We start from the raw sequence: 231204 nt of genomic DNA, 5'->3' as shown, positions 1-231204 counted from the left end.
GTTGCCTCAAGCGGTGCCCTCATTTCTCAGGCGTTTCTTGCGACGAGCAAAGAAAACAGCAAGAGAAAGGAAAATATATTGCAACATATCTCAATGAGTCTCCCAAAGAGTATAACACCCATTGGTGTCATGACTCAGGCTATTCCTACGCAGCGCAACACAAGCCTAATTAGTTTGGGTGGAGGCACCACGCTCACTTGGTTTTAGTGCTTCCGATACCAGATCAAGCACATTTTGAGCTTGCTTGGGTACCACAGCAGTGGTGTGGGCATGTTTACCCTTAGTGGGGCATAACTGATTTCTGGGAAACTAAATTTAGTCTGCAAAAAAACAGGAAAGGTCCAATATGTCTGCCCAGTTATTTTCCCCATCTTCCGTAGAACTGTAATAGGCTTTTGCACGATTCGCATTTCACTGGGCTTGACCCTGTGTTTAGGACTACGTCTGCCTTGGCTTCCTCCCCCTCTCCAGGCTTCCCACTGCTGTTGCTGCCCGGGAAGGCCCAGCCATAACAAACTCCCAGCGCCGCAAAAAACAGCTCACAACAAACTGAACTTTCCAAGACTCGTGCTTTTCTTTGAAATGAAACCCGGGGGCTGGCGTACTCCCTTGATTCCCGGACCTGGTGCTTTACTGACAGTGAAAACCACACGCTCTGATAGCACCAGATTTGACGATACAGAGAACCACGCCAGGTACCCCAACCCATGGTCCCGGGCCCACCTGAGGGCCGCGGCGACACCGCGCCAGTCTGGCGGAAGTCTCGCGAGAGCGGGAGGCCCCTCCCCCAGCCGCGCTCCGCCTGCTGCCGCCGTCGCGGCCGGATCTGAGCGCGCCTGGCGGGCGGGGGCGCTTGGCCCTGCGCACTGCGCGATGTTTGTCCGCCATCGCGGCCGAGGAGGAGGAGGAGGAGGAGGCTGAGGGGGCCGCTGCTGCCGCTGGAGGAAGGGGCCTGCGCCGCCGCCACCGCCGCCTGCCCCGCGCCGCCAGGGCCCGCAGTCCGGAGCGAAGGTCGCCGGGGCCCGGCCCGGGCCCACCCGCCCGCGTCCACAGGCGGCTCCGCTCCCGAAGATGTCGAACCTGAGCAAGGGGACGGGCAGCCGGAAGGACACCAAGATGCGGATCCGCGCTTTCCCCGTGAGTGCCCGGTTCGGCTCGGCCCGGCCCGGCCCAGCCCGGGCGGAGGAGCGGCGGCCTCCGCGGGGTCCGGCTGTTACGAGCCCAGCGCGACCTGTCACGGCGCTCGAGCGGCCGCCGGAGGCCGGCACCGGCCCCCCCCCTCGCGCCGCGGCCCGGTCCTTCCCGAGGGTGTGGGGGTGCCGCCGCCAGGCTTCCCGGGGGGAGGTGAGGGGCCGCGACTGCCTGGGCCTGGCGGTGGGTGCCGGTTCCGGCCTCCCCAGCCTGGGCCCTCCCTATCGCTGCTCTGACAGTTGTCCCCACTAAAGCGAGTGGGGCTGCAGCCTGCCCGCAGGCCTCTCTGTGCGGATGTGCCCGTGCCTGTGTGCCAGTGGGTCTGCGTCTGTGCATGTGCCTGTGTGTACGTGTACCTGTGCGCACCTACACATTAAAGAGGAGACTTCATTGACTTGAATTTTAAGCTCTAGGGCAGCGGTTGTGACCCTGGCTTAGATGATGAGTAGCTAAGGGCCCCCCCAGGTGTTGCCTGCACACAGAAGTTGGAGCTCCTGGGTTGACCTCTCTGCAGCAGCAAGTCTCATGCTGTGGAACATTTACTCACCCCTAAGGCTTGGTGATTAAATAAAAGAGTTGTTTACATTGGCAGGCTGATGAAGTTCTGTTCAGGAGTCTGATCCAGTTCTACAGCTTCTCTGTTTTAGACTCCCTTTCTAATTATTGATAATTATATCAAACCATAAATGTCAGAGGGGACAATAACATACACTGCATCTCAGAAAGTTGGGTATCCCTGCTGAAGAATGGCTGGTGGTCACCAAAGAAATAATTTATTTAATAAGTAATGCTTTTCAGGTTTCTTGTTGTGTAGGGAGAAAAAAACCAATTCCAAGCGGCCATGGCAGTTGCAAACAATTCATAGGGATACTTCATAAAACAATTAGAAGTGCAAAAATGTGACACTTAGATTGCAGCAGACCATGCCAAAGACAATGTACTACACAAGCTTCCTAACAGTCTGCTCTGTTCAGCTATTAAAATCTCAAAATGCTTGTAACTAATTGTAAACTAATAGGGACGGACATGATACTAAGCTCAGACTTTTTTTTACATTTGTTTATGGTTCTTGTTACTGAGCATGTGAAGCCGCGCTTGTGGGTGAAGAATGTTCACACACAGATCAGTTCTTGCAAAAACTCGAACATTGTCATCCTTTACCCCTTCAGAATGGTTCTTGTTAGCATTGTTATAATTTCTCTTCTCTACACTTATTTGAAGAATGACTCCATTAAGATTCTTCACAAAAATTAACTTCCACCGAAGAAAAACTCTATTAAGTATACATAGATATTGGGACCTGCACATTTCCAAAGTAGAAGCTGACATCTGTTGACAGAACTTTTTTCAAGGCTCACTATTTAGGACTGATTTTGATTTCCAAAACCAAACTGGTTCAGATAAAGGGGCTTGAAAGTGAAAAGAGAATATGCACCCAAATAGTTGCTACTGAGGGTTTTCTATCCTTACCTGTGTAATGTTAAAGTTACTACTTTGTGCAAAGACTTGTGTGTGTGTAACTTTACTTATGTGAGTAATCCAGTTGACTATTCATGTAAGTAAAACTATTCGTGTTTGCAAGATTGGTATCCGTATTTAGAATTCACTTCATTTACCTTAAGCTACTGATCTTCACTGTTTTTACCACCTCTTATTCTGAGGCATACTCTGTTTGTGATGCCCAGTGTTGGTGCTCTCTGCTTGCCATTATGCGTCTTTAAAAGTATTATATCTCCCATTTCCTTTTTATTCCTTTCCTGCTTTTTTGATTTAAGTTTCTCAAACAGAAAGACTGTTTGTTTACTATTACATAATCTTATAAAGGTAACTACCAGTATTGTGGTTACTGTCTAGTGCAGCAGTTCCCAAACTGTGGATTGAAATGCCAAATGGGGGTGGCAACATCATCAGTGGATGGGGTGGCAATAAATGTGCCCCCTGAGATTTCTGAGCCCAGTGGGGTGTGGGGCTGCAGCCAGGCCGGACCAGCTCTGGGCAGGAGCTTCCTCTGTGGCCCAGTAGATGTGACCCACTGTGGGAGTGCTGCACTACCATATCTGCTAAGGTGAGGCACAGCAGCTGCAGTGGCACAGAGTTTTGCCTCGCTGCTGGCAGATGAGCAGGGGGTACCTCAGCTTGGCAGCTGTGGCAGAGCAGCACTCCCTCCCATACCTTGTCCTGCCTACTGGACCCTGTGGGGAGAGGACAGGGAGCCCCAAGCCTGCCTAAAACAGGCAGCTCACATTTCCCCATTTCCCCCCCGCCCCACACAGGGCAGTGCTGCCGGGGGGGGGGGTGCAGCTGGGCTCCTACTCCTCTCTGGCCGCACCTCCTGCCACCTCCTGTGGGTGGCTGATGGGTGGGGGGCAAGGAGCTGTGAGTCCTGGCTCTGGGGTACCTTGCAGGGTGGGAAGTGAGGGGCACCTGGGGTTGTGGAGGCCTGGAGGTTAGGAGTGAGGGGCCATGCTGAGGAAATGGGGTCACAGTAAGGAAAAGTTTGAGAAGCACTGGTCTAATGCTAGTCCTGGCCCTATAACTTAGTATTTTTTTCCTATAGTATACATGGGTGAATGACAAAGAAAGGTACAGGCAGTCCTCAACTTACAGTGTTTCAAGTTACAACATTTTGCACTTACAACGTTTATAAATTGACACCCTATTTCAGCTTTCTGACGTCAGTTTTGACTTTACAATGCTTGATCCAACGTCAGGCCATGCCAACGGACAAGCTTGCTGTGTTGCCCATCTCCCTGGAGAACATCTCTCCAACCTTCCTTGGACATTTTCTTTAAGAAAGCAGACAAAATTTGAGCCAAAACTCCTGAGAAGACTCTGGCGAAGAGCCCTTGAAAAAGTCTATCAAAGTTACCTCAAAAAAGTCCTTCCAAGTCAATATGATTGCTGTTTACAATATAAACACATTAATGTAGCTATATTACTCATCTATAATTTATTGAGTACACAATTCTGTGTTATTTTTGGTGAAAATAGGGTATTGGGCCTTGGTTCAGCAACCAATCCCCCATTTATAACATTGTTTCCTATGGAAAAATTGTTTCGGAGTTACAACATTTCGACTTAAGACCCGGTTTTCGGGAGCCAATTCTGTCGGAAGTCCGAGGACTGCCTGAATAAAATAATAATTTTTGCTGTTAAGGAAACTGTATTAACATTATTGCCCAATCACTCATGCTCTGCTTGGATATCTTTCATTTTCTTATACACATAATGTTCTTCTCTGTTCTTTATTTTTACTTTCTTGTCTTTTGGTGGCAAACATCACCCCATAGAAATATCCTTTGATACTTACTAACCAGCTGCTGATATTCAGAGTATGAGGGTAGCTTTTTCTTCCTTCAAGGGCAGTAGCCTTGAGTACCTAGGAATTTAGATGCTGAAGTGGATTGCTCAGTAGTCAGAAGTAGTCAGTGAATATAATTCCTTGATCAGTAATCTGCCCTTTCCATTCATAATAGAAAAGACATAAGTTTACACATCCAACTTAACACTAGTGTGTTAAAGGAGGGTTTTATCCTGTGTTTATTTATTCAACTTGTCTTCAAAGCAGTGGAAGCCAGTTCCAAAGCAATGGAAAAAAATTAAGACTTAGAACCAAAAATGGCCAAGATGAAGGTGTTTGTGTTTCTCAGCATTATGTTCTGAACTTGCTCAAATCTAGAAATAGAGATGGAAGTTATTTAATAACTTTAAGATCTTGAAATTTTGTATGTTTGCAGGGGGTGATAATGGTTAATTTAGGGTCATGCCTTGAAGTATCTTGTGTACAGGCTCTCAGGAGTATAGAAGACTCCTTTTATATTAATATTTTTGAAAATGTCATAATATGGGCTTTCTTGACCATGGAACTTCCATGATATATATCCATGTATACATCTCTCTTTATCACTGATACTGATTTTTACAACAACAACAACGAAAACAGACTAAACTTGGCATAGGGTTTTGAATGGATTACATTTTTTAAACAATCTCTTACTTTGTTTGTCCATTATATTTTCAGTGCTTGGGCACCAAGTCAGATAGTGTTGACTCAGCATGTGAAATGTAGCAAATAATTGTTGTCACTTGATAATACCCATCTTCGACTTGTCCATTCTATATATTGGCTACATTTTGTAAATACTGCTTAAAGTTTAGGAAGTGAAAGAGTGTCCCCTTGCATGACGAATAACATGTACAGAAAATTTCAATGTTGATGTTTTTCGAAAACATGGGAAAAGAAGCTGGTTATTTTCTCCCCCCCCACTCGTCACCAGGTTAATGAACTCCAAAACAGTGGTCTCAGCTTTTTGATCCTGTGGTTTCCCTCCGCAGGATGCTGACACCCAAGTTATTTCTGCACCTGTTATCAGTGGAACGCTAGCAGTGTAGCCATGTTTGTATGGTGCTGGGCCTGGCTTAACTAGTTTTGCCTGTCAGCAGCACTAAGCCCAAGTGGACAAATATAGCATTCATAAGACTCCAAGTGCCTTTAAAGAGCTGTAAAATGTGAGGTTTTTTTAGATGACTCAGAGCAATGAAGAACTGCCAGTTGGCCTGAACCATATAAGAACGACCCTTAATGAAATAGAAACAGATTTTAAGTGTCTTCACTGGGATGTTTTTCATGTTACATTTGTACCTTCCAGCAGAGCACAGAAGGGGAATTGCTCAGTCTGCTAGTATCTGATTTTGATTTCTTACTCTTCCATATCTCCAAAGTGGCTTGTTTTATGTTCATGGCCAACTCTGCTGCCCTGTGTGCTGCCTTTGTAAGGCTAGGTGGAGGATGTGTGGCAGCACTCATTTTCTAGACCAGTATCCTGGGAACCTGATGTTTATGTTACTTCCTATTCAGGATGTAACATGTGTAGAACAGTCTAACATCTTGGCAGGATGTTGTCTGGTGCAGGAATGTTTAAGAATAAGGAGGGTCAGCCAAAAGCATTACTTTGTATCCATAACTATTATAAGGTAGATCACCTGTGATGCCTTTACACTTTGCCAGTTGCCTGTGATTTCTTGGTTAAGAGTGATGGCTCAGGATTTTTTGAGTGCTTTCCCTTAATCAAGTCGCAATTAATATTATTGGTTAAAGACTTTTTAAAATGCCCCAAAACAATGTTACAGGAAGCATAATTTTAACATGATTTAGTTGACCAATGCAGGTGGTGTTAAAATGTGTTTAGTTTTTTTCCTTTAAAACTGTTTCAGGTCTGCACAGGCCAGCCAGAAGGTAGTATCAGCTGGCTTTACTACAACTCCATTTGAACTGTTCCATTATGGCTCTTTGCAAGTGAAAATAAAGGTCATGAAAGTTTGCTGAAGTGGAAGAAAGGTGTACAAGATGGAACTACTATAATATATATCTGGTTCTTGCAAAATGATAGGCTACTTGAGAAGTGATTTATATCTACCACATAAGAGCTTTTGTTAGTTGAGCTTTTTTTGCAAGATTCATATCTCTTATTTCAAGAAATCTGTTGCTGTCTACAAGAGTTAGTTGGTTAAATCTTTTGGAATATAGTATGACTTAGAGATTCTGTGTGCTTTCACTTGTTATGCATACATATGTCTGTCCATCGTTTTAATCATCTTAATTTCCTGAAGATCTGTCTTTCATATTTTGGGGTAAGTGTGCAGAACAGTTTTACCAACCTTCTGTGGGGTTGCAACATCAGCAGATGGGGTGACGATAAATGTGCCCACAGATTTCTGTGACCACAGTGGGGTGCAAGGCTGCATGCAGCTAGGCTGGACCAGCTCTGAGCAGGAGCCCCCTTTGTGGCCTGGTGGCTGGGATCCTTTGTGGGAGGGAGTGCCACACCACCATGGCCAAGGTGAGGAATGGCAGTGGCAGTGGATTTACGCTCATGTTGCTGGCAGGTGAACAGGGGGCGCCTCAGATTTGGCAGCTATGGCAGTGCAGTGCTCCCTGCCTCCTGCACTGGGTCTTGTTTACTGGGCTGCAGAGCCCCTAAGGGAAGGGCAGCAAGGCAAGGAGCCCCAAGCCTGCAGCCCACATATGCCCCTCTCCCCCACCCCCTTAGGCTCTGCTCTAGCAGTGCTGGCTGTGGGAGAGGGAAGGAAACTGGGCTCTGCACTCTGCTCCAGCTGCAGCAGTTGCTACCTCCCATCCATGGCAACTGGGGCCTGGGTGCTTCTGGGTGGTGGTGGGGAGGGAGCAAGGGGCTGTGGCCCCTGGCCCTGGGCCACCTGGGGGAAATGTGGGGGCTGTTGGTGGGGAGTGAGGGGCACCTGTGGTTGTGGGGGCCTGTGGGTTGGGGATGAGGTGCCATGCTGAGAAAATGGAATAATAAATGGGGAGGTTTGGGAAGCACTGTTCTGTACCATCTATTCTGGTCCACCATTATCATGTCAACAGGTATGGAGTTAGAATACAGCTGTTGGAAAGGCCTAGAAAGATCCTACACACATGTGTTTAAATATACCTTAACGGAATCATTTAATGAGAGGAGAAAGCATCCAGCCAAGTTATACCTCACTTTCCAGACTTCTTTTGCAGAAGTACAGCATGGCTGTTTCTTTCTTGTTTCTTGACTGGCTTACTCTAGTGTTAGTATTTTTTTTCCATCCATATCTTTGCAGGTCAGAGGGTGAGAGTCTTTAATTGTTTTATTAAAATGAGGCTGGTAGGTATGTGGACACTCCTTTCTTTAAATCAGAGGCCTAGTAATGGTTGGTTTGCTTAGGTATCCAGAAGATACATTTTGTCTATATGAAGCATTAACCTTTTCTATGACTTGTTTTCAACCTCAGGGGATATATGTTGTATGTTGAGATGAACTTAAATTTACATTAGATCTTTATAATATATGTAAAACATACAAGGTAAAAATGCAAGAAGTTATTTTGACTTCTCTTGCCTCACATGGACATCGTAACAGAGGCAATAGAAGGAACTTAGATAAATTATTGAACCGGTCTTAAAGTTTAAATATCCAGAGGGTAGAATCTGTTGTTGTGTTAGCACATGTTCTCTGGAGTACATGGCTTCAGACTGTACAGTAGTCTTTGAGATTGGGAGAAAATGGAAGGAGGTGTCACAAGTTTGTTCAGCTCCAAGCAGATAAATGAATGTACATGTGACTGGTGCTGTTTACTTTACACCAGGGGTGTCAAACTGGCCTGTGACCTGGATCCAGCACATGAAACACAGCTGTCTGGCCCTCAGTGCTGACCCTGGGTCTAAGTTGACCTTGACTGGCCCTGTGTACGGGGTCTGCAAAGTGGGCCATACGATGTACACAGGGTGCCTGCTCTAGCCAGTTTGGGACGCATGGCATGCAGACACCTCATATAACAAGGGTCCCAGGCTGGCTGGAGCAGGTGCACTGTGTGGTACAGTCCTGGACCAGTTGCCAGGCTGCTACATGTGGCACAGATCCCAGAACAGACAGTTAGTTGTGCAGCCTATTGGGTGGGTGCCAGAGTGGGATCCCAGAGTGGACATTGAATCTGGCATGGGGTGGTGGCTGGGCTGAGAGGGCCAGATGTGTTTGACACCCCTGCTTCATATCATGTAGTTTAAATTAATGTTTCATATCTGTGATTTGCTGCATCTTCATTATTTCCAGTTTACAGAGTAGTTTTAGAGAAGCAATCTAGCTGATGGACCATATGGTTTATAATATAAGCAGCAGTTATAAGTAAATATTTATTACTAAAGATTTTTCCTGTGACACATTTAAAATCTTGAAATTGAAGACTAAAAATCTAAAATATTGTTTATCTTGTTCATGTAAGTAGGCATTGTTTTTACAATCCAGGGATTGGCAACCTATGGTCTGCAAGCTTTATGTGGGTTGCAGAACTGTTAGATCCAGCCTGCGGATGTGGGGGTTGGGCACTGGGGTGGTCTTTGCCTCCAGGCACTCTCCCCATGGCACTTGGGGACCAGTGCTGGCTAGCTCCTAGGATGCGCACACATATATACTAACTTTATGACAGTTAAGTCGACTTAACTTTTTAAAGTCGACTTAACTGTCAGAGCATACACATGTAAGTGGAACAGAGTTGACTTAAATGTGTTGCCAGATAATACACTTTCCAAGTGTGTTACCTTGAGTCACATTAAGTAAGTCAGTTTAGTTCACAGGATGGCTGCTATCATGTCAAGGAGCTTTATGTGTATACACTCTAACATGGCTTAACTAAATCGATTTAGTTAAGTTGCCTTATTTTAAGTCAACTCGGCCTGGGCACAGTGATCTCACAAGGTCTCTTCAGCCCTAAACTTATATGAATCTGTGAACTTAGTATGTGTGTACCCCCAGGTTGTGTCAAGATGAGCATGGCCATGCAGAATGTGGTGCTGCAGACCCATCTTCAGCACCGCGTACCACGCATTCGGGCATTTTCTGCATTGCTCCCTTGCAGCGCTGGGGGGAAGCAGGGAGGGGTTGACCCTGGGAGATCCTGGGGTCAAAAAAACCCACGGGGTGGGGGGAAGCAGGGCAGTGCATGTGGCAGCGTGTGCCGCCCAAAACAAGCCTGGCTGCCCGGAGCCATGCTCTGGCCGCTGGCAGGCTCCCAGCTGCAGGAGCACTGCAGCTGCAGCTTCCTAAGACCCTAGATAAGGCTGCTGGGGCTGGCACAGATGCTGGTCCCAGACTCCTCCACCTGACCTGGGGTCATCTGCCATGTGCCAGCATGCGTGACTTAAGTATTCCCCGGGGACAGGTAGCAGTGGCATAAGGTGTGCTGCTGCTGCTTGTCCCTGGGGAAAGGTCTGTGCTCGTGTGGACATGGTCTTGGTATCCACAACCTCTGACCCAGAGTGGGTCATTCCAGTTTACAGCTGGAAACGATTAGTTACCCTGGGATAATCTACCATTTCTTGAAATTCTTTAACATGAACATATTGTAGTATTTCCTGATTGTTAAAACTGAAAGAGCTTTACTGCAGTGTTCATTTTACACTTGAATCTGTCACAGTTTAAATGCCTAAAAATTAGCGATGCTGTCACTTTTTACTGCATTTTTTGGGTGTTCAGGGTATGCTAATACAAGTTTTAGAGGAGATTTCTTAAGGATTTTTTGTAGCACTTAATTCTACATACAACTGTGATCTAACAAGACCTTGCAAACTGAGTAGTCAAGCCTTACTGTAATTCTTGCATACAGTCCTACCAAACTGCCTACATGTGTAGGTCTTGAAAGTATTAAGTCTTTGAAGGGTTGGTTTTTAATAGGTAGAAGAATGTGTCTGCTTGATGCTGTAGAAATCATTAACACTTGGAGTGTATCATATTATTTAAGATAGCAGTAAAACAGGTCCTTTCTAGCTATGACTTTTGAAAGGTTGCTTTGTAGCCTTTCCAGGAGTAGAAAGTGGCAGAATTCGGTCAAAGCACTAAGTAGCTTCTGCCTGTAAGTTCAGTGGATTATGTAATATTTGTTTTGTGTTCTAAACAGTTGTGTAATGTAGGTGTGTATTTACAAGAAACGTATCTTCCGAATGACTCTGTGCCATTAGCAGATGAGCAGGTAGAAATGAAAATAGCTCAGGGAGTGGAATTCCATAGGATGAATGATGATACTGTATAAATGGGCGGGCAATTATTTTGGGCAGAGGGATGTTTAATGAGTTTTGGCAAGCCATTGAAGGCCACATGACAGGCAGCCTAGGGCAGATAAATATTAATTTTCTAAAATTTTAAGGGCCCCGCGGACCAGATAGAATGGCCTGGCGGGCCGCATTTTGCCCACCCCAGTATAAAACCTTTTTTTAGGTGAATGTTGTGTGTACAGTAATTCCCCGAGTAATGCTGGCATTTGAGCTTGTTCTGTTTTTTGTTTTGGTATGGCATTTTATCTGTTCTCCTTCTTTCATATGTTGCAGTGTTGAACATTTGGAAAATGTTCTGAAGGTTGTAGGTTTTGTGATTTTTGTTAAAATATGAATGGTATTGAGAGAGAGATTTTAATTTCATAGATTTCATAGACATTAGGGCTGGAAGGGACCTCAGAAGATCATAGAGTCCAGCCCCCCACCCAAAGGGCAAGAAGTCAGCTGGGGTCATAGAATCCCAGCAAGATAAGCATCCAATTTGCTCTTGAAGGTGTTCAATGTAGGTGCTTGAACCACCTCCGCTGGCAGGCAGGTTCCAGACCTTGGGGGCTCGGACAGTAAAGAAATTCTTCCTTATGTCCAGCCTGAAACGGTCTTGCAGGAGTTTGTGACCGTTCGACCTCGTCATCCCTTGGGGCGCTCTGGTGAACAAACATTCCCCCAGATCCTGGTGGTCACCCCCATAAACTTATAGGTGGGCATCAGATCACCCCGAGCCTGTGCTTTTCCAGGCTAAAGAGCCCCAAGGTCCTTGATGCTCGAAGCTTGTTGGAGTTCAGTTGCAGCCTTGGCTTTCCTGGTTTGCTCCCTGCAGGACCGGACCACTGAAGAATAATTCTCCTTGGGGGTGAATCCTGGCCTCCATCCTTTGTAAGCCTTTTTTTTTTTTAGCCTCAGGAGGTCTGCTGGGTCCCTGGAGAGCCAGGGGGGCTCCTGTGCCCTCTTGCTGTCTTTCCTCCGAGATGGAATAGACCTACCTTGTGCATTGAGGATCGCTTCCTTGAGGAGCAGCCACTCTTCCTGAACTCCCCTCTCCCTGGGGTCATGGTCCCTTAGGGCCTGACTGACAAGCCTCCTGAGCTTGTCAAAGTTGGCTTTCCTGAAGTCAGGGACTTCTGTGTTGCTGACTGACTTGCCAGCTTTATGGCAGATGGTGAAGCTGATCAGCTCGTGGTCGCTGTCACCCAGCTTCCCATCGATCACTACATCATGGATTAGGTCAGCCCCAGTAGCCAGTACCAGGTCGAGCAGCACTTTACCTCTTGTTGGCCCATAGACTTCTTGAGTCAGGTAGAGGTCATCCATGCAAGATAGGAAGCTTTGCGACCGCTCGGATTTTGCTGAATGATCCTCCACAAGATGTCCGGTTAGTTGAAGTCACCCATGACAACCATGGTCCTGGATCGTGCAGCCTCAGCCAGTTCCTGGGCGAACTCCTGGTCAAAATCTTGACTTTAGGTGGGAGGTCTGTAGTAGATTCCCACCATTGTGTCCCCTGCTCCATGTTCCCCATGGATTTTAACCCAGAGGGTCTCCAGTCATCCACCCTGGTCACCAATATCAGCTTGCAGGGACATGTAGCTTTCCTTAACATAGAGAGCTACACCTCTGCCCCTTTTATCTACATAATCCTTCCTGTACAGGGTATAGCCGTCTATACCCAAGGTCCAGTCATGGGTGGAGTCCCACCAGGTCTCCATTATCCCTATGACATCATAATTATTTGCGTTGAGCAGTAGAAGTTACCACTTCCTAACTTAGTTGACCTGTCCATTTTTTTTCTTCAAAGAAAGAATTAGTCTTTTAGGTTCTGTTTTGTTACGTGGTTTTAAAAACTTGTGAGCTGTTGTAGTTTTCACTTTAGGAAGGAGTTTTTTCTTCTAGAGTTTTCCCTCACATTTACAACATAGTAAATGAGTAGCTAATTTTAAAAAAGTTGCTACTTGAAATTAATTTCTACAATATAATTATTTTTACTGTTGGTTTTATTTTCTAGATTGCTTTTTCTGGAAAAGTAGGAAATCAATGTAAAATAGGTATGGCATTTGGTAACCAGGGGTAAAGTGATAATTGAGTTGGTCTCTGGATAATCACCAGTTGTCACAAAATACTGTATCGGTAGTACCATACTCTGTTTAAGCTACAAAAGAAGTCATAAATGCTGAAGTATATGTTAAGGACTCTGCTGTGTGGGATGGGAATGCTTGAATATAGCGTATGTTTGGAGACACAAAAATAGTACAATTTTCATAAATATTAAGTCCATAATGATTCTGTTAGGTCACAGTGTAAAGGATGTTATTGACTTGGATTTTCTCTGGTTATTGGATAATGCTCAGACTGCTAGAAGCTTAGTTCCATGGTTGTTTGGAAAAGGACTAGACCCCCACATCAGTGGTGTGTAGTGGATGCAGGTCATGGGAAGACTTTGCAGTAAAAGCTTTGCTTTACATCCTGATCATGTAGCCTTGACAGGGTGCAATTACTTTTATTTTTTGTGTTTGAGCTCGACCCATATAAACTGAAAAGCAATATATGAAAATGATCAGACACACTTGTGTTACTTCTAACGTGCAGATTTTGGAAATAAAATTTGATTAGGGCAGATCAGATGATTTGCAAATTGAGAGCCTCCATATATAGCAGTAAGTTTAGGTGTATGATTTCAGATTTAATACGTTGGTGTAACCATGAAAGTACGTAGAATAACTGTTTGGATGGTGCATGCTGCTGGGTTGCTTAACCCTCTGAATTGGCATTTACATTGTGGCTGTCTGGTCTGAGTCCTCTCAGGTTTTTTTGCAGCTTCAGTAATTATTAGGTGAGACGCATACATTTTTAAAAAATTGTTTAGGCTTTATTAGCTGGAATTACTGTTGTGTGAAAATACTAACTTAATTCACATTAACAGAAAAAAACACTGGCATAATTAAAAATCGATTAATGAATGTTGATTACAATTTAATGTTATTTTTTTCAGTATCAAAAATGTACAGTAAAAATGAGGTGCTCCATTTGTAGTCTTAGTTTAAGATCTGTAGGACTAAAGAGGGGTTGCCTTCATTTCTCACATCATATCCTGGATCTTTAAGCTAAGCTTTCTTAAAGAGGACTCTAGCTATGTTAGATCAGTAGGGTTCATCCATATGGCTCTGTGGGCCAGATAAGTGTTACAGGGCTGGTCTGAAGGCTGCCCTCATGGTCTTGAATTGAGCTCGTACTGCTGCACTGCTCCTGCTGGCCCTGCGTTTGGGGATCAGGCTCCTTTTGCCTGATGTAGTGCACAGGAGCTCTGTGGGCCAGATGACATTGCTCCAGGGGCCAGAGCTTTGTCTCTAACCCAGTTTTTAAAAACTGGTTAGAAAACTTCCTCCTTCTAAACGCCCGCCCCCCCCCCCCCCCCCCGTGTTAGGTTGAAGTATTTTTGAAAATGAACACTTTTTTCCTTTTGGCCTTTCAATAATGTACAGTAAAATCTTTGTTATCCGGCATCCCTGGAGTAAGGGGATTGCCAGTTATGTACAAATTCTGGTTATCTGAAATAATCTGGCAGGGGTTTTCAGATAACATGGACTGGGGTAGGGTGGGGGTGGTGGGCGCACGTGGAACAGCAGCAGCATAGGGTGGCAGCAGTGGCTGCCACGTTCAGGCCTCCCCCCCCCCCCCCCCCCCCCCCCCCCCCCCCCCCCGCGTAGCCAGCTGGCCGGCCAGCGAGAAATTTTGGTTAATAGAATTTCCGGTTACTTAAATGCCAGATAACAAAGATTTTACTGTATATTGATCTGTTCTGCCTTTAGACAGCACAGTTATGAGCACCATGGGACTCTTCTTGTAAAAGACCCATGGTTCAAATGCAGCCATAACATCAGGTTTATAATCATTTTAATTTCATCAAGTTTTGGCTCGTATGGTAGAAATTTTATATGTTCAGTTTATAATTCATGGTCAGTTACTTTGAAAGCTTGAACAAAAAAAATCTGTTAAATTGTTAAACACTTGCAACTTTTTTTGAATATCTTAGCTTCAGTATCTTAATGGGAGGTTTGTAGAAGCTTGAAACTTGTCAGGGAGTACCTCATTTACAGTTATGCCTTCTGGTGGCTTGATAAAAAGTCATTTTTATTTGGCTGACTACTTTCTTGTGGTGCATGCACTGATTCCCCCCCCCCTTTAATTGTGTTTAAATAGGTCTGTTTAAAAAAACAAAACAAAATGGCAAGGGAGAGGGGAAGTGTATGGGCATGAAAATCCAATGTTCTATTAGCGTGACCTGTCTGCCTTATGTAGGGTAATACATGAAAATGGAAACAAAATGCTCCTGCCTCATTTGCTATGCAGTTTCTGATTTCTGGAGGATATGAGGATGATGCCCTTCAAAAAGTTGCCTCCTTCACTAATTGATCTGTGTACTAACTAGGGCAGGTCCTGCTGAAAGTAAATAATAAGATCTACAATGTAGTGATGCCTAAAATGAAGAGAGAAATTTGTTTGAACTGGGTGTTTGACTGGCTAATACTTTGTTTTGTAACTTTATTTAGTAACTTTTTTTTGGTCTAGAAGGTGGTGACTTGATTTTACACTTATTCATTGAGTTTCCAGTTGGGTAGTAAACAGTATTTTGTGTTTATCTCTAGCAAAAGGAGTAAGGTTTTTTTTAAGCGTTCTATAATTTGGTGCCACATTAAATTATAATGCACAAATGGTGTAATACTTCTGTTCACAGTGTTGACTAATAAATGCTCAGGGTATTAGAATTCTTATTTCTGGTAGGCTGGATAGTGTTTATACACTCTGCTACTGCTGTCTTAATTTTGGGTCTTGTGATGTTTGCAGTCCACATTAACTTCCGGACTGACAGCTAACTCTTGTCCTTTTGTAGTTGTGATGTCCTGTGAAATATGGTTTTGAGACACATATGTTGACTTCAGACTTTGTGTTTTTGGCTCTTACTATTTTTCTTTATACTTAGGTTACAAATTTGCTTAGAATTTAGTGATGTAAAAAAGTGTTACATTAACGAAGTTGACAATATAAAATTGGCATCCTTATTCAGAGAACCAGGGTATTATAGATAGTAACAGTCTGACTAGGATTTCAGTTCTTATTTAAAGTTAAGCTATTTGTTATCTATCTTTTTTTCTTACAAAAGAGAGAAACTATTGCACATTCTGGAATTTATTATATTATCCAGATAAACATTTTAAACAAAATTACTTTCCAGGAATTGTTAAGGCCATGAAAAAGACCAGTCCCAGATCATAACAGTTGTGATTGCCTTTCAGATTCTAGTCTGTTAGGATCTGGCTTTAAACTTACTTCATACAGGGCAATTTAAATAGCTCATAGAGGATAAACTCCTGCCAGGTCTACATGTAAGCCAGTTATAAGAATTTTTTTTGTCTTGAGTGGGGAGACTGAACTTTGTTCATTCCAGCATAGTTTATTAGCACGGGAAGTCTCTTCAGTAATACTCTTGCAACTGACCACAGTGCCTAATTTAATGAAGTCACTTCCTTTCCATATTTATAATGAAGCATACAGATCCATGCCACTGGGAGATGTCTCTGCCACAAGAAGTTCTGGCAGCAGACAGCAACCATTGTTGCCAGAGCTTGTTGATATCTGGTGTTTCTTGTGGCTGTGCCTGGCTCCGCTCAGCAGCTGTACTACCAAGTGTGAAGTGTGGAGAACATACCAGCTGCTGACTGTGGTAGCTGGCTACAAGCCCTGCAGTGTCTAGGCACACCATCAGCCAGCTGCCAGGTAACAGCAGAAGCCTAACTCCCCTTGGCACAGGAGGGGTAGCAGAGGGTTCTCCTGCCACAGAGAGAATTTGCTTGTCCACTCACGTTGGAGTTGTGCCAGCAAAAAATTGTTGCCTAGAGAGAGACTTGGTCTTTGCTCTTCATGGCGTGGAATGTAGAATAAACCTATTGGGCTAGGTATAGGTATTCAAAAACCCGAGGTGGAATGATCCAAGTTATGTAGTTTTCTGTAAGCAGTGTAATTTAGCTGGGTAGTGAACAGAACACACATTCAGTCTTTGGTGTGGAGTGCAAATCTTAGACTAGGTTCTGCCACTTTGAAACCAGTCTGTGCACTAAACTTCTCTTCTGTTACAGGTATAAATCAGTTGCTGATCGCTTATCGGTCAAAGTGTAATGTCTGTAATGCCTTGATTAGTGCTATGGAAGAATAACTACCTCTGAGAAATCATCAGATTTTCAGCTGCCTCTTCAGCTCTAGGCAAGAAGACCAGGTTTTCCCTGCTCTAGTGGAAATCTAAAGAAAAAGAACAGGAGTTGCTCTTGATCAGAAGAAAGGATGTGATTTGTCCCCATAAGTCGCTGTTTCCGTGTTCATACATACTGGGTGCTTCTGCATGTGTGTTTTAATGTGCAGTAGCCTATTTTACTGCTCATTAAAGTGTCATGTAAAAAAAAGTGTGATTATGCTGATGTGCAGTAAAATAGGCTACTGCACGTTAAGCATCGCTTAAAAACCATGTGCGTTCATTACTGTGCATTAAGGCAGCCTAATGCACATTTCCTTAGTACTTTGCACTGGAGGTACTAAATTTAATGCATGTTAGAAAAAAAGCGCTTTAATGCACATGGAGTTGCATCCACTGAATGTAGTCTGGCAAAGAAGGCCACATAGGCCAAGAAAGCCATACATTGTGACTCTTGTAACAGCTCTTTGATCGAGTGTGTGCTGGAGTTCTATGAAGATTTTATCTGTTTTCAAACCTAGGTTAGGGTTTCTTGAAAAGGAGGATTCCTCCTCCCCCCCCCCCACACACACACACACACAGATGCAGCTGCAAAATTTCTGGGTTGGCACAAGTAGCAGCCCTGAGACCAGCATGACTTGCTGTCTTCTACCCTAGATGGGCCAAAAATTCCATGTGCAGAAGTCTTAAGATCTCTCTGTACTTGGAGAAGGGAAGCTTAATAACTGGCAAAAAAACCCCAACAACTCAGACATAGAGACCCCTCTAGTTCTTCTAACAAGTAATACTATTCCCCAGCCCTAATTGAAGAAAAGGAGCTCCTCCTATTCCTTTTGTCTTCTGAAGAGCCCGATTCAGGGGATTCCTCTAAGATGGAGATGTTCAGCTCATTGGCCTCATAGGCCAGGTCTGGACCCAGCGGCAGCAGCACCAACCCTAACCCCAACCCCAGCCCCCTCCATAGCTGCTTGAGCCATTGTGTTGGCTTGGGGAGCTGCGGGAGTTAACTCCAATGTCACTTGCTGCACTACCACTGAAATGAGTCCCCATGGGCTCCATCCTTGGATTTCAGTAATGGAGCAAGCTGTGGTGGTGGCATCTCTAGTGGCTTCCCATGCTGCTGTGTCAACTCAGTATGTTGACACAGCAACATGCCACAGGGGCCAACCATCAAATTTTTGGCCATTCTAGAAACTCTATGGGTGGGCCTACATGGCTCTACAGGCCAAATGTTTGATACTTTTGCATTAAAATGTATAAGGAAAAATTTGTTCCCTTGGAGAACATGGGGCTTCTTTCAGAATTGATTTCCTTGCTTACCCTCTTGGAAAGCAGCATGGCAAATTGATATAGAAAAAAAAAGATCATAGACATATATCCTAAACCAGGAGTTTTCAACCGGGCATTCCTGCCTTCTTGACTGGCCACCGGGGGTACATTTGCCAGTTCAGTACAGAGGCGGAAGAGGATCTTGGAATCATCATTGATGCCAAGATGAACGTGGGCCGGCAGTGTGGGGATGCAGTCAGGAAGGCCAACCGCACCTTGTCATGCGTCCACAGATTCATCTCAAGCAGGTCCAAGGAAATGATACTCCCCTTCTGTGCAGCACTGGTCAGGCCACAGTTGGAGTACTGCGTCCAGTTCTGGGCGCTGCACTTCAAGAGGGATGTGGACAACATGGAGAGGGTCCAGAGGAGGGCCACTTGCATGATTGGGGGCAGCAGGGCAGGCCCTATGAGGAGAGGCTTTGGGACCTGAACCTGTTCAGCCTCCTCAAGAGAAGGCTGAGGGGGGATCTTGTGGCCTGTTACAAACTAGTCAGGGGGGATCAGCAGTCACTGTGGAAGTCCCTGCTCCCCCAAGCACTACCAGGAGTGACCAGGAATAATGGTTACAAGCTGGCAGAGGGCAGATTTAGGCTAGATATCAGGAGGTGCTACTTCACTGTCAGGGCAGCTAGGATCTGGAACCAACTTCCAAGAGAAGTGGTGCTGGCTCCTACCCTGGGGGTGTTTAAGAGGAGGCTAGATGTACATCTTGCTGGAGTCATTTGACCCCAGTACTCTTTCCTGCCATGGCAGGGGGTTGGACTAGATGATCTGCTCAGGTCCCTTCCGACCCTAGAAACTATGAAACTATGACTCAAAAAGGTTGAAAACTCCGGTCCTAAGCCATTCCCAGCACCAAAGGAATTTCCCTTGCTTTGCGTAAAGCCAGTCTTTCAGCTTTATTAGAACTTAAATAGTAAACAAGACCATCAAATTACAGAGGACAGGCTCACTCGGGCAAGTGTATTTTCAGTGAATGTTGTAAGCTATACTTAGGAGGTTGGCAACAGCTCTGGGTGAGTGGTAGATGCATCTCTCTCATTAGGTACTATGGATGAATGTTAGTGGTATAGGGATTTCCTGCCTTACCAAATATTGGGTAAATATTGGGTTATTATCTCTAGTTCCTGTCATGAGTCTCCACATCCTGTTGGGTTGTTGTTTACTGCTGCTGCTGCTATGCATCACAGCATCCTAATGTCTAGGTTATTGTTTCTTTCTGGGGAGATGATAATGAGAGAATGTTGCTGTTGGTACATACAGGCCTTCCGCAGGCAGGCAAGTCTCCTCAGCTCCCTTGTTTGGCATGTAACCCTGATGCCTTCACAATAATGTAACACTATGATGTATAGACAGTATTTCAAATATGGTCCCATGCTCCCTCTCAATCTATTTAAAAGAAAGGGCCGGACAGCAGTATTTGACTTATGTCAGTCCATCTACAAAGATGTAACATGATGAACAGATTTGAAGTTCGCAGTAGCTTCTCGATGAAAAGATTGCATGACCCAGGTAGATTTGAAAGGTATCTATCTCCAGATTGCAGTTCCACAGTTTTACAGGTATTTCCTAGGCTTTGTTCTGGGATTGCAACTTCTCCTACCTTTGGTCCAGAAGCAATGCTGCAAGAGTTTTTATGAAAGTGTGAATTGTATTGATAGCTACTGTGAAGCAGGAAGAGGTTCCTTACTGCCCTTTCCTGGACAAACAGTATATTCAAGCCTTAGTCAGCATCAGCCATATATGGCATCACAGTAGGGATGCTGCTGAACCATGGTTTTGTGATGGTTAACATTTTCTCAGCAGACTTCTTGTCTTAGAATGGTAACAGACACTGCCTTCTACAAACTTCTTTATTGCAGGTAAAATGAAAGAAGCTGAACAATGTTATTAGAGAAGTCAGACCCTCATAGGAGGTGCCCATTCAAATTATTCTGCTTCTTCTGGGAACAGTGAACTTCTTCACTGATGTTCTTTCTGGGCCTGTTCTCCCATGAAACTGCTTCATAGCTGTTTCTTGCTTCCTCAGTTATGTTACTCATATGTAAGCAAAGAGAGCCAAGGGCTGTCCAAGGGATCTAGCCCAAGTCGGGGGAAAAAATAAGCACAGTATAAATCTGCTCCTGCCACTGGTTTCCTTGCTTCAATGCGGTCATACATCAACAAAAGGAAACAAATTCTACAGGGTTTCAAGGAGACGCTCATTTCCATTGTCCTCTCAGTTCTCTTGTGCCCCCCCGACCTCTCCTTCTAGACAAGACGGGCCAGTGCAGGGGCTGGTGCACTGGCACAGTGAAGTGTGGAGGGTGCTTGCTGCAGGGCATGGTGGGGTGTGGCACAGCCTGTAGCCCCCACCCAGTCAGAAGTTGGACAGCGCTGGTGTATAATATGGTTGCTATATTATAGGAGCAGCATGCTTGGTCAGTTCCCTCATTGCTCTCCTGAACCACTTACCTAAAGAATGTTTATATCCTGCAACGTTTGACGGGAGTTTTCCAGAATCTAGTTTTTAAGCATGTTGCTTATCTAATGAAATGCTATCGTTCCTGACATTACTGCCTTTGAATTTAGGATCTGTTAGGTTTGTACTAACTTATATTGGTCAGCAGCAAAATTCTCATCTATGAATAAAGTTCTCTGTTTTTAATTTTTCCTGACTTATGATCAGGGTATGCACTTAGATTTTAAGAAGCAGTTAACTTTTTATCTGGCCCATAATTTAAAGAATACATAACGAGCATTTTTACCAATTCATATGTGGTAATTGCAATAAAGGAGTTGAAGGTAGAATTTTCAGAGAGCACTATAGTTGAACCCAGAAGATGTGACATCCATGTCAAGTACAGCATAAACTTAAATTATTTAAAATCTTCAGGTATCTGATTCCTTGAAGAGTTTCTCTGTTTATAATTTTTTTAACAATATCACCCACTTCCCCACCGTATTTTGCTGGAAAGCTTCTCATTTTATTCTTACTGGACTTTCTTCGTGAAGACTGGAATTATAATGTGTGGAATTTTCATACGTTTTGCTGTGTTATTAAATCCCTTTTAGTATGTCTAGCTACATGAAATCAAAAGGTAGGTTTAAGCCAAAGGAAGCAGTGGTTTGTGTCCACTATAGTGTCCCATACTGCATTCATACTTCTAGCATTGCCAGTCAAGAGAAGAAATGCTTTTCCAGTCTTCTCTTAATTCACGTTTCGCTGCTAATAGACTCCACAGTATGCCTGTTCTTTCCTGTTTCATTGTTCGTACAAAAAACTGAGGTGCTATCACATAGTTATATCATTCTGTTCTGTGCCTTAGAAATGGTTGGGCAAATGCAGAAAAAATGCTTTGGTTCTTTTTGCATGTTACCACTCATGTTCATATTTTGACTGCAGAAAAGGTTGGGGTTTTTTCAGTGAGTATTTGCTGGGTAACTGCCATGATGGTCTTAATAGTTTAAAATCCTGCCCGCTAGTAACTGTTTTCAGTGGCTGAAAACAGCATACTATCACCAAATATTGCTATTTTGAGAACTTGGTCAAATTTTTCATTTAAATTTGGGTGTGTGTAAATAGTCATTAGGAGTCTTGGCTATACATGGTTGAGGTGCTTGTCGTTTTTCTGAAGACTGGAGAATTGGAATGGAGTGTGCAATGGTTCCATATGGCTATGCCAGAGAAGCAGAAAGACTTCTGAATCGAGAACACTTGTTGAAATAGGGGATTCTGATTCTGAATGTATCTCTCTCTTTTTTTGTTGACCTTCATTTCCATCTTTTTTATTGTCTGCAGAACATTAGTGCATGCAAGGTAGCATGCATTTAGAAATGCATAATTCATTTGACAGTGTTGGTAAATTACAGGTCTTTTTGTCAGAATAACTTTCCATATGTTAGGGTTGTTGTACCATATTTTGGAATGGAAGGGGGCTTCTCCATGCTCAGTGGTGGGATCTATTTCCGTACTTCACAATTCTAGATCTTCCCATCTCTGTTCATATAATTTATCTAAATTCTTCAAACTGGAAATTGTCAGTCACCTCCCAGTGCTACTTTTGATAGCTGGGCTCTTTTCCCTACAGTACTTCAGTAAATGTTAGCCCTTTCCAGGTCTGCATGCAGGTGTAACAACCCCTGTTCATTTTACATTCCAGTAGACCATGGTCTGAAAATCTCAGTGTTATGAAGCTGTGAATCTTGTCACAAATCTAAGAGCAGAAAAATGTATTTATGCTTTACCTGATTTTTGAGGGATTTATTTGTGGAGCTTAACTCATCCTCCTACTTGTGGAAAGAATGTGGGATAAGTAAGTGGTGCTCAGGTTGTCATTCATTTGATCACTATGCTGGAGGAGTCTTCCTTTTACTTATAACTGCTTAGTTTTCTTTGCTGATATAATAGGGATCCTAGTCTGTATCACCTGGTGGCTTCTCAGGGAGAATAGCACCTGTCCTGCTGCTAGCAAGTTTGGTTGGCCCCAAGGCTGTAGAGAGTAGATAGTAGAGGTGCACTGATGCATCAGTCCAATATTGAATCACCACCAATATAAAGAAATTGGAAATTGGCCTGATGTGGCTGATAAGTGGCCCGTGCATGTGCACAGCCGCAGCACAGCACATAGGTTATGAGGAGCGCAGCCTGGCAGCTTTGAGAGCTGTGTGTAGCTGGTAAGTCTGTTATGGTGGAAGGGGAGGGAGGAGGGAAGGGGCATGACAGGGTGCAGATCTAGGCCCTCGTGGTGAGGGAGGGGCTGGGCTGGGGCAGACTGGGGTGGGATAAAGCCACGGCTTGTCTGGGGGGGTGGGGGGCTGCTCCTGCCACTGCATGCACCCCAAGAATGTATGGGGGGGCAGGGGAGGGAGTGTGAGCTGCTGCTGCAGGCTGAGGCTGGGCTACACTCAGGGCAGGAGGTGGTGGTGCTGGGAGGAGAGGTTGGAGGGGGCTATAGCAAATTTTGGAGTGGCTGCAGGTCCCCCACCCACACCAGTACTGCCACCCTGAGCCCAGCCCAGCCCAGGCCACCCCACCGCTTGCCAGGAACAGTCCCGCTCTGCGTAGATCTGGGGACACCCCCCCCCCCCTTGATGAGCCGCAACTCCATCCTCCCCCCACCCTGTCTGGGCAGTGTCTGCCCCAGACCTACTCCCTCTTTCACTGTACGGGCCTCGATCTGCCCCCTCCCCTTCCCCCTGTCCCTCCTCCTCCACTACAACAGACTTACCAGCTGGACACTGCTCTTCAAGCTGCTGGGCCGCATATCAGAAATCCAGTTGGTATTGGCCTGAGATGCCTCCTTAAAAATCGGCTATCAGTATTGGCCCCAAAAATCTGTATTAGTGCACCCCTAGTAGATAGCCAGGCCCCTGGCTCTGGTCCTCATTTTTCCAAGCCTCAAACTTAGTATCTATCAGACAAGGTCTCATAAGCCCTCAAGAACAGCAGCAATTTAACTTTTAGTTGTAAATTAAAAGTTATTGTAGTATGAGGATTTTACTGTGCTGCATAGCGATTCAGTTAGTTTCAAGCAAATTATGTTAAAAGGTTTTGAGTAAATCTAGTGATAGTCGGGAAGAGTGCTAACAATCATGTGATCAGACTTGCATCTGTGGATCAGTGAGTGGCTTTGTTAGTGGGGTTCGAAACAAGAGCATGAGTGTGTATTATTGGATCACCTTTTACAGGATCAGGCCCTAGGCTCTTTTCTTTTTTTATTTCCTTTCTCTTTAATACCTGTATGACATCTTTTCATACAAGAATCTCAGTGGTGCATACATGTTCTAATGACATCACAAACTAATTTTGTGTCTCTTGGTTACTGTATTGGTACTTCTGGTACATGTTTGTTTTTATGAAGACAGTTTTGTTTTGTCTAGCTAAATAAAAGGAAAATATTTTCCAAAATATTTTAAGTGAAGGTCTTGTAAGTTAAACGATCTGTAGATATAACTCTCCTTGTAATTCTTATTTAGAGGCTTGAGCAAGAAAATGTAAAGCCTGACACATCTTGTTCAAGAGTTAAATGGAGCTTTAACAGTGAGGGAAAAACAGTCATATAGTCTTCTTATCAGCTTATATAGATGACTTGCTGATGTGCTCCATGGTCATTTAAGTTACTAGAAATCTTTGTTTTTTCTAAGAAACCATTGCTTCAAAACAAGCTAGGTCTTTTTTTGACAACGTGGCAGAGGACAGATTTCTATTGTTGTGGAAACCTTCAGTAAGCAGTTACCTAAAAGGTACTATTTAAAAAAAAAAAAAAAAAAAAGGCCACCCTTTCTCCCCCCATTCAACAACTAAACAGAGTACCAACAGTGTTGTTTCTTGAAATGTAATTTAAATAGCAGCCACAAATAAAGTGACAAAGATATAATGCCCAATATTAAATGGTAAAAGTTAATATATTACTTTTAATATTCTGTAAAGTTGTCCTGTGTAAGCATGAAAATACCTGGAATTTACTTTTTCTGGAGCTTTCTTGCACTCCAGAATATTATACTACTATAATGCATTATAATGTTAAGTATTATAACATATTAATTATTAGTAGCAGAATACTGTGTTTGTATATTTGAATTTTAATGATTTTGCAGTGGATAAAGAATATTTACTTTTGGTAGGGCTTAATTTTGCATGTATACATATGGGGGGGGCACACATGTGTGAGTATCAGATTAGAGTAACAGACCTGTAGATGGATATTTCCGTGTCTATCTATATAGATATATCTAGTATTTACGTATGCAACTTCTCGAATAATGAAGAAACATCTTGAGGATGCAATACTTGACTGTTAATAGTTTAGCAGCTGAAAAGAGAGACTGTAATTTGTGTTATGAACAATGGAGGATGTTTTAGTGAAAAACTGCATCTGTGTGGTATGGGAGATAAACCAGAGTGAAGATACTCCTGCTAATCTGCAGTTTTTGTGGTGAAGTCATAATGGTATGTGTGCTGTTTACCTAGATGACTTTTTATATTATTTCTGTGCAGCTTAACTTTCACTCTTAATTTTTTAACAACATTATTAATGAAATACCTTTTGTACCTTCCTCAAGTCATTTTTTATCCAATTTCTAAAATATAAAATGGCAGGGTCTCTTTGGGGAAAAGCTCATCTCGAGAGACTGAAACTACTGATAGACTTGGACTGTATCTCCTCTTATTGCTGTGTGTTTTATATACATACTGATAGGAGTTTGGGAGCTGTGAAGGAAACAAGAAACAAATAATAGTTTATACTTTCTGGAAGTTGAGGAAAAGCCATCAAAGAAACTGCAGCATCAGATTCTGTCAAAGATAACAGCTGCCAGTCTGTCTCCCTTATAGAGGTTGTACTAGTTTTTTGTTTCTGTTTTTTAATTTTTTTTCTTTCTTTACTGATGAGAGTCAAATCACAATTAAGATGCACATTTTTATACTAATTGACTCTCTTTCATGGCTTAGATTTGTATCCTATGTATAAAAGCTTGTTTGAACCAATTCTGGGTCAGTGGTTGAACGATGCTGGTCAGTGTCCATTTTATTTAATGATTTCAACTTTCCAAAGTAAAGAATCCCCACAGAAAAGGCAGCTATTGAGGGGATTCCCCCATTGTAGGAGAAGGGAGTAACAACGATATATTTGGGACTTGTCTGTATAGGGAAGCTAGTTTTGCAGGGAAATTAGATGGTGAATTTTTATTCTAATTGGGTACCCTGCATTAACTTTGAGTGGATGCTCTATTTTAAAGTGGAAAGAATTAGTGCATAGTAGCTAATGAACAGTAAGTACATCCATATGTATGTGTATTTATTGTAAGCTAACCTATGAGTCAAAAAGTAGTAGCAGACAGATACAGCATTTTCCAGGATTAGAGTCTCTTGTGGAAATCTTTAAAGGTTGGTGCATTCTTTGCAACGATTTTTTTTTAAGAGATCATGGCGAGATCCTATTTTCACCTAGTGCAGGGGTGGGCAAGCTATGGTCTGTGGGGCCAGCCTGCCAGCTGGTTGTGGTGGGTGGCCACAGAGTCATGGGAGCCAGCTACTTGGGCTGCTGTGTTGTGCTGGAAGTTCCCCCCACCCCAATCTGCAGGTAACACCATCTCCTGCCCCCATGCATGGGAAATAGTGCCATACCGGCATCAGGTGTGGACACTGCCAGCAGATTCCTACTGGGGATCAGGGCATCTGCCTGAGTCTGCAGCTGAAGCACTGCAGCAGTGTCACCTGTGGCCCTGGGTAGATGCCCAGATCCCCAATGGGAACCTGCCAGCAGCACTCACAGCAGATGCTAGTGCCTGGCCAGCACTGCTTCCCACATGTGGGATGGGAGCTGGCGTTACCTGTGGATGAGGCTGAGATGTTGCTGTTGCTGTAGCTGCAGAACAGTTCAGGTGGGGAGAGAGAATGTGCACCCACCCAGCACTGCTTCTGGCACATGGGATGGGACCTGGTGTAAGCTGCAGACATTGCTGTAGCCATGAGACAGTTTGGGTGGGGGGAGAGAGAGAGAGAGAGAGAGAGAGAGAGGTGGCCTCATGGTGAGCAGCAGCAGCCAGGTAGAAGCTGCTGCTTGGTGCCAGGAGAAAATGGGACCAGGTGTGGCCACTTCCCCCTGACAATGACTGGGGCTCTTCTCGCCGTGCCACCCAGAGCCTACAGCAGAGACGCCCTGCTACCTTTGCCACATCTGTCTGCTGGCACTGACTCGAGGCAGCAGCTGCAGCCCCTCCTTGCGATAGAAGGGAAGCTTCGAAGCAGCATTGGTGGCCCTGGCTGAGCTTCCTCTGCTGAAGTTGCCACCCGCCTGTGCCCATGCCAGCTCCCCACCTGCAGCTCCATCACACATAGGGAGGTTTGGTGAGCTGTTGTGCTGGGAGCAGGGGGCATGAGTGCTGACCCAGCCTGCAGCAGCTCCCCAAAAATTGTGGCCCACAGGCCCAAATAATTGCCTACCCCTGACCTAATGCATGCCTAGGTGGAACTTACTCATCTGAGTCTTTAAAACCTGTCCCAATCTGCCAATCTTTTTGAAAAACCATTAAGAAAGAAGTTGAGTCCTTTTTGTCCTTGCTGCTTTCTGTGGTTTAGTTTTAAAATTAAGAAGAGGCACGTTACAAAAGTAATGGTTGTTCAGGGATTTAAGAACAGTTGAGTAGGATTGCTCTTGGATACATACATCCCTAAGTGCAAGGCCTCTCTCTATCAGACATTACATTAATTTTTGTTAATGGTCAACCAGTTTATCATACACTAAAAATGACAAGCCAGCCACAAAGATGGGAAACATTGAACGTAGAAAATCTTGGTGGCTGGTTTGCATTGAATTTGAACATGTGGCATGGAGCTCCCCAGACGTGTTTATGCAGGGCTTTTCTCTAGGACTGAGCCAGTTGCTCCCTGATGTATGTTAAATCTTGCCCATCTGGCAACAGTCTGGAAAGTTAAGTTGCCTTAACCAAAGATGTGACATTTAGGTTGCTTACAAATGTAAAAAAACCCTCCCAAAAACGGTGCTTTACTTTAAACTTGATGCACCCCCACAGTAAGTTTGACTTGGCATTGCAGTAGTTTGACCCAGCTCACACAATGTCTACGTAGATTGGGCACATCAGTAGGGCTTTCTTAGTGCTTAATCTAATAGCTGATTGAACCAGCTATTAGATAAAAGCACCAAAAAGCCTTGCGGAAGTGCCCAGTCTATACAGACACTGTGGAGTTAGGTTGAACTAACATGATGCCTCTTCCAGTGAAGCGCTGTTTTGTTTTTTCACATCTGTCAGCAGCTTTCAGTGTGTTGAACCTTTTATGTGCAGGCCAGAAGTAACGTTTGTTCTCCTTTTCATTCTTGTTTAAAATGCATTTAAATGCACACCTTTAACTTTTTTTCGTGAGTGTCCCTAGGTAAACATGGCTTCGGTTTATTTTCAGCTACTTGAATTCTCCTTGCTTCCTATTTAAAAGCTTCCACGTATTTTGTCAGAAAGCCCTTTCCATGGTTTCAAATCCTTTCTTGGCAATATACAGTAAAAAAAATTTAAAATTATTTTGTCCTACTTCCTCTCAAACTTTTAATTTAACAATTTCTTTTCATACTCATCTTTCTCTCTCAGCAACAGTATGATATTTTTAAATGGTTACTGTCTGTACTGTAGTTGCAAAACTCCATGTAAAGGAGGAAATATTAATCAAATCATAATACTCAAAGGAACATAGAAAATGTAGAATTGGTTTTATTGAAATAGCTGCATTTGGTGAACAGACATACAAATATAATCAAAGTAAATGCTTTAAATATTGTCACTGCAAAATCACTGTAGGTTTAGTGTTTCACTTCAAACATATTTAAATTTCTTTTCAGTTTTATAAAAAGAGTTTTATAATAAAATATTGAATATTCTTTGCAAAGGATGAGGCAAAATAAATAGAGGCAATATAACTAAGGCTTTTTATTAAAATTAAGTTAAGGGGAGCTTAAGTACTATTTGAATAGTTATTCATAAAAAAAGTAACAAAAAGACATTTTGTAATCAGATCTTTTCTTTTTTGAATTTATTGTCTGCAGGAATAGTCTTACCATATAAATGTCAAATTGTGAAATCTGGGGTGTCCATAGCCCCTCACCCTCAGTCCAGCTCCTGCTGACAAACTGTGGATCCGTGCTGCACGCACCCCACCGTGGTTGGCCAGTGCCTGCCCCTGTCCTTTCCCTCCTGCAGGGGGTGCTGATCTGCAACCCCCCCACACACATACTCCTTCCCTCCCTCCTTTCCCCTCCCCATGCACCACAGCAGACTTACCAGCTGCATGTGGCTCTTACCAGCTGCTGGGCTGTGCTCCTTGCTGCGCTGCGGCTGCGCATATGCATGGGTATTTATCAACCAAATTATCAGCCACTTGAGGCAGATTTCTGGTACAGCCAATTTTCTTTATATCAGTACTGAACTGATATTGGACTGATGTATCAACGCACCTCTAATAAAGAAATATTTTTTTTTCCTGAGTGCTAAACCTGTTTAAAAGGAAAATAAAACTTTTATCTTTTTTTTTTATAAGGGAACAGCTGGAAATGCTTCATGTGGATTGTACCATACAGTTTTAAATGGGCAGTTTTACTTTCGGTGCTCATAAAAGTGTTTATTGAGGCACACGTTAGAAGACACTTTCATTTTCCTAAGGTGTGCTGTATAGCAAATGCAAATCTTCATTTAAAAAAAACAAAAAACCTGACCTCTTGGAAAACCTGGATAATGCCCCCCCCCCCCCCCCCCCCAAATCTTTGGTATGTCCTTTCTCTACTGTTTCCCTTTTATAGTGCTCAAAAGCCTAATTGCTCTGCCTGTAAAAGGTGGTCATCAAAAGAAAAAAAAAATGGTATAAGCAGTTTTTTTTCTTCTCTATGATAGATATATATATAGAGATATATATATAGATATATATAGATAGATATATATATAGATATATATAGATAGATATATATATAGATATATATAGATAGAGATATATAGATATATATATATATAGAATGTGTATATTTCTGTATCTTTTTTTTTTAATGGCAAGGAACCAGTCTAGTCTCTGTTCTTGAAAGTTCAAATTAGTTAGTTACTTGGGTACTAAGAGAGTGGAAGTATAATCGATTGGAAGAAGACCTTTTTGTTGCAAACCTATTTTTGGTTTTTCGGGGGTTTCTTGTTCTTGAACACTCAACAAAAATGTTGGTGGTGGGAGGAGATGATTTTTGTTTAGATATAGCACCTGGTACCACTTCAGCTAAGAGCTGAGAGAGGTCTCAAACTACTTTGCTCTTTCAAACACTTTAAAAACTTTGATATTCTGAAAAATTTGAATAACTAAAAATTAATAAAAAGATTATTTGTTTAATATTTAGTTCATTATTTTATTCTTTGTTATAAGTGGTTGAAGACCTCTATTTTCTGGGGTGGCAGGAGGAGGTAGAACTGGTCATGTGATGCTTATCTTTGCCTTACTGCTACCATCTGTGACTGAATAATTCTCTTTAAAATTTGAGGCTACTTTGAAAGTATTTTATTAATCAGAGGCCTCCTTCCCATGAGTTCATTTGGAAACAGTGGTTTTCTTCTCTCCATCTTCCTAAAAATATGAAATGCCAGTTAAACTCAGTACTGTTGTTTGGTTTTTACTAACAAGAGTTTAACTTCACATATTTCTTCTTTTTAAGTGATTCAGTTATAGTTACATTTTAGGCAGTGAATTAATTAAACTTGCATGTGTGGTAAATGCCTGTAACAGTTATGGCAGATTTCGCATTGTGATACTTAAACAATTTTCTGCCTTAATCTTGTAATACGTTAGGTTGCTTTGTTCAAGAAAAATGAAATACTTCAAAATTATGTATAGTTAGAGCACTATTTCTGAGAGAACAAAATTGCAGTTAGATTTATCTTAGCCAGCCCCTAGACAATTAACATAGTAAACCCCCCAAAAAGTCACTTTTCCTTTGCACCTAGCCTTCTTTCTTTAAATGACAGGATTTTGCTACCTTTCACCTTTATTAGTAAATGGCTTAAACAAGAATTGTGCCAGTAGAGTGAGACTATTTATTACTCATTGTGATCTGAACAACAAACTGATACCAGCTCTCTGGCTAAATCACCTTGGCTGCTGACAGGGTGGGGTAGAAACAGGCACTTTATTTTCAGCTCAGTGCACCCCCGCGACAAGTGCAATGGATGCCCAGAAGAGGAACTGTCAGCTTGACCCGGCTCACCCAACATCTGTATAGATCATGCGCTTCAGCAGGGCTTTTTGGATTGAATCAGCTATTAGATTAGATTAAAGTACTAAAAAGCCCCACTGAAGAGCATGATCTTTACAGATGTTGAGGAGCCGGGTCAAACTGATGTGGTTCCTCTTCTGGTAAAGCGCCATTTTTTTAGGGTTTTTTTGTTTTTTGTTTTTTTTCCCCTATATACGTCAATGGCCGTTGTGGCTCTTCAGACAATTTGTTTAACTTGTTTCTCCCTTTCTGCACTGGGAATATATTCTATAGCGTTATTTAGGTTCAGATTCTCACAAAAATGTTTAGTGATGCACATCATTTATATATGTGATACATGCTTGCATATACATTTCTTGAGCACAGAGTCATTTGGACCTTGGCATCCTGGGGTAAATTAAGAACAAATTATTCAATTGGTATATGGGCAGCTGAGAAAAAGATCACTGCTCCTTATTTCTCTTACATGAGATTTATATTATGCAAGATAAAGTAGGATTAAATGGTGTGCGTGAAAGTTGCTGTATGTCATGTTGGAATGGAAGATTAACTGGAGAGGAGTGCTTGTATTTAAGGCGATGCGGGGGAAACAAGCCCTGTGAAAGTTTTAGATCTAAAAGGAAAATAGTGGACTTTTATAAATGATGCTGTTGGAAGTATGACTTTGAGTAATGAACACTTAATCCCTGCCAATTGTGACAAAACTGTTATTTTGATACATCTCTTAAGTTTGGAAGTGTGGCCAGCAGAATTGCATCTGGAAGTGCTACAAATTATAATGGGCTTCAGATAATTTTCTAGCTGTAAAAATTCCCAATACTGGACAATAATTCCTTTCTTTTTTTCTTCTTTTTTAATATGACAGATGACCATGGATGAAAAATATGTAAACAGCATTTGGGATCTCCTGAAAAATGCCATCCAAGAGATCCAGCGTAAGAACAACAGTGGTCTCAGTTTTGAGGAACTGTATAGGAATGCATATACTATGGTGTTACATAAACATGGAGAAAAACTTTACACTGGACTAAGAGAAGTAGTCACTGAGCATCTCATAAACAAGGTACTTAATGATATTCTGTATTAAAATCATTCTCTCTTTCTGATATGCAAGCTGATCTCTGTACAGTTGTGGTTTATCTGACAAAAATCCAAATTTGATACATGAGCTGAAGTAAAATCCAGTTACTGTAACATAGCAGTCTCAGACTAATACCAAGCATAAATGGATTTCATATTGAAGAAAATTACTTTTGTTGAAAACTGGTAATGAAAAATGACACACAAATTTTGAATGTGTACGAATGTGTTTTTGCACAAATGTCGAATAGTTGTGTCACATTTTCTGGCTATTTGGTAGCATTTGATAGGGTTATCTCAGGTCATTTCTCTGGTTCTCTTACTAATAAGTAATAACCTCACTTCTCAGTCTGCAAACGCACTAGATCCCTGGATAAGATGGGCTGTTGTTCATGAGCTAATGAAATGGAGCTGTGCTGGGATTACATTATTTAGTCACCAGGCAATGCGCACAAACATCCATCTCTCCTCCCTCTCCCTGTCCCTCTCCCCCTCCCTCTCTCAACTAAATAGGTCTGCATTCTTAACGTTTTCAGCCTTTTCAAAACATACACTTAAGTCAGTCAGAAACATAAATAAGCAATCTCCTTCATTCTGCAGATGAGAGATCCTTCCAACCTTTGCTTTGATGCGCGAGATATGGACCCCTTTGGGTCCTGTCTGGATAAGGAAAGTGACCAAAGTTTGGGTCTGTTTTAATTATTGTGTGTTAGTGAACCTAGTCTAAACTTACTTTTGCCAAGTAAAAGCAGCACTGAAGATTTCCTATTGGAACCATGGCCAGAAATCTAGATAGGATATCCAATACTTTTTTTCTTGTAGCAGAATCCAAGCCTGCCTGTCTTCTAATTTATTGCAGTCCAGAGAGCAGCTGCTTTTCTGTAGCTGCTTATCTCCAGGCCTCTTACAGAATTGTAGCCAGTCATGCTTCAGACAGTTTTAGTTTAAAAAGTCTTTAAATGTGTTTTGTCATATAAATTATAGGGAAGCAGGGCTGGAAGGGACCTCACAAGGTTATTTAGTCCAGCCCCCTGCCCAAGGCAGGATCATGCCAGCCAAGTGTCCGTTTAACATGCTTTTGAAAGTTTCCAAGCATGGACATTTGTACATTTTCTTTAGGTAGACTATTCCAATACCTGACCAACCTTACAGTCAAAGTTCTTCCTAACCTTCAGCCTAAATTTTCCCTTCTGTAGGTTGAGGCCATTGCTCCTAGTCCTTTTCTCTACAGCCACAGAAAAAAAGCCTGTCTCCATCTTCTCTATAATCACCCTTTGGGTGTTTGAAGGCTGTTATCTAATCTCCCCATAGTCATTTTTTTCTCCAGGCTATATAACCCTCATGCTTTCAGTCTTTCCTTATAAGTTTCATCTCCTGGGCCTCTGATCATTTTTGTTGCCCTGCACTGAGCTCTTTCCAAACTGTCCATGTCCTTGTTGAACTGTGGGACCCAAAACTGGATCCAGTACTCCAGGTAAGGCCTAATATCTAAACGTAATGCAGGTTAAGTACAAAGAGACTGAAGGATTTACACTGCAAGCCCATAATGATTATTAGTGATTGGTGCTGCACCATCATTTATTTTATTTTCACAGTATGTACATTCTTTGCCTATACTACTTGTGTAAAGCATGGCTTATGCCTCAGATGTTTAGTTTCCTGTGAATTTTGTCTTATCTGTTGCTTAAGTTTTGCTTACAGTCAACACTGGGTGATTACAGTGTTGCAGTAGACTTTTATCCATTTAAAAGGATTGGGATTTGAATCCTAATACAGATCACCCCCCAACTCCCCAAAAACTAAGCTTTTTATTATGTAAAGCACTTAGAGCCAAAAATGTATGTTTTTTCTTTCCAAAGCTACAGTTTTTTCTTTTAGGACTTACTTAATGTTAAGAATCTATTTTAACTTTCACAGTTGGTAAAATTATTCTAACCAAAAGTCCTTCAGAAATCTATATTCAAAGAGAAAATTCTAGATTATAAAAATCTCAACAAAACATTTCCCACTGAAATTTGCTGATTGTTCGTTGCCTAAATTTTTTTGTCTGATAGAACTGACACCTGATTGTGAAATATGGACTTTCTCTGTGAAACAGAATTGTATTTTTTTCTGTCCACTCCCAATATATGTCCTTGCATTTTACAGGTTATGGTCTCATTGATTCTGTGTACCAGTCATGCTGCTTGCATTAGAGCCCAGTTCAGGGTTGTTTGAGGATCACAGACTACAGAACTTAGGCATCTGTTACCCATTTATGTGAAAACATTTCTTTATAGTTAGTGGTATTCAGATTTGGAATGTGGAAGTGTATTTCTGTTGTGGCATACTTAGGAACTCCTTTTCTGTAATCCTTATTTAACTGATAGCTGTGATTTATGCTCAGCCAGCATTTACATTAGAAAAGAACAGACACTTAAGGAAAAAGTTTTATACACAGCTTTAAAAAATTGGCATACTAGTCGAAAGTGTTTTTGTGATCATCAGGGATCCTGGTTTTCTCTGATTTAAAAATCGCAAATTCTCTGATTTTAAAAACCCAAAATCCATGATAAAAATTAAAGGTCCCCCTACAGCCCTCCCAAGCGCTGCTGGTGCCCCGCACTCTCTGCCCTCCTGATGCCCCTCACAACAGCACCCCAGCCCCACAGACACACAGGGACAGACATGCAGACACCCACCCCAGCAGGCAGGCTTGTGGGGGGGGGAAGGGGCGGGGCAGGGCAGGGGAAAGGGAAGGTGCTGGGGAGTAGACCAAGAAGCGGGGGGAGTGTATGCCCTGTGCCCACTCCCAGGAGCAGGGCCTGCGGATGAAAGCAGGGGTGCCACTCTGCGGGCCACACACACGCCAGCTAGCCGGACAGGGGGTTCGCATATGGAGGCCACCACCGTGACTCTCCCACTGTACCCTGAGATGTGATCCCACAGCTACTTGCACAGCTTTGTGGGCAACCATTGTTTGCAGGCCACATATGTGCCACCTGGATGGGGCGTGGAAATTGGGGGGTGCGTGCAGCAGCTGCCACCATACTGCTGCTTATGCATCGTGATTGGCTGCACAGCTCTGCAGCGGTGCAGGGTGGTGGTGGCGGCAGGTAAGTGCTGCCACCACGGAGCCATGCTCTTTGCCCCTAAATCCTAGAGGTAAGTGGGGCTTGGGAGCTGTGGGGCAGGGCTGGGGAAGATGGTTGGGGGCTGAGGGAGTGGGGGTGCTGCCGGCCCGAGGTGGCACACTGCATCCAGAAGCAGGGCCAGGAGGTGAGGGCAGGGGTATCCTCTGCGGGAGGCTTGGTGGGCAAGTGATATAAGGCTCAGTGTGGTGGAGCCCGCCATGTGCAGGCTACACACATGCCACCTGGCCAGGGGAGGGGGAGAAGGAGGCTGGTATGTGGCCAGCTGCACAACCCTGTGACCGTCTCTGCAGCAGTGGTGAGGGATGGTGGCTAGGGGGGCGTGGGAGCTCACACGCAGCAGCTGCTGCTGCTTACCTGTAGGGCCAAGCCAGTGGTGACAGCTGCTGCCTATAAAAACTCGCCGTGGAGCCGTGCCTGGAGCAGGGTGCAGAGTAGCAATGTGGTGGTGGCTGGGTGGCATGCAGCCATTCCCACCACCATCCCGCACAATGGCCACAGCCGCCACCACACTGCTCCCTTGCTCCCCTAGCCACCATCTCTCACCACTGCTGCAGAGCCAGTCACGGAGCTGTGCAGCTGGCCACATGCCAGCCTCCTTCTCCCCCTCCCCTGGGCTCGCAGTGGGGCAGCATGTGTGCAGCCTGCACATGGTGGGCACCACCACTCTGCGTCCAACATCAAGATAAAAGGGGCGAGGGTATAGCTCTATGTTAAGGAAAGCTACATATCCCTGCAAGCTGATATTGGTGACCAGGGTGGATGACTGGAGACCCTCTGGGTTAAAATTCATGGGGAACATGGCACAGGGACACAACGGTGGGAGTCTACTACAGACTTCCCACCCAAAGTCAAGAGCTTGACCAGGAGTTCGCCCGGGAGCTGGCTGAGGCCGCATGCTCCAGGACCATGGTTGTCATGGGCAACTTCAATTACCAAGACATTTCATGGAAGGACCGCTCAGCAAAATCTGAGCGGTTGCAAAGCTTCCTCTCGTGCGTGGATGACCTCTACCTGACTCAAGAAGTCTATTGGCCATCAAGAGGCAAAGCGCTGCTCGACCTGGTACTGGCTACTGGAGCTGACCTAATCCATGATGTTGTGATTGATGGGAAGCTGGGTGACAGCAGCCACGAGCTGATCCCCTTCACCATCTGCCATAAAGCTGGCAAGTCAGTCAGCAACGCGGAAGTCCTTGACTTCAGAAAAGCTGACTTTGACAAGCTCAGGAGGCTTGTCAGTGAGGCCCTAAGGGACCATGACCCCAGGGAGAGGGGAGTTCAAGAACGGTGGTTGCTCCTCAAGGGAGCGGTCCTCAATGCACAAGCTAAGTCTGTTCCATCTCAAAGGAAAGGCAGCAAGAGGGCACAGGAGCCCCCCTGGCTCTCCAGGGACCTAGCAGACCTCCTGAGGCTAAAAAGAAAAGCCTACAAAGGATGGAGAACGGGATTCACCTCCAGGGAGGATTATTCTGCAGTGGTCTGGTCCTGCAGGAAGCAAACCAGGCAAGCCAAGGCTGCAACTGAACTCCAACTAGCTTCGAGCATCAAGGACGGTAAAAAGTCCTTTTTCAGATATGTGGGGAGCCAGAAGAAAAGCAAGGGCAATGTTGGACCCCTGCTGAGCCAGATGGGGCAACTGACAACCGATGCCCAGGAAAAGGCCAACCTATTAAATGGGTACTTTGCGTTTCATCAGCCCCATGGGATGCCCATGCCCACTATGGAACAGGGAGGTCCGGGTGAGGGAGATCCCTTGCCCTCCATAAATGCTGACCTTGTGAAGGAACGTCTTGAGAAACTGGATAGCTTCAAGTCAGCCTGCCCTGACAGTCTACACCCCAGGGTACTCAAGGAGTTGGTGAGCATCTTAGCCCAGCCCCTGGCACGGAAAACTCATGGCGCTCTGGTGTAGTGCCGGAAGACCGGAAGAAGGCCAATGTGGTGTCTGTCTTCAATAAAGGGAGGAAAGTGGATCTGGCTAACTATAGGCCCATCAGCCTGACTTCTATCCTGAGGAAGATCTTAGAAAAGTTTATTAAAGAGGCCATCCTTAATGGACTGGCCGACGACAACTTCCTAAGGGATAGCCAGCACAAGTTTGTTGTGGGTAGGTCTTGCTTGACCAATCTCATTTCCTTCTACGACCAGGTGACCTATCACCTGGACGAGGGAGAAGAGATTGATGTCATATGTCTTGACTTCAAAAAACCCTTCAATCTGGTATCCCATGATCACCTCTTGGCCAAACTGGCCTTCTGTGGCCTTGGGTCCACCATGATCCGCTGGCTGGGAAACTGGCTCCGTGGTCAGACTCCAGAGGGTTGTAATTGATGGTACTCACTCATCATGGTGTCCTGTGACCAGTGGGGTCCTCCAAGGCTCTGTCCTTGGACCCATATTGTTCAACATCTTCATTAATGATGTGGACTTTGGAGTCAGGAGCGGACTGGCCAAGTTCACTGATGACACCAAACTTTGGGGCAAAGCATCCACGCCAAAGACAGGCAGGTGATCCAGGCCGACCTGGACAGGCTCAGCAAATGGGCGGATGAGAACATAATGGTGTTTGACACCGAAAAATGCAAGGTTCTCCACCTTGGGAAGAAAAACCTGCAGCATCCTTATAAGCTTGGCAGTGGTATGCTGACTAGCACTACGGAAGAAAGAGACTTGGGGGTCATCATTGACCACAAGATGAACGTGAGCCTGCAATGTGATGCTGCGGCTACTAGAGTGACCAAAACACTGGCTTGCATCCATAGATGCTTCTCGAGCAAATCCCAGGACGTCATTCTCCCCTTGTACTCAGCCTTGGTGAGGCCGCAGCTGGTGTACTGCATCCAGTTTTGGGCTCCGCAATTCAAAAAGGATGTGGAGAAGCTTGAGAGAGTCCAGAGAAGAGCCATGCGCATGATCAGAGGTCAGGAAAACAGATCTTACGATGACAGGCTGAGAGCCATGGGGCTCTTTAGCTTGGAAAAGCACAGGCTCAGGGGTGATCTGATGGCCACCTATAAGTTTATCAGGGGTGACCACCAGGATCTGGGGGAATGTTTGTTCACCAGAGCGCCTCAAGGGATAATGAGGTCAAATGGTCATAAACTACTACAAGAACATTTCAGCTGGACATAAGGAAGAATTTCTTTACTATCTGAGCCCCCAAGATCTGGAACAGCGTGCTATCAGAGGTGGTTCAAGCACCTACATTGAACACCTTCTAGAGGAAATTGGATGCTTATCTCGCTGGGATCCTATAACCCTAGCTGACTTCCTGCCCTTTGGGCAGGGGGCTGGGCTCGATCTTCTGAGGTCCCTTCCAGCCCTAATGTCTATGAAATCTATGAAAATCATTTGCCTGCAATGCCCCCCACAGAGGGGCATCCCTGCCCTCACCCCCTGGCCCTGCTTCTGGCTGCGGTGTGCTGCCTAGGGCCAGCAGCACCCCCGAACCACCTTCCCCAGCTGTGCCCCACAGCCCCCTTACCTCTAGGCTCCAGGGGTGAAGGGTGAGTCTGAGCCTGAGCCCAGCCCTGGCTGCCTCAGAGGCTCAGGACCTGCCCTTCCTCTTCTCCCTCCCCCTCTGGGCAAGGCTGGGGGTTTCCCACCCTTTCTGCAATTGGCTCTTGCAGACTGGAGCTATGTCAGCCTGCAAGAGCTCTTTGCAAAAGTGGATTTCTCTGCTAAAAAGGGAAATCTGCGTTTTTTTTCTCCCATAAAAACAGGGAATCCGTGGTTTTCTCCGTTTTTCCATGGGAAACGGAAATCCTGGATCTCTGGCTGATTATGGATTGCAGTTATATTTGCTGGTCATTAATGCCATCTGTGAACAGTGACATTGAAATATTGTGAGTATAAAATTTAAATTACCCTCACTATTGCTTCTAAGCCTTCTGTGGCACATCACACTTGAATTGGTCTCGCTGTTCCTGCCCTTGACCTTTTTAGCCTCACCTTAATACTTTCCCTGACATGTCTTAATCCCACATATTTTAGCTCAGGAGTGGCCAACCTGTAGCACAAGTACTACAGTCAGCCTCAGTGTGTGGCACATGGGGCACTGGAAAGCACAGCAACAGGTTGGGAAGGAAGCAGTGCAGGAGATCAGGCAGGTGACACATGATGGGAAGCAGAAAGCAGAGGATGTTGGGCAGGGATTGTAGAGTAAGGAATAGAAAGCAGAGCAGGAGATCAGGTAGAAGAAGGGGATCAGAATGTCACTTTGTAGGGCTAAACTAGCTGGACTAAACATTATCATGTGGGACATTACGTGACTGGACTGTTTGCTATGCTGCATCTTTAACCTATAAGAAAAGAAATGTCATAACTGTAGCACAGTCTGTGTAACAGTGTTTGATTCTTTTAACTAACTGTGCATTTGATTATTTTTTATTTAAAAAAATAACCTCTGTATTTAAGATTAGAGAGAGAGAGAGTTTGATTTCCTTAAAAGCCCAGAAGTTTCCAACTCTTATGCTGGCTCTCAGCCTTGTAAATATAGAGGTTGTTTATAGATTCTGAACTGTTAAACCCTTAATTTTAAATCCATACATTGATGCAAGTCTAGAAATATTAAATGCATGTGCAAATATCTTTAGCAACTTTATTGCCAATGTGCTAATCAGAAATACTAAATTTTCTTGCTAGTTAAAAAGGAAATGAAAAAACCTGGTGATAGGATTCTGGGACAACCTGAAAAACTCTAAGAAAAGCTCAGGTAGAGCTGTCTTGTTAGCAGAAGAGGATAAACAGCAGCTTTTTACTTTAGTACAAGTTGTTGCTTCTATGTGGGGGCTTTTTCTCCAAAATATGAACTCAGTATTTTGGTTGAGACTCCTAGGCTCTTGGGTATTACTGCCAGACTGCATTGTGGGATTGTTCCTGCAGTGCATGCTAGAATATTTTAGTAGGAGCTAGCTGAAAGTCGTGACTGCCCCCATGTTCTTCCTCTTCCATTTTTCTAGGTTTTTAACTTGTGTTAGAGGAAACATTTTGGTGCTGTGATATTGGTAGTTAGGCATACGCAGCAGCTTGTACAGATGTATCTGAGATATCACTGGCCAGTTGCAGCTTTCCAAGCCAGTCATTGCATCAGCAGTTGAAGTTTGATGCAGTTTCTCAGCCCCTTCTTACTTCAGCCACCCCACTTGGAGAATAAGAATGTGGTTAGGAGAGTAGAAAGACTGAGAATAAGATTGAGAAACTACCTGAGGAAGAATTTTTCCTAGGAACAGCTTCAGTCGTGCTGCACCTTTTCTATCACCAACTGGTGGGACAGGCTATACTGAAGACCTGGGATGGCCAACAGTATCTACAGAAATTCAGGTCTTTTCTGGGAAATCTGTGGAGAGCTTACTCCAAAGGTATAAAAGTAGCACAATGATGTGAGAAGTCTTTTACCATTCAGAAATGAGTGCTTATTGCCATTTGGGAACCCAGGACTTGCAATTGGCATTGGTTACTTGTTAACCAAGTAGGGGCTGTTGTGATGAAGGTGTATGCTGCTACTGAAAAGGTGCTGTTATATAGCTTGCCCAATCCTTTGGAGTTTATTGGTGTCTTTGCACATATTAGTGCAGTTCACCCACATTCTGACTGTTTGTGCCAATACTATGTCTTGCAGTTCAGAAACAGGCACTTCTCTCTAGTGGTCCAGTATGTGTTTCACCATTGTGTCATTCTTGACAGCATTAATACCATTGATCTCAGTCAATCTGTATTCTAGAGACTTTAAGAAACTCTTGCTTTTCTTTTATACAGATAGGGCCGTTTGCTTGTAAAGGTAATTTTGTGGACGTCAGTGGTGTCAGCATTCTTATTCTCGGTGCCTTGCTTATGGTGTGCTAGTAGTGCTACTGAAGCCTTTCACTGGATGTTTGGACTGCAGAAAAGAATTCTTTGGCTACTGTCTAACTAAATAATTCTCCTTTGGGAAATTGGAGGGTAAATGGTAATAGCTAGCTAGAAACCCTGAGGCAGCTGAACAACACCTGCTTTGAATTATAACTACATGCTTTGTTCTGCAAGAGCAAAGAAGAGAAGTCCTGCTGTGCACTGAAAAGCAGAGATACCAGACTTTCAGGATGCTCTGACTAAACTGAGTGATACTCTATCTCTCTTTAGAGCAGGTGTGGGCAAAATACAGCCCACAGACCAGATCTGGCCCTGCGGAAGGGCTTTGTCCGTCCCATGGCGGGTTCTTTGGTCCCACCTCCTAGAGGCACTGCTCAGCTGTGGCTCATCCTGCCACCCGCTAGGCTTGCAGCGTGGCTGGGTCAGCTTGACTGCTGCCACCACTGTCCTTAGCCACATGGTAGCAGCAGGTACTAGCACCTGCAGCCCTGACTCTGTACTCCCTGCACTGGCTCCAGGCTTGCCCACGCAGGCTGAGCTGCTGCAGCGCAGGAAAGAAACTACTGCTCAGTGTGGGGCAAAAGTGACACCCCCCCCCCACCGCTGCCAGAGCATCCAGGTGTAGCTGTCTGGGGCCCACGCTGGACTGCTCTGCATCTCCACTGTCACTGCTGCTTCTGGGCTGCCCCATGGAGCATCAGTGGCAAAGCAGAGTCGACACAGGGCAGCCCCATGCAGGCTCCGGGTGGCTGCACCAGGAGACGCTGATGAAGGGGAGGGGCTGCTTTTGCCCCACACTGACCAGCAATTTCTCTCTGGCACTGCCACTGCTGAGCCCAGGCCCCAGTGCTGGCTCCAGGCTCGCCCCTCTGGGTTGAACGGCAGCAGCAGTGACAGCACCAGAAAGGAACTGATGCTCAGCATAGGGGGAGGAAAAGAAAACGGCTCCTCCCCCTTGCTGCTTCCAGGCAGTTTTAGGTGCAGCCACCCAGAGCCTGCCCTGCCCCAGGCTGCCCTGTGATTCCATCACTGCCACCTCTGGGCTGCCCTGCACGGCAGCAGAGACAGTGCAGAGCAGCCCCAGGGAGCCCAGAGGCAGAGGTGATGGAGCTGTACACCATTCTGGTGTGGTGTGGGCTCCAGGCAGCTGCACCAAAAACTGTGGCGCTGGGGCTGTGCACTGTTGGCAGTGGTGGGGGAGATGCCACAGGGTGCGCGGGCTCTGGGATGTTGCGGTTTGGGGGCAGGGGCAGGTGCTGACCGGCTCAAGGGGACGCTTGCTTGGGCTCCCATGCACATTCAACATTATCTTCAAACCTCCCCCCTCCTCCCACAGATCTGACAAACGTATCCTCCACCACACCCAATCACCCACCCACACCCTCCCCCACAGTTGCACCTGCATGCCCCTGGAGGGTGCCCTGATCGCTGCTGCACATACACACCCCTAGCCACCCTACCCCTCCACACATGCCATAGCCTCCCACAGACCCCATACCCACCCACCCACACGTACCCCCCCCACACAGCCCCCCACAAACTCAATACCCCCACACACAATATCCAAGAGTAAATCTTTATTTTGAGCTATTATGCAGTCACATTTATATATACAGCACAAATGCATACGAATCGGGACAAAAAAAGTTTTTGAAATAAAATTTAAAAATATTATTACAAATGTTTGATTTGTAGTATATAATTTGTTTGGGGGGGTTTTTGGTTCCAAGATGGCAAACTCCCTTCCCAGAAGGAGTACTTCCAGGGGCAAGGAGAGGGACTTTCAGTGGCAAACTTCGGATGTTGAGGGTGGGACCTCCAGTCCCAAGATGGCAACCGGAGGGGTACCCTTGCAGCCCTTGACAGCTCACCAAAACTCCGTAAGCAGCCCTCCAGCCAAAATAATTGTCTTGCTTTAGGGACACAATACAGCGATGCTTTGCATGCCTATTTTTGGAAAAGATATGAAGTTTTAGATTATGTGCCTGGCCTAATCCTCACTTTTACATGTGTTCTGGGGGGGGTGCTTTAATTATTCCACCTCCAACAGCCGGTCTAATTAGCATCATGTATCAGTGTCCCCACACTTCGAAATGGCAGCAGGGGCACTTGAACTAAAGCTCATTCAAGCTTTAGTTCAAGTGCCCCCACTGCCATTTTGAAGCGTGGGGATGCTGATCATAGAAACGTAAAAAATTAGGTTGGAAGGGACTTCAGGAGGTCATCTTATTCCAACCCTTTGCTCAAAGCAGGACTATCCCCATGTAGATGGTCCCAGCCAAAGCTTTGTCTAGCCAGGTCTTAAAAACCTCCAAGGATGGAGAGTCCACCACCTCTCTGGGTAACCTGTTCCAGTGTTTTACTACCCTCCTGGTGAGAAAATTCTTCCTAATATCTAACCTAAACTTCCCTTGCTGCAACTTCAGACCATTGCTCCTTGTTCTGTCATCTGCCACCATTGACAACAACGTAGCTCCATCCTCTTTTGAGCCTCCCTTCAGGTAGTTGAAGGCTGCTATTAAATCCCCTCTGTCTTCTCTTCTGCAGATTAAATAAAACAAGTTCCCTTGGCCTGTCAGAAGTCATGTGTCCTAGTCCCCTCATCATTTTTGTTGCCCTCTGCTGGAGAGACACCAATTTTTCCACATCCTTTCTGTAGTGGGGGGCCCAAAACTAAATACAATACTCCATAGTGGGCTGTTGTGCTGTCGGGATGGGAGCTGCTGTGTACTAGAAATGAACGATTACTCTTGACTGGAGCTCTCCAGAGGCTGTAGAAGAGGGGTTGGTGAACCTGAGGCAGTAGTGTAAGCACTGGTGTGCCAAAGCAAGAGGAGGCTCAAGGTGAGTAGCAGCCTTGATGGAATTTGCTTTTGAAGGTTGTTAGTTCATTATTTCAGTCAGTTACTTCTTTGTGGCTGGAATGATATAGTTACTTATTTGGAAACCAGGGAAAAACCAGCTCTGCTTTGCAACATTAGAGCCTTACTAAAGCACTTTTGTCTAAAAATCAATTTAAAATTCCCTGCAGATGTGCTCAAAGCTTGTTCCACCATCACTGTTTTACAAGGACTTTCAGGTATTTGGGGCGATAACTGCAAGTGCCTTGTAAATACCATGTCTAGTTTGCTTATTGCAGCAATATAGTTTTTAATAGACTGAAAAAAATGCATTAAAGTCTTTGGCTTATTTTATATCTTTGTAAATGCTTTCCTAAGAGTTTTTTGGTGTTAAAAAAAAGTCTGAGATTTGTACTATTACAAAAATGCCTCACTAAGATTTGTATCGGTAACAAACATGCACTGATGTACTGACTTAACTTCCTTCATGATTAAAATGTGCTGTGTACTGTATAATAGAACTATTGGGTGTTTCACTGTCAATAAACTCATTTCCATAATAAAGTATTCTTTTTGAATGTCATGCAGTTGGTTGGTGACCATGTGGCATTGTGGGATGGGGCTGGCACTGGGGCGGGAAGGAAATGGGCAAGCTGACTGCAGTGAGGAGGACACCTTTTTGAACACACATCTGGGCTAGTGGTTGATTTTGTAAGGAGGTCAGGAGAGAGAACTGAGGAAATGTACATGTTGGGGGTGGGGCAGTCTGGTTGGCAGGGGTCGGCAGGAGTTTGCACTGGGAAGCTAATTTACATTTCTGTCAGCTATAGCTGCATTTTGAGCATGTATAGGAAACTTGCAACTCAGCAGGAGAGAGGATAAAACTTGCAAAGGGGTCTAGCTCACATTTGTCCAATGTGGCAATGTCCAACACTGGTAATAATGATTTAAAAAATCAGGTTTCGATCAAAAGATGCCATACTAGCAATTTATTGTAGTGATATTTTTGCTGACTTTTACAGTATTGCTGTCAGCTTAATTTTAGTTAGGGGTATTGGCTAGGTGTTCAGGGCTATCTGTATGGGGGCTGCCACACTTGGGCATGTTAGGCAGATAATTATGGAAGGAGTTGTCTTGTCTGTTGGCCATCCAAAGCATGGGTCTTTCCTATTCCAAAAGTCTGTCAAAGTCTTCATAATATAAGATGTGTAGAATATCTGTGTAGACAAGCCCCTGGTCATCATGGTAGATGAAATGAAATACAACTCCAAGCCATTGATTTGTGTTGTATTGTGAGCAGGGCTATAAAGTGACTACAGATTCCTGTGGTCTAAATCAAAATTATGGTGGTCTTAATAATGGTCTTAAGGGGAAGAAGTAGTATTTATTAGTAAATAAGGTGGAAACATTTAATCATCTTTTTTGCACTCTCTTAAAACCATCTTTATATGGGCTGTACTTCTAGAAACATTCCAAATCCTTAGTTAACAGGAAATACAGACTTTTCTGATGGCGTATTACTATCTTCCCATAACTGGGAACATCTAGCTGTTGAATAAAACTGTTTAATTATTGGCCTTTCATAAAAAAGGTGTAGGTGTGACACCTTTTCATGAGGCTATTCTTGCAAGATGCTAATCCTGGTTTTCAGAGTACAGTTATCAATGTATTCGCACCCAAGACAAATGTCTACATAAAGTACTTCTCTCAGTGTGAAGTGCGTGTTGTTGGGATTTAAAGCACTCTTGTTTATCTAGACTGTTAGAGTAGGAGCCAATATCTTTGGGTCCTTGGACCCCTGTGCGCCAGACCTTAGATCACCAAGCTGATCAAATAGTCGCATCTGAGAATAAAAGGTGTTATGGGAGAAAGAAAATGAGAGAGTTGTTTAACAAAAATAACAAGAAGTTTGTCCTAGCAGGGCCTTTTTGTTCCAGCAACTTCATCTCGAGTGTAATATGGTGCGAGGGGACTACAGGAAAACATATTCACGGATGGATACTGCATATACTATCAATCTTGATATTACAAGAGGATAATTATTTGGAAAAGGATTTAAATAGTAAGCTTAAACCTGGAGTTCTTTTGAGTCTTCAGACTGTTCCCAAATAAAGAAACTACATGAAATCTTCAGCAGTTGTTATACACACTTGGAATATACAGATACTAACTTTAGCCAAGGAAATTCAGTGCCTTTGTTGCCTGTGTCTGAGCCAGTAAAGCCAGCATTTTAAAAATAAAAACCCATGTGTCAATTTTTAATTATGTAGTTCTCCCAGCAGTGCATCTTTTTTTACTTCCCTGTCCAAAGGCTTTTGGTCTCTGTTTAGCAATAGGCATGCTATTTATGGAGTATAGTTGCTTTTATAATAAAAAAGGAAAAAGAGGGGGGGGAAATGCAAAATTCCTGCAGGGTATAAAAACAACTCCATCTTTAACTAGTTTACAGATTGTGTTACTTTATGTGGATAATTAGTAATGCATTATAAAACATCTAATTTGGCCAGGGACTGTCCGTATACTTAACACCTCTCTTCCTTTTTTCAGTTTAGCATTTCTTATGATTTTTACTTGAAACAGTGTAGAGAGCTGGATTTTAATTGCTAGCATATGGATAAGGGGTACTTGACCATATCCCAACACAGACTAGCTTTCTTTTTAGGAAAGGAGAGGATTCTGACTAGTAATAGAGCTGGACCGGGGTCAGCATCCTATGACCTGCAGCTCTGCATCTGCCTAGCCATCACTGACCCAAACTGGGTCACTCCAGCTCCCAGTCCAAAAAGGTTGCTGACAGCTGGACTAGAGGAAAGGGCAGAAACAGTATCTTAAACAAGGAGGTATACTTAAAATGCATCACACCTGAGCCCAAAATATGGATAAACCCATGGAAGAATTTGTGATGTTGGACTGGTAAGTTTTTATTTGGCATTTAAATACCCAAACATTACAAAGTTGTACTAGTACATGGGGAACTCCTCCCTCCCCCGCCCCCCCCCAAAAAAAAAACCAAACAAACAAACCCAAAAAACAAAAACCAGTGAGAGAGCCTGGACTGTGGTTTCTTTGTGTAAGATCCCTGCTGCAATAAATACGATACAGTTCCAACCTTCTGCATCAAAATAAAGGTTTGTGAACTGGGTGGACACATAGCTGCAACAAACAGCACTGTGGGACCGCTGATATGCTCCAGTTTGCTGCAACTTTTATTTCAAAAGGTGCCACTATAATCAGCTGCACAAGACTAGCAATAAGCTTCACCTGATCAGAGAAGAATTATCCTTCAAAATAAAAGCTGCAGATCAACAGCTCTCAACATTCCAATTTGGCTGCAAGCTAATCACTGGGATATGTGACTGCAAAGCTCTCGTCTGAGGTAGCTTCTCTTACTTATAGAATGCTCTTTTCATTTTTTTTTCTTTCTTTTTTTTTTTTTTTTTTTTTGCCAGCCCCTGGTATCGTCTCTGAATCCTGCCCTTCTAGACTTGCCAAGTTGTTTGTTCCATCTAAACTTGTTTTCAATACTACTATTTTAGAGCATTTTCTGGTGTTTTGGGTTGATGCACATTAGCATGTTTCTGTTGGCAATAAGTATCTTTTATACATTAACTAGTAGTATTTTGTGTGTCGATGTCTTGGGTTAGAAAAATGTCCTTTTTATTTTTCTTGTATTTATTGAATAGTTGAATAATTGATCTAAAGTGTACTTGCATAGTTTTTATTTGTATTAAGGATTAATCCTGCAGAAATGAAGCAGTCAATTTTGTTTGCAGTGAATATCAACAGAACAATGATAGTCACTCAGTTCTGACATTAAATAAGTGTCAGTTCAGAAATAAATAAAAGAAAAATACTTGGTATTAAAAATAAGTTACTTTATTCTTACTCTGAGAATTCAGACAATATCTTGGAAGCAGATACTGTTAGTAATCTCTGGTCTGATTCTAGCAATGGCACTGAGAATCTACCTCTGCTGATATGTAAACTCAACAAGTGTCTAGCTCTTAGTATCTGTGATACTTGAGAGAGTGGCACAGCAGATCTGTAGAGAGCAGCGAACTTTAGATTTGAAATGGAACTTTTGAGACCTCAAGCTAAATAGCAAGAACTGATGGGTAATATGCTAGTATCTTTCTGTTCTGTTACAGGTGCGAGAAGATGTGCTAAATTCATTGAATAACAACTTTCTTCAAACACTAAACCAAGCATGGAATGATCATCAGACAGCTATGGTGATGATTAGAGACATTCTGATGTATATGGTGCGTAATTGCAATATTATATTTTTTGCAGTGCATAAGGTAAACTTCTAATTTCTTGTACATCACGGGGGCTATTGAGAAGGTGATAAATAAAACACGAGCAGTAATCTGCTTTTTAAGATAAATACTTGATCTCAATGATAAGCTAATAAAACCTACATAGAAAAGACAGTGGCAGAAAAGAAATGATTGAAAATGTGTTTTGGTGTCACCCTGTGCTTCTGGAGTGAAAAGGCTTTCCAAAGCCAAACAAAAGAAAAAGTAATTGTTTTAACATATCTGGCTTATTTTTGTGTATGGCTAAGCAGTCAATTCTGATTTTTTTTCTCAGTGCTAAAGAGAAGAATATTTCCTTTTCATAGGTAATCGAGTATCCTATCCTAAAATGTTGCATGATATTTTCAACTTTTTATGTAACTGCTGCTTGTTACTTGGTACGTGTCAGTATTCAACATACATCTAAGTCAGGTTGTGCTGCAGCCAGAATCCACTATGAAATCATGTCTTTATCACCTCTAAGTTTGGCTTGGTAACTGAGTGGTTTAGAAATTGTCAAAAATATACCTTTTCTGACTCAGTTGGATTAGATTACCACCAATCGCAAAGTTAGAGGAGGACACAAGCACTATTTTGATTTGACTTTTTGATGTGTTTATTTCGCTGTAGCACAAAACCTGATGGTGGTTCTCTTTTCACATTCTCCATGTAGTCAAGTCTCCTCTGACTATATGGCATGGGATAGACATTCAAACCTGAGCCTGAATTGATTCAATGTTTGCAGGTTAGTCTAACCTGCCTAGGCTGAATCAGTTTGTAACCCTACAGACATCCCCTCTGGACTGAAAAAAAACATGCGGGAACATGCCTTCAGTGGCTCAGGCTAGAAGCTGGTGTGGGAGGAGCACTAGAGCAGCCCTCCCTTCCCTTGCACAGTGCTGAGCTCAGGGGGCGGAGCGTGGCAAGGCCCTGGCGGAATGGTCTGATTAGGGAGGGGTCCATCCCCTTGCTAGTCAGCAATGGGGCCAATCAGGGATTTAGTTACACAGCAGGGAGTATTTATCACCCTGTCAGCAAAACAAAAGGATCTCTCATTATTTCAAGCTCTTCTTAAACAAATTGTTCCAAAGAAGGAATGGAGGGACATTACCAGCTACCTGTTGATTAGCTCCAAAAAGCCCTAAGCAGCACTGTCCTGTCTGCCTCATTTCCCACAGCACGGACCGTAGCCAGCATGTGGTATGCTAGCTAATATTGAGGTGTCTGTGTAAGGCAGAGGAGGAGGGAGCATGGGACAGTAAGAGGGAGGGGAGTAGGAGGAAGCCAGGCAGATGCTGCTGTACCTGCAGTCTCTGCCAGAGCTCCAGCCAGGGAGGAGAGGGGAGGGGCAGTCCTGCTGGGCTGGAACAGTGAGCAGAGCCCCACTCAGAGTTGCAAAGCAACTGGGAAGCTATAGGAGTCTGATTTAACTTCAACCAGTAAGGAGTCTGGGACAGGCATAAACCAGTTTGACCCAAATCAGTTAAATATCAGTATTCTGACACTACATTGAACAAAGTTTATATCAAACCAGTTTCAGTCATTTTTAAAACCGGTTTATGTGCACTGAACATCTCTTCTGTTACAGGTTTAAACTGGTTTCTGATCACTTAATCTGATTTATGTGTAATGTCTGTCTCTAGCCTTTGTGTGCTAGCTGAGTTTAAAGAAAACAGGTTGTAATTAAGCAAAATGTTAAGTCTTATTTTGGATAATGCTGAGCGTAGCCCAACTTCAATACGTTGTTTTGCTGTGGAACAGGGACAGAGCCGTTAGAATACATATGTGAACATATTGAAACCATCTGATAGGAGGCTGTCCTAAGGAATCTTCTGTATCCACTAGCTAACAAAGATGATCTTTTAATTTGGATAATGGAGACCTTTTTGGATTTGTGGAGTAGTCCATTTCAGTTGGTCAGTAACTAAGGTCTTGGTTGAAGGCTTGTGTTTGAACTCCCAGGAAGGAAGTCTAACTTCTTGGTGAAGAGGTAGGAAAAACATGCTTTTGGAAAATGGCGTGGTTCAGTGGTCACCAACCAGTCTATCATGGAGCCTCTGAGAGTCAATCTCAGTCTGTCAGAGGCTGCATGATTGGTAGCAGCAGAATGCATGTGGCTGGGCTGAGCCATGCTTCCTGCTGCCTGGACTGGGCTGGGTGACTGGGGTCAGAGCCCAGGCGGCTCATCCAGGGTTTGGGGAGCCAGGGCGGTAAATCCTGGGGTGCTCTTTACTTACAAAAAACAATCTTCACCATAAAAAGGTTGGAGACCACTGGCGTAGTTTGTCACCAGACGGTGCTGGACTAGAGGGGGGTACTTGGGTCAACTGCTTTTTGCCTTATTAGTGATAACCTTTTTAATTTAGCTGACTAAAAAGTATTGAATGGAGAGTAGGAGACTGAAAACGCTTTCATTTTAAGTAACTTTTTAATTCGGCATTTAAGCTTGACACTGGTCAGTGCAGAAAAATTGGTATTGAATATCTAAAGTGCCTAATATTCTTTTGGGTACAACATAATTTCTATTCCAAAATGTCTGTTTCTTCTGTAGTGTGTGCAACAATGTGTGTTACAAAACTGTGTGAAGGTTTGAATTTTGTGTCATTTATATTGATTTTTCTGGGCAGTACTGCTAACCTGCTTACAAGATTTATTTTTTAGTAACATTTGCTTTTTAACAAAGTGCTTTTTGCAGTAATGGTTACAAAACTGTTAAGTCACAACCAGGAAGAAATTACAGTCTTCATTCAAAATTTGTGATGGTATTGAACATTCATGTTTTAGTGGTGAGTTTCAGTAGGCTGGGCCAATGGGTCAGTATTTAGAATAACAGTGCTAGTGAGGATGAATACAGATGCTTCTACAAGTGAACAAAAGTTATGACTAATCATACATATTTTGGTGTATGGAACTTTAATTCTGTAATAAAACTTTAAGCAACTAGTGTCTAAAAAACAAAACAAAAACAGTAATGAAATACCAGGTCAGCCACTGGATTAGTCAGAGAATGAAATAGCAGTATGTTGTACTTTATATTTCCAAGATTCTGTGCAAATATTAATTAATACTCAGCCCATCTGCAAATTAGCTGGGAAAGAGTAATTTTCATTTTGCAGATTAGGCTTTGAGACAAAGGTGCGTTGCATGCCTAGTGTAAATAATACACTTGAAGCTTCGTCCAACATTCTGCTGGACCATTCTGTCTCTTTACCTACAGTAGATCAGCAAGAATGAAAGAATCAGTGCCAAAAGGTGGGACCCAAATATAGAAATAAAAGGAAAAGGAATGTATCATGTTCACCTTGGGTATTAATTTAATGTAGATTATATCAAGATTCACTAATGTGTCAGTAAATTTAAGGAGAATAAATAAGTCTGCATAGATCAGCTGAAGTTAAAGATCACTCTCAAATTTTGTCTTGGCAACAGGAATAACAGAAAAGCTTTTACTCTAAGGCATAAATTACTAATTGGATAAGAGAGCAGAAAGATTAATCTATTGCTGTTACATGCAGTTCATAATAAGATGGGAATACCAGTTTTTTGACAGAATAAGGAAATGTCGATCTGCGTGATATCTGTAGATGTAATAATTAGTGTAATTTTTCACATGTATCTGAAATTATACCCTGTGCAATACCTGCCAGTTGTTGACCCCTACAGTAGATTTGGATGCCTGGGGTTCTGTCTTGATAGTTCCTATTCTTACGTATAATCAGTTTTTCAGTCAAGTACATGTAGAAGCAAACTTTAGGATTTCCAAGTATTAATATTGCTAGCAAATAGATAACAGTGCACTATGTATCTAGATATCCTTTTATGATTCAAACAGAAATATGCAGTCTTACAGCTTAGATTCTTAAAATTTTAAGAATTACTAACAGTTTGCTAGACTGTTAGGGGGAAGTCTTGCCCAAATTCAAACTGAAGTTCTAAGAGGCATTGGATCTTCATTACACCTGCAGGTGAGAACCTCAGCAAAGGAACCTCAGCCAGAGGAGTGCATCTCAGAGCACTGAGCCCCTTATTATTCCCCCTCCTCAAGCAAAGGCTTGCTACATTATTTGATAGAAACTTCAACAAATATGGTCAGAGACGAGGTGCTCATTTGTCATCCTGTTGGTCAGCTAGAATGCACTGACATGAACCCTTAATCAAGATTTGATGTCCTAGGGCTGGCTAGCCTTTTCAAGATGTTTCTCTCACATGTGACTTAGTCCCTTTACACTACTGCCCTGACTCTTACTTATGCTAATATGGCCTGACTGAAAGTTAACACAGCTAACCACTTGCTAAAGCTAAAAGGATTCTAGTTCAACATAAAAGCCCATGCAATAAGACAAGATAGGTTATTATCCCCTACACAGTCAACATCATTGGTTGATTAAGCAAGTGCTTTGCTTAGTTATCAATGTAATTTAACATGTAAAACCAAGATGGATGATAGTTTGAAGAAGCCACAAAGATGACCTAGTTGGCTCAGGAGCTACTAAAAGTTAAAAGCTTTAGCAATGACCTTTTGTTCAGACACAGCTGTAATTACTCAAATATAAGATGACTCTAAATATAAGACGACTGCCCCAATAATTAAATTCTATATAGAAAATTTATAAATCTGTCATAATTTTCAAGGTATAGAATCTAGCTATCGGAAGTCTGCCTTGAATTTGTCCCCCTCCCTCTGCTACAGCAGGGAAAATAAATTTGGGGGGTCCCCTTGCTTTCTGCCCTTCCACCGCCAGCTTTTTCAAAGGAAGGGTCAAAACTTGTATATAAGCAAATTGCAACAGGTACCTAGAGGCTTAGTTTGGGCAGAACTGCTGCAGTTTTAGTACGGGTACTCCATGAACATAGTTTTAAGCAGCACTCATGACTGGAACTGGATGTTTGTGTTGTGATCCTCCCAGGATCCTACAAAATTTATATGCAGATGAGGTGCTGGGCAACCTAGTCTAGCTCTACCTTGAGGAGGGCAGGGCCACATTCGTCATATACAGCAGGCTGAGACAGGAGACAACAGAGGGATTCTCAGTGAACTGTTTGGGGCCCTGTTTTTGTGATATTTTCGAGCCATTTAGGGCTGGCTAAGAAACAGGAACCACTGGAAATAAAGCATAAGGCTGGGGGGGCAAGGTGCAGCTTAGCTATGGGAGAAAAGAGAAAGGTGAAATATATCCCATGTAGTGGCTCACTATGACTTAAGTCAGCACTGAGGGGAACTGCATACACTGGGCACTACTACGTCTCATTCAGGTGAACTGTACCAATCTGTCCTTTATTGTAGGTTCCCATCAGCATGTTTACCCCTTATGGGTCATATATTTTATAGGCATGCTCAGTAGTGGCTGTATTTTAATAAACTTCCTAGTCGCTTTCTATTTCTGAGCCTGTGTTGTTTTTGACAGCAGTTTAATGATAGGCTGTTATCTTTCCTTGTATACGATCATCAAATGAGGGGCTTTTTTCCCCTCATGCAGACTGGGTAAATGTGGTACTTACTACATTATACTGGTTGATAGTAAATTCATTTTATCTGTATACAATTCAAATTTAGTAATGCTTGGGAACAGTGCAGTATTAACAGCTTTAGAGAGAAAAATCCATCAACTACAAACCAGTGCAGCCATGGGAAAACCAAATTTCTTTAAACCGACCGGTCACTGTGCCATACAGCTTCTGTGAAAGAGTGATGTAGAAGTAGAATTGTGCCTTCAGTGTTTGTGAAGATTGATGTTGATGTATTCAGAAGAGTACTCCTTCACGCTGTTGTTCATGGTAGTGAGGTTTTGCATCTGTGCACTGGATCTGGGCTGCTGACTGGCTCTGCGTACCAGTCTGATCTGTTATGAGGCCATGTTACTGGCCTGCAGGGCTCCCCATAGGCCCAGACATTTTGTGGCAGGAGAGTGGTGGCAGTGTTAATTACCTCATCTCCCAGAGGGGTGCCCACCAGGCTTTGGGGGAGCCTCTGGGTCAGATGACATGGCTCTACAAGCTGGATCTGCCCCTACAGGCTTATAGGTTGATCACCACTAGTTTAGACCAGTGGCGCTCAGCCTCCAGCCTGTGGTTCTGATCCAACCTGTAGAGCAGTATTATTTGACCCAGAGGGCTCCGCACATGTCAATGGTTTGGCGGGAGAACAGTGGCAGCATTAATTGCCACTCCCCTGCTGCCAATTTCTGGACCAGTGGGGGAGTCATGTGGGCTGGATAACATAGCCCTGTCCTGGCACTCTGTGGCTGTATTTGGGTGCATAAGGTTGAGCCACTGCACAGAATGACACCTGCGGACGGACCCCATTTACTGACCCTGTGTGGACTCAGGCTCGTTGTGTGATCCCCACATCACTTATCTGGCCTGCACAGCTGGTAGTTTGGGCACCACTGGTTTAGATTATAGAACAGCACGCACCATATGCTCTGCTCTCTCATCATTTTTCTTGTCACTTCTTCCCTCTTCCTGTCTATTTGCATGATGTTTTGCATGTTGTCAGCTTCTTGGACTGTTGGTTGTTTTGTTAATGCTAGTACTGTTCATTTAGTTTTTCTTGATACTTAGTATTCTTTCTTCCTTTTGACGCTCACTCAGCAGAGGCAATCTTAGAGTGATAGTTAATAACTAATACAATGCCAGGGAAATAATTAAGACTTGCTTTGGTGGGAAATGATCCATGTGAAATGCATCTGTTCACTGAGGAGCTTACAGGTCTGGTTGCCTACATCAGAGGTTCCCAACCTCCAGACTGCGAAGGGTTGGCTGCCAGTCCGTAGGAGGGTTGGCTGCCAAACCGGAAGTCCAGAAGTGACCAGCTTCCGGTCTGCTGTTTAAAAAGGTTGGGAACCACTGGCTTACAAATGTGTAGCATGCTTACCCTTTTGTGGAGATCCTTAAGGATCTCAACCTCCTTATCTTCTCAAAAAGAAGACTGAGGGATGAGTTAATTACAGTAGAGAAGAATCTTCACAGGAGAGTAATGAATGATTCTTTAATCTAATGATGAAAGGTATAGGAAGGACCAGTGGCTATTAGCTGAAGCTAGATGCATTCAAAGAAATAAGGCACAAATTACTGGACTGAACTGCTGAGGGTATTGGTGAATTCTCTTGACACCTTCAGATTAAACTGCCTTCTTTTGAAAAAGTACCTTTGTCAAATTAAGTTCTTGGGTGCACTACGGAAGTTAACTATGCAGGGTGTTATGCTGGCCCTGTGATAAGCAAGTGGGCTGAATCTAATAATTTATTTTGGTTTTAGACTAAGAATCTGTGATCTTTTAGGTGACGTGACTGAATTAGCTGCCAGTCTTCAATGTCTTGAAAAGGTCCCCAAGATTAATTTTATGCCAGTAATGGCTGTATCATTGATATGAATACTTGAGAACTGATAGGTCTTTCAGTTGCAAGCTTATTGGGAATACACATTCTTTTTTTATTATATACAGAATGTGCACAGATCAGCAATACTTTGCTTCTTGAGTGCAGTCATTAGGTGCTAATGCAGTATGAAGGATCAGGTAAGTGTTCAGCCTGTCTTGTCATCTCCATTTAACCTTGAGAAGAGAGAGACAGCTACCTCAAGTTTCTATGCATTAGGAAGGGTTGAAGCCTTTGTTTCAGATGTATATGAAACAAAAGTGCCAAAAAGAAATTTGAATGTCCAGTTGAATCTATGTAATAAACTTGCATAGTACTAATAGGCACTTGTGTTATTTTGTGAAACTTTTCAATGCAGTTTTTGACTGTTCTTAATACTAAAAGATGTGGACTCTGCCAAACAGAACTTAATTATCTTCCTCTTTTTCAATAGCCTTTTCCCTTGTCGAACCTAATAGATTTCTATCTGTTTGATTTCTACAAGAGGATAGTTTTGTTTCCAATAGTAGCAGTACTGAAGGTAGTACTTACGTTCTTTTAAATAAAAAAAATGTATATGTATGTTTTAAGAATGCATTGAACTAAATGGATCAATAGTTTTCTTTTAAAGACCTGCAAAAGCCTGCCTACCTTTCCCAAGAACACTAACAAGTGAAGCTTATCTTCTAATATGAAAGGCTGGATTATATGGAGCTTTCCCTTAAAAAGTTAAAGCTACTGCCTGGATATTTTTCTTTCATAGTAGTAAGAAGTTTGTATGCGAGGGCAAGCTACTTCAGTTTTAGAGATTTTTCCTTTTCTTTTCTTTTTCACATTGTCAGAGCGTATGCACTGGAAAAGGTATTTTTTGATTCTACATAAAGCTAAAATGGACCTTTAGGTGGCAGCATATGACTTCAGTCTTCCAATAAGCATTAATTGTAGTGTGGTTAAAAATTCAGGTCAGGTTACCTCTTTCTATCTATCACTGTTTCGGGTGTGCTTGGGAAGCAGCTACCAGAGTTACATCACTTTTATAAATACTGTATTTAGCAATAATTGTTTAAATACTTTCTGGGTTAGTTCAAGCGACTGTCAGTAAATCATGTCAGGTTTGAACTCAAACCCACAGTTTTAAAATAGAATGAATCTGCTCCAGTTTTAGTGGAGCTGCATGCATATTATAAAACTATCATTGCAACTGACATCTTTGTTAGCTCTACAGTAAAGCAAATAAACATGTGAGATCAATCTCTTTCATCTTAAAAACAAAACAAAACCTGAAAAGTAGTGCAAAATGTTATAATAAAACATGAAGATTGTAAACTTAACAACTGAGAAAAAATACACCTAGTTCTTGTGGGCAAGCAGACATTGTAGTAGAACCGTTTCTATGTCATTTAAGTGTTACCACTTTAATGCGTTTCAAATACATCTGTTTTTTATTTAGTAATATCTTTTTACAAAGGTGTAGTGCCCAGGTAGTATACTTGCGGTCTTATACTAATGTTCACTCTTTGGAAAAATGGGTGCTGTAGAGTCATGTTATAGCATCTGATTTGCTGCTGAAAATCTGTCTGAAAATAGAGGATTTTAGTGGGTTTGAATTATGGCTGCTTTAAAAGAACATTTTATTGTTTTTATCAGTGCCCTCCACTTATTTGGCATCAAACTGAATTCAGTATGGGTCCATTTTAGTGTAGCATGGTTCTGTGACTTGTTGTTTTATAAAAGCAGTAGTAGCATACAAGACATGTTCCAAGGTCTGTCACTGAAATTCAGATGTTTAGCTATACTGTATCTTATAATGTATGTAAATTGATTGCACTGCTTTTGATTTCCATACCTCAACTCTAGCAGCCAGTGCCAAATTGTAGAATATCTTTGCTTACTTGAAAAACTGAATGGGCAGGCAGATTCAAATAATTAAAAATATTGTGAAGCATAAGCTGCAACCTTGTTTTGAGTGGTGTGGACTTCACATGCCTTTTGGTGTGTGTGTGTGCTAACTACATTTAAATGCGCTATTGTGGCTTGCATATGAAATATCCCCTCTAGCTTGCACATACAAAAATAACAGCATAGGCATTAAAGTTGTATAAACATCCATGCTAATGGCTGCATGCAGCTAGACCAGAGGCAGGCAAAATACAGCCCACGGCCCAGATGCGGCCTGCCAAGCACTTTTTCATTCGGCCTGCGGCACCCACCAACAAATTATGCCCCATCCAGCCCTTCCACCCACATGTATACAGCCCCAAACGTACCCTATTGCACCCGTCTCCCACCCTTGTGGGCAGAAGGGCTTGGCCTGGCCAGCATGTAGCTTCTGGTCAGGGCTACTGCTGCAGCCCCCAAAAACCTGCTCTGCTTCCCTGGTTTCAGGGAGCAGGTCAGGAAGTGGCAGAGGCAAAGCTGCAGCTGCATTGGAGTGTGGGGCTGGAGCTGGCAGCAGCACGGAGCTCAGGCGGGCACCCACCATCCCTTACACCCACATCCTATGTCCCCCCTGCACACAGCCACACTCTCTCACAAGCCCCCGTACACACCCCACCACACACCTACACATATCCACGGTATACAAGACTAAGATTTTATTGGTGAGTTGTTACACAGTCACCTGTATATACTGTATGCAAATACAAATCATGATAAAAATATTTTTTGTAATAAAATTAAAATCTGTTACAATAGGTGCTTGACCTTTAGCATATAATTTGTGTGTTTTTTTCTGGTTCTAAGATGGCAAACCTTTCCTTCCCCCTTTCCAAAAGCAGTATTTCTGGGAGTCAAGGGAAAGGTCAGGGTTTAGGGGTGGGACTTCTGGTCCCAAGATGGTGACTAGGGGGCAGGGCAGCTGTCAAGGGGTGGGGCTATCCATGTGACCCGCAACAGCTCACCACCTCATTAAGCAGCCCTCAACCTGAAATAATTTCCTGCCTCTGAGTTAGACCATGCAGAAGTTAGTCTTGCCATGCCTCCATTGCTGCTGCTATCCATCTTAAGAAGCCCAACAGCATAGCAGTCATGTCTTCAGGTGTAAGCATACTTCTTCTAGGAACTTCAGGCAGGCACTGTGAGCAGGAAACAGTTCCTTTCAGGCAGTGCAGCTGCTTTGTCTTGTTTTAAGAGGATAGTGCATGTGTGTTTCTTTCACTCTGGTTGCTGCCTGTGGCTCTCCATGTTAACTTGGTTTAAGTCAGCATTGATAGCCATGTGAATTTTCTTGACACTCTATACACAGTAAACTTACTGTGCTGGGCCAAAAGTACAAGTGTTGCTTAGGCATGCTGCCTCCTTAACCAGAAGAAGTGTCTAGGCCAGCAGTTTTCAGACTGGGGGGTGTGTCCTCCTGGGGGGCCATGAAGGAATGTTTGGGGGGGGGGGGGCGCAATGTAGTGGGTCACAGACAAGAAGTCTGCAAGGAGTTAGCACCTATACAGCCTCACAGGGGATGCAGGAGCAGGGAGCCCACCTCTGGGAGCCAGCCCCAGTGGGTGTGCAGCCTAGAGTCTCAGCAAGGCCAAGGCAGGGGGCGCTGGAGCCATAGTAGGTGGAGCCTGCTCAGTCGAGCTGAGGCAAGCTGTGATGGCTGCTAGCATGAGGGGTGCCCTGTGCCTGGCTGCACTGCTCTTCGGGGCCGAGGGGGGCACGTGAACAAAACTGTAACTCAAAGGGGAGCTCAGCTCAAAATGTTTCAAAATCTCTGGTCTAGGCTAACTGACTTGAGGACAATTGGTCCTGCCACTAAGCAGTGTGAAGTAGCTACATGAGCACCTTTCTGACATAGCTGCACATCAAGGCTAAGTACAGACAGTTAAAAAGCCTGAGGCTGAATTGATTCAGCCTTTGCAGGTTAGTCTAAACTGCAGAGATAAATTGATTAGCAAATAAACGCACATTCATTTTTAATTCAGGCAATGCAGTCTCATGTCTTCAGTGGCTCAAGTCAGAAGCTGAGGGATGCTAGAGCATAGCTGCCAGGCATTGCCAAAGGGGACCGAACAGAGAAGGCCCTCCAAAGACTTCCCCCCCACTGGCCTGCCAGGCCGCAGCCCATGTTCTGTGTGGTGGGCGGGCAGGTGGAGGTAGTAGCATTGAATTCATAAAAACTTGAACAAGAATAGTTCTTTGTCTAAAATACTATTAACTGAAACACAGCCTGGGCTGTGTATTTGCTTACTCTTCGTGCTACCCCCGAGGTCTCTGGGATTCGTAGTCCACAACCAAAGGAGCAGGACTCTCAAGGTTGCTCATCACTTCCTCTTCCTGCTTTCAGGTGGTCCTGGGATTTGTAGTCCACAGTCATAGCCAGCAGTAAGTAAGTAACTCCACAGGGCAGCTCCATGCTCAGGTAAAGGGCAGTATAACCCCTGTCCCTGGATTCAGATCCCAACTGGGGTTTGCCTGAGGAGGCAGCCCTACCCCCCCTGCAGACTGGGCTTCATCCTCAGCTGGGCTTGCCTTCTTCCCCCCCCCCCCAGTCAGCCAGCCCTCACCACTCCAGCCCAGTGCTGGAAAGCATGCTGCAGACTGTGATTTAACTTGAACCGGGAAGTGGTCTGGGACAGAAGTTTCATTAACTGGTTTGGCCCAGGCCAATTAAGTCTGATACTACAGTCAACCAGGTTTATCTTAAACCAGTTTCAGCCATTTTGCACTGAACTTCTTTTCCATTACAGGTTTAAGCCACCTTCTGATTACTTAAACTGGTTTATGTGTAACTTCTGTCCCTAGCCTTAGTCTCAGAGGCAGCCCACCCCAAGCGCTGCACAGTGTTCTTGAGGATGCCACTACCAGGCATAGTAAATTTACCAAGTAGAAGACCGTGGTTTCTGGTCACAGGAATTCCCATTATACGTAGATCAGGCTCACGCATGTGGTGTAGGAGCAGGGGAAGAGCCTTGTTGCTTTGTTTTTATGGTCGAACCTAGGACTTAGGACCAAAAGTTTGGCACAACAACATTGGCTGAGGACAGTTTGTCCCCAAGCACTCCTTATATACTGTTGTGAAGAACAAGGAAAATCATTACTCTTAATTTTAGAGTAGGTCGCTTGACTTTTACCTACCTACCTGCTAGCAATATTCTAGTTTGTAAATAATTGCCACCTCCAACCTCACCCATGGCTTGAGAGTTTCTCTTATCCTTTGAAGTACCTGTTGATGCTCTTCTTGAGACATGAATGCTGCTCCCTTACCTAGAACCTTTCTCTGTTGAGGCTGTTTCTACATGGACCATCTTTTGTTCTCCAGTTTGCTTTGGAAGAGTATCCAATAAAGAAAGTATTATTCTCAGTGGGAAGTCTATCTGAAGCATCAAGAACAATAATAGAGCTGTCTGACTTCGGTGTTATATTGTTGTGGATTCACTGGAGTGTCAGGTTTACTCAATAGGACGTGTCTGCCACATCAAGAACAGTACTTCTATTATTGAACTACTGTAATAGTGGTTAGTACTGCCAGCACATTACTTGCTTTCTTGGTTGTAATGACATCATCTGATAGACACTAAATTTTCTTTAAAGATAACTTGCTCTTTTTCTTAAGTAGTTTGATATATAAAATGCTTTATTTTTTAATTGTCCATACCTTTTTTAGAAGAGGTACATTTTTGTGTTAGGGGATGAAACTTGGTTTTTCTCCATTTTCGTCTAGGCACTTTTATGCTTATGAAAAAGGATGCCTACTTTCTTGCTTTGTCCTTTTTGCTATGTGGCATATGAAGCTTTCAAGAAAGTATCTCCTCTCCTTTCTTTCACCTTTTTCCTTTTTCACGTTGTCTGTCCTGTTTCCTCCTTTAGCTGTGCTGTCCTCTTCCATGTTTCTTTGGGCCTTTCTCCTTTCTTTTATTTAGCTATTCTCTGAACACAAGTACAAGAAAATGTTTTACAAAAAAACTAGGACCTCTGATATAGCTGGGAAAGCTGATGTAGGGAGGTAGAGTTGTGGGTGAGTTGGATTGCATAAGGAGGCTGGACAAAGATGAATTAGTTTTCTGATACTAGGTGAAGAGCTTCTGGAAAAATGAATGAATTTCAACCTGTCCTCTATACAGAGAAGTTAGTTGGGTAGGAATGAAGACCTGCAGGCAAACTGTGCATATCAGTGCAGAAATGGATAGGTGAACTCATAAGAATCGTTTTTGGGCTGTGTAATATATGGAATACTGTTTCCTAAGGATTTTGTTATCTTATTGGATAGGATTGGTGGATGTATGAGCTACTTGGCCTGTGCTTTAAGCTGAACAGACGCACATTTGTGTTGCTATTAAAGAAAAATGTCCTTTCTTTAAAATTAAATACAAATGGTCCTTGAAGGCTGGTTTCCTTTCCCCTTTCCTTTTCCCCTTTCTGTGTTGAAAATCAAGCAGGATTTTGGTCTGAGTTCAACATTTTCGTGTGTGTGTGTTTCATGGTAAACCGTTTTTCCTCTAACTCTGATAATAATTAAAGAACCATTCTTTATTTTGTTAGCCCAGTAGTATTTCTTGAAATTGCATCTGTAAGTGCTGGGTGTGACAAACAGTCTGTCCAACAGAAATAGTAGGAACACTTTTGGTAGCTGGGGGAAGAAAATAAAACAGTTGTTCCTTTTAATAGAAATAGCATTAGAGGGGATTCATTAAATTACTTGGGGACAGGAATGGAGCCATGGATTTCCTCCTATAAACAACTGAAGTTTGTAAAGGACACAGGCTTGAGCATATTATGTGTTCCTGTTAATAATGATAGTGTGGTGTGGAGTTCTCTAGACTTTATCAGTGTACATCAGATATTTGAAAATCAAATAAGTTGTGTGACTGGGAGGGGAGATATAATTGATTCCTTGTGGTTTGAAAAGTGAGCATTTCAAATTTCACAGTTGTTAAGCATAAATTTACATTGACGTGTATTTTTTCTCTGTAGGACCGTGTGTATGTACAACAAAATAATGTGGAGAATGTCTACAATTTGGGCTTAATAATTTTTCGAGATCAAGTTGTACGTTATGGCTGTATTAGGGATCACCTTCGACAGACACTGTTGGATATGATCGCAAGAGAGCGGAAAGGAGAAGTTGTAGACAGGTACAGTAGTTATAACTTATTACTGTCTTTTGCTTAGTCTGTTAGATATAGAATGGAAAGTAGTGTTTGCAACATAAATAGATGTAAATAGAGGTTGCTTTGCAAACCAGCAGTCACATCTACAATTTGACCACAAGTATATTTTAAAGTTGTTCTGTATTATGCTAAAAAGATGTGCAGGTTTTGAACAGGCAAAATGGCTCCTTTAACTGTTTAAGCCAGCCACCTTTGTAAATTTTAGGTGGTTTGTGACTAAGAAAAGCTGTTGCACAACAGTATATACTTGATTTAACTGCAAAGACATGAATATTCTTTTATATTTAACCTGGGATTTTTTTTCTTTCAAGGCTTTCTTACCACTTCTTTGCCTCTGCAGCTTGTTGTAATGTCTAGGGGTTGGGCAATTTCTGGCCTTTGCCTTAGCTTTTATTTCTCCTTATTTTGTGTGCATTGATTTTACTCTTGTATTAGGATCTACTGATTTGATTTATATGATTTCTCTTATTTAACTACTTTTTCTTTCCAAGAGTTTTAATCTCTCTTGTTTCTCTAAGCCTTTAAATCAGTTTCTTGTTCCTTTCTACTATGTTAGCAAATGGTGAGATTCTTGCCACATGCATGATGTTGTAGGTAAAATAATGAGAAATTTGCCAGCTTTTTGTGTACTTCTCCAATGTCAGAATAGCTGTTGGGTGTGGAGATATGTAAATTTCATGCTAGTTTGGGTACAGTAGTGTGATTGGGGTAGCTTCAAAGGCAATCTATGAGAGACTGATATTGCTTGGCAACAGTCAGATATTCTTTTCTATTGGCAGACAATGGGTTTTATTTTCCTGGAATGAATCCTCAACGCTCCTATACTTTTTTTGATGTGTTTGTGCTCATAATCATATTTTGTGTTTCTGATTTTTTTTTTTTTTTTTTCCGTAATTGGGCTAGAACAGTAGTATGGCTGTAACTATTGGATTCTTTTAAATGAGCCTCATCCAGGATAAAATCAAGTTTAGAATAATTGTTCCATTTTTTATTTGTTGGTACCTTTTTAATTTAACGTGCTTTTAAAGAAAAAAACTTTTGGTTGTCGGTTCTGTTCTGTGGCATTCATGTAATACAAATGTAAACAAATTTTAGAATCATTTATTGCAGTTGAGACGTAGTTCACCTAGTTCATACTTTCTTTTGAATATAATGAGAGCTCTAGGTCACCTTTACATTTTAAAAAATTTCACAATAAAATCTGTCAGGTGCTGAACAGAAACAGCACACCTGTTATAATGGTGTTCTACATAGTTATATTAACTTATTCTGCCTATTTACTTTATGTCTTAAGAGCATGTATGAATCTCTAAGTTGTTAACATCTTTTGGCAGAGGCGCAATAAGAAATGCTTGCCAGATGTTAATGATTCTAGGTCTTGAAGGAAGATCGGTTTATGAAGAAGACTTTGAGGCTCCATTTTTGGAGATGTCTGCAGAATTCTTTCAGGTACAATGCTGTTGTCATTTCAATAACTGTGCTTGGAATGTAGCTAATACATTTGTAGTTGCCCAAAAGGTGCAAGAGTTGATGAGATCTACAGCTATATTAACTAATTGTTACATAGGTAAATAGAGGTGGAGGAGAGGAGGGAGAGCATGTTTGCACATGACTAAACAAAACTTTGATTAATCTTACAACATTGACGTTATGCAAGTGTTTTAAGCTTATTGAGAGTTTTTAGTTTCATAAACTCTAAATATATGTAAATAACTTCTGTAAAAGGAAAGAAAAAATAATTATCTTATCAAACAGTATTTTTATTGGAACCTTGAATAATGAATTCAGAAAGGTTAAGAAAAGTTACAGGGGAAGATTGGCATTTTGGAGCAATGGTTATTGAGGCTTAATCCTGCATTCAAGACCATTTATGTCCTTATTTGAAATAGTCAAGTACATTCACTGAATGCAAGTTCCTACACCTCCATTTCTGTCAGATGGGGGAACCAAAAAGCCAAATTGAGATGCTAACAAATTTAATAATAAAAATGTCATCTTTATCACATGATATAAAGTAGAAAAGTGTAAGAGGTCTCTGAACATGTTTGAAGCAAGAAGGCATGTTTTTAATTTGTGTAGAAAGAAATACTAAGTACTAGGATTATGTAAATTGGAAAGGAGATGTGAAATTGAAGAGTCAGGAGTTAAACTTGAGTCTGGATAAAATGTTTACTGTTCATAGAACAAAATTTCTAAATTAAAATTAAATAATTGGTTTACAACAGGTTAAAAAAACAAATAAAAAAACTCCTTGCCTGTCTTGTGCTGAGCATCGAAGGAGAATGATATTGACCTGTTTAGATAAAAGCCATTTGACATGAAATAAGAAATTTTTCACTGACATTAGCTAGAATGAAAATAAAATGGGCTGTTGATCCTTTACCTCAAACTTTCACCAGCTAGGTTCAGAAAAATTGTCCACCTTTTGTTTTTCTCCTTTTTTCCTTAACTATGGTATGACATAATTAGATGTTGCTATTTTGGGGTTTTATGCATTAGCCTCATGATTAGTTCTACTGACTCTTGGAAACTGGACGCTAGTGCCTCTTGAAATTGTGTGTATGCTGTCATGTATAGAACTGTGTGAACAGGCGCACAAATATTTGCACACTTGCATATTTTTTGTGATATCACAGGTATAGTTATTTAATGGCTTGTGACATTTCAGATTTGATTAGAATTTATTTCTAAATTATTTGATTGATACCAAGCACACTTCACATTTGCTTCTTCATTTTGAAAAAAAATCTCTCAAGTGTTAATTTGTTTTTCATCATAGATGGAAAGTCAGAAATTTTTAGCTGAAAACAGTGCTTCAGTATATATAAAGAAAGTAGAAGCCAGAATTAATGAAGAAATAGAACGGGTGATGCACTGCCTTGATAAATCAACAGAAGAGCCAATTGTGAAAGTTGTTGAGCGGGAGCTTATTTCCAAGCATATGAAGACTATAGTGGAAATGGAGAACTCTGGGCTAGTTCATATGCTGAAAAATGGAAAGACAGAAGGTAAGACTGGATTACACTGAAAACAAAAATACTTAGGATATTGCTTGCTTTTTTGTGATACTTACAATTTTCTTTAGCCCTTAATATTTACATTTCAGTGGAAGTATAGAAGCACCAAATCAACTCTCACAAAAGTACTAATGCATAATAAGTGGCACTTGTCAACTTGCCAGCCTCCCACACTTCTCTTAAGTAGTTTTCAAAATGTGTAGCTTCTGAACCATCCAACTCCAGTCTACTTCTGGTCAATAAGCCACAGTTTGAGAACTGCTTGAGAAAGTTGTTCACTCAGTAGTGATCTTGCTTGATCAGTTCAGCGAGGGAAGAGACTAAAAACTACACTATGGAGAACAAGTGGCTGTAGCGCCCCTGGCTCTTGGTGTAAGCAACTGCAAGCATGTGCCCACATGTCTGTGCTGTTACTAACGGTTCAGCCTAGGCTGTTCTATACAAACTGCTTCTACCTTTGACTACCCTGCAAAGGTTGAATCAATTCAGGCTCTGGTTTTTTGAATGTCTGTCCCTAGCCCTGATGTGCAAATGAAGGACATAAAGGAAAAGAGCCTCCATTTTATATTGCTTGATTTGGAAGGGAGGAAAGCCACCAGGCTCTGAACTTTGGTGAGGGGGGTGGCACAGGAGAGAGTGAGCAAATGAAGAGCTAACTCACTTATAGGTTATTGACAAATTGTGCTGCAGAATCCTGCACTTGGGGCTGTTATCAAACATGAATTATTTTTAACTTTCAGGTTTCCTAAGAAGTTTAGTGATTTTTTTTTTTATTTATTTTTTTTTAAGCTAAGACCCAAAACTTACTACATTAGTCCTTTCTATTTTAAAGTATTTTCCCATTTACTTTAACTTTGAACTTTAGGCTGGGCATTTTGAAGACTGTGTTACTGAACAAAATTTATATATAACATCTTCCCCTGAATTCATGAACTTCTCATTTGTCTAGTGAATTTTAATGCCATGCTGTTTTGTTCTTGCAGCAGATCTTGACTTTTGTTGTTGTGAAGATTGTTAAATGAATCTTAAGCCAGAATTTGTTCATGTCTGTTTGTGCTGATTGAATGAATGAGTGAGAATGAAACATACGTGTTGGCTGAAATCAATAATATTCCTTTTTTTTCCAGACCTTGCTTGCATGTACAAGTTATTTAGCCGTGTGCCAAATGGTCTGAAGACAATGTGTGAGTGTATGAGCTCATATCTGAGAGAGCAAGGAAAAGCACTAGTATCTGAAGAAGGAGAAGGAAAGAACCCCGTTGACTATATACAGGTACATAAAATATATATTTTTTTCTCACTTTTTCTCTGCATTTTAGAGTAGTCATTAACTACAAGGATGTTTAATTGATGCTATATGTAGTCAATAAGCCTTCAAATCAATGGAACAATGGTTACAGATAGCCTAAATTACAAGTTGTTAAAGTTTTGTGACAATTTTGATTTCAAGAAGATATTTACAACTTCTTTTCATACATAGGTTTGGAGACTAATCTCTTGTTTTGGACTGCTGTTTTTTATTAAGTGAAATATTCAGGGTAACTTAAAAAAACACTAGGGAAGCTTCTATTCTATATAAAAAGTAACAGTCACATCAAAATCCAGTTGTTCAGACTCTGAAATACACTTTATAGTTCCTGTGTTTTGCTTTAACGAACTAGATTTTGATGTTAGTAAGAGGTATCCGATTGTTGGTTGTTATGATATTCTTCCTGTATAGTGCACTTGGCAGGAGTTTTAATCGTAGATTGCGAGGTGAAAGTACTGAAGATTGCAACAAAAAACAACAGAAGCATTTTCTCAAACAGCAGAGCACCTCTTACTTTGTTAGGAGTTTAAAGATGTTGTCATGATAGCTAATTCTGGTTGTCTTCATAGTGGGAAATGTTTTAAATGTATGAAAAGAATTCTGGAAGCGTTCTCACTAAAACTTGTTTTTGTTTAAATAAGTACTCATTTCTCTTGAACAGAGGTGGTTAGTTTTCTTAGCCTGAAGTCAGGCAGAAGATAGGGACAGGGTGGCACCTTAGGAGTTGCATAAACTGCAGTTCATCAGTAGGTAGTTGCCTACAAAAATGTATGCCTTTATGAATCAGTTATTTAATCTTGAGAAAAACTTGTATAGGTAGGAAAATGTGGACTATTTCTAATGATCCGGTGTTTCTACTTTAAAGGGAAAATGTTTGTGTAGTCTGTATCCTAAAGAGAGTATATGAATATTCTTTTATAATGTTCGGTTGCAAATATCTTGTATAGGTGTACAGGCATTTTAATGTAATGCCCTGCTAATATTGTTGTATTAATAGCAAGATGTTAATTGGTAATAAATTGGATAACCTAGTTCTAATAGGATACTATTATAAGAAGCCATTTGAGTATAAAAATATTCATATTGATTGAGGAATTTGTTTACTGGCAATGCTTATGCAACTTTCTTACCAAACTTCAAAAGAAGAAAAATAATCACACCTGCAAAGGAGTAAGTGGAGGTGTAAACTTTTTGATCATTTGAACATTAAAATTTGAGAGTCATGTTAGCTTAAAATAAAAGCCAAAAGCTTTGATCTAGAAATACAAGAGCTTAGATTAATTTGAAATTATTTCAACTGTGTTAAACCTTGTGGAAGTATCCCAGAAAATGAACTGAATAAAAGAAAGAGTTTTAAGTTTTACTTTAAAGAAAACTTGAGAATTTGCTGCCACAAAGACAAAAGTGTTAAGGCCATGAAACTGAAGAAGATTTACAACTGTTCTGCATATGCATTAGCAGATAATACCTTTGGCTTATGAATATGCAACAAGATCATTCCATAAAGGTGCTGAAGTGCGGAAAGTGTGACAGCATTTGATGATCAGATTCTAGCAAGCCCCTGAAGAAGTGTATCTTCCACTATGGAAGGAGAAGAATATCAATCCTTATAAACTGAGATACCCAAAGAACCTTGTCTGCCTATGTCCTTAGACTAGCAACAGCTACAACCTAAACCCCTGAGATACCAATTTGGCACTCTGATTTCATCACAGCCTGTTCACCTCATCTCTTTCAAGTAAGCAGCAGCAAGAAGACTAATATGGTATTCAGAAGAAACGAGCAGCTTTCCAGTCCAGCTCTGCTTCTGCAATATCAGCATCATTGGTGAGATGATTGCCAAAGCATTGCCAAGGGATTAGACTTTAATTGTTCTTGTGATTACTTTGAAAGGGACATTTGAAATACTATTGTAATTCAAGGTGCTAACAGTTTCTCCTATTAATGCCAGGTGTTCACACTGTGAAACTGAAACTTACTTTAGTAAACTGAGATTAGTGGAATCAATTTTAAATTTAAATCCTCTAATATTCATTAATTAGCCTGTCTAAGGATTACTCCTTGAAGTGAATTGGGGAAATGAGAAGAAATACAACTATATTGAATAACTTTTCAATGGCTTCTTCTAAGTAACTGAGTTCAATATTTTTTGGAGTTTTATAAGATATGAAAAATATCACTTGGCTAATATCCATTTATAAATTCTTTAGTTTATACATTATAAACTGAACAGATTCACCAGTCCTTATATGAAATGCTCTAGACCATCTATAAACTGTTTTGTTTATTTATTCTATGCTAAGATGATAGTGTTAATATTGACAAATGGACTGATGTATGTTTGGTTTTGGCTTACTGAGAAAAAAGCATTTAATCCAAGTTGGACTTTGGGTGAATGGCTGAAGTAGCTATTATCTAGTACTTGCATGTGCTTAGTTTTATTATTTTCTTTTCTTTTCTTTATTAATACATACTCATAACTATGAGTATCTTGTTTGTTATTGATCATGATGCCCCTTGAAGCTTGGTAAGAACTATATGTAACCAAGATAATGGGAACTATGTCTGTAGATTTTAAGATTTATTGTGCTCCATCTTGTATCTCTGGACTATACATCTTAGTAAATTTGGGGATAAAATTAACTTGGTACATAAAATCTTTTTTTTCCTTTTTGATTAATAACTCCACTGTTAATGCACATAGTTTAGTTGGTTTATTTGAAGCAGTTAGTGTAACAACAGACTGATTTGTGCCACTCCAGACTGTTAAAAATGGGGAAAAGGTTTCTGAATTAATACTGGGAAATATGGAGATAAATGCTAAATTCATAGAATATGACTTCAATTAATGTTTCTTAAAATGCAGTGTGGTGTGTAATTTCCTTACTACTTGCAATAGCATACCTGTAAAAACAAAATTTTCCCCTTTTTTTTCTTAAGGGTTTACTGGATTTAAAGAGTAGGTTTGATCGCTTCCTTCAAGAATCTTTCAATAATGACCGCCTCTTCAAGCAAACTATTGCGGGTGACTTTGAGTATTTCCTCAACCTCAACTCTAGGTCTCCAGAGTACCTCTCATTATTTATTGATGATAAGCTGAAAAAAGGAGTCAAGGGAGTAAGTATAAACTCTCAACAGGATACATTTATACGTATGGAAAGGGACAGAGCCAAAAGGTGGTCATTTTGTCCATTCCTTTGCTCTGACACAGGATAAGTATATCTAGACAGTCTGTGATGATGTGTTACCCTGTCCTTAAACATTTCCAATTAAGGAGATACCACAGCTTCCCTCAGTACCTTGGGAATTGATCGTTGTGCTTAATTAACCTTTGTAAGTTGGAAACTATTGCCAATATCTAACTGAAAATCTTAACTACAGATTTAGACGGTTCCTCCTTGTTCCATCACACACAACATTGGAGAGCAGTAGATTACTTTCATCTTTTTAATAAACTTTTATGTATCAGAAAACTGTTACAATTCCCCCCTTCAGTTATCTTAAGTCCAGTTCCTTGAACCCTTCCTCATAGGTCATATCATTCTTTTGCTTTCCACTGGACTTTCAGCAACTTGTGCAGTGTCCAAAGTTAGTCACAGTCCTTGTCCTTGCCAGTGGAAATAGAACAGAATGCTTATCACATTGCCTGCAAAATCTGGGGTGGGGGAGACTTGCTTTCATAGCTTTGTGGCAGCTGCCTGGGCTAGGGAGGAAGGGAGTGCCTCCTTGAAGGGCTACCAGCAAGATGGCTGCTGCCCCTTGCTGCTGATTGCCTGTCAGGGTTGCCTGTCATGTGGCCCTGCCCTCCTCCACCAATCAGCGGTATGGGGTGGGGCCAGAAGATGGGAAGCCCCCGCAGCCAATCAGTGGTGAGAGGTAGGACCACTGAGGCCCCTCGGCCAATCAGAGATGTGGGGGGCCTGCTGCTTTCCACCTGTGAAATGGCTACATGGGCCTACATTCTACCTATGAAATCGGGGAGGGGGCAGCGCTTGTGAATTGGGTAGGTCCCTACATATGATACACCTGTTAATACACTTCAGAATGGCATATGCCTTTCTTGCAACAGCTTCAGATTGTTTAACTGTTTGTAGTCTATCATAACCCTCAGATCCCTTCTGCTGTACTGTTGCATACCCATTTATTTTGCACTTTGATTTTTTGCTTTTGATTTCTCCTTCCTGAGTATGCAGCTTAACACTTACCTTTCTTGAATTTGTTTCCCTTCCAAAGTAACTTGTCCTGATTGAATTTCATTTTGCTGATTTTGGACCACTTCATCAAGATCATCTTGATTTACTGTGGTTCTGTCTACCAAAGTGTTTTCAACTCTCCCAGCATAGTCTCATCCATGTACTTTATGAGCAATCCCTACCATAAATAGTTAACATGCAGAGAGGATTGCAAAAGCTTTACAATCAAGTATGGCAGTGAAATTCTCAGTTAGAGTACTTTATTTTTTTAATGTTTTAAACAGTAATACAAACCAAATCAAAGCATTGCATGAAAGAGTGGAAGATTTGACTAATGTCATACCCAGGTTTTCAGGCAACATCCCATTCTGTTGGTTTTTAAATTAATTGGGAAAAACAAGCTTTACTTCAGCGTGGCTACATGTAACCAGTTTAACATGTTTTAATGTAAAATATTATACCTAAACAGTGTATAGTGAACCACATAAACGAGAGTATTTCACTTACAACTAGGATGTTACAGTTGATTTGAAAAGATAGTGGCCCCTTTTTTCAGTTGTATTGATTCCGTTTCAAACTTGAAAGAAAATACAGCACTATAATTGCATCTTTTCATTGAAAATGGTAAGAATTACAGACCAAGTGTTCATATCTAAATCAAGAAGCCTAGTTTTTGTAAAACAGCATATTCAGCTTTAACTAAAAATTATCCAGCAGCTAACATTTGCTTGAAAAGCCTTGGACTTTAGTTGTAGCTGTTTCCTGTTTACCTGAAACATATTTTCAGCTTGCAGTAGAATGTGTGAGGGTTCTTACAGCGTAGATTTCTGTTCATGCTTCAGAAATTAAATTGTAGTTTTACTTACTTATAAGTTAGTTATTGGTATTGAAGGTTGAAATTGTCCTCAACCCACTTTTCATTACCTGTTGTAGCACTAGAACTCCAGCTCAGTCCATAGAGTGACAGGCAAACCGTAAAATGATTTATAAATAGAGTTTCAGCCTTCATTTTAAAATGATATTGTTGTTTTTTTTAATGTATTTTTCAACAGTACTTTTTTTTTTTAGTTTTAAAGTAGCTGTGGGAAATGTAAGGCACTTTTCTTCTGTCATATACTACAACTTTTTTCCTCTTGAGTGTCTTGTCTTCATTTTAGTTTCACCTGAGTTTTCCTTTTTACTTGGTATGTTAGTGTGCTGCTGTTTTGTTACACCTGGTAAATTGGGCCAGAGGGGGCCCCAGTCATCTACTTTGCATATGCAGGGTGGGTTCCAATTTAGGGGTGGTGTCAGGTTAGTGGTGGTAGTGTTGGGCTGAAAAGTCCTTCAAAATGCAGTCAACCCAGATACTTTAGAGTTGGAACTTGTTTCCTTTATATGTTGAAATTTAACCCTGGGGTCAAAACTGGATTGTTGCCTCCTAACTGGATTGTTTTCCAGTTAAATTGACTTAGGTGTGTACTTCTTTTTCTTCACGAAGGGTATGTGTAGTGCGGGGAGGGTGTTTGTTGGGCTAAGGTTTTAATTTTAAAAATTAATAAATTTTGTATTTTATATACTAAAAGTAGCAAATTACATATTTCTTTTACAGCTAACAGAGCAAGAAGTAGAAACTATATTGGATAAGGCAATGGTTTTATTTAGGTTTATGCAAGAGAAAGATGTTTTTGAACGTTACTATAAACAGCACTTGGCAAGAAGACTCCTCACAAACAAGAGTGTTTCAGATGACTCTGAGAAAAACATGATATCAAAATTAAAGGTAAAAGATTATCTGTATGCAACTTAGCACATCCAAAAGGTTCTTTAATTTATCTTCACTTCTGATTTCTTTTAATTAATATGTAATTGACATACAATTATTTTCATTTAAATATTCAGTTTTAGGTTTTAATAAATTTGAGAAAATACTATTTTTATTTCCTTGCAGTAAACACTAATCTGTCCAAAAAGAAATAAAACTACAAAATTAGGTGATGTCTGTCCCAAATAGAGTAGAAAGATATTTTAGACTGTTTTGTTCGTATAGGTCCTCAAATAAGTTAGTCTCTTACTAATAGTGCAACTCCAAAAGGCAGTATAATTAAGTGGTTTGAGACTGGGAGTTTGTTTGACCTTTTTCTTATTCCACACACTTTCACTGATCTGCAAAATGGGTTTGCAGTATCTTAAATACTGTTGAGCACTTAGAGCATAAAATAAAGCACTTCAAGATGGGGTAATGAAAGGTTATGCAGTAACTGTACAGTATGCTATTTCTTCTTTTGGAATCTGCTTTTTTTGACTTGGCATTCTTATAGTGAGACCATATTAGTTTTTGAAAACACATTTACCTTATGGTGCCTTTCACTTCCCATGATGCACTTTACCCCAAATTAAAAAGGGCAATTAAAACAGGTAAAGCCTGTGGACCTGATAACCTATACCCTGAACTCTTGAAGCAGTTGGAGATAAACTAGTGGACATTAGCTACCTATAATTCTATCTAGTCATTTGGAAAACTAAGATACCCTAGCTGTAGTGCAAACCAAACATTGTATCCTGGCTGAAACCTTTAGAGCATTTTGCCAAGACCTCACTGAAAATAAAAACAAGAAACAATGTTTGGCAAACTAGCTGATTTGATCTGGACAGCCGGTGCTCTGGGTTTACCCTGTGCTATTTTGTGCCTCAACCTGTCTCACGTAGGACTAACAGATCTTCAGTTGAATAAAACCATGCATATAACCATGTGGGGTCACCCAGGCATTGTCGAGTCTAAACAACTTGGCCTAACTACTGATTCTATCCTACAAAGTCCCTTCTGAAGGGAGGCGGCAGCAAGTCACCTTGCAGAATCTGCTTTGCCTTTGTAAGATGTGAGAGAGACTGCATCTGTTCTTAGTTAAAAATGTCTTTAATCTGTTTTACCTCAAGATGTTGAAGACTACCTGTTCTTCTAAGGAACCTGTAGCACAATAAAGTAGAAGATGCACAAGTTATCTTTTCAGCAGAGCTATTTAGCTCAAGTGCTATGCTTTATTAACAAAGCTGTACTGATTCTGGTATGCAGCTTAGCTCTGGTATCCCTGCCCAGCATAGCATTATGCCATGTATATGTAACCTACAGGTCACTTATACCTCCCCTACACATTACACTTAAGGCAAGATTAACCAGGTAATCATGCCTTAAATTGTGACCCAGCTATGTGTTCAACCAATTAATGGCATGATAAAACAAGCAAAAAGCTACAAAGTTATTCCATAAAAAATGTGTAATAACGTTGCAGCTTGTTCCCCCGTACTGTGAGCCCTGCACGACATGAGGCTCTCAGTGGTGGTAGCCACTGCACGCCCCATAGTGACAGGCTGCAGGGCTCACAGCAGGGGGGAAGCTGCTGCTGCAAACCTCCCACTGAGCCTCACAGCCAACAATGCTCATAGCAGGAGCAGTGTTCCCAGTGCTGCCCCTGCTGCGAGCCCAGGCTCCATCAGCTTTAGTGTTCACAGCCATGGGAGCCAGGGATCATGATCTGCAGTTCTCTGTGCACCAGCAATAAGGTGTGATAGAACCAAATCACAATTGCACAGTTGTGCCTCTTGCCGTGCATGTGTGGCATGACAGGGGGCATGATTGTGTGGGTCAAACATTAGATCCCATTGTGCCTTTTACCTGTATATGTAGAGTGGTATAGCAGTTAGCAAGAACAAGCTTCAAATACAGCCGATGCTTGTCTCCTGACATACCAACCTTCTGCACTGGGGAAGCCAGCCTGTGACATGGATGCCACCAGTGGCACAGGTGGTCTCTGTATTTGGCCCACAGCAGATGGGGAGAGGACAGGCAGCACAATAAGCAGAGCAGGCAGGGAGCACAGGGCTGGGAGCAGAAAGAAAAGCAGCAGATTTGAATGGGGAAGTGCAGTGGCACTGGGGGAATGAGATGCTGATTTGTGGTATACCTTCCACAATTGTTCTACACCATCTGTTGGTAAAGTTTGGTCACTCCAGATTTGTCACGGATGACTAGAGGTGAGGCCTTTCTGGCTTCCCCTACCACTCCTACTTTAGTTATTTGAAAGAAAGGTAACCATACCTGCAAGCTGCAGCAAGGATTAGTTAACAGCTGTCAGCAAGGATTCATTGGTCCTCACAGATTCGCAAAAGTTAGAGATATTTCAGTTAATATGGCTGTCTTGTCTGTGTAAGTACATTTACAACACATGCTCAATACTGTATGGTTTTAACACTTTCTGTCATCTCAGTTGATATGTTGTAGTGACCTGGAAAACTTTGCTTGTCATGGCCAATTAATGATTTTGAATGGCTGAGTAAAATTAGTTTTTCATTCAGTGTCATGTTACAGGAAGGCTGGTTTATGTGGGTATGTGTGCATTAACTTTTCAGAGCAGGTTGAGATAAAGAATATGTTTTTGACTGGTTTGTTTTGAACACAATCAGTAAGGAAAAACAGATTTCATAGTATTATGTCTCACACTGCTTCTCATCCTTGCATGGGAAGAAGAGTTTCTCTCTTAAGACCTGGAAACTGGGTATGAATGAAAATTTAACTAAGGAATTATAGCCAAAGTTACCTTTTCTGTGTTTAGGCACTTGTGGCATGTAGTGCTTTCTTTCAGTGTTTTGAGATTTGCAGCATTTATAGATGCATTTTTATAATGGTGGTACAGCGAATAACTACTTTATTTTATAGACGGAATGTGGATGTCAATTCACATCTAAACTGGAAGGAATGTTCAGGGATATGAGCATCTCAAACACAACAATGGATGAATTCAGGCAACATCTGCAGGCTACAGGGGTAAGAATCAATTATATATTTTTCTTGTGCTTCAAGTACAGAAAACAACTTGGTTCTTAGTACTAGGGGTCATGCAGGCCTTTACTGGCTACTTTTTTCACGTTGCAACTTTGGTTAACTCATTCAGTAAATGTTTTTATCCTGTGTTTATTTGGAGCCCGACTCACTACTTGATGAAAACTAGTCTCAGTAATAAAGTTCTTTTTAAATGTTTATTCTGTCTGTATTCTAAATAGTTTTATGTAGTAATTACCATAAGTGAGTTAAATATAATTAGAACAGACTGCTACCTGAGGCAGTTCAAGCACCCACTTTGAACGCTTCAAAACGCATTTGCATGCTTATCTTGCTAGGATCCTATGATCCCTGCTGACTTCCTGCCCCTGGGGCAGGGGGCTGGACTCGATGATCCTCCGGGGTCCCTTCCAGCCCAAATGTCTATGAAATCTATGACAATTGTATTCACATCAAGACACAACATAAGTTAACCAACTAACTAAAAGATGCACTGTGCATTTTGCACAGACTTAGTACGTGGTGAGTAGACTTAATTGTAGTGGAGCTACAGTCTCATCTGTACTTGCACACGGCAAGTTTGGGAAAGCTTCAGAGCTAGGCTTAAAAACTGTTAAGCTGCTTTCCCAGCAGATGGCGCATGCCAACTTGCTGCTGAGGCAAAAAGCAACTAAGTGTCAAGACTGTTAGTTCACGCTCCTAACTAGTAGTGAAGTCCATCTGTAAGCTGCAGCTTTACATGTCACTTTCCTCCTTAGCAGAGATCTTCATGGTCAGGTTTCCATTTAGGAGTCTAGTTCTTTGTGTTTTGACGCCTTGTATCTACTCTCTCGCATAAGGGTTTTGTGTGAGAGCCATTCGCTTTTCATAGCCAGTCAAAATTAGTTCTGTGGTAGCACTTTGACAGAATCATTTTAAGCTTTGATCTGTGAACTAGATTAGTAGTGACTTTTGGAGTTACACAAGATACCATTACAGGTGGTCTTGCTAGATCTTTATCTGGAAGTATGAAAACTAAATCGTGGATACTTATTGTAATTATGATATACTAAGACACTGGGCATGTAGCCAGCCCCTTTTCTTTTCCTTATTATTTAAGAATCACATGTAATCTGTCTGTCAGTTATACCCATATAAACAAACTAATTGTATGATGCTGATCCATTAGACATGAATCAGTTTGTATCTATCCTCTTAGGCTAGGGACAGATATTACACACAAACTGGTTTAAGTGATCAGAAACTGGTTTAAACCTGTAACAGAACAGACATTCAGTGCACATAAACTAGTTTCAAAATTGCTGAAACCAGTTTGAGATAAACCTGGTTGAATGTAGTATCAGACTTAACTGATTGAGCAATGTCTGTCCCAGACCTCTTCTTGGTTTAAGTTAAACCAGAGTCCTCCAGCATCCCATTATGCTCTCTGGGCAGGGCTCTGCTCTGTGCTTCCAGAGCAGGGCTGGCCCCACCCCTCTGCTCTCTAGCCCAAACAAGGATGGGACATGGTGAGATACTGGCCAGCATGGCTCCATTAAGACAGAGTGGACAGGAAGGGGGTTAATTCTTCCCTTCTCCTCCTTCCCACCACAGTTGGAGTCTACCTGTTTGATAGGAGCAGAGGGGAGGGGGCTGCAATGGTGGCCCTTGTGTCTGGCAGACCCCAGCTTCAGGGCAGAAGGGACAGAGGAAGGAATTAACCCTTCTCCCTGCTGCCTTCACCTTAGTGGGACTATGCCAGGGCTCTATTCCATGCTGATGGGAACTCTTCCCCTCCTCCTCTCCCCAGGGCAGGGTGGGGGGCTCTGTGCAGCTCTGGAGGGGCACTCCTGCTGCTCCTCCCCTCCCCCTACAGCTGTTGGGGGTGGTCCGCCTCCACTGCCTGGGCCAGCCTTGCTCAGCCTCGGCCAAGGCAGCTGCACAGTGAGGCTGAGCTGGGCCGTGGGTTTGGGGTCACCCTGGCAGCTGTGGTTCAGTGACAAGGTCACTGAGCCCTGTCAGTAGGGCCAGTTTGGAGGCACCGCAGGGGCTGCTGGCTTAGGTGCTGGGCTGCCAGGGTAGGGGCTACAGCTGTGCTGCTTACCCTAGGGTGCACTCCCCACAGGGAAAGCCAGAGTGGCTCAGTGGTGCAGAGGTGGGGTCACCTCCACTCCAGGTTGCTCCCTGCCTCCTGCTCTCTAGCTCTTGAACTTCAGTGGAGGATCAGATGTGGCTCCCAGGGTGAGTAACTGTGGCCACTCTTGGTCTATTCACTTGCAAACTGGTTCAGTCCGTGCAGGTTAGACTAACCTGCAAAGATTGAATCGATTCAGGCTCAGGCTTTTTGAATGTCTGATACTACACTTAGTGGCTGTAATGGTTTAGAGGTTAAATCCTTCCATAAAAGGTATAGCAAGACTTAACCATTTCTTTCAGTTTACCTGCTACCAATTATTGGTTCAGGATCAGGCAGGTACCATGACCCCTGGCCCAGACTGTCATTTTTCATGCTGGCAGGACCTGTAAATGGGTTTGTCTTGTTCCCTGGGTGCTTCAACATTGTTGTCTTACTTTTTTTGTCTTTATAGTAGTCAAAAGTACTTTGCTCCATATACCTTTTTTTATACAATCAGTTCAGATTCACAGTACAATGATAATGCCAATAGACTACCAAAGAATACCAGTCCACAGATAAACAGAGGCCATTATGTATCAGATGTACTAGGGCATTCTGTGCAGGCAACTTCAGATCTCTGAATGCTGTATGGTGTCTTTTTTTGTCTCGTGGGAGCCACCTCAGCTTTAATGTTTTTTCATTATGCAAAGTACTCTGAAATCTTTGATAGGAAGCACAGGGAATTTAAATTGTTTTACTTCACAGGAATATTTTTAGTTGTTGTGGGGGCTTGTACTCATGAATAATTTGGAAATAGATTTAGAGCAAGGCTGTCCAACTAGTGGACTTGTGGGGTATATGTGCCCTGCGATGGATTAACATTTGCTCCCTGGGTTCTCACCCAACTTTCACTGTCCCTGCTGCACCAGCTGTAGCAGCAGCTGTCCTCCTTCTCTCCTTTCGTTTGTGCTGCAGGCCTCTGCTGGAGAGGTGATACAGTACAGTACAGCACAGCGCAGCATAACTTGCAGTGCTGGCAGCCCAGATCACCCATATGACTTACCACCACGGGAAAAGTGAGGATGTGGCAGGGTGCTGCTCCGCATGGGGGAGCACCTACCTGCACAGTGCAGCGGGAAAGGGAAGTGCCTGTCTGTGCATGTGGGGTGTACAACCTGGGGGAGCTCATGGACCCCCACTTGTGCTCCCCCACATGTTTTTCCCCTCACAGCCACTTTGAAGTTTGACAGCCCTGATTTAGAGAAATCAAAGAAGTAGGCTCAAGCCTGTTACAACTTCCCAGGTACTACAGAGTCCACCACAAACATTCCTTCTCAAGTGCTTGAGGTATGTCCGTTTTGTGGAAATGTTTGTTCAAGCCTGTGATTCTCAACCAGGGTGCCCAAGCACCTTTAGATGCTTTGGAGGAACGTGCAAGGTGTGAGATCATCAGTGACATGTGAGGAGATAAGCAGCTAAGCTAGGTTAACAATTGTCCCTGCCTAGATAATTCCCACCTCTAATTCCCAGGCCCTATGTAAGGTGATAAGCACTGTAGTTGTATATAAACTTAAAAAAAAAAAAAGGTTCCATTCAACTCATAAATGTTATAGAGGGGTGCCTCAATTCCATTGAGGACTGCATCAAGTCCAAAAAGGTTGAGAACCACTGGTTTAATCTTTCCCATTTTCTCTAGACAGTGCATGAGAATATATGTAGCATTCTTGAAGATTTAAGGTTTTTGAATAATGTGAGTCTTTCACTGAAGGAATTGGTAGCAGGTGATTCCTTGAGTGCATCCTGATTTTTATCTGCTTTTGCTAAAGATTAGGTTTAGATGTTTCACCAAAGGACACCACCAGCAGTTACTTTCAAGAAGTATGGAAACCTCCCATCATAACTAGGCAAAGTGTTGCTATGTGTATCAGTCTGATGGATTTTGTCTTATAGATGTATCTGTAGGAAGATTTGGGCATCCTTGAAACCCAGATAGCTTTAGCTTCTCAGGCACATGGTTTTTTATTCTGGAAAATTGAAATAATTAAAACCCTTCAGTTGTTTTAAAAAGGAAGATTTTACAGTATCAGGTAAAATCCCCTCTCCTGTAATTCTTTAATGTGAACTCATAAGGGAAATTTTTAGACCCAATGATAATATTTAGAATAAAAGAGTCATTCTAGGTGCTTGAGTTTGATATTTTAAAATTGGAGAGAAAGTTCTTATTTAATTAAGAGTAAGAGGTGTGTTACATGCTTTTTGATACTTAAACGTTAAAGGAGACTTGATTCAAAGGAGGGAGGTATTGTAATCTTGATGGACGGCAGTCATTCATTTCATGGTTTCCCTTTGGCTAGCCTTATTGCTGGGTTTTTATTAAACGTCTAGAATACTGGAAGCAAAAAGAAGAGTATATATTTCCCTAGCAGAACAGTTCTGTGATAAAAATTGTTGGCATTTTGGATGGACTTGAGAAGTTTTTATGTTACTGTTGTAGTGCCATAGGTCCTAACATTTTCTATAAAGAAAGGCCTATTATGCTTCAGTTGAAATAATTTGTACACATTGCATATATATGACCTCTCATAGAAAAGGTCAGGAACCAGATATTCTTCTCTGTTCAAAGCCTCTTGGTTTTAAAACTGAGTTAACAACATATTTTGCAAGTTTATTGCAGTGTGGACAATTTCACACAAAGAGAAGTTCTGGGTTGGCAAAAGTCAGAACTGAGATGCCAGTAAACCTAAATCAGTGAACCTAAATTTTGCAGTTTAGAGATGATGCAGTTCAAGTTACATGGTTCAGACACTCTTCTTCCCTTAGTTGATGCTGGGCACACAGTGAAGAAGAGAGCAATCTCATGGGGCGCGTCTAGATGAGTGCACACATGCATCTTGCAGCGTCTCAAAGCCCTTTGAGATGCTGCAAGAGGCACATGTGGGAATGAGAAAATATTCCCTGCGCTGTGGGGGTAAAATTAGACCCCTGGATATCCAGGGATCAAAAAGAACCATGGCAGAAAAAAGCAGGGCAGTGGCAGCCAGAGGTTGGGTCCTCTGCAAAAAAGCTCTAGTAGCAGCCAGAGCATCTCTATAGCTGGCCTTCGCCCTGGTGCTGAAGCACGCTGACTACTCGTGCAGGGCAGGTGTCATGCCAACTGCAGGGGGCTGGACCCTAGCTCCTGCTGGTAAGTAGGGGGTGGGAGGGGCTGGAGGAGAGAGGAGGGCACCCCAGCCCCCATCACTGCCCCCTCCTGCCTGCCCCCCAGAGTCCCCCTGATCCCTGCCCTACCTGGCCACATGCCTTGCCTGCCCCCCCCCCAAAGCCTTCCCAGTGGCTGCCCCAGCCCCCCCATCACTGCTGCTCCAGGCCCCAGCATTCCAGCAATTTAAAAAAAACAACCCCCCCACCACCCTGCACTCACCAGCACTAGCAGCTACCATGAGAGTCACTGGGGACCCCCCACACAGTGCAGGGCCAGGTGATGGCTCTGCTACCCTATGCTGCATGGAGGGGCTCTGCCAAGAGGCCCCACAGCTCCTGCTCCTGCAGTTAGTGAGGCCCTTTTTTTTTTGTTCTAAAGTGCCAGAGGCTGGGGTGGGGGCCTGGGGGTGCAAACAGGGAATGGGGCCAGGTGGGGCAGCTCTTGGGTCTGGGGGAGTGGGGGTGGGACTGGGAGGGGCAGCCATCAGGGGTGCTACAGAAGCCAGCAGGGGATGGGGCCAGGCAGGGCAGCAGTTCAGGGGGCTGAGGAAACAAGTAGGGGTGGTGCAGGTGGGCCCTGTTGAGTGAGGTGGGGGGCACCAAAACGTATAGATTTTCAGAATTGAATTTATTACAATGATAGAGACAGTGGTAGGCTTCCAAATTCCTTTAACACTATAGATACATCAATAAAATATTGCCAAACTGATATCTCTCTCTCTCTCGATATAGATATAGATACATATATAGTGGTCTTTTGTTTTAATTGTGGAGGAACATGGATTTCAGGGTAATTTACAGAGTGATTTTGAGATTTATTTTTTTTTTTTTTATCAGGGATTTTTCAGCGTTCAAGTAGGGACCACCAGAATTCCTGCTAGGGAGGACCAATGGCAGGACCCTGCCTGCTCAGAGCTGGCACCTTGGACCCAACTGGAGGTGGCCAACCAGTTGGCCCCCCTGCAAGCCCTGCGAGATAGGGAGGCAGGTCCCGCACAGCCTGTTATGCCCCTGAGCTGTGGGGGCTCATCAGCACAGGCTACTTTGCCCCAGGCCATCAGGGCTCGGAGAAACCAGAAGCACCATGGTGGGCGCTTCCAGTTTCACTTTACCTTACAAGCCAGCATGCCAGTTAATTGAGCATGCCGTCTTGTAAGATGCCGGTTAACAGAGCTTTTACTCTACTTTTGTAATATAAAAATAACATATTTAATGCTGTTCAGGGAGGCTGTTCTACTATTTAACTTTGAAAGATTTTGAGTTTCATTTCCATGACATCTATGGCGGCTTAATCTAATGTGCTCTATCTATTCCTTTATCTTAGGTTTTCTTGTAGTATGCAAGAATCTGGATGCATTTAATTACACTTTGTTTTAGAGAGAAAATTACCTGCCTGTGATGCATGTTCTTCGAAAATATTAATTATAATAAGGCCACATTCATTTTCCTATTGGAGCTGAAAATACTTTTATTTACAAGTTTAACACAATTGAATTTAGTTGACTGTTGTTAACAAATACACCTTGATTGCAAATAGTTGTGTGCCACCTACTGATGAAACAATTAACTCAGAACTTCAGTTCAAGTGTTTTCAACCTGTGCAAATACCAAAGTTAAGTTAATTTATTTTAGAACAAGAATTTAAGCCAATTATTTTTTCCAAGTTGAGAGAAACCATTTTTTGATGCAAATTAAAGTAAGATATACGGTAAGGTAAATGGTTTTCTATTTTAAAACTTGAGAAGAAGAAAGGTATGAGTTAACTTGCTGTTGTTAACTCCCTATGTTAAATAGCAAGCTATTTCTGTAGGCAGGAGGCAGGGTATATTTGCACTGTATAGGCTAACCAAATGAGCATGAGGTTTCATGAGCCTTAACTTACTTCATCAGATGCTGTGAAATTTTCTTATCATACTCTGCCATAGGGCAAGTACATAACTTTTTGGTTTTAATTCATATGGTTAGCCACCTGTTTTCTTCTAGTTAGTCAACTGTTTTAAAAACAAAGTAACAGCAGGAGGTCATAAATGACAGATTTGGCTGTGAGGTGCTGTGAATTTCAGAATTTCTATTTATCACAAATATTTGCTTTTGCCTGTTACTTTACATTGTCAAATTCTGTACAGTCTCAAATGCCAGATGGGAACAATGTGAGTTCTTTCTGGCTGTTCTTCTGATTTTTTTTGGCTCCTTCACCAACGGTTATAACTTAATTTGCCTTTCTTGGAAAGTATGGCAACTGTAACTTATCTTATGGAAAGTGAATGACTAATTATAACAATGAACAAGGATGAAAAACTCCTGTTTTTAAATTGTGCACTCCTTCTTCCAATTACTCTGCAGGTTTCATTAGGTGGTGTTGATCTCACAGTGAGGGTTCTCACAACAGGTTACTGGCCTACACAGTCAGCCACACCCAAGTGTAACATCCCTCCAGCCCCCAGGCATGCTTTTGAAATATTTAGAAGGTATGTGTTAAATTAGGCATTTGATACTCTGTCTTGTAAAATAAGTGTTTTTTAATAATATAGTTACAAGAATTTTAAAACTATATTCTAAATGCTAGAAAGCTAGAAAACTGACTTACTGCCCGTCTTTTTTGTTTCAAGTGAGACTTCCGGTTAAATTTAATGCTTTTAAGAGTAACCTATAAATTACACTTAGTGTATTTCATCCTGAAAGACTAGCAGTGTTCTCAGTAGTTATCTGAAATGCTTTGGGAAACTCCGGGTAATATACAAGGTATAAAAATGTAACTACTTTCCATTTTAATTTCACAAATTCCATTTTATTTGTATTGTAGATTTTATTTAGCCAAACATAGTGGTCGACAACTGACGCTTCAACATCATATGGGTTCTGCAGATCTCAATGCCACTTTCTATGGCCCTGTTAAAAAGGTAAACTTCAAGGTTGTACAAGTGTTAACTTAAAACACTGTATACTTGTAGGCTTTTGACGAGTTTTGCAGTGTTAGATATGCTCCATCCCTTCTACAACAAATTCTTTCCCTGACAGCACCTTGGAATATACTTATAATGCGTATGTTGTGTAAGTTAGAATCAAATTTGAAACTATCCAACTTGCTGGCTTTTCTATAGCATAGAATGGTAATGAACATGTTGTCACAAGTGACATTCCAAATATGTGTTAATTTTAAACTGTGAATCTGTTCATAGTGAAATCAGGTTGTTTTTCCGGAGTTATTTCATTGTAGTTAATCTTACATATATTTTAAAGCCAAACCTGTTCTAGTTTCACATACAGAGCGCCACTAACTTATGACATTTGCTGAATATATGAAATCTTAATCTGATATGCATGAGAAATGAATGTAGCAAGCGCTGAAGAGATCAGTGCTGGAAAGCTAATCTTAAATTAGAACCAAGAGTGCTTAACCACCAGCCTGTGGGCCAGATGCAGCCCACAGAGCCATGTCATCTGGCCTGTGGGGCTTCTCACAGGTTGGGAAATTTTGGCAGTGGGGGAGTGGTGGCATTTAATACTACCACCCTCCCCTGCTTCTAGATTCCCAAGCCCCGGGCAGCAGGTCAGAGCTGAGCCATGCCCCTTCCTCCTGCATGGCTAGATTGGGGCTGGGCCATGCCCACTTCCTCTGCATGGCTAGTTTGGAGCTGTGCCATGCCCCCTTCCTCCCATGTGGCTGGGCCATGCCCCCTGCCCCCGCATAGCTGGATCGGAGCCAGGTAATGATCTCTTCACATGACCGGATGGGGCCCCACTGCACCTTCCCTGGGCACTAGATTTTGACTACTGCTGGATAAACCTGTGGATGAACCAGGCAGTGCCCACGCAGCCTGCTGAGCACCACTGAGGTGGGAAAAAGAGATTGCATGATGCATAGAGACAAAGAGGGCATTCAAGCATAGCTGCAAAGCAAGCCTTATTTATGGGATGCCCCAAAAGGGATTAATAAGAGGCTTGGGGCTGGTGTCATTGGAGCAATGGGCAGGTAGCTCAGGTGCAGCACAAACGACAAATTGTGGGGGAAAGTGGGATGTAAGGATGCTGAAAGAGCCTTGGAGAGGGTAGGCAAAGGAAACACCTAGCATATACCACTGTGATAATTGTACATATTTAAAAATGTTGTAATTAATACTCATAAGCAGAGTCTTCCATTTAACGGAAAGCTGATTTAGGAGGTCCAGTTAGATTCCTATAAGTAATTTTATGTTTTTTTTAAATTAAAACAGGAAGACGGCTCTGAGGTTGGTGTAGGAGGTGCCCAAGTAACTGGCTCAAACACACGGAAACACATACTGCAAGTTTCCACTTTCCAGATGACAATACTAATGCTCTTTAACAACAGAGAAAAATATACGTTTGAGGTAAGAAGTGTGGCTTTTTAAGCAAACTTTAAATAATTATTAAACTAACCCTTACAAACAGACGTCAGTTCTGTCATGAGGTCGTGGTTTCCCATCTAGACCTTGTGCTGTAGACATCTCATTGGTATGTTGTTCAGGTGCTGTCTTCGGGCATTAAGTTTAAGTACATAACAAAGCTTACCATTGTCCTAAGTATTACGCAATTTAAGGTGCACTTCACTTTAGTTTCTTCAAATAATACTGACTACCGCTGCTTTAAGATTTATTTTTGAGACAAAATTTAGATTATTGTAATTTAGCTGTAAAATTGCATGGCAGGCAGAAACTTGAAAAACAAATGGGGTAGAAACAAACTAGTAGTTAAACAGTATAACCTCATAAATCCGACATGCTCAGGACTAAGCACCTGCCTGCTGTAAATGTGAAAATTCTGGATTTTTTAAACGAGCAGTGGCTGGTCGCAGGGTAGGCGGGGCAGTGGCAGTAGTGGTCACTGCAGAGCAGCAACGCAGGGTGGTGGAGGGTGGTGGCAGCCACTGCATGCAAGTTTCCCTCGCCACTACTCCAGGACTGACCACTGCTACGCCCCAATGTGCCGGATTTTTGAAAATTCCAGATTTTTGATATCCAGATTTAAGAAGTTATATTGTACTTAAATTATAATACAAGTAAACAAGTACCAGTTATACATATAAAGGTAGTGGGGGGGGGACTTTTTGGTTATCAGCAGGGGAAATTAAATGCACTTTGATCCACATTAACGTATTTCAAGAAAATTTCGCAAAGCATGCAGCTTATATCTGTGCACGATGCTAACGTTTACAATTTTTTCGGTCTTCTATAAATAAAGGATGTAGATAGTTATAGAATGTTATGCTTTTAGATGTACTGCAGAAAGTTTTTAAAAACCATTTCATTGAAATGAGTGAAATATAACTTAAGAAACGGAATTGCATGGAACAGCACATTTAGTTTAACATTATGGCTAAGTACAGACAGTCAGAAGCCTGAGGCTGAATTGATTCAATGTTTGCATGTTAGTTTAAGCTGCACAGATTAAATGGAAGTGAACAGATATTATTTACCTTTGACTCAGGAAATGCAGCCACGTGCTTGCAGAGGCTCAGGCCAGAAGCCGAGGGCACTAGAGCATGGCTTTCTGGCTGTGCGTTTGTTCACTTCCTCTTCGTGCTGCCCCCAACCCAGACTTATAGCAGTAGGACTCTGCAGGGTTGTTCATCACTTCCTCTTCCTGCTTCCAGGAGCCTCTGGGATTTGTAGTTCACAGTTGCAGTGAGTAGTAAGTTTGAGCAGGGAAAGGGGTCTGTAACCCCTCTCCCTGGCCCAAGACCTCATCTGGGGTTTGCCTGGAGGGGGCATTCCTGCCCCCCCCCCCCCTTCAGACTGGGCTGCATTCCCAGCTGGGCTTGGCTCCCCCTCCCCATCTCTTATCAGCCAGCCCTCGCTGCTCCAGCTAGGGAGCTGAGGGGTGGGGCCAGCCCTGCTCTCTGGAGCAGACAGCACAGACCAGCCCATGGCTGCAAAATGCTGGGATGCTGGGGAGTGTGATTTAACTTGAACCAGGAAGGGGTCTGGGACAGAAGTTTCATAAACCAGTTTGACCCAAATCAGTTAAATCTAATCTACATTTAACCAGGTTTATCTTAAACGAGTTTCAGCCATTTTGAAACTGGTCTGCGTGCACTGGGCTTCTGTTCTGTTACAGTTTTAAGCCCATTTCTGATCATTTAAACCAGTTTGTGTAACTCCTGCCTGTAGCCCATGTATTAATGTTAGCCTTTAAGCTGAAAAGCAAGGAACTTTAAATGTCTAATTTGTTCTGGCAAATCTTAGCACTGCAGGGTTCATGAAGGCTCAGCACTGAGTGCCATATGTGTCATAATGAATAGCAGAAATAAAATTTGAAGACAATATGTTGGCCAGTACTACTAAACAACACTAATTTTATTGTCTTCATTGTTAATAATGGATAATCAACCCAAGGGTATTGCATTTCCTTTATGCTTTGTATTATAAACATTAAGTACACAAAAAGCTTGTTACATGAATTAATAAAACTTTAAAGTATAGTTCTGCTTTGAAAAAAGTCTAAGAATGGCACCATATTTCTTTAAAACTTTATTCCTTTTAAATATTCAGAGAGTTATTTCATACTTATGTGAGAACTGAAAAACTAACTATTCTCACTTGTCCACCATTAGAATGGTTATGTGGAATTGGGTTGCATGGGGGCAGAATTTAGCACTGCACTTGGAATCCATCTTAGTAAAGTGCCCATCATCATAGCATCTGGGAACTGAATACAAGATTAAAATTTGGAACTACTTTAATTCCTATCTGCTGATGGTGCCATCTAAGAATACTGTACAGACAGAAGTATGAAATAGTCTTTTCTCATGGAATAAAAAAGAAGAGAATTTGAATACAGCCATGTTTAACTATGGATATAAGGGTCTTCAGCTTACTAGTTAAACTTGAGGAAGTACTAACTGCTAGTAAAGTCCTGAAGCATTTTGCAAAAGTTTAGAAATATTTCAACATCTTCTGTATTATTATGGTCAGTTAACTGGAAAATGAGGATTGATGACTGAGCTTCCACATGGCTCTCTATTGAGTTCTTAGAGACAATAACCTTCTAAACATGCATCCAACTATGTAAGTGTGTTAAAACTAGCATACTGTATCTTATGTCTTGCGTAGCAAATTATCTGCTTGAGAAGCTCTGTAACTACAAAAGTACATGAAAGTTTGAGTGACTTGACAGACAAGTTGATTACACATCTTGAAAAGTGGGCCTTCCAATTCTTTATGCTAGGGGTGGCCAGCCTGCAGCATTCATGCCACAAGTAGTATAGGCAGCCTTTGTGTGTGGCATGTGGCAGATCAGGGAGTGGGCAGACTGCACAGCAGCAGATAGAGCAGAAAGCTGAGCATCAGTTCAGGTAGGGAACACTAGAATTAGAGCAAAAAGCACAACAGTAGACTGGACAGAAAAAGCAGGTCACAGTGGTGTGCTGAGTGGTTTGAGGCTAATCTGTGGTATGCCTTCCAACAAGGTTGGCATGCCCTCTGTGTGGTAGTGTTACAAGTTTTACACTGTTACTCTTGTCATCCTCTTGTCAAATCCTTCAGATTTCATGTCTTGTTTGAGTCAAGATGAACAAAACTGAATTGGTTTTGTTTGAAAGTGGAGAGGGACAGAAACTAAACTAATCTTGTATAGTTGTGTACTCTGTTAGAGGTGTATACTCTGCAGAGCCATGAGAATTTGCTTTTGAAAAATATAGTTTCAGATTCAAGATAGACTTTAATAATACCTGTAGGACTATGAGTTTTTCATATTAAAGTACTGCTTCTGCTGGCTTAGTAAGATATTTGCATAGGCCTCTGTCAGGAATTTCATTGATGCATGGACTATATATACTTTCCACTGAAGTGATGATAGAAGTTCCTTTGGAGCTCAGGTTTCACTCCAGCTAATGTTGGAGATAGGTGAAAGGCGATAGTCCACTTTCTCAGGAGATAAATGTTCATTTATCATTTAATATGCTTAGGAGACCTAATTATTCATTCAGCTGGTTTTACTGGGTTGACGATTGTTTTCTTAAAATTATACTTCAAGAAGCCCACTTCCTTAAAACCAAATTTATCAATCTTTAACCATTTTACACAGTACTCGTTAACTCATTTGGTGACAAGTCTAATTTGTCAGTGTTCTAAAGATTATAAACACCAGTAAACTGTTTTGAGGGCAAAGGATTAACTTTTTGTACAGTCAATTCTGTCTTTTGCAAAGTACAGTACCTAACCTGTTCTGATATTAATCATAAACTAATTATGATGTCATGGTTTTCTTTTAGGAAATTCAACAAGAAACTGATATCCCTGAAAGAGAGCTTGTTAGAGCCCTACAGTCCCTTGCATGTGGCAAGCCAACACAACGAGTTCTTACAAAAGAGCCTAAATCGAAAGAAATAGAAAATGGTCATATATTTACAGTGAATGATCAGTTCACATCAAAACTGCACAGAGTCAAGATTCAAACGGGTAAGTGATGTTTTAGTTGCTGATACTTTATAAATTAAGATGTGAAACATATTGGGATTTTACTTTGCAAGCTTAACACTTTATCCCAGCCAGAGGAAATTAATAATCAATAAAATGTACTGCTGTCACAAGCTAGTAGCTGAAAATGAGAATTTAAAAGCAGGAAGTAATGGTTAAGGGAACTGGGAATGTTCTCAAAATGCTCAGTCATCTTCAGCAAAAACAGAAATTTAAAGCACCAAAGCTTTAAATCAAGCTTGGTTTGAGCAGTGGGTTGATCTGAGTTCACTAAGTTGAAATCAGTTGAAATCACTTGCCCAACTCACAAAAGTGTTGAAAATTATCACCAACTATATTTAGATCTTTGGATAGAATATGCTTTAGATATTTCAATGTAAGATAGTAATACCTGATATTATCACACTTTATATAAAAACTCAGCTCCAGCTTCTATCTCAGGACACCCAGTGGCAGCATTTAAAAAGATTTTTGTATATAAAATAGACAGACCATTTTCAGTAGTAATTTCTGGTGCCAGATGCTTCTAATATTGCAACCATTTAACCTTTTTTGCTAAAAACTATAATTTTGGATAAAGCAGCAGACATCTTAAACCAAAGGTTGGGAACCTTTTACTAAGACAAGCTGCAGCTTGCAACCCAGCTGGCACCATGAGCCACAATTTGCCCCTAGCTGTTCCAGTTCAACATCAATCTGTTTTTTTGCCCTGCAATTCCCTTTTTCATTGCTCTTTGCTCTGTGGATCTTAAAATACTCATTAATGTAATGTAAATCTGATCAGTTGTAAAAGCAGTTTACTATATAGCTGATCAGATTTTTTTCAGGGGTGACTGAATCTAGGTTCTTTTCTGTTTCTTAGCACCCTGGCACTGTAGAGCTAGTTTTGATCCCTCTGAGAACATGTATCTTCACATTCCCTAGTGAAAAACTGAAGGTTAAAATATGGTGCGTGCTCACTCTTAACAAAAAGCCATAAAGGCTTGGAGGCTGTATGTCGAGAAAGTAAGAGGGGAAAGGGATCTTAGCAAGGAGGCACACCTATTCAGAAGAAGAAAAGATGTTCTGAAATCATATTTATAGGAAATGAGAGTGAGGAGAAAAAAGTGAGAAATCAGTGATGACAGAAAAAGGACAAAATTAAATGCAGATAAAAGTAGAAGGGAGTTATAGTTAAAGAGAGCAAAGTGATTTGTTTGATCTTTTCCTTGCTGCTAATTATTTTAGGGTCCTGGCTAGGGCTGTATGAAGCTTCAGTAAGTGACAAGATTCAGAGGAAATTCGGCCCGATTCAGTGACCAAAACTCCGAATCCAAATTGAATTGGGAGACCCATTAAAAGGTCCAAATCGAATTGGAAGCCTCTGAATCAATTTGGGGAGATTTGGAAGGCTTGCAGCAAACAGAAGCTGAGAAGAGGGAGGGGATGGGGTGATCTTGCATATATGGGAAAGGCTGGAGGGCGGGAGGAAGACTGCTCTATTAACATCTATTGTTGGCCAGTCCCCACACACACAAGTGATCTGAGTTTCGCTCTCAAGAGTTTGATGTGCACGTTCATCGATACCCCTACACTCATCTCCTTGAAACTTGGCAGGCTTTACACCCTCAAAAGGGGCTACCATCCCTGCTGTTTTCATCTGACTGCAAAAAAAAAAAAAAAAAAAGACAAAGCTATTTTGGTGATTCCCTGTTACAGTCTATGGACGGATATCAGAATCCGAATCGGCTGACTCAAATTGGGACAGTGATTCAAATCATTGAATCGAATCGCTGTCCCTCCAAATAGGCCAAATCTGAATCTGAAGCGAATACTTGCTGCTTCGTACAGGCCTAGTCCTGGCACATATATTTAGGTCGTTACAGTTTTAATCGCACCATAAAATGTGAATTCCCAGCTACCCAGTGAATGCAGTTTATGGTGTCATATAGCAAACGCGCCACAAAGATATTCCATATACAATGCATAACTGTTTTTTGGCTCATTTATATCATGCCTTAAATTGAATGTGTGTCATGTTGGAGCTGACCCATAACATCCTGATGCTCAACTGATCATAGAGATCTGCTGTGGGGGCAGCCCAAGGGTCTAGGATGCAGCCATCCTCTCCCTAATCAGTGGGATCAGGCTGAAGGCATCCCTAGGTCCTGGACCCTGCATCCCCACTCAATCCTTTCAGGAAAATGGGGAGGACACCGTGCTCCTAAGGTTTGCTGTGTGCTGGTCCAGCAGTCTAATTTGTTGAAAGAAATGGAAAAGTATCTTTAATTTCAGAAAACTTCATGTATAATCCTTAGCCAACAATTGATTTGGCAAAATCAGTGTCATTTTAGTGAGCAAAATTGTGCGCAGTAGCCAGAGTTCTGCAAGTAGGCTTTTTAGTACTGTTTAACTTCTACAGTAAGATGTCAGTTGCTATTCACTATTGACAAGCAAACATACCTATGTGTTGACTACTATATGCATCTTAGTTCTTGTGGCCTCATTTAATTAAAAAACCATATTTGAAAACATTGCAAGCAGGAAATAACGAACTTCATTGAGACTCAAATGAGATTTCATGCATGTTAACTGTACTAAAATGCATTATTTTGACTTTGCCTATGGTATTTCACCTTTTCTTTTAGTTGCTGCCAAACAAGGGGAATCGGATCCAGAACGAAAAGAAACAAGGCAGAAAGTAGACGATGACAGAAAACATGAGATAGAGGCTGCTATAGTTCGGATAATGAAATCTAGAAAGAAGATGCAGCATAATGTGCTAGTAGCAGAGGTAATGTGTCTCTGGTGTTGACAAGAGATTTCTCTGACAGTTTATTACTCCTTCCAGTTCTACAGTGTTACAGAGCCCTATCGGTGATTAGGACCCACAGTAGTACTGTTATTGAGACACTTTTTATTTCTTTCGAAAACCTAGTTTTAAAAGAAATCTGAAACACCCCAGATGGGTGAGAGGGAATCTGTTAATTACAGGCACTAAAGGAGATCATGTAAACAGTTTCTTAAATTGAAGTTTTATTGCAAAGTAATGTATTGAACACTAAAGATCAATATCCTGCGTTGCAGTCATTGCTAAACAAAGAGTGGATGGATATTCAGTATGGGAAGAGTCTTGCGCTTTTTAGTTTGAAATGTGAAACTTTGCTTTTTGGTTTTTTTAGGAACAGCAGACATTTTCCAGCCCATCGTAACCACAGTGGTTAGATGGTGGAGAATTCTCAGACCAGGCAGTACTCCAGAGAACAAAACTTTGCTTATTTTTATAGTAAAATTCACATTTTATTATAAGAAAACTTAGCACATAGATTGTGTTTGCACCAGTGTCATATACTTCAGAATCCAAGTTGATTGGTGTTGGTGCAGGGAAAAATGTTTTCCTCTATATGTATCATTCCTTAATTGTCCCGATGCATTATCAGATTTTCTCTCTGTCTGAGCCAGTGACTGTTAGTGCAGGCAAAATATTGGATGTGATGTATCAGTCGTACAGGAATAAAGATACTAATTTATTTTGGCTTGGTCCAAACCTATTTCTGTTACAAGCTTCAGTATTAAGCAAGTTAAAAATTGTAGGATGCATTCAGATGAGCAGGAACAGGTAATAGCAGCACACCTTGTGCTCCTGTTGCATGGCAGGTGACCTCAGTGGCTACCAAATGTGCTGGCTCCATCAGCCTTACCTGGGATCCTGGGGGCATCTGGGAGCTGCAGCCACAATGCTTCTGCAACAAGAAGCCTGGCTGGCAGTTTGGCTCCGGCCGCTAGGCTCCGGTTTGCGTTGGCATGTGCTGCCACCACATGCATCACCACACTTTATGACTTGGAGTTTTTTAACCCTGGGATCTCCTGCATGTGCAGTGTAGCGCTGAAGATGGGTCTGTGCACCACATACCACACATGGAGAGGCACCCTTAGTGTGCAGATGACTACATGTATTTTTAAAAGCTGTTTCCATGACTGTTTTGGTATATGTTTGTTGTGTTGCCTAATCATTTAATGTGACCTGAAATTCCACATTACACAATCTTGTTTTTATATTCTAGGTAACTCAGCAACTGAAAGCCCGATTCTTACCAAGTCCAGTTGTTATTAAAAAACGTATTGAAGGACTTATTGAGAGAGAATATTTGGCACGAACACCTGAGGATCGCAAAGTATACACTTACGTAGCATAAAATGCGTTCAAAAATTTGATTTATTCTTGGACTATATTCTTCGCATGAACTGGGAAGTTCTTTTAAATCATTAATATTAAGACGACCATCTCTTCTATTAAATTACAATACATGTTCTAGACCATTCAGATCAAGCCTTTTACTCCTTTTGAGAGTTTTCAACATCAGTTGATTGAGCTTCAGGCTTTTCAACGTTATCCCTGTAGAGATCATACTTACAATTCCTCGGGAAAATGTGAATGTGCCGCGTTTGTTTTCAATATTGTATGAAAACAGAAAAATAAAAACAAATTTAGAAAATACAGCTCATTAAAAAATAAATTGTTGGAATTTCATTTCCCCAGATCTTCAGTGTTGATGTAAATGTGTTTCTGTAGTGTTGCTTAGCACCTCGCGCATTGTATAAATTGGGTTTTAAAAAGCCCACAACTGGTAAGACAGAATTCCCAGGTATATTGCTCTGCTTCAGACATTTCTTTAACTAGCCATGTTAATTTAAATATTTGGTAATCTTATAAAGACCCGGGAATACAATTTTAGCATGCTTCACTCTTCCGGCTGCACTCACTATTGTTCCAGCAATACGATCAGGAACCTTTTGGGGCTCAGTAAAGACAGTAATAACTTTGGCTTTCCCTTCTGTAATTTGAATTCTTCTAAAATAAGTTCTATATTGATTAGGTTTGTTCTGGTTTCTTTATAGGAAAAAGAAAAGGAAAGATTTTAGTGTGTATAAACTGTATAATAATTTTTGCTGTTGTACTCACTGCTGATAGTGGATTGTACAGGGCGATGTTTTTATTTCACTTAATGTAGACAAAACAAATTTAAAATAAATGGATTTAGTGTACACAAACAACTAAGTGTGTTAGAGTACAGGGACGGCAATTTATTGGACATAAATACTGTCCCCTGGGGAAACGCACCAGACAGTACTTTGTTTATATGTCATAGAGGGGGTTATGGCCAGAGGATTTTCCACCATACGTACCTATTTCAGGAAATTAAAATGAAGCCATTGTGCACTATTAATTGTTTTAAAATTAAATCTAAAAATGCAATAAATATTGTTACTTTAATCTTCATGAAATCTTCAGTTCTTATAGAACAACTTTTTTCACTTAACTGCTAGTATGGTTCAACAATCTATTTCCAAGTTGCAATTCACTGTAATTGTTATTCTTAGATAAATCAGAGTTTTTACTCTGAAGATGTGTGTAAGATTAATATTTTGGTTTTAGCTATGTTTTTGGCATTACAAATTTATTTCACGTAACTTTTGCCATAGACCATGCTTTCTTCTTTTTACATCAAAGCACTGTTATCCTTAATTGTATTTTTTTAATTGGAGATTTAAAAAGGTATTTGGGAGAGGCTGCTCATAGTATTGACTTCAGCTTAGAATAAAGAGGAAAAAAGGTCATGGATCATTAGCATACTCATAGTGTATTTGTTAGGTAACCGTACCAGGCAAATGAATCTCTTTAGGTATGTGGCAAATAGAGCAATTTATTTTCAGTGTGGACAAAGATGTCACAACATCACAGAATTTTAAATTTATTCTGGTCAACAAGTATACAGAGCCTGACTGGCATTTGAGTATTATAAAGAGAAAGAATAATGCTTTATTTCAGATGTTTTACTGTTTATACAATTTATTCCAAGGCAAAAGGAGTGCGTTTCTTTTTACACCATGAAAGAGAAGAATTTGATCGGACTGGGGGAAACAAAAAAAGCTTGTACATTCAAATGTTTCCTTGTGTGTAGCTATATTCTGTTTCCACAATGATGCTTAATAAGCAGTCCATCTGTAAAGCCTGTTTGCTGTCAGTTACTAAAATACGTGTGCACGTGTGGAGTATATATAAGAATTTTAAATGACTAAGGTATGTATTTTTAATAATGTTACAAATGTTGATTTTTTTTTTAACCTAGTACATGTTCTAAATAAGATGGTATGCTGGAACTGTTTGAGTACCTCTCAGATGCTGCTTGGCTCATAAAAGACATTTAAAAATCTTCTGCAGTATGTATAGTATCCCATGTTTTCTGGGGCACACAGCACTTTCTACAAAGGTGCATGGGGATTTCTTCTTTTCAGATACCCGAACCATTTTTAAACAGCATTAGCATTATGCTAAAGTACTGAAAACCGAGAAATGTAAATTTATCATTGACAAATGACTTCCTCAGTCAGTGGGTGCTTTACCACTGTTTAGATGAAAATAGGATTTAATCTACAATGCTATAGGGTTTTTTTAGTTCACACTTAACTTTTTATGTTAACAGTTTTGTAAAGTTATTGCTAATAGTTTTATTAGTGATTTAAGCCTTTTTAAGCAAACGCTAATAGAATATAATTTTCAATTGTAAATTATTAGTATATTTAACATTTTAATTATTTGGGAAGGGACTTCCAAAATTGTTTAAGTGTCTTCAAAAAAATCTTGTTCCTAAACATGAAATATGAGATCATAAAGCAGAGGATAGAAAGAGGGGACTATCCAAACTGAAATCAAACAAGCAGCAGAAATAGATTGCTACATTTCCCTTTAAGGTGAGTTTGGTTGGGGGTTTTTTTTTAAGAATATATGTGCATAATATTGACATTTCCTGTACAAGCTGTGATAATCTCATGTGGCATCATTTCTGATCTTTCTTAATATGAGCTCCCAGAATACCTGCAGGAATCTTTAAAAACAGAATCTATAGTGACTCTGCAACTTTCATAACAATGGAGAGAATATGAACTTCATTAAGCGTTATGAACAGTACTACTTAGTTTCCTAACCCTTTTTGTATGTGTTAATCGAAAGCAGTGAGGTTGAAAAGCCAAGTACAATACTGAACTGTTCTTTTCAAGTATCTGAAGGGAAAGAAATTTAAGTCAGTGGTGCCTTAATATTAGGCTTCTGAATTCATAAATATCAGAAGAGACATGGGCAGACTTTCAGACAGGCTGCAAAATTGCCATCCCACAAGTATATCATACAAAGAAAGACTAAGAAGAGGTTATGTCATTAAATAGCACATCTATCTTTCTCTGAAAGCTTGCCTTTCCCAAGCTCAGTTATGTCCTGCTACTGCCATAACCACACTGGATTTTTTTCGCCTTGAGTTTCAGTTTTAAACTGTACAAAATGTATATTTTATTGTTTTTAGCAGTACAATTTAGTGGTTAGAGATTTGGATTTATTTCCAGCTTTGATTTCTATTTGATGTGTGCTTTATATAGTAAATCTATGGGGGGGCAAGGGGGGTGGAATATCCTCCCATCTCTGAATAGATGTTAAGCATAATGTTTGTAAAGAGACTGAGAGCACTTGATTTAAGAAGTGTATCAATGCTAAATGGAGTTGCATTTTCCCGAGGGTTCTTTTTTCCAAACACTTTCTTATGAACTGCAGGGATCTTGATGCATACTAGTTGTAGTGCGTTGTACAGTGGGAACTTGCCACCATAAATCATCAGTTTCTGATAACTTGATCCTGAGCCCTATCAGCTGCCGTGTTTCTGTTAACTGTAACTTTAGGGGAGAGGCTCTGATTGTTAGGCTCCACCTTGTTGTGGGCTGTAAAGATTAGTGACAGGACTTTGAGTAGTTTGGAACTAAATTTATGGTAGGGTGGGTGTACTGAAGTGATATGCTCTTGTTATTCTGCCTTCCCTCCTAACACATTATATGTTACGTGTTTGTCACCTGTACATTTTGTGGTAGCACTGCAATCGTAATGGTCCACGGAAAATGCAAGAACATTTTGTTTGATGGGGGCCAAATTTATCATTTATCTTTTTAGTGGGCCAAATTTATCATTGGGAGAGATGTTAGAAATTAGACAGGCTTAGGGGCCCTTGCACTTTGTATTCTAAAAAGTTTTCTAACATCTTTTCCAACAATAAAGTTAGTCCAATAAAAGAGAGTACCAAATTTGCTTGTACCCTGACTGTGCCTATAATATGATCGAGGGAAAGTTAATGTGAGAATTAAAAATACACATTTTTTAAAGTTAGAGCAGCTGATAGGTGCAAAACACCACAGTATAATAAATGGCTGTGATTAAAACAGCCAAATAATGTCAGCTTATGGTAAGTGGAGAATTCAGTGGCTGACAGTTTAGCCACCCCAGACAGCTGATGCAATCTAATTATGTTTTGTGGATACACTTGGTCTCAGTCTAACTGGTTAAGCAAGCTCTGCAGAGAGAGGGTTGTGTTCCGGTGATCTGTTTAAAGCAATGTGAGATAAGCTAACAAAGTAACTTCACTTTCGAGGCTACTTCAAGTCAGAGTAGGATCTTTCAGAATCATGGACAGGTCATGTGACCTGTTACACTTTGACCAGTTCTCATTTTTCTAGTAAAAAATGTTTTGGTGGAAATCTTCCAACCATTTCTACTCAACAATGCAGTGCCTTATTACACAGGGAAGATTCTTTGAGTAGATGTGATATCCTTTATTAGACCAACTGAGTATTTGGAAAAAGTTCTTAGCAAGCTTTTGGGTACAGTCACCCTTCTTCAGACATGGGAAGTCTCTGCTGTTCTGAGACTCCTGAAGACTTCCTGTGCCTGAAAAAGGGTGACTGCACCTGAAAGCTTGCTAAGAACTTTTTCCCAACTACTCAGTTGGTCTAATAAAAGGTATCACATGTACTCAAAGAACTTTGCCTGCCTATGTCCTTAGACCAACAAAGCTACAACCAAAGTGCCTTATTAGAGATTTTAAGTTCTGTTTCTTTAAATTTCAAGTTGTACATAGAGTCCACACATGATGGCATGGGGAGACGATACCAACAAACTATATTGCCAATTCTAAAAGCCCAATTTAGAAGAAATTCCCAGTGGAACTAATTAAATTACTGCAGCAGGATTGTGTTTGTTATAAGCTTAAATAGATACCAGATACTGTAAACATTCCAATTTAACAGAATTTGCCATTTGTGTCCTACAGTTTTGTGTAGTAGTACAAAATTTGCAGAAAATGTCACACTTACGAAAAAACAAAAACTGGGCTGTTAAGATTTCCATTAGCTTTCCTCCTGCCTGGCTTTTTTGACTACAAAGTTAAAGGAACAATTCAGTGCCCCCCTATTGAAACCTGCCCATCCACACTGAAGGTGGTCTGCCTTCAAATACTTTGAAAACCATAGCAGGCTGTCTTCAGAAAGTACAGAAAAATTGTATGTTGTCTGAAGCTGCTGCTTTCATGTTAAGCATAAATGGCTCAGATTTAGAACTGAGAGTCATGACAGTTGTGAAAAATGGTCACAGTGAGTTGACTAAACCTGAAGGTAATTCATCTAGAAGCAATAAAAGATGAAGAATCAAGAGAAGACTGTTACTGAGTGGGATTTTAAAAGTAGGGGCAGATCCTATTCCATGTACTGGTGTCTGATTGCACTAAGGCATGTGAAATGTCTAGGCTCAATCCTGTTCCATGCAGCTCAAGTCCCTGAAAAATTGTTAATATATGTACTTTTGTAACACACCATTTTAGCTTTAAAACTCAGAAATGACACAGGAGAAACCAGTCACCTAATGAGTTAGGTTTTCAGGGATTTGGGCAAGAAGGTAGAATAGAATCAGACTTAGAGTAGGAGCAGATGTTGCATTTGTCTCTGGACAGATTGTGCCTGTGATTGTCTAAGAACAGAAATGTCCCAAGATAGGCTTGTGCACATGTTGATTACCCTTTTAATCAGGGTTTAGTAAGTGGCTGAATGCGCTGCTACTATTGTCATTGATTCAGTGATGCAATCCCAGGGTAACTGTTTGCATTTACTATGCAATATCTTGAGATGAACTATTATTTACTTCTTATCCCAGGAAAACACATAAAAAGGTTTATATGCAACATCAGTTTGTAGCCACAGAGGCCTAGTAGGTGGAATGCGATCTGATCCCAAGTGCCCCATTTCAGGCACGGAGCACGTACAGTTCTGAAGGGAATATGGGTTGCATGGGCTTGGCACTGCCACAAAACAGGAAGTAAATATGCGTAATTTATCAGTGGTAATTTTTTGTGAACAATCCCACTGCTGGGCGGAGACTATTTAAATGAGGTGCTGAATTAATATGCCTTTGGGCTGTCTGGTCTTGCCATCTGCCAAGTTGTACCACCTGAGTCCTGGTCTCCTGACCGGTAAGTTTACTAAAAAGGTATGGTTTAAAACCAGGGTTGTTTGTAAATCAATATATTTTATTCCTCCCCTTTATTAATTTATTATGCAACGCATACTTCTGAGTGGTTATAAATGGTCAGAGACAGCTTTATGTCTCTCACTTTAGGTGTGCAATTCACTGTATTACTTGAACTATGTCAAATACATGTGAAAGCTATGTCTTTTCATACTTGGTGCCTTTCTGTTCAGTGCCCAGGGGTCCCCTCCCCCATCCCACCCACACTCCCAAATGACTTAGTGGGCACACTTGAAAAAATTGAGACTCCTTTATTCTAAAAACAATGTTCTGTTAGGATACTAATTTTGTCATCCATAAGAAAACTAGTCTGTGTAAATTGCACGAGTTTGGTAACACAGGTTGCTTGCTAGGCTTGGTATTTCCTCTTTTATGCTTTTAATGCACCTGTAGCAATCATCTACCTGACCTCCATTTTCATACACCAGAATATACTACTTTCCATTTTGTATACAAATCGGCAGAATTTTTCTTGGTAATACTAAAGAAGCAGTCTGTTGATAGTGATTGATATATTATCATGTAGGGAAGGCACATATTTTTGGCACATTAAAAATTTATTCTACGCTATTTAATGTGAAATTAGAGATGGTTTAAATGACAAAAACCCACCCTCTCATCACAGTATTATGATCGTATTGTCAGCAGATGATAATGGATGGTGAGTCATGATTTCTACATGACTCATGTAAGGAAGAATCTAGTGAAACAGTTAATAGGACTCTCAGAAGTAGCAAGTAGTTACTGTTAAGATGGCATTACAATTCTGCAGCGTGCAAATGAAAATTGAACCTTAAAAGGGGAGTCCCTCTTAACTCTTCCTCACCATTAACTAAGACTTCCACATGGATGGCAGCCAGTTGCCCTAAAGCTGCTCCCTCTTCTCTCTATGCCTCTAAATATATTTCACACTAACATGTTTTGAAAGTGAATAGCATTTTGGTTAAGGATCTTGGCATTATTTTGCAGTTACAGCAGAGCTATACATAAACTACATCAAGTTACATCATTAAACGTTACCGATATGCCTAATAATAAAACAACGTACATTTCTTAGTTGTCTGTAGCTGGTATCAATGCCTTTCATTAACACTTCTCAATTCCTTTCAAAAACACCAGCCAAACTCAGCAATTTTTATATTTTCTTAAAATTTCCAGATTTGTGATTCATGTAATCTGTTAATTTTTTTATTTGTAACTAAGTGTTAATGCCATTCTAGAGTTCAGATTAACTAAGAGTTAATGCCATTCAGTAGTATTTGTATAGATAGTTATTTTTAGTAATTTTTCATTTTTATTATTTTTTGGTTTTATAAATACCAATTTGTTTCATTTAAGGTAATCGGAATGAAGTGTTGCTGGGAACCAACAGGATGGTGCATCCAGGGCATGATTGATGCGAAGCCTACTGCAATCTGTCTTCTGTTGATCTGGGTGTTGTGTTTGTCTTTTAGTGGGAGAATAAAGTGCTCTCTAGTTTTGAGGAAGAAAGAGGATATAACTGGTACATGGTAAGGCTCAATGTCCCTGAAAAAATGTCAGTCCCCAAAGAGTGACAACAGACATTGTGAAAGGTAATTGTCAGACAATGCTGACATAATGACCTCCAGTGTGGATATACATGGTAAGATTATTAGGCAAGAATGGGGTCAAACATGCATTTTAAATGTTACATATTAGCAACATCAATAGAAGGTTGAATCCTGCACCCTTCATTCTAGCTCTAAATTCCAACTACTACATGTTTTTACCTAGGGAATTTTTACCCAGTTACATTTTTTTTGTAGTCCTTCCTTTGCCAGTCTTCCCTGCTCCAGTGCATCAGCCAGCAGGTCCTGCTTCAGCTCTCTGAACGGGCCTATAGAACTCCCCCCACTGCTCTGTGTTAATGAAGTGCATGTTCAGACCTGCACTGCTGAGGGACTCCAGGGGGAGGTTTGTTTCTTTGGTTGCTTGTTTTTTAGATTTATATCCTGCCCTGTCTGGAAGACTCAGAGTTGCAGGGCAGAACTGATAACTTCTTCACAGAAGAAGTGAACCAAGCGTCTGGGTGCACTTAAGTGCACAAATATCCCACTGTCACAGGGAAAGGGAGTGAAAAGCTCTGGCATTTTTCCCCAGGAAGGGAAATATGTTTCCTAGTGGTGCTCCATGTCTTAAGAGGAATAAGAAGGAGTAAGAATAATCATTCATATATATGACATTTTGAAGGAGAGTATATTATCGGAAGGAAAGGGTGGGGGAGGAGATACAGAAAAGTGTATTCTAAATTTTATATAGGTAGTTGTTTAAACTCTAGCCCTTTTTGGCATCTGCCCCCAAGACTTCTGAGCTTCCCTTTTATTCAATGATCTACTTCAGCCACTGTTAACACACAGCCACTTATAAAGCCTTTGAATACATCTGACTCCAATTTTCCTTCATGATCCAATCCCCTGGAGCTTTTTCCAAGCTTTTAGTAAGAAATGAGAAGCCAACCTGAGACAAAGTGCAGATCAGAAATCTCATGGGTGGCTGGAGGTTTTCTTTTGTTTTCCTTTCTCCAGAGTACAAGTATTTTGTCTTAGACCTACTTGTACAAGAAATCACTCTGGCCTATGGTTTCACCCCAGGCAGCCTTTGCCTCCATAGGCATGATACTCAGATGGAGCACAGAGCTCTGAGCATGTTTGTTTGTCTACAGTAGGGTTGTATATAATGACCCGTGTACTGATGTGCCATGCCAATGTAACCCATAACTCACCAACAGGCATCCTATTCAAATCTAAAGCCAAGACAAGCCATGCTAGTTGAAGACAGGTCTTTGCTGGCACAGCACATCTACACTATGCTTTTTGCATTGATGCATCAACACAGATGGCTTTAAACCCCACCATAGGACAAAAAATTTTAAAACCATTTGCAATTGGAATTATTTTCAGTGTCACTAATAATTATATGTCCATGGTCAAGACAAGGAGAGAGGAATTCCAATGGTGAGGTGACTACAGTGTGAGAGCAGGGATCGAGGGGGAAGGAGGAGCTCTTATAATCATTACTGGGAGTAAGACTTAAAACAATGTTAAAGTTGAATGTTTCACAGTTAAGAAATAAGTATTGGGACATGAGGATTATAAATTCTGAGAGAGCTAGCACCAAAACTTCTAGCATAGTCCCGCTGGATTCCATCTACAGATTTACCCTAATCATATATTTATCCTTTACCCACACTTCCCTGTTGGAGATTCTTTCAAGTCCTAAGCAATAAATTAGTACCTATCTGTGCAAATATGTGCTTGGTACTTTAGGGTTGAGCACTTCAACTTTTTTTTTATCAAGTCTCAGTGAAATTTGAAGCAATGACAGGTGCATTCTACATTGGGATGACAGTGACACCCAATGTAGTTGCTGTTCTACAAATAGCAACTATATTGGGTCACAGTGCTGAGCAGCATTCTTGAACCTGGCCCACACAGCTGGTGCTGGGTGTACAGGTATAATTGGAAATAATTTAATCTGTTGTTAAAAACTGAATTTGCTGCTTTTCCAACTACTGTTCTATTATTAATCATGTCATGTGACAGGATAAGGATAGTCTTTAATTTGCAATTCAAGAAGCAGAGGTGATGTTAAGTGCAGGAAGTTAGTAGCAGAACTAAAATTAGAACTTAGGAGTCCATGAATCCTGGTCCTGGGCTGGGTCCACTGCATCACAGACTTTTTCCTATCAGCACCATGCTCAGTTTGGATAGTCCAGACAAAATACAAGATCTAGGCCTCATGCTGAGAAGGTAGCAGAGGGACAGCAGCAGGTGCAAAATGCCTTGTTTCCCTTTGGTTGCTTGCAATGGTGGTCTCTAGTGCTTGCATCAACTGGATTAGGGCCAAGGATTTGGAAGCACAAAGACTTTTACTAGGGATCCTTGGGAAGTCCTGGGATGAGAGAGTCTACAGGAAGAAGCTTGGCTGTGAGGAAATGTCCGTGTATGTAGCTTTGAAGCCATAATTCTTCCCATACCAAATCGGTGCAAGGGTTTAATTATACGTTTCCTTTGAGCAGGGATCATAGGCTGCAGATCACTGTATGATAGCGGTGGTTAATCCTTACCTAAAAGCAAGCGCAGCCCTGTGCTGTGCGGACCATGGCCCGGGCTGGGGCTGAAAAGCAGCTTGCTTGGGAGAGCTGTTAAGAAGACGGGGTGATGGCACAGCCTCGCCTTGGTGGTGGAAAGGAGGAAGTCGTATTGGTAACGGGGAGAGCTCCTCTTACCTTACCCCCGCCTTCCCTGTCTGGCGCAGCCGGGTCGCCGTGTCCGGAGGAGAACGAGTCGGGGGGTGGGAAAACCCGGGCGGAGCCCGCTCCCTCCCCGGGGTGCTCGGCCGGTGCTGCCCGGGGGGACCGGGACCGGGACCGGGACCGGCCTTGCTCTCTCTGCTGTGCCCCCCGCCCCGCCGCGGGCTGGCGCTCGCCGCCTCCTCCCGGCGCACGGGGACGGGGCCGCCGCTCGCCCAGCCCGGGACGCACCGCCCCTGCGGACACCTGGGCGGAGGCTCCGGCTGCAGCGCGCGGGGTAGGCGGCCGGCCGGGCGGTTGCTAACCGGCTTGTTTGGTTTCCAGGCTGCAGCCCGGGGCCCTGGGGCCGCAGGGAGCCCTGCTCCGGGCCGGGGCGGCTCTGCACCAACGCTCTTCGTGCCCGGCCCGGCCAGGCGGAGGGTGCAGCCGGGGGCGCGGGGCTGAGCTGGGGCCCGGGCCGGACGGAGACGCCCCGCCGGAGGCAGGTGGGGGACGCCAGAGCTGGTCCCGCCCGCGGCCGGGGCCGGGTAGAAGGCGGGCGCTCCGCCGCAGCCGCGCGCGGGCCCGGGCTGGGGGTGACTGTCAGCCCCGAGTCGCGCCTCCGCTCCCGCGAGGGGGCGATCGCCGGCGCCCGCGCGGCCGTCCCCGAGGCTGGCGTCGCGGCTGCGCGGAGGTCGTTTTTCAGGGGCCCAAAAAGAACATCCCAAACCTTGATGTTGGGTCAGTGTCTGGACTAGGACTTGCCGCCCCGTCCCCCGCCCGCAGGCAGGTCTGCTCGGTAGGCAAACGTGCCAAGAGAGGGAGCCCACGGACCGCCACAAACGCTGCCCATCTGTTTGTTCAGTTGGTTTAGAGGAAGCAGGAAATCGCTTCAGAAATAACGTGTTGGCTGGAGATTCTGGTCTCTTCCTGTGAGGAACAGCCTTGTCTATAAGGGATGTGAACGTCCATGAGGTTATTTCTCAGTGACTGGAAATGTTTCACAATGGGGCTTTAATTCAAAAGCTTGTATTGGCTCATCTTTCCTTCTCCCTCCATGCCTGGACTCTACCTCTAGAGAAGGAACAGTAGCTTTAGATGCTGTTAAAGTCACATTAGCTATAACTGAGCAGCTCTTTGGTGGCGAAGAGTGCTGCTAACACTGGATGTGCTGCTCTGGTGTCAGCTTTAGAGGGGGTTCTTCTAGTTAGGACAGTGGTCACCCACCAGTAGATCTGGATCCACCAGTACATCCCAGAGCCTCTTGGAGTCGATCCGAGGCTGGGGTAGGGGGCTGAGTGCCCACGTGCAAGCACACGCACACCACAGCCCAGCACCTCAGTCCATGGGGGAGGGAAGGGACAGGGGCTAGACTGAGGCCCCCGCAGTGAGGGACAGTGCCGCAGAGGCAAGAGCAGGGGTAAGTTGAGTGGGGCCCCGGCCGGGTGGGACTTACCTGCCAAATAATTTTTTCTCCCTCTGCCTCAATCTGTTCCCCCCCACTCCCCACAGACTTACCTGCTGGGTGGGGTGGGGGGTGTGCACAGTGGTGCATGGTAGATCTTGGGTTGATTTTAAATGCCAAAGGTGATCTACTTAAAGAGGTTGGAGACCACCGAGTTAGGATCTCATCATTCGTCTTTCTATTTTTCTGTCCACATAGGTTTTGTATGCCTTTCTGCCTAAAACTGTCCTAGGTCCAATCAGATCCCCTGTCAATACCTCCATCAGCTTTATAAGTGCTCTGTGTAATTTATCTGAATTGTTATATCCATTTTCATCATTCATATTGCAGTCATGCCTGGAGACGCCAAATTGGGGTCAAGGCCCTGTTTTTCTAGGTGCAATACACAATGTCATTAAAAGTTAGTCTCCCCATCCCCAGATCCAGAGTAACAAATTAAAGTCCATACTACAAAGTGCTAGGTCATGTATTTGGGGGCTAATAATAGCAAGAATTTCTGCTATAATCTGGGAACTCTTCATATTTCAAGTGATAGAGAAAGAGAGACCTAGATGCATTGATCTGACAGAGGGTGCCTCCATGATGTGGTTATGAAAAAGGCAAGTGTGATCCTAGAATGCATCAGGCAAAGTATTTCCATTCAAGGCAGTGAAAACTGAATGCCATGGTACCCCACACTGCTGAGGCCTGGTGGTAGAATGGTTAAGGCAGCAGAGGTGTAACCTTGACCCATGCTTTGAATTGTTGTAGAAAGGTGCCTCCACTTTTAAGTTGGTGTAGGTGGGTGCCTGGTCATTCAGGCTGGGAGAGTCAACTGTTGTTGGGGTTGATGCTAGCCACATCACTCCTTCATATGCTATGCCCATTAGACCACTTTGGCATGGGCAATCTGTTGAGCTTTTTGTGGGGTATAGTTGTGAAACTAAATGAAAAGCGCTCGTTTTCAAAAATGAGTGCTGAGAAGGAATGTTTGTTTGTTCTTTGTAAACACAAGGGCAGGAAAAATATTTTTTTAGACTAACCAACATTATTGACATGAGAAAAAATGGGTATAAAAAAGGCATGAATAAATTTAGATTGGAAATTACAAGTTTTCTAACCATCAGTGGAATGAGGTTCTGGAACAGCCAATCAAAAGGAGGCATGGGGACAAAAAATCTAAATGGTTTTAAGATCAAACTTGATCAGTTTAATAAAGATCATATAACTTAGTTGCCTGCAATGGCAGGGCACTGGATCTGATGAATAAAGGAGGTCCTTTCCAGTTTTATGTCCTGTATTCCTAATTTACAGTCCAAGCATGTGATGAGGAAATGATTATACATAATGGATGCAACCAAATGAGGTTAAGTAAGAACAAGTTAATAGTGCAGCAATCATGACTGATGGAATAGGCAGCAGGCAGAGGGCTGCAATGCCCTAGCTGTTAACCAGTAAACATCCTTGCAGAGGTGAAAGGCTGCAGGTACAAGCTCTGTGAGTGAGAGTAACAGAACCACTTCTCTAACCTCTGAGCTACATAAAGAATTCCAGGGCAAAACTGAGTCACTTGTGTGAATCACTTGTTTTTTCCTAGTTCATATTCTTTCTTTTGATCTTGTCAATTAGGGCAGCAAGATGGTGAATAATTGGGCACTTGCTCTTTAATACTAATTACAGAAAAAGAACTGATGAACTGCCAAGCTGTTTTCCCTGTTATAAGGCTTATTAATCGCATCAGCTGAAGCATTTTGTTCCTGCTTCATGACATTCCTTTACTTTATTCTGTGCTTCTGGAGTTTTTGTACAATTAAATAATTGGTGCAAGTCCTGGTTCTGCCTTTGGGCATGTAAGTACAGCTCTTCTGGCCAGGTAGCTTGAATGGTGCAATCTGATAATTTTGAATGGGCTTTTTAGAAAATATCCTGCTGGAAAAATCATATCTTTGTGTAGGTAAACAGTGTTTCTGTGGATCTTGCTCTGTTATGAAGCTAAGGCAAGGCTGCTCCTCCTCTGCTAAAACTCATGTAAAAGTAGCAATTGCATGTAAGAAAGTCTTCTGTTCAGAGATTAGGCTTGCGTCAGAGTGCTAATCTATCCCCATCCTAGATCAAAGGGAGAACTATTGTTTGAGCGCTGTCTGCTTCCATGCCAGCTCTTCTGTGGCTGCTCTTGCCAGCAGCCTGGCAGCACAGTTTTTTTTACAAATAGCAGCCCACAGAATTTCTAAGCATGGCATGCTCTCAGATGACGCAGTGGCTGCTGCAGGTGAAGTATGGCTTTGGATTGAAGGTATAAGACTGGGGATTTATTCCTGGCTCTGCCACAGATTTCTTGCAAAAATTTGGAAAAGTTGCTTAATTTCTCAGTTTCCTCTCTGTAAAATGGAGTTGGTTGTATCTCTCTGAGGTGTGCTGTGATTTTTAGTTAAGGTTTCCTAAACATTCAGATAGGTACTGGAGTGAGGAACATATACAATTGTATAGCGGAGTTCCATCTGAGCTTCATGTGGGGGCTCAAGGAGTGTGTTGGTGTGTGGCCGTACCCTTTTAATGGATCTCTTGAGCCAGAGTGATCACTCTCCCGGGTACAAAACAGTTTGAGGAAAGTGCTATTTGAGGGGTCTGTCTTCCTCTCTTCCCAGCACTGAAGGGATAAAATCTTTACATAGAGCAGTAGTTCTTTTCCTAGTAGATTCATGGAGGTGCTCTGATTTAACTTCCAGTAAAAGTAAAGTCCTTTCTTCTTTGAGTTGAGTTTCATGAGTCACACACTTTGCTGTTGGGAAGAGGGACAAGTTTTTTGTCTATGGCAATGAAAATTCTTACACATTGCAAAATGCTGTGACAAGAGTTTGCTTTACAGATCACATCTACTTCAAGTTCGATGACTTTTGGATTAGGAAAATGGGACATGGAGAGGTCAAGTCACTTAAGTTTTAAGATGTCATAGCAAATTAGTGTTAGTTTATCAGTAGAAACCAGCAGCATTATCTGTCTCTTCATTTTACTGTAGGTTATTTCTCGTTAACTCTTACTACAGTGTATTATTTCACTGGTTTTATTTCTTGCTTCTTACCAGCTAAGGAATGGGAAAAACATTTTTAAACTCCATGAAAATGGTTCATGTTCATTGGTATGGATTGTCTTTACATCTTCTGTGACCTTTTCTTGACAGAACTGCAGGATCTTGGTAACCTTTCTGAGACATGGTTGTAAGATAGAAAATGCTATTTCCAAGGTACCTAATGAACTTGGACCAGCATTTAAAGAAGTGAACAGAAGAGGTGCCAAATGACATTGAAAGTGATGGCTGTCTAGACTGAAAACAAAGTGTTTTGAGGTCTGTACATTCCAGCAGCTCATCTGCAGCTGTGCAACATGACTTGTTTGGAAAGTACAGACTGCAGAAGCCTTCAGAAGGGACTGCTTAACTTTGCAGGCAGGAGGGTGAACCTTTCATTAAAAGTAAAAGCAAAAGTAAACACCAGACTCACAAGAACATGTTTTCCATTGCCAATTGTGATTTTGTTTCAGTGGCAAAGAGAGCTTTTTCCTTTGCCCAATACCATGTTTGGGATTAAAAATAGCACTGACACTTTGTTTCTGTCTTCACAGGTCTCATTGCAGTGGAAAGTCCTCAACCAGCAGTAAGTAACTTTTTATTTTCCAGATAAAACACTTCATTATTAAATGTGGCATGTGTGAAAGGGCAGATGGTGGTAGGCAGTATCATAGGAAGAGCAGTACTAGCAGTGGACTTAGTCCTGGGTGCCCTTGCATTGGGGGGCTCCAGATCAAGTGCAAGTAATGTTTCATAATAGTGTGTAGAGGGGCATTCTGCATGTGACCCTGCACCAGGCACCAAGCTGGCTGTGGCTCTAAGTAGGACACTAAGTAGACACTGGAAACAAAATGTGTTTACTCATTTATTCAGAATGAACTTTCTCAGTACCATCCTATACTTAAGGCTATTTTTTTTCCTGCTGAGGACAGCACAGCATCAAACTCCAGTATAAGCACTACTATAATAATAGCAACTAGATTAATATCAGTAAAATTGTCTGGTGTCATTCAGCTTGTGGGTCAAATCCTGTTTGGCAAATAAGTGTGAAATACTACCACAGTGGAGAAATGTTCTGTACCCAAGCTGTAGAGCTGAAAATGATAGTGCAGGGCAACAGAAAGGATCAGTCTATCAGTTTCCTTACTGAGAAAGTGGCAAATAAAACATTTCTTTCCATTTCCGCATTGCTTGAGTAGGAAGAGTACTGTATATAAAGCTGTGGTTTAAACATTCAGCTCGTTAGCTTTAAAGGGAATAATTCAGTAAAGCTCACCGTGAAATTCATCATGTGTAGAGACCTACCAAAATTGTGGCAGAAGTGCACTGCACAGCAGCTCCTTTAATTAAGCAGTTTCCATCATGGACCCCTGCTTCCAATTGGTGGAGGGGCCATTCCCCGCCACTCACTCCTGATCAGTGGGGAGGTAAAAAGCATGGTTTTAAATATGGTCTGGTTTTTACCTCTTGCCACCAATTGGCCGAGGAGCCCTGGCAGCCCTGCTGGTTGCTGATGACTGGCCAGGAGGCAACAACTGCACCATATTTAAAACTATGTTTTTTGCCTCCCTGCTGATCAGTAGCAAATGCCAAAGTCCCTCTGCCAATCAGTGGTGGGGGAGGGGTGACACCCAGGAAACTTCAAGATTAAAGTAGCCACCACACGGCGCACTTCTACTGTGATTTTGGTAGGTCCCTAATCATATATACCCTAGAAGTAATGGTTTCTTTTTAGATAGTTCCTTTCCCTCTATCAAAATATAGATAATGTCAAAAGTCTATTTCTTTAATCATCATCATTTAACAGTCAGATTACAATAGCACCCAAAGACTGCATTATGCTTGGTGCTGTACATAGAGAGCGGTAGCCATGGTTCCTGCTCTGGGGGCTTACTGCTTGCTATTGTGTTTTCATCCAATGTGAGTTTCCTTATTTTTGTAGCATTTGACATTAGGCCAACTCTTTAGGGGTCAGTGAACTCCTAAAGCATCAAGAACAAGGGAGAAAGAGAGAATAACTTGGTGCCAGCTGTATTATAAATTATCTGTTGGAAAGACTGCCAGACCCTGCTTTCTGCTGTGACAAAGAGTGGGCTTAGTTATGCATAGTCACAAGTGAAATGCAAAGCGAGGGCTGGCTGCCTTTCACGTATGTTTTCTAACCCATGGAGTACCTAATGCCTGCAGAGGGACAAAGGAATTGTGAGATCAGGCCAATAAAATGGGCTATATTCATTTCTCACTTGGCCTATTTCGCCAGAGGCAGTGACTTGTAGGCTTCTGTGATTCTGAATATACATCTTGCTAGTGGCCTCATGGAGAGCAAGTTTCCCAAACATTTTATACAGGACTTTCATAATGTACCAGTTATGCTATATAAAACTGAAGGATGCCCCATTCTCCTTCCAGATGTGCTTTCCTCTGTCAGAGAGGAATCTCTTGTTCAGAGTGTAGCAAGCTCCAGTGGCACATACTCATTTCACTGCACCCTTAAGTGTGCAGGTTATATGGGAAGTATAGTATATGACCAGAGCTTTACTACAGTTTGTTCATTCTTGATTAAAGTATTAGCCCCAGTGACTGTAGTTGATGGACATAGTTTAGATTAGTCTGGAAAAAGTTCTAAAATATGGTGGCCCTCACTTAAAACTGACTCTTGAATCTGGGGACACTTGTGGTCATCTACAAGAAAAAGTCTTTCATAAATTGTAATGCTGTGCAGCATTGTAATAGTTTTACCCCAAGACACTATGGATGTGTACCAAGACACTATGGATGTGTACCTGGGGTTGCAGTTCCTCGAAACTTCTGGTAGAATCATAGAAAGAAGGACCAAAAGGGACCTGTAAGATTATCAAGTCCAGTCCCCTGCCGTGGGCAGGAGGCAACTGGGCTAAAATGAGCTCAACAAGGTCATTGTCCAGCCTCCTCTTGAACACCGCCAGGGATGGCAAATGCACCACCTCTGCTGGAAGTGTGTTCCAGTTTCTAGTTACCTGTATGGAAAAGAAGTTTTTTTGTATGTCTAGCCTAAACTTTTTCTTGACTAGCATGTGCCCATTGGTCCTCGTCCTCTGGGGGGGGGTGGGGGAGGGTGCTTTTCTAAAAAGTTGCTTTCCCAGATCCTGGTGTTCTCCCTTAACATATTTGTAGGTGACTACCAAGTCCCTCCTCAGCTGTCTTTTACTCAAACTGAACAAACACAGATCCTGAAGTCTCTCCTCATAAGGCCTATCCCCCAGGCCCTTGATTATTCAGGTGGCCCTTATCTGCACCATTTTGAACTTGTCCACCTCCTTCTTGAAGTGTGGTGCCCAGGACTAAACATAGTACTCCAATTGTGGCCTCACCAATGCCAAATAGAGGGGGAGGAGCACCTCTCTGGATCTACTGACAACACATCTGCTGATGCACACCAGAGTTCTATTTGCTCTGTTGGTGACTTCATCACACTGACAGCTCATATTCATCCTCTGGTCAATTGTCACCCCCAGGCCCCTTTTAGATGCAGTGTCAGTCAGTGGACCACCACCCATCATATAGATATGGTGAGGGTTCTCTCTAACCAAAAAAAAGACCATGGCCAGTACTCTCCAACTTAATTGAGAGGTTTTCATGGGAAACAGTATCAAAGGCCTTGCTGAAATCTAGGTAGATGACATTCACCTCCTGTCCCATGTCCAGCTGGTTAGTTACCTGGTCATAAAAGGAGATCAGGTTTGTTAGGCATGACCTAGCCTTGACAAAGCCATGCTGGTTGTTTCTCAGTACCCCACCAGTTACGAGCTTGTAGTTGATGGCCTCCTTGACAATTTTTTTCAAAGATTTTTCCTAGGACCAAAGTCAGACTGACCAGTCTATAGTTAGCAGTCATCCCTCTTTCCTTTCTTAAAGATGGGTACTACGTTAGCCCTCTTCCAGTCATTCGGGACCACTCCTAAGTTCCACTACTCTTCAAACAGCCTCACCAGAGGCACCGCTATGAGCTCATCGAGTTCCTTCAGCACTCTCAGATGCAGGTTGTCTGGCCCAACTGACTTGAAAACATCCATATGATCTAAGAGTATCTTCACCTGTTCAGGACTGATTTTATGTGGACTGCTGTCATCACCGTACTCTCTGCACCTCTGGACAGGTGACAAGTTCTCACCTGGTTTCAGGAATACTGAAGCAAAGTGTTAAGGAGCTCTGCCTTTTCATCTGATGATGAGCAGAATCTCAGCTTCACATTTGCAAAGTGTTTTGAGTTTGCCTGAGTCTGCAGGCTGCCTGAAACAACTAGTTTGAGAAGGGTGAAATTCCCCCAAGCATCATAAAACTTAGAAACCTGCTATTCTAGGAGGGATGGGGAACCACCATGTTCCCAGTAGTCAACTCTATATAAGGAACCCTTGCTGCAGCCGGACCATCATGGCTCTGGTCACAGAAAACTCGACCTGTTTCTTTTGGATAGATCACAGTCTAATTAGGCTGTAGTTACACATTACAATTAGCATGTGATAATTATAAGCAATGTCAGTTGGCATTAAAGTTAGCACATCAAGGTTAATATCCTTTTCCAACTCTGACCTGATGCTAGAGGGCTAGTGAGCTGGAGCGTGGCTAACAGCTTCCAAGTCTGTTCCATGCCCACTCCTGCTCCCCGACTCTCTAGCCACAGTATAGGCTGGGGGCAAAGCCTCCCCTACCCTTTCCATGTTGCTTGGACCATCCCCCAATTGATCCCTCATCCTCCAATTGCTCCCCTGCCACTTGGACTCACCCTCTGCTACACAGATTCCACCCCACTGCTTGGATCAGGCCAAAGTGGCAGTAGCAACCAGGTGGGGGAAGGGAGGGAAGGTGCGAGGGGATTCCCATTATTTGCTCCTGGGCTCCCTGCAGCCTACACAATGCTGCTGTGCCCCATGGCTGCCCACTCACTCATGAGCCCCTGCACCTCAGTGACTGCTCAGTAGCACCCCACAGGGAATGGGGAGAAAGATTGGAAGGAGGATGGGGTGGGCAAGGAGTTGTTTGGTAGCTGTAGGGCCTTCCAGTGGGGTACTGCAGTGGGCCCAATCCAGGGAAGCTGCTGGGCCCACCTTGGTTAGAAGTTGCCCCCTCTAAAAACCTCATTCTGTGGCCAGGCTGTCTCGGAGTTTGCTAGTAACTTAGTTAATGACACGGTTGGCAACTCCTGACTCATGCAGGACACGTGCCCAGTCACACGTTTTGTATTTTAATTAGAATTATGAGTGCATTAGTCAGTGTCTGGGGGCAGCTGGCCTGAGGAATAGGAGTAATTAGGAGCCTTTACACAGCATGGCTCTCCATTGTTCCCTAAACTGAAGGCCAAGCTTAGAGAACTTGCTTTTATTAACACTCTCTCCAGCATCATTTATTTTGGTATCTGCTGTTAGCAATTCTTATAAGTTGCTTGCAACATTGCTGTGTTTAAGCCCATTAAATAAACCACAGAACCCCAAAATCTCCTATTTGATTTAGATACATCTAGGGTTTTTTAATGAAATTAATAAATTAATATTTGATTTATATCAATTACCTCAGCTCACCTGGTCAAACAGAAGTGCCTGAAATTAGGCACCTACCTCCATGTTCAAGTAGCGTTTTTCATAATGCTTAGGGGCAACCAACATGGGTTCATTAGTGGCAGGCCCTGTTAGACCAACCTGGTTGCTTTCTACGACCAGGTCACAAAATCCTTGGATGCAGGTGTCACGGTGAACATAGTCTGTTTGGACTTTAGGAAGGCCTTTGGCACTGTCTCTCACCCCACTTTCATTAAAAAATTAGGCAACTCTGGTGTTGATGCCTACACAGTCAGTTGGGTAGCAAATTGGCTGGAGGGCCGCACCCAGAGAGTGGTGGTGGATGGGTCATTTTCAACCTGGAGGGATGTGAGCAGCGGGGTTCCCCAGGTCTTGGTCCTCAGGCCTACACTGTTCAACATCTTTATCAGCGACTTGGATAAGGGGGTGAAAAGCACTTTGTTCAAATTCGTGGATGACATGAAGATGTGGGGAGAAGTGGGCACACTAGAAGAGAGGGACAGGCTACAACTAGATCTGGACAAGTTACAGAGGTGGGCGGATAAGAATAGGATGGGATTCAATACTGACAAGTGCAGGGTACTGCACCAAGGGAGGAAAAACCAGCAGCATACCTACAGGCTGTGGAACTCCCTTCTCATCAGCACAGAGGCAGAAAAGGATCTTGAAGTTATTATTGATTCTAAGATGAACATGGGCTGCCAATGTGAGGACATGGTCAATAAGGCCAACTGTACCTTGTCATGCATCCACAGATGCATCACAATCAGGTCCAAGGACGTGATCCTCCCCCTCTATGCGACATTGGTCAGGCTGCAGTTGGAGTACTATGTCCAGTTCTGGGCGCTGCACTTCAGGAGGGATGTGGGCAACATGGAGAGGGTCCAGCAGAGGGCCACTCGTGTGATCAGGGGGCAGCAGGGCAGGCCCTACGAGGAGAGGCTATGGGACCTGAACCTGTTCAGCCTACACAAAAGAAGGCTGAGAGGGGATTGTGTGGCCATCTATAAAATTACCAAGGGGGACCAGAAGGGAATGGGAGAGCCCCTGTTCACCCGAGCACTACCAGGAGTAACTAGGAATAATGGCCATTAGTTGACTGAGAGTAGGTTCAGCCTGGACATCAGGAAGCACTACTTCACAGTCAGGGTGGATAGGATCTGGAACCAAGTTCCAAGGGCAGTGGTGCTTGCTCCTACCCTGGAGGTCTTCAAAAGGAGGCTAGATAATCACCTAGCTGGGGTCATTTTACCACAGCATTCTTTCCTGCCCATGGCAGGGTGTCGGACTTGATGACCTGCTCAGGTCCCTTCTGACCCGACCAAGTATGAAACTAGAAGTTCTGTTTACCCACCAGTCCCATTGCCCACATCTCCCTGGCTCCCTCTTCCCCTCACCACCAATAGAATGGCAGATGCTTAGGGAAAAGGCTACTTTTTTAGCTTCTTAATTGTGGATGAATATGTTAACAAGACCTAATCCTACCAACGTATGTGCCAGTGAAAATCCATAAGCCTGTGTTAGTGGGATGCGATCTTGGAGTAAAGAACTACCCTAGCTCATTTGACTGCGTAGCTGGGACTCGATTTTCAGCTCTCCTGGGGACAAGAACATTCCTTTGCTCTCAAAGGGAGCTGCTGAGCACTGAATTTTTTTGCAAATTTTACCTTGGGCACTAGTTTCTTAATATAAAGAATTTCTCCAAAGACAGAAAAATGCATTAAAATGTCCAATCCTCCAGCCACTAAGATGTGACCAAGTGAAAAAATATAGCAATTAAATTTGCCATCTTTTCCAGTGTATAAGATGCACAAGCCCAACAAAGATAAAATTGCAAGGAAAATAATCAGCATAAATGTTATTGAATGTTGATCAGGTTTTCTTACAAAGACTTCCATTATTTTTTTTGTTATGTAGCTTTGATGGATAAAGTGAACTTTTATTTTAAACCTCCTTTTCTGAGAGAGAACTTTTTTTCCTGCTAATCCCATTTTGTAATTGCTCAGTTTAGGTGTGTCCCAGGAGAGAACAGGAGGAAGTACGCCAGATAAGAAAAGAAAGTTATGGGGAATAGAATAGATGAGAGGGAGAGGGGACAAATGGAAAAATTAAAACAAGAAAAAAACACTTACCTGCAGCAGGAGCCGCAGCGCAGTGGGAACAAGAAGAGAAGCCCGCGCGGCTCATCAGCCACTTTTTTATTCAGCTCAGGCCAGCCGGTGACATCACCAGCAATCGCTGGCCAGCAAGAATAAAAATGGCAGACGGCAAAAGAAAGAGAGAAGGGAGAATGGACCGGAGGAGCATGTGGCCTCAGGACCCACTCCAGGAAGCCCTCGGGGGGGAGGAGCATCAGATGAGGAGTTAGAAAAATCCGTAAGAATTAGGATGGCTAGGATCTGGAACCAACTTCCAAGTGAAGTGGTGCTCGCTCCTACCCTGGGGGTCTTTAAGAAGAGGCTTGATGCCTACCTGGCTGGAATCATTTGAGCCCAGTTTTTCTCCCCCAGGCAGGGGGTTGGACTTGAAGATCTACAAGGTCCCTTCCAACCTTACTTCTATGATTCTATGTAGAAGAAGCTCCTGATCCTAGGCTGGGCAGCGGTGGTAGGGAACAGGTCACTGGTGCTGAGAACAAACCAGAAGCAGCCCCTGCAAGCTGTGATGGCAGGAGCAGCCAAGAAGGACTTGTGAAGACCCACAGTACCACAGGTGGGAGTATTGGGAATAGTTGGGAGGAGGAGGAGGTGGCCCCCGTGGAGAGGTCCTGGCCAGAGCAACAGAGAGGGCTGCGGATGAACAGGGCACCTACACTGTATACAAAGAGTAATGAACCAGATGTAAAGGGACTACAAGGCTCTGGGACGGGGACGCTCCAGGTGGGAGAGAGGTGGGGTGGCCCAGGGCTCACGAAAGGAGCTGAGAAGGCAGTGAGGACGACCCAAGCAGGAAGACACTTACATTCGATGTCAATAGAAGGCGGTATCCCCTAGCTAGACTGTAGGGGAACCAGGGTCCTGGTACCCTGTTATAAGGAATCAGGGAGGGAGATGATCTAAGTTTCAGCGACGTGACAGACGAGGTGTCTTGTGGTTTGCTTTTGTTTTTTTTATTTTTGTTTCCCCAGGTGAAGGGGTTGAAACAGGACAGGCTTAGGTATATAGAGTAAGCACAGCACAGCCCTAGGGTGTCTCGTGGTGATTTGATCCTGAGGGCCAGGGTTTACTCTGGACGAGTGTAGGTTCCACGAGCAGGACCACCAAACATAGAAGACCCACGAAGGGGTAAGCAAAGCAGGCTCCAGGGCTGATACTCCGGACAAGAGGAAACCCAAGAGGCACCACAACTACAGGAGAGAGGGGACATGGCCAAGAATACAGAGGGATTCATCAAGGTGGCGTGAGGTCAGGATGTAGGGGTGGTGGAGCCCCGCAAGTGACCGTCATGCAGACCATGCGCCACTGAGGGACCCTGGATAGTCAACCCTCCCACTGGGAACATTCAAAGTCATGGCAGGTAAGATAGGGAGTAAACTCCTGGAGTAAATAGCTACTAGGCCAATTGCGGGAGACTGTAAGACATAAGTCACCCATCACTCGGACCAAGGCTGCATGTGACCAGGTGTTGGAAACTTGGCAGTCACAAGGTGTTAGAAACATGCATTTCCACTTATGTTCAGAGTCCTTTTTCCTGCTGGATCCCTGTTCACTTATACAGTCTGTGAACTGTGGCTTGCAAGTACAGGCAGATCCAGGGGAGGCGCAGTGAGGCAATTGCACCCGCTCTGATCCTTAGTCCACCCAAAGTTTAAAACAAGTTGCTTGTCAGTGACGGCAGCATTTCTCATCAGGCAGCAGTGACAGAGTCAACTGACTTTATTGCTCATTGCAATCTACCTGATTTCTTCTTAACTCTTCAGTCCATGGATGTTAATGACTGTCTCTCCTTTTAATGGCCTGTCCATACTTGCAAATACCTTGCAAGAGAAATGTTGATTTGTTAATAAGAAACAGGATTTCCAGGGAAAAAATGGGGTTTCTTAGAACCATTTTTATTCATCTTGTTTTAAGGTAGGCCTTCCCCCTTTATGTTTTATTCCTCATAAAAGTAAATCTCATTAAAGTTGTTGAACAAAGGTTTTTCCATTGAACATTTTTTTGGAAATAAATGTATGGAACTTTTTGCAGCATTTTTCTTTTTTGTTGCAACAGTCTTTTTAATGATTGTTTTCTTTGAAATGTTTGTCAGAATTGTTATTTGAAATCCTGTGTTTACCAAAAATGGCTTTAGATAAATGAAAAATGTTGCTTAATTGGTCTGGATGTTTTCAGTAAAAAAAGAAAATTATTCCACTGAAACCCTACAAATGAAAAAAGTTCTGAAATTTCAAAAATCACATGAAGCTGTAGGTTGGAGGTGTTTTTTCCCAGACTTGACACAAGTTTGTGATTGAATCTGAATCAGTCTTATTTCCTAATACATAATAGTCTGTTTTTAGGTATGTTACATTTTTTTGAAGTACCGTTAAGGAGCTGTCTTAGGCTAGTACCAGTTCTCTGTAACTAGAAATAGCTCACAATTTTTGGTAAACCAAAATTGTTTGCAGTTGGTATGTAAGAATGGAGGGAAAGCTTCCTTGATCAGACTGCACAAATAAAGGTTTTCAACCGTTTTTCCACTTACAGGTATGATGGTGGTCTTGTAGTCAGGCCAGCATATACTAGAGTTACCCTGGTGTTATGAGATATAGTTACTAATAGGAAGTGATAATGGATAGAACGTATTTCACAGTTTTTAAAAGGCAATCAGTATGACTGCTCACTGCTGAGATTTGGGATTTTTGCCTTTCCAAAATACAACCCTATTATCACTTGGTAAGGAAATCATAACTGCTGGTGCTGAGTTTGTAACTAGAACTTTCTATATAAAATGCTCTTTTCAACTTTTGGTTACATACATCTCTTCGATGGCATTCCACCTTTCCGGTCCTTGGACTGCTTGGAAAGTGCAGATCAAGAAAGCAGTTCATTTGAATGACTACAAAGAGATTTCTTTCTGTGCTTGATACTTTCCTAAAAATTACCTGTGGCTATGGCTGTAGTTGCCATCAGCCACGTAATCTGAGAGGGGCCAGTTTATGACTAGGGCATCTGTAAAACCACACCAGTCCTAGCCTGTCTGAATATGTTTAGTTGTGGGAAGACTTATTTGTTCATGTAGATATAAATACATTCATTGTTGCTTTATAGCTGCTAGATTGCTGCTCAATCTAGTTACTTTCTCTTGCTCTTCATAAAACATTGGTTCTTTTACTTTCCAGACTTAAACCACCCCTTAGAAAATGCCAGCTCTTGGCTTTCATTCCTTTTTTGGTCTATGGAAAAATAATAGAGAAATTCTTTTGTTGTAACGCATGCAAAGACAAAAATGGGTTCCAGAAATGTTTTTCACACTATGGATTCCAATTTGAAATCTCTGGGTTTATTTTGTGAATCATGGGCACAGACTGAAGTGACAATTTTTGCCCTATCTGGCCACAGAAAGCAATTTATAGCTATGACCAAACACAAGTGCACAGCTACGGACCACTTCAAAAACAGATGATTGGATGACAATCTAAACCCTCATTGCATGAGGATTCAGATGAAGATGTTTCAAAGTACAGTGTTTTCTGTAACTTGTGTCTGCCTTCATGCCAGCCTCCAAGCTGTTTTCAGAATGGGAGGGGGGAAAGGGAGTGGAGGGAGTTCAGTCTGGGGTTTCTTCAGCCCCTGCTGGAGGGTGGAACAGGTGAATTGGAGCCCCCCCACCACCCCCCCACCTCAGGGAGGCTCCAATACACCTGTCCCACCCTCCAGTGCTGGCTGGGGAACTCCTTGAACAACTCCCTGGGTTCCCTTTCCTCCTCCCAGTCTGAAAAACAGTCTAGGCTGATAGGGAGGACCGGGTGTTGCTAGGGGAAGCTGGCTGCAGGCTGGCAGCCAGCAGCTAGATTTCCCTTCCCCCTGGAACCACAATGAACTTCAGTTTGGTTGGGGGGGGAATCCTTGTAACTCAGGACATTTCCTGCAAAGCATTCTCAGTTAGAGTGGGGAGCTGCACTTCTGTTTGCACCCATTTGCACATCTAAAAGAGCTACTATGGAGTAGCATCCTATGGCACCCTTAAAAAGATTTCATGTTACCCTAGTTGAAAATCATTGTCATAAAATATGGGGTCTGGCTGGAGGTGAAAGGGTACAGCAGTTTGAATTTGTAAGCATGCATAACATGTATCAACTGATCCTCCAGAGTACACAATAGGGCTGTGCAAAGCTTCGACTTAATATTCGATTCAACAAATATTCAACCTTGAAAAGTGAAAGTCGAGTCAAATAGCAGCTGGTGAAAAAGCTGTCAAATCGAATACTGGAAGTTGAATATTAACAGTGCGAGTTGAATATTAACAGCGCAGGTCAAATATTTGACAAGGGTCAAATATTCGACTTGCCTATACTGGATTCCCTGTAGGGGGAAAAAAAAAAGGAAAGTAAGGGGAGGGAGGGGGAGAGGGGGAAGGAGTGCTTTCATGACTGACATGTGTGGCTGGCCAGTGACCTGTCAGCATTCTCTGAGGTCCCTTCCAATCCCAGTGCTCTGGGGGAGGGCCAGAGAAAATGCATAAAAGGCAGCAGTTTTTCAGTTCCCCTGCTTTCTGCCTTGGGGTCAGTTTCTGAGCTGCTGAAGCCTCTCCCTGCGGGCAGGCCCTGCAGCCTCTCCCGGCCCTCTGATTTGTCCTCCACAGGAGGTCTATATTGAGCAGATTCTTTTTGGTGTTGGGTGGTGGAACCAGAGCTTGCTCCATCCACTCCATGCATTGACCTGGTATTCCAGTGCTTCCAGGACTGGTGCAAAAAAAAATAAAATAAAAAAAAAAAAGTTCTCCAGCACCTCTGCGTCAGACCACGACTGCTGGAAGCCCTGATCTTCAACAGATTCCCTGCTTACAATGCTAGCAATAGGGATTTCTGAGAACTTGGTGCTTTTATTTTATAACTACTTTTCATATTAGTTTACGCTTAGATTGGGTAGGGTTAGTAGTAGCCTAGGATCTATTCTACATATAGGAATTTAGTTTATATATATATCATTCGTTCTTTCCACCACACCAGCGCTTCTCAATATATTATCTACACGCACAAACACATTTACATAACGTCCAGAAATCTAATCCGCGGCGCACAGCACACTTAGGGGCTCCTGTTTACATATGAAGGAACACATTATGAAGCAGGGTAGAAAGGCAGGTGGCCACACTGGCCAGCCTGCACAAAGGGGAGCAAGGGGGGTTGCAAGCGGGAGAGCCGCAGTTTCTCCCCCCACCAAACTCAGATGCAGCCTCTTTCCTCCCACTACAAGGGATGAGGCTGCTACAGGCAGTAAAGAGAGGGGAGCAGCAGTACCACCAGAGCCACTGCCTGTGCCTGAGACTCTCTCATGTCCAGACACAGCAGCCACAACCTCTCCCACCATAACTGCAACCAGCACAGCAGCGTGCTCCACCCCGTGTCACTGCCTATGCTGAGCCTTCCAGCACTAGGCGAGCTGGCGCTGGATCTGGATCTCAGTGCCCTGGAAAGGGAAGGAGGGAGAATCAGTCGAGTTTGTGCTTGACACCCCTCAGGTTTTTTCCTTTCAAGCCATGAGGTCTTTCCCAGAAGGCACCTCTGTACAGGTGAAGGCAAGCGGCTCAGCTGAGTCTGCTCTTTCTCTTGCTGTGCCTCTGACTGCTGAAGAGTGGGAAAGTTCAGCAGCATCCACAGATGCACCCACATGTCAGAGGGAAAGGCCTAGTACTAGCATGGTCTGGGATCATTATGAGCTGGCAGATGATCCCGCATTTGCTATCTGCGTGCACTGCCAAGCCAAAATCAGCCAGGGCAAGGGAACAAAGTGCATGACCACCTCGGGGATGCTGAATCATCTTCACAGGTACCACCCCTTTGCCACAGGAACAGCCCCTGCTCACTCCACAGCCCCCGTCCTCCCACAGCAGAGGCAGGGCACCCTGGAACACTGGGGGCAAAAGGGACCAGTTGCAAATACAAGCAAGGTCACCCAGACCAATGGGGAGATGCTTGCTCTGGATGGCCAGCCCTTCACCTTTGTTGAGCAGCTGGCTCCATCCTAGCAGGTGCCCACACACACCACCTTCATCAGGACGGTGGTGCCTTCCCTATACGAAGCATGCAGAGAGCACTTGAGGGAGGAGCTGCACAAGGCAGGTCCGCAGGTGACCGTACAGTTCACTTTGGACACCTAGAGCAGCCGGGGTGGAGATCATGCGTACCTCTCCCTCACAGGGCACTGGTGTGGCCAGTCAGGCCATCAGTGGGCTCTCCTTCATGCCAAGGTGCTGGATAAGTCCCACACAGCAGCAGAGATGAGGGGGCCATGAACTGAATGGTGCAGGGGTGGCTGGGCGTTGGGCAGGCTGAGCTCACCCGCAGCTTCATGGGCACCAACAATGGGGCCAATATGGTCAAGGCAGTCCATGATTCTGCTGGTATTTGCTGTGTGGCACACAATTTACATCTGATTGTGAGGGATGCCTTGGAGGGGGGCAGGGCTGCCGGTGATGGTGCCAGCAACACCAGCAGGCTCGTTTCCAGATGCCGGAAGGTGGCAGGCTACTTCCACCGGAGCATCAAGGGGGGCAAGATGCTGCAGGACAAACAAACAGAGCTAAATGTCCCGCAGCACAGAATAGTCTAGGACATGGAGACTTGGTAGACCTCCACATGAGGCTGGTGGAGCAACAGAAGGCCATCCATGAGCTGACCTTGCTTGGGGAGATTGGGATCAGCAGCCCCCTGACCAAAGCTGAGTGGGATGCCATCTCCCAGATCTTGCTGGTCCTCAAGCCCTTCCTTGAGGCCACTGAGACCCTCAGTGCTGCTGATGCCTTCCTCAGCCAGGTGATCCCCATAGTTAAGGAGCTCCACAGCCAAATGGAGAGCTTCCTGGGGGCCAATGTTCCTGGCTGGGGCAGGCCGCTTTCACCAGATGTGCAGGCAAGAAGGAGGGCCTTAGGAAAAGGCTTGAACCCTTGGGGTCCAACACAGCGCATATGCTAGTGGCCATCTGTGACCCAAGGGTGAAGGGCACCATATGTGGCAGCGAGACACTAAGTTGCTGGAGGGAGGTGCTTATTAAGGAAGTGACGGAGGCGGAGCGGCGGAGGGAAGTGGAACAGGGGGATCCACTGCCTGAACCCAGCCTGCCATCCATGAGCCAGTCTTCCCCTCCACCACAGGCACTGCCAATATGGGCTAAGGCCATGGCAAACATTAGGGGGTCCAGACCAACCAGACCCCAGGATCAGGCAGGCAGCTCTCACACTGTGGTGTCTGCCTATCTTGCCGAGCCTGTGGAGCCCCCGGACTGTGACCCCTTGGCCTACTGGGCAACCCACAACCCGATGTGGCCGGATCTGGCCACTGTTGCCCGGGTATACCTGTCCTGTCCACCGATCAGTGTGCAAGCGAGAAGGTGTTCAGTATGGCTGTGGATGTTGTAATGCCCCACCGCACCTGCCTGGATCCTGGTCTGGTGGAGCAGCTGGTGTTCCTCAAGGTGAACTTCCCACTGCTGGGGCTTTCCAAGCGCCAGGTACAGACGGAGCGAATGCCGCCCTCCTCACTCCATCTGGAGCACGAGTTTTGTCTGTCAGCAGCCTAAGGTGCAGTTTCCCCCAAACCCCTGCACCTATCACCGTGAAAATTGGCAGGCTTTGTGGGCTCCTTAGGGGCTAGCAAGCCAGCAGTTTTGACTCCCTGTGGCTTTCCACACAGAAGTCACAGGAGGTTTTCTCTCAAGAATTTGGGGTGCAGTCTCTCTGCACCCCCTGAACTTATCTTGTTGAAACTTGGCACGCTTTGTGGGCTCCTCAGGAGCTACCATTCCTGCAGGTTTCATCAAGATCAGACAAGAAATACCAAAGTTATAGCCTACTTTGACCTTCCCCATAATAGCCTATGGGGAAGTCGAAGCAGCTCCAATATTTGACTTGAGCTTCAACCTCGAGTCGAAGCAGACGGCAAATCGAAGTGGTACCAGGTTTAATATTCGACATGGCTGTTGAATCAAATATTACATGCTCTACACAGCTCTAGTACATAAGTTGAGGTTATCCTGCCTACTTTTGAATAGGCCAGTCTTATTTGTGCAAAACTGAAACTTGTTCATGATGGATTTGAAGCAAACCTCAGTGATGTCAGTGGAAAGAATTCACTGAATACAGTGAGCTCTGAATCTGGCCCTAGAGAGCCCTTTGAAATCTCACCAAGACTTCAGTCTGGAAAGTGGGTGTCTTCGTCCAGAACCTATCTAGTCAGTAGGGGGTGAAAACTTGGTTTCTTTAAAGAAATTGCAGTTTTGCTATTGGTTTTAGTGGATTGAGGTTTTCACTGGTAGCATTATATTTATTTGCAGTCTCCTTCCATTTTTCTTCCATTTTTTCCACAAGTTGTCTTTGCTGGTAATGGTCTTTATCTATCTTGGTTTTATCCAGCCTGATGAGAAGGGAGACTAAATAAGGGCAGAATAGAGCTCTTAAATTCTCAGATCTGAAGGAGCCAGAAGCAGATAGTATAAATGATTCTCTTTTTTCCTAATGCAAATTCATGTATTACATTATTCTCCACTCTTCTGATAGCAAATAAATATCAGAAAAACTGAATATATTGAATCACATTATATCAGCAGTAATGAGTCTCAGAGAGATGTCCTAGTGTTGCCCTTTTACCAAGATGATTTAGGGGACAGGTGGAGGGGGGTTAAGATAAAGTTCAGTAAACAAAAATTTAAGGCATTACCCTCATTCCCATAACTGCCAGTTGCTAAATGCCTGACTTGGTAATGAAAGGAAGAATACAAGGGAATTCTTTAAGGACAAACTTCCCTCCCCCACAACCCTTATTATAACCTTGAGGGAGTATATGTTCCACCAACTTAAAACAGACTCACTTATATCTGCTCCTAAAATTTGACTATATATATTCTGATTCAAGTATACATGCTGAGCTACTTTAATGTTAGGCCATATCCATCTTTCTTTACACAGCTGAAAATCTCAAAAGGCAAATTCATATCTTTTTCAATAAGAAATAGCAAATGTGCTGAGGAACATTGACTAAAATTAGTCTGTGTCATTCTGTTTTCCAGAGAAAGTATGCATAACCCCTGCTATCTTGGTTTTCTTGTTTTCAGTATGTCTAAATATTATACTTAAGAGAACTGAGCAAGAAAAATTCATTCCCACCATAATTGGTCCTCTGGCTGGGCATGGTACTGCTGAAGGGCTGCATACTCCCTAAGCTGTCTTTTGGTGTCAGCGTAAAACTGTCTTTTATGTTAACTGACAAGGAAGTGGTGTTAGGATATATCTCTCCTCTGAGTCTTGAAACTCTACCTTGTCTGTCGATCTCGTAGAATAGTGTTTCTTAAGGAAAGAGTCTCAAGTCACTGGGCCTCTGTGAGAGGAGCTAAAGTTTGATTTTCAAAGGCTGCCTTTTGGTTAATTTCTGACTTTGTTTCTGAGGGGTGTTTGTAGTGGTGACTCAAAGCCAGCAACTTGAGGCCCAGCCTGCTCAATAGTGCCTTCAGGTAAGCTAATCAGTGGTAGACTGAGGTTTCTACTTCCTTTTCCTGCTCTTTATTATGTTCTCATTTCTTTACTGAATTGATCATTGTGGAACTTAGAAAACAGTAAACTGTTCCTGTACCTCTTAGCACTCAGAACCTTATTATTTGCCTATTTTGTGTTAGCCAGTTATAGATAAGAAATGGAGAGAATATAAACAATGTTTGTGTTTAATAAATTTAAAGTTGTATGTTTTGAGTTTCTTCCATCATGATAGTTTTAACTTCCTCAAAAGTGGTGACAGCCAGAGCCACAGAGTTTGCCCCCAAAGCTAAGCTTGGTCAAAAAGCTTGAGGTTGTTCAGATTTGCACTTGACTGCAAAGAATGAATGGATTGATCAGTGGTTGTCAAGATAATTTCTCCATGTTGAATCGGTCCTCACCAGCTAGCAGGTATACGTTTTAAATTGGTTGTAATCAAGAATGTTTGAGATAAATCACAAATCAGAATTGAGAGGGCAGTATAAATTTGTTGTGTCTGTTCAGTTTATTTTAATTTGTTGTTGTTGCTGTTGTTGTTGTTAAAGCTTTTTCTTTTATAACCAGGAAGTGATGACAGCACACAGTGTTTTGGAATAAATCTGAGTAAAGAGGCTGCAAAAGATTTGTTAAAATATAACTTTCGTCTGATCAGTCCTATAGTAGTATGGTGAAGCTGAACCTCTAACTTGAAGCCTGAGTGAAACCACTATAAAGATGCAATGATCTAGTTTAGAGCAGACAAATACATCAGTTACAGTAGATTTACTGTAAATTGCTACTATTTTAAAGTGCTTTAACTGTTCATTTTTCTACACACCGAGTACAGCTATACTTTTGTGCATGCTTATTTTGAATAGTATTATATTTAAGATTGAGTCACAGTTCACTCAGGTCTGAGAATTCATTAGCTATCCTGTTGTGAAGAGGGAATTTAGGAAACTGTTTACGTTATTAAAGTCACTTACCCATTCTCAAATTCATGTTTTATTTTGGATTTGTATAACATTGCATCTATTACTGCAGTATGTGAGAATTCTTTACTGCCATCAGACAATTGCCATGAGTGCAGGATTTGAATTGGGGTTGGAGTTTTTCTAAACTTTTCACTCTTACTCTTTTTTTTTTTAATCTCTGAGGTATTAATTACATTGTATAGCACTCACTTTACCCGTCATTCCTAAACTAAAATAGGTTCCCCCCTGCCCTGCCATTGCATTTGTATGCTGATCTGTATTGTAAAATTGCTCTCAAACTATTCCTTTTAATACAAAAGAGAAGAAGAATTTGTTCAACTAAAACATAAAGTGAAGGTTTATATGGGCCTTATAAAGCTTGGTGTGTTGTTGGTATAAACATGCATAATATTTAAGTAGCTCATGTATATTCCTAAAGTAAAATAAATGTGTGACTCTATATTGTATTATATTCCCAGATAGTCACTCTTATTGTGAATAGTTATGACAGGGTAAGCATCCTCCTCCTACCTACAGGCATGCCGCCCACCTAGTTTTTCTGCCATGCCTTGTTGGTAAATAACAAAGATGGTACTTAGACAGGAGGCTGCCCATTTTGAACCCCTGATGTCTAGGCTGATGTCCACAACTCCAACCCTCTCCTATACTCTAGCCCATGCCTCGCAGATAGCATCCATGATTATAAATGCTCTAGCCAGAAGCCGAGCCAAACTCTGCCCCATATTGGGCCTTTTCCACTCACTCAGTCATACTCCCTCCTTTCACCGGGCCTCACTCACCCTGCCCCCTCTCACCGGGACTCTTCCACTCCGCCTGTTCCCCAAGAGCAGCCTTCAGGCTATCAGGCTTACTCTGGCAACTGAGCTTGCAAGTGACGGTCCATGCCTAAACTTAGGCTGGATCTAGCCACTGGCCCCTTCTCGGGCACTCGGATCTTTCTGTCCCCTCTTGGGACCACTCTCCACCCCTCCTTGGCATCACCTTTATGCCCCTCCTGGGCTCCACACTGCCCCTTCTCCAGGGCTTGAGGTCTTATACCCACAGGGGCTCAGGCACCTTTCCCTCAGCATGCCTGGCCCTATAGTTTGTATATTCTCCACTATATAGTGGAGGCTGAGGTTTTAAAGCACCCCTACCCACCTTTCACCAGGGAGGTAACTGGCCTGGCATTTTCTGGGGCATGCCACCAGGAGCCCCACCTGGGTGCAGTTTCAAGCCATACCCAGGACCAGGAGCCTCCAAACCATCCCCTGTAGCTCCTACCCTTACCTCCAAGGAGCAGCTCAGCACAATGTTACCTCCTTGGCTGCTCAACCTAGACCGCTGCCTTTCTGGCCTAAGTCTGAAAAATGACTGCTGCAATCAATCACCCGGCAGCTCCCTGCTCCCACCCTTAAAGTGACAGGCACCAAAGGTGCTCTGTCACGGTAATATAGTACCATTTTATTTTTGAGTGCAATTCATTTTCTTATGAACTTTTGGACAGCTCATTTTCTGGTTTCCTACAGACATCTTTGCTGATTCTTGCAGTATGGCTTTGTGAATAACTGTGCTTTCTATTTGGCGGTGAAAGCAACCCCTGCTTCCCCCCACAAATTCTCTTCTCAAATTTAAAATAATATTTCTCACTTTTTCTTGATGAAAAAAAGAATTGGTTTGACAGTTTCCTATTTGATATGAAACGTTTCATTTTGGGTGTTTGTTTAATAAAAAAAAGGAAAGGAAACAGAGCTAGAATCACAGAACTGGGGCGGGGAGGGAATGAAGAGATGGTGGTCAAAGGTTTTCTTTTTTATCTGAAAGGTGAGTTGTAAATATTCACTGAGGCTGAAAGCAAAAGCATGAGAGTGACTCCTGAGCTCACCTGAGATTTGGAAGACCTCGGTTCCTGTCTCCATGTTACTGAATATTTAGCTACACACGGTAAATCAGTATTAACGGGAGCAACTGGGAGCACTTGACCTTGGATTGCTCTAGTGCAATAGCTAAGCATTCTTCAGGGGTGTACATTCAAATGCCCTCAGGCAGAAGTCAAGTTGAACCATGGGTCTCATGTCTTGGTTGAGTTCTATGACCACTGAGCTCTTAAACAAAAGAAAGGGGAGGTGTGGAGGGAGAGAAGGGGGCACTACTGCTAGTACTGTACCCAACTTTTTTTCCCAGCCCTGATTATTCAGCATGAATTCACAAATAGTTTCAGAATGACCAAAGCTTTATTTTTGGCAAATGTATTGTATGCTGAAAAAAATTGCCTTCTTTTGGTGGTCAGCTTCATCTCCTCTGTGTATGAGAAATTAGACGCAGCTGTTGAAAAGTTGTGTGGAACTTCAAGTAGGTCACAGCTGCTTCTGGACCAATACCTGGAGTGCATAAGGCTATTGAAGTTCATCTCCATACTAAGCCTAATTCATTTCCCAATGAAGTCAGTGGAAAGTCTTTTCTCTCCATTACCCCCCACCATCTAAACACGTTAATCCACATGAAGTGCAGCTAGGTTGTAAAATTTGCTTAGCACAATCTACTTTTAAGTTGCCTTCAAGAATGAATCCTTTCCCTAAGGACATTTTTACATTCATGGGATTTTTAAAGAGCCAGGCTTCTGCTGTGAGTTGAGCAAGGTGGGAGGGAGCTGTATACATTTGCAGAAGCTGATATGATTCAACAAGGAAATTAGGGCACATCCCAGCTCTATATTCACACCTATGAAAACTAAGAGTTTGCCAACAAATAAGTGCATCAGCTCTTTCACTCCCATATGTGCATACTAGCCTAGAGAAGGGGAAACAGGTGGCAATTACCGGATATAGGGTTACTACTGTATTGTTTTCTTCTCATGCTTTTTCAGATTGGGTCCTCCTTGGGAAGGAGGCAGAGAATAGATTTTCCCGAGCGTTACCAGTATCACAGGAAGAGCACATCCATGTGACTTATATAGTGCTTCTTGTGAAACCAGCAAATAAAATTGACCACAGCCATGCCACTTTCTTTTAGTTGCCTTTGCCAGCATTAATAGGAAAGCAGTTTACAGAGAAGCTATAGCATAAAAGGTAGTGGACACAGAACTGGGGTGAAGTGGAACCCACAGAGGGGGAGGTGGAATGGAGTGGCTGCTTAGACAGGGAGGAATCAAAGTTGTGGCTGGTGACTCAGATGCTGGCTTAATGGTTATTGCAGTAAATGCATATTTCTGAATCTTTCTCTCTGAGCTGTTCCTCAGGGGATTGTTCCCTGGCTTATATTATCCTCCTCACTATCACCAGAGATAGGAGCTCTGATCATAATGTAGTTCTAACACTAGTTATCTTTTCTATTTGAGTCACACTAGTGGATGCCTCTTCTAAGATGCCTGGAACAGCAGCAGCCCTTCTTGGAGAACAGATAACATTTACATTGGAACTGAATTTATATTTCTTGCTAGAGGCCAGACTCTGAAGGTCTTTCTTTAACTTTAATACCCAGGCAAAATTCCTGTTGATCTGAGACACAGGAAGTCAGTTGAGTGTCCTGTCCCTCTTCCCTATCCAAAATCACTGAGATTCAGGACTGTAACATATAGGGCATGTCTACATGAAACACTTTACTGCACATTAGACTATTAGACTATTCTAACGTGCAGTAAAGTGTCACCATCTATACATGCACTGAAGCTACTGTGAATTAAATTAATCTAATGTGCTATTTGCTAGTACCAGCACATACAGGTACTAGATAAATGATACATTAGATAATGCGCAGCATACGTGTAGATGCTGACTGGGAGCAGTTTTGCTCCCAGTGAGCCCAGGCACCAGGGGGCCACTGCTGCCTGGCTAAACCCCCAAGTTGGAGGAGCTGTGCTGGCTATAGGGGCAGCTGGCTCCTGCCCTGGTCCCATAGGGATGAGTGTCCATGTGCATGGGGCCAAGAGAGCTGTGCCAGCAGCAGAGGCAGGTGGCTTCCAGTCCTGATGGTCCTGATGTGCATGGGGTGGGAGACAGCTACCCCTGCAGCCAGCACAACTCTCCTGATCCCATGCACATGGGGACAGGGATGGAAGCCAGCTGCCCCTGCAACCAGCACAGCTCTCCCAGCCCCATGCACATCAGGACCAGCCCCTATGCCTCCTGTTAGCCCCCGAGCTGGCAGTCAGGGACACTCCCCCTGGCTGGTGCTGCATGGAAGAGCAGGGCAGGAGCAGCCCTGAACCAGGTTGATCCTGTTGGGCACAAATCTGTACCCAACAGGGCATACATGTATACACATTCCTGGTTACAATTTACTGCACCTTGTTTAATGTGCAGTATCCTTTCTGTGCATTACTTTACATGCAGACACACCCACAGTTGATGAAACATTTTTTCTTTGGCTGGAAACATGTACTTTAGGGAGGTGGGGGGGGGGAAGAGAAGGTTGTTTAGAATTCATTTACAGTGCTTTAAAGGGCTTCTGTCTGTAGCCTTGAAACCCTTGTACTGCTTGAAGTGCTATAATTTTTTATTTTCTCCATTTAGTTCCTGTGATTGTCCAAGGGTAGGAATTATTCTGTTTCACAGCAATTACTATGGAGTCACCACGCCTATTAAGCAAATAGATTGTTTAAACTTTCCCCCAAATCCATCTAATCTTCTCTCTGCCTTTAATAATCCTTTGTTTTATATTGCACATATTACCATGGAATATAAGCATATGGTATTTATGCATTTATAAATTAGTAAAAGAATAAAACTTTTATTGAGATGTAGCTAAACCATAGATATGGAACTGTCCAAATGTTGGTGTGTTCAGACCTAGAGTTTTTGTTCAACCAATTATAAAATTTGAAAAGGGGGATGTGGTTCAAAGTTTGAATAACAAACTCTTTCAGAGTCAGAGTGCTTTATTAATCTAGAGGGCTGGAAATGCCACATACTGCACAATATTTACTTTTGTCAAGTTAGTAAAGGGCTTCAGGGGGCTGATTGCATGACAAAACATCACTTCTGTTACTGCCTCTGATGTGCACTTCTGATGGTTATATCAGCATGATCCTCTAGCAGTACAAAGTCAGTTAACTTTGACCTGGAATAAAAGTCAAACTTCAGTGGTTTTGCTACACTTGTGTTACAAAGATAAATTACATTGTAACAGTTCATACTGGTATAATTTGATATATAATATTGATGATGAAAATATTGCTTCTTCTAGCCTTCTCCAGATCACAGAAATATAAAATGTCCCTCTTTTATATATTTTGCTATATATTTCCCCTCCTTCTCCCCCCTCCCATCCTGAAGACAGTATGGGGTCAGGGGAGGGAGGGCTGGGGTGAGAGAGGCATCAGACACACAGCCACTCTGAACTGGAGTTCAATCCCCTGATGCCCCAGACACACCAATGAACGGCTGTTGGGTCAAGGGAATCAGTGTAACTCATGGCGCTTCCTGTGAAGCACCATGACTTACAGCAGGGAGCTGCATGTCTGTCAACACCCTAGATGTTTCAATCTGAGCAGCACCTGTTCCCCCTTCCCCCTCTCAAGATGAGATGGATTTTGGGAAAGTTTAAACATAACCTGTCCCCCCTTCCACCCACATTTTAAAGCCATTAAAAGGAAACTTATCCAGACTCCTGTTAGCATAAGTGGAACAGGTTTTCCAAATACAGCACAGCAATAGACAGGAAAGAAAATGCACTAAAAGGCAGGGAAAAAGTCTGATGCCTAGATGACTATGGAGTGTATATAACAAACAGAGAATTGAGACACTTGGATTAGTATGGAACAGCAGTACTCTCGACCCTGAGTAAAATGCTACAATGGAAAAATTAGGAGTCAAGGGATTTCCCTACACTCTTGTCTTTCCTTAGATTGATTCCTATCTGCCCTAATTGTTATCTCTGTAGTTCACATTTGTTTTTCTTTTCTTAGCCTATTTCCTTTCCTTGTTTTTAAAGAATGGATTATCTGTGCACTCCAGAAGGGTGTTACTCACAAAGATCACAAGCTTTTATTTAGATCACACACAGACATTGGCATGCTGACTAACAAAGCAAAATATGCTGAGGCTTTAAAACTCAAGTGCCACATGGCATTTGTACAGCAGCAGTAACTCTATCCAGTGACGTACATTGTCACGGTTCTGCTGGATCCCAGAATTTGTGCTTCTCTGATCAGCTGGCAAGTATATTTTTAAAAAAATTATTAACATATGCAAGAATAAATACTTTGCTTGCTTGGTTTTTTTTAAGTGTTCTTGATCTTCACTTTATCGGATCCGTACTATTTAAAAAAATGTTAGAGCTGGGAGGGTTTTTTGGAAAAGGCAGGTGGTCTCATACACAGACATGGATTAAAATTCCAAACTGGATTTTAGCAAATAAGAGACATATTCCTAACACTACCATTTTACATCGTTATTATGTTGGACAGGTCATTTTATTTCTCTGTGTCTTCCTGTAGTTTGTTTGTTTTCTTCCCCTCTGCTCCCCACCCCCCACCCTGCAAATTGAACATACGAGTTGCATGCAGTTGTGAAGCTTACTAAGGACTTTGTGATTGTAAATGGAAAGCAGTAGAGAAATGACAAATACAGTTGTTTATGATTACCTGCATTAGGAACATCGCCTCTTTCCAGAGAAATTAAAGCACTAATTTGCCTTTATTTTTATTTTCAAGGCAGTTTTGCAATGGATGAAAGTACAGACCCTATGGTGATGACAGTGCATCTCCTTGCCAACTCAGGACATTCATTGTTTTTGCAGCAAACCCTTGATCAGCTTTTGGAATGGATCTGCCCTGATGTCCGCCTTTTCCTTGTATCAGAGCGTGTTACTCCAATGAAATATTATGAGAAATATCGCAAGAAAACCTCTGGATTTCCAGGGATATCTGTTCTCCTTTTCCTCCATGAGTCCTTCGGGGAAGAACGGATTTTTCGGGTCCATGATTTCTTTCAGCACCCACCATGGCAGTATTATCACACACAAAATACTAATGGAAAACTTTACCCCTATGCACCAGCTAATCAGGACTTCTATGGTCTGGATGACCACATGCCTGTGTGGGGTGTCAGGCAAGTTCATTATGGCACTGAAATTCTGCGTGTTACCCTGTACTGTAGCTTTGATAACTATGAAGATGCAGTAAGATTATATGAGATGATCCTGCAGAAGGAAGCAACAATGCAGAAGCGTAACTTTTGTGTCTTTGCCCTTTACACAACAAAACACACTGCTGTTCAGCTCTGTCTAAAGCAGCTGCCTATTGGGATATCTGTTGAGCTGAAAGAATCTTCAGTTCTGCAATTCAAGGTGCAAGAAATAGGACAGCTAGTCCCTCTTTTGCCTCATCCATGTATTCCTATCAGCAGCACCAGATGGCAAACTCAGGACTATGAAGGAAACAAAATCCTGCTTCAGGTAATGTTGTGTGTGCCCTCTTTCAGTCAGAGAGGGAAAGGGACAAGAATACAGTTCCAGAGTGGAATTTAGTTCTTGTTGGGTTATCACTTCAAAAGTATGACAACTTCTGTAAATGCCTATTCTGTTGTCTGGATGCGATTCCTACTAACAGAAATGTAAAAAATTCTAAAAAATATTTAGCAATCCTTTTATATTACACCATAACTTACAATGATATAACAACACAAAGTTAGGCTTGTTAATGATAACTTGATATGTGAGTACAGATACCTTTGGTTCATAGATGAAGTTTCACTTCAAGTCAAATTACCATAACTGCCTGAATTATTTCTTCAGGGTTTTGTATTGTAAATGCTTTCTGAAGCTGATTTCTAGCTGTGTTATTGGGTGCCACCTGGAGGGGAGAAAGATTATTTTGAAGTGTTAGTACAGCACACACTGCATTATTTTATGTGAAAACTTTAGTGGGTCTTAGTGCAGCTGTGCTGAGTGAATGCAGCATAGTGAATAATTTATTCCAGGTAAAGTACCTCTTTTCTACTTACTACTTTCACCTATGTTATTTGACTCCATAATGTCCAATAATTTCTGTAAATAATTTAGACCCCCTTACACTCGTGCTTGCTTAGGGTCACTTGCCTCTCTGGGAGTAAGGGGAGATGAACTGGCGTGATTTACTCCAGGCAAGGTTGTAAGAAAGTCTAAACAAGAATGCAGGTAGGTCTAAGGGAGTCTTACTGAGGGTCTAAGATACAAAATCCTTAAATAACTTTGGCTGCTATGGCTTGGTGGCAAATCCTAGACTCAATATATATGGATCATTTATGTGAATTAGAGCTGTCGTCATAGGCTCACCTAATTAATGCTCGCTACAGCTCTCCTGGTTTATCACCATGATTAGAGGGGGAAATGCTGCCAGGAAGGTTGAAAGTCCAGCCCTTTTTAATGCTGATTGCCTTGTGAGGGGTTATAGTGAGCAATCTGGAACCAGCTGGAAGGCACACCGTATAACTACAAATAGTAAATGAATTCATTGGGCCTAATTCCTCTTGCCTTAATTCCATCACCTTCCTGATTTATCTCAACATGAGGAGAAGAATCATACTTGGCATCATTTAAATTAGCTGCGGCCAGGTCAAAGCTTGAGAGCCATAGGCATCTCACAGGCAATTTAAATGCAGCTCCCAAAACAGAGGTGCTGTTGGCAGTTCATTGCCTCAGGCTCAGGGACATGAACATCTCTTGTATATTCTCCAGCTCTCAGCTGTGCCAAGATTATGGTTTGCAGTCAGAAGGGTTAAGTAGTTAGGCCACTCTTTTTGAAACTGTAAGCTATTTATAGTAGGGATAGTGGCAGCCATTTACTAAATGGCAGTGTAGCACCTGTCACAGAGGAGCTGTGATAATGAGTAATAATAGCCTTAAAATGAAGATTAAGAGCTACAGAAGCAGGGCCAGCACTTGCAATGTGCCTTTTGAATAGATCTAATTAACATTTTTGAAATGCTAATCTGAGAGAGAATTTCCCTTTTTCTAAAAAAAAAAAATTAGGTTATAGTTCAGTTGATTTTTTTTTTGAAAATTAACATGTTACAGTGAAACAATCTGTATTTCTTATTAAGGAAGGGGTTTGCACTTTAATTATTTCTATAAATCTTAATTAAATCAGATTTTGCATTTAAATATTTTATTTCCAATATAATCTTCATTCAGTATGTCATACTTTTATGTGTGTGCCACATAATATAAGTTATTTAAATAATTTACCACTTCTGTGCATTCGTAAATTACCACCCCTATGGATTCTTAATTTTTCTCTCACTTACTAGATGATTCCTCTTTCACTCATGATTTTTTTTTCTTCTTTCTCTTCCTTCCAGAGAACACTTTCTATATATCTTCCTATTCAGTCTGCATAGCTGATTTCTGCACTGATCTTTCTGTGTAGTGTTTGCTTTTATGCACTTGCTTCTTTACATCATTGTGGAAATTAGTTTGCCACCCACCTGGTGCAACTAGCACTCTGCTTTGACAGATGCATTTAAATTCCCGGTATGCAGGCTTACAAGAATGTTTTTTTACACTGTGCCACATTATTGCCTTGTCAGGAGCTGCTTTGAACATGAGGGAGGGGGAGATGTTTTGTGTGTATTTCTGCTTTGAGTGGCACATGAAAGTCCTTTGCCTGTGAACTGCTTGAGGCTCTCAATTGCCAGTGAAGTTGATGGTAGTCAAAGGTTCACAGCACCCCTTGACTTCATCTTAAATGCCTACAGTACTTATAGTGTTCAGCATTTTTCTGTTCTGGAAGATGTTACCACCAGGTGTTGCTGATAGATGGATTGTCAAGTTTTTTTCTTGGTGTGTAAGTGAGTTTTCAGTTTCAAGAAGACATTGTACCATGGTGGTAGAACACTTGGTTATGCCAGCTTCTGTGTACCAGCAGTTTGGGTAGGGGGAGAGAGAGGAATGCAGTCCAGGAGTTTTTTCTCCGTTGAGATTCAGTTCTCGAGGAAGTAAGTTGCTCTCTGGGAACTGAACATTTCCAGTTTCCCAAAATCCGTTGTCGTGTGATTCCAGCAAGAAAGGATTGCTATGTATGCATTTGTGGCCATCTCTGTTCCAACACAAGGGTATATGTCTAAATAACAGATTACATATAGAACATACCACAGTTTCCATTGAATTTAGCACTCATTTTTTATTCCTACTACGAGGAAGAGTGATATAGCTGTGATGGTGGAGAAATTATTTGACAGCAGGGATTTGTATCAGCTATGTAGTATCCCAACTACATAATTAGTCCATTAAAAATATTGCCATAAGAAATGTATCTACACTTAGCAGGGGCAAAGCTGACATCAGAATGGAACACAAGCATCTGAAGAAGGGGCAATGCCAGAGACATATGTTAAGTTGCTTGGTTACCAGTGACTTAGAGCTTGATTCTGCAAACTCTTGACTCTCAGGCACCATCTACGGATTACACTTAAGGCATGATTAACCAGTTAATGTGTACAAAGCTATTCCACAAAATATGTGTAAACATATTATAGCTGCTTCCTGTCTTGCCATCCGTTCTGCTTGCTGGTGCAGGGGGAGCCCAAGATCATGATAATAAATAAAGCAAATCATGATCCTGGGCCCCACCCCTGTGGTAGGGAGTCAGAAATGCAGAATTAGAAAAAGATTGTGATTAGAAGAAATTGTGAAAGGCTTTTTATTATACTTCTTATTTTATTGCAGGACTTTCCAGCAGAGATCAGTCTGAGACCACAAGCCACAGGTCATATGTAACATATTTTTTTAATTTTTCAAAACAACAAAACTTGTAAGCTGTATGCAGAAGCAAATTAAAACAATTTGTTAATGGAAACAGTTCATTGGAATTAATTGATCAATAAGTTCTTTAGTCTCCATGTTTAATTTGTGTAACTGCAAAAGATCACACTCAAACCCATAATCATTTCTTCATAGAAGATTTCACCAGAGGGAACAGCAGATGAGGATGTGGTCACTTTCTGACTGCTAAAATGATGATTTCACTCTGTTCCTTTAACCTTTTTTTAACAGGTTCAGGGCCACTCAAAGCACAATGAAAAAGATGTTGTGCTTTCCAGTCAGCACAACCATGCAGGGGGTGAAAAGACTCTATCTAATTCCACCCCAGACTGGAGAGTGAATCTGGAGCACAGGAGGCAGAGGGTCAGAACCATGAAGTACAAGACCAAATCTGAACAGAGGGAAAGTTTTGCATGTGAGAACTCCAGCAGCACCCCCCAAAGTCATTCCTGCTCTTCATCGCACTCCAGCAGCCCACCAGTTACTGTACAGCAGGAAGCTGCCTCATCCCATGTAAACTTGGGCACAAGACTAAAAATTTCCTGCCGTGAAAATTGGTTTCAAAGGCAAGCAGCAGAGATGAATGTGGATACAGGATTTACTGTAGTCAATTCTGAATGCAGCCTCTCCCCTCTGAGTTGGTTTTCAAGGGACTTGCAGGGCAGCCTTCTTCAACCACGAGCTGCAAACTGTCCATTAGGTGCTGCCAGCTCCTCTGAGGAGAGAACCCGTCGGTCATTATTCTCTGCCAAAAGAAACCATGCAGCAGGACCGCAACCTTCAAACTTGCATGGGAGGCTCTCAAGGGCAAACCAAAGCAATGGAAATGAAGAGGAAGAAGAATTCTTTATATGACTTGAACCATGTGTGCCTGATAGCCTGACTGCTAAATGCTTTCTTTTGGAAATGGAAAGAAAGTATCCAGCAAGCTGTGTCACTCTGCTTCCTCAGATACCCCAGGTGCCTAAACTACCTTTTTGTATTCTGAAAAGAGACTTTAGTGGCATTCTATGGCATGGGAGTGATATTTGTTTGCAAAAAGTGATATTAAGGGAGCTGAGATCAAAATCAAAGAAATATAATGCTGCAGTTACCAAAACTGCTTATTCTTAGTGCAGACTATATAGGAGGGTTATTGTGCAATGAATGGGAATAAGCCATGTGAATTTTATTACTGTGTTTAAATGTTAATGTGTCCTAGCATATGTTATATTTGAGTCTTCTGTCTCTGTGAGTCGCAGCCAGTAGATGGCAGAATAATTGTGCCTCTTAAGATGTCAGTGTTGTAGCTTGCATAAGAGGATTAATAGTCACAACACCTGACGAATCTTGCAACACCCTTCTACCCCTTGGTTTCTTCTCATTTCCCTTGTCATTCAGACTTGAATGCTATGAGTGTGATCAATTATATGCAAGTAAAACACTAAATCATGCACAAAAGTCTCTCTCTCACCCACAGCTCCTTTTCAAATATTTGAAAAAAAGCTGTCTACAGAGACCTTCTACCCATGCCGACACCATATAAAAGCACTTCAAATCAATAGCTTTAACTATGTTTTCTCCCTAATCAGCACATTCTCTCCCCCACCCCCAGAGTAGTTAACAATAAAAACAAGAACAGTTTGCACAGTCTTTGTTAGACCTCTGCACAGTTATCAGCAGGGTGGAAATCCTAAGAGGATTTTAAAGTACAGGATACAAAAGAAGCAAGAGCTATAAATCCAGAGGAAGCTGCCAGAATAGTAAAGGATAAACATTTCAGAAAAAAAAAAAGTCATGTAAAATAAAGCACGTGTCTAAATATATCCAAACTTGCTCAAAAAGTCCGCCTACCTAAATACAGTTGGATTCCATAAACTAGAAGGGAGATATGTGAGAGAGGATGCAATTGAGGTGTCAAACTATGAAGGGCAAAGTAAAATGTGAGGAGCTCTTTTAACCTACAAAACCAGCCACAAGTTAACAGTGCTAAAAGACTGTACACATAGAGTCAAGATTAAGGAGACAGTACCTTTTTGAAAGCACCTGCCCCACTGACTGATTGACTATCATTGATGTATAGTAGAATAGATAGGTTTCGGTTTCTCACCCTTGCTTGTACTGAAGAGGTACAGAGTAGAGATGGAGAGGACAGTGCTGCATTTTACATTTAACCAAGGGAGCCTATGCAGTGACTGGCTCACAGCTACATGCTTTCCTTTGCCTTTTTATTTCTTTGCCCTGTCTGTAAGCCTAGGCAACCTAAGCTCATTTTAGGTCTTGTTAAGGGCTTATGTTATACTTGAATGTCCAGAGACCCAATAATGGTCCCCAAAATGAAAGCACTGCTTGCTGTGAAGAAATAGGGCCCTGCTTATAACAGTATTACATTCTTATTGCTCCTGTGAGGTGACAGTCTGCCTCTAGTAAGAGTGGACAATGTTATGGTTTTGTACATTAGCCAGATAAAAAAGTATACATGCATCCCAAGCAGAGGTGTGAGAGCTAAGTTTCCCATTTGTAACTGAAGTGAACTAAGTTTCCTCTGAGAACAGTGCAGTTCAAATAGCCAAGGACATTGTGGATGCTGGAGGTTTTGCTTGGAGAAATCTAATTCCTTCCCTCCACCATTTCCCATTACTGTCCGTTGAATACAATTACAGAGGGTGCTTACCTTTAGACCTTAAAGTGTGAGTCTTCTCTGAAAAGGAACTGCGATAACAGCATCCTCTGTCTCAGCTGGTCAGCTCCTTGTCAGAACCACAGTCTTTCATTTTAGTGAAATGAAACAAGACAAGGCAGTTCATATATTAGACTGCAATTACCTTGTTTCTTTGTATTTTTTCTTTATAGGGTTAAAGTGCTGAGTTTTGAGAGGTGTTAAATTTCCACCTCTCCCTCAAATTACTGGGACCTGTGGGTTTGCAGCGCCTTCTCTGGATCAGGCCTGACATGGCCAAGATGGCATCAAGTGAACAGTATTGCTGCCATTGAAGAAGTGTGTGAGTGCAAGGAAGGTCCATTCCAATGCACTGAAAATGTGTGCTCCAAGCATTATTTTCATGTGCCACATTTTCCCATGTTGTGCCATCTCTCCTGAGAGTAGACTCTTATCTTACTTTGTCCTATACAAAGGAAACCATCCTGCATGGTTCTGCTTACAGTTACAGATCTATCTCCCATTTTATACTGAAAACATGAAACTGTTGCTTTTATTTTAAAGTTCAATTCCATGTTCTGTGAATTTTTAATTGCTTGCAATAAAATGTAATATGGCAATTTACTACATCAAACTGATTTTTTTCCCCCTCTGCCCCACCCCAGCTTGTGTAATGTGCTATAAATTTGCCCAGTGCTTCTTAAAACAAGAACAAGATGATTTACAACCTTCAGAAACATTCTACTATAAAGCAGCAAAACCAATACTAAACCAAAGGTAGTAGTTCAGGGAAGATTCTGTGGGTCAAAAGGAATTACTAGAGGAAAAAAATCCCATAGGGAATGGATTTATGGAATATGTGGGTTTTAAGGACAGATTTCATGGCCTGATTCCCCCTCAATTCAGCATTACACAAGTGTGACTTTTGAAGTCAGTCAAGGTATTGCTGATTTACATTAGACAAATTGGGCCTGAAGGGCCTGAGTGAAGATGGTGACTCCAGGACATGGAGAATGGACTGTCTAACAAGAGCTTCTGATTGCTTGCAACAGGTGAGACTAGATCAGTAGTTCTCAACCTTTTTTGTACCAGGACCCATTTATACACATCAATGGCCAGTCCCGACCCAGCGCCCCTCACTCCCAGTGTGTGGGGCAGGGGGTGGGGGTGTGTGGGGCATGAGGGGTCCTAAGTAGCCCCAAACAGCCCCTCGCAGGCTGGAACTCTGCCAGCCTGCAAGAGAAAAGCCACAGTTTTCCACATTTTTCTCCTTTAAAGGATAAACCATTTTAAAAGTTTGTTGATCTATTTTTAAAGTTTTCTCGCAGCCCTTTCATATATTCTTGCAACCCACAGGTTGAGAAATGCTGGACTAGATGACCCTTGAGGTCCGTTTCTCCCTATGATTTGAAGGATGAAAGATGGTGCAAAACTAAGGGTGTATGAAGATATCCTCTTTGTGTCACCATAAAAGCATTTTTTTAATTAAAAAAAAAAATTAAGTTGGCAGCAAAACCAAAAAAAACACATCCATACCTCTCGTTGCATTGCAAAAGCTCAAAATCTGTGACAGGTGATACGATTTTGTGCTACTATTTTGTGGCCTGCATCAGTTTGCTTTAAGGCGGGAGAGCACAGGCATCCTAGAGTTGCTCACAATCTCCAGTCACTTCAGGCAGGTGCTGCCAGGGATTCCTGGGCCATTCAGGATCAAGCCCCTAAAGCCCTGGCAGCACCTGCCAGGTTCCCTTGTCTGGGATGCCACAGGCGTGCATTGACATTCCAGTGCGGTGGTGGGGCTAAGACCACCAGAGCCAGTTTTCTCTGCCCCAGAGGTTCCCAGAGGCACATCACTGTGAGCAGGAAACCCAACACCTGTTGTCAAACCAGATCAATGGGTTAGGATAACGGGACAGGGATGTATATTTTTCCCAATGAAGCAGATCAGCTGTGCCAGAACACATCCCAGCATAGCTGATCCACTTCATTTGGCAACATCTGTTGAATGAGAAGAGCATTTATCAGGCTGCTTAGGAAGGTTTGATGTCTACATAGAGAGGAGCACTAGGAGGAGAAAGTGGGAAAGAGCACAAGAAGAGATACATGAGAATGAGTTCAGGTAGCTTTGAAGCTGAGGTTTTTATCTACCATCTGGTTTATCTTTGGAAAAGTGTGGTTAGTGACTTCAGTAATGGACTAGGACCAATACACCATGAACGCACACAAATCAGGACAGAAATATATATGTTTCATTAAATTAAAATATATTATTATGGGTGTTTGATTTTAAGATGTAATTTTTTCCCCACCTAAGATGGCAAACCCTCTTCCCCAAAGGAGTACTTCCAGGGGCAAGGGGAGGGACTTCCAGTAGTGAAGGTCAGAGGTTAGGGGCAGGACTTCCAGTCCCAAGATGGTGACCAGGGGGTGGGGCACCTGTCAAGGGGCGGGGCTACCCATGTGGCCCTTGACAGCTTACCAAAACTCGGCAAGCATCCCCCTGCCCAAAATTATTGCCCGCACCTGCATTACAGCCTGCTAAATAGCTAAATCTCTTCACCCTTGAATATTCTAAGCCATGGGGCAGGGAAAGGGTGGAAAGGCCTCTGTCTCCACAAGTGCCTGAAAAACACTCAGGCCTGGCAGCACATGCAGTGAGTAGATATGTCAAAACACTAGTGCTGTTCTCCTTCAAGATGTGTCTAGCATGTGGGCGGCGGTGGGTGAAGTGGATCATGTTACAGTTGTTCTCTGCTTCTCAGTTCCTTTAGTCACCCATGGGAAACAGACTGTAAGGCAGAACAGTCCAGAGGTTGCTCTGATTGAAACCAGGGGCTGAGTACATCCTGGATTTCCCCAGAATCTGAGTGTACAAATGTCTTCAGAGCACTTACAGTTCTCTCTGCTCCCGGCTCCAAATACAGGAACATGAGTAATTCAGGTAACTGAGAATTGGGGTTAATAGGGTCTCCTTAAAGAGATTACAGAGTTCAGCTACATGCATCTAAAAGGAAAGCTCCAGTGGTGTCTGAGACATTATAATCACTGGATAATTGCACAAAATATCAATTATTTTGAGGATGAAAAGCCTTTAAATACACCTTTATAAGAATAATCAAATGGGCTGACACTTTGATTATGATCAATACGAGCCTCCTACTAGGGAGTATGTTTTTAATGGTGCTGGTTCCTGAGAAGCTACTCACAGCTCCAGGGATGAAGTAGTAATGGGTATTTATAGGAGCTGTTCTGAGCACTTATATGTGGTCTGCATAGTAGGAGATAGCTTTTTCTCTGTGGTGTTACAATAGTTTGTCCTTAGCTTCTGTGATCTTGGAATCTTGATGTTGCCTTTGGTGCTTCCCAGGCAGGTGTGCAAAAGCCTTACCTGTGTGCAATGGGGTCATGTCCTAGGTCAGAACAACATATTCACCCACAAGGTTGTCTCTCTCCAGTGGGGACCTTTCATCTCCCAGGCACTTCTCAAAGGAGGGAGGGTTTTATTAGGGTTTTTTGCCTCGGCAAGTCCCTCCTTCCCACAGAAGCCATACATCAGTTGGGTGAAACTCTACACTTCACAACACACTGTACTGGTGCTGTTTGTTAGGTGCTTTAGAACTTAGTTAAAGAAATACCATGAATAAGTGAGTTTGAATCCCAAGTATCCAGAGCTTTGGATCTATTGCTCTAGTGAATACACGGGTGAGCAATTATTTCAGGCAGTGGGTCACTTACCGAGTTTTGGCAAGCTGTTGAGGGCCACATAGGTAGCCCTGCCTTTGACAGGTGCCCTGCCCCTGGTTGCCATCTTGGGACTGGAAGTCCAACCTCTAACCTCTGACCTTTGCCACCAGAAGTCCCTCCCCTTGCCCCTGGAAGTACATCTTTGGGGAAGAGGTTTGCCATCATGGGGGAGGAGGGGAATTATATTCTAAAAATCAAACATACATAATAATATATTTTAATTTAATTACAAATATATATTTTTGTCCTGAGTTGTGTGCGTTTGTGGTATATATGCAGAAGTGATTGCATATGGGGATTTGTGGGGACATACGGATGTGTGTATGGATGTGAATATGGAAGCCATGTTGTGCAAAGTGGTTGGCAGGTGGGCAGGAAAGTGACGGGGAAGTGAGTGGAAGCAAGCAGGAGCATGGGGCCTGCACTAATGTCCCAGGACCAGTACTGGTGGGGCCCAGAGTGGGGTGGTAAGAGTGTGGGGCGTGGGCTGGCAGGGGTCCATAGAGCTGGGCTGGGCTGCACCAGCAGGCAGAGGGGGGAGCTGACCTGCCTCCATAAAACCCTTGCTGGCTGCCCTGCTCTGAGTCCCGCCCTGTGCTTGCTCCCACATGCCCGCTCACTCACAGTGCCCCCAGGTGGAGAGCAATGCGCCGCCCCAACCCCCATGCCTCTCACTCACCCATGGAGAATGAGTTGGTGCTCAGTGTGGGGGAAAAATGGGACCCAGCAGCAGCCAGGTGGGACTGCGGGGCCTATGCCAGTGTCCCAGGGCCTGCACTGGTGCCAGCAGGGCCCAGACCAGGGCAGCAGGAGCACCTTGTTCCTGCTGGCATTAGCTCTATGGAGCTGGGTCAGCTCCCTCTTCTCCCTGCTGGTGCAGTCCAGCCCGATTCCACAGATCCTGCCAGCCCATGCCCTGCGCTCATACCACCCCGCCAGCGCTGGCCCTGGGACATTGGTGCAGGTCCTACATTCCCACTCACTTCCACTGCCTCCCACTGTGTGAGCTCGATGCTGAATTATATAAGGACTGAATTAAGCACAGGCTCAGACCTGTTCAATTTAAAACTTTTATTGTTTCACAAAGTCATAAACTAAAGGAGGTCTGTTGGTTCACGAGGTTCCCAAATCAAGCCCTTGCTCTCTACCCCGGAGGCTAGGTGCGGCTGCCTGATTCAGTAGTCTCAGAACTGGTCAACAGCTCATTTAAAAGGAGTCCCTTATCTTTTTTTAGGCAACAGATACAAAACTGTCCCCATGGTGGAAGTGAGGCATCTAACATAACTTTACTATTAGTTATATATAATAACACTTATACATATGCATTTCTAATTCTTACTTCTATTGGTTATTTAGTTAACTTATCTATATTATAATATCAGGTGATACGCTTTGCATTATAATCATTACGCTGCTTATGGTAATCCTTAATGACCTTTATATTTCTTATGCTAATTTTCTATAACCTAAATACATTATTCATCTATATGTTTTGCTGGTTTTTGCAGGGTTAAAATGTCAAAACTGACATAATATGCGGTTGTTTTTTCGTCATTGCGGTTTAACCATGTAGTTTCCTATTCTTAACAATGTAAGCGGCATGTCTGCTATTTTTATCATTGTTCAAAGGTCAGAAGTTCAGTATTTTCATCTAAGGGTCAGAAAGTGATTACCAGAATGTCAATCACTGACTTCTCAACCTCCTTGAAGCATTCTGGGAGTTTTAGTGCATTGTTTCTAATGCTAGGCCTTGCTTAGCATAAGCACTCTCTCATACCCACCACTTGCCCACCCGTCAGCTCCCAGCTGCATGGCCAGACCATGGGGCTTAGCAGGTGCTGGCCCAGGCCCAAGGACTGGGGTGATCCCTATGGTTCTCTCCTGCCTCCCCGCACCTCTTTTTATCTAAATTTCCTGCTCCAGCACAGCCACAAACAGCCCCCTGGTCCCAGGCCAAAAGGCCCTGTTAGGCAGGAGCTTCCAGCTGGCAGGGTGGGCCCTGCTGTTGCAGGATGCTACTGGGGCTTCCCCTGGGTCCTACTGCCCCTGGCTCCTGTCATCTTTGACAGGAGCCCAGGCCAGATAAATATTAATTTTCTAAATATTTTAGGGGCCCTGTGGGCTGGATAGAATGGCTTGGTGGGCTGGATGTAACCCGCAGGCCGTATTTTGCCCACCCCTGAGTTAATAGTTCTCTGATACTAGTAAGTATTGCTCTTAATGAAATAAGCAGAGACTTTTTTGAGTGGCATGGAAAGTTTTCTGAAGACACCCCCAACTTAAAGACCTGACCCTATTTCTATTTCTATTGAAATCATAGGAAAAATTATGGTGTTGAATAATTTAACTGCATTGGGGTCCAGAATGGTTGTTTTTTGTTTGCCTTGGTTTTTGGTTTGCTTTGTTTGTAACTTCAGCCAGCACTTCTCAAGGCAAAGCATAGCAGCACTAAATTTGTAAAGAAAACATATACACTTATGTGTAATCTGGACTTCACACAAAGTACAGAACTGGAAAAAAGTTGCTACTAGTTTACCAGAGAGATCAAAAGATCCCAGTTCCGAGGCAGGAAATGTACATATTAGTTCTGCAGCATGATGCACATGGGTAGCTCCTGTAATTTCATGCAAGCCTACTGCTTTGCAGTTCCATGTAGGCCCTAAGAGTCTCTTCTCCCCCTACCCCCCATTTCCCCTTGCATCAATGCAAGATGGGTTTCAAAGCAGAAGGGAGTGCCTCAAAACAAGGGTAAGGTTAGAGCTAAAACTGAAGTTACTTTAATGACAATGTTTCTTTTGCTGATGTGGCTTCTATAAGGTGCGGGAAGAGTAATTGGGATGAGATCTCTCAACCTTATATTAATGTTTAATGGTACTAGACAGAATAATTTAAACCTCTGGTTTTCTATCACAAATTCTTTAGCTTATTTGAAATTCCAATTTGCTTCAGTATTGGGGCTATTTTCTCTCCAGTGTGCTCATGTCTAGCTCGCTGACTTCAGTGGAGTTATCCTAGGGAGAAGTTCGGGCTTCTGTTGTATATTTTCTTTATTTTCCAGTTCAATGGCATAGCTCTGCAAGTGTCTCTGAAGTGCTTGCTGTGAGCTCAGCATTATTCCAAATACCAGTTGAAGATGGTACCTTCCCCAAGAAGTATCCAAAGAGGATTAGACCACTGCAAGTGCATCAGTGTAAGCTTAGCTTTAATTATTCCTTTCTTGGGAGTGTCATAGCACAGTCTCCATGAGGGACCTTAGTACTGGTTGGCATATGAGAAACAGGAGGGTATGTTATGCCCTTGACAGCGATTTGGTTTCAGACCAGAGGACGGGTCTATTGGGATGCAATATACTTTTCCTTCAGGTCATGGGAAAGCCCCCAGCAGGTTGGCTTGAATTACCCAGAGATACAGACAAAGCTCCCAACCAGGCCTACAGAAGTATTGGAATAGGCAGTTGTGTTATGGCTGGGATGGATGCAGCTGGGTCTCATGAAACTGTGGAGTCCAGACAAGAGGGAGGAATAAAAAAACGAGTGACTGCTGGGGCAGGGCCGGCAGGTTGTGTCAAAGTAACCTGAGTAACACTGGGGCCTTCTGGAACACCCTTTCCTGTCTGCTGCCAAGAAGTGTGTCCCATGACTTGCATGGGTGAGGTTGACAAAGGGGTATCAAGGTCAACACAGCTAACTGAACAGCAGAGAGGCTTTTCTCCATTATCTTTATGTAATCTGTGCTGAAGTAGTGGATCAAACAAGGCAAGTAAAAAAATAAACTTTCATAAGTAAAGCCTGGTATGCTGCTAGCAGACACTATATAAATTACAACTGAGAATGCAGAGCAGAAGTGAGAGTGAGAAAGCAGCTTTCACCAGGCATAAGGAGGCTGCAATCTGATGGCTTTCTAGGGGCAACCGCAGTATAAATATAGGAGTTAGCAGTAGAAACTTAGGTAAGAAATAGGGATGCTGGACACGTAGCTTGTCTGGACCTAAGTGCAAAATTTAAATGACTAAATTATAATATCAGTGCCTTTTGCATGAGAATGTAAACTCATGACTGAGACCACCTGAAACATAGCAATACAGTTAATCCCATCTCTGGCTTTGGTATCAAGTTTTCCCCCTTCCCCAACTAGTCTAAACTGATTATGAATAAGCTTCCCTTTCAAAGTAATTTCCTCTCTCTTGTTATCACATTTCTTGCCAATCTAAGTGTCTGTGTCAGTTGGATAAATATTTTGGGATCTGCCCTGTTATAACAATGACCTCTACAGTATGTTACAATTCAGTCTAAAGTACTCAATCCAAGTGATCAAGCCCTACTGCAGTTAATTAAGTGGTATACATCCAGTTCAAGGTGTTGGGCTCCAGCAATCAAGCCATACTATAATTAAGCAAATGATAAACCACCAGAGCAATCAAGGGTTTTTGTGCATGTCAGTCTCACCCACAGCAACCAGAGATAGATCCAAAAGTGTAACGTTTAGAACACAACTGTCAGCTTTACAGCTCCACCCTATCAGTTTTATCTGGACCCGGATCTCCAACCCATCCAGAAAATACGCTTTGAAGAAGCAGTATAAAGCAAGACAGAATTGCCAGCAAGGTGTATGCAGTCCAGGGAGGACCAAGAAGCCATCCTGCCACCCAGCCAACAAGTGAAGGATCCACGCTTTGAGGACTGTACAAGAACTGCTTCCTGCCTGCGTCGGGTAAAGATCTCTTTGGAGCTAAACAATACTAGGACTAATAGCTCACTTTATATTAGGGAAAAGTCTTTTTTCTGTTATTAAGTTTTGTAGCTTGTTAGTAGTTATTAAAACTAGCCTTCCTGCTATTTATCAATGGAGTGTTGTGTCAATTCATAGAGCACTGGGTTAAAAATTCAGTTTCGGAAGACAGATGAGAGAAGGACAGACTACAAGAGTGAGCTGCTATGGAAGCAGAAAAACCACTACAATCAGCTTTTTGTTTTTCAGAACATGGAGCTGAGTCCATTGTTGGTGTAACTCAGTAAAGTCTTTGAACTGAAACCAGAACTGAATTTAACCCACTTGGAAGTGATTCTAATTCAACATGGATTTTAGATGGGAAATGGGCCTGAAACTATTTGCTGTAGAGATTCTGAACTGCTGATCAATATTAATGCTAAATAAATGTCTCACTTTAATGGGGTCAGCAGCATATTGAAGAACATTCATATGTAATGTTATTGATCAGCAACCCAGATGTCCCACAGGGAACTCTAGACAGACAGGAGCAAGATGTGATTGTGACCTGTGTAGGCCGCTCTAAACCAGGAATCATTCCAGTGATATTTCTGCCTGTCCATATTGCTACTTTCTTGCAACTCTGTTGTTTCTGACTTGATTGTCTGGTGGTTGAGGGGTTGGTAAGCAAGGTGGCCTAACCCTGACCTTCTTTGATTGAGACTGGTAGAAATGTGAAAGTGAATTGAATTAAAGCTGTAATCTGACTGACTGAAGTGTGATGCAAGGACCCATTCCTTATTTCGCAGCACATGCACATGTGATGTGAGGACCATAGTAATGCTTTGTATCATGTATTCCCCTATGCAGTGTTAACAATACAGAAGTAGGATTGTGGCCCAGTGGCTTCTGAGACAGAAGCTTGTGTTGACTTAATCCTGTTCCAAGTAATTCAATGTCCACATTGCAGATGTCAACCTTGTTAGCATTCCTTGCAAAGAGTCCTGGGATTGAATGGGTGTGGGGAATGAAATGACCTCTGACCTCTATGGGTCATCCCTTTAAAATGGGTTTAAGAGACTTTAGAAGTTTAGCAGTCAGTGCAAGGGATGGGGAGACAAAAAGAAGGTTCCAGTCTATAGAGCTGTCAATCTGGCACTTTTCATGAGCACTAAATTCTTACACACTAAAATGTTTCAGGATAAATGTGTCAGATTTAAGTTTCCCCAGATGAAACTGAGGGGCGGGGGGGAACCAACCTGATATGATGGACAGATTCACTACACAACCAAAGACAGATTCAGTGTAAGCTCTGAGAGAAACTTGTAAGCTCTGACAGCACTGTACTACTTTCTGCTGAATTGCATTAATATGCATCCTTTTCCATGCACTCTGCCTATTGAGCAAATCGCCCATTGACCTTTCCAATATGCTCTCTAGTTTTGATGTCTTTTGTAATTTCTATCTGTGTAGAGCCATCCTTGCCAAGCCTCACTGGAACAAACTCAAAAGATTGCTTTAAACGATGCCTAAATAATTAATTGGGCAGCCTAACTGAATACAAAAATGCTGCAGTGTCTCTATTTAGGAGATAATGCTAAAACTCTGTAGCCCAAAGAAAAAGGTTATTTTCTTGGTCAGTTGAGTCAGATAGTATCAGTAATTGGAGGGGAAGAAGGGATAGGCCATATTTAAAATGAGAAAGGCCAGGCCTGAGAGAAGAGCAGGCTGGAAGTAAGAGCTCAGAATAGAAGATGAGCTCTCTGTGGAGTCATCTTAGCACAAGTTGCAGACACTATTGCTGAGGCTTTCATTACTTTAGCCCCTGGCTACAATAACAGCACCTTTTGTCTAGCCTAAAAGTAGCAGAATAGTATTTTATGCAGCTCGGGGGATGTGTTGCCAGGGAGAGCAGGCAGTGTTCTTTAGCATCTCAGATACAGAGTGAAAAAAGAGCATTGGGCTCCATGCCCAGCCTGTGCTGGCCTCAGGCCAGGAATAGGGCAGATACCTTGGGCTAAGTCCCTGGTGTAACTCAGCCGAAATTGTTGCAGCATAAATTTGGCCTCCTATTTTGAAGAATATTGGAATGGAGCCAAGGCAATGGACAGGGGTCTTTGGTGAAATAAATGCAGAATGCAATTTTCTAGTAAGTTCTGGGGCATTCGTCTAAACATTTGGGGCCAAAATCTCCTCTCATTTATCTCTTTAAGTCAGAAGGAAGTCCAACAGCTTCAGCAGTCTCTTCAGCTCTATGGTAAAATAGGTGACATTGGGATTTGCCTCCTTGTCTCTTAACATAGGTGGGACAGATTTCATCGGTAATAATGCACTTCCCTTCCTTCCCTTGTGCAGATACCCAGAAGGGTTGGGGCTTGGTCAGCACTGTGTGTTGTATGACGTATGCAGTGCATGGGGAAAACAGATGAGACGATTCACAGAAAGATGGGAAAAACCTGTCACTGTAGCTGAATCAAACAAGGAGTGCTTGGCAGCTCTGTTCTGCAGTCCCACTGCAGGTTTTCATCACAGTGTTGTTCAATAAGCTGGCTTTTGCCATGAAACTGGTGTTGGCATTTCAGTATGTGTTGTGTTTGTGCACAGTACAGTTATTTAGGAGATGTATTTTGCAATGTCAAAGTCACATACATGCACTAAACTGCTAATGAAGAGTGCAAACAGGAAGACTTGAATGACAGTATCCTCAATGTACAGTCAGGGGCAGAACCAGAGCAGGGTGCAGTGGCACAGTTACCCTTTTGGATTGGAGCGCACCACAGGAACACAGGGATTTTTAAAGTTTTACTCTTCAGTTAACTATTAATATACAGTAGTACCACGTGAGTGCACAAAGTACTATTTGATAGATTGACTTTGGCTAATGATGACAAATCCTGGATTTGAACATGTATCTATATGAAACTGAATTAACAGACTGGGGAGTAGGCATTGGAACTTGAACATTGCATGGAAGAGGTGAGTTTTTAGAAGCATCTTGAAAGACAGAGTTCGGAAGAGTTTTCATGAATAAATGCTAAATTCTGCTGCAAAATGTTAAGTTAAGCAAAATGCACATTGAACACTGAAACCTGGCCAAAATCTGGAATTTCTGTAGGGGACAAAGCCCAAGTGCAATTAGCATCAACAAAGTTATATCCATGAGGGCCAAACTAGAAAGGTCACAAGAGAAGGTTTTGTAATGTGAAGGCAATGGGATGAGATAGTGGTAGAAATGCAAGAAGCACAAGCAGAATTGTGAAATGCTTTGGATAAGAGGAGAACCTGGAATTCGGTGCAGAATAAGGAATGAAGAAGGTTCTATCCTTCTTCCTTCCAAATCCACAAGCCTTGCATGTGATATTTTGTAGCTGTGAAGTGATGAGCCTATATGCATCACAGGCTAGCTGGTGCGAGGAGGAAGGGTGAGGAGAATGTGTGAAGGAAAGAAAACTTGTGTGGAGGAAAGAAAAACAGTCCAGTCCAGTATGGGTGCAGGCATACAGCACAGCTACGATGGAGTAATTTACCACCGTTTTATTCCTATGGTAAACGTATTCCAAAGCAAAGAGCAGCCATTTGACTAGCTCTTTTAAGATAGATTCCTCAGGTGCTATTGCAGAGCTTGGCTACTAGATGGCAGTGGCTCCTCTTTTCATTGAGAAGAAAAGAAGTTAGTAGATTATTTTACAAAGAATAACAATAAGCTGAATTTGAGTGATTCACTACATAGCAGAGTTGTGTTATACATTTGCTCCATTTTTACTACATAATAGTCAGTTTACTATACGGTAACTGTCACGTGCCCGTGTTCTATTATTATTTAATTATTTCTATACTACAAACAGTGTAGCAGTGTCATGAGGCTTCGGTTGGGGATCCCGGTGCTAGGAACGGTGTGAGCACCTAACAAAAATAGTGCCTGACCCACAGAGTTTACACTGCCAGCTCACTCTTTTTCTTTGAATTCCTGTTGTTAGGGCAAAAAAAAGGGTAAAGTACACATCTCAGAAAAAAAAAGAGGATTCCTGCATGGTCAGGGACTCGTTACAGTTACAGCTCTGTGAATCCAGGTGCTGGATTCTGGTGTTACAGGTGGGGCAGGTCCCAGGCACATGATCTGCTTACATGGTTTTTGTGGTAGAAATATGCAGTAGACGCCCACGCTGCTGGAGAAGCGGAAGATTCCATACATCTGTCTGTTTCTGTTGTGCCTGAGTATATACATAGTAAGGGGAGGCATTGGCTAGCTTTACTGAATCTCTGACTTCTCCTGCCAAGTGCCCCGTTACTCCTGTTATCACTAATACACCAGCTCCATCTTGTGACCAGAAATGGCATCTTTCTCTAAGCAATTCTAATTCCACTTTGTGGCTTGTTTTCTAACGTCAGAGGGTGACAGTAGTTGCATGTTCCTGTTTGTTCTCATCTGACCTCCATTGTTTTAAACCCTGAATAACAAGGGCAGAGGTGACAGTGGAACAACCTGGGCCTGCCTTATTTTAGCTGTGTAATGTAAATTACCCCAGGATTGGGAGAAATCTACCAAGGCTACTTAAATTACAATAGTATTAACTTGCTGTGTGTCCAGGCCCAGGGAAAGGCAGTCCCCACCCTTAAAAACTTCTGTTTCCTAAAACTTCAATCAAGTCACTTCTTATTCTTCCCCTTTTCCAGGTATACAGGGCATGCTCAGTGCAAGGGGCTGGGCAGAAGGGGAATGAGATCTAATCTCAAGCATGTCCACCTGCTCCAGTTCTGCATACCTCAGATCTGGAAATGAAATGATGAAACCATTCTTGGGCTTCCCCTGCTGCTGCTCTTGATCTTTGCTTCCAGTGGGCTTGAGTGCTTCAGTGGGGGGATTCCCTCCAGATACCCTTACTACCTCCTTTTTTTGTTTTTTCATGTGTGGTGCTGATGGCTAGAAAAAGGTATTTAGAAGTTTGCTTTTTGGAATTGGTTTACAGGTAAAATAGATATTGCATTAGGATAATGATCCAGGGCAACAGCAAGGGTTAATTGATTTCTAAAAGTCTTTTGTGACAAAGTTTCTTCAAACAGACAAACAGCAAGCAGACACACAGGCTGGGAAATGGAAGACATGTACCACACTGTTCCATAACAGAGAGAAGGAACTCTGCAGCATTGGCACCAGGTCACAGTGCCCAAGTGCAGAGCCTTTGGGATTTCCGGTTTTGGGAAATGGACCAAATTAGGAAACTGGTAAAGCCCAAATGTGGATGTGTGCATGTGATGGATTTATGAAACAAAGGAATATGCTGACAGGACAAAAAGTGAACAGTATGACAACCACAGGTAGACCAATCAATGATGCCCAAAGATAAAGAGTCATCAGAGGGAAAAAATAATACAGAAGGAAGGATTTCAGAGCAGCAGAGGGTCCCCAAGAAGGGAACCCAAAGCCATCATAAACAGAGGGCACATTACCAGCCCGTTTCACTCACCCCACTATGGGGTGGGCCTCAGCCTTCCACCTCCAGGCTGCTGACATCTGACATTTGAGAACCTCAGCGTGAAGCTTGTGTTCATACTGTGACTCTGTGAACCGTGGGACTGGTAGATGTAGAACTGTTTGCATTATTCTTATCTGCTATCACTGTGTATCAATAAAATTTGCCTATTATCAAATGGAGAGGTCATGGTCAGTCTGAGGGTTTGGGTCCACCTGGAACAAGGTATCATAAATCCAGTGCCAACACTGCAGGGTTAGGTGGACAGAACATACTCAAGAGCAGGGTCTCTGAGGGCACAAGAGAAACTGTGTAAATGTTTCCCCCAACCTCTTTTTATATGAGGTGTTTATCCAATTCTTTCTTTCTGCTTTATTCTCTGGAATGTCTCCATCTCTAACGGAGCCATCTTGAAGTATAGATAAACCATAAATGGAGCCTGCACTCATGGTCAACTGTTAAAGGCAGTTCTTCTAAGTACACAGAAATATTTTCTGTTTTCTGTCCCAGCACCTCTCTGTCACTCTGAGCCTGAGCAGGCATCTTCCCTGAACTCCTAGATCATTGTCCTGAAATGATATTGCAAAATCAGAGCTTCCTACTCTTAATGAGATATTTTTTCTCTCTCTCTGCAACTTCTCACTGTTCTGCAGTCCCCCCCTGCTGAATACTTATTGTTCATTGAATCAAGCTGTCCAATCCTCCCACTTGAGGTCCTTATGGCATTTCCCATAGGACTGGTTAGCAGTCTCTGTGCTCAGGGTGTTGAGTACTCACTGTGTTACCTGAAAATGTAAGGAAAGGAGTTGAATAACAAAAGGAGGTCCATTTGCCTTGAATTAATGCATTTTGGTGCCTGCAGACTAGGAAATTTAAGGCCAGTATACGAAATAGAGTCCTTTCTCTGTGGTGTTTTATTGTTTGCTTATAGAACTTACACAGTTTAATGTGCTGGAGCTGAGATGCCTTAACAATGGTACCCTGATGAAAAGCCAAGAGCAGCACAGCGTTTTCTACCAACCACAGCAAAAAAACATGGATTATATTTAACTAGTAACAATTTCAAATTAAGCAGGGACTTAGGCAAACTATTTTTAAATTGTCATATGGTCACATGACTTTCAGACCTGGGGTTATAACTGTGATGAAATCACAGAAGTTGTCAGCACCCCATTAGGCAGGAAGCAAGTGTAGGTTCTGTTAATTAAAGAGGTGGTAGGGGAGACATTTTGAAAGTCTGAGACAGACTGGGGGAAGAATCATTCACTGGGACAACCATTCTTGGTGGAATAAATGCAAACATTTTAGTTAGACAAGGTGCTTTGCGTGAATCTGATATCTTTTATTAGACCAATTTAAATAGTTGGAAAACAATTATTAAGCAAGCTTTTGGGTTCAAAAACCCTTCGTCAGGCTAAGGAAGTTTCAGCAGTTGGTGTGTGCTCTTTCTGGATGGAATGAAAAGTCAAGAAGCCAGAGGCTAGTCTGGTATGCAGACAAGACAGGCAGTCAGTGACAATGTAGACTGAGGAGTCAATGGGTGAGAGACAGGCTGGGGGAGGAGGGGCTGCCATGGCAGGGGGATGAATAGTGGAGAGATACCAGGCGAGTCTGATGTCAGGCAGGTTATAATGTGTCATAAATCCAATGTCTATATTTAGTCCATGATTCTTAGTACCCAGGAGGTTGATGAAGTGGAGTTCATAGGTTCATCTCTGAGAGGTGTTTTGTAAGTTTCCTTTGAGGATCAGGACTGAGAGACTGGAGAGAGAGAGTGGTTTTCTTGGGAGAAATATGCCCCCACAGGTAATTGGGTATTCCTGTCTTTGACAGATTTCCAGTGTGCATTCACTCTGGTGTGCAGTTGTTGTTTGGTCTCTCCTACGTATTTTCCATCAGGGCATTTGGGGCATTGGATGAGATATATTACATTTCTGGAGGTGCAGCTGTAAGATCCAGGAATGCTGATGGCTCTGTTGTAGGGTAGAGATGTGTTGGCAGGTTTTGCATTTCTTGTCATGGCATGGTCTGGATCCTTTTGGTGTGTTCTGGGCCATAGGAAGTTTGCTTCTGGTGATGAGGTTAGCGAGGTTCAGTGCTTGTTTGAAGGCTAAGATGGGTGATTCTGGGAAGATCTCTTTTTAAGAATAGGGTGTCTTTCTAGTATGGGTTGCAATTGTTTGAGGATTTTCCGTATGGGTTTGAGGGAGGGATGATATGCCATAACCACCGGTGTGCAATTTGTGGGGGGTTTTCTTCTGTACTTCAGCAGTTCTTCATGTGGTATCTGGATGGCTCTTTCAAATGTGTGATCTATTGCTCTGGAGGGGTGTCCTTGTTGGGTGAAAGCCTTCTTAAGATTGGTGAGGTGGCAATCCCAGGTGTTTTCTTCAATGCAAATTCGGTGGTATTTGAGGGCTTGGCTGTATATCACAGCTTCCGTGCTGTGTTTAGGGTGATTGTTGGTTCTGTGCAGATATGTATGTTGGTCTGTGGGTTTCTTGTATAATGTGGTCTCTATTTTATTATTCTGGATACATGTCTAAAAAGGAGATGTTGGTGTTGGAGTGTTCTAGAGAAAGTTGGATGGAGGAATGGTGATTGTTGAATTTCTGATGGAACTCAGTCAGAGATCGTAGGTTTTCAGTCCAAATGTTGAAGGTGTCATCAATATATCTTAAGTATAGCAAGGGTTTGATGGTGCAGTTCTTGAGGAAGTCTTCTTCCAGGTGCCTCATCAAAAGGTTGGCATACTGTGAGGCCATTATAAAAGATATCACATTCACCCAAAGAACCTTGTCTGCCTATGTCCTTAGACCAACACGGCTACAACTTATGCCCCTGTAACATTTTAGTTAAAGGTTCATACTTGTAGCTCTACAGGCCATTGTCTCAGCTCTCTGTGCCTCACCTCTGAACCAGCTGGTGCATTTGCAGCCCCTCCTTTGCTACTGGCCAGCTCCCTCTCCCCACTAGAAGAGGCTTTCCATAGCACATGCTACCTGCTGTGCTTTTATCTGCTCTGGAGCTCCAGGCCACGGCAGTTCTGCCTAACCTGCTGCTCAGAGAACAAGGGTGCTTTCAATCCCAGAGGACTGCAAAGAGCTGCCTGCTGTGGACTGACCAACCTTCTTTTCCAAGATGCCTTCTTTTCCAAAACATTGAGCTGCCCCTCACCTATATTGTGACTGCTTGTGTGAGGGGTGCCCCTGGCATGGGATGAACTGATATCTATGGCAATAATCCCATTGATGTAAAAAAGTACAGGTTTAATTTAAGCCATTCCCTGTGGCTTCATTCCACTGACTTCAGTGGGCTTTGGGGTAACCACTTGGGTCCAGATAACTCTGGTGGAAGGTCATCCAGGGAATGAGGTCCACCAGCTCAGTCCACCACAGGGTCTTGGCACAGGAGTGTGTGTTTACAAGAGGCCCTCACCTTACCACTTCCCTGGCTTTTCAGCTTCAAGCTGCTGTTCAACACTATTCCCAATCAGCTCCTTCCAATGCCTTGGCAGATCTAATTACTTTAAATGGCTCACTGGACACGTATTTGTATGTTTGTGTATGTGTGTGTCTGGGTAATCTTTCTATGTACTGTGAAAACCCCTGTGAGGTCACTTTTTTAACAGCTCCAGTACAGTGTAATTCAGCCCAAAAATCTCTCAAAATTCAGTGAGTTAATTAAAATCCCCTCACCATAATGAGCGCTTCACCCTTTTGTAAAGAACTGCTATAGGTTATAAATCTGGTAGACAATTGTTCCTTCTGACTATAGGAAATGTTGCAAATCTGGCACAAGTGTATCACAGTGTATGGAAGCTGGACATCCTGATAGAGTATGCTGGTGAATTCTGGGTACATTTTACATACTTCATACAACTATGCAGGGCACTGTAAAATCAGGAAGCAGTGTGAAGCAGGATACAATTAGTTTAGACATAGTATGCAAGCAATTGACCACAGGGGGGCAGTGATACTATTGTGGAAGTGAATCCTGACAGGTAGAGGTGGCTTGTCAGTATTTCAGCTTCACTAGTGCTGTCATGGTTATGGAAACAGGCCATTTAAGAGAGTTTCTCATTTTAATGGATTTGTCACAAGTTGTTTTTTTCCTGTGTCCTCCAGTGTCCCTGATGGATCCTGTTTGAGGCATGTCAAGACTTTCTGTGAGAAACCTCACTCAGTTTCTTTCCCTGACCTCCAGTGCAGAAAGGCATTTAAGCTGGAGAAGAGATTTTCTGTCTTCAGGGGGACTGGTCATACATAAATTAGCACAAAGTTCTGTACTTGCTAAATAGAGGCCTTACCATACAACCTACTGGTAATAAGTAACTATATAGTCAAACCCATATCATGTCACATGCACAGGACTGATAAAAGCTGGTGATATTAAATGGAGTTGATGGTAGCTGGAGTTGCACCCTTGGCAGTGCTCACTTGGATTTCCCATTGCTTCATAAAGAGCACCACCACAGCTGGACACTTGGAGGGGTCAGAGTTTATCCCCTCATCTTCGTGTGAGTTATGGTGACCTTCCATAACATCCAGCTGTGATGTTTAATTAGTGTCACACATGAGAATGGAGCAAAAGCCCTTCAAATGATGTCATGTTACAATGCTGCACTAGTGCGCAGAAGGGAGAGGTTGTTAATTGCATGAGGCTGAAGTCAGGCAGAAGGCAGGGTGGCAACTTAGGGTAGTGGTTCTCAACCTTTTTGGACTCAAAGTGGTAGTCCTCCATAACTCTTCTGAATTGAGTGGGACTAACTTATTTATCGTAGTGCTTACCTGCTGGGAAGAAGGAAAAGCAGCTGGTAGGGAAGAACCTGCACTGCAGTGAATAGTATGAAGAGGAGTAGCTGGAAGGGAAGAGCCTGTGCTTCTCCTCACTTCTCTTCACTGGAGCCTGTGCTTATCTTGCTTATCTCCTCTCTTCCTTCAGAGGCTGTTGGGGACTCCCAGGGTTGAAAATCACTGCCTTTGAGATTAACTCATTCAGAGAAATAGCTTTCTTAGGAAATGAAGTACTTGTTTGCTTGCTATGAGTGGACTCGGGCCTTCTGCCAAAGGGAGGAGATGCTGTATTACAGTACAGGAAAAACTGGGCAGCATCAATGGCACTAGCCCTGGTGGTAGCGCACAAGCGTATCACCCACCCTCTGACCCCCTGGTTTTTGGCTTTCAGGCATCTCAAAAGCACACCCAAAAAGTTGCACAATGTGGTAGGAACCACTTAGCTAGGAGAGAAATTGTACACGTGGCACTAATTCCCTAGATAAGCTGCTTTCAGGCTTTGACAGTACCTTAAGTTCCCAGGCTTCAGCAAGCTCCTGACCAGCCTAGCTTACAATTTCTTCAATGAGGGAAGTGACTTCGGCATTAATCATCTGCCAGCTGATTTGATCTTGGGATAAAATTAGAGAATTGTAATAGCAATAAATTCACTCAGAAGAGATTGCTTAACTTGTTGCTTAAGTTGTTGCTATTTAGTGGTTTATGACAATAGCTGAGATGACAATAAACAGACAGTTTTAGCACTATGTGTGGAAGTAAAGCATGAATTATGAAAGTTGTGGTAATGGGCTGAATAAAGAGGAGTCATGTTCTCTGGGTTTGGCAGCAAGGGGATATTTGAATCAAGTGAGTGTCGTTATTCTGGCTGCAACAGAAAACTAGATTTCTTCAAGAAACTATTTCTGCTCAGCTACGCAGTTTGTTGTACTGTAACTGCTAGAGATTTTGAAGGGTTCATATCCTTTACAAATTACTTTGGCCCCTAGTCGTTGGCCCAATAATGTCCAAATGGTTCCACTATGAGTCCCTCTTTACATCCTGGATTTGTTTTGCTAATTTAGATTTTTTTAGTTCAAGATAATAAACTTTTATCAATCTGTGTTTTCAGGCACAGTATAGCACCAGGCTCTATAGGAACTTGTAGTACATAATCAATTCACCTTTTCTTCTATACAAAGGATTATTTCTCTGTATACAGTTTGAATTTTCAAAGGCACTAATGTCCAATTTTAATGAAGCACATTAAAAGAGCCTGATTTTTTGAAAGCTCTTGACTTTCTCAAAGTCAAACATCTCAAGTTAAGCATCCAAAATCACCATACATTTTTGACTTGAGGCTTCACCCATCTCCCCTTTGCTCTTCCCCCCACCCACTCATTCCCCACAAACAGATCTATGGACCATAAAACCACATTTTCACATGAAGAGGGTGGCCCTTTTACCCATGAGCAGTCAGTGGAGTTCTGTTGATCAGCTCCAGCTAGGCTTAAAACTTGCCATATACAATATTTTTTTATGAGAAAGCAGAGGCACATTGAGGCAAATGGCTTTGGAGGAGATCAAAATCAGCAATTTGAGGCTACCAAAAAAACATTGAGCTGCACTACTGTAAGTCAGGTGAAACAAGCCCATCTAGCCACATGGGCTGGAAGAGTGGTGCAAGGCTGGATTGCACCCACACACCAGCCCCGCATACCAGATCCAGCATGCATCCCAGAGCAGCTGGAGTGGGTGTTGTGCACATCACAGAGCCTGGGCCAGCTGCCCTGGAACTGCACCACCTACACCAACCACCTCAGGACTGTGCCATCCCTCTAGGACTGCACATTGCCTGCTCTGGGACTGTGGCTCCTGTGCTGGTCATGCTGGGATGTAGACACATGAGCTCAGACTGTGTCAACTCCAAGGCCACAGGCAGCATCATGGGCTGGATGCTAGGTCTCTGAGAGCTGGATCTGACCTACAGGCCATGTCTTTGACACCCCTGCTTTCAGGAGTAGCATACAAGACCTAGGGAGGTGATAGCATCACTCTGCTTGGTGCTACTTAGGTCCCATCTGGAGCACTGTGTGTAGATCTGGGCTCCACATTTTAAGAAGGATGCTGAGAAACTAGATGTTCTTGCAGTGAGTGACAAAAGGTGATAAAGCACTGGGATACAAGCTGTATAAAGAAAGGCTGAGGAAATGTCTGGTCTGGAGAAATGGGGATCAAGAGGAGGCATAATAGCAGTTTTCAAATATTTCAAAGGCTTTCATAAAGAAGAAGGATAGCAACTATTCAACTTGGCCACAGAGATTGAGTGCACAAGGCAAGGCACTTAAACTGCAGGCTGGAGGGTTCCCTGTCTAAGATGGTTTAGTGTAGCGGTGCCCCACCTTTCCAGGCCATGAGCTGGATGAGTAGTTTATTTTGTGGTTGGTCTGCAAGCTGAATCTGGGGCTTGGGATTGGTCCGTGGGCCCAATCCAGTGTGGAGTTGTTGTCTTGGTGTAATACAGCACATGGCCCTGCTCCCTCCTCCCCATGCCAGATCTGGGCCACCACCCTAGCCCCAACTCCAGTTCCACGCATAGTGGATTAGGTCTGCTGCCCAAACTGTGGCCCCTTCACCTGCTGGATTGGGCCTGCTGCCTCTAGCCCTGGACCTTCTGGATTGAGCCCACCATCCCAGCACTGACCCTCAAAGTGCCTCATGGGGTGTGCCACCCCTCCTCCATGTGGGGAGCCCAATCAGGCATGCAGAGCTAGGTCATCCAGTCATGGGGCTTGGAAATTTGTTGGTAGGACAGCAGTGGCAGCATTAATAGCCACCGCTCCCCCTTTGTTAAACTTGCGTACCTGTGGGGAGCCCTGCAGGCTGGATGACATGGTTCCATGGGCTGGAGGTTGAACACCACTGATTTCGTGCATCCTGGATCTGTGCAGGAGGTTGGCATAGCTGAGATCCCTTCCAAACCCACACATTTATGAAAGGCAAAAGCACCTGCTCCATATGCACTTCAGAGACACAGCTCTGACTGCCAGTCTTGTTCCCTACATGACAGATTTTGCTGCTCCCCTTGCAGAAGAGTAACTGCACAGTTGTACACTCTGGGCAGTGGTGGCACATGGGGCAGCACCTCTGCAGCCGATATTTTTTCACCTCCTCCCCCTCTCATCCCCCCAATCTGGTGCCTAGATGGAGTGTCCTGATTGTCCCCACCCGCTTTAGTTATGCTACTGTTCCACTGGCTCTCAGCACCTATCGCTTCAACTGGCAGCTCCAGCAGACTGATTCCCTCTCCTCATTCTGCCTTGTTTCCATGTTGGTATAGTGCCATCCTGGTTTTTTTAATACCCTCAGTTTGAGCCTTTCTCAGGAGGCTTCTCTCCCCTTAGAATTGCTTGCATTACAATTCCAGCTCTGAGTCTTACCTCCCTTGTTAGTTAAGAGCAGAAACAGATCTTAAGTCTATTGCTGTGCATTTATATTCTTTAAAAGTCCCCACAGCTATGTTCTCCCCTGTCATCCTCATTTAGGAACTGGCAGCCTGGTTACACTGAGAAGTGATTAGGTTTGTAAATTGGCTCTAGCAGACACCATGTGACAGCACTGCTTTCCTCCCCTCGAACAGGCCACTGACATGGTGACAGGCTAGCTTCTTAATCAGCGTCTTCTTTAATCACATCCAAATTCCATGAATCTTCAACAGACTGAGCTAGACAGGAAGGCAGAGTGTACGACTAACTCTGTGTTTTTATAAAGAATTTTTTGTCTAGAGTTGAAACCTTGTAAAAGGTTCAGACATACCCAACAGCTGCCTGGTGGAAGGGGGAGAGTTTCTGGTCCAAAATTAACATTGCTCTGTTTCTATAACCATGATTCATCATGTTGAAATAGAGAAGAAACAATCTTCTCTTTTCTGTCTTTCAGGCATTTCTTCCTCTACCTGCCTGGGTATTGGCAGCCCCGTCAACCTGTCATTAATCCTTTTCACCAGACCAGCAGAGGGCGATGCCTCCTTGCTTTCCATTTAAAACAGGACAAGGGACTCACAGCTCCATGACAGGACACACAGGGCCTCTTAGGGCTTCCTTAGTCATTGCCAAGCAGCAATGGCACCTGGGAGTGAGGCTGTACTGCCTCCCCTTCTGGCTGCCGGAGCTCCGCATTTTAGACTATCTTTGTTGCACTGAATCCCTGCCAAAATCTACCACACCACCTACACCAACCACTCCAGGACTGTGCTGTGCACTCCAAGAATGCTGCTTTGACTAACAACAGTGAGTGGTAATGGGCTTGGTGGCAGGAGCTGCTAAGGTGTGCAATGAATTAGAGAGATATGGTGCCCAGCCTGCCATTAAACACTCATCTGCACATAGGGACCAAAGCATGTGCTAGCACTGCGGGGAAGCTACATTCAGCTATCACTGTGCAATCTCTGCTCCTGTCAACCCTGCATGCAGCAGCTCCCCACCTACCTTGGACTCATGGTGGGATGCAGACGGCACGGCACAGCACTAAGAGAATGAAAGTGAGAACAGCTCTGGGTGCTGCTTAATCCTGCTCCATGGTCTGATGTGGTCCCTAGCTGCGCCAGACTGATGAGGCATAAGCTGTGCCCACTTGGACTTTGTACTGGAGCAGCACTGCAGGGCTGAATCCCCCCATCCCTGTCCCCCTCCCTGCACCTTGCTGGTGCCTGTTTCTCAGGCTGACTGTACTTTTGTTTCTTTCTGATGCTTAGCTGCACGGAGAGACTCCGGTCTGGACTGAAGAGGGCGACATTCTCTGGCTGTGGCTCCACTCAGCTCTGATTCAGCCGCTTTGCCTGGCGAGACTACACACTGTAAAATGGGCTTTAGACATCTTGCCATCTCTATGGACCAATCCAGTGCAGCTGCCTAGCCCAGCCGTTTGCTGAGCCATATCATGCTGAACCTCACTACACACAGTCAGTAGCTCACTTAAAGTACGGGAGCTTTAAACAGTATTTTGTTATCTTTACAGCATGTCAAGGACAAATGCTCTCAGTCTGAACTCCAAGTTCCAGCATCATCATTTTCTTTTCCCTTCTCCCTCCCCCATTTTTCTACAAATAAGATTTGTTACAAATGTTCTATATTAACTGCATAGAAACAGGACTTACTAAGAAAGTACCAAATGCACTAGCACACAAAGGGGAAGTGGGGGTTGTCATGAACATCTAATATATATGCCAGAGTGTGTATAAGGAAGCTCGTTAATAACCCCCATGGAATTTTACTGCCCCACACAGGAATTTTCCAAAGGGACTGAGGTTTTCCCATCTGTTAGGACAATGACCTGTAGCACAGGGGGCAATGCATTCAGAAGTTAACACCCAAAAATATCAAGCTACAAGTGTGCCTTCTTCTCAGATATGCTACCACTCCTTCTCCCCTTCCTCTGTTGCATGATATGTTTTTAGAAATCACAGGATGGAAAGAGGTTGTAGGTCAAGGTTCCCTCTAAAGTGCACATGTGTGTGGCTGCGCACAACTAGAAGTGTGGCCGCGCACAGCCTTTTCAAGGACATGCACCAGGAGAGGCTGGGGCAGGAGCCTGGCACAGCCTCCCCAGCTCCAGGGAAGTGCTCTGCTCTCCCACATCAGGGCCAGGGAGAGGAGCACTTCTCCGGAGCCGGCAGAGCCCCTGCCAGCCCCCCGCCCCAGCCTCCATCCCTGCTTTGCCTCACCTCGGGGAGGAGCCACTGCCTGCTCCAGTGATGCTCCATCAGCTCCAGGACACTACTCTGCTCCCCAGCCTTGATGCCACATGCCTTCTCACTCTCCAAGGTGATGCAGGGGAGTGGAGCAGTGTCCCGGAGTTGGTGAAGCATCACTGGGGCAGGCAGCAGCTCCTCCCCGAGGTGAGGCAAGGCAGGGGTGGAGGCTGGGGCAGGGGCTGGCACGGGCTCCGCCGGCTCTGGGGAAGTGCTCTGCTCCCCGACCCTGATGCAGGGGAGCAGAGCACTTCCCCGGATCTAGGGAGCCCATGCCAGGCTCCGGTTCCAGCCCCAAGCCCCAGTCTCCAGCCACCAGCCCTCAGCTCCAGCCCCTAGCCCCTGGCCCCTGGTTCCCAGCTCCAGGCCCTGGCCCCTGGCTCCAGTCCCTGGCTCCCACTCCGGCCTCCGACCCCTGACTCCATCCTCCGCCCTCTGGCCCCAGCTTCTGGCCCCCATCATCTGGCCCCAGCCCTCAGCCCCCTTCAGTAAGTGTCCCATGCCAGACTGAAGTGGTGCGCTCATGGACAACTGCTCCTTAGAGGGAACATTGTTGTAGGCAGGCATCTTAAATCCATATCTGTAATGGCAGTTAAAGGATTCATTTACTTGTATATGAGGGCACATGGGTTGTGAAGCCCCTTTCAAAGGAGCTCGGTATAGATTCAGCAATACACCTGCCTGCTGTGTCTTCCAGGATCTGGATTTTATTGCCTTTGAAGCCCACAGCTGTAAAATGACACAAGAGAAATGACTCTTTAAGCATCTGGCCTCCGCGCAGGAGGTCAAAGGACTTCTCTGTATTGATTTGCACTTCAAGGTTAATAGCTGACATTGAATTAGATTATGAGAAACTTTGGTCTTGATTTAGAAGTTTTCAGAGATGGAGAATCCTTCGTAACCTTTGGTCAAGTTGTTCCAACGCTTGATTCTCCTCACTGTTAAAAATTTACCATCTTATTCCTGGTTCAAATTTGTCTGTCCCTTCCTTCACATTAAAAGCATGTCTCTGCTACAGAAATGTGAAAGGAAATCTATCTGCACAAGATTAATGTCAACCCACAGAAAAGCCAGAAAAGCAGAGCCACAATTAGTTGTTGTTTCTTTGTACTGAAGTAGGTTTCAAAAGCCTTTGCCAGGATCGTTATGTTACATAGCGTAAGAACACACGCAGACTGGAAGGAGGCTAGATCCAATGAAGTCAACAGGCAGGTTGCGGGATAGATAGAGCCCTTGGATCTGTTTGTACACTTTGGAGTTCTTGCACGATGTCAGTGTCTATAACATGCATGTAATTTACATGTCCTCTGCAATTCCAGTCTTGCTGCATACAGGAGTACGGTTTCATTGTTGTTTCTGGCAACACATTTCTGTTCTCCGGATGAACACAGAGAAACTACGATTATATATGCTTGTGTGGTCTTGCGGACTAATCTATCATGTAGCACTGAACAGAGCACGTTTCTTCAAACTGAAGTTCACAGAAAATATAACAATATTAAAATGATATGATAGCAACATGTGTTATCTACTATCTTATATTTGACATTGCTAGATAGACACACATGCAATATTAGATATCCTGCTTCATTTGGAAAATCTGATCTTACTAAGCTAAAATTTCTAGTCATAGGATTGGAAGGGACTTCAAGAATCACCCTCTGCACAAATACCAGATGTGCTGTTCCTAAACCATTCCAGCTGGATGCTTTTTCTTGTAAACCTTTCCTGAGGCAGATTCCACAACTTCCCTATAGTTTCATAGTTTCTAGGGTCAGAAGGGACCTGAACAGATCATCAAGTCTGACCCCCTGCCCTGGGCAGGAACGAGTGCTGGGATCACAATACCCCAGCCAGATATCTATCCAACCTCCTCTTGAAGACCTCAAAGGTAGGGGAGAGCACCACTTCCCTTGGGAGCCCATTCCAGAGCCTGGCAGCCCTAACCATAAAATAATGCCTCCTGATATCAAGCCTGAACCTGCTCTCAATCAATTCGTGGCCATTATTCCTTGTTATCCCAGGTGGTGCCCAGGGGAACAGAGCCTCACCTGTTTTCCACTAGGCAGCTTGTTCCAATGTCCTGTTGTTCCTAAGGTTTTTTCGAGATCTGGTCTAAATTTGCTTTACTGTAGATTAAACCCATTTCCATGTATCCTACCTTCGATGCCCTCTAGATGCAACTCCTTAGCCAGATAACCTCCTCAGTTATGGGAGCCAAGCACCCAAATCCCATTGAACTGGGGCATCTAACTCTCAAGCTGTTTTGAACATTTCAGCTGGCATTTATTTGGTTTCTCCTTAAGAAGTGAAACATTTTGACTGTTTATTTTCCAACTAAAGTGCCGTTAGCTTGTCACTTCCATATTTTAATTCTCTGAAATCTGCATTGTTGTTGCTCTACGCGTATTGACTTAAGACATCCTGTGAGGCTGAACCAAAGTAGGGATATTTGTTTAAGAGTGAATGAAAAGGTTTATATTCAAGGAAACTCCTCAGACATCATTTCCTGGACAGAACTTAAAATGTAAGGTCAGCAGCTGTTTTAACAGTGTTGCCTGTACAAAGTAAATAGATTCTGGTCATTCATCAAACTAGGACTTTTGTTTTACAGCCCTGTAATGAATATTAGGATTATAATTTTTGCCCCTCAATTGTGTTCCATTTTAGGTTGGAGGAGGAGGAGAATGCACATGTAGACAGCGCCTGATAAAATGGCCTCTAATCATGTATAAGGTATTTGGTTACTATTGCAATAGAGAACCATTAACTGTCACTGGGCCTAACCCCAGGGAGGGAAGGTGAGCCCTAGTCTAGACATTCAGTGAATATTACAAAATGTGCCACACTTAAGATCTGATTCAGTATCCAACAAAGTCTATGTTAGCTTTCCAATGACTTCATTATGGGCTGGAAAAGATCTATGTGTAGAAATGTGTTTACAGTTGTTTACCAATCAAAGTAGCTTTGATAACATAGGATAATTTTTTGAAAAGTGACTTAAGCAGGTAGAGACAGTTTTTTGATGGCAACTAAGCACCTGAACACATAGTCACTAGTGGGATCTTCTGGAAGCATCTTCACGGGTTAGGTGAGAATCTGTATTTTTTTCCTAAGTGCCTTCTGAAAATCCTATTGGAGACCTACCATATTTACTTGAATTTAAGATGATTATTTTTCTCCCAATCAGCATGGAGAAAAAAGCCCCTTGTCTTATATTTGCATAAGAAGTGGAGGAGGGAGAAGGCAGCTGCTGCAGCTCTGACTGCCCCTGAGCCATGGTTAGGGCCAGAGTCAGACCCACAGCAGCCTCCTGCCCCTACCCCTGTTCAATTCCCCTCTGCAGCTTCTGCCCTCCTTCCCGCCCTCCTTACTGTCAGGCTCAGCTCAGCCTCAGCTTGGCCTGGGGTCTCTCCTGGGCACGGTGCACATGGAAACTCCTTCTCCTACTCAGCCAATGAATAGTGCCAACACTGCTGCATGGCCAGGCAAGGGCTGAGCTTCCACTTGCTGGGCCCCAGGATGGAACAGCCCAAGTGGCATCTGACAGTAAGAAGGAGTGGGGGTAGGGGGGAAAGGGATGAGGTAGAAACTGGGGAGTTTGGAGAGAAGAGGCAGAGACTGGGGAGACCAGGGGGAAGGGGCAGAGACTGGGAGGAGTGTGGGGAGAGACACAAGCTATGGGGAGCTGGAGGTGGGGGACACAGGTGGCAGGGCAGACAGGAAGGCTCTGGGGGAAAAATGTGGGCAAGGCAGAAGGCAAAGGGGCCACCTGACCACTGCCTCCACCACTGCTTTCCCTGCTGTAGCAGTGCAGGTGGGAATTCAAGACAATCCTTGAGTCTATACCTGGAAAATTATAATAAATATTTGTACATTTTCTTTATATAGAATCAAATTATTGGAGGGCTGTCTTATATTAGGGTCATGTTATGTTTGAGTAAATATGGTATTTGCATTTAGCTACCTTTAAAACATTTGGCCTTATGACAATTTAAAAAATGCACCTAATACTTCTAAGTCACTAAGGTGTTTTAGAAGATGTTACCTGTAAAGGGAAGGACTCCTTATTAAACCATTTGGGATGTCACCAAGCACACTGTCAAGAGTGCCTGAATAGTGTTTATGGACTGACAAGAGCAGGAGTTTTGAAAGCACTTATCCTTGGCCCACCTCTGCTCCCTGTTAAGCCAAGATGCATTTTACCATTGACTTCAATGACTACACACTTAGTTCAGCTCTGAGTGTTTTTGAAAATCACTTTTTTTTCCTTTGCATATTTCCCTCTTTCCCCCAGAGCTAAAAATTTTCTTCCTTAGTCTCTTTGTTTAGCTGATGCTTTTGCTGATCTAGTTTCTGAAAATCATACCCAAATGAATTACTGCTCCTGATCATCTGGAGGGTTGGAAAGGACCTGTGGAAACATGGTGACACTGGGAAATGTCCCCTGCAACTATGGGGTTTGAATATAGACAGGCCACAGGCAAGGCCATGCCTGGTTTCCTATCAGTAAACATGGAGGGCTGCTGGAGAGTCTGGGCTTTCAGGATCCCTTACTCCAGGGAGCTCTATCGTGAGGACTGGCTTTGGGAGCGCCCTATGACTTCCAGGCTTCCTGCTGAAGAAGCCTTCAGAGATTTGTTTCTAACCCGGGTTCAGCTCCTAGTGCTGTAGCAGAGAGCCCAGAAGCCCGCTAACCTTTTGTGAGAGCCGAGGCTCTCCATGCTCCCAAATTTCTTATCATGAGGTTGGGAGCCTCACAGGTCTGGGAGACTGATGTGAGCCAGAATACTTGAAGTCCAGTTTCACTGATAATTTCAGTGCAGCTCTTCAAGGATGGACAGCCATCAAACTGATACCAATCATGTCGACTTCATTCCACAGCACCTGGGCATTTAATTTTGGAAACACCTTGTGCCAGCATTTGCCAACCAAGATTTTCTTTTTTTAAATTTCCATCTCACATTGGTCCAAGTCAGAGTAAAACCAGAGATTTCCAGGAGTCAAAATTTTCTGCAAACTGGAAATGTTGTGGTTCAGCCACCTCAACTTCTAACTCTGTGAAAACCAGCTTATAATGCTGAATCAGTCAGTCCTGGTTTTTGTGGTAAAAGGTGTAAAGCCTGTTTTTCTGCATGCCTTGCCATGGGAGGCTGTTTATTCTGAAACTTGGCTTTTTGTAGTTTTCTTGACTGTCTGAACCACTTTTTTAGAGAAGGAGCCGGATGGTAAACACCTCTTTCACAGAGATGTCTGGGCATTTTAAACTCATAAATGTGTTCAGAGAGCTCCATTGCCCCTTGCTTAATTCTCCTGGAATTGTTGGTCCATTGGCCGGGCCTTTGGGTTCTTTTTGTTTAGTCCTATCTGACACGTAATGGAGCTGTGAAGGGTACAGGTACCGTCTTGGACTGTCCTTGCATCCATCTATAATGCACATTTCAGTAAACAACAAGGGCCAGATCCTATCCCATTTATTAAGTGCCTCTTTGTGATCCTATTCCACCATTCTGAGTTCCTGGGAAACCTCCTTCCTCCTACTTTTTGTGACTAAGACCTCAGGCTAAGAAGATGGAAGACCTCCCTATCTTTTGTTACTGGTTTTTAGGGACTGGGGCAGGGTGTAGTTAGGATTATACTATGGCGACCAGTAGGTAGAATAGGCTCTGACCCTAAATGTCTCTAAATAGATTTAATTCAAAGTGCTTTACCTGTCTCTGCAGTGTGTCACCATCTGTTCTCATGGCAGTTTTCTTCAGTGCAGTTTTCATGTTTGGTATCATATTTGTGGGAGACTAACTTTCATGACTAAAGTGAATGGAAGCTCCTTTTTCTCCAGCATTTTTGATATTCAGGCACTTTATATAAGTCTCTAGCTATGGACTCCAGGGGCTTAATGTGTAGGCATTCGGCTTTATTAAAATCTGGGCTCTAACACCCAGGTTCAGAGCTGGGCGTTAGAGCCATGTCACTTCGCAACTGCTAAAATGAATCTGCAGGCTTGCTGTGGAGAGGAAGCACAGTTGAATCAAAAATGCTGCAAGGGAGGTTGGGGGGAGGGCGACTCACCGTTTGCTGTGAACATTAAACCCAGAATTTCCAGGCCGATTGGGAAAGACAATTGTGTGAGAACCGAACAGAAGCTAAGTCAGTCTTGCCCAGCTGTGCCTAGGAACAGATTACAGTTATCCGTGCCAAGAAAGACTTAACGCACCCTGTCTCTGTCAAATCCGGCTGGGGGAGTAGAACATAAACAAAACTAGCAAAAGCGAATTCAGACCAAGAGGCAGTGTATGGGAGCCGGGGACACTGAGCAGCTCCCTGGATTCCTGTTTCAGGGTGGGAGCTGCTTAGTCACTGGAATGACGTGGGCCAACTCGGGGAAGTGCTGAAGAATTCCAGACAGAGAGTGTCACCAGAAGGCCTCCCGAGTCCTGCATGGGTTGGGAAAGGTTGTCTCCACAGCTCCACATTATATGGGCTGATGACCAGATCAGAAATGTCATACTGGAAAACTTCCACATAAATAAGCTTATAAATAGGGCTTATGTTTTAACTGTTTTGCGGTTGAACACCATTGCAGCATCTGTCCTGCTTTTACAATTTTTTTCTTTCACATACCTGAGGAATAATAATATGTCTAAGAACATTTTAAATTGTCAGAATTATTTGCATCCTCCCCGCCCCCCCGATTCAAGCCTTTTGAAGTTAACAAGGTAACATTTTAGGGTCTAACTCAAAATGAGAAAAGCAAGGAAATTCTTTGAGTGATTGCTGAAACTTTGACCCGGGCTCACCCTCTTGCATCTTGGTATGGAAGTTTGCCTGCTCGACCTCAGAGGTACCTGTATATGACAGATTCACCTCTAATCCTGGCCATCCCGGGAGGTTTTCTTTGGTTCCTTATTGCTCCAACTTTGACATTTGACTCAGTTTTTTCGTTTTCCAAATTGGACTGTGCTACACAGGTGGACCTGTGAAGAAGCTGTGTTAATTCAAGAGCACTCCCACCTACCTGATGGATAGCAGGACCTGCTCTGCAAATACTTATGTGAGGGAGCAGGGGCTAGGGGCGGCCGTGAGCTCCCTAGCGCCCCCTACCGTCACGTTAGGGTGACGTAGCACCCTCAGAATCTCGCCCGCCACGACTTTGATGGTTAAATATATAATGTGGAGGCTGCCAGTTTCCCTAGTGGACGGTATTGGTGTTCCTGTCCCTATTCCAGACTGGGGTATCTATGTGCGTCCCACCTTAAGGGCTATGCGTGCCTCCAAACCTCCCCCTCAGCACGCCCCAAGCCTCGCAGCTGTTCTGGGGGACGTTTGTGTAGTCCCTCGCCCCTCAGGTGCCCTTGTTCTCTCTCTCGGGCCCCGGGGCCCCTTGCCCACCTGGCGCCCCCTTGGGCCGGGCTCCTATCACCAGCCCAATCCGTGCGCCCTGGGCCTGTCTTACTGGCGCCCAGCTACTCGCTGGCACCCCCTGGGTCCAGCTCCCTAGCGTCGCCTAATACTGGCTCCCCCTTGGGCCAGCTCGCTCTCGCCGCCCTAGGGCCGGCTCGCTCTCGCCGGTTATTCTCTCTCGCTCTGGGTCCTCGCCCCCTTTTGGGGCCTGTACTGCACCCTCTGTGCTTCGCCCCTCTGGGGCCTTGCCCACTCTGGGCTGACACGCGCACCTTGTGCCGTGTCTCTGCCCCACTCTGGGGCCTTGCCCTCCCTAGGGCTGACACCGCGCGCCTCGTGCCCTGCCTCTGCCCCGCTCTGGGGCCTTGCCCTCTCTAGGGCTGACACCGCGCGCCTTGCACTAGGGGCACAGGCACTCGCAGCCATGCCTGTCTCCTTGACCCTTCTCTGGGTCTGGTTGCCTCGCTAGGCCTAACACCGCCCTGATGGGCCGGGGTCTGCAACCCCACACACCGTGCCTCCCTGGCGCAATACGGTGCCTCCTTGGCACCGACAATAGTGCCCCTGGCACTGTGCCCCTACTGGGCACTGGGAACCCCCAAGCTGTGGGGGAGCTCCCGTGAGGCCTCCTCACTCCCCTACAGCCTCACCCAGTCCTCTAGTGTAAACTGTAACGTAAACTCAAGCCCTCTGGCTACAACATAAACAGAGGCTCCACACGCCTAACAATAACTCCAAGCCCTGCCAGGGCTTTCAGTCCTACCTCCCGTCAGGGTGATCCTGTTCCCCGCATCATCGCAGCCTGTTAGTGGGGTAAGGCTGCGACCACCAACTCAGGCCGCTCAGCTCAAGCCACAGAGCTCCTGCTCCTGCGGCAGCCAGAAGGGAACTGTGTGGCAGGCTCCGGCCTAAGCTATATATAAAGGCCTGGCCCTGCCCCCGTTCCGGCCATGTGACCCACTTGGTTGGCCTGGCAACCAGCACCTGAGCAGCCTGGGTGATTGGCAGCTCTGCCAATCACCCTCACCATCACGGGGCACCTATGTGACTCCATGACAACTTACATAGGAAAATGAATGGAGGATGAAAATACTGGTATAACCTGATGTAAAAATTCAAGCTTGTATGCAGATGTCAGTCCTTCGGAACAGAACCATACCACTTTGGCACTGAAAATACAGCTTTCTGATGCTTGAACTAAAAGAAACTGTTCATTATGAGTAGAACATTGCTATGGAAACTGGGGACAGGCATTATGAGATGACACTCACTTGTTAAGCCAACATATAACATCAATATGGACATTGGCCTTCTTTCTGAATACAGTCCTGTAACAAGGCAGTCAGGCCATTTAAGGAAGGCCGACAGCCCTGGTGCAGGAGCCCAGCTGCAGGCGATTAGCAGGAAGTTAAAAGCCCAAGGGAAGGAAGAGTTGGCAGCTTCAGCTGTGGAAGGAACAGTTTCCTGGTTGGAAGCAGGGGACCTTGCATCTAGGACGGGCCAGAACTAAATGGCCATCTCCTGCTACCTGGGAAAAGGCTAAAGGCTTGCTTTACTCATTTGCTTGTTTGTTTGGACCAAAGGTTGTGTTTATGGTATGAGGACTGGCCGTGGGGCTTCCAAGGCAGCAAAGCCAGAGCGTGGAGCTGCAGCCACCCAAGCCCTTTCACAGACTATTTTTTGGATTTTTAGAAGGACTTTAAGAGGACAAGTTGGCCTAAATGGCTGCAGGTGCACTGACTCACTTACATGTCCTATTGGTGTTTTGAGTAAAAAAAAGATTTTCACTTTGATATTCAGATTAAAACTTCAGCACCAAGATGGAACAGTTCAAGATTATCTAAGTGATTCCTTCCCCACCCCCCAAATATTCAGTTTGAAAAAACTTGTGGAGGTTTTGACTTTTTGTCTCAATTTAAGATGGGAAAAAATGTTGATATCCCAAAAATTTGGTTGGGGCGGGGGGGCGGGGAATGACAGGAAAGTTTCCCATCAGCTCTGGTAACAATTCCTATGTGTTAACTTTGCCCATCCCTTCATAAAAGGGGACTTCTTGCTTAGCACACTCTTGATGGCTTTTCACTCAGTGCTCCTGCTCTCTGCAATTGTGTGCCATGTTCAGTGAGCCATTAGCTGTCACCCAAGCTGTCACACACCCATTGTGTGCGAATGACATTTTCACTGGACTCCTTAGTTTCAACAGTCCCCAGATATAGTAATCATGGAGAAGGGTCAGCAACCAAAAGAGTGGGTGTGAACAAACGGCTAAAAGCTAAGATAGAAGTGGTGCTAATTGGAAAAAGGCAAATACGGTACCCATCTTTAAGAAAGGGAAGAAGGAGGATCCAGAGAACTACAGATCAGTCAGTCTCACCTCAGTCCCTGGAAAAATCATGGAGCCAGGTCCTCAAGGAATCCATTTCTAAACACTTGGAGGAGGAGATGGTAGTGATTAGGGACAGACAGCATGGATTCATCAAGGGCAAGTCATGCCTGACCAACCTGATTGCCTTCTGTGATAAGTTGACTTGCTCTGCAGATGCAGGGAGAGCAGTAGACATGATATACCTTGACTAAGCAAGGTTTTTGATAGGGTTTCCTACAACATTCTTGCAAGCAAGCTAAGTAAGTTTGGGTTGGATGAATGGACTGTAAGGTGGATAGAAAGCTGGCTGGATCATCATGCTCAATGGGTAGTAATCAATGGTTCAATGTCAGTATCAAGTGCAGTGCCCCAGGAATCGGTCCTGGGGCTAGTTTTGTTTAATGTCTTCATTAACAACATGGAAGATCGGGTGGTGTATGCCCTCACCAAGTCTGCAGATGACACCAAGCTGTGGGGAAGTAGTAGATAACTGGAGGGTTGGGCTAGGATTCAGAGAGACCTCAACAAATTGGAGGACTGGGCCAAAAGAAATCTCATGAGGTTCAACAAGGACAAATGCAAAGTCCTGCAGTTAGGATGGGACAATCCTATACACTCCTACAGGCTGGGGACCAACTGGTTAAGCAGCAGCTCTGCAGAGAAGGACCTGAGGTGTTACAGTGGACAATAAGCTGAATATGAGCCAACAGCGTGCCCTTGTTGCAAAGAAGGCTAATGGCATCCTGGCTGTGATCATTCCTCCACTGATAGAGGCCTTATCACATTGACACACTCATAACCATAGCAGCACATTGCAGTGGTTACTTTTACTGGCAACCTGAAAACCCCGGGAGACTCTGATCTCACTGGAGTCACAGACCCTGGGACCCCAGGCTGTTGCTTCATGAAACTGACATTTCCGTTAAGATCAGTTCCACAGAACAGGAACAGAGTCCAGGAACTGGGTTTAATCCTGGAAGTACTGTGCCAGGGTGCAACCAGATCTCAAAAAACTCAAACCAAAACAAACTAAAAACAAACACCCCTCCCCCCCCCAAAAAAAAGAAAAAGAAAAACCCAGCTACTCTCAAATCAAACCAAGACAACAGCAAAAAAACCCTTTTCCTGCTAACCAGTCATCCTTTGTGTTTTCAGCTAGTTCTAGTTAACAATCCCTGGGCCACTTTAACAGGTAGTTTTTCTTTTCACACCAGGGAAGTCTCGGTAACCTCTTGAAGTCAGATTAGTTGGGTTAGTGTCTTATACCTATTTTCTTTTCCTTGCTGCTTTATGCCACTTTCGGACATTTATTTAAAGGTCCTGGTTGATTACCCTCTGGCTTTCAGATTTATTGTACAGCAGTGTAGTGCTTAAACGTTGTAATTATTATAACCTGTTCACTTATTAGTGTGTGTATATATGTGCGCATGATGTAGATGCACTGTAGGTATATGCATGTGGATTTATGAATATATAACACACATAAGGTTCCTAGGGCATCGTTAGAGTCTGTCTTTACTGAGAAACAGGCTAATTCTTTCTTTTTTCCAGTATTGAGTCTGAAAATCTTCTCATCTTGCTTGTCAGTGAATGTAACACACTAGCTTAACCCAAAGAAACAATAGATTTAACCTTGGTTACCTATGTGGAAAAAGAAGGCTCAGCTGTGCAAAAGTAATTTAATGCCTTAAAACCCAGAGTATGTATGGGCTTGTAGTTCAGAGGGAACATCTGATCTCACCGTATTGCATAGCATATACCAAGATCACAACAGCTCTTGGGACAACATGTAAGCTATACAAAATTGATTACAGTGTCACAGTAGCAATTGTATGGTTATGGTTGAGAAGGCACTTTCATTGCAAGCCCATGTCTTCAGAGGCTTCCAACTTCTTGAGAAAATTACCCTGTAGGGTGAAATTTCTCATGCTCATTCTTGGCCTAATGATGCATGATAGGTTTTGTTTTTGGAAGTTGGATGGAAATCAATTCATTTGAATTGAGAAATTCTCTCAGATAGATATGGTTGAGATGTTTTCTTGTGTAACCTCATGCCATGTGGATACTTCCATTGCATGCTTCACTAGCATTGAAGCAGGTATGAATTAAGCCTGACAACATTCCTGTCAAGTGCAAAAGTGTCACTGTATCTATTTTATCTAGAGGTAAACTAAGGCAGAGACAGGTTGACAGTCTGTGCAGTGTCACACAGGAAGTCTGTGGAAGTCTCTGTAAGAGCAGAGGTCCTGACTCCTAATCCTATGCCTTTGCTATAGCACTACTCTTTTGCCCCCTTAATTCTCCTTTTATATGTGTACCCATATAGTTAATAATATGTAATAACTGCTACTAAAGGGTCCAATGGATCTCCTTGCAGGCCCATTAGCTATTGCCACTTAGAATGTGACCTGGTTCCGTATAACTTTGTGCTGACATGATTTTACTTCTAAAATGGCTTTCTGCAGAGTAGACTAATTAACTGTGAAGTAAAGCATCACCATGGACACATGTGATGCTATTAGGCCACAGTAAACTAATTAACACTGCTGTAAGATAGTACTGTTGGAGACAGTACTATCTTACAGAGGGGTAATTTAACTGCAATTTAAATGCATGTGTAGATGTTGACTGCGGGCATAAATTACACCCAGTCAACCCAACCAGCTCTGCACATCCAGCACCCTCGTGCCCCAACCAGCCCTTCCGGTGCCACCACCCACAGCCCGGGACTGACCCCCCATATCTGCTCCACGCCACCTCAAATTGCTGATGCCCCTGGCGTACATGTAGATGCTGCACCTGAGGGTAGTTTTACTTTGGCTCAATCTCCTCCGGAGTGTTTTGCTTTGAATTAATTCCATGTGTTGATGTATCCTGAGAGTCCAATTAAAAATATGGATCCAGCAGGAATCTGGATGGGTGACCTAAGTGCAGCAAGTTAACAGAGGGTAAACTTACCATAGAGCAACTGATGTACAGTAACCATCCATACACCTGCTTGTACCCTGTGCTAGGTAAAAACTAAACTGAATCAGCTTATCCCTGAATGAAACATGGCTAAATAGTCCCAGTTTAGCCTTCAAATACTAGGTGGTAAGCGGGATCAGACTGGCTGTAGAAAGTCAGTTGGTCCTCAGTACATTCTTGCATCCATCAAACCTTTGCTATACTTAAGATATATCAATGACATCTTCATCATTTGGACTGAAAACCTGCACTCTCTGATTGAGTTCCATCAGAAATTCAACAATCACCATCCCTCCATCCAACTATTTCTTGAATACTCCAGCACCAGCCTCTCCTTTTTAGACACGATGATCAGTATCCAGAATGGTAAAATAGAGACCACGTTATACAAGAAACCCACAGACCAACATACAGAACCAGCAATCACCCTAAACACACCAAGAAAGTTGTGATATACAGCCAAGCCATCACATACCACCAAATCTGCACTGAGGAGAACATCCAGGATTGCCACCATCAATTTTAAAACAGCTTTCACTCAACAAGGACACTCCTCTAAAGAGATAGATTGCACTGAAAAGAGCCACCCAGATACCACATGAAGAACTGTTGCATTACAGAAGAAACCCCCCCACGAATTGCACCCTGCTGGTTATGACATATCACCCCTCCTTCAAAGTCATAGGGAAAATCCTCAAACAATTGCAACCCATACTAGAAAGACACCCACTTCTTAAAGAGATCTTCCTAGAATCACTGATCCTAGCCTTCAAACAAGCACCGAACCTCGCTAATCTCATCACCAGAAGCAAACTTCCTATGGCCCAGAACACACCAAATGGACCCAGACCATGCCATGACAAGAAATGCAAAACCTGCCAACATATCTCCACCACCCCCACAATTGCTACACCCCACAACAGAGCCATCAGCATTCCTGGATATTACAGCTGCACCTCCAGAAATGTAATATATCTCATCCAGTGCACCAAATGCCCTGATGGAAAATAGGTAAGAGAGACCAAACAACAACTGCGCACCAGAATGAATGCACACTGGAAATCTATCAAAGACAGGAATACCCAATTACCTGTGGGGGCACACTTCTCCCAAGAAAACCACTCTCTCTCCAATCTCTCAGTTCTAATCCTCAAAGGAAACTTACAAAACACTTCTCAGAGACGAGCCTATGAACTCCACTTCATCAGCCTCCTGGATACAAAAAATCATGGGCTAAATATGGACTTTGGAATTATGACACAGTATAACCTCCAGAACGGCAATAGGTTGGGGAGGACCAGGTTAGAGAGCTTCTGGAGGGGCTGGACGTGTTCAAGTCAGCGGGTCCAGATACTCTCCACCCCAGGGTGTTGAGGGAGCTAGGTGGGATTATTACAGGGCCCTTGGCACAGCTTTATGAGAGCTTGTGGTGCTCGGGCCAGGTGCCAGATGACTGGAAGATAGCTAACATGGTCCCCATCTTCAAAAAAGGGAAGAGAGAGGACTCGGGCAACTATAGGCCCGTCAGTCTTACCTCAATCCTAGGGAAACTCTTTGAGAAGATCCTCAAGGAGCACATTTCTGATGGGCCAGCTTCAGGGATGATGCTCAAGGGCAACCAGCATGGTTTCATTAGGGGCAGGTCATGTCAGACCAACCTGATTGCCTTTTATGATCCGGTCACAAAAGCAATGGATGCAGGTGTCGCTGTGGACGTAGTCTTTCTGGACTTCAGCAAGGCCTTTGACACGGTCTCCCACCCCATCCTCATTAAAAACTAGGCGACTGTGGCATTGATGCCTACACAGTCAGATGGATTGCAGATTGGCTCATGGGTCATACTCAGAGGGTGGTGGTGGATGGGTCATATTCAACCTGGGGGGAAGTGGGCAGCGGAGTCCCCCAGGGCTCGGTCCTTGGGCCTGCGCTGTTCAATTTCTTCATCAGCAATTTGGACAACAGGGTGAAATGCAACCTGTTTAAATTTGCTGATGATACCAAAATTTGGGGTGAGGTGAGCACGTTAGTAGGGAGGGAAAGATTGCAGCAAGATCTGGATAGGTTACAGGAGTGGGCTAACATAAGCAGGATGCATTTCAATACTGACAAGTGCAGGGCGCTGCACTTAGGCAATAGAAACCAGCAGCACACTTATAAAATGGGGAAACTCCCTTCTTGAGAACACGGAGGCAGAAAAGGATCTTGGAGTCATTACTGACTCCAAGATGCACATGGGCCGACAATGCGAGGTCACAGTTGGCAGGGCTAATCAGACCTTGTCGTGCATGCACAGGTGCATCTCAAGTAGAGCCAAGGAGGTGATCCTCCCCCTCTATGCGACGCTAGTCAGGCCACAGCTGGAGTACCGCGTCCAGTTCTGTTCGCCCCCTTTCAAGAGGGATGCGGACAACATTGAGAGGGTCCAGAGGAGGGCCACCTGCATGATCCGGGGACAACAGGGCAGACCCTATAATGAAAGACTGCGGGACCTAAACCTGTTCAGCCTTCACAAGAGAAGGCTGAGGGGGGACCTGGTGACTGTCTATAAACTCACTAGAGGGGACCAGAAGGGTTTGGCGGAGACACTGTTTCCCCTAGTGTCCCCTGGCATGACAAGGAATAACGGCCACAAGTTGTTGGATAATAGGTTTAGATTAGACAGCCGCAAGAACTACTTCACAGTCAGGGCAGCTAGGAGCTGGAACCAACTTCCTAGGGAAGTGGTGCTGGCTTCTACCCTGGGGGTCTTTAAGAAGATGCTTGATGCCTACCAGCCTGGACTCATCTGAGTCCAGTTTTTCTCCCGCCCAGGCGGGGGGTCGGACTTGAAGATCTACAAGGTCCCTTCTGACCCGACTTCTATGATTCTATGATTCTATAACCTGCCTGACATCTGACTCTCCAGGTACCACTCCACTATTTACCTGCTACATTCATCCCCCTTTTCCTCTCCCACCCAGCCTGTCTCCCACCCACCAACTCCTCAATTTACATCTTCATTGACTGCCTATCTTGTATGCAGTACCAGCCCAGCCTCTGGCTTCTTTACTGTTTATTCTATCCCGGAAGAACACACACCAACTGCAAATACTTCCTTAGCCTGATGAAGGGTTTTTAAACCCAAAAGCTTGCTAAAAAATTTTTTCCAACTATTTAAGTTGTTCTAATAAAAGATATCAGGTTCACCCAAAGAACCTTGTTTACCTTCTTGCATCCTGTAAACTCTTATGAAATTTGACCACTTATTGATAATCTCAGGCTCTTGCCAGTATTTTTGCCTGGAGGCCACTTTCCCATTCCTTCCTGTTTCAGTCTGTCCTTCACAAGTCATGTCTCTGTTCTGATTGTAAACACTTTGGGGCAATGACAATGTCCTAATATGGAATACAAAGGGCCAGTGTAGAACTAGCAGATGATATTGTGGGAGGCCTGCATAGGATATAGGAGTGCCAAGTTAATACCAAAACAAGAGATGACGAGGATACCTTTTGCATGGGTACACTTCTCTTACATACTGGCATAAGGAAGAGAGTCAGTTTAATTCATCCTTTTACTCAGACTGGAATCAAACATGTTGCTATATTTCTATTAAAGCAGCTCTTGGCAAAATTGCAATTTGCCCAGTCAACAGCGTATCTCAGAGGAATGGAAGCAAAGTGGTCAAAACAACCTATGAAGAATGTACATATCATTCCTTTAGTGTCTATGACTAATGCATATTCTCCATTCCTCTCATTGGTGTTTTTCATCACAAGCTGATACAAGTTCTGGGATGGATGGTTATGCCTGGATAGCAGGATTGGTCATAGCACAGTATTTTACACCACACCTGTGAATCAAACATTGAAGGAGATCTCCAGCCCTTATTCTGCTACTTGTATACTTTGGTTGCCTGTCATAACAAGCTACTTGCATCACTTTGTAAGCAGGGAACATCTTCCCTTTGAGTGAAAGAGAAGGCAAGAAGCAGATCCCACAGCACTAAGTATGTGTTTCCAGAAGCTTAAGCAATACTGGGATTGCTCCCAAATCTCTGGTCACCACAGTGCAGTTCTGGGCTGCATTGCTGACTCTTTACTTGGGCATATTCCATTTGTTCCATGCAGTGTTACAGGCTGGGAAATACAGATTAGATATTAAAAAGAGCAGGGAGTGAGTGGGAAGCAGAGAAGCAGATGAAACAGGGAAAGGGGATTAGAATGGCACTCTGGGTGGGCGTGGAGCAATTTGTGGCAGGCTTCCCAGAAAGATCAGCCCCCACTGCATTAACTTGTCCCTTAATTAATTTAAGAACTAATGCTGAACCTTTTCAAGAAATAGGTGCTTGCTAGATTGGGAATGGAGGCACACTTGTTTCTCAGTATTCCACATGCACACTTATCCCTTTCTTTCATCCTTCATTTCTTATTTGTTGAGAGCATAAGCTTGGTCTCTGGCTACAGGTTTGTACAGCACGAAGCGTGAGAAGGCCTCTTGGTATGGTGTTGTAGTGCTATTAATAAAATATACTTATTCAAGTGACCATAGTTTTGTGGTCTCTGATCTGAAACTTAATATTGTAAAATAATATTTTGTGTTATTTAAGCTGTTTTCTGTGTGCACATTCCTGGTTTGAAATAAGCTTGATCGTGGGACAGAATCAATGCTATAGTTGAAATGCATCTCTAGTGTCTTTAAAAGCCTCGCCTCCTAGTGACATTCAGCATTTCCTTGAACGTTTGGAAAGATCACTTGGACTTGCCTCTGGAGATGTCCCCTGGTGCTTGTATTGTAGCTGGAACAATGCCATCCATGGAGTCTGTAATGGAAAGCATGTGACAGCAGTTTTGTGTGAGATAGTCTCACCTTTAAAACCCTGCTATGAGTCATGTGAAAGATGAAATGTGTATATAAAGCAAGTAAATATCCTGTGTCATTAGCCAGTGTTTGCAAGAAGAGATGGTTTTATCCACAGTAGCTAAAAAGATTGCTCAGAGATTACAGTCTTGTTGCAACCACTGCAGCCTAACACGCCTGAAAATATGTAGCAACTTGGTATTAGAGCGCTCTAAAGTTTCAGTCTGAACTGATTGGGAATCACTTCATCTTATTAGATATGTTCTTTGTTATGGATAATATATGGAAGCATCTTGTTCATGTTCACCAAGACAAGAAGGATTTTCTTGAACATTTTGGCATCTACCAGAAATACATGGATGAAAACAATTATGTTTTAGAGCCAGATAAGTTCTGCAGTTCTGTAACCACCACAGATCCAGTGGTTTGAGGGAGAACTATGTGAACTATGTCCAAATGTTAAGAAACAGATGTTGACTACGGGTGGAAAGCTTGGTGGAGCAGGGAATGCCTCTTTGACTATACCTATACTTGCCTCCTTGCTGAGCCTTTCACTTCCACTCAAAGTCAGATCAATCTACTTGCTCCTGCTCCAGGTGCACGGAAACCAGCAAGCAGGCAGTGTTACTGTCATGGTCTCCCAAGCTGCTATGTGGCTGCACAGCACAAAGCACTGTGGGGCTCTGGCCTCAGTCCTACAGGTGTGCAGATAATAACACTATGGAAATACTATTTTCTAGTCATAAAGAACACTAATTGAGGTACTGTACTGGCTGTTCAGCATTGCTTACTAAAATAGTCACTGAATGTAAGTTCTACAAAGGTGCTCTCACCTTCTCTGGAAATCTTCAAGAGGAGACTGGATGGGCACCTGGCTGGGGTCTTATGACCCCTCCCACCCCCAGTGCTCCTTCCTGCCCATGGCAGGGGGGGTGGGGGTGGCGCGGACTCGATGATCTGTCTAGGTCCCTTCTGACTCATTGATTCTATGATTCTAAGTCATCTTATTTCATGTTTTCAACAAAACCAACTTATAGCAAAGTTTGGGAGGTTTTCTGTTTGGTTTTATTTTCTTACAAAGTGAGCCATAAAATGTGTCAGGAGGAAATATATATAGATGTCTCAAAACTTCTCTAAACATGCAGGTGAATCCGCTGGTCTCTCACCAGAACAAAAAGTTTTTTGGGAACACCGTCAAATTATCCTCCTCCTGTGTGTCCTGTCTGTCCCACTTGCTAGGTAGTTTTGCTCAACTGCACAAATAGATGCTTACCATGTGACTAGAGCAAAGGGGGCTAACTCTGGAGGTGGACTCACTACTGATGGCAAAAGCCTCTTTACTTTTTGAAATCATGAATTGTCTGAAAATCCATTTAGAGATGGATTTGGTTGTTTATTGAGTACATTTCAATATGTGGCTTGTCCACCATGACCCCAACTTAGGAAGGTGAATGTTTAACTATCCCCAGTCAGAACAGCCCTTCTGGTATTAAGTTTGAGCATCATTCTTTTGCTCACATATTCACAGCTAAGCACACCTTTTTGCATGGCTAGGGTTTCTGTTTCTTTGACTGTGTCTATAACTATTCAGCACTTATGGTGGCAGTAGTGCTCTCAAATACAATGTGCTGCTCTACCTGGGCAACAGCCTACCCAGAAATAGTGCAGCTGTGTCTGTGTGGTACCAAAGCACTGTGTGGATGTCGCTATACTATCTGGAGTTAGGATGCAGTCTACATTTGGTCCTGCTGCTGCCTACAGGGGAAGTTAGCTATGTAGACATACCTGTGGTGCTAGTGCTCTGTGGCTGAGTAACAAAACTTCAAAACTCAGAGAGGGAAATCAGATTGTGAGGTGGCTGCCTAAACACCTTGGACACAAATCTGCACAACATGACTTCCCTGCCACACCTCCAGATAGCTTCAAATAGTTTTAGAGCTATATAGTGACTTTTCTACTATTGTAGTTTATTATTTCTATGGTAGTAATGCCTCCTCCTCAGCATGTCTGGGGTGAGCCAGGGGGCACTAGTGCCACAGAGGTGAAGGTGGCCTTGGCCACAGCCCAGTCCCCTCTGCCCAGCAGGCATCACACAACTGGAGCTGTGGTCCTCTAGCATCATGGGATGGGATGGGGCCAGCTTGGCTGGGGGAAGATGAGCTTCATCCCCAGCTGCCCATCTGCACCTCTGCTGGCCTGGGCAGGGCAGGACAGGGCTGTCCCATCCTGTCCCAGTGGTTCTGGTGCAAGCAGCCACCCACAGATAGCAGGGTGTGGGAGCAGGGATACCCATGGGGTCCCCTGGTAGCAGACAGTCCTGGGAAGCCACCACTGCTTGCAGAGAGCCCTGCACCCATCCCTAGCCCTGGCCCTGGTGTTAGCTTGGCTGGAGGGGAGGAGGGACAGGCTGCCTGCCCCAGATGCCTACGGCCAGGTTGCCCACTTGGGCCACGCTGACCCTGGCAACCCAGGGGGCCCCTGATTGGCAGGGCCCCTGGGCCCATGCGTTAATCTACCTCTGGTAATGCCCACGAGTTCCACTCACAATGCGGCACCAGGCTGGGAATTGTATAAACACGGAAATAAAGGTTCCAACCTAGTTTGTTTCCAAAATGACCCATAACGTTTCAGAAACTTCCAACAGGATGAGCTGTGCTCTTAATACTTTCTCAGAGAGAACATAGCTGCTTTGGAGAGCTCTGACCAAACTGCGGTCTTGCTCATTCTCCAGTCCTTCCCATTAGTCAGCCACTGATTCACATTTTTTGGTTTGCAGGAATCTGAGGCCAGCATTTTTGAACTTGGAAAAAGGCCTGTTAAATGAAAGTGGCTGGGATTCAGAGTGGCTGAGGACTTATGATCCCTTGTAAAGTCAAATTAAACAAGGGTTGCCTAAATTTATACTACAAAATCAAGGCTTATATGTGTTCTAATTGCAACCCTGTTAAGGAATCCACTTAAAAATGTGGCTAGTCAGATTATATTTGTAACTTGCTTCCCCCAAATCATTTTAATTGTAGGTTAATAATGACCTTACTGTTTCCTAATAGGCTTTTTCAGAGCTGGTTAAAAAGTTTCTATATTATACAGATCATCTTCACATCACTTGGGTAATTTCTGGAATCATCTTCACATAGGCAGTACATTTTGGAAAGTATCCCTTGTGTATTATTTGTGGCTCTTCCACTAGTGGGGCATTGGGAAAGGAAACTGATGGAAACGATAAATGAAGCCAGTAAACAGATTTGTACGCAATGAACTTTAAATTTGCTGTTTCATAAGAAATAATGATTGCACGGGGCCAACTTCATAAATGTTGATCTCTGAATCATTTTGTTGACACTGATAACGACCAGATGTTTAAAACATTCCCATTAGCCTCAGTTTCACAACTTCAGATGCTTCCTGTGTTTGGGTCCAATCCAAAGCCCATTGAAGTAACGGAAGAGTTCCGCTGACTTCAGTGGGCGTTGGAGCAAGCAAGCCCTTAAATATTTTCAAAGTCTTTGTGTTCTCACACAAAATATTGGAAACCTTCTCACTAAGCAGGTCTCACCATGCTATGAATACTATTCATTTAGTGGTTTTGCAGTATGCATAACATTAAATAAGTAATTCCCTCAAATCATGCATTCATGATGATGTGTAAGTAAACCTAGGTATGAGTACAGACAGACTTAAAATTGTGTATGAAGAAGCTTAGCCCATGCAACTTATTTTACATCTGGAATATCCTTTTCCCTAACCTCCTGAAAGAAGCTTTAATAGGCAGTACAATGGAAGGAATGAATTGGGCATTAGTCAGTGATTTTATGTGAAGACTGATAGAATATTAATTCAGGTCATTTGCCTCCTTTCCCGCCAGATACATGTTGTAGCTCAATCTTTTGACTTAATGATGATTTGCTTTAGCCTTTAATCACTAATCCCTGTATGTCTATGTAGTGGGATGATGGCAGAGCAGAAATGTCATCTGAGATGTGCAGCATGGAGTAAAACTTTATTTTGATATTTCAAGCCATTTTGTTCTGAGTATTGCATGTACAGCACACACAGAATAGGTATCATGAGGAAAACTGGCATACAAAGGAAAAGTGAATTAACAATAACGGGCCCCAGTAACTTAACAGCAGGGCAAAGTATCTTTCCTGTTTTGGTCCCTCCAGTCCATCCTTTCTTATGCTGCAAAAGGGAATTTCTCCTCCAAAGCTCAGCCCAAGTTATAGTTTCCAGTTTGTATTTCATAGCCCACTGGTGCTCATCAGGAGGTTAACTGGTCATGTGGGGCTTTTTGTGTTTCTGAAGGAAATGTAGCTAAGGAAGAATGAAGCTGAAAAGCAGGTAGGGATGGTGAGACTTTTTGGTGAAAGGTATAAAATGCTTACAGTGCTAAGGAGAGTTAATACAGATTTTTCTTTTCCATCCAAGCAGTTGTTCCGGTTGCCATGATGTGCACATTAGAGAGAGAAAGCAGCTGAGGAAAGAAGAGCTGGAGCCCTGAGTAGTGTACCTTGGGTCAGAGACTGGGGTGTCAGAAAGATGCTGGGCAGGAGGTGTCAGTACAGCTAGCAGCTACAGAAACAATGGAGCAGCTGCCAGGGGTTTGCCCCTCCCTTGCCGCACTGCAGCTGCCTCTTTCATTTTTTTCACCAGCCAAATTTTACCTTTGGTGATCACTGGCAACTAAACTGGGTGGTGGCTGTAGTAGGGACACAGGCAAGAGTTTCTCACTTAATGGCGATGCCTCTGCAAGAGAAAATATTTCTCTTAAAGTATGATCCACATATTAAAAACTATGCATAACTGTCTTAGACAGAAGCGCAAAACATAGATTCTAACCATCAATCCTGCTGTTTATACACTGAATTTCACTGTGAAAATTGCCTTCTGGATATCCTCTGCTGGTGCAGCATTATTGTGCTTACCGGTACACTGCAGTGATACCAATAGACTGGTTTCCTTAGCTCTCGTATCAGTTCCCTCTGAGAGGAATGGTTACCTTCCAGTGTTCAAAACCCAGAGTTAGACACCTAACTTTTTCAAAGCAAAGCAAAGCAAAGCATGACCTCAGTTTCCCCAGTTAGAATTCTCTGAACCAACAGACTCTCTCTCAAAATCTTCAGACATGTTTTCTCATACCAGCACCTACTCTTCTCTTCCTGGCTTAACTAAAATCTCAGTGAAGTCAATGGAGGTCTTTGCCAGATAATGTGACCCTACCTATATCATCTTTCCACCTCTGGAATCTTATGAAAATATCTCGACACCTTAATATACGGTACTGCACAAGCTGTCCAAATGAACAGCATCACGTTACTACACTGAGTCTTTTATGCCCAGATGCTGGAAAACACTTGGGAATGCAACATGGGATTTAAGCATGTGTTTTTAAATAAGGATGTGTTCATGAATCATGGGCTTGATTTCTTCAATGAGTTTGAATGAACACTATATTTTCGTATAACTAGGAGTGGCTTGTTTGGTTGTTTTTGATTTGTAACAAAGATGCATTGCAGCACAAAGTTAGTGAGTCCTCAGAAATAAGCAGGTCAATAAATAGTTGCCCATGAGAAAAAAAATGGGGGAGAATGAATCATTAACTTGTCTACTACTCCATGATTTTGTTGAAGAAAATAAACAATTTATTGCCAGCTTGGACAAACAACTACTTGTTTAGTCTGGACTAGTTCCAAGCCAATGATGATGGCATGTCTGGGACCAGGTTGTTATAAAAAATCCTACATTCAAGTTCTTTTCTTAGACTGCTTACTCACCTTCTGAGAACAGACTGAATACTTTATCTTTTTTTGCAAGATTTAGTTCACAAAGAAACTTTGAGTGCACTTACATTTAATCAATCTTGAGTTTTAGATGGCATGTTAATACTAATAGTACTTGCAACGCTGGCAGTGGACGAGGCCTACACTGGACCAGTTGACAAGGGTATTCTCCTTTGTTTTTTTATTCCTGATGAAGGACTAAATTATGCACTTTAGGTTTGGCCTACTGTAATGCCCCAGAGGGAGAACCACCTAACTGTGCTGTGGGGAGTAATCTGGTACATTCTGCTCCATGCCTACATCATTTTATCTCCTACTCCCTGCATAGCTAGTTGACCTCTGACCCGTCCAGCACATAGAAGAACAAAATCTGTGCTTCTATACTCCCTCTCTTTTGGGAAAGTTGTTCCTGGGTGTTTGTATATAGGGTTGTCCTGAGAACATATTGAGGAGAAACTCAGCAGCAGTCCTGTGTTAGGGCTGTGATTCTGGGCAGTGCTTGCACAGGCCATGTTGGAGCAAAATATTATCTTTATCACCTCAAGCACTCTTCCTCCACAACACACAGAGCATATGACTATGTAGGACCCAGTACTAATTTAGGTTCTATAACAATAAGTGGTTTTCATCTAAAATGAAGCATCTGCATCTCAGCAACGGTTACAAAAATAGGACAAATCATTGCTTTTAGTCAACTTGGGATTGTAATGAACTGATGGAGCTTTTGTACCCCAAAGTCCTTCATGGGACTGCCCTATGTGCCAATAAGAACACAGCGTCCTTTGTTCAGCTGTTTAACACAAGTTGATTTGGACAGTATTACAGAGTAAGGGATTCTTGGTGTTTAACATTTCAGAATGATTGATCATCTCTTGGAGTGAGGCAGATGGTACTGTTACGAGTTCCAGATCATTTGTACTGTGCATCTCCAGGGAGAACTTTTATTTTATTGACCAAGCTTGGGAGGGTCTGTCTGTCTGTCTGTCTTGCTAACAATGTAGGATGTAAATGAAACCCTCCTGGCTTATAAACAGCTCTATCAATTGGCTGTTTAAATAAACTGATTTTGAATCTCTTCAAGGACACTGGCCATAATTAAAAACCCTGATTCAAACACCCATGAACAACTTGAAGGGAGCTTGGTGTGGGATCAAACTTTGTGGCATGGGCTCCTCCAGTTATTCTTCCACAGAGTCCATTTTGGTGATTTTTCTTCTGGCTACCCTCTATTATTGAAGAGGAGGTATTTAAGAAGCATGAACTTGGAAGGGCAGCTTTCTTTTTACCAGCTTTTCTCTTTTCTGAGCTCACAGCAGCAGAAGCTGGCCTGCAGGCCCCTTGTGGAAATGCCACTAAGAAGACTTCAGCTGCACAAAGAAGCCTCATTGGGATGTTCAGATTTTGCAAGTGTTCCTCCAAAATGTGGTGACAGTGATTCAGAGAGAACTTTGGACTCAGGACACCTGGAAAGTGCATAGCTATAAAACTGTGCCCATATTCTGCCATGTTGGTACCAGCAGTGGATTGTAATAGTGAAGCCCACTCCAAAGACTGGGGGGCATTTACACTCTTTGTATCAGCTAAGATTAATTGCATTCCAGGCCTTCAGTTCCCTATAACACCTCTTAGCAAAGGTATAACAAGCAATTTTTTGCAACCTGGGCAGCTGGGGCAGCAGAAGTGGCTGGGCTGGCAGTGGCACATCCAGCAATCTTGCACCCTCCTCTAAAATGGTGCCTGTGGCTGGCACTCCACTCACCCTCACTAGTTATGCTACTGCCTCTTAGAAACGGCAGTTGTAACTTTTTTTTTAATTTCTCTAGTCACTTTGCTGTAATTAACTTACTAGCCATTAGGTTCATAACTACATTGTTTGTCAGCTTTCACATTTGCAAAGATATTTAAGTGCACCATTAACATGTGTTGGTTAATAGGCATGTGAAAAATCTGTTTTTCTCTTTTGGAAAATAGAATCATTCAGCATCTTTGAAAAAATTCTGGCCAATTTCCTTAGCTAAAATCAGTTAAATCTTAATTTTTAACAGGCTTCAACATGCGTACCACTAATGCTTCCACAAACAGTATAGTCTGAAGTGTGTTTGCAATATTTCATGTTGAATCAGAAACAGGAAAAGGCTGCATTTTCCCTTTTCTCCTTGTGCTTTGATAAATGATGACTTCAAGAGAGGAAGGATAAGAAATCTCTACATTCTAATGTGCTAGTTTTAATTAATAAACTGTATATCATGCATGCAAGGACAGAGATTGTCAGCTTTTCAAACACAGTTTATGGGCTTTTCAGTGTGATGTCAAGCTTTAGCCTAAGCCAGTTGGCATCTTGGTCTCTTTAGAAAGAGCTCATGCTGTGTCACTCTTCCTTGAAGTGCAGTCCCAATCTGTCAAAATCTCAACTCCAGTCCTTTTTGTACTGTCTGGCTTGACTTCTGCAATTAGTTCAAAGTTATTGTAGGTTTTAAAAGTTGCTTGCTTTGGCAGTATCCAAAATTGCTTAAGGCAAGGATGCCCATTTATTACAGCACCATCTATACACAATACAAAGTCCCTGTAGAAATGAGAATTTTAGCAGTGTATATTCTTGAATAAACCCTATTGCTAGCTCCAAAACCTTTAAATGCCATTGAAACTATTAACTTAGGTTACTTTTCCTCATAAATTCTTCCTTAGCATTCATGTTGTTCCATTCCTAGCCTTGTCTGACTTATTTGTGCTGATAAAGTTGTAATGCAAGACATTTTGCTTCCCAAGGGAGGGATCATGACTCCCTTAAAATCATCTGGAATTTTGCCATTGACTTCAGTGGACCAGCAAGGAGGTAGCTGTTAACATGATATTGGGGATGCAGGGAAAAGTGAAGTGATTAAAGTCAGCAAATACTAGTCCAGTTACCCATTGTTGTGGGCAACTCCTATTATTTAAGCCCCTGTTGCTAACTCCATGGCATTCCCCAGGGTGATACTGATGAGGAAAAAAGTGCAGAAGTGTAGATCTAGATACATAAGTACATACATTCACATCCGATGAAACAATACTTTCTTGCTGGTTTGGTAGCAGAGTTCTGGCCCTGTTAAATTCAGTTTAATTACTGAAGTCAGTTAGGTCAGGATTTTACCCTGGGTCTTTAACTTGTCTAGAGTGGTATTTCCTACCACACCGTTTTAGATGAAAGAGAGGCATTTCTATGCCCAAAGCCACAGCTGTGACGCATCCAGGACAATACCTTATGCCATTGGCTTCAGGGCCAGGGTACTCACTCAGACCTCCATGCTGGGCACGGGGAGAGGAGTGGCAAACAGCTTTATCTTTATTAGGAACAAGATTCATCAACTTGCATGCTTGCAGCTTGCAGGAAGGACTACAACTACCCACCACCACAAGCTGCACCCTCAGGGCATCAGGGGGAGGGACTGCGTCATCCCACTGCTGGCCTCTTAAAGGTACATTTCGTATACCACAAGGACCATGACCCAGGTTTCTGATCCTAGGCCTTCACATTTACTACAAGATCAACCATCTTCTGTGTTAATTTCGGTGAAAATCCACTGTCCCAATGACTTCCCATCTTGTCTCCCTTCCTTAATTGCAGTCTCTTGTTGCTTTCCTATGAGAGTGACTTTCCTCCCTGAGTCAGTGTGACATTTATGTGACTGTATTTTATGTTACATGTTGAAAGTGTTTCTTTGGGTGTTGTTTTGGTGGGGAAAGCATTAATGGCTGGATTGCAGAGGGGCTGGGTGTGGCGTAGCTAATGGCACTCTGCCCTCTGGATGGTGCGGGAAGGGCCTCTGCCCGGAGAACTGTGGTTCTTTCTAGTAGTTGGTGGGGGTATGAAATACAAGCAGGGGAGCCGTGCCTGTGCCTGACTGCATGTGCCTGTGTGAGTGCCTGCCAGCCTTCAGCCTGCTGATGTAAGCCCCAGATAGCAGAGATGGAGAGAGTCTGCCACATGGGGACAGCAACTGAAAAGGCTGGAGCTATGGGGCAGAGGCAAGTGTGCTGAGGGCCAGCAGAGAAGCGGAGACATCCAGGGACAAGGGGGGAATTCACTGCAAAGACAGTGGCAATTCCTGCCTGTCACTGAAACCAGCTGGGGACTGAGAAGAAAAAACTGGCCAGGTGTGAGAGTGAAAAGTGTTAGAAATGTGTTTTAAACCTTTATTTTCTGTCTGTCTTCCCCACTTCTGTTCTTCTGTTTTTTCCCCTAATTATTGAAGTTGGGGGAGGGCGGGGAACATAGCAGAGAACAGTGAATACTAATTCCCTAGTCTCACTACCCCAGGATACAGCCAGATACTAAGTGCTTTTTAAAAAGATCACTTCTGTGAATTACAACTGCTGGTTACTAGTAATCTACCAGTGCCAGGCCAACTACTTCCATATTTCTTAATATTTCTCATGTTTTCAAACCCTGAATCCCTGTGTTCATTGTTAAACCAATATTTATTCCTCCTGCAGCACATTTTCCTCTTCTTTCCTGGATCTAGAGATGGAACTAGGGTGGGGTGTGACTGGAAAGCTGAACTGTGGGCCACAGTTAATGTGATGACCAGCATTTGTGTTCTGCTGAATGCTAGGGATTGCTGCAGGCAAGAAAGTTTGCCAAGGCTGACAGAGTGCTGATTTACTGCTTAGTTGAATGGACACCATGCTGCCTCCTAATTAGAACCTCATGGGCTGTTCTGTCAAGAAAATACCAAAGTACCAGAAAGCAGCAGGAACAGATACAATGTAAGGATCCAATGCACTTTTCATTCTGTCCAATAGAAATCCTGCTTTATAACAAAGAAAACTTTCAAAATGGATTCTGTATTAACTGACATTAACTTGCAATTTTATTTTTACTGCTTGCTGTAAAGATGTTTACTTTAAAGATTGTTTCTTTCCTTTTTGATAACCCACATAAAGGGGACAGCTACAGCATTTCTACTGTGCTAACTTATTTACTAACTAAATTTACCATTATTAGTATTATTTGGGCTAGGGAAAATGCTGAATGCTCTTAGTTATGTTAGTTCAGCATTATTTCCAGTAATGGTGTTGGGCTCCCTCTACCATATGATGATGGAGCTGCTTACCTCTAACACTGAACAAGGAGCTTATTAAAACATTATTAAAACAGAAAACAAATCAACCCATTCCCCAAAAGTGCCTTCTCTTCCTCTGTATTACTTCTTTATAGTAGAGCTTTCTCTTTCCTCTACAAATCTGGAAAATGCCTCCTTCTTCTTTTGTTAGACAAGAATCAACACTGAAGAGCGAACTAGATCTATGCAAGCTGTTGACATCCAAATTAGTTTGTATTCTGGCCTTGGGGAGTGGAAGTTTTGACTTTTCATAGATTATCCACATTCCAGGTCAGCAGGTTTTCTTAACAGAATTATTGCCTTAGTAAGGCTGTGGTGTGAGTAGCACTGTTGCTGGATTCAGCTGTATTCCATACCTGCCTGTTTCTTCTGTAGTAGACATTATGGTTCATCCCAATCAGACAGAAATAGAAGGTACCAGTATGCCCTGTGACAGGAACTGATGTAGTCCAGTATCTGTCTATATCTAGTTTTATCAGGACTATGTCCCTTGCTTTAAACTAGGGCAAGTTCCATCTGCCTTCCGCTATCAGTGAGTCTTTATCAGGTATGGGACCCCAGTGCCAGATCATGCTGGGATCTGACTCGCCAACTAGGAAATGCCCTTTTGAGGAATGGAACCAGCTGGTGGAGTATACAGCAGTCCCAGGGTTGCCAGGAGCCTCACTGTGGTGCCATCACAAGGTCATACAGAGAATCAGGACTTCTGTCATCCCTAGGAGAATGAATATTCCTTTTCCTCCTAAATGTTTCATTTCACCCCTGGTTACTTCAGTTATCAATGTGACCATATATTTTCCCTGGCAAGCTCCTTTCAGTTCATCAGTGTGCTCTGTTGTACACCATTCATTTTTATCTGTTGTTCTTTTAATAGGTTCTATACTTGTCTTTCTTCAAGTCTGTTATTTTCTCTTTAATCTTATGCCCTCTTGAAGGCCTGACTCCACAGGTGGGACATTCTAGGAGATTTCTTGTAGGAGTTCCATAAATGACATGTACACCTTGCCTTTACAACTAGTACAGGTTTTGAACAGACCCAGCCAATTTACCTATCCAGCTAAGTCATTGGGCATTAGCATGTACTTCTTCAGTGGAGGCCTCTTCTTAAAAGTTTCCTTACAAAGTACAGTTACTTCTGCTCCTGAATCTATTGCAAATTTAGCATTGTTGAAAATCCTGAAGTTAGCTTTTGAATGCAGAGTTAGCCAGTTAGTTTAGGTACAAAGGCAAATCCTGTCATTAAGGCACTGCTCCCATTTCTTGTACCACATTCCTGACCCTTTGCTTCAACAAAGAAAGCATTCCCCAAATCATTTTCTCTTTCATTTTGTGGACATGCATTCTCACTGCTTAGGTCAGTATCTATCCTCCTTTTGCCTTGGTCTTATTTTCTGCTGAGGGAACTTAGTGCTCCAAGAGGGTGTTTTATTAAGGTGTCCCTTTTCCTCACATGGCTATGTTCTTCTCTGTTTTTTATCCTAGGCTTCCACCTACAATCTTCTGCTTAGAATCTGCTTCCCACACCCCTGCCTTGTCTGCTTTGAACAAATGAGAACTGGCATTTTGACTCTCATGATGTTCCCCCAACTTGCTAACTAGTAAACCACAATAAGAACGTAGAAGGGGCATAGATCACATTTTTAAAAGTCAAATTTGTTACTTCTAATTTTTTCAAAGCTCTAGTAGGGGAAATATGTGTGCGTGCATCCATTTTTCCTATTCATAAATTTCATAGATTTCATAGACATTAGGGCTGGAAGGGACCTCGGAAGATCATCGTGTCCAGCCCCCTGCCTGAAGGACAGGAAGCCAGCTGGGGTCATAGGATCCCAGCAAGATGAGCATTCAATTTGCTCTTGAAGGTGTTCAATGTAGGTGCTTGAACCACCTCCAATGGCAGGCTGTTCCAGACCTGGGGGGCTCAGACAGTAAAGAAATTCTTCCTTATGTCCAGCCTGAAATGGTTTTGCAGTAGTTTATGACCGTTCGACCTCATCATCCCTTGGGGTGCTCTGGTGAACAAACGTTCCCCCAGATCCTGGTGGTCACCCCGATAAACTTATAGGAGGCCATCAGATCACCCCTGAGCCTGCGCTTTTCCAGGCTAAAGAGCCCCATGGCTCTCAGCCTGTCATCGTAGAGATATTATTATGGAGGCTTTCCAAAGGGTCATCTGCTGCTATTGCTTAGTTCTCCTTTCAAGCTCCTACGTTCTTTTTCTGCAACCTGTTATTTCCAAAGGACTCCATTTACCACAAATGCAAACTTCAAGGGAGGAATCAGCAACAGGAACTATCAATATTTGTGATGACATTACTGATCCCTCTGGAAATGATGATTTACAGTAAGAATATTGGGCCTTTGAGTAGGAAGGAAGCAGTAAGAAGAGAGATTTTTAGCAGAGATCCTGTCCTAATACAAGTTTTCCTAGCAGGACTAAGAGAAGAGAAAGAGGAGAGCGGGAAAGCAGGGAAAGAAACAAAACGCTATCTGTAGCTACAAAATAACTTTCCACTAGGTCTTCAATATCGTCTGGAAATGTTTGTGCTTTGCCCATGACATAGTTCTCATTTCATAGATTTCATAGACTTTAGGGCTGGAAGGGACCTTGGATGATCATTGAGTTCAGCCCTCTGCCCCAGGGGCAGGAAGTCAGCTGGGGTCATAGGATCCCAGCAAGATAGACTTCCAAATGTTTCTTAAAAGAGTCCAGAGTAGGTGCTTGCACCACCTCTGGAGGCAGTCTATTCCAGGCCTTGGGGACTAGGACAGTAAAGAAGTTTTTCCTTATGTCCAGCCTGAAATGGTCTTCGAGCAGTTTGTGACCATTTGACCTTGTAGTTCCTTGGGGCACTCTGGTGAACAGACGTTCCCACAGATCCTGATGTACACCCCTTATATACTTATAGGCAGCCACCAGGTCCCCTCTCAGCCTGTGCTTTTCCAGGCTGAAGAGTCCCATGGCTCTCAGCCTCTCATAGTTTCATAGTTTCATAGTTTCTAGGGTCGGAAGGGACCTGAGCAGATCATCTAGTCTGACCCCCTGCCATGGCAGGAAAGAGTACTGGGGTCAAATGACCCCAGCAAGATGTTCATCCAACCTCCTCTTAAAAACCCCCAGGGTAGAAGCCTGCACCACTTCTCTTGGAAGTTGGTTCCAGACCCTAGCCACCCTGACCGTGAAGTAGCGTCTCCTGATATCTAACCTAAACCTGCCCTCTGCCAGCTTGTGACCGTTATTCCTGGTCACTCCTGGCGGTGCTTGGGGGAACAGTGGCTCCCCCAATGCCTGCTGATCCCCCCTGACTAGTTTATAACAGGCCACAAGATCCCCCCTCAGCCTTCTCTTTTGGAGGCTGAACAGGTTCAGGTCCCGTAGCCTCTCCTCATAGGGCCTGCCCTGTTGGCCCCTGATCATATGAGTGGCCCTCCTCTAGACCCTCTCCATGCTGTCGACATCCCTCTTGAAGCATGGCGCTCAGAACTGGATGCAGTACTCCAGCTGCGGCCTGACCGGTGCTGCATAGAGGGGGAGGATCACCTCTTTGTACCTTCTTTTGGGCTTGGAGGATCGTCTCCTTAAGGAGTGACCACTCTCCTTGAACACCCGGCTCCCCTCCCCTCTGGGACCTCAGCGCTTCTCCAACTATCCTCCTTAGCTCGTTGAAGTCTGCCCTCCTAAAATCTAGGGCCGCTGCCTTACTGCATGTCTTTGCCACCTTGCGCTGGATGGTGAATTCCAGCAGGCGATGATCGCTGTCAGCCAGGTGGTCGAGCACCCGCAGCTCCAGTAAAAATATGGGTAAAAATTAGACAAAAAACATTGCTATCTGTGCTATAGTAACTGATATACAGTATTGTTGCTAGTATGGGTTGAAAAAGATGTTTATGTCACTATCATATGTGTACCTGGAGAATTATGTAACATACTCAACAGTTTTTCATCCAAGGCTGAATACTTTTGATATTAAATATCCAGCCATAAGTTAACAAAATAAATGCAGGAAGTGGTGACTAACACATCCTCGGAATGGCCAGTTGTGAACTAAGGTAATACAACACACCTATATTTATTTGGGTTTTATCTTTCTACCTTGAAGAAACTGCTATTTCTAGTTCAGTACTGAAAACACTAGTTTGAAAGTAGGCTTGGCCAGAAAGCAAGAATTCTAATTCATGAAATATTTCAAGGTTTTGGAATTTGTTCTTGATGAGAACAAAAACGTAATCTTTTGATGGGGAGAGAGAAAAGCGGGGGGGGGGGGAGGGGGAGGGAGGAGAGAGAGTGCTAACCTCAGAACACACTCATCTGGGATACTCAAGCCCCAGGTTCACTCCTCTGGGTTTCTCTGTGAGTAGGAATTACATTCTGGACCTGAGAGATGTTCCCAGAAAAAAGTTCTTTGAAATGCTTCCATGGTATGAACAAATCTGCTTTTTCTGACCAAAAAAATCCACAAAACACTTCCCAACTATCTGTAATGTTTGTTGTACTTTAGGCACAATGGCTATGTACAGACAGTCAAAAAACCTGAGACTGAATCAATTCAGTCTTTGCAGGTTAGTCTAAACTGCAGAGATTAAACTGAGAAAAAACTGGACAGACATTCACTTGTGATTCAGGAAATACAGCCACATACCTGCAGTGGCTCAGGCCACAAACCAGGGGGTGCTAGAGCATGGCTACGTGACATGTAGCCAGTACGGGCTGTGTGCTCGCTTCCTCTTCCTGCTGCCCCTGAGGTTTCTGGGATTTGCAGTCCAGAATCACAACAGCAGGATTCTGCAGGGTTGCTCATCAATTCCTCTTCCTGATTCAAGGTCCCTCTGGGATTTGTAGTCCACAGTTACAGCCAAGAGTAACTTTCAATAAGTTTAGCAGGGCATGGAAACTCTGTGCTTCTGGCCCAGACCCGAGCCAGGAGTTACCTGGGGGCCAGTCCCCACCTCCCGCCCTTTTCCTGCCCCCCACAAACCCTTCTCTGCTAGAGCAGATAGCATAATCCAACCCAGGGCTGGAAAACATGCTGGAAGAGTGATTTAACTTAAACCAGGAAGGAGTCTGGGACAGAAGTTTCGTACACCAGTTTGATCCAAATCAGTTAAGTGTGATACTACATTCAAGTAGGTTTATCTAAAATCAATTTCAGAAATTTAAACCAGTTTGAACTTCTGTTTTGTTACAGGTTTAAACTGGTTTCTGATTACTTAAACTGGTGTATGTGTAACTTCTGTCCTTAGCCATAAGGGAAGTGTTTTATCATTATCAGCTCCTGTGATTTTTACAAACACGTATTAATATGAAGAAGGAAAATCATGTCAGTTTTCAGTCATTCATCTTGTATCTGTGTGGGAGTTAGTTTAGAAAATGTTACTGTTGGGAAAAAGAGAGAAAGAATAGCTTACCCAGATTGACTGTCATGTTTGTCAGCTTCTAAATTTAGATAATCCTGGCATATGTAAATCTGAGAAATATGATTATGCAATATCAATAATGACAACTTAATGAAATTGTTTAAACTTTACCCTGGATGTTACACTGAGGTATCTATTCTATCACACTGCTGACTGATAGTACAAAGGAAAAGGTAACTTCCTTGATACTGTAATCTGTAGTCTACGCTTTACATTGCACAGTCTGCTGCATTGCATTGCATTATCTGCTGCAAAAAAAATTTCCTGTAACTTTTTTCTGATTTTGTTCCTGCTGTTTTCTACCATATACATGTAAATTACCAAGCACAAGGAGTCAAGCCTTCAACTCCACTGAAGTCAATTGAATTCTACCATTATACATCAGCTGGCCTATGGTTTCTGCAACTGTTAGCACTTCCTGTTACTGGCACAGATTTGAACATATCAGGGTTGTATAGAATATGGCTTCTGCCAAAGTAATGAATCAAACAATTGGGTGTCATTCATTCTTGTGTGTCTTGCAGTAACATAAGTGCTTATATTTGATATAAATATTACCTTAATGCATTTCAACTTGCAACACTTTCGATGCGTCTGTCAGTACTCCAGCCTTTAAATCCCTGTCAGTGATGAGGAAATCAATTAGACAGTGTTCTTAAAACTTTACATCAGTGTAGGTTTTAAGAGTAATTCCTTGGAGGAGAATGGCAACAGGAAACCTACTAACAGAATATCTGTGGTCTGGTTTTATCCATCAAAAGAAAAACAATGTGTTTGCCCTTAGATTGTATCTCTTGTTCTTTCATATTTCCTGGGTTTGTCAAAACTCTGTGAGATCCCAATGTTCTGGAAAACTATTTTAAGAAGCAGGTGAGTGTAAGATATCTGGATTCTGAATTACATTGGTTTGTTTTAGGTTTGTAAAATACCAATCATGATATAAATCTTCATAATGGTAGTAAATTAGTAACAACACATATTGTTTTAATGATTTCCTATGAATGGTGACTTTTAAATCATTTAAATTGTCAAGCACTGAGTCATCGAGGTGTTCAAAAGAACATTACGGTGGGCATAATTCTCCTTTGATTTATGTCAGAGTAAATCAGGAATAACTCTGCCAAAAAAAGTGAGTGTATAATGTGGTAACACTTGCGTAAACCAAATAAGTATCAAGAACATTTCTTAACAAAGCAGTTTTATGTTGACACCTGGCTAAACCTGCAATTCATACCAAAATGTTGGTCTTCCCAACACTCAGAGCAATAGCTATCATCCTTCTTATGACAGCCTAGCAAAGTCCTGTACAGATATATTTGTGGGCATAAATCCAACTGAATACTGGGCATTTTTACGATGCAAATTGTTGTGATCTATCTGTAGGTTTCAAATAAATACACAGGTAATATATACCTGGTCACAGGTTTACAAAGCTTAATTTTCTAATGTCGTGAGTTCTGTTTACCTATTCCTTTCAGACAAGAACAGAGAGGCACAATAATTTTACATACATTATGTATTTTCCCCAGGGAATCTATTGCTACAGGATGCCCCTGAGGCCAAGTGTTTGGTGAGATTTATGGTAGGACAGATGGACAGACAGATGAATAGGCTTAGATGGTGTAGATCAGTGGTCTCCAAAGTGTGGTGCACGCACCCCAGGGGGTGTGCAAGACGATCCATTGGGGTGCGGGAAGAAAATATTGGAACTTCTATTTCTATTTATACTTATATAAATATACATATATTGGGGGTGTGTATCCAAAAATTTTTTACTGATGGGGGTGCACGATCAAAAAAGTTTGGAGACCACTGATGTAGATAATGAGATCATCTATATTTACTTTAAATAGCCTTGAGATGTTGGAGGGATATAAATCCTTGTGCTTCAGGGTATACCTAAGTGGGTATTGAAAGTAGCTTCTCCTGTAAGTAGGTTATACCTTACTTATTCCCTATGCCAGTTCCTTAGAAGCAGTTGCATTGGTTTTCCTTTGATGCATCTCTGAGATAAATCTATTCACACTGAGAAGTCCTGACTTTTGTCAGACATAGGATGTTCACACTGCTTTTAAAGTTTACCCTTTTAAAACTGTTGATGAAATCTTAGCCCTTTGTAAAACAATGAGAGTTTTGCTATTGGTTTCAATGAGGCACAAATGTCACCTCTTAAACAGCCAGCAGTGGACTGGCTGGTACTCAGGTTAGAGCCCTATAAATCTACTTTCCTAACTGGTGGTCTGATTCAAGAGATTATTTAAAAATTTTAGATTTTGCTGCCCTGAGAAACTTAAGGACTGGGTGCAGAAATAAAACCTGACAGCATATGGCTTGTAAGCAATAAAATAAGGATTAATAGGCCTGGGGTTCCATGCACTGAATTTTCCACTATATTTCTGTTAATCAACCACTACTGAAGTGATCCCAGGGTGGCCGGGCCTGACCTTTTCTCTGTAAGGTTGCAATCTCTGGAGTAGGAGTCAAAGAATGGAGGTTCTTCTGGCTCATTGACTACTAATTTTTACTACCCTTTCCTCCAAAACTGTGTATGTTATTATTTAGATTTCCAAACTCATGGTTAGTGTGGGCATTTTTGGTAGGGAGGAATTTTGTGGCAGATCCAGCCCTGACATGGAAATGAATTAAAGGTTTTCCTTAGGACTTCTCAGTGTGAAAGGATTTACCTTAGAGATGCATCAAAGCAATGCAACTGCTTCACTGAAATTGTGTCCAACTTTTACTTCAGTACAAAACAAAGCTTTCCATGGGGTGGAAGGATATACCTGGGAGAATGTAAAACAGCTTTGTGGGGAGACATCCCACAGCCCTTTGTGTTGCGGTTATTTCCTATTCATATTATAAGATAGTGGATGTACTGCATGATGGGATGAATTCCAGAAATGAGCGAGAAGTCTTTCTGTTCCACACTTACTAAGACTGCCATGATTTTTCTCTCTGGTTTCTATGATCTGCCTCTTTCCTGATGGCTGATGCCATTTTTAAATTTACAGAAAGATCAATATGGACAAGACACTGGAATTATTCACTGGCTTGTACAAATGTTTATCTCTTTATGCCAGGCAGCTGCCCCTTTGGAAGCAATTTTGACAACACTTTTACAATACTCCAGCAGTGACAGCTTTCCTTTTCTCCAGCTCTATCTTCTCCTAGATGATGATGGAGGTGATGGGACTGGAGAGAATGCTGGAGATAATGCTCCAAGAAGGACTTAGAAGGCCAGCCATGGATACAGAGGTTCAAAATCACCAGAAGCACTTTCCTGGACACCTGTGCTAAGCTTACCCTCGGACTATAAGAGATTTTCTTTGTCCATTCAGAAGACAGCTGTCTGGAAGCTCTCTGCCCGCAACTGCTACTGGTCAGATGAACACCATTTTGGCATTGGCAGGTAAACTGTTGGGGCTGTTACAGTGGAGGTGTGTGACACCCTTAAAAAACTACTGTTAGCAAGTGTGGTGCTTGCTAGTACTTTACATGCACAAGACTTCCTAATAATTGCATGGGCGCAGTTGATGGGATCCATAGCTGCATTTTCCCCCTGCCCTGCCCCCTTCCCCTTCCCCCCTCTCCCTCAAGCCTTGTAGTTTCTAAGCAAAAGCCAACCATTGTGGCAAGTTTACTAGCATAAGTATGGATTGGTCTGCAGAAATCACAATGCCAAAACTTTCAAGAAGTCTCAGCTGCTTCCCCTAATGAGAAAAGTATGGCTTAGTGAGGGGAGGGGGGCATGCAGACAAGATTGATATTAATGATGTGACTGTCTCTCCTTTTGTCCTTGGGTATCCTGTCTAACCTCTACAGCCCTGACTGGTGAAGCCTTTCACTGGACATTCAGATCACTGCTTAAATATTACCTAAGCAGCTGCAGGATAATAGTGTGGTGTGCCTCTGGGACTTTGAAGGCAGATGGAGAGCACTTGGTGGAAGGCTTGAGACAGCTGAGCAATAGCTGCCTCAGATCATAATCATGTACTACTGCATTCTGCACAACATCTGCAGGAATTAGTATCTCCTTGCTGAGTAGAAAGACTTACAGCCTACAAGATGCTCATTCTTAAATGACAATTGGTGGGGCATGTTGCTTTGGAAGCCTTATTTCCCTGCTTTGAGGAAAGGGGAGAACAGTTGTGATAAGCTGATGCGTTTCTGGCAATATGGTGTTGCTTTTGTGCACTCTGCATGCCCCTATGAGCATGGGGAGCTGGGTTAGTGGATCTATGGTTTGCTATGCATGCTACAGGAGCTTTCCTGAATTCTAACTTTATCTATGTAGCTTCGGTTCTCAGTACAGGAGAGGGGTGTAGGGAATGGCTGAGTGGGGCATCTACTGTGCACGCTTTCTGGGACCCCAGAATTTTAAGCTCTTCCTAGACTTGTCTTTGAGCATAAGTCCTTTCCCAGCTTTCCTGTGATGTACATTGGCATACAGATGCATTAAGCTTCTCAGCCAGCTGAGCAGCTTGTTAGTGATCTTTAACATGGGTTACTTGGTGCTGTGCTGTACTTGCTTTGACCCTGCTTGTTTGCATGGAGCAGAGTATCTATTTAAGAGTGTTAGCACAGTACAGTCAAGACAATGGTAGAAGGATGTGGGAGAGGCTCTGAGGCCAGGCTACAATAGTGTTTTGCAATTCTGGAGTCAGTTCTAATGTTGGAGGATTTGTCACCGCTCCGTAGGACTCCCTATTTGCCAAGACTTGGGGAGCTACTGCTGGATACTCAGCTCTGTTGTTCCCCCAGATGGTGCTTCTGGAAGTTGTGCATGGCTTGTAGCTTTTTATTTGGGAAACAGTGATAAGGCAGCCTTGACCTATAACACTGAGGGCATTTATACATGTGTTCCAGGAGTCTGTGTGTGGTGGGGCACTTTAATTAGAGCAGCTCTCCAGTGCTCTCTAATTAAAGCACCCAGAGCATCTTGTGTATCAGTGTCCCTGTACTTCAAAATGGCAGTGGGGATGCTTTGTCTAAAAGTAAGGTTGTCTCTGTTGATGCACCTGGAACTGTAGTGGCTTTGTGGCCAAAACTAAGTACAGGAAAAGTCCTGTTTAGTTCCAGCTGTTTTGGTGTGGTGCACAGTCACTCTGCACGTGAGAGTTGTCAGGAGCTTGAGCATGGAGGTGAAGTCTTCAGAGAACAAACTTGCCAACCTCAATCAAGTGTGTGCTTGTGTGAGCTGTGATTTTTCAGGGCTGTAGAACTTGGCCAGATTTTGAGCCCTGTTCACTAACACAGCAAAAGGCAACATGCCAAGCCCTTGCTACAGACTATGGAAGTGCAGGAATCTCTCAATAAAATGGCTGTAAGGATTTAATTTTTTAATATGGGCAAACTGATCTATTTTTCCTTAACCTTGTTTTTGACTATACTCTTTAACTTTTGGGAAAAAATCAGCCTGTGGCAAACACTCCCCTCACTCTGGATCCCATGGAAGATTTCAGCCCAAGTTATGTAAGTTTTGCAGTGTTATAAGCACCTGGAAATAGAAGTTTAAAATAGAAAGTTCTAGGCAAACTTAACTCCTGGTACTTGCACCACTGATAATGCATTAAACTGGCAATGATAGGATCTAGTAGGATCTAATAAGGCCAGAAGCTGTTACTCATAAGGCCACTTGGGAAGTAAAGTGTTCCTCACAGTGAGCAAGAGGGCCTGAGCCTGGTCCATTGCTAACAGCTCTCTGGTCTCGAGAATAAAATCTAATTTTTATGGTGTCATATTGCTGTTACTCTTTCTGCTTCTTCCTTTAAGGGGCAAATAACATTCAGCATGTAGTTTGCTGAATATGGTTATTGTTTTTGAAAAATATTCTTTTAGTAGCAAACTTGATTGGAAATAGGTCATCTGGAAAATTAGTAAATTACACTTGTAAGAATGCATTAAGCTCTGTGGGCGTGTACTTCCTACACATTTTTAAGCTAGAAAAGGTTTCGATGCTGTTTGTGAAATGAAGCTGCCTTGTTCTTGGCACATTATCTGATTGCTATTACTTGAAACTTTGAGTTCTGTGGAAGGAATATCATATAGCTAAAATGTCCAAATTATGAATTGCTTTTTATGGGCCAAATTCAGGTTGAACCAGAAAGTACCTTTTCAGATTAGCTCATTCTGAATAAACTTGTTTATACCACTGTTTGTTACTGGATCCTTCTAAGTAAGATTAATATAGCTAAAAGGGACAAATTTCTATTCAAAGGCTTTAAGTTCAAGGCACCCTTCAGAAAATCAACATCGGCAGCTTATGTTAATATGGTATTTGTAAAAGTCATCGCCATGGTTTCAAACTTAGAACCCTCTAAATCCCTACAACTTTGGTCATTAAAAAGTCAGACTTACAAACATGTAACTCTTGCACTTTTTCTCTGCTTTCTTAAATAATAAAAAGGGTATCTAGGGAGATATAATTTCAGTAACAACAATTTAACAATTGTTAAAAAAAATTGCCTGAGCATGGAAGGGGCCAAAATGTTAGCAAATCTCAGCTTTTCCAATAAGTCATTAAGACTTTGATCTTGCTAAACAATAGAATAACAAATCTCTGTGACTAAGCAATGCAGAGTGGTTTCACATAAATACATAGGGCTAGTTGTGGTGATGGTTTTTTTTTAATGTTTTTTCTATATCTGTTCTTAAGTCACAAAAATACAGAGCTGACAGCTTTCAAACTGGAGGTGGCTTGGGACTTTTCTGCCTGTCCTCAGCTCCTACCTCAGCTGAAAATTCAAATTCCATTTCCCAATGTCAAATTCATGCTCTGTTCTCTTTCTGACATTCCCCTACTTCCAGCCATGTTCAGAGTTGTTCATGCTTGTTAAAAATAGCTGTCAGTAAAGATATGGTGCCTCGGTTTGTGGAATGATCAGATTAACTGAATATTACTAAAATGAATATTACTAAAAGTTTAAGGATTTGTAAAAGGTAGCACAGAGAATCCTTCTACAGCTAGGGAAATGACTATATAAAGACATGCCATCTTAATCATCAGATTTTCTTTCTGTGTACATATAGTTGCTTGCTTTGCTGACAAAGGTACTTAGGAGGGAATAGGGACAGACATTCAAAAAGCCTGAGCCTGAATTGATTCAATCTTTGCAGGTTAGTCTAACCTGGCTAGGCTGAACTGGTCTGCATATGCACAGACATTCCCTCTGGACTGAGAAAATGCAGGCGCATACCTTCAGTGGCTCAGACTAAAAGCCAAGGGGGCACTAGAGCAGCCCTCCCTTCCCTTCTAGAGTGCTGAGCTGAGGAGAGGTGTGGCCAGGCCCCAGCAGGATGCTCTGATTTGGCAGGGGTCATTCCCCCTCCCCCTCTTGCTGCTCCTGACCAGCTAGGGAGCCAGCAAAGAGTTGATAACACAGCATTGAGCACCCCATCAAGAAAACAAAAGCTGAGCAAGGAGGGGGGAGGAGGGGCAGAGGGAAGCCAGGCAGAGGGACGGAGCCAGCCCTGCTCTGGAGCAGAGAGCATGGACCAACATCTGGGATGCTGAAGGACTTGGTTTAAGTTAAACCAGGAAGGGGTCTGGGACAAACATTGTATAAATGTGTTTAACCCAAATCAGATAAATCTTACAATACATTCAGCCAGGTTTCTCTCAAACTGGTTGCAGCCAGTTCCAAACTGGTTATGTGCACTGAATGTCTACTCTGTTACAGGTTTAAACTAGTTTCTAATCATTTAAACCAGTTTATGTGTAATGTCTGTCCTTAGCCAGGGAGTTCTGATTCAAGAAAGCCTTTAAGCATTTGTCATTGAAATCAGTGAGATTTAAGCACGTAACTACTTTTCTGAATCATGGCCTTATTGCATATTATTAATATTAGCTCTGGATTGTCAATGGAGTTATGAATAGGTGAGTGGGATTTTGTAGTGGTTCCATGCATCAGCAACTTAATAGTTATGTAAGTTCCTGTCAAAATAAGTTCACAAGTGGTAGTAATATGAACATTTTTCTAGCTCAAAACTTTTCTTTCCAGGATGTTTCTTTCCACTTGCAAACTAAGCAAATGTGATCAGAATTTCTAAGTGACAAATATGAAAGCCCACACTGTCATATATGAGTTCCTTTGTGCTGGATACTCATGCTTTAAAACTTTGTCAGGTTTCTTGTCTGTCTGATTTCATTTCATCCTTTCTTTTCTCAGCTGTCTTCCAGTGAGTTTCTCCTACTTCTTGTATGAATTCCCAACACGCTGATGTTTGGAAGTGACATGGCTAAAATTTCCTGCTCTTCAAGATAAATTTTTAAAGGTTCAGTTGCATTTTGCTGCTAACATCCCAGAAGACGGGGGGGGGTGGGGGGATGAAATAGTGACTCCCTATGCCTGAAGAAGGGCGCCTGTGTCCAAAAGCTTAAGAACAATTTTTCCAACTATCCAGTTGGTCTAATAAAAGATATCATATTTACCCAAACAACCTTGTCTGCCTATGTCCTTAGGCCAACATGGCTGTAACCAACACCCATGGGGAAAAATGAAGGTATTTAAGTATGTAACTATCTAGGTCTGTGGAAACAAAACTGTCCTGTGTCAGAGCCTGAGTAATGTGAATCAGACTTCCTGGTTTCTTTGCTAGAGCAACACCTCAGATACCATGAACTTTCTGAATCTAGAAGTGCTGACTATAACAGTAAGCACTAGGGTGAGTGGCCTGAATCCTGGTTACAAAGATTAATCTCTTGTCACATGACAGGGTCAGAAACCTTTGTATCTCTGACCCAAGGCAGCAAATGGAGGCCAAGAAATCAAGTTCAGTCTGTTATCAGCATGCGTAAATGCCCTTTTAACTAATATTTCCACATTTTCCTGTCTCTAAGGATTTTGAATATGTTTTACATGTTTACATGGATGAAGTTAAGCATATTGATAAATGTTCCAGGAGAGCCTTACTGTAAATGCCTTAGTTTGGAATGAAAAGCCTCTCTCAATTAAAAAGTTAAAAAATCTTTCAAGTGTCAGCCACACATTACCAGATATAATTTGGCAGAAAGTGTATATTTCTGTCACAACCCTGACAAAAAAAAGGTTTCCTTTATTATTATTCTGCTTCAGGCTGAATATGAGGTTAAACACAGGAATGGAATTGAACTTGTGAACAACTTTCTTTTTCATCTGACTTTAGGTATCCTGGTCTTACTATATAATTTTTTTAGAAGATTATAAAAACTGTTTTAAAGGCCTTTTAATATCTTCCAGAATTCTATAACTCTTCATACTTCAGAGTGAAATTTAAATTTCTGTATAGGAATATTGGTATACATAAGTGAATATTGACATTTGTAAGTAAAGACATATAGGGCTGTCAAAACAGGACTATTTCATTTCGACTTCCATTTTGCTGTTTTGAAGGGACAGTGTTTCATTTAATCATTTCCTTTCATTTCATTTCGTTGAAACTGTTTCACTGTTATGGCAGATTTTGACATTTTGCCCATAAGCTATAATGGGGAATCATTAAAATGCTTAAAACTTTGCCATTTCTTGCCTGATCTGGATGAAAATTGTGGGGTTTGTAGCCACTTCTGAGGGCATGAAACCTGCCAGGTTTCAAGGAGATAGGTGCAGAGGTTTCTTGGAAACCACACCTCAAACTATTCAAAGCAAAATTCATGACACTTGCTGGCAGTAGCAGCCTGCTGTCATCTGGTATGCAGATCCGGGGGGCCCATACCCCCGAGAGGGCTGCAGGGCTGTGCTGGACTCCTTCTGGGGGTATGGGCCCCTGGATCTGTGTACCAGATGTGAAGAAGCTGCCGCTGCCATCTGAGACTGGCGGCAGCATCCATCATATCTGGCACTGGGCACAGGCTGTGCCCAGCACTGGTCCCAGGTGGCAGCAGCAGCTGCCTCTTAGCCAGCACGCAGATCCGGGGGCGCACACCTCCAGGAGGAGTCCTGCACAGCCCCACAGCCCTCCCAGGGTGTGGGCCCACGGATCTGCGTACTGGATGACAGGAGACTGCCTCTGCTGCCTAGGACTGGTGGCAGCATCCATCTTCCCCAGCGCTGGGGATTCACTACTATTCTTTGAATCTTATTACAAGTGAAAACCAAAAACCAAAACAACCCCCCCACACACACCGTTAACAACTAAATTAGTAACTGGATTGAATTATAAATTGGTAAAATCCTAGAATTTTTAAATATAAAATACCTAGAGAAATAGGAATGTGTTAGCAGTTTAGAAGTTACCCAATGGTTTCTACTTTAAAATTTGCATTACACTTGTAAAGGGTTTTCAGAAATTGTATGACGGTGTACAACTCCAGTAAGCCTATTATGTTCAAACATTAGCACTAAAACCTAGTAAAACATCACAGCAGGTTGGTTGCTGAGCTATACAATAAAAAAAAATCTTCAAAAGCTTAATGTAAAAAAAGACAAACAATTTTATTAAAATACAAAAGAATATCTGTCTATTTGGACCTCCATCTTGCAGTCCATAGAGCACAGTCAGTTTTGAAGTCCATGGGGCTCTACATTGCCATTTCAGTGTGCTGGCAGGCTATCAAGTGCAGGATTGAGGTCTTGATAAGCATATGTAAATGACTCACTTGGCCAGATTCCCTTTCAGTTGTCATTGAATTTAGTGGAACTATGTCAGCTAACACCAGCTGCATATTGGAACATTGAACTGGAAGGAACTTCCTGGATCATTAAGTCCAAAGTATTTGGCCTTCTTCATCTGTTCTTTTCAGTCCATAGGAGCAAAGTACAAAAATAGTGGAAAATTGTCCTATAGTGACAGAAATCCAAGTAACTTCATTTGAAGGAACTCATCGGTATTCTCTTTAAACAAGTATCTGGGCATAAGCTCACTAGTGCTTATTGTAAACTTTCCTTTCATCGTGGAGCTCTATTTTGTGGCTTTTCTAAGTAGCCACAGAGCAATTCCATCCACAAAATTCAGAGAATGAACAAAAACTTGAAATGGATGACTACCTTCACAATTCTTCTTAACTTGAATTGTTTATATTAGGTATTAAATTCTCTTGAATTGTACTTGGTAGATGTCATAAGTCAAAGGAAAATAAGGTCACAATGATAAGTATCAAAACAAAATGTAGGAAACATTTGTCTTTGAAATAGTTTGTTCAAAGTACCTAGTTACAAGAGAACAAACTAAAGCAGTTTGCATCATTATTATTTTGTACAAAGCTGTCAACACAATGAAAGAAAGAGATTTGTCCAATGAAGTAGTAATGCAAAAAAAAAATGTTATTAACTATGGGTAAGTTTATTTCCAAACTGGTGCCCAACTGCTCTCTTTTCCAATTGTGTTAGATCACATGGAACCAGTTGCCCAGCTCTAAGTCATAGACTTTCAGATGTGGTATTAGCATAGATTGCTTATTTCTTAAAATCCTAGCTTATTTCAAATTTCACTTCCAGGCAAACAGAAGAAGAAATGTTTACAGAAGCATGAGTTGTAAGGAACTGTAAGGGGAAAAGAGGAGGGCATTAAATTATTTAGTTTCATCAAGTTAGTTTTATAGCATTGCCAAACACAAAAGAAGTTGCCAAAAACACTTTCTCTTGCCGTCTACATCAATTCAGTAAGTAGTGCAGAAAAGCAGTATGAACACCAGTGCCCTTAAAATAACTAGCATGGTCAACTTATTTTTAACTGGAAACAATTAGTCAGCTGCTCAGGATGTACTAGAAAACTTAATTTGAAATTTGTATGCAGCACTTACAAGCTGAACATGCTGAATGACAGAACAATTTCTATAACAATTGCATTCTAACTATGATTGTGACAGGGTGCTTCACACACCTGTCACTTTAAGAGGTGTGCTCAGAAAGCAGTCTGCAGGTGTGACAGGGGCCAGTTTGGGAGTTACCTGACCAGGAAGGGGCTGGGCTTGAGCTATATAAGCCCAGGGCCTGAGCTGGTCAGGCAGTCTAGCCCCAAAATACCACAAGGAGAAGAGTTCCTGGCAGCAGGGCTCCTGAGATAACTGCTGAGCTGGGATAAGCAGTACTGAGCATAGGAACAAAGCCTGACCCTAGGAGGAGCTAAGAATCGGGGGCATGGGGCCCAGAGGTCTGGAGCTCAGGAAGGGCAAGTATCAGCAGGGCCAAGGGAGCCTGGAGATCCCAAATAGCTTAGAAGCAGAGTCAAGTTCTAGGCAGACTGAAGGTCATGGACCACAGCCAAAGACCGAGGGGGCTAAGGAGCCTGTATCCCAAGACAGGCAAGGACTGGGAGCCTGTATAGCCAGAAACTGAGGGGGCTAAGGAGCCTGTAGCCCACTAGGGGCAAGAACTAGGGCTAAGACCCATAGCCCAGGAAGGGCATGTGTTAGCATGTCATCTGTGAGGCATGGGAGTGAGTACTGGGGAGGATGGAACTTATGTAATTAACCCTTAAGGCACTAACCATGGGCACCTGTGGTCATAAGCATAAGGCCAGGCTTGGGAAGCCCTGGGGCAACCTTCCTTTCCTCAGAAATTAATAACATCAAGGTGTTGCAGATGAGTAAAGGGGAGAGAGCTCCAAAGGAAGCCAGGGTTGGCAAGGGTTGAGCATCCACCAGGGAGCATCGTGTCCACCTCTGGGATGGGCACTTGCTGCAATGATACTTGAGAATTTTTGTAAGGATACATTCCTAATCTTACACTGTGTTTTTTTCCCCCTTTCATAGTGAGACATTGTTTTAGGATACAGAGTAATGCTAGGTGTTTATGCTATAAAACTTCCCCTATATTATTTAGCTATGTCATTGCTGATTGTAATCCCAGTTATGAACAATGAGTTAGTACCTCTTCACAAGAAACAGTCCTCCCACTGGTTTTCTTATGAGTAGGTGGTGACCCCAAGTAACACCCAGACACACTTGACTTTTGCATTTAGTTTTATGCCTTTGGAATTTAAAAATACCCCAGCTATGAACAAGATTTTTTGGAGGGGAGAACACTTCTGTTTACTTGATCTTTCTTTCCCAAATGGCTCACAGTGAAAACACATTACTGGCCAAAGCAGTGGTTGAGGTCTCTGTTACATAACAGCCTGGTGCATTCTAGGAATTTCATTGGTGTTTATGGAACATGAAAGAAGGAGAAGTTTGTATGTGATATGTGCTGAAGTCTAGAAATTGCTTTTAAGACTATCTGGGTGTATATACACAAGATGCTTTACTGCACAGTAGACCAAGTTACTGTGCAGTAAGTATCACCATCTACATGTGCAATTGCTGCACAATAATTTGGTCTACTCTGCACTTAGCCTGATTATTGAGGAACTGGAAATACAATGGAGAAGTTACTGGACTTTGGCACCTTACTCTTGGTAGAAAAACGTAAAAATTTAGTCTTTATTTCTGATGGTTAGAAGGGTTGCCACTCACTTTCCAGTCTTATCTGGAAAATCCTCATAGAGTCTCTCTCTGCCATACTACCAACTTTGCTATTTCCTACTAGAGTCTTACACTAGTTTTCTAGTTCTGTTTCTTGGAGTGCATTGATTTGCTATTGATTTCACTAGAATTTTCAGCCAGGTCTGGGTCTTGGGAAGCAAAAGGCCGTTTACAATTATGGAACAGTTTCAGGAACATCCTCCCTCTATGGAAGTTTTCACTGAATCACTTGGGGCATTTATACATGTGCTCCAGGGGGGCACTTTAATTAGAATGGCTTCAAGAGCCATTCTAATTAAAACACCGGTGCATCACGAGTATGAGCGTCCCCATGCTGAAAAATGGCAGTGGGGGTACTTTAACTAAAGCCCAGTTTTTTCTGCTGCCCAGGCAGGGGGTCGGACTTGAAAATCTACATGGTCCCTTCCGACCCTACTTCTATGATTCTATGATACTATAGCTTATGATTTGAACTCTCTGGGTTTATCTTGTGAACTGTGTAAGTATATGCACACCTAACAGTGCTAATAGTTGAGAACTGTTTGCCTAGCAACAAACTAAATTAGAATGTCTGTTAAGAATTTCTGAGATTTTCATGGGCACAAATGATAGTTGGGCATCTGAATGCCACTGACCTTGAAAATCTCCATTTGTGCCTTTGAGAATCTCACCCTCATGTCTATTTTAACAGGAATTTAACGTTCAAACTTCTGTATGAACCACGTCTCTCAACTGCCTGAATTTTAACCATTGTTCTATCGATCAGTTGTATCATTTAATTTTTTGGTACGATGCTCAAATGGATGGGCGCTTCATTAAAATAACTTAATAAATCTTGGCAGACTTCAGGTCTAATTTTACAGTGTGATGCTCTGTGTCAAGATCAGTGCATTTTTTCCTGACTGTTGGAACACAAACTTCCAACATGAAAGCAAGTTTATTCTCTCCTCTCAGTTGCTGTACGTGTTATGAATTGAAGTTGTCTAATTCTCTGCTTCCTTAAGCATTATACCATGCCTCTTCAAACAGCTATTTAGGTGAAATACTCTTCTTCAAGATTATAGTTGGAGAAGTAGGGTCATCATTCTAATTGGTTGCTTTAGACCTACCTCTGAGACCTTTCTCTTCTGTTACAATCCCTGGATAAGTCATAGAAAACCACTTCCCTGACTCATATTGGAAAAAAGTACTGCTGTCTTATCGGAGTTAATTTTCCTTGAAGGTATATAACCTGTGATTAATCTGCAAGTGTTTCCTCATCTTTGCTGAAGATGTGTGGACAAGCAGGGGCGACATGTAGGGGGTGCACGGGCGTGCATGTGCACCCCCTGATCGGCTGCACTTGCTGTTTAGGCGATGGACTGGGGGGCAGGCAGGAGCGCCGGTGCCCCACCTACAAGCACTGGCTGATCATTGATTGCTGCAGCTGCTTCCAGGAGTGGGAGCAGCTGCAGTGATCGGCCAGTGTTTGCTCCCAGAAGTGGCTGCAGCGATCACAGCAATTGGCCGCAGCAGTCGGACATTGCAGTATTGCCCAGGGGACCCTCCCACCCCCGGCCCGCATGGTCACCCATGGGCCTCCCTCCCCTCCCCGGTCAGAGGGACTGGTTGCGGGGGGGGCACATGGCCCCTCTGACTAAGGTGGCACCAGTCACCCATATGGACAAGGATTAGAACAGGGATGAGCAAAATATGGCCAATGGGTCAAATCTGGTCCACCAGGCAATTTCATCTGGCCCACAGGCACCCACCAATTAATTGTACCCCACCCAATTCACATGCCTCACTCCCACTGTCCAGTGGGGAAGAGCCCAGCCCACCCACCGCACAGCTTCTGGATGGGGAATCTGCTTGACTGGATGGGGGAACCCCCGGTCACTGGGGAATCTGTTTGACTTCCCCAGCCTCTAACAGCTCCTTCTCATCTCTCTGCTTCAGTGCTTGCTTCAGTGCTTGCTCAGGGAAGCAGCAGGGGTGGGGAATGTGGGGCTGGGGCTGGTGGGAGCACAGAGCCCATGCCCAGTGGGGTGGTGGGGGTGTGGATCTCAGGTGGGCAGAATGTGAGTGTGAGGGAGGGTGGGAGGCTGTGGGGACACTCCCACACACTCCCTCCACCCCATGTCGCACAGACCCGACTGGTGGTGGCAGCAGCAGCAGCAGCAGCAGGTGGTGGGCCCTCAGGGCACTCATGGCCCATGCAGGTGCTGCTGCCCATGCAGGCACTGCCAACCCACACAATAGAAGCAGGTCTACCTGGTTGCACTCCTTGCCACCATGTTTAGCTCTGGTCAGAGCTGTGTGCCACTGGGCAGCAGTGTCTGCACAGGCCCCAAGCACCCCAAGGACCTATCACCTGCTGCTGTTGCTGCAACCAGTGGTGGGAGCTGTCTCCCATGGGGGGGGGGGGGGCTGTGGGAGTGTCTCCACACCCTCCCACTCTCCCTCACACCCCACAAATCCAACACATCCACACTGCCCCAACCCCCCCACATACCCCCCGCAACAAAACCTACAACCCCAACACATACACAGCCACTCCCCCTCGCTATCCCCCCATGCACACACCCTACACAAAATATACAAGTGTGCTTGGGATAAGGCTTTACCTTGTCACAGGTGAACCATTTACTCTCTCAATAGATGTGGTTTATCCTCACTTACTTTTTAACAACTTTACCACAAAAGCTTTCCTTTTGTATGGTCCTAATATAGCCCTTGCAAAGACAAGCATCTGGGTAAGATAAGAACACTGCAGTAATAAGAGTGGGACTGTTCACAGGGTCCCTGAGTATAGGGTAACATGGTATTTTGTATATAAGCAGTTTGTGGGGATGGTTTCTTCCTTTTGTTTTCCCTTGAAATCCTGGGGTTTAGTCAAATTCACAAAAATGCTGAAAGAAATTGCCACTAACTAGTACCACTAACTGCTGTCTTATTCTTCCACCTCAAGCTGAATATAAATATTGTCTGATTTGGGGAAACTGTCTTTTAAACTATGTGTTGGACCTAAATCAAAAGATTGAAATATTAAACATGCTGTATAACAGCTTTCAAAATACAAAATTGGTGTTCTTACAGCCTATGATTAAGACCTACAGGAATACAAGTTTCCTGGAGAGTGCCCAGGTTAAGAGGATGTAGTATGCTACATCTAAGCTAACACAGTCTAAGCTATACAAGGCTACTATGGGGAATGTGGTTTTGAAGGCTTTAGTTTCCACTGCACAGTGTCTCTTTATACTGAAGAGCTATCTCTAGGAACAAAGTTGAGCAGCCACTTGGTAAACTATTATTGTTCCAGAGGCACATTACACCCTTTCTTTTTCTTCATCTTCACTGGAAGTCCAAATTGTGCTCTGTGAGGGTGCGTGAGCCATGACAACTACCCATGTACCCACGCATGTATTAAGGGCTTTATTTAGGCCATGGCTTCCCAGTAAAATTATCTGAATCCCCACCCCACGCACACACTATTTTAGGCTAAAATAAATGAATTTAAATGTATCTGCAGCATCCATTACTAGATTCTAGAGCACTGGTTCTCAACCTTGTTAGACTCAAGGCACCCCTGCAAAAATGCCAGCTCTTAGCTTTCACTTGTTTTTTGAGGGTTTTCTTTTTTTTTTTCTCGGACTATGGAAAAAATATTGGAGCAAGCTACTGTTGCAAAGAACTCAGGTAGACCACAACGAGTCAGACTGTTTTTATCACTATGGATTCCCATTTAAATGTGGGTTTATTTTGTGAATCATGTAGGTGTTTGCCCACCTGATAGTGGTAATACTGCCCAATACCACATGCCACCCTTAAAAGGATTTCATGGCACCCCAGTTGAGAATTACTGCTCTAGAAGCGTTGCTTGTACAAATTAAACTGTTGGTAAAGTGCTCATAACCCAGGTGGTTGGTTACAAGTTATGAATAATAATAATAGTGTCAGTAATGGTTACTGTTACAAGCAATAATTAGCTATCTGCCAATCAGTCAAACCTTCTTCTCTGCCATACTAGTTTATTTCTCCTGGCATTCCTAAATTAAACAGTCAAAAAGTATGACTTGCTTCATGACCATATTGACTGTGCAGTGAAACTTAGCAGGTGTTCTTTTCTAAGATGTTTGAACACAAATTCTGAGACTCTCCTAGGTTGCTGGTTGTAGCTGTGTTGTTCTAAGGACATAGGCAGACACGGTTCTTTGGGATATGTGGTATATATCTTGATCTTGATATCTTTTGTTAGACCAACTAAATAGTTTGAAAAAAAGGTTCTTTGCAAGCTTTTGGGCATCATCACCCTTCTTCAGGCTTGGGAGAGAGTCTGCTGTTGGTTTGGGTGCTCTCCTGGGTAGATTAGAAGCCAATATGCAGAATTGCAGGTCTGTGAAAATGCAAATGTGTGGTTGACAATAGGGGTGTGGAGGAAGGGGGATGTTGACCTGGTAAAAGAAGGCAGCTAGTAAACTGTAGAGAGGTTACCTGGGGTTCTGAGATGGCAGGCAGATTATAATGTGCCATAAATCCAATGTCTATATTTAGTCCATGATTTTTTGTATCCAGTAGATTTATGAAGTGAAGTTCATAGGCTCATCTATGAAAGGTGTTTTGTAAATTCCCTTTGAGGATTAGAACTGAGAGATTGGAGAGAGAGTGGTTATCTTGTGAAAAGTGTGCACCCATGGGTAACTGGATATTTTTGTCTTTGATAAATTTTCAGTGTACACTCATTCTGGTACACAGTTGTTTGGTTTCTTCTGTATATTTTTAGAGCATTGAATTAGATGCATTACATTTCTGGAGATGCAGGTGTAAGATCCAGGAATGGTTGGTTCTGTTGTGGGGTGTAGTTATTGTGAGAGTAGCAATTCTTCCCATGGTATCAAGTGGTCTTTCATAGATGACCCCATGAACTTCACTTCATAGATCAAAAAATCATGAACTAAAGACAAACATTGGATTTATGGCACATTATAACCTGCCTAACACCTGGGGTTCTCAGATGTCCTCTCTACAGTTTACTAGCTGCAGTACAAAAAGAAAATCCCCACGAATCACACACCATTAGTTATGATATACCATCCTTCCCTGGAACCTATATGGAAAATCCTCAGGCAACTGCAACCCATGCTAGAAGAAGACCAGTTCTTAAAGATATCCTCCCAGAACCACTCATCCTAGCCTTTAAACAAGCACAGAACCTTGCTAACCTCATCACCAGAAGCAAACTTCTTATGGCCCAAACCACACTGAATGGATCCAGACCATGCTGGGATAAAAAAATGTAAAACCTGCCAACACATCTCCACAACTCCCACAATAACTACACCCCACAACAGAACCATCACTATTCCAGGATATTACACCTGCACCTCCAGAAATGCCTGAAGAAAGGGTGCTTGTGCCCAAAAGCTTGCAAAGAGTCTTTCCTACCCTCTTCTTGACACACAATATAAATTCTTGCATAACATGTTTCCTTTTTTCTTTTATTTTTGTGCCACTGTGTTTGCTGAGGTGACAAACTGTAGAGAATTTGGGAAGGGGTGGTCAAACTCCTAAATGTAGATGTTTTGCCTGTTACAGATTGACTTGGCACTTAAGTCACTTACATAGCTGAGTAGGAATTTTCCATTAGTTTTTTGATGGCAAAAATATTTTTTATCTAAATTTAATTTTTCTGTAGGAAATTTTTTTTGTTGCAGAAATGTTTCAATTTTCTATCAAGAGAATCAAGATGACACAATTTTTTTGAGGTCAGTATGACATCAGTGTGCAGCAACAGTTTATATGCCTCCATTTTTCCCTTCTGGTCCAAGCTTATTAGCTGGACTTTATCTCCCAAGATGCAACGTGGGAGATATAATGTGTTTGGGGAGCGTGCCTCATGGTATGGGGGAGGGAGTGTCCTAGTTCCAATGCAGCGAGGCTTCTCTTTCTTATGTGGAAACATTAAAGTTGATTTTATCCCAAACAAATCATCTTGACACTTCTGAATCAAATTTTTTCTGAATGCATTATTTCATTAAATGGCTCAGCACTTCAACTATTTTTAGTTCCAGTTCAGGATGAGAACAAATGCTGTAATATTGGAAAATTCCCCAAGATAAAATCTGCAAGTTTTTGATTAGCTCCACTGTGAAGACATTACCATTTAAACAAGACTGAATAGATGCATCAATATTTAAAAAAACAAAACAAAAAAACCCATAACGTTTTGGCTAAAGAATGCCACTGAGATATTCAGCCTGACTTTGCTGACAGCTGCAGTCTTGCAAAACTCATTTGCAAGAACTCTGCTTGCCTGACTGCACACTTTGCAGTAGATAACCCCATTCCCTCTCTTTTCCCAGGGCTAGCTAAACTCATTTCTCCTTCAGCTTGAAAGCAAGGACCAGCTGACTTGGTTTCTGCTATCTCATAAGCCCACTTTCCTGCACATGCCCGTGGCCCTTGTCTCCTTCCATACATGTACATAGTAGTACACCTCGTGGTGCAAGTGAGGCTGCTGTTGTGCATTTGTGAAGAGGTGGTAAGACACTTACTGCAACCCTGAGCATGATGTCAAATAGCACAAGAGAAATTTTAAGCCTGGAAAGGGGGACAGGTAGCAGCTGTGAACCATGTTAGAACATAAATAACCCGCTGGAGAAATATGCGTGTAGCCAGAACGGAGCAGCAGTATACATGTTCTACTGCACTTCGTTGTTCTGCAAGATGGCAGCTGCCAGATAATAGGTAAGTTTTAGCTTTATTTCCAAACATAAAACTTAAGTCAATACTATAATTTTTCATCAGAATATTTTCCTTCTAATCCTTCTGTGTCTATTTTCCAGTTGACTGAGGGATATTATGATAATTCTTTAATGCAGTGCTTGGAATATTGAAGAGTCCTCAAATTTCTAAAGGGTGTGTTTTTGCAGGCTCAGGGCAGTTGTTTAGCAGGTGAAGGCAGGGTTAGTTTGCCCCAGGAAAAGGAATATTATGCCTGAATCATGCCAGATGAAAGACCAAATCCATGGGCCTAGTGAAAGCCAATACACACCATTCCACTCAAGCCTTGCTCTGCAGCTTGACTGGAAGCCAAGTTATGAATTCAAACACTTTTGCAAGGTAGGTAAAATCCACTCCTGTTCAAAGGATCAGAATAGCACTGATAAGCAATACTGATCCCTGTTTCTTTTGAAGATACCTCAGGAGAGCTGATGCGAATCAGTCTTTAAAACTAACTCCACTTCATGCATCCTTAAGCTTTACACCTGTGCATCCCTTCCTCCTACACCTTTACTGAGCTAAGACCTATGTATCTCTGTCTTGTATTTTACTTTGTTGTTCAATTCATTAGCTCCAATGCCTTTCCACTAAAAAGCTTGAGTTGCATTTTGCAATCTCCTTTAGTTGGTTGTAACTGTCATTTCTCTAATTCTTCACTGTTTCTTTCTACTCTTACATGGTGTGAAGGAAAAATTGCTTAATTTAGCCTAACACAAATGGTCATAAGAAACAGCTTACTAGGCTCTTTTAATGCTTAAGCAATTTTTCTTTTCCTTTTTAAATTAAGGTAGCTGAATTATTCCTAACTTGCATAAGCAGTTCTTGGAAAGTTACAATAACACAGCTTCAATGGAATAGTCTGGAAAGTCCTTTAAAGACTATCTGGGCACATCTACATGAGATGCTTTACTGTACAGCAGACTAACTTACTGTGCAATAAGTGTCACTGTCAGCATATGCAGAAGCTTACTGCAGAGTAATATAGTCTACTCCATGGTTAATTTGCTGCCTGCAAATGCAGGTAGCAAATTTAACTGCAGAGTAGTTACTGTGCAGTAACATATATGTAGATGCTGATCGGGAGCAAATTTGCTCTTGGTCAGTCCCACCACCAGGGGGCCACCCTTGGGTTAGCCCCAGGGCCACAGGGCTTGGATTTTCCCCAGCCTCAGGCCTGGAGTGGCTCTTTTCTGCCCCAGCCCCTGGCCCTTAAAAGCCTACAGGGACTCTGGGGCCCTGGGACACCTGCAGCCAGCCTCTGGCCTCCAGGTCCTGCAGTGGGGGGGTGCCCAGGCAGCTGCAGCAGCCTGCCTGGACCCTGGCACTGGTCCCTGGCACAGCATTGCCACCTGCCTGCCTGCCTGTCCTGCACCATCTCACTCTGCAGGGTAGTGCAAGCATTTGCCCAGGCCTGGCAGCACCTTGGGCCACCTGCAGCCAGCCTCTGGCCACTGGGTCCCATACCAGCGGTCCAGGCTGCCTGGAACCCAGCATTGGTCCCTTGCACAGTGTTGGTCCCTGCCTGTCTGCTTGTCCTGTGCCATGCTTCTGTGCTAGGTGCTGCACACATCTATCCAGGCCCAGCAGGGCCCAGGCTATCATGCAGAGGCCCTGTGGGCTGTCAAGGAAGCCATATTAGTGTCATCCCCACTGCTACATGCTAGCTCCTGGGGCTAGAACTGTCCCCAGGAGGAGACTGTAAACCTTGTGGTGCTGTGGGGTGAGGCTGAGGTCCTCAGCCAGTTGGACCAGAGTGGGATCTCCAACATGCACATGTATCAAGGTGTGTCAGACTGCATGTGGGAGCACAGGCACAACCAGTCAGTGTACCGGTGCTGCATAAAGGTCAAGACCTTGCAGGCACAGTGGGTCATCATCACTGACCACAACCACCATTTGGTGGCTGCCCGTAAGTCCATGGCCTTTATGCAACAGCAGAACCACATCCTCATGCCCCAGGATCCTAGATGGAGCTGTGCTCCAGCAAGCTGTACTCCAGCAAGGTGGTCTGCCCAAGCCTCCATTGTGGCCTGGCAGCCACAATGAGTTATCAGTTGGGGAGGGCTCCTCAGGGTGCCAGAAGCCCATCATACCACAGTCCCTGCCCTGATCTTGGCAAGCAGCTCCAGGAGCCCAGGCCAGCACCTGCCCCATCAGCTCTGGGTGCACAGCCCCACCCAGGAGGTCAGCCCAGACATGGTATCATGGACTTCCAGGAGCTCTAGCTCCTCCCCAGAGAGCACCTCTGCCCTAGCAGCCAAACACCATACCCCTGTACCCCAGGACATTGCCAAGAGCCACATGTCCTCACCACCAGCAAGGATGGACTTGGGCTACCTGGCACACCTGCCATGTTCACATGGTAAGCCCTGCATTGGAGGGAGGCCTGCATTGGAGTGAGGGCCCTCCCACCACCACTCTTGCCCCTGCCCTAAGACACTCACAGCAGGGACACTCTCAGGCTGTAGGGCTGGCAGGGGGTGGGGGCTAGCACTGTGGTACCTCTCCAGGGAGGCTCCCTGGAAGGAAGGGAAGGGTGCCATCAGCTGTACATCCCAGTCAGCTGGGAGCCCTGAGCCTGCTGAGGCCAGTTGCTATGGGCCTGGCAGCAACAGCAAAGATGGCTTGACCTACAGGAGAAATGGGTGGAGCGGATCTGAAGCCATGGCCTCATGAAGGCAGGAAAGGCAGGCTGCCTGCAGCCAGCACCCTGAGGAGCAAGTGGGGATGGGAGGTGCCTGTGCCAGGGCCTGCCTGGCTGACTTACCGTGGGCATGGGTACCCATGCATGCATGACTCCCAGTCTGAGGCCGGGAAGCACACAATCTCCTGGTTTAATGCATGTTATCTCAGAAATGTTGCAAGCTCTCACAAACAGCCTCTTTTTGCTGTCTTTATAGGTGCAGCAGCTGCATGCGGGGAAGTGGCACAAGCAGCTAGTTGGGATGCACCATCAGCGGTGACTGGTGCCTCCTGAGTCTGGGGGGACACAATTTGTGGGTGGGCCCAGGGGCAAGTCAAAAGTCCCATATCCACTCCTATACTTTTGTGCTGTGGCTTAGTGTGCTGTCCCCCGCAACATGCCACCAGCCTATGTGGCAAAAAAACTGCTCCATTTTCAGAGGCCAATCTCGGGGGGGGGCATGTACCCCTCATGCCCCCCATACCCTCATGCCCCCCATACCAGTCACCTGTGGTCAGGGTCACCATCAGCTTTGGCTGAGGCCCTCCATATGCACTGAATCCAGTAGTGGAGGACCCAGGCTGGTCACCATGGCTGAGTGGTGGCTGGTGGACTCATGTACCTGGCATGCAGAGGACATCATGTGAAAGTGGGAGAGGGTCATGTGCGAGGAGAAGGACCAGCAGAGGGATCAAGTGGACCAGGAGTTCTGGGATAGGCTTCTGGCCCTCAAGAAGAGGCACCTGGAGGCCCAGAACCAGAAAGCTGCAATGGTGGCCAGGGCAGTGGAGGCCATGGAGGAGGACCGCCAGGTGCTGGACACCATCTTGGCACTGGCAGTCACCTTCATGCTGCCCACTGCCCAGCCTCTGGCTGTAGCCCTGACTGCCCGCTGGCAACTGCCCACTGCCCAGCTGCAAGGTAGGGTGGGAAGATGATGGGGATGTGGGTCCTGTCCAGAGTCCCAGTGCACTGGGGGAAGCCAAGGGTGTGGAACCCCACCCCACCTCCAGGGAATCATGCACATGGGGTGCAGCGTGCCCCAGCACATCTTGGAGGGCACTGGACATATCCAGGACAGCATTCCTGGTGGTTGCCTTGCCCACACCAAAAAGGTGACTGACATAGCATAAGTTGGTGGGCATGGTCAGCTTGAACAAGGCAATGGTGAGCCAGGTGTCCATGGGAAAGGGCTGCTGCATGGTGGTGGCCTGTTGCTGCAGGTGTGGGTGGAGCTGCTCGAGGAGCTCCTGGGAAGTGGCCTGGGTCATCCAGAATGACTCTGGCCACTGTATGTTGTCCCAGGTGTGCTGAATAACATGCAGCCACCAGTCCTGGTTGCCCCAGCAGGCCCACAGGCAATGGGGCTGGTGCTCCTTGAAGCACATGAACAGCTCTGGTGGTGGTGTCTGGGTATGCATCAGCAGTAGCAGCATGGGGTCTAGGCAACAGCAGTATGGTGGCAAGGGGCCTGAGATGCTGTGGTGCATCTGGCCAGGTGGCCACACTACATGGGGGTGGGGGTACTAGGGCTGAGACACACCTGGGCCAGGCAGCAGTTACCATGATGGTGCAACACAGCAACCAGGGTGTCCAGCAGGAGCCTGGGGTGCTGGATGTTGCTCTTGTGGCCTGGGGGTAGAGCAGTCATCATGCAGTGGGCACAGGCTCCAGCAACAGAGGCTCAGAGCACTGTGCCAGCACTCTGCAGACTGCTTCAGGCCAGGAATGCAGGTGGCTAGGGGGCAGGCTTTTAAAGATGGCTGCTGGCTGCAGGAAGCTGTGGCCAGGGCCTCCAGGGGACCAGTGCAGGGCCAGAGAGAGTGGGGGCAGCAAATCTTCTCCCAAATACCTGCACATGTAGACACCTGGTCAGGGTGGGTTTACTCTGCAGTTGTCAACCTGCTGTTACTGTTGTTATTACAGTAATACCTAAGGGCCAGTCAAGAATATTGTCTATTGTGTTAGTTATTATACCTGCATAGTAAGTGATTCAATGCCCCAAAGAGACAGAGGGTGAGAGGAAGTGGTGTAGCATAACATGCAGGCACAGTGAACAAGGGGCAGCAAATATCTAATTAGGGCTATTTTGAGGTGTGGAGGAAGGAAGCTTGGCAGGGAGGCTTAGCGAAAGGATAGGAAGCAAATGAAAGGGAAAGCGGGTGGGTTGGGAGTGAAGCTTATATGAAGATGCTGGCTCACACTCTCCTGTGCCACAATCAACCCAGTGCAGAGGAAATTGGGGTATTTCTGCATATTGTCAGGCAGTACTATGCAATAATACCAGAGCTAGCTTTGCAAACAGCAGGTGCTGCACCCAGGATACAGAGGCAACCCCAGCTCTGTTTTTTCTAGTTCAGGAGGTCTTGTGTGCAAAGCTAGTTTGAGGATCTCTGTGAAGTGTTGCCTTTGCCATAGAGACTCACTTTCAGTCAGCTGTAGAGAGTGTTCCCCAGTTCCAGAGGTCAAAAGGAATGACTATGACCTCTCACTAGAACTTGCACTGAATTCTGTAAACTTACTGTTAACACGTTTTCAAGAAACTTGACCAAAGAGCTATGACCACTTTCGTATGCAGTATCAAGTGATGATTTTACACTCTTCACACACTTGAAATATTGACAGTCTCTTTCATTTAAACTTCAAACTGTTTCACAGCTGTCTATGGCATTTAGCTTCAATACAAATGAATTCAATCCATGTAAACAATTAATTGTTATTTAGTCAACTGAGAAGCCATAGCACCATATGCATATATGATGCAAGATTCATTCTAAAAAAAAAAAAATCTTCCTTCATTTGAAGTTAAACTTTAACAAACATCGCAATTCCAAGTCAGGCAATTGTTCATTGTGCTTGTAACAGGGCACCCACAAAAAACTGGAATAACGGATGAGGCAGATGGCATGAAACGTGCATCACGGAGACCAACTGGCGGCTGCAGGAATGGTGCTTCAAGGCGGGCTTTGGCTTCCTCAGCCATGACCGGCACATCACGACGAGAGACATGCTGGGATGGGATGGGCTCCACCTTTCCCCTAAAGGTAAGCGTGTGTTCTCTTCTAGGTTGGCGGACCTCCTCTGGCAGGCTTTAAACTAGGCTCGTCGGGGGAAGAGGAAGATGAGGGCGAAGGAAACATCAGACTGCCAGACCAAACAACACCCACAACTACAGCCCAGCCCAGCCCAACGAGCAAAACGGTAAGCAATGGGGGCCAGGACATTGCTGGGACTAGGGGGACAGTACACACATCCACAGGAGGCCTCAAATGCCTCTACACAAATGCTCATAGTATGGGCAACAAGCAGGAGGAACTCGCCCTCCTGATGGCTGACACCAGCCCAGACATAGTGGGGATCACAGAAACGTGGTGGGACTCTACGCATGACTGGGCGGTGAATGTCAAGGGCTATAGGCTGTACAGGAGGGACAGGATAGGAAAGAGGGGTGGGGGCGTGGCACTCTATATCAAGGACAAATACACATCCTTGTCAATTAGCGAGGAGTCAGAGGAGGGACACTCTGAGGTGCTTTGGGTTAGAGTACAAGGCAGTCGAGGGGAGAGAGACTTAACGGTGGGAGTCTACTACAGACCTCCCAGCCAGGGAGAAGAGCTTGACCAGGAATTCTTGGGTCAGCTCACAGAGGTAGTGAAGGCTAAAGATGTGGTAGTCATGGGGGACCTGAACTTCCTGGATATCTGCTGGGATGAGCAGTCAGCCAGGTCTGACCACTCACGTAGGTTCTTAGACAGAGTGCAGGTCCTCCATCTAATCCAGGAGGTGCACAGTCCCACCAGGGGAGACGCCTTGTTGGACCTAGTGCTGGCCACGGGAGATGACCTGGTGAGGGGGCTGCGGGTGCTCGACCACCTGGGCAACAGCGATCATTGCCTGCTGGAATTCACCATCCAGCGCAAGGTGGCAAAGGCATGCAGTAAGGCAGCGGCCCTAGATTTTAGGAGGGCAAACTTCAACAAGCTAAGGAGGATAGTTGGGGATGCGCTGAGGTCCCAGAGGGGAGGGGAGCCAGATGTCCAAGGAGAGTGGTTGCTCCTTAAGGAGGCGATCCTCCACACCCAAAGGAAGGTAATCCCAATGAGGATCAAAGGGAGCAGGAGCGCACACAAGCCCCCATGGCTCACCAAAAGCATCCGGGAATGTCTCCATGCTAAAAAGGAGGCTTATACGCAGTGGAAAGAAGGGGTCATCACCAGGGAGGACTATTCTGCAGTTGCTCGGGGTTGTAGGGGGGCAGTTAAGAAGGCCAAGGCAAAGATGGAATTAGGACTAGCTTCTCAGATTAAGGACAATAAGAAGTCCTTTTTTAAATACATAGGGGGCAAAAAGAAGGTCCCGGGTAACGTGGGACCTTTGCAGGATACGTTGCAGGGAAATTTGGTCGTCACACCAGACGACAAAGCTAACATAGTTAATGATTTCTTTGCCTCTGTCTTCCTAAGTAGGGACCAGAACAGCCACCTCCCTGCTGGGCCCCCCTCAGGCCCCAGGGGAGGCACACCTGGGCCAAAGATTAGCGTGAAACTAGTTAGGGGGCTTCTGGAGGGGCTGGATGTGTTCAAGTCAGCCGGCTCGGATGATCTCCACCCTAGAGTCCTAAAGGAATTGGCCGAGGTCATTGCAGGACCCCTGGCACGGCTTTATGAACACTCGTGGTGTTCTGGTGTGGTGCTGGAGGACTGGAAGAGGGCCAACGTGGTTCCCATATTCAAAAAGGGGAGGAAGGAGGACCCAGGAAACTATAGGCCAGTTAGTCTTACCTCGATCCTAGGCAAGCTGTTTGAGAAAATTATGCTGGCACACATCCAGGAGGGGCCAGCAGGGGACTGCATGCTTAGGGGCAACCAACACGGGTTCATCAGTGGAAGGTCCTGTCAGACCAACCTGGTGGCCTTCTACGATCAGATTACTAGATCATTAGATGCAGGGGTAGCAGTGGACATAGTCTTCCTGGACTTCTGGAAGGCTTTCGACACTGTCTCTCACCGCATTCTCATTAAGAAACTGGGGGACTGTGGTGTCGATGCCCACGCAGTCAATTGGGTCGCCAACTGGCTGGAGGGCTGCACCCAGAGGGTGGTAGTGGATGGGTCCTTCTCAACCTGGAAGGATGTGGGCAGTGGGGTTCTGCAGGGCTCGGCCCTCAGCCCGCACTGTTCAACATCTTCATTAGTGATTTGGATGAGGGGGTAAAAACCACCCTGTTCAAATTTGCTGATGACACTAAGATGTGGGGGGATGTGGGCACACTAGAAGGAAGCATCAGACTACAATCAGACCTAGACAGGCTACAAGGGTGGGCGGATGTGAATAGGATGGGATTCAACACAGACAAGTGCCAGGTGATGCACCTGGGGAGGAACAACCGGCACCATACCTACAGGTTGGGGAACTCCCCTCTTGTCAGCACGGAGGCGGAAAAGGATCTTGGAGCCATAACTGACTCCAAGATGAACATGGGCGAGCAGTGTGGGGAGGCAGTCAGGAAGGCCAACCATACCTTGTCATGCATCCACAGATGCATCTCGAGCAGATCCAAAGAGGTGATCCTCCCCTTCTGTGCGGCACTGGTCAGGCTGCAGCTGGAGTATTGCATCCAGTTCTGGGCACTGCACTTCAAGAGGGATGTGGACAGCATGGAGAGGGTCCAGAGGAGGGCCACTCGCATGATCAGGGGACAGCAGGGCAGGCCCTATGAGGAGAGGCTGCGGGACCTGAACCTGTTCAGCCTCCAAAAGAGAAGGCTGAGGGGGGATCTAGTGGCCTTGTATAAATTAGTCAGGGGGGATCAGCAGGAATTGGTGGGAATCACTATTCCCCCCCATGCACTGCCAGGAATGAGCAGGAATAACGGTCACAAGCTGGCAGAGGGCAGGTTTAGGCTAGATATCAGGAAGCGCTACTTCACGGTCAGGGTGGCTAGGATCTGGAACCAACTTCCAAGAGGAGTGGTGCTGGCTCCTACCCTGGGGGGTTTTAAGAGGAGGTTGGATGAACATCTTGCTGGGGTCGTTTGATCCCAGTATTATTTCCTGCCATGGCAGGGGGTCGGACTAGATGATCTACTGAGGTCCCTTCCGACCCTAGAAACTATGAAACTATGAAACTGTCTTGGGGCACTCTGCCCCGTGCTTGCCCACCATGCCTTGCTGTTAATAGAAATACATAGACTATGGGAGGCTGCCCTGATCTTACTGTATTGACCACCCACCTTGTGGCGGTGGCCTTATGGGTCAATTACATGGCTCTATGCCTCCCCTACAGCATGTCCCATGCCTTGCAGGTAGGTGTTCACCTTATTTGCCGATACAGCCCCTCACTGGGTCTGCAGACTCCTCAGCCTCTCTTAGCCCCCACATCAGGGCTTCAGATCCCTTGGTCTTTCTCCCGGCCCTTCTTACGTTGCCAGACTCCTAGGTTTGTCCACTGGCTCCTCTCTGAGCTCTCAGACCCCTCTGCCACATGCAACTGATTCTTGAGCTGCGAGGCCTCACAGTCTTCTTAGCCCCTCTCCCAACTGTCAGCTCCTTGCCGATTTCTCCTATACCCTTTCCAGCCCCTCCAGCCCATTTGGTCCTACACACTGCCCTGGTCCCTCAGTGGACCACACTCTACTCTCTGGCCCCTCACTGGGCTATCCCTGGCCCCTCACTACCCTGCACTCTGGCTCAGGTCCCTCACTGGGCCACATTCTGGCTCAGGCCCTTCTCCCTGCTCCAGTTTCTCTCATCCTATTCCAGCCTCTGTACCCCCCCATAGTCCACATGATCTTCCTTGCCCAATGCTTTTCTGTCAGGGTATGCTCCCCCCTACTGCCGATGGGGTAACCCACAAGGCAATAAAGGGTGAGGCTTTCTAGTACTCCATCCTCACCTTCCCCTAGAGTGGCCCACATGTGGCATTTCATGGAGGCTGCCCTGCCACAGGCAGCCTCTCCACACTAACCAATTCTAGCAGGGTGCGGTTTTAGGTCTTACCCAGGATCGGTCTCCAGGCCTACCTGATCTTCCATCCATCTCTCTGGGCTACCCCTAGAAGTCCTGTGCATCTCCTAAGCTGCTGCCCACAAGACCTTCTGGCCTGGACTCCATCTGTAGTCTTGCTCTCTATCTCTGGCCCCCAACTTGCACTCAGACCCTGGACCTAGATCCCTCTTCTTTAGATGGCTCAGCATTAGCCATTATCATCCAGGCTATTTGCCCCCTAACCCCTTTCTCTCAGCAGTGGCCCCCATGTAGGGACCTTCATGCCTCTCTAGGCCCTGGCCCCACCAACAGGCCAGTTGGGACTCCAGGCAGTCTAGCTCTGGCTATTCCTTGTGGTAGGTTCTCACCCTTTGACCCCTCAGAGGCCCTGGCCCTAGCATAGGCCAGTCAAGGTCCTCAAGGTCAGTTTTTCAGGCTGTCAGTCCCACCATCTCCATGGATCCACCTTCTCAGGCCCCACCATGAATCATTCTCTCTCTCTCCACAGGCTTGTAGCCCTGTCTAGATCATACTACACAATCTCTTTCTTCTCTGGGCACCCCCGGACCCTTCAATGGGCCCCTGTTCTCTGCACCACTTGCAGGGTATTCCCAGGCCTCTCTACCAGGTCTCCCTGCTGCTTAGGCCCTTATTCAAGGCTCACCTGGTCACTCCCTAGGCCTTCCCCTCTCCCAGGGCTGGCTTGACTCTTCACTAGGCCCCCAAAATTTCAGTTCTGCCCTGGGCTAGGCTGGCCTGGTCTCTCTCTAGGCCCTTATACACACAGCCCCTCTTCCTCTGAGCTAGCCTGGCCTTGCTCTAGGCTCCTGTGCACAAAGCCCCTCTCTCCTCTGGACTCTAGACCCCACACTGGGTCCTCAGAAACCTCCTCCATCCCTATAGTTCCTACTCTAAACTTCCAAAGAGATCTTCCATGCTGGCTTTCAAGGAGCTGCAACCCACCTGCTGGGTGATGTCACTGCCCTCCTGCTCTCAGGGTCTGGGCTTATATCCTATCCCAGCCCAGCCCTTCTCCAATCAGGCATCTCCCCTGTAGTCATGTGGCTCTCAAGATCAGGCCTAGCCTCACCTGTCAGCCCCTGAGTCAGCTGACTCTCTAATTAGGCCTGACCCCATCTACCCTGCCTCTGAAGCTTGCCTGAACTCTTAAAGTGGCAAGCACGCCAAGTGCCCTGCCACAGCACAGTCAGAATTTTCTTGCCCCTACCTTATCAACCATCTGGAAAACAAAAATAGGATTTAATACAGAGTGATACTGGGCCAGATTATCAACTTCAAGGAAGGTAATGGTTTCTTGAGTATAAGCCTCACTGGTGGTTCTTTATGAGAAGCTGTCAGTCTGCCTTCTTTAAGGGAGATGCTAACAGACTCAGCCTAGAGTTCTGTCACTGTCCTTCACCAACTAAATAAATGCGTTCAAAGCACAGACTGTGGAATAAATTATCCAGTATTTCAAGTGGTGATATCACATCAGTATAGCATAATGTTTTTACAGATAGAAAAAATTGTTTGGATTCTGAGTAATTTGCTTTGCAATGTAGCAATTTCCCTGCAGTGAGGATGCTTGAATCAGTTGCTAAGGAAGGAGAGCAAGGATTAACTGACCTTAACCAGAGCACAAACTGACTCATTGAATTTTCGTGGGTACTGCAGTGGTGACAAGGAACCACTTTTTGGCTTTGCATCTGAACATAGCAAAAGAATTTAAAAAATGTTTTTTTTCTTTTTGCTTTACTTGTCATAGGTTATGTGTAAGCCAGTGTAGCAGGGGTGTGTCTGCTCCTTTGAGGGACCTGGCAGCTTGTGAGGCTGCTTGCAGGTGGTGCAGGAGGCTAATGAGAGACTTGCCTGACGGGAAGAGGGCTCAGGCTGGTGCTACATAAGCTCAGAGGTGATAAGCACAGGCTTAGGCTCACTTATAACCCATAGGTACCCTCCCTTATATAACCTTCAATAAAGCAAGGTGTGGCGGGCAAGTGATCAAAGGGAAAAGCTGTAGCTGAGACAGAGCCAGAGAGGGGCTGCACAGCCACCAAGGGATGTCATGGCCACCCTGTGGCCACAGGCTGGCAACAGCCAGAACAACTTGTGTGGCAAAAGTCAGGGAAATTGGCATACACAGGCCGCTTCAATGTATAAAGGAAAAAAGACGATGCTAAAGTTTCATTGAGTGGTCTGCCCTGGGAACAGTACTTGTCACCAGAGACTTCTGGAAACACTCAAATTCACTAGTTTCCAAGAACTAACCCTCAAAACTGTTCCTTTGATGTAACAGAAAATAGGGATTTTCTGAAGTCAGACAGAGGGCACTAAGTATTTCTACTTCTATTTACTAGCTAAGGGTATGGAAGGAAAGAGAATTTGAAGCTAACTGGGATGACACCAAGAATGCCAGAGTAAGCATGAAATCCTGAATGATTTAAGTAAGCTCAATGTCCATCTTAAGAGCCACAGCTCGTCAGCAGTGGTGATTCCAACGCAAGCATCCCCTGTGAAGCACACAGTCTTTCACGTAAATGCTACATTTGCTAATTTATCTATGTTTGCAGTGCTAAGATGTGAAAACTGGTACAAAGTA

At 43.5% G+C, this 231204-nt stretch overlaps 2 protein-coding genes and 1 pseudogene across 2 annotated transcripts; all 3 read left to right on the top strand.

The window, feature by feature from the left end:
• The first annotated feature begins 809 nt into the window (after positions 1-809).
• On the top strand, positions 810-95059 carry CUL3 (cullin 3). The gene is made up of 16 exons (XM_090052239.1): positions 810-1137; positions 31946-32143; positions 48132-48245; positions 62543-62703; positions 64074-64188; positions 65519-65747; positions 66884-67029; positions 70006-70182; positions 72850-73020; positions 75952-76059; positions 83714-83838; positions 84174-84270; positions 85585-85719; positions 89601-89787; positions 92433-92578; positions 93849-95059. Exons 1-16 carry the CDS (start codon positions 1072-1074, stop codon positions 93978-93980), a joined length of 2307 nt encoding a protein of 768 aa, XP_089908365.1. The 5' UTR covers positions 810-1071; the 3' UTR covers positions 93981-95059.
• Positions 95060-104415: 9356 nt separating this feature from the next.
• Positions 104416-141183, top strand: FAM124B (family with sequence similarity 124 member B). The gene is made up of 4 exons (XM_090053464.1): positions 104416-104727; positions 109492-109523; positions 133759-134501; positions 138078-141183. Exons 3-4 carry the CDS (start codon positions 133770-133772, stop codon positions 138699-138701), a joined length of 1356 nt encoding a protein of 451 aa, XP_089909590.1. The 5' UTR covers positions 104416-104727; positions 109492-109523; positions 133759-133769; the 3' UTR covers positions 138702-141183.
• On the top strand, positions 121167-121386 carry LOC149862889 (U2 spliceosomal RNA; annotated as a pseudogene).
• Positions 141184-231204: the final 90021 nt, after the last annotated feature.

This window comes from Crocodylus siamensis, chromosome 6 (genome assembly GCF_052110815.1).
Source record: "Crocodylus siamensis isolate JL-2025a chromosome 6, ASM5211081v1, whole genome shotgun sequence".
Taxonomy (NCBI): domain Eukaryota; kingdom Metazoa; phylum Chordata; order Crocodylia; family Crocodylidae; genus Crocodylus; species Crocodylus siamensis.
Note: the sequence above shows the minus strand (reverse complement) of the source record. Positions and strands in the feature narration are given on the sequence as shown.

Coding starts and splice junctions, on each gene's coding strand:
- CUL3 (XM_090052239.1), top strand. CDS start 1,072: ATGTCGAACCTGAGCAAGGGGACGGGCAGCCGGAAGGACACCAAGATG. Junction 1,138..31,945: donor TGCGGATCCGCGCTTTCCCC/GTGAGTGCCCGG, acceptor TTAATATGACAG/ATGACCATGGATGAAAAATA. Junction 65,748..66,883: donor GAAAAATGGAAAGACAGAAG/GTAAGACTGGAT, acceptor TTTTTTTTCCAG/ACCTTGCTTGCATGTACAAG.
- FAM124B (XM_090053464.1), top strand. CDS start 133,770: ATGGATGAAAGTACAGACCCTATGGTGATGACAGTGCATCTCCTTGCC. Junction 134,502..138,077: donor GAAACAAAATCCTGCTTCAG/GTAATGTTGTGT, acceptor TTTTTTTAACAG/GTTCAGGGCCACTCAAAGCA.